Consider the following 217478-nt stretch of genomic DNA (forward strand, 5'->3'; position numbering starts at 1 on the left):
CTCCGCCAGGCTGGCTCGGGAAGGGCACCCGGGCCAGGTGAAAGGGAGCCAGGACGCCCAGAGGCGGGACTTGCACCAACCACTTGTGGGGTCCGTTCGCTGACTCCCGGAGGGGCCGGGGGAAGACGCCCTCACGACGAGGGGGAAGAGCTTGACTTGGCGGAGGAACATCTCCCTGCCCCCCGCCCCGCCCAAGGTTTCCCACGGAGAGGTCCCCGTCGCTCTGCATCAGGCTGGGCGGGACCCGGACCGCATCGCCACCTAAAGCCTAAAACCGCCCCCTCCACCCCGACACTCCGCCGCCCTCCGAACGCAGACATCGCGGGCGAAAAGAGGCTGCACAAATCACGTAGAAAATTAGGCTGCCCCTTTGCAAGGCGATAATCAAATTAGCCTCAAATTAAACGTGAAATTGGCCCTCGCCGGCCGCGGGGACAAAGCCCCCATTGTCCCCGGGCCCGGGTAGCGGCGGCGGCGGTGCCCACCCAGCCTAGGCCAGCAGCCCCGCTGGGTCCCCCGCGGAGGGCGAGGTCGGCGGCGGGCGGCGGGCGGGGCACGCCCGGGCTCGGCCAGCGCGCGCAGCAGGCGCCGGGGGCGGGGGGGGCGCTGCGGGGCTCCGGGCGGCGCCGAGCGGGGGCGCAGCGGCGAGCCGAGCGGAGCGCGCAGGGCGTGCGGGAGGGAGCGGGGGCGCGCGCCGGGCTGCGCGCTCCCGGCGTCCGCGCCGCCTCTCCCCGCCCCTCGCCCCCTCCCGGCCTGCGCCCTCCCCCTCTCCCCCCGCCCCGCGCGCCCGCCCAGCCCCCGGAATCAGTGCAGCTGTCGCCGTGCAGGCTGCGGATTCCTCCAGTCCCTCCCTCGGCCGCCTCTCCGCCCGGAGCGAGCGCGCAGCCCCGCGCAGCAGCGCCCACCGGTCCCGTCCTGTGAGCCCCGGCCCCAGCCGCGGACAGCCCCGCGGAGTCGCCTCCCGGCCCACCCGCCCGGCCGCCGAGGAGCGGGAGGAGGACGGGACCCCGGCGCCCCCACCCCCCTGACCCGCGGGAGGTAGGTAGGTGGGGGGGGCTGGAAGATGCCAACTCACTGGGGCTGCCTCCCGGCGGGCTCCCGGGCGGCGGGAGGGCAGGAGGAGGGGCGCGGGCCCGGGCCGGGAGGACGCCGCTGCCCCGCCGCTGCCCCGCCGCTGCCCCGCCGCTGCCCGGCGCCCCGGGAGCGGCGTGGGGGCAGGGAGGCTGCGGAGCCCGGGCGGGGGCGGCCGCGGAGCCGGGGGCTCCGGTGCTTATTCGTGCGCGGGCGCTGCGGGCAGGGGCGGCGGGTCCGCAGTGGGGCGGCCGCAGCTCCCCGGTGCGCACCGCGCCCGCCCAGCCCCATCCCCGGGCGCAGCGGCGCCGATTCCTCCTCTGCCTCCGCCGCCGCCTCCCTCCCGCCGGGCGCAGCGGCCCCTGCGCGGGGGTGGGTGCCGAGGGGCAGCGGGGGGCGCGTAGTCTCGGGCGCCCTCCCTGCGGCCGGGGCGGCGGGGGCGCAGCGGCCCGGGGGATGCGGCCAGGCGTGGTCCCCGCTGCGCCGCGCTGCAGCTGAGCCGGAGGCGGCGGCCCCCCCGCGCCCGCCCCCCGCCCCTCCGCCGTCCCCACTCTCCCAGGGCTGGGCGTGAGCCGCCTCGGGGCGCCGAGCCGCGGCGGCGCCCGCCCTCCAGCTCCAGCCACCGGCCCCTCAACAGGTTTGTACCAGCGCGGGGACCCTCCGGGCCGGCCCTGGGGGGCGGGGGCGGGGGCGGGGGCGGGCCGGCAGCCCCTCTGGCCCTCGTCCCTCACACCGCGCCCGCGGCCCTCTTTTTTTATTTTTGTTTTTTGATTTTCTGGGTGGGGGGAGCCTTCCCTTTGTTTTTGCGAGAGGAGAGATGCCAAGTGCCCGCCGTCCGATGGGGAGGGGAGCGCTGGCGAGGTCAGTATCCGAACCTGGTCCGTGGTGGTTCCCGTCCGGAGCCGGGCCCCAGAGCGGGGGCGAGGCGGGGGGGTTCAGCAGAGGAGCCGAGTGGGCGCGGTGGGGGTTAGTCGGGCGGGGATGTGCTTTTTTGGCAAGATGGGTGGCTCCCGGTGCCCTCGCCGTGATGCAGCACAATGCAGCAGCAGCGCAGCCTCCCCCGGTTCTCGCTGCCGGGGCTGGGCCCCCGCCCGGCCCCACCCAGGCCCGGGGCCGCCCGGGGCCGAGGCCGTCGCTGCCGCAAGCCTGTCCTGCTGCTTCAGCGGGATGTGGCGGCCGGAGCACCGGGTCCCCCAGGCGTGGGCGTGGGGGCGGGGAGGGCCTGCCGTTCGGGGTGACCCCGCCCGCCCGGGGGGGCTGTGCTGGGACGGAGGGGCGCCCTGCAGCGCCAATGCAGGCTGGGGGCCGGCCTGCGGCTGCGGACGGGCTGCGAGCTCCCCGAGGTACCTGCGCGCAGGGAGGGGCTGCGGTGCTCGGGCCCGGGGTGCGCAGGCCGCGGTGCAGTCGGCGTTGCGAGGCGCAGGGCGGTTCTGTGCATTACCCACGGCCTGTGGCCACAGCCCAGCCACCCCCCGGTTTCTTCATTTGTGAAAAAAGTTGATTAATTGAAGCTTCGGTAGCGATGACGTTACAGGACCTCTGTCTTCGGTTAGTTCCTATTAAGAATATGAAATGTTCCTACAGGAAACCATTTTATTTTTTGAGATGGAATGATTGATGTGTTTTGGTTCTTACGTATCTGAGACATTTTAAAAAATGTTAAGGTTCAGTCCGTTGTTTTAAAAGGAGCGGATTTTTTGACGGATGAATTGTTTCTTTATTTAACCTGTGTTTGCTTTGCGTTCATCATTTGCTTTTTTTTTTTTTTTTTTTTTCACATGCACATCAAGCACAGTTAACAGATTTGGATTCTTTTTTTTAAGATTATTAGGTGAGTGGTGTGATTGTTGCTAAATTGGTATTCAGATTGATGTGGCTAGCCAGGTTAAGTATCCTGTCATGACTAATGGGATTATCATGGCAACTGACTGCGTTTGTGTTTGTATGTTTTTTTTTGTGTACATATTTTTTTTTTTTTGCAGATGTGGCCCAGGAGGGGGATTGGAGAGAGGCAGACCACCAAGGCCTCTGTGGCTGGTATCTGGCCAGAAGGAGATGATTCCCAGTGTCCTTATCTGTTTAGGTTGGGAACACGGGATTTCTCTTCTAAATGTCACTGCTACAATTCATTTATTCAATGCAGGATGGCAAATGGGATACATCTAAGTGTCCCCCCTTCTAAAATGTATCTGTGAAAAAGGGAATTTCAGTACGCTAATTGGAAGGGAAGGTCAATGTTTCAACGCAAGGGCATATCTACTTTTGTTTTTAAAAAATCTCTAATGTATTCAGCTTAGTGGCATTTGATTTTATGTGTCTCTGCAGAGTAGAACTGAACGTAAATTGCGTGGTTTACGTGCATTATTTTGAGTTTCTCTAATAGAGGGCTGTTAAAATGTAAGATTTTTTCGAATTTGGGTTTCATCATTGCTTTGGTTGTATAAGATTGTGATGTGTGAAGATGCTTGGGAGTATTGTTTCCATGGATTACCCAGACATTTTGGATTTATTATGTTGTAAAAAATATCCTGTGTTGATGGCGCAGGGGTTTAGCTGTTCTGACTTACACACCAGGTGCAGAATTCTGTTAGGTTACAGTCTTTGTAACTGTGTCATCCCTGGACTAACCAAACCCTTCATCTGAGAGTAAGTGTTGGGACGGTGAGGGAGCTGCTGTCACTTGGCTCCTGCTGTGCAGGCTTTCTGTGCAGAGCATCTCTCCGGGTGAGACTAGTAACAACAGTCTGTGATGTTGTAGGAGCGAGTAAGAAGACCTCACTCTACTTGTGACACATCCTTAGCAGAGCCTTGGCATTGGCGTTTCTTTGGAAGAGTTTGAGTGGTTATTGAGTGCGGTATGAAAGCATGACTCTACATGTAGAAGTACTATTTTGAGATGGAAGGATTTTACTACTACTAAACAAACAGACATGATGAGTGGAAATTATTTGATGTGGTTTCAGTTAAAATAATAAACTTTTTTTTTAAGAGCCTATTAGAATTCGAGAGCTATTCGCACATACATACGTATGTATACAGTGCTGTGATGCTCCTTTAATTATGTTGGGCCATGACAAACATCTGCGTTATAATCAGTCTTTAATTACTGTCCTGTGGATTTCCTTATGGCAGTCCTGGCTTCTTCAATACCACTGGGAAACCGTTCTTCCATAAGGAAAGGGCTAATACTCCTTCTGGAAAGGCTACTTCTGTAGGTTTGTCGAAGTGAGTAAAACTTCTCTTGTGGATTTCTCTTTCAAGTTTTCAGGCTTTGCTCTCTCAGAGTACCTTTCCTTTTTCTTCTTTTTATTTTAATGTTTTATGAGAGAGAGAGGGAGGGTGAGAGAGAGAAAGAACACTGTGGGGAGCTGCAGAGGGAGAGGTGAGAAGCAGGGAGCCTGATGGGGGTACTGGATCCAGGACCCTGGGATCATGACCTGAGCCAAAGGCAGCCGCTTAGCCTATTGAGCCACCCAGGCGCCCATCTCAGAACACCTTTTCTTTGCAAAAGATCTAGTTTAGTATTCTTGATTTTTCTGGTAACAGTTATCCTGTACCCAGCTTTATATAGTGTAGGAATGGTATCATCCATTTCTTTATCTTGGTGGAGAAAATGAAACTCCCAATTAGAGACACCCATACTTCTGTTTTTAGACATCATTGGAGCAGGTGTTTCGTAATGTCTCCTGCTATGGTAGTAAGGTTTGTGGAACAGCCACATCAGGAGCTTGTTAGAAGTGCAGATTCTTCGAGGTCTCATCCCAGACCTATCCAATCAGAATTTGCATTTTATCAAGACCCCTAAGTGACTTGTGTATGCTTGTTAAATGGAGAAACTGCTCTACTCCTTCAGCCGAGGTACCTCCATATCAAAAGGTTCCTTCTAGTATCTTTCTTTTGTCTTTACTTTTGCTGAAGTATCAGCACATTTTCCCCCTTCTGTCACTAAGTGGTGTTGAAGAAAAGGATGCGTGATTGTAAATAATTTATTTTTATTTATTTATTTTTTTGTAAATCATTTAATACAGAAATACTTCACAAAGTTTTTTTAATTTTTAGGTGGAAGAGCCCTATTTTTTTAAATAGTTTATTTAGATTACTCAGGTTTTTCAGTTCTTTTCTAGAATACCTCTACAGTTGAAAAACAGTCTCCTCTCCCTGTCTAGAAAAAAAAGCATTGGCTTTGAGACAGCAGAAACTGGAGTCCAGGAAGCTACACCCCTGAGGATAAGGTCCCCTCAGCCCCCTTTGTTGTCCTCTGACATCTCTGTCATCAGGAACTTCTCCTGGTATATTCAGTGACTTGCCCTTCTGAATGTCTTTTTAAAGTGATTTGTACATGCAAAATAATACTCCTGAAAGATACATTACAGAATCATAAACCAGCAGACACTCAGGCAACCACCACCTAGAGGAGAACCTTATTATATTCATATAGTATATTCATAGTACCCTGTGTGACCCTCTGTCACCCCATCTGAAGCAACCACTGTCCTGAGTTTTATGCTTACCATTCCCTTGCTCTTCTATATGGGTTGTCCTTTAAAAAAAAAAATTCTTACTTTGTATGGTTTTGAACTTTATGTTAAAGAAATTACACTTTACATATTTTTCTGTGATTTGCACTTTTAGATTAACATTATATTCCTGAGATTCATTCCTTTTGTGGCTGTGGTTCATTCAGTTTTGCTGCTGTATAGTATTCTACTACAGCTTATTGATTCTTTCTCCTGTAGATAGAGATTTAGACTAGTTCAGTTTTTTTGCTCTTATAAAAAGGCTGCTGTGAATATGTCTTCTACTTGTCTCTTAATACATGTGTGGAGATAGATGCAAACACACACCTTATTTGTCTCTTTCTCTGAAGAATGAAATTTGTTGGATGATTGGGTGTGTATATCATCAACCTTACTAGATATGCTGTACTATTTTTCTCAAGTGATTGTGCTATTTGTGTTCCTACTAGTAGTGTACATGTTACGATCATTCCATAATTTTGTCAGACTACTTCATTTACCAGACTTTAAAATGTCCTGTTGATATTTTTGAAATGTTAACTCATTGTGCTTTTTATTTGCCATTTCCCTGATTATTGAGGTTAGGTATATATATTGTTGGCCGTTGGGTTCCTCCTTTTGTGAAGTGCCTATTAAGCTTTTTGCCTATTTATCTTTTAGATTTGTTTCTTATTGATTTTGTAGGAATTCCTTATGGAGATTGCCTGCTACTCCTTGTGGATTATATGCGTTTAAAAATTATCTCCCAGTGTGTGTTTTTGTTTTTAAAAACTCATTGTGGTTTCTTTTGATGAATAGTCATTCATAATTCCAGTAGAGTCGTAATCGGTTCTGGTCCTTTAAGGTTTGTGAGCACAATTTTGTTATTGCAGGGGAATTTTTTTCAATTGGGAAATAGCATTAGGTTTGGAGTCAAACAGATCTGGGCTCAGATCTCAATGCTTTTGTATACTAGCCTGTGGCCACAGCTAGGTTCTGGCCTTAGGCTAGTTCATTACTCTTGAAACCACAGTTTCCTTATCAGTAAAATGGAAATGATAATACTTCCTTATACAGCGTTAGGTACATAGTAGGTGTTCGGTTAATAATAGGTCCACTAGTTTCTCTTCAAACTGCCTGAGCCACTGACCTCTTTTAAATGCTTTCAAAAACTACCTTGATATTTTTATGTCAAAAGAGCTAATAAACAGCTTATTCTGTAATATATCTTTTTAAGAGGCTGTGTTACAGTAGAATTTGTATATTGATCAGCACAGGCTATAAAGACCACTTACGGGAAATCCTTTGTCAGCTGAGGTTCCTGTTCTAGAAAGTAGTGTAATTATAGTTCTTTTTACCCAGAAGCATGTATACTACTGTTCTCTCTTTGCTGTTACTCTAAGATTACTCTGCAATATTGTTTTTGATGCAGTAAACAATTATTGGATATCTTCTTTTTGCCAGGGCTTGAAATTGGGTTAAAGTGATGGTGGTGTGGGCTGGTTTAATGGCAAGATTTAGTTCCTGAACATAATGACCATATGCTTTACTGTACAGAATATGTTCTCTGTATGTCCCCAGGAGATAAAAGACTTCTTGTTGATTTGGTGTGTGGCTTTGGCAAGCCATTTACCTTTGTGGTCTGGCTCTAAATTTATAAAATGAAAAACTTAGATGAAATTATAGTGGGGGGTTAAAACCTGGCATGTGGGCACCATTCCCTCCCTCCCTGGCAGACCTAGAAAATCAGCCACGACACTCTTTTTCCATAGAGCTGAGATAGAGGCTTAGTAACATTCTCAATATAGTATTCTGGGCAGTAACTACCATTAGATTGGATCTCATGCCTAATTTTTAAGATCCTGTATATCCCTAAAATTCTGTGATTGTAAGATATTAGAGTGACACAGCACTCTGGCAGAGTTCAAAATAGAGTGGAACAGGAAGAAACCAAGAGCAGGGAGACAGGAAATAGGTGGTTATAAGGGTCCAGAGGTTAAGGGAGCAGGTTATGGTGGTAGCCAAGGGAATGAGAAGGAGGGGAGACAGGGGAGAAAGGCTGTGATGGCCCAATCCTGTGCCAACTGCTTGTACAGTGAATAGATGGGAGGTGACCTAAGTGGATGAGGACGCCATGTATAGGCTGAGTGACCTTGGGTAAACTACCTTGATCTCTCTGTGTCCCTCAGTTCTCTATCTGCATGGTGGTGCCTATCACAAAGGATTATTAAAGCTAAGTGAGATAATCTATGGTCTATCACAATACATTTTAATTATCATGAGACATGGACATTTTCCTTAGTTTATTTCGATTTTATGTTTTCTTTCAAATAAATATTTTGATTTATTCAGAAAAGATACATTCCAGTAAACAATACCATCATTCAGATAAATAATGCTAAGTTCACTCTACATTAAACTTGTCCTTATGTGTCATGTCTAAATTATAGGAAAGGCAAACCTAACTAATACTTATTTTTAACAAACAAGGAAACACTAAAACCCTACTATTTGGGGAAAGGATATGAACAGATAGTTTGTAAAAGAAGAAATCAAGGAAGCTGATAACTAGAACTATATTAAATTGTTCAAACTCACCAGTAATGTGAAACCCAAAACAATTAGATTAATTTTCCCACTATAATTGGTGGGTAAATAATGCTCTCTGGGATGCTATGAAATAGGAGCTCTACATTACCTATTGGGAGAATATTTGGATTAATACAAACAGTAGAAAACACTGGGCATCTGCTCTCTCTCTCTACACACACACACACACACACACACACAGAAACGTAAATGTTTATACTTTTTTTAATGTTTATACTTTTTACAGTGAAATTGCACTTGTAGTTCTGTTAATCTAGAAGAAGGAAATAAAAATAAGGACAGAGGTGTTTTTGTTTTTGTTTTAGACTTTATTTACTTGACAGTGTGAGCACAAGCAGGGGGAGTAGCAGGCTGAGGGAGCCTGAATGCAGAGCTCCATCCCGGGATCCTGGGATCATGAGCTGAGCAAAAGCAGAAGCTTAACCGACTGAGCGACCTAGGCGCCCAAGGGCAGAGGTTTTTAAACAAGGATTTTCTTACCAGTATTTATAGTGAAAAAGCAAATGAGACATGGTCAAATTATGGCACAGGGTTTGAATGGAATTCGGTATAGTGCTTAAAATAATAGCTTGGTAGAATACTGCTGAGTTGGGAAAATGCTAACAATATAATAATCAGTGGAAATACCTTTATACAAAGCTATGTAATAGGGTATAGGTCCAGTTTTGTTATATTAAATAAGACTGGAAGGAAATACATTAAAATGTTAATGCTTTTGCATGGTGGCTTGATGGGTGATTTCCTCTCTTACAAGAAAGGAAATCCTATGACTTAATGTTTCTTTCTCATTCTGAGTTTTGAAATCTTTTACAAATAGAGTACAGTAAACATAATAGACTACCATGTGGACGGTTTTTTAATAATCAAAAAATCAAGCAGCACTTAATTGTAAGGAAAAAGGGAAAGAAAAAAACCTGGCCCCTTATATATCATTATTAAGGAATAGTTTAAACTTCCAAAGGATTGTGTTATCTGTCCTTCTGTACACGTTTCTAAGAGCAGAGGAAAAATTAGTAGGTTAGCATCTTTAGGGTATAAATCTGAGAGAAAAGTAGAGCATTCAGATGTGATGGAAGGCTGATTTGACTACACTAACCTGAGTAGAGCTGAAAAGGTGAGGAAGACCAGGCAGGATTCTTTAGTCTTTCCAAACTGCACGCTTAGACAAAGAGGGCAATGGGATTCTGTGACACTCTTGTTCTCACTTGTGGGAGCCCAAGCACCACTGCTGAAGCTAATTTTGTAACCCTAGGACCATCATGTTTCATTGGAATTGCTCAGAAAAGTAGACGAAATTCTAAATGAAAGTTTTAAAATAAAAATAACTCCAGATTTATATTACTTCCAATTAATGGTTTCTTACCATTTGGGAATATTGTAGGCTAAGAGTGAGAGGAATGAATTTTAATAATATCCTTCCTTCTATATACGAAAGGAAATTCTTATGTATGCGTATATATGATATTGCTTCTCTCTCTTGATCACATAGGTGAGAAAGAGAGATAGGTGTATGTATTATTGAGTAATCTCCACCATGAAAGGAGGCAGAGGGCCATTTTAAGACTTCTAAACTGGGGAATTTTGTGGAGATAACATTTTAAAAGTGGATCTCAGGAATGAATCACACTGCCCTTCATCTTTGGGGGAAATGTTTGGGAGGAAATAGTTCTTCTGTTTTATTGCCCAAATTCTAACTGTAATGGCACTTTGTAAAAGGTAGCTTGTAGAAATGAACTAATTTACTTCCACAAATTTTGTGTTTTTTCTACCATCAATTATAGGTGGTTGATTGAGAAGAGTTTTAGGCTAAAATAAGATATTAGAATTTCAAGATTATTTTTTTAAAATTTTTATTTATTTATGATAGTCAAAGAGAGAGAGAGAGAGAGAGAGAGAGGCAGAGACACAGGCAGAGGGAGAAGCAGGCTCCATGCACCGGGAGCCCGATATGGGATTCGATCCCGGGTCTCCAGGATCGCTCCCTGGGCCAAAGGCAGGCGCCAAACCGCTGCGCCACCCAGGGATCCCTCAAGATTACTTTAAAATTGACTTTTGTTTATAGGTGTCATAATTCCATTCTTTATAAACTCTAAGCTATGAGATTAAACACCTGAATGACTTTTAGGACCATTTTACATTTCTAATGTAGAATCTTCCTTCTGTTTCTGATCTTTAACTTGGAGCCATTGGTTGGGCAGTAAAGTCTGTATTAGAACATCATTACAGATTTTTACCAACAGATGAACTAGGATGAAATGCAGAATGATGTATAAATAAGCGGAATTTATTCTTTGGCAGCATATATGTATAATTAAATATGCCTATGTTTAGAAAGTGGTTCTCTCTTGGTGATGGGATTATGGAAGAGTTCTAATTTCATCTCTCCACATTTCCCAAATTTTTGGAAGTACTTGACAATATACTCTTGCTTTTTATCAAAAAATAACCTAACACCTCAATAAGCCTCATTTTAGATGGATAAAAGCTAGCAAGTAAAAAGATTATAAGCTAAATATACCCTTTGCTATTCATTTTTTTTTTCATGCCAGAACTTAAAGAAAACCAGTCTTAATACTAAAAGTGTAAAGAGTGCTGAAATTCTGAAAAAAATTTTCCATTCCTTATTTAAATGCGCAGTTTGTTAGACTCTTGGTATTTTATTACTTCCACAGAGTGTGGGAAAAGATGGTAGGAACTGGGCCACAAGGGAGCCGGGTAAAAACATCCTCCAGGAGATCAGCCTCTATGGCTATTGCCTCTGGCTCTGAGTGACAGTTTCTTGTTGTTTCCTTACCCTCTTGGGTAGCAGTTTAGGGATAATTGTTGTCCTAGTATGTTTGCTTCAAGGCCAAATCTGAACATTCAAGAGCTGTACATTTTTCTGGAATGTTCTTTTATCAGCTCTACTGTTTTTGGGGTGGGATGATACATATTCTTACCATGGTTTACTCCCCCTCCCTCTCTTACTTAAAGGGGAAGGAAAACCTAGATTCTTCCCTAAAACAATGCTTATTTATTTTGATCTGTGATGTTTAAACATTTTCCATTGTATTTTTAAATCTGTAACATGGGAGTGCTTTTATAGTGAGTACAATAGTCTTAAAAGTTAAAATACTCATTTTTTAACCTTAGAATCCTTGAATATTTGACAGGGTCTGCTACCCTATACAGTATGCATAGTTTTTTCTGAGTGGCTTATGAAGAATATATATTTTCATAGTTATAAATTAGCATAAAATCATCTAACATAAAAGCTTTAAAATATTTAATTACCAAAATAATAAATGTTTATTGTAGATCATATGCAAAATAAAAGTGAATACAAAGAAGAAAATTGAAATTCCAGTGACTCCCAGCAGCAGGCAGTTAACATTTTGGTTTTTAGCCTATTAAACTTTTTCCCTGTGCTGCACGTACTCCTCTCACGAATAAGGGCCACGTTCTCAATCTTAGGCTAAAGATGTCAAATTTTGGCAGTCTAAATAATCACTTGATGATCTTTATTATTCTTCCTGTCAATACACATAGCATGACAAAACATAAAATCTTACTACTGGTCTTATTTATAGCTATGGCATGGGCACTGTTGCCCTGAGCTGTTTTTAGTGGTAGGGATGTTAAAGGAAAATGATAAAGAAACAGAAAATCCAAATTTTATTATAGATACGTTTCTTCTTTGAAAAAAATTTTTCTTTATAGTGGAAAAATACCAGAAGTTAAGTTCTCATTAGTTAATGTGTGCTTTCTGTTTTGTTTTGGAAGGAATTCTCATCAGAGTTGCATTAATTCCCTTGAGGGACATCTCCAAAGGCGTTCGGACAACATCTGATTTTACTTTTATCTTCAGATTTCAGAGAATCTTTAAAACAGCTACCTCAAGAGTGTTACACATGGAATGGACATGGTTATTAGAATATTGGTTTTCAGGGTAATTGTATGTACTGAGCCAGTTTTGGTTGTAACTATTGAAAGCATACACTAGAGCTCAAGTTTCTTAGGGTCCTGTATTGGTTGAATTCTTTAAAATTCTATCTTTGGATCTAGGATCTGTTTCAAGGAGAAAAGGCAAGGTACTTACTTGATTATGCAAGCCAGTTTAAGCCCTGGGACATTGTATGGATGGAGGTGACTTGCTAGCACTTCTTTGTTGCCTTAGTTCTATTTGTCCTCTCCTGAAGAAGGTGCTAACAGGGTTTTTTCATGGGTTTAGGGAAAGGAGTGGGAAGGGAGGTTAAATCCCCTTTCACTAGGAGAGAAAGCCCTTTCTGGCAGTTTCTATGCGGTACTTTGTGGTTATTAGTCTTGGTTGGAGTAGTAGACCTGCATGAAAAGTGGCAAATGTCCTTTCTTCCAGGTTTAAACACCGAAGGCCAGTGGTAGCTCCTTTTACAGTTTAGACTGAAACTTGGCTGGGCCTGGTGATAGATAGAGCAGGATGGGGGGTTGGGGCTCAGCTGTACTACATGGACTTCCTCTCTCCAAATAAGGGATTCTTCAGAAACTCCTAACCTGATGGGAATCATTCTTTTTGAGGACGGTCACAAATTACCAAGGGAAATGCTTGATGGTTTAATGTGCCTGGGCTGTCTGAAGCCTGGGGTAGGGATCTCAGTGAACTTCCAGGCAGCTGCACACATTGGGTCTAGCACTTGGGGAGGCAGAGTTGAGGCGTTGCTCACAGTGGTCCCTGCACCCCAGGGTAGGGGGGTGCAGAGGGACTGGAAGGTGGCCTTATCTGGACTTCTGAATGGATGAATACACCTGTCACTTTTTTAGGAAGCAAGTGGTGGTCAGAAGTATCAGTTGGGTAACTTCTCTGAGAGGGGCCTGGTCCTTCTCACAGCGGGGTTGACAACTCTTTGCTGCCAGCTGTCCTTAAATACCCAACTTATCTCCTGGGGTGGAGTCAAGGATGACCATGATCCTGGAGCAAAGACATTCATGTGCCTTTTGAGCAGAAAAGAAGCTAGCCCACGCTTTGTGTTTTATTCTTTGTTTTAAAGGTAGGTTTTGTTTTTGTTTTTTTGTCTGATTGCTTGTTTTTAAATCAGTATCCACTATTAAAGGAATTTCTGAGTTTCCCTGATAATTGGGATGATTTCTCATTTTGAAATGTTTACTTTGCTTTCGAAGTGTGTGTTCCCGACTTCAAGAACACCGGTTTTCATCCTAGCTCTTAAAATCTCATTCGTAAAGGTTGAAAGTTTAATTAGAGAACAGGTTAATTTATCATCTTATTCTTGAGGAAGACTATTCTTATCTGTCAGTTGAGTATTTTATACACACACACACACACACACACACATATGTACATGTTTTCAGCTCTGAAGAATTACTTGGTTAGCGTATGTCTACATGAATATTGTATTTCTAAATTATAGTATGTATTTTTGTTGGCCTCTACTCTTATTAAAGGAAACTTTTGTTCATGTAAATAAATCTTTAGTGGATTATATTTGAGAACTGATTCTCAGTCTTCTCAACTTTTAAAGTAAGTAGATATTTAACGTAAAGAGTATATTGATAGCTGGCCTATCACTGGAATGTTATGCAGCTGTGCAGAGCATGAGGATCAGATGTGCTAATTAAATATATTTTTTTTAGCAAGAATGGAATGTAGCAGCATGTGGTTAACCATTCCAGTTTGTTTTTGAAGAGGACTTTTTTTTTTTTGGCCAAATATTAACAATTAGAGAGTACTTGGCTTAGAGGATGTATTGCTAGGTTAAATTATTTTTTAAAGGAAGTAATGGGACTCATTAAATACTGAGATGATCCTTTAAAAAATACACTGATTAATCTGCTTTAAAATGTAAGCAGTTAGAATAAGACTAGGGTTTAGTATCTGTAGCTAAGGCATTTCTTTTTTAAGATTTGATCTTGCTTTTTTACCCCTCCATATCAGTTCTCTTTCCTTAATTGGTTAGTACTCAACCTTTTTTGGAGGAGTGAAATACAGATTTCTCCCAAGTTTGAGCAGTATTCTGATACTTGTTTTGGGGGCCAGTGTAAACTGGATCATTTGGACTAAACTGTATCCACACAGATGGTGGTCTTACTTTTTTTTTAGTCAGACATTGTGCAAAGTGATCTGATGGGAATAAATGGCAGGTTGGTTGTGTAATGTGGCAACATCTTACTTAGTGTGTCTTTAGAGATAAGTGGGATGTGATTCCACCAAGGCTGTGCATAAGAAGTTGGAATGCGTTGGAGAACTGCCAAGAGATTGGGAGCAAACTGTATGACAAGCACTAATGCAGCCTTGGCCTGTCTTAAAATAGCTACAGTTCAACAAAATATCTTGAAACTTGTCATTTCACTTGAGCAAAATCACTCCTAAATGTATTACCAAGAAATAGAAATGGTTGCTATCCACCTTAGTTTAGTTTGGTTTCTTTTTATTTACTTTTTGTTCCAACAAAAATAAAAAGGTAAAAAAGATGAAAAAAAAGGTTAAAAAATCTTGTGCCTATATGCAGGAAAATACTTCTGTGTAACATATTATCTTGTGTAGTTTTATCTAGACTAATTAGTGATGTATTATCCCAAATGTCACCTTGAGGTTCCCCTGCCCAACTCACCCCACTTGCTAAATGTAGTTTGAATAGAAATTTGAGCCCTGCAGGCTAAAAAAAAAAAAAAAAAGCCTTGTATTTCATATGTCTGATAGTCATGGGGATATGAATGATTGATGTTTGAACATTAGAACCTTGTAGAAGCATAGTAAAGGGCATTGGTTACTCTCCTGTGGAATCTTTTTTTTTTTTTCTTTGCTTATTCCTTTTTTGACTCTGTATTAAGATTTTGCAGTTTATCTGCAGTACTTGATTCTTGTTTGTAATTGATTTACTTTCTAATTTTGTTCTCTCCATTTTAAAAATATAGGCTTGTTTTTTGAAATCAAGATGATACAAAGGAGTAGGGGTGTGCAGTCTTTAGGAGGGGGTCCTATACAGGTTTGAGCCTAATGGTAACTCGATCAATCAGCACCTGCAGAGGGTGAGGGATGTCTAGGTGTAGAGGCTGCCTGAGAATATAATCCAATCACCTCATCTGTTAGCTTGGGTACTGTGAAGATGAAGCTTTTTAAAAAGCATTATATTTAGATGACTGAGTGGAAATAAAATTAGAACAGAATGGACCTGGATGTTAAATGTATTATGAAAACAGTGAGTGAACTTTCTCTAGAAGGGCTTAAATATAAATTTTTATAAAGAATTTCTTGAAAGATGTTATTACCAGATATCTTAATTATCTTCTAACTTAAAATCTATTTGAAATTTGGACATAGACTAATTGCAGTAATTTTATAAGCCTTTTTTGTGTACCCTGCAAAATGGCTTTGTTTCTGTCGTTAAATTTATAAGTCCTGAATTTTGCTTTGTCACTTTCAGTATCTTACACAGATTTTAGAGGACCTGTTCGTATATGGAAACATTATTTCTGGCTCTTATGTAAGTGCCTTTATACAGAGATTTGTAGTTTATACTTATTAGGCTTTTAGTCAGTAGAATTGAGGCTATTTTTCTAGGTAGGCTTTTAGAATATGTAAACAACATTTTGTGCTTTTACAGTGTGGAAAAATATTTTTTGGAAAACATGGAGGGAGATAGATACTTAGCTTCTTTAGAGGTATTGATCTTTTCATTCTTGGATGGCAAATGAATTCTCTATATGGTATTGACAGTTTGGAATATTTATTGAGCCCATGAATTCTGAATTTATGTTTTTATTTCTCCCTTCTTTTACATATTCCTTGCTTTTAAACACACTCTTGGATAGCCGGATTGGTAAATTGAGTTCAGAAGATGTGAACAATCAGCCAGAATCACCAAGTTTTTTTTTTTACTTAACACTCCATTATTTGATCTGCTTGTGAAACTCTGCTTTGGATAGTTTTCCCCTCAGATCATCCATTGAATTGGAGTATGTATTCCTTTAATCTTGCGAGAGATTTCAAGAAGGCAAAAAGTAAAATATTTGAATATCCTCTTCGTGGGTTATTGTCGGAATTAAAAAATTACTCATCTTAATTTTATGCCTGCATATTGGATGTCATCTCTCTGTGTTTGTATGCCTTGTATTGGCACATTGGCCATAAGACTGGCAACAAATATTTAGCATTTAAGATATTCCAGACATAAAAATTTATGGAATTTGCTTATAAATGTTAGGAGTTGCACAGAACAAAGCCAGGGTTTTAGTTGGCTCTTTGTGCAGGGTGAAGGCAGATGGAATCATTACAGAAATCTGCTGCAGATGGTAGTGGAGTAGACAGGTGAGGGCCACATGGAAGTTCATACCAGGGGTAGATGGAGTAATGAGTTGGTTTATGAAATGCTAGCCATCTTAGATGTTTCTACAGCTGTTGTTAGCTAGCTGAAAATAAATTCAACTTGTTGGAAGGGTAAGAGTTTTGCTATCTGAATAGGTCTGCATAAAATAGTGCTCAGGTGCCCATAACAATGTCTATTTTAACACTATTAAATAGAATAAAAAGTGGTAATAAGCCAAATGCCTATCATTGGTAAGTTAGAGAAGGGAATATTTTGGAGGCAGTCCAATGTAGTGGTTAAAAGTGCTGACCTAGGGGCTGCCTGGGTCTGAATCCCAAGTACAGCAGGGACTCACTTTGTGACATTGGGTATGTCATTAGTCCTACTCTCAGTTTCTTCATCTCTAAGATGGGGGCACTGATAATGCAGACCTTAGTTCTTAGGAGGATTAAATAAGTTGGTATAAGTAATGTGACAGTCTAATGCATGGCAAATATATAACTATTAGTTATTATATTGACAAAGATATTATTGAAAACATTCTAATAACATAGGGAGCTTAATATAAAAGAATAAAAGAATAAAAGAACACATTTATTTATTAAATTTTTAAGATTTAAATTCAATTAGCCAACATATAGTACATCATCAGTTTCAGATGTAGTGTTCAGTAATTCATCAATTGCTTATAATACCAGTGCTCATCACATCACAAGCCTGCCTTAATCCTCATTACCCAGTTACCCCATTCTCCCCTCCAGTAACTCTCAGTTTGTTTCCCAGAGTTAAGAGTCTCTCATGCTTTTTCTCGCTGATTTCTTCCCATTCAGTTTTCCCTACCTTCCCTTATGATCCTCTTGCACTATTTCTTATATTCCACATGAGTGAAACCATATGATAATTGTCTTTCTCTGACTTATTTCACTCAGCATAATATCCTCCAGTTGCATCCACATCAGTATAAATGGTAGGTATTTGTCCTTCCCCAACGGCTAAGTAATACTCCATTGTGTGTGTATATACACACACACACACACCACATCTTTATCCATTCATCTGTAGAAGGATGTCTCCGCTCTTCCCACAGTTTGGCTGTTAAGAACCCAAGATTATTTAAATGGTAATCTCCACTATGTGGAAAAACACACACACAAAAAGGAGGAAATACACCAAATCTTAATTTTTTTGTGGAGTATGGTAGTATTGTGACTCTTATTTTCCTTTAAGTGCTTTTCTGTATTTTCCAATGTTCACTAATAATCATGTCTTTTATAATTTGAAAAAATAAACTTTTTTTTAAAAGTCCATGTCACTCCTTGCGAATAATTAGTATGTTAATTATAAGAACATCCTGTTTATTCTTTGCAAGTTCTGACCTACTATTTGGCCAGAGTTTGCCTCCTAATAATTGTACAATACTTTCACTTTCTTATAAAGTGCCTCAGGGTAAGGAAACTCCAAACTATTTTTTTTAATTTTATGACTTAGATTTTTCTAATTCAGATTAATGGCATATTAAAAAGAGCATAGACGCATGTTGTTGCATGAGTGCCGTTTATTAGTGATGTTTGGTTTTCTCGTATGAAGGGGAGATGATGCCAACAATTATCATCTACCAACTATCACAGTGTCAGGACTAAATGCAGTAATACGTACTCATTTCTGGGACATTACAGGCACTCACTAAGAGATGCTACTACCTTCTTTGCAAGTGTCCTACCCACTCTTGCCAATAAACAAACTAAATTTGGTCACTTCTTGTTTTTTTTTTTTTAAAGATTTTTATTTATCCATTCATGAGAAATGCAGAGGGAGAGGCAGAGACACAGGCAGAGGGAGAGGCAGGCTCCATGCAGGGAGCCCGATGTGGGACTCAATCCGGGGATTCTGGGATCACGTCCTAAGCCAAAGCCAGCTGCTCAACCGCTGAGCCACCCAGGTGTCCCAAATTTGGTCACTTCAAATTAGTCATACCATGGTGATTAGTTTTAACTTGCTGATCTTTAGTGTTTAATTTATGATTCTGTAGACCAAAGTGGCTTTCTTAAAAATTCATTCTTAATATGCTTATTCTGCTATGCTATAATTCACATATTTCTGTGTGTTTATTTTGCCACTTCCAATCAGTTTACATAGCTCTAGCCAAGACCGTTCCACTCCATACTGTATCAGGCAGTTTAAGCTTGATGCTGCAGTAACAAGCATCTCCAAAATCTCAGTGGCTCAAAGCCATAGATATCCTTTTCTCATTCATGGTATATGTCCATCATAGGAAAGCAGGGGGCTCGGCTCTACCGTTTTCTAGCTTGGGAACCCCGGGCTGATGGGTCATACAAAAACCATTGGCCAGGACTAGTCACATGACCCTGCCCAACTGCAAGGGGAGCAGGCAAGTGTAATCCATGCATGTGACCAGAAAGAAGAGACTGGGTATGTGTGATCATTAGAAGTTTCTGACCAAACATAGATAACAGTGTAGCTGCTATGGTCTGGCTTTACATTTCCCGTTGGGTTCTTTGAAGTACTAGCTTTATAGTATATGCTAACGTGTTATTTAAAAAGAGAGTGCTAGGCTAAGTCAAATATGATAGGTTTCTTTAGTGAAGCACTTCTCAGAGCTTTCATAAGCTAATAGGCATTCTAGCGGGGAGAGAAAAAATATATGGTGTTTCCCAAACTTACCTGACCTTGGAATTTTTTTTTCCATAGATATTCTTAGGCTTGGGGTTCATAGAATATGCTTTGGGGTATGCTAGTCTGTTCTCATACAGAGCAAAAATACTAGAGATTCATTTAATTATTACATACATTAGGAAGAACCTTTGTTTTTGTTGTTAGTAGAGTTGATTATTTCAAGAGTCTGATTTCTACTGCAGTGAATCAAATTGCAGTTTGGTGGGGTGTTTTTGTTTTTCTGTGTTTTTTTTTTTTTTTTTTTTTACTCATTGGTTACATGCTCATGTTGAATCTGCAGGATATTTTCTTCATTGAGTTGCTTTTGTATTCTAAACTTACCTTTGAAAAGAGAAAGGTAAGCATGACCTTACATCTTAGTTGTTAGAAAAGATTAAATTGGTTTGAACAGATGACCCAAACACACATAATTTTTTATTGGCTTCAACATTTTTTCTTGGTTCCCTCTGACTTTCCATAACAAATTTTCTAGAAGTTTTGACACTACTGAAATGAGGGCTCTGATAAGAAGCAGAAAGACAACTTTTGTCAAGTGGTATTACATATTTCTCTACCAGAAGGCTTTGGATTTAAACACTGTATTTGTTGCCAGGGATTTTATGCCTGCATATGTAACAAATCTCAGTATGGAAGTTTTCACTTAAATGTGGCTGTAAACTTCATGTAATAAAATTTTAGGTAAGAAGGAGCTCTTCCTGTTATAAGTATGCATAAGTAAGACTTCATAATGACCAACTCCCCAGACCTTTGAGTTTATGGCTTTTCTTTTGTCTTTTTTTTTTTTTTTTTAAGTGATGAATTCAGTTTCTACTAGAAATTTTGAAATCAAAAGCCGGCAGCCCAGTGGCTCAGCAGTTTAGTGCCACCTTCAGCCCATGGTGTGATCCTGGAGTCCCGGGATAGAGTCCCATGTTGGGCTCCCTGCATGGAGCCTGCTTCTCCCTCTGCCTGTGTCTCTGCCTGTCTCTCTCTTCTGTGTCTCTCATGAATAAATAAATAAAATCTTAAAAAAAAAAAAAAGAAATTTTGAAATCCAGGCTATGAATTCAGTTTTAATTTTGTCTTTGTTTTTTCCTTTGTAAGTGAACAGGTGCAGAGGGCAGTTGTTTCCTGATAGCAAAGACACTAATCTGTCAGCTAACTCAGTAGCACCCTGCCACCCAGCCCCTTTCCCGCTGTCATTGTAGTTGGGACCTGACCAGTAAACCTGTCTTTTGAAGGTAACATACTAGGATTTGAGGCAGGAAAAACCTTTAGAGCCACTGTTCCCAGTCTTGTCCTTCTTGTTGACTTTAATTCCATTTTAGAGAAAGCATTCATGATCCATCACAAAAACAAACAGCATTTTTTTCACGTGGCCTGGGGCTGACAGAAATCAAACTTAATATTTCCAGGAGCATTACAAACATGAGGGCCATTGCTGCTCCCCACAGGGCTGTTCCAAGCCTACTCCCAGGACCCTTGCCTGTGGCAGGTCTTCCAGGGGTCTGATGACCTCAGATGCTTGTGTTGGGTTTCAGTAAAGGTAGCCTTTGGCTAGGTCTGCTTTTGAGAGAGGATTGTTTATTTCCTTACCTGTAGGGACTTGTAATATGCCCCATCATGGACCTTTTGGACCTGCTAGGAAGCCAGCTGTTAGGAAGTATTGTGGTAATGTTTACACATTGCAGGTGGCAGCTCATGGTCATATGGTAGAGAATAAGTAGACTTAGAAACTTGAGAGCTGGGTGGGACCGTGTGGATCTTAGCACCTCCATGCCTTTGTGTAAAGGAGGAGACAAGCTTGGAGAGGCCAGGTGAAGCCACACAGACTGGTGGTAAGGGCTTGAAATTACCACCTCTGATTATTTGGGCCACTTGCAATGCATTTTAAAATTACACGCATGAGGTGAAGGTACGAGTTAATACTCATGTTTGCTGTTTTCACGCTGTCAAACTAGCATTGATGTTTATTGGGAAACATTTATTGGGAAAACAGATTGTTTTACCATAGATTAAAAAAAATAAGAGGGATCCCTGGGTGGCTTGGCAGTTTAGTGCCTGCCTTTGGCCCAGGGTGTGATCCTGGAGACCCGGGATCGAGTCCCACGTCGGGCTCCCTACATGGAGCCTGCTTCTCCCTCTGCCTGTGTCTCTGCCTCTCTCTCTCTCTCTCTCTCTGTCTCATGAATAAATAAATAAAATCTGAAAAAATAAAATAAGAGAGTTGTTTCTGAGTTAGGGGAAAAAGGAATGCCCATTGTGAATGGAACTAAAAGTTGGCACGTACAGTATACCCACCTTCGTTTTAATAGAAAGAGCAAATAGCTGTGACCTGGCTGCCCAGACTAGGCTGGAGGAAGGTGAAGGTCACTCCAAAGTAGAAAAGGATCTGGTTAAATATTACTTTGATAAGTTGAATGCGTTTAAAAATGTTCAGACCCAAGGATGTGGATAGAGACAAACTGAGGAATTCTCTGTACCCACAGATAGTTTGTGCTGTGAATTAAAGGAGGATAAAGGACATTTTTGAAAAACGTGATCCTTACCAGCCCCCCATCCCTTCTACCCACATTAATTTGTATGCATGTAGGAAATCTGGGTTATGACGGGTAGAAGTAAAAAGAACAAATCCCATTGTCCCAGTCTTCTCCTATGGAAGGTAAGACTGGGAAGACTATCTTACAGTGGTCAGGTTCTCTTTCTGGAGCCACACTACCCAATGGAAACCTGCCTCTGCTGGTTACTGAGTGTGGATCTTTGGTACGTGAGCATATAATTTATCATCCAAGACAACAGGCATAAACTTGGGCTATCCGAAGCAAAGCAGGTAATATGGTCACCTAGCCTTACCAAATTATTCCATCTCCACAGTCTCATTTCCTTCACATTGTAAAACGGGTGTGATGATAGGAGTCACTTCTTAGGGGATTTGGATTGAGTACAATAGAATGCATAAAGTATTTGGAATGTTGCTTGGCACATAGTAACTGTTCAGTAGAGTCAGCTATTTTTTTTTAAAGACTTTATTTATTTATTCATGACAGAGAGAGAGAGAGAGAGGCAGAGACACAGGCAGAGGGAGAAGCCGGCTCCATGTAGGAAGCCCGATGTGGTACTCGATTCCAGGTCCCTAGGATCACACCCCGGCTGAAGGCTTCACTAAACCACTGGGCAACTAGGGCTGCCCAGTAGAGTCAGCTATTAAAAAAAGACTATTATTTAGGATATTTAATTCACATAATAACCACTTATATATTCAGTTTACTTTCTGCTCACTTCATATTATTTCTCCATAGCAGATGTTGCTTCTAATTTTATTGAGTGAATAATAACATTTACTAATGACTTCTTCCATTTATGGAACCTACTCAGACTTAATTGTCTTGCTTTATCTGAGCCCTTTACCCCAGTAAAGGCCCTGAAAGTAAAATTTACTGTTACCGTGTCAGCTACTCAGGTATCTGCCACTTAGTTATGTAATTAGCATCTGTGGTCCAGAGAAGGAAGGGCATTGGGGCGCTTGTTTATCCGGTTGTGGGAAATTAGTAATCATACTAGAGATACAGTTTTTATAGTTGGCTCTGAGATACAGGAATGGTTGGGTGGTTGAGTGAGGGAGATGCCAAAACTAGGTCGCCTTTTTACCTCTCTCAAGTTGGATTTTCCCAGCACAGTGATATGCAGGGTTGCCAGATTTAAGAAAAACAAAGAAACCATAGTGCCCAGTTAAATTTGAATTCCAGATAAACAGCATGTCTTTTTTTAGTATAAGTATATTCCATGTAATATTTGAGGCATACTTACACTAAAAATCCATTGTTTATCTCAAAGTCATCTTCAATTTGGCATTCTGTATTTATCTGGCCATCTAGTCCTGCAGTCTAGGGAGACTTTTTACCATATTCAATCTAACCCACATTCAGATATATATACAAAAGTATAGTCCAGTGCCTATTGTAAATTTTGCGTGAACTTTAAAAACGTCTGTGTGTTTTACTCTCTGTTGGAATGGGCAGTTCGAGAAGTTGTTATGAGGAGCTGCTGCCGGGTATCCACTAAGGCCAAGATGGAAAGGAATATAGTCTGGTTTGCCACAGCAGCAGGGATTACATTTGCTCTGTGAGAGCTTCTTGGCTGTGAGTATGGATGGACTTAAGCCAGCCCTTTCTCCTTAGAGGGAAGTTAGTTGGTTAAGGTGAGCTGCTGAAGCCTTGGTCAGCTTCAAGGAGTTTTCGGTTTTGTGACTGAATTACATTGGTAATAATGTGGAAAGTGAGGGGTGAGTTTTGGGTCATTTATGCTTCACTTCCTCCATATAGAAGGAACAACTTTTACTGTCTTGAAGAGTGACCTTCAGATATTCTTCCCATTAAACTCTCCTCTTCCTGTTTTTGACTTTCGATGCTGCTGCCTAGAAAATGCTGGTGAATTTTATGCTTCAGCCTTGGAACTCTGTCAGCATTCAACCTGAAGGGCACTGTATGCCTTTGGGAAATGCTGATTGGAAGATTAGAGGCTTCAGGAACCTGAGTGTCTATTTGCTTTTTTTTTTTTTTTTTTTTTACACTCTGGGTATAATGCCTCTGTTAAGTCTCAGAGAAAAAGCTTCACCAGGTTAATGTTACACTTGGTGAAATTAGTAATGGTGACAGAAGGCTGGGATTATGCCTACTGGAGAAGAGTGAGCCAGAGCACATGGGTTTTGGACCAGTATTGACTTTTTAATTGCTGCCATTTAAAAAGTTTAATGTATTAAATGAAAAGGTACAAGTTTCAGGTTATCCTTTCAGGAAAATGAACAGGGGCAAGAGCTTACTGTTGACACAGATAGTATGTGGGTGGGTTAGCCAAGGGAAAATAATCCAATTAGAGCTGTTTGTTCCAAGTACCAGATCTGGAGGTGTATTTTGTTGTTAACTGGTGGCTTTCCAGAAAATAAATTATTTGTATGCAGAGACTTAGGCTAGCCAGGCCTCAGATGCCGATAGTTATTTTGAAAAACTCTTTTCCTTCCTTGTTTTACTTTCCCTTTTGAGCTGTCTCCTTTACTACTCATTGCTTTCTTAACTCAGCCCATTCCTTTTGGACATGGTTTTGCTCTTGAAGAAATTCTTGTAAATTTGTTGTAGTCTTGTAGGATTGACTTGCATGATGAGTGGAATATTTGGCCTAATTGCTTACATAGGTTCATGTATTGTTGGATGAGGATTGCCTGTTAATGGTGGAAATGTTCACATTTTAGAACAGTGATTCTCCATCTTGGCAGGACATTGACTCACCTGAGGATCCTTTAAAAATGCAGATTTCTGGTCCCCACCCCCAGAAAATTGTCTTTCATTATTTAGAGGTACAGAATGGGCAGCAAGACTCTGAAGAGCTCCCTAGATGATTCTCCCATACAGCCAAGTTTGCATACTATCCTCTGGTCTACTCTCAGAATCATAGCTCGGGCATACAGATGTCCTTGGCTACTTATATTCATGTTAATTAAAGGTAACTAAAACTTAAAATTCAGTTCCTCAGTCACACTAGCCACATTCCAAGTGCTCGGTAGCCACATAAGGTTCACGGCTACTGTTTTGGACAGTGAAGATCTAGAATGTTCCCATTGTGGCAGAATGTTTAGATTTAGGTTAGGCGCGCCCTGTAGGATGTCAACAAAACAGAGTGAAGCCATAAACATTTGAGAGGTCTGACACAGGAAAGACAGGCTTGGAATCAAGCTAATCCTACAGGACCTGCCAGTACTGAATTACCAGATACGTTTTTAGCAGCCTTTTTCTCAATGGCCCTTTGGCACCAGGAGCCCTGCAGCAGTTGGTGCGATGGATTATGTGTGGCATCTTGCTGAAAGGCCCTGTTTAAAGCAAGCTGGCCTGAAGGGGTGTGGTAAGGGTGGAGGGCAGGAAAATGTGAACTCTGAGGAGTCCAGGGCCAGGAAGGAGAGAATGAAGCTTTATTCCTGCAGAGCTGAGGACTGCCCTTAAAGGGACCGAAGCATTGAGAATTTGGGGTAAAACGAGGTGAGAGGGAAAAAGTCCCTGTGTTGAGGAAATATCTTCCCCATTTGTTTGCCTTCTTGGCTCATGTCTCATGCCTGGGAGAGAAGAGAACTAGGTGATGCTAGCTCATATTTCCAGTTCTATTTCCATGGTGGGTTCCTGTATTCTCGAGGGGCAGATGGGAGTTGAGAGGATGGGATCAAACTAGATCATTTTTAATTCAGACATATCACATAAAATCCAAGTAGGGTAGGGTCAAGGAAAAAGAAAACAGTAGAGGAAAAATGAAGTATGCTGAAGGATGTATATTTTCTAAGTGATGCTTTCCTCAGGCAAACCCTTTTTCTAGAATCTGCCTTCTTTCTGAAATCTACTTCTTTTTCTTTATTTTTGGCAGCGTGTTGAATTCTGTTCCTCTTCATTCCCAGAATGCTGTTTTTTGCCTCATTATAAAGGGTGGGATGTCACATGTCCTGCTTGGTCATACCAGCTGGGGTGAGCATTGAGGGTGATCTCTTGAGACCTGTTTCCTCAGATTTCAGTGTCCTGCATTATCTCATCCTAGTGGCTTCTTTGTGATTTATAGTTTCCTCCGTCCCTTCACCATTAAAAAAAAGTCCTATCTCTTGTTATATTTTTGGCTGCAGAATAACTCCAGATGGTACATTTTGTATAGGGAAAAAAAAGTAACAGAATTTTTCACACTTTTCTGTGAATTAGTTTCCTACTTTCAGTTTTAATGAAGTTACTAATCTTACAGAGGACTCATTTGTAAAGAGACTAATCATGAACAAACATGCTTGTAAACAATATTCCATTGGCAAAAGTTAAGAGTATTATTTTTCTTACATCTTTGTATCATTTGTTACTGTCTTCCATCTTTAGCATCAGATGCTAAAATAATCCAATTTTCTCGAGAGAGAAAATTAAGAAAATGAACTTTTAATGATTCGGTTTGACATTGAGAAATGAGTTCCAAAAATGAGATCAAATAAAATGATGCAATTGAAAGTACTTTGAAAAACACATGGCAATATAGAGATGTAAGTTACTGATTTTTACAGTTGTAATTCTGACTTGAGAGCTGATCTGTTTCAGATGATGAAGAGCTTTTGCAAAGAGCAGGCATACAAAAAACCCTAATTGGGCATGTTTTGCAAAATATTACTGAGTGTGGATTATTTATAGAAAACGTTCTTTCCTTTGAAATGATCTTTTTACTGTGGTTTTGAATTAGTTGGATTTTTCTGGATCATGGAGAGGACCTATGATCTATTCTTTGAGCCTACCTTTTCTTTTTAAATTTTTTTTTAAATTTTTTTGAGAGAGAGTGCAGGAGAGGGAGAATCTCAAGCAGGCTCCACACCCAGCAGGGGTGCTCACGTGTGGCTTGATCTCATCATCATGAGATCCTGACCTGAGCCAAATCAAGAGTCGGATGCCTAACCAACTCAGCCACTCAGGCACCTCTGAGCCTTATTTTTAATTCTCACTGTTTTTCTAAGAGTATGAGAAACACCTGAGCATTCATCATTCATGCTGATCTCATAGGACTACCTTAAGAATCTGTTTAGTTTTTCCAGGTTGATGATGCAGAGAATAGAAAACACTTTCAGATATCTTATAGACAGATCGTTAATTCCAAAAATATTTAAAGGGTCTTCTCTGGTTTGCTGTAATTCAGGTAGCTCCACAAAAAAGGGGAACAATCTTGAAATCATAGAAATGGTGACAAGAAAGTTCTTTCACAAGGTAGTTTCTCCAGAAATTTCTGATTGGGAATAAGTGCTTTAAAATAACTGGATGCTCTGATTAATCCACAACATCTGAATTTTCCCTCAGTAGTGTATGTATTTTATGGAACTAAATCGGACCATTGCCTCAGCAGCCTAGATGGGCGTGAATGTTGAGTGCTTCTCTTTGCTGGGCTCTGTGTTGGCACCACGGACCAGAAATGAGACAGTTTTGCCCTCATAGGACAAATGTTCAGAGGAGGAGGAGGAGGGAACCAATTGCAAGTCCTTGTCATTGGTGTAACTGTGGACACAGGATTGGGATGTCTTATTCTGATAGATAACAGATATGAGGTGCTAGGAACAACTTTCTGATAAAGGATGGTGCCTGAGATGATTGTGAAAGAATGCATGGTGTTAGCTGGAAAGACGAGGGTGTGGAGGAGTCCCAGCCCAAGGGAGGAGCGTGCACAAAGCCACGGAGAAAGGTAGTGTGCCTGGGGGAGGTGTTCTCTGGCTGGAGCAGAGGGGGTGTGCTGAATGTGGCTGAGGCAAGGTTAAAGGTCTCACATACCTTGCAAAGAGCTTTTACCTCAAAGATGAAGGGGAAGGGTTTTGAAAGATTTTAGGCAAGTTTGTGTTTTTCAAAGCTCACTCGAGCTCCAGTATGGAAAAGAATAAATATCATGAGGGCAAAATGGCCGAGTGTAGGCAGTAATTCAGTCAAGAAACCCTGAGGGACTTTACCAAAGTTAGGGTTATAGTTCGTAATTGGTGGGGGGCTGGTCCAGAGAAATTGTTAATGGTAAACGTGTAGACTGACAGGAGGGCAGAATCCCCGAGCCACTCCGTCACTGTGAGGGTTTACCTTCTCTTCCACGCGGCCCTACGGTAGGAGGAGTCTCTAAATCCCCATTCAGAGATTGAAGATTGCCCACATTATTAACGGGTCTTTATAGTTTTCACATATTTTCTCTTCTTTTTGTGGATTACTCCACAATTAAGTCGAAAAAAATTTATTACCTACTAGGTATTATGATTCGAACAGTTGTGGTTAATGTTGTTGGTGAAGAACTGATTGGAAATTGTTGGTCATATTATGTAAGGATAATTTTTTAGGGTGAGTTTTTTTTAGGTAAATAATGTACCTGAGGAGTAAAATTTTCAAATCGTATTTTAAGTGTCTCCTAGCCAGGCACCATTTAAATTAATTTTCTTAAAATTCTATGGTTTGAGAAATTATTTTTAAGTAGCTGACTTCTGATTTCTCTTTTCTGAATCCTAATGTTCTTATTAAGCTTTGCTTAGAGGCCCTTAAAGAAACATACGTTCTATATTACTGATGATCATAATTCTTTAGATGTTTCCAGAGAAATAATGTGGTATTTTAGGAGTTTATTTTTTTTTCATATTTTTTTTTAATTTTTTTATTATTTATTTATGATAGGCACACAGTGAGAGAGAGAGGCAGAGACACAGGCAGAGGGAGAAGCAGGCTCCACGCACCGGGAGCCCGACGTGGGATTCGATCCCGGGTCTCCAGGATCGCGCCCTGGGCCAAAGGCAGGCGCTAAACCGCTGCGCCACCCAGGGATCCCATATTTTAGGAGTTTAAAAAAAAAAAAAAAACCCCGGGGGATCCCTGGGTAGCTTAGTGCTTTAGTGCCTGCCTTTGGCCCAGGGCGTGATCCTGGAGTCCTGGGATCAAGTCCCACATCGGGCTCCTGCGTGGAGCCTGCTTTTCCCTCTGCCTCTCTCTCTCTCTCTCTCTCTCTCTCTCTCTCTCTCTCTCTCTCTCTCTCTCTTTCTCTCTCTCTCTCTCTGTGTGTCTCTCATGAATAAATAAATAAAATCTTTAAAAAACCCTATAAAATATTTGTTTTGAGGAATACATTATAATGTACATTATAATTTAAAAAAAACTTTTTTTTTAAGACATGGGTCTCGATCTCGGGACTCTAGGATCATGCCCTGAGCCAAAGGCAGATGCTCAACCGCTGAGCCACCCAGGCGTCACTAAAAAAAACCCTTCTGATTAGGAAAGTAATACATTTAAGAATTTTCTGGTAATCCTGAGGCCATCCCTTATTAACATTTTGATATATGTACTTCTTCCCAGTCTTTTTAATTCGTACTTGCTCATGCACATACACTCACATAATTATACTATACTTTAGTTTTTAAATAATTGTGCTGCTTCTATTACATCATAAGTTGTATCCATTTGAAAATAATTTTTGAATATTTTTTTCATGGCTGTGTAAAGTACCCATACAGCACTCTATTACTGGGCATTCAGGTTGTCTTCAACTTTTTTGCTGCTATAAAAAGCCCTATGATAAGCATCACTGCATTTACATTTATTGTATTTGAAGATTTTATTTTTTAATTTATTTCAGTCAGCATGAGTGTGCACATGCACATGTGAGAGAGGGTGAGGGAGAGGGACAAATAGACTCTGTGCTGAGTGAGGAACTTAACACAGGGCATGATCTCACAACCCTCAGATCATGACCTGAGCCAAAATCAAGAGTCGAACGCTTCCCCTAAGATCAGGAACAAGACAGGGATGTCCACTCTCACCACTGCTATTCAACATAGTACTAGAAGTCCTAGCCTCAGCAATCAGGCAACAAAAAGAAATAAAAGGCATTCAAATTGGCAAAGAAGAAGTCAAACTCTCCCTCTTCGCAGATGACATGATACTATACATAGAAATCCCAAAAGACTCTACCCAAGATTGCTAGAACTCATACAGCAATTTGGCGTGTGGCAGGATACAAAATCAATGCCCAGAAGTCAGTGGGATTTCTATAACAATGAGACTGAAGAAAGATAAATTAAGGAGTCAGTCCCATTTACAATTGCACCCAAAAGCATCAGATACCTAGGAATAAACCTAACCAAAGAGGTAAAGGATCTATACCCTGTAAACTACAGAACACTTCTGAAAGAAATTGAGGAAGACACAAAGAGATGGAAAGATATTCCATGCTCATGGATTGGAAGAATTAATATTGTGAAAATGTCAATGCTACCCAGGGCAATTTACACATTTAATGCAATCCCTATCAAAATACCATGGACTTTCTTCAGAGAGTTGGAACAAATCATCTTAAGATTTGTGAGGAATCAGAAAAGACCCCGAATAGCCAGGGGAATATTAAAAAAGAAAACCAGAGCCAGGGGCATCACAATGCCAGATTTCAGGTTCTACTGCAAAGCTGTGGTCATCAAGACAGTATGGTACTGGCACAAAAACAGACACATAGATCAATGGAACAGAATAGAGAATCCAGAAGTGGACCCTCAACTTTATGGTCAACTAATATTCGACAAAGCAGGAAAAAAGGTAGTCTCTTCAATAAATGGTGCTGGGAAAATTGGACATCCATATGCAGAAGAATGAAACTAGACCACTCTCTTGCACCATACACAAAGATAAACTCAAAATGGATGAAAGATCTAAATGTGAGACAAGATTCCATCAAAATCCTAGAGGAGAACAGAGACAGCAACCTTTTTGAACTTGGCCACAGCAACTTCTTGCAAGATACATCTATGAAGGCCAGGGAAACAAAAACAAAAATGAACATTTGGGACTTCATCAAGATAAGAAGCTTCTGCACAGCAAAAGAAACAGTCAACAAAACTAAAAGACAACCTACAGAATGGGAGAAGGTATTTGCAAACGACGTATCAGATAAAGGGCTAGTATCCAAGATCTAGAAAGAACTTATCAAACTCAACAGCAAAGAAACAATCCAGTCATGAAATGGGCAAAAGACATGAAGAGAAATCTCACAGAGGAAGACACAGACATGGCTAACACGCACATGAGAAAATGCTCTGCATCACTTGCCATCAGGGAAATACAAATCAAAACCACAATGAGATACCACCTCACACCAGTGAGAATGGGGAAAGTTAACAAGGCAGGAAACCACAAATGTTGGAGAGGATGCGGAGAAAAGGGAACCCTCTTACACTGTTGGTGGGAATGTGAACTGGTGCAGCCACTCTGGAAAACTGTGTGGAGGTTCCTCAAAGAGTTAAAAATAGACCTGCCCTAGGACCCAGCAATTGCACTGCTGGCGATTTACCCCAAAGATACAGATGCAGTGAAACGCCAGGACACCTGCACCCCGATGTTTATAGCAGCAATGTCCACAGTAGCCAAGGTGAATAGCCAAGGTGAATGGATAAAGAACATGGTCTCTGGATACAATGGAATATTACTCAGCCATTAGGAACGACAAATACCCACCATTTGCTTCCACGTGGATGGACCTGGAGGGTGTTATGCTGAGTGAAATAAGTCAATTGGAGAAGGACAAACATTATATGGTCTCATTCATTTGGGGAATATAAAAAAATAGTGAAAGGGAATAAAGGGGAAAGGAGAAAAAATAAGTGGAAAATATCAGGGAGGGAGACAGAACATGAGAGACTCCTAACTCTGGGAAACAAACAAGGGGTAATGGAAAGGGAGGTGGGTGGGGGGTTGGGGTGACTGGGTGACAGGCACTGAGTGGGGCACTTGATGGGATGAGCACTGGGTGTTATGCTATATGTTGGTAAATTGAACTCCAATAAAAAGAAATTTAAAAAAAAAGAGTTGAACGCTTAACCAACAGAGCCACCCAGACCCCCAACATTACATTCAAATTTTTATCTGATTTCACCTTCCCTGTAGATTCCTAAGAGGGAAATTCCTGGATCTAAGGCATTTTATTTAACACCTGTTCTAAGGTTATGTGTTCCTGTGCCTCCTGCAGGTGTCTGAGTTACTACCCTGGTGTTGTCTGACTTATTCTGTGGCAGATGCCTTCAAGCTTAAGCCGGCTGGTAACAATTTTACATGGGATTTGGTTTTTGTTACTTGAAAGGTTTGCTTCTGTAGCATTTATGTAAATTACAGTGGTCTTCATGCTGAGGAATCATGGGCATGTGTCTTAGGTCTCAAGCAAAGCTACTCCCAGCCTGCGGTAGAAGTATAATTGACTGCTGGGTAGATTTCCTTGTTTTTCATGTGGAATGAGAATGAAATTTATTGGTTTGTATAAACTAGAGCAGAAAAGTTAATAGAAGTAATACAAGCTGTCTGACTCTGTTTAGCTCTATTATGCTTTTATTCTTACAGTGTTTAAAACTGTGTTTAGAAAACTGTTGTGCAGTGTGATGTATCCACAGAACATTGAATACAGTGTTTACCAGAAAACCCAATCTTTTGAAGTTTAGATAGAACTAAAGAGCAGTATTCTTATAATTTCCACTGTATTCCAGATTACTCTTACTTTTATATTATATAAACTGTATGCTTTTATCTGTTCTGAATTTAAATAGGTTTAAGTTGGGGGAGAGGGTCCTAGACTAAGAATATTTCCATGTAGAAATGCCTTTTCTATTTTTAGCTCAAGTTGTATTTACTGGTGAATAGCCTTTTAAAGGAGAGGCCCTTAAGTCTCACATCTAATTTTGGGTCCCAGTAGGGTGGCTGTCAAAGGCACAGAAAGTTAACATAACTTCAACAAAGTCACATGACTGGGTTACTGTCTTTTCTCAGAACACATACAAAGAAAGGGTCCTTCTTCAAGACTGATAAAATCACAGTGTCATGCTCTTTCTCACAACACCACTGTAGAGAATTACAGAGAAAGAAGCAATTTAATGGTGCCATCCAAATCCTGAAAAGAAGGAGGTTCAATGTAGGGGAATTGGGCAATGGATACAGTGCAAATTTTTATATAACTCTAATTGATATAGGCATGACTCATTTGAAGTTAAAAAACATCAAATGTGAAGACTGAATTTTAAAAGTTACAGAAAAGGATTATTCACATTATAAAATGACTCATCTCTTGTAAAAGGATTTATTATCTCTCTTTTAAAAGGATATTCCCCTGGTGCATTTGGGTACTTGTCTGTTCATTGTTTTTTGTTTTTTGTGTTTTTATTTAAGATTTTATTTATTCATTTTAGTAAGAGAGAAAGAGTACGAGTTGGAGGGACAGAGGGAGAGGGAAAGAGAATCTCAAGCTGACTTGTGCTGAGTGTGGAACTCTGCATGGGGCTTGATCTCATGACCCTGAGCAGAAACCAAGAGTTGGACGTTTAACTGACTATGACACCCAGGAGCCCCTGTTGTTTTCTGGTGTGTTTTTTATTGGCTTTTTTTTTTTTTTCAGTTAAATTAGAGTACTCCATGATGAAGTTTCTTAAAAAAGTACTGTATGACCTATGGAATGACCCAGGTGTTCTGCACGGTGTTTATCCAAGAGAGATGAAAGCAGGTGTCCACACAGAAACTTGTACACAGATGTTCATAGCTGCTTTATTTGTAGTAGCCCCAAACCAGGAACAGTTCAAATGTTCATCACAGGTGAATGTATAAATAAACTGTGTTGTACGTGTACCAGGGAATACTACTCAGATATAAAAAAAAGATGAACTATTGTTGTCTATAACGACATGGCTCAATCTCAGAAGGATTATGAAGAAGCCAGACAGGAAAAAATCATACTGTATGATTCTATTTATAGAGAATATACAAACTAATCTATAGTGCCAGAAAGCAGATCTTTGGTTGTCTAGGGTAGGGGATGGGAATAAGGGAATTGGGACAAGAGGATGGACCACAGAAGAGTATGAGGAAACTCCTTGGAGTGATGGATATGCTCATCGATTATGGTAGTGGTTTCATAGGTGTATACGTATGTCAAAACTTATCAAATTGTGTAACTTATATGTGTGCCATTCATTGTATTTCTTATATGTCAATTATACCTCAATAAGTCCCCTCTCCTCCTGTCTGCTGGCTCCACTACTCTGTTGTATGCCCTCTAACCCACTTCAAAGTCCAGAACATAGGCAAGAATAGGTCAGCATTATAGTCCAGAGTGCAGAATGCTGGAGTATGTGGTCATAGGGGTATAGTGAAAGCCCTTGCAGGATGTAAGCTCGAGCTGAATGTGAGAGAGGGGTGTTGGAGCAGTCTGGGAACTGCTTGGGTGAGGGTATATGTAGGTTTATGGCAGGGGATGAGATGGGAAAAGCAGGGGCCTTGTATGTTTTTCATAGTGTGAAGAATGTTGAAAGCCCTGGAGCATCACTGATGGGGAAAGACCAAATCAGCTCAGAGCCCTTACCCCGAATCTGGGAAAATGAAGAGGCAGGAATCTCGGGATTAGAGCTCAGGGAACCCTTAGAAGATGCTACTTCACAGTCTGTTTGAAGAGTGTTTCTGCCGGAGAGAATCCTGTTATCCAAGAGGGAGCTGTCTTGCCAGGCTGTACTCTGTCCAAGAAACTGCACACCACATTGGAATCCCACCTGTACAAATACTTAAAATTTCTCATTTCAAAAATTAGTGTTCTTTGTAGAAACTAAGGAGTATATAGTTTTCTTAAGAAAAATAAGAAAATTTAAATTGCCTTGTGTACCACCACCCAGTGCTAACTTTTAACATTTTGGTATATACTATTCCAGATGAAGTATGTTTTCAAACAAAAATAGGATCATAACATACGTATTTTGTTACCTGCTATTTTATCTGATAATTGTTCCATATTTTACATATATATATAATATTATTTTATGCATGAGAGTCTACATAATATATATGTAAATATCATATATATGTGTGTGTACAAATATATGTGTGTGTGTGTATATATATATATATATATATATATATATATATATAAATATATATAAAATGATTTATTTAACCAAGCTCCTTTTGGGGATTTTTTGTTGTTGTTAAACATTTTTAAAATTCTGGGAACATCAGGATTTTATTTAAAAAGGAAATCAAAGAATGTACAGTTTATTAGAATTTTATTCAGACATGTGCTTTTTTTATGTCACAGAAAAATAGCCTTGGTCTACTGGATGTTATTACTAAACAAAGGGGAGAGAGGTCCATTTTTAGAGTTACACATAGGAACATACAGTGGTTCTTTGTTACTCAGTGATAATTATTTCATCTGTGTTGTTCACAGAAAGTAACCATTGATGTGAACTCTATTGTTTCTAAGGAAGATTTCTTCCTTATCAGAAATAAGAAGTATAAATAAATTAAAAAGTATAAATATCAGAAATAAGTTAAAAAGTATGAATAACAATAATAGTTAACATTTTTTGAATGTTCCTTGTAATGTAAATATTTTATGTGCATTAACTCAATTCTCAAAACAGTTCTGTGAGATACAGGTTCAATTATTATTCCTGTTTTATAGATAAATAAATTGAAGTACAGAGGTTAGTAGATTACCCAAATAAGTGATCCATTTAGATTATGAAAACCTACTCAGTGTCAATGTCGCTAGTAAGCACAGACATGCAGATTGTATAGTGCTGGTGGGAAAGTGCCTTTCTGTAGGGCCATAGATTCTCTTCTAGAAATTTATCCTAAGAAAATAATGGGCAAGGTTACAATGATATAACCACATTCATGAAAAAATATTGGGAACAGTTGTCCACAGAATTGCGTCTTATACTAGGGACTTGGTTAAATACAGTGTATTTATACTGTTGAAAACTGCTCAGCTATTGAAAGTGATGGTTTGGGCATATGTTTCCAGAAATAATTGTTGAGGAAAAGTAAATAGGGGTAAAGATGTAGTGTGGAACGTGATGATCCAACATCTATGCACACTCAGCGCCTCCTTGTAGGTATTCGGCTCCCTGCCAGGAACCAGCATACTCTGCCTCCTCTGTTCTTTTGCAGTGCCAGAGAAACTAGTCATCTTTTGACTCAGAGGATGCATCTCCAGAGAACCTCTGAAGTTTCTGTTGAGGAACCCTCTAGGGTTTTCTGAAAATAAGCATCATAAGAAATGCTTGGTTTAGGAGAGAGAGAAGGAATGACGAATATCTTTTGTTACAGATCTTCTGTTAACTTCATTTAACAAATGCAGAATCAGAATTTTACAACTGGGAAGTTCAGCCACATCAGAGCTAGGAATTTTTCTTTTCCCTGTCTTCTGTAAGCCTGCCTGAGTACCTTCCTTTCTTCCCTTGAGACTTGCTCTACTCTTTACCTCTTTAATGTCACGTCCTACCAGAATTTACCTATCCAGTGTTTCATTTTGCCTTAAGTCCCCTTGGATACAGATGTTTCATTGAACAATGACTCGGTGTGTTACCCTTCTTAGGTAATTTAACTTGAAGGACTGCCTTTTTCATTAACCACCCCCCCAACCTCTCCCCTTTATGGCAGCTCACCCTGAATTCTTCTCCAAGACAGAGAATTTAAAGGCTGTCTTGATACCCAAAACTTTGTTTCTTGTGTTACAGAAAGAACCTAGTGTGGTGTGCTTTGTACATTTTGAAAAATATCTGCAAATATTTTGAGAACTGAATTTTGGGAATGGCTACCCTCTGGCTGAACCCTGCTTACAAAATCCATAAATACAGTGTTTCAGTTCTTCACAGCAGGACAGGTGCAAGTATGGGCCAGTGAGCTTGCAGCCAGAGACCATTTCTGCAAACATCCTTCCAGGAGAAGAGTAGAGAAAAACAAAGGGGAAAAAAAAAAGTTTTAGTTGGCTTTCTTGTTGAGGGCATCCATCAAGAATCATGGTGCTGTCAACTTGCTTTTATATATATTTTTACTTAAAGAGTAGGTTTTAGAGTCCCCATTGGAAAAACCCTTTGTGTTACGTTTTATTAGGTTGGGTTAGGCATGGAGATGGGATTTGAGGTCTGGAGCCAAACCCACATCATGAGGCAGCAATAGAGTCTTGCCTAAGAGCACAGACTCCTGCTTCCAGTGGGGCTTCCTGCAGTGATGGAAGTGTTCTTCATCTGTGCTGTTCAGTATGGTAGCATGAGCCACATGTGGCTTCTTCGTGCATATGGCCACTACACTGAGGAGCTGAATTTTAAATTGGACAGCATAGGATAGTAGACACAGAATCTGGGTCACTTGGGTTCACATCCCAACTCCGCTAATGTTACCTCTTTGACCTTTGATCTGTGCTACAATTTTCTCATCTGTAAAATACAAAAAATATAATAGTCCCTTCCCTTGTAAAGGTTGTTTGAGGATTAAATGAGTTAACGTTTGTAAAGGGCTTAGGCCTGGCACACAGAGCTATGTAAGCATTAAATAATGCAAATGTACATACCTCCATAAAGTTAAAAATCAAATCCGATCCGTACTGTATTTTCTTTTTTTTTTGTTTGTTTTTAAAGATTTTAGTTATTTATCTGAGAGAGAGAAGCAGACTCCCCGCTGAGCAGGGAACCCAATGTGGGGCTCAATCCCAGGACCCCAGGATCACGACCTAAGCCAAAGGCAGACAGACACTCAACCGACAGAGCCACTGAGGTGCCCCCATGTTGTATTTTGTTTCAAGAAGCATCAACAGTGTAATTTTCTTAAAATCCTTTAAATACAGTGGAGATCAGAAAAAGTCATTTATTCTCTAATTACTTATCGAGTACTTACTTTGGGCCGAATACTATGCCAGGTGGTGGAGATAAACACCGGATGGCAGGGGGACGAAAGAGACCTGTTCTTACCCCTCACCCTAATAAAATACTTAGTAGTCTTGCAGAGTTTTGTCATCTAATGGATATGGAACATTAGATTAGGATGGGACTTCAGAAGTAGGGTAAATGTTCAGATGTAGACTTGGAAACCTGGAGCTACTGTGCGAGCTCCCGGCCGGCTGGTTGTGCTCTCAGCTTTCCTCTTCTTTCTGCTAACTCATGCTTCTCATTGCACCTGTGGGGCCAGGTGTGCCCCCGAGGAGCTCATGGCCTGCTTCACAAGCCTGGCTGTAAAGTTACCCTGTGTTCTCTGCTGTGAAGGGTTGATCTTTCAATTCTCAGATGATGATCGTTCTCCTGTTTGGGATCCTGTTTATAAAATAGTGGCAATCTGATTTAGTAGTTTTTATGTTGACTTTAATTTTCACTCCTTAACCAAAAAAAAGTTGGAAAACCATGTTGCTCCCTTCATTTTTTGTTTGTTTGTTTAACTTTCCAGGTTCATGAGTTGGAAAAGTCTCTGCTGGACCCTGTCACTGCATTTGGTTTGTGTAAACCTTTTTTTTTTTTTTTCAAATAATGTCCCAACATTTATGAAGTACTAAAAATGAGAGGCCTTGAACCATAATTGACTTGACACGAAGTGGACAAAATGAAGGAAGGTTGACTGGTGGTTTGCTTGTTGATTGGCTTTCAGCACTTGCTAAAAAAGTGGAGAGAGGAGAAGAGAATCCACCAGTTTGCTTTACATATGAAAAGTATTAAAATGTCACCCACTGACATAAGAAAAATTGTTTAAAGTTAAGTCTCTAAATGATGTCCTAAAAACACAACATTTGTAATTATCTAATTAAACTAATAAAGGCTACAGGTAATAGAAGTAATATGGGACGCATTTTCTGGCAGATAAACCTTGAGGAACGCTCACATCTGCACATGATTACGAAGCCCTGTTGCTCCTTCACCTTCCCCCTTCCTTAGCCCACATTTCTCACTACGAACTAATAGTACATAACAATAAAATCCTGGATGGCAGCCAACACTGAGTTTTGGCTAACTTTTAGAGTGTTTGTGAAAGTTGAAAAAGCAATGCAGCTGTTACACTGGGTACTTTCCAATGGAGGATATGTTTTCCAGATGAAAACGCAAATAGTAATTGAAATGTAATCAGTATTTTTGGCATCTTGGTATTATAATTCTTTTCACTTTTTGTTATGTTAATTGTTCATTTCTTAAGATTTGTTTTGTACTTTACTGTGGTCCATAATAGGCTAAAAATGAGGGAACGAACGAATGTTTTATTTAGGCAGTTGGTCGTTCTTTGTTTTCAAAGAAAACAATGACAAGTAGTCTCATTTGTTAGCCGAAGCCTTCAATAACCACAACGTGTTCGTTTTAAGATATTTTATTGTGAGGTTCATGTTTCAGGCCACAAGAGGGAAGAAAATCTAAATCCCAAATACAGTATCTAAATTTTAGAGTGGACTAGAAACTTCTAGGACATTCAGGTTAGGCTGCAACATCCGTGTTCCTCAGGTGTTCTTGGGGCCAGGCTGGCTGGAGATGCCCCTTCCTCTGACACACTTGCCTCACACAGTGATGAGCTCACTTTTTTTTGCCCCATCCACACCCTAGCAGGGGAGGAATGCAGATGGCAGATGATTTCACTGGTATTTGGGGCTTAGGAAGGCTTTTGTATCTTTTAAGCTACGAGGGCCTCTAGTTGATCAGTAAATCTCAGCCCTTAGGTTTAAAGGGCTCCATGCCCACCCAACACCTGAGCCTAATTAAGTCACAGAATCATCACGAGGAATTGTGATGTGCGGCTTGGGCTGGGAACCACTGTTCCAGTCCAGACCTCTTTACAGATGGAGAAACCGAGGCCCTGAGCCTCAAGGTGATGTGTCCCAAGGCCCCATCTGGGACCGGCCCGAACATAGGATACCTGGTTTCTGGGAAGGGTGTCAGAGTCTCTGATTCCAGATCTCTGGTGAGCTCCTCAGCCTCCTGGCCCCGTGGAGAGCCCAGCCAGGTGGCAACAGTCAACAGAGAGTCGGACCCCAGTGAGGATGAAGCATTGATCACCCCATCCAAGGAGAAACTGCCCTCCGTTTTCCCACTGGAGCTCCCACATTCCTCAGTGAGAGGCATGATAAACGTCCTCAGGTTCTGCTCTATTTTGTTCCCCCCAGAAACAAAGAGGTTTGTAATTAGCTAAAATGAGACAGCAGCTTCCAGACCACTTGCTGTTTATCACAGAAGAGTCTTCGGAATAGCCAGTCACTTTTGCATATGTTAGAAACCTCTTTCTCCCCTTTTAGGGAATAATACATATTATTTCGGCAGTGTTGGGCATAACTGACGATTTCCAATGCAGCCTGTGTCCATTAAGGATAGTTTAAAGCAGTTAAGTGCTAACTAGGCTGGACAGCAAGGTGCAGGTCCATGGTATCAAAAAGAGGGATTGCACCCCATGGACTCTGAAGTGGCCTGCTCCAGCCCTGGTTGTGTTGGGGTCCTTGTGTGAAATACCCTCGTGGCTTGCCTGCTTCTGCCGGCCGCTTGGGTCAGTGCTGCAGCTGCACAGGGACTGTGGTAACCTGGTGGGGCAGCCTGCCCGGGAGGGGCTGGCCTTGTGGGACAAGAGGAAACAGGGAGCGACTTCTGTGCATAGAGACTTTTTGGAGAAAAATCTGATCACATTTTTGCTAAGTTTTTACAGCTCGCTGAGAATTTGTGCCGTGGGTGATCATTTAGCATATTTTGGGACGTTCGATAGAAAAACACATTTAAAAGCAAGACTGGATTAAAGGGCTTTGGTTCATTCCCAGACCTGCCGTTGATCCTTGTAATATGACAGCATCCTTTTCCACATGTAAAATTTGGAGAAATAAAGACAATAAAAATATTTTTTTCTTTTAAAGGATATCAGAATTCATTCATCTCTTATCTAAAAGACACTGGCGGGATCCCTGGGTGGCGCAGCGGTTTGGCGCCTGCCTTTGGCCCAGGGCACGATCCTGGAGACCCAGGATCGAATCCCACATCAGGCTCCCGGTGCATGGAGCCTGCTTCTCCCTCTGCCTGTGTCTCTGCCTCTCTCTCTCTCTGTGTGTGACTATCATAAATTAAAAAAAAAAATTAAAAAAAAATAAATAAATAAATAAATAAAATCTTTAAAAGACACTGGCCTCTGATATGGGGACCACCCCCCATCCCCATCTCCACTCCTCACCATGAGAGACAGTAGCTATGATGTTCGGGAAGCTGGTGGTTTTCTGCTTTGTGGCCCCGAAGGCCTCACCTCTGCTATCATCTGGAAGCTGATGGTGAAGGTTTGTTATTCTTGTCAGGAGCCGGTTTCAGAGACCTAAGGAATGTAGCTGGTAATGGGCAGCTGGCATCAATTTAGTGCTGTGGGATGGTCAGGCTGACAGAGTGGTCTGGCTGGACCTGCCCACCCCTCCTGCGTGAGTAGTTGGTTTACATCAGAGGAGGCTGCTCCTGACATTGCTGTCTGTTTCTGGCAACGGAGGCATGGCAAGAGATGCAGGATACCTCCTGCTATTTAGAGGAAATGAAATAAATACTCACTTCAGAGAATACCTTTTGGGGCTGGGATGTGTATACATGGGTGACAGCTCCCAGCCTGCTTTTCCTGCAAGGTTCTGTGCATAGAGAAAGATTAATGGACTTAGCCTGAAGTCAGACAGAGGTGTGTTAATGAAAAATCTACCTCAGTGTAAAACCAAGGGCATACTCTGGCTTTGTTCTGTGTGTGTGTGTGTGTGTGTGTGTGTGCGCGCGCTTTTTGGAATGAAAGCAGGGGGGAGTGTCTCCTCCATTTGTAAAGCCTGCTGAGCTGGTTAGCAAGAACTTTCTGGAACTTCTTGAGGGAAGTTCCTAGAGAGTGGGTGAGTGGTAAGCAGTTGCGTTGAAGAGGACCAACACTTGTTGGCTTTGTCTCCATTAGGAGCCAAGTGGGGAGCTCTGCACAGACTCCTGAGCTAGTACATCACCCAGCTCACCTTGAGGAGAATGCACTTGTTGTCACTGCCATGTTCCCTCCGTGGCCGTGAGAGGCAGGAGAAGCACTGATATTCCCTGCCTGTGTAGCTGACCTCTTTCCTGGCACAGCAGTACTCTGGATTTGACACAAAGAAGGATTTTAACAACTGGGTACATTTTAGTCTTCTGGTCAGTGATTGCGAAGTTAAAAAAAAATCTTGCCCTGTATAGCTTATTCTATTGGGCTGATTAATTAATTTTTTAAAGGGCTGATTAATTTAAAAAATGTTTTTATGGAGCCTGGTCAACTAGTCTCACCTGCCCCAGGACTGGAGTCTCCATTCTGATGTATATTATACTCCATTTTTTCGCAGGCTCCATTTGAAGGTAGAAGGATCTCATGGGAACTTGGCCAGTCTTTACTCCACTGTGTAAGCCACTGGCTGCCTTCCATAGTGTGAGGGGTCTCTGCCCCCTGGGTTAGTGCCTTTGCAGTCAGAGCAAACTAAGCAGACCAGAAGTTTCCCTGTTGGTCCTCCTCTAGGCACAGTGGGGCAAGTCGTGTTTTAGAAAAGTCTCTGACACTGGCTGCCTATTCCTTCCCCTGGAGGATCCGTGGATTTAGCAGAATTTGAAAGTATCCAAGGCTTAGAGGCAGAAATCTCCATAAGCATGAAAATGACCATCCTTGTAGGTTACTATTTTGATCCTTGCTCTCCTCACTGGTCTCACAAATAGGTCTTTCATTCCTGGTCTTTGAACATACCAGCCCTTTTTGAGAAAACAGCAGTATCAAAAACATACATCACCAGAAAGCAAAACCAGACAACTTCTGGCAGAGAAACTACTAAATGCCTAATTTTTCATTATCCCATAGCTGAGTATGGTTAAAGAGAATGGCTTTCCCACACTTTCTTGATGCTTCCAAATGTATTCATTTACTTTTTTCAGAAATGTTTTGGTGCAGTCATGATCTGCCTTTAGAAAGCCGGTAAGATAAGAACACTTCCAGGAACTGTATTTAAAACAACCATAGCAAAACAAATTCCATAGCCGATGTGGTACCTTGGATATTATTTTTTTAAAGATTTATTTATTTGAGAGAGTGTGAGTGGAGGGAGGGGCAGAAGGAGAGGGAGAGAATCTCAAGCAGACTCCCCACCAATCATGGAGCCCTTGCTACTTGGGGCTGGATCCTGGTACCCTGAGATCATGACCTGAGCCAAAATCAAGAGTCAGACGCTCAACCGACTGAATCACCCAGGTGCCCTTGATGCCTTGGTTATTTGATTTGGTTTGTCACCAACTCATTTTTTGAGGATGTAGCCACAAAATGACCAGTGCTAGATGTGTGTGTATTGACTTTACACTAGGTGGGACCGATGAGTTTACATCCCCTCCACTAGAGCAGAAACTGGATCAGAGAATCACCAAATAATCTCTTAAGGAAACTACTCGAAATGTAATGCCCTTCTCCCTAAACTGAAGAAGCAAAGAGCGGTTTCATTTAAACAGCATAAACAAAGGATTTATGAAGCACATTATATTCTGACATTCCAACTTTCTTAAATAAAAACTTTAGCTTTTTCACATCTATATTGATGTCAAGAATGCCTCTGCCTTTTGCTTAGGACAACACCATACTCAATAATATGTTCTGAGTGACAGCATCGGCAGTAGTTTCTAATTGAAAGTTTTCTTAGCGGATACCTGGGTGGCTCAGTCGTTTGAGTGTCTACCTTCAGCTCAGGTCATGATCCCAGGGTCCTGGGATTGAGCCCCACGTTGGGCTCCCTGTTCAGTGGGGAGTCTGCTTCTACCTCTCCCTCCGCCTCTCTCTCTACTTATGCTCTCTCTGCTTTGTCTCTCAAATATTTTTAAAAATAGTTTTATAAAGAACATATGTTTTACTTGGTACTTTATGATATTAATAAAAGTATAAGGTTGTTTAGTAAAATAATTATTTTGATAAACATTTTCAATGGTGCACTTGAGATTAATGTTTATATCAAAATTCAAAAGCCAATTTCGAAATTTTTTGCCCATTTTTTTTTTCCAGCGGGGTTGTGCAATCCAATGAAAATATTTGAAAATGTTTGCAGAAGAGTACTTTTGTTTTAAAGAGAATCAAAATACTTTATGTGGAAACACAAAGACTGACTATAATTAAGGTAATAGAGATTCAGTTAAAAATAGGAATGGAAAAGTCATTCTTTTGAAATATGTCTTGAGCCCCATTGAAGAGAGTATCATGCATACCTTGGGAACCAAGTTTCAAGTACTGTAGTACTACTACAGGGTGCTGATCACAAGAATGGTTAGTTAATACTTTGTGGTTAACCAAATCATAGTGGCCTCCTGGTTGGAAGCATTCGTGTATAGCCCGGCTTTCCACACGGTACTTGGTTTCCTCTCCAGCTTCCCTGTCAAATGCTACTTCACCACCCTGTGTGAACTGCTGGTGATAGGGGAACCAGCTCTCCAGGCAACCCTCTGCATTTTTGGAGAGCTCAAGTTGTTAGAAAGCGCTTTCTAACCCTGAGTCACTATGAATTTGTTGCTTCCTGTCTGCCAAGGAATTTGTGGCAGCCAGTGCCCACATGAGGCCTCTTGAAGCTCCTTATAGATACATGCCCGATGTCCCCTTAAGACTTTTCCCCTTGTGAGGTGCTAGCTCCAGGGCCTGGACTCCCAGGTGTCTTTTTTTTTTTTTTTCTTCCCAGGTGTCTTAAGAGCCTGGCTACCCCCTTCTCAATACTCAATACAGGGTTGGTCAGTGCCCTGGGGTGTAACTTCATTTCTAACAACCAAACTGTGTTTGCACTACCTGCTGCTGGTACTTTCGATTGAGCTTACCATATTTTCTTTGGACTGCTGTCAATTTTTACCTCTTCCAACTGTGGGTACTTTAAATGTCTAAATGGACTACTGTATGTGTTTTTGAACAGTTTTGAGTCTCCTCTAGGTCCAAGGTCCTTCACTGTACTAACTATACTTTCTGAGGTAGTGAGGAAAGTCTTGTTGGTGCCTGGGCCCTCGGTTATGACTCTGCCCATAACTTTTACCTTTGAGCCCACACCCCTTGAGTATGGCTGTTAAGGCAGTGATGTGATTTTTATTTGGGGAATTCATCTCTGTAATTTAAATAGACATTTGAAGTTGTCATTTGAAGTTTTTCTTTTGGTCAGTGAGGGAAGGTTAAAAGTGGTATAATGTGGTAAATATAGTAAGAAAAAGAAATGCAGATAATTCTTGACCATTGAGGGGTTTATTTTAGATTTTGGTTTTTTTAGTATTTACAGCTTTCATTTGAACAAATTTACCATTGGACACATTAGAATTTTTTTTTTCTTTTTACAGCAAGAAAGTAAGGAAAGTGGTAGGGAAAGTGCTTGTAATACTCTTGGAAGATGAGAAGATTTTAAAGCTTATTCATTAAATTTTTTTGAAGGATCAAATATTCAGGGAACTTTTATTTTTAAAGGATAAATCAAATAAGACAGTGCTTTCATTGACCCAAACATGCATACATAATCCATCCTTAATATAAAATGTACTCAGTTAGAAAATTACATGTGAAATACAAAGGGAATTCAATTTTACATATGTAAAATGATTGCTAGCTATAGCAATTTAACAAATTAATGAAGACATTGTACAATTAAAAAAAAAAAAAAACCCAAACCCTAACATCTTAAAGTCAATTGTCTATACTAAACCAGGGGAAATTCTAATATGGAATGGTTTGACTCAAAGCAAAAATAAGGTACCTGCTATAAATTTAGAACAATAACTTTCATTTTTAAAGTTACAGGAAAATAGTATTAGCCAATCAAGACACTTGCTTCAAAGAGGGAAACAAGTTCAGGGTTATTGTCTGTTATGTGCTGGGTATTGTATGTAGGGATACATTGATAAAAAAGAGAGAGGGGGACACCTGGGTGGCTCAGTGGTTGAGCATCTGCCTTCGGCCCAGGGTGTGATCCCACAGTCCCGGGATCGAGTCCCACATCGGGCTCTCTGCATGAAGCCTGCTTCTCCCTCTGCCGTGTCTCTGCCTCTTTCTCTGTGTGTGTCTCATGAATAAATAAGATCTTTAAAAAAAACGAGAGAGAGAGGGAAATGCCTAATAGTTCATGGAGAGTACAGTGTATAAGGCGAGGTAGTCATTTAACAAATAATCACACATGTAATTATTTACTGTATATGCCATGAGGAAAAGACACTAGCAAGAGCATGTAACAGGAGGCCTTGAGTTGGGACTGGGAACTTCAAAAAAGCCTTCCTAGAGAAGGTGATGTTTAGGCTGACCTGGTTCTGTTAACCTAATCTTTAAAATCATAAGTTATTAAAAGATAATAGTTCTGTTGCTAATGAGATCAGAAAGCCTTCCTTAATTACAGGATCCTTTTTGGATTGGCCTTAGCCTTTGAGGGCATGAAAGACAGCATCAGAGTTCATTCAGACATCCCTAAATGTCTGGCCACCACTGGGGTACCCACCCACCCCTGATTTTTTTTTTCTACACAGTATCCGAATGCTAACAGAATTTATTGCCTCCAGCTCTCAACTTTGCTCTGTCATCCTGTTCGTTCTTTACTCTGTTGTTGAGTTTGGCAAATGAAGTAACTAACTTCTTTGAAAGCATTTGGGAATGGGATAAACAAAATGCATGTTATGTTATAGATATTTTGGGGAGTATAAAACTGGTTTATTAATAACCCTTCAAGGAGATGAAAGTCTAGGTTTGAATTTGTTCAGGCGAGGAGTTCAAAAACGCAGTTTCCAAAATCATATCACTAGGGAGCTTTTAAAGACAATACTCTGAATGCTCTAGTTCTTGTTCTTTTAAGCCTATTTTCTGCTGTTGGGGGAACAAGGAAAGTTGCTGGTTTCCTTTGCTCTGGAACCTGATTACAGACTTGACCAGATGAAACCTTGTTTTCATTTTGAAGTGATTTGAGCAATAGCAAATTAGAATTGCAGGCCCATGCCTCTGTAGCTTTGGATAGGCCATGCTTTATTCTGTGCCTTTGTGAGAAGTTTGGTGGGGTGCTGGGTTGGTGGTTCAGTTGGTCAGATTATGGTCTGGCCCTTGTGGTAGATGTGTTTGGTCACCTATGATGAATGCATGCTCTTAGTTATGTATCAGAGAGCTCCTCCATGATGCTAAACTTAGCATTTGAACACTGTGGCTCCTTTTTCTCACCTATTAGTGTTTAAATATTTTAGAAAGCCAAATGGATCTCCACATTTATTTTAACTGACCTCTGTTACCAAACTTCACATTGAGCCCCTTTGGAATCAAGCTTTTGAAAGTAATGTGCAGAATTCTAATGGATTTCAGCCTATGTAAATTGTTAAAAGTTGTTTTTTCTTAAAAGTTTTTTTCAAATTGATCAGACTTAAATTTTAGTAATAGAGGCTTGATCATGTTAAAATGATAATTATTGGAATGGTTTTTTTTTTTTTTCCTGGAATCAGTGTTACTTCTCTTTTCCAAGTATCATAGCCCAACCTTTAGTCATTTTGTTCATTTGAAAGGTTACAGAGTTCTAAGTGAGTTTGGGAAACATTTACCAGGCATATACCTGGAAAAGGCTTGCTACTGAAGCATTAACCCAAGCAGTGAGAATTATTTGAACTGATCTCTGAGAAAATTTAACCAGTAATATTTAAACCTTGGGATATTTGGATATTAGACATGCCTAGAATTTAGGTCACTTTGCAAAGGGGGATGATTCGTAAAACATTATGTATTAAGATTTATTTATTTATTTATTCATTCATTCATTCCAGATGAGATTGTGAAATTAGTGGTTACTCCATTCCTATCCAAATATGACCTATCTTATTTTGCAACATTTGAAAACAAACTTCTTGCAAAAATGCCTCCTTTCCTAAATGAAATTGAGTGAAGAGAAGGTAGCCCCTATGTAACACTGAGAATTTTACTGGGTCCAGGATATGTATTATTTAGGCAGAAAGAAGCATTGTGTTTCAGAGTTGTTTCATAATTGTTTTTGAGCACCTGCTGTAGTTTAAGCAAGATATGTTGGTGCTGGTGTATAGCAATGAACAGAACAGAGAGGATCTTAGGGTATGTGTGTGTGTGCTACATTCTTCATTTCCTATAGTGTTACTTTTCTTTTTTTTTTCTTTTTTTTATTTTTTTTATTTTATTTTATTTATTTATTTATTTTTTTTCTATAGTGTTACTTTTCATTGCCATTTTACATATTTCCTTCATTTGGTCACTATTCCAGGTAGTGGAGATTGGCATTTTCACTTGATAGATTTGCAGAGAATTTTGGCCCATGGCTACTTTAGAAGGAAAAGTCAGCTTCCCAAATAGAAAACACATTATTGCTCCTCTATTGTTTGGGCACACGTGATACTGACTTATGAAATTTCACAAACAATAACACAGTGAAATGCCAGACTCACTAAATTCAGGATCAGCAGTTTGGCAGCAGTACCATTAGGCCTATATTGTAATGTAATTTAAAACTATCTGGGAATAAGAGTAAGACCCAAATATTTATAGTTGACTCAGAAACCCCCACATTGGCCATCAGATCTTGGTGTTAGGTCTGCATTGAGGTAATGATTTCAATTTTAATTGCTTCTCTCTATAAGGAGAACAAAAACAGGTTTGGCCTTTAATTGCCAGTGAGAAATATTCATATATTTAGTAGAAATTATTATTTTTTAAATATTTTTTTATTATTATTTATTTATGATAGTCACAGAGAGAGAGGGAGAGAGAGGCAGAGACACAGGCAGAGGGAGAAGCAGGCTCCATGCACCGGGAGCCCGATGTGGAATTCGATCCCGGGTCTCCAGGATTGCGCCCTGGGCCAAAGGCAGGCGCTAAACCGCTGCGCCACCCAGGGATCCCTTTAGTAGAAATTATTGAATATTTTTGTTTGATTCAATTTAGGTGATTTTGAGACTTACAGATAGACATTGGAAAAGCTCTAATCTTTCTGTTTTCAAAATAAAGCTAAAAAAATTTTTAGGGCTTGCAGATTTATATTTAGAATCTAAATGGTATCACAGGCAAGAAAAGAAGCAAGGTATTTTCTTTAAAAATTTAATGTACAGGGGCACCTGGGTGGCTCGGTGGTTGAGTGTCTGCTTTTGGCTTAGGTTGTGATCCTGGGGTCCTGGGATTGAGTCTCATATCGGGCTCCCTGCAGAGAGCCTGCATCTCCCTCTGCTTATGTCTCTGCCTCTTTCTCTCTGTCTCTCATGAATAAATAAATTTTTAAAATCCTTAAAAAAAGAATAAAATTTTAATATACAAGTAGTAAAAGAATAAATTTCTACTCAGTATATTAAGAATTTTCATTTAAGGTACTCAAATAATAATTCTTTTATAATTCCACTGTTTTTTCATGCAGTTTACCTTATAAAATGGAAGAAGGTCTGAGAGAGGCCTTGTTTTCCCCCCTTACATTTTAATCCTCCTTGTAGAAATCTGCTTTTGGTCATTGTGTAATACAAATTATTAAGCTATAGTGATAAATTCTTTTTAATAGAGTGCTTTAAAATAAAATAAATTGGGATCCCTGGGTGGCGCAGTGGTTTAGCGCCTGCCTTTGGCCCAGGGCACGATCCTGGAGACCCGGGATCGAATCCCACGTCAGGCTCCCGGTGCATGGAGCCTGCTTCTCCCTCTGCCTGTGTCTCTGCCTCTCTCCCTCTCTCTCTGTGTGTGACTATCATAAATAAATAAAAATTAAAATAAAATAAAATAAAATAAATTATGGCCAGTATATTGTTTGCTGGTGAAATCTTTTAAAATAATAAATTTCCTTTATAATAAGGGTTAATTTTGCTCCTCGAATCTGGGTCTGTTTTATAAGGACACTAATAATCACCTCCCCCAAACCCCATATCCAAATGCCATCACATTGGGCATTAGGATTTAAAATAAATTATGGGAATCCCTGGGTGGCGCAGCGGTTTGGCTCCTGCCTTTGGCCCAGGGTGCGATCCTGGAGACCCGGGATCGAATCCCACATCGGGCTCCCGGTGCATGGAGCCTGCTTCTCCCTCTGCCTATGTTTCTGCTTCTCTCTCTCTCTCTCTCTGTGTGACTATCATAAATAAATAAATAATTAAAAAATAAAATAAAATATGGAGGGACATAAACATTCGGTCTGCAGCAGGTGGTTTGTAATAGGTGCTTTAATTTGTGAATATTGTAGACAGAAGATGGCTAAATCATCATCATTTTGCTTAATAACATACATTAGTGTTTGGGGAGAGTAACCTACTATGAATTTTTATATCAGAGACATGATATGTAGGACCTGTAGGTTAGGAAAGTTCTTTCTACAAAGAAATGTGTTCTTCATCTTCCTATCTTCTAAGGCTACTTTTAAGTCTTTGTTTACTTAAAGGTGATATGTGTTTTTTCTCAGCTTGGTGGTGCTTTTCAGCCTTTTTTTCGTTAATCCTTTTCTCCACAAAGGAGTCTTTTAGATACTTTTTTTAAAGATACTTTTCCCCCTAATCTCCCATCCATGAAATTTTAATCCTACTCTGTAGATACTCTGTATCTTACCTCAAAAAGAGCACATTTTTTTGCCCCCCTCTCCAAAATAGGGCTAATAAGGCCTTTGGCTGGCTCAGTCAGTAGAGCATGTGATGTGATCTTGGGGTTGTGGGTTCAAGCCCCACATTGACTGTAGAGATTACTTTAAGAAAATAAAAAAATAAAATAAATAACAAAATAAAATAGAGGGCATCTGGATGGCTTAGTCGGCGAAGTGTCTGCTCAGGTCTTGATTGAGTCCATGTCTGGCTCTCTGCTCATTGGGGAGCCTGCTTCTTCTCTCCTGCTCCCCCTGTTTATGCTGTCTCAATCTCTCTCTCTGTCAAATAAATCGTAAAAAAAAAAAAAAAAAAAAACCAACAAATAAATGAAGTAGGGCTAATAATATTGTCGACCTCAAAGGGCTGCTGGGAAGGACTGAATGAAAAAGAAAGTAAAAGTATTATGCCCACAAAAAGTAAGCCAGTAAGAAAATTAAACTATTTTAAATACTATTAGCATTTTCTGATGGTTTGTTAGACTCATCTGCTTTCCGTATTTTAAAGATTAGATTGAATTCTTGTGGCTCAGGTTTCAGAGGTAACAAAGATATTATAGATTTTGAGCTCATAGCTGTATGATATGATCTAGTTGTTTAATTGGGCCCTGGTTTCCCCATTTCATTAATTAAGAGAGAAAACAAGTTGGTTGAAACGTTGAATATGCCTATGATCCTAATAAATGTAAATGGATTGTATTTGCCCACAAAAATGACAGAAACACTTGGATTAGATTTAAAAAATAAGAGACATAAGGAAAACCTAAAACAAAATAGAAGGTGAAATATTAGAATGGAAAAGATATACCAGGCATATATTACTATCAGTAAACATAGATTTATTAACATGTGAATAGGGAGAAAATAGGCTATTTCAGGGTTAACAACCCACCAAGAAGATAAAATAGTTATGATTTGTATGTATCCAGGGAATTATAAGGAAAATTTGATAACTCCACACTCACAGTGGGAGATTTTAACCTATTCTGTCATTGATAAAGAAAACAAATGAAAGTTAGTGTACAGTATTGGAGACCACCTTTGTTAACAGTGGTTAATTATTAAATAGGTCTCTGAGCATACTTCCCTCTCAGAGTGTTCTTGTCCTATGAATATTTGGCTAGTTTATACAACTGTATCATACTTTTTGTATAGTTGATGTGTTTCTGTAAAGCTTCAAGTAAACTGGTAATTTTAAAAGTGAATGATACTGGGGTGCCTGGCTGGCTCAGTCAGTAGAGCCTGTGACTCTTGATCTCATGAGTTTAAGCCCTATTTTGGGCATAGAGCTTACTTTAAAAAAAAGTGAAAAAATTCACTTTTATAAAAGACTAGGTACCTGACTTTGTCGTCACTCTAGAACTCACCATTTATGTATCAGTTTTGTGAGCAGACAACTCTGCTTTATATTTAAGATGGAGTCTTGGACTTTATTGTGAAGCCAGCTTCATGAACCTGAATAACAGTAGGTTTGCTGGGTTTATCCATCCCTGTGATTTCTTGCAGCTATTCCTCTTTGTTGGCCATTTTGTGCGTGCTGCAGAATGCCTCAGTGGGCACATTGAAAACAGGGTGTGACTCAAGTCTTACTTTCTGGAGGCAGAGCAGTTGAGAGGGTTGGGGCAGATCTCTCCTGGGTCTCTTCCTGGAAATTGTCAGACGCACAGCTTGATCTCTTCAAAGTCCCTGAGCAGAATTTTTTTTAAAGATAGCACACCAGCATTCCGTCGTATGCTTTTTCAAGTCTTTTATGAGTAAAGTGGGAGGGTTTTAAGTGTTTGCAGAACATTTGGGTCTGTGGCTTCTGCCAAAATAATTGTTAGCATATGGTTTTCTTCCTCAAAAAGGATTGGCAAATGTTAGTTACCTTTTTCATTTTCATTTAATTTATTAGAGCCTTTAATTAAAATTGGATATTAAGGAGGTGTGTGTGTCTGTGTGCATGATGTGTATGTGTATAGCGCCAGTGAAAATCCCATTTATTCTCTACTTGTTGCTTTACTTCTGAAATCTGAGTAGTTCAGACAATTCTTTTGTTGGGTTAAAACTAAATTAAAAAGGGAAACATAAATTTTAATATGTACAAGGAGAAGCACCTTATTAAATCTCTTCACATTTATCAGCAGCCTAGTCTAAAACTGTGACTTCCGGGATCCTTGGGTGGCGCAGCGGTTTGGCGCCTGCCTTTGGCCCAGGGCGCGATCCTGGAGACCCGGGATCGAATCCCACGTCGGGCTCCCGGTGCATGGAGCCTGCTTCTCCCTCTGCCTGTGTCTCTGCCTCTCTCTATCTCTCTGTGACTATCATAAATAAGAATTTAAAAAAATAAAAATAAAAAATAAAACTGTGACTTCCTTGAAAGCAGAGTGCCCAGGAGATCTATGTAGCTCAAATGAATATGTGTTTTGGCCTTTGTGCCTAATAGAGATAGTCCCAGAGTGGCAGCTTGAACTGACATTGCGCCTGTGCCCTCACCTTCCAGACCTCCACCTACCAGTTTCCTAGCCAGCCACAAATAAATAATTAGCAAGCATTTAATGCTTGCTTCTAAGCACCCCACTAGGAGTTGGGAAGATACAAGGACAATATGATGGGAACATGACCTCAAGAGCCTAGTGACAATAAGTAAATAGAAGTTTTGTACTCATGAGAAAGTCTGATAAGTGATAGGTCAGTGGTGTATAAGGTGTCTGCAAGGGAGGACATATGCAGTGTTATCCAAGGTTGTCTTCATTCAGACCAGGAGGTAGTGGTAACTGATATGGGGTAGCTTCCTGGATAAGGTGATACCTAAGCTAGGATTTGTGGGGAGAGGAAAAAGCTATTTCCAGGTCATTTGGAGGTAAGTCAAGAGCCTCACTTTTTTTTGTTTTCTCAGGAGCTTAGGACAGGAATATTGAGACCAGGCTGGAGAAGCTGATCAGAGTCCCCTCGTGAAGCGTCCCCTTTCTTCTTCAAAGGTTTCTGGGCATTATTCTGAAGGCGTATGCCTCAGTGGGTTTTAGTCACAGGATTGAAATGATTAGAGTTCATTTGAGAAAGGTCCCTCTGGTGGCAATGTTGGGGAAAGGATAGGGATTAAAATTTGAGGTGAGTTGCTGGAAAAAGAAAAAAACTGTTGCTTGAGGTAACTCCTGAGGTGTCAGGAAAACCAAGCAGCCTTGGGGGCTGAAGATGGGAGATGGGGGAGAGGTGAGGGAGCATTGCAAGGTGTCTAGCTGAGGTAGCTGGGAGAAAGAAAGGTGCCATTCATTGAGAGAGTGATGGAAAGGAAATGGGGTCTGGAGGGAGGAATTATGGGCTTAGTTTTAGATACAGACCTGGTGAACCTTGGACTTAGCGGTCCAAGGAGCAACTGTGTCCAGAAAGGAGGAGTCAAAGATTAGGGGGTGGGTAACATCACCCAGGGAGATTTTGTGCAGAAACAGAAGCACAGCAAACAAGGCAGTGGAAAAGAATAAAACCCTGTGCTTTTATCCAATATCTATATTACCTGGAAAACAGATTTAGCATCTTGGAAAATAAACAGACATTTAAAAAAAAAAACATATTTTCCCTCTGGGCTTTGCCAGGTATTGATTTATGGAATTTTAATCAATAAAGAGGCAAACTAATAGAATACTACTGAAACTTGGAATAGTAATGTTCTAGCTTTTATTTTTTGATGGTTATGACCATATGCATGGAGCATATGCACAACTATAAGAACCTATTTGCCTTCTGGGTCTAAGGTAATCTTTTCCTCATCTATATTTCTGTTTTGCTTTGCCAGTTTGAAGAAATAAAATTATTGTCTTCTTACTGAAGCAGGAAATGATGAACCTTTTGAATTTTTTGTATCTTTTAGAAAATTCCAGTTTATAGGATGTAGGGCTAGAGAAGAATAATTCAGTGACGGGGTTTTGGTTTGCATATTCCTTGTTTTTACACATGCATGTGCACGTGCGTGCGCACGCGCGCACACACACAGACTTAGGGCAGGGAAGGTAGGTATGCACTCTTAGCCATCTTCTCAAAACCTAGCCCCTAGCCACAAAAACTTGGGTATTATTCATATTGCACCCAGGATATTACTGATTTTTATTTGGGGATTATTTAATGAGTTCCTGCTGTGGTGATCAAGTCAGAATCTGGGCCCTCACTGAGCGCATTGGGGGCATTGAGAACTGTTCTCTGAGAGAGTTGATGGTCTTGCCGACCTTACACACTCCCACTCCTCTCTTGCTTTTCAAGTGGCAGACCCACCAGGCAGATGGCCAGCTTTCTGTTCTTCTGTCCTCCTAATCTTCCCACAGCCATTTCAGAAGTAGAGATTATTTCACTGGCTGTGGGGACAAATGGCTGATAGAACCTTGGGAAAATCTAGCCCTTTATAGATAACCTACTGGAGACACCTCTGTGTGTGATATAAACTGTCCTCTCAGCTGGCACTTGTTGAAGTGGGTTGGGGTTTAATGGTGTTTCCAGTGTGTTGGGCTTTTTGGAATCCCCGTGCTACGGGCACACTCCTCCGTGTCTTTCCTTGACTCTGACTTTTCCTTTACCTTTAGTTAGGTCACACCCTTTGACTATGGCCCTGCTGGGGTTTGGGAAGTTTTGCTTTAACATTGCCCGGGGGAGGGTTGGGGGGGGGGGGCGGAGAAAAGCTTCCATTATAAAAAAAAAAAATCAGCTGTTTGATAAGGATATTATCTTAGGACAGATGGAGCATACTGAAGAAAAAAATGACTCTGATATCCAAGTTCTTAGACACTCAAGTGAAATACTGGATAAAAGGAATAACTAACAGCATTGATATTTCTTTTGGACACAGACTTCTGCTTCCCACTTTCCTCTTTGAGGAAAAATGGTGTTGTTAAAGAACAAGCCATTAAGGAAGAATTTTTAGGACAAAATGTACTTATGTGGTTTGAACAACTTATTTAAAGCTTAGGGAAAGGATTAGCACTTGCTTGTTTAGAAATCTGTGGAAAGCAGTCACTGATCTGGGGATAAGTCAGCGGTAGGAAGAGGGACACATGGGGGAAATGGTTGTAGTTGGACTTAGGGAGTCAGGTGTGGGAGTCAGCATAGGTTGGTGGTGGCCCTGGAGGCCCTAGTGTGGCATGTTCTCATTGGTCAGCAGGTGGCACCAAATAGCCAGCACTAATCCCGAGAGGTATGTAGTGTTTAGATTTCACCTTGGGTTGGGTTAAATTGCACTTTCTCTACTTGCAGAAATTTGGAATTCATAGTGCCTTCACATTTTTTTCCTGTAGAGACAGCATCCTCCAACACTGAATTTTATTAAAGCCTTTGGTATTGACATAGTTCTGAAAACTAATCACCTCCAAGGTCAAATGGTACATGACACTATCGACTTTCCTTTTTTTTTGAAGGGCGTTATGACTCAGTGTTAAAAGCAACCAAGAGTAAGATCAATAGAATATACGTATTGGCCTAGGTTTCCATAATTTTTTGTGCTTTTATGAAATTGGTAAATACATTACTAATGTACATGTTAAAATTAATCTACTGGTAAGTTTATACTGCTGGGATTGATTATATCTATGAGTATCCAGGATTTTACTCCCATCCAGAGCGACAGTGGGTAATTATATGGGTCATTGGCTTCTTCATTCCTCCAACAAGCTGTTCTGTTTCTCAACATAATGTCTTTCCTTTGCCTGGAATGCTATTTCTCTTGATCTGAGTGTGACCTGTTCTTTTTGACATTGAGATCTCAGTTTAAATACTAACTCAGGCTTTCCTTGACCACCAGATCTGAAACCACCAGATCTCTTTCTTAAACTGAGATGTAATTGATGTATAACATTATGTAAGTTTAAGGTGTACAGAATGTTGATTTATTTCTGTATTGCAATATGATCACTGTAGCATTAGCTAATGTGTCTATCATATCATGTAATTAATATTTTTTTCTTTTCTTTTTGGTGGTAGTGGTGTGAACAATAAGATCTATCTAGTCTTTTAACTTTGAAATTTATGAAACAGTGTGGTCAATCACCGACTCTATTGCCTCGCTCCACTTTTTATTTTCTCCCAACTATTTTGCCTTGTGTGCTTCTTGTCCGACGACTCCTACAAGGCCTTAGACTTTCCCGGGGCTGAATCCTTATCTTGTTTACTGTTATCTCTGGCATTTGAAACAGTGCTGAGCACGTAGTAAAGCTCTCAGTACATTCTGGTTCAGCGGATGCATCATAGCTGTATTGAAGAAGGAAGTAGCTAGAGCCTAAGATGGTCTCCCCTGCAGGACCCTCATGCAGGACCCTGACCAGATGGAGGGAATGCTCCCCACAACTAACCCTTAAAGGTCCAATAAAATGACTTAACTACTGGAAAGAAAAAAAAAAAAAAGAAGAGGGAAGTAGCTATGTTTAAAGCTAAAAGTATTCTCATAATTCTCTGAGGGCATTTTGATAAAGTGAGGATAGCAGTGGACCAAGAGTTGAGGCCTAGATTCTTGTTTATTATTTGTTCCTATAAAATCCTGTGCCCCCGGGTAGGTCCCTGAGAACTGGGTATTGGTCATAGAATTTGTAAATAATAGCAGTATAAATAATTGCAGTCATTTCTTATTGAGCCTCTATTATGCACTGAAACTGTCCTTGTTGACTTCCATTTACTATCTCATTTGATTGTCGGCATAAATTTTCTAATAGGAAAATGAGATATTTAGGTGAAATGATCTGTTCTCTTATATAACATTGTATGAATTTCTAAGAGAAGTTAAAAGGTTGTAGTTAATAGTGGTATAGAGTAGAAATAAATGAGTTCATTCAGAAGCCCCACGTAGGTATTCATCTAGCTCTGATAAAATTTTATTTTTTTAAAGGTTTTATTTATTTATTCATGAGAGACACAGAGAGAAAGGCAGAGACATAGGCAGGGAGAAGCAGGCTCCTCGCAGGGAGCCCAATTAGGGACTTGATCCCAGATCCCAGGATCACGCCTTGAGCTCAAAGCAGACACTCAACCACTGAGCCACCCAGGTGCCCCTCCAATAAAACCTTAAAATTGCAAAGCTTAAACATTATGAAGGGGGTAGAAACCCATCCTGTATTGGGTATCTGTCATCTCACTCAGTCCTCTCAACATGGAGACTATCATTCCTCTTTAATGGTGGGGGAGACTGAGGCTCAGAGATGTTAAGTACCCTGGCCAAGGTCACACATGTGTTATGAGGCAGTGCTGAAGTTCAAAATCAGCTTTGCTTGACTCCAGAAATCTGTTCTTGATTGATAGCAAGAGTTTCAGCTCCTACTCCCCTTTATCCCAGCGGGTTTCGTGAGCACCCAGTGCACATTAGATGTCTAAATAGGTTTTCTTTCTCTTTCTCAAAGAACTCTAAGAAGGATCTGATGTGGAGGAGCAGCTGAGAAAGTTCAAGATGACGACCACAGTAGCCACAGACTATGACAACATTGAGATCCAACAGCAGTACAGCGATGTCAACAACCGCTGGGATGTGGACGACTGGGACAACGAGAACAGTTCTGCGAGGCTCTTCGAGCGGTCCCGCATCAAGGCTCTGGCAGGTAAGTCTCCTCGTGCCCTGTTACAGAGGCCCACGGGCCCTTAGAGCTCTGTTTAAAATCACCCACCCTGTCTCCCCTATAAGAAAGTCAGCTCGCCTCTACTTAAATATGTCCCAGGAGGGCAAGCTGACCATTGCATAAAATAGACAGCTCCATATTTGGAGAACTGTCCATCCTAAGCCAAAATGATTGATTTTTCAAACTGCCCTGGGTTTATAGGGATTCTCTTATTTTTTACTTAATATTTCAAAATAATGCAACATACTGGACTATATGTGGAGAAATATACAAATTAGCCTGCGTGCTGAGTTCCTGTGATAACAGTGGTTGACCTGGCCTGTCACAGTAGTAGAATACTTACTTTGAATGACCAAGGGAATTTGTGTCACATGCAGGGGTTTTAGATGTAAAAGAGCAATAGCATAATCTGGTAAGGGCACATTTAATACTGTAACAGGTAAGCTTGCCATTGATTTATTAAAGTCAGCAGGAACACATCCTTCCTTTTGTGATTTCTCACTTGCTGTTGAATACTTAGAACACACTTTCACCCTAGCCCTAATTGGGGTGGGCAGTGTCTTGTCCTGAAATTGCCCTGAAAATCCAGAAAAGGTTCCATCATGACGAAAACTAAGCAGTTCTGAATATATTTAAACCACAGATCAGAGTGGAATCTATTTGAGGTCTTGCATCTGTACTTTGAGATTTCAAATCAAATGATTTCCAAATGAGAAAAGTGGGTTAATGATTTTTTTCTTAATATCTTTGATTATTATCCATAAATCGTAACCATGTAAGCCAGGTAAGCTTATTGTTAATTTTTCATATAGCGTTTCTTGTTACCTTTATGGTGTAATCTGATTATGATGTATGTCATTCAGAGTTCTCTTGATGGTAAGCAAAAGTAAAGTGATCTTTCTTTGAGCTTGCCTGATTTAAGGGCATAAATGAGTGATTAAACAGATAGTCACTCTAGAATTGAAGATTTTCTAGCTTATTCATTAACATGGAACCTTATAAAAACCATAATCCTGACTTGTGCTGTGGATTGATTTATACTTTAATCTCTTACGTCTTTTTCTTGAATCTTCATTTAAGTCTTTAGGTCAGTATCATATTGGTGGCAAATAGGTTTGATCATGAGTCATTTACTTTCTGGTTCTAGGCTGTTACGTATTATCTCCCTTTTAAGGAGAACTATCTGCAGTTGGAGAGTAGTTCCTTGCTCTTTGTATCTGCTCTTTCGTGCAGTTCCAGGGGAGATTCCCAGCTCTCCTTAGTATTGATCAGTTGTCCTAACACTAGGGTGGCTTTCCCTCTGTGTTGTCTAGGTCCCTGAACTACTATAGTTATGATAGTAATAGCATTTATTGTGATGCTTACTGGTGCAGGTGCTATTGTATATATTAACAGTTAATCCCATAACAACCACATATGAGAGGTGTTATTATTATCTACAGTGTATAGATGAGGAAACTAAGACCTAGAGAAATTAAGTAGCTTGCCCAAGGTCACACTGCTTATAAGTGGCTAAGGCAGACTGGCTCCAAAGTGTATACATTCCTATTTTTCTATATTCAGTGGAATATAAAATGACTCAAAGCTCATTGGCATAGAGTATTGATAATGGGTAATTGAAACATGTTTTTAAAAAGATCTTTAAAAGGCTCAGGAATGAACCTTGTGATCTAGAAGAAGTCATGAGTAACCATGACAAGTTATTGAAAAGAAAATGTGTTGCCTCCAGGTTAAATGATGTTTAGAAAAGAAAAAAAAATGCTTTCAGTGAATCCAGAAAATATCAAGAAAACTATGTTTATTCAAGTTTCTTATCATCTGACTTCCCATTCTATGGGGGCAGAAAAATCTCTGAGCTCTCTAAGAATCTTGTATACTGAAAAAAAGAGTAACAGAATTAAAAAAAAGAGAATAGTCCAGCAGTGTCTGGAACACTGGTTTCACAATGTGAGCATGCATCATAATCACCTGGTCATCTCGTTAATTGCTGGGCCCACCCCACAGAGTTTCTGAATCAGTAAGTCTAGGATGGGGCTTGATAATAAGCATTTCCATCAGGTTCCCAGGTGTTGCTGATGTGGCTGATCTGGGGAATCACATTTCGACACTGGTGTAGAGTATTGATGGTTGACTGGTCTCTTTCCCTGGGTGTCTGAAAACTTTACATCTAGACCTAGTTAAAGAATTAAAGTATCAAACTCAACAGTTATGTTAAAGTCACACTTTAATGTGGGAGTGGTGTGGAAGGCTGGTACATCATTTTGAGAAAAGAGAAGTATCTTACTGCCTCCTTATAGGGAAGTTGCATAGTGACAGATCCAGCGTGAGGGAATGCTGTTGTAGGGTTTCTGTTACAAATGCATGTTCTAAAGTGAGGAATCTTGGCTAGCGCAGTAGAAATGTATATAACAAGTTTCCTGTTCCTCTTAAATGCTCTCCATGTTGAGTCTTCTCTAGACTTCAATCTGAATTCTGAAGTGATATATAAAAGACATTACTGCAGGAATTCATCTTTTTACAGCACATCTTGTATTGATAGTGTAACCACCACCTTGGATTGTGTCCTTTACTAAGGCAAACTGCTTGCTACTAATTTTTACCCAGTTTACAAATATTTTCTATGATTAGGCTGCTACGTATATAATAGATGTTTTATACATGTAACATACCATTATATATGAAATATATTGTATATTCTTTCAATGAGTTCTAAAAACTGTGCTTTCAGTTTTACTTGCCTTCTTCCTCTTGCTTTTAACTTTGTGGTATAATAAGAAATAAGTTTTGTTTTTGTCCTCAGTCCTGGCACAGAACTCCTAAAAGCCTCAGAATTTGCTGAGTGTCTTTTGTTACTCCTGAAAAGCCTTCTTCCTCACACCTGGATTTAGGTTAGTGAAGGTGACTTTAGGGGAAGGCCTCTAGATAGCGTTAGGATGGGATTGGTCACTGAAATGACCAAATAATGAGAAGGTGGAAACATTCAGCCCCAACCACCAACCTCTGGGAAGGAGGGGGGCCTGGAGATTGAGTTTAATCTCAATGGCTGATTTAATCAGTCGTGTCTACATATTGAAACTTCCATAAAACCTCCTAAATGACATGATTTGGAGAGCTTCTGGATTGGGGAACACATTAGTGTGTTGGGATGGTGGTGGGTCCTGAGAGGACCTGAAAGTTCTACACCCCCCCCCCCCCCCCCCGCACCGTACCTTGCATATAGACCTCTTCCATTTGGCTGTTTCTAAATTGTGTCTTTTATAATAAACCAGCAAACATAAGTATTTTCCTGAGTTCTGTGAATTGTCCTAGTAAATTTTTGAACCCGAGGGGGGATGTTCATGGGAACCTATGAACTTAGAGCTCTCAGTCAGAAGTATGGCTTGTGTCTGGCATCTGAAGTGGAGGCAGTCTTGGGAGACAGATCTCTTAAGCTGGAGGATCTGCGCCAGCTCCAGGCAGTTAGTGTCAGAATTGAATCACATTCTGGGACACCCGTTTGGTGTCGGATTATCAAACTCAATAAGATATTTCACAGAGGAGATGGCCTCTCTGGTACAGTGTGGAACATGTCTATGTTTTAAAGACGTAGGAATCAAGCCTGCCGTTACTTGTCAAGTGCTGGTTTACCCTCACAAAGATGCGTCTGGAGCTGGGTCATTTCCATTGCCCAGGGAGCTTTGCATCTCTCCATTTTCCTTAGACTTTTTTGCTTGAAAATTAGTAAGATTGACAGCTCAGTCACTCATCACCCCTCCCCTTCATTTAGTATCCGAAAGAAACACACGTGGAATCCTACGGAACTGAACTCTGCCGTCTTCATAACGTGCCTAAGGAATCTCCTGGTGGAGTTGGAAACAGCAGCTTTTTCTCAGCAGTAGAGAAGAGCTTCCTATGAAAGTTTTCCCCTCACTCTAGTTAGGTGAAGGGGGGCAGGTCTCTCAAATCATTAGGTTGTAAAAGGTCAAGACTTAGGAATGTTTTAGAAGGTAATGACTGTTGTCACGTGTTCACAAATTTAATATATATATATGAGGCTGGGGAAATTTATGCCTGTGCCTGAATGTGTACTCCCATTTATAATTTAGAAGGAAGATGAGAAAAATTTGGTACATCGTGTTGTGTAGCAGAGATCATGCCATGCAGATTCAGCCTTAAGGCAGAGTGCTGTGAAGTGACTTTTATGCATTCTGTAAATGATTTCCCGCATCCCATGATGGCATACCCACATTCCTGACCTCTGACCAAATTGCCCCAGTAGTGTGGAACATGTGGTGATGAAGAAAGTGATTCAAAATAAGCTGGGCTTTTTGCAAAGTAGCATTTTATTTGAAATGAAAATATAAAAGTTAATCTTCTAAAGGAATGTAAAAGGTAAATGTTTTCTTTTTACAAGTGATGTGTTTATGGTTGGAGGTTATATTTTTGTACAATCAACACAAACTGGGGTAAGTAGGAAAACTAATCTTTTAAAAAGTACGTTTCACTTGAAAATATTGATAAAGTTGGGGCGCCTGGGTGGTTCGGTTTGTTGAACATCCTAACTTTTAGATTTTGGCTCAGGTCATGATCTGAGGGTCGTGAGATTGAGTGCCCCCCCCCCCCCCGCCCAGCATGGAGCCTGTTTAAGATTTTCTGCCTCTGTTTCCCTCTGTCCCTCTTCCTCCTTCCCCTCCCCCTGCTAGCACATGCTCTTTCTCTCAAAAAAAATTTTTTTTTGATAAATTAGAATTAATATCTTTATACTAACACTCATAACAGTGAATTTTAAAACTTAGGAGGGTATACACCAAAATAGTATTTCTGAATGACGTTCCTTTTTATTTACCTGTATTTGAATTTTTTCCTGAAATAAAATCTGAACTATTTTGTAATGAGGAGAACAAAGCATAAAAACAAAATCTTATATTCAGGAGTTTTAATTTCCCCACCAAAATCATGATATAGAAAAGTGGTAGGAAAAAGCCTGTATATAAATGAATATTTTTTAAAAAGACAGAAATTAAAAACAAAGTTCCTTTGGGAATTGTCACTCATCAACATTTATGAGCTAAAATTTTGTCTAAGAGCCTTTCTACTAAGCTATGGACTTGGCAGGAGAAATTGACCTTGAGTATCATGGTTAGTAGAGCATCAAGGACAGCTGATAACCATAGAAAAATAAGCACCTAATTGTATCCTTCCCCCCATGGAAAATCTAAGTTATTAGTTGCTATATGTATAGGCCAGACTCCCGTTAAACATAGTCATTTGAGTGACCAATAGTTTTGGTGGAGCATTTAATCTGCTAAACTGCTGATATGTTTTAAATATTTAGAACATTGTTGTCTAAAAGAAATTTAATACTAGCCACTTGTGATTTTTAACTTTCTAAGTAAGATATTTTGGTTAATCAGATCATCCAAAATATTATCAAATCAATGTACAGTCAGTATAAGAAGTTAGCAAGATACTTTACATTTTTTTCAACTAAGTCTTTGAAATCTAATATGTATTTTGCTGCCCATGTTTCTTATGGTCAGTAGTCACATGTGGCCAAGGGTTACCGATTTGGACAGTGCAACTCGAGTGCCTTCACACACTTTAAACTACTATCAAGTATTTGGTCTAGGGTATGTTTATAAAGCAGTAAGTAGTTGGCCACTTGGCTATATGTGAATTAAAATTCTGATCAGGAATAATGCATCAGTTGAATCATTATTGTAAAAATTAATACTTCTCTTTTTGTGCTTCCAGTATGATTATTAAGTGGTTGTAAGGTAGCAACAGACAGATCCTCTAGCACATCTACACGCTGCTGTTTCAGCTGAAAATTTGGCACTGCTCTCAAGCACTGTTTTTGGATGCAGAGGACTGAATAGTACACTTGTTTAAAAATGCTTAATTCAAGGTCCCCCATAAGTTGAGATTCACTAATGTAGGAGGGAGCACAGTAGTCCAGATTTTTAATGCATATGGTACACTTTTGAAAAAAATTTCCTGGGACATGGTCCAAATGTTCTCACTTAATATTCATATCTTCTTATCTCTGAGTATTCCCCCCAAAGTGAAAATCAACTTTTATCTCTTCTTTAAAATAGTAGTCTGCCCTTTCTCCCAGCAAGTATGTCACAGTTTATGTTTTGATATCTCGACACCTAAGAAGCCTTCACGTTCGGCCCAAACTGAGTATAGCGGTGTTTCCTGGCAGGAGGAACACATTCTTCCTCTAACCCCAGGCCTTATTCCCTCCGCTGTGTGGGTGGATCCTCCTGGTCCTACAGGTGATTGAGGTCCCCCAGGCCCTGTCACTGTTGGGGCCTTCTAATTCGTAATCTCCATTTCTCTGGGCCTAAATTATGATGCTCATTAAAATTAGTAGGGAAACTATGGGCAGCCAGGGTGGCTCAGCGGTTTAGCGCTGCCTTCAGCCCAGGGCCTGATCCTGGGGACCCAGGATGGAGTCCCACGTCGGGCTACCTGCATGGAGCCTGCTTCTCTCTCTTCCTGTCTCTGCCTCTCTCTCTCTGTCTCTCATGAATAAATAAATAACATCTTTAAACAAAAACAAACAAACAAACAAACAAATTCAGATGCAAGGTTTTCTCAGAAGGAAAAGAGCTGAATTCCACACACAGAACTGGAGCAGGGCTTGCCATCACTTTATCCCCAGTGGCTGCAAATTTCAAGCTATCATTAAAGTTATGTACTTCAATTATTTACTTAGTTCCAGAATAGATAGACCTGTACATAGATGGAGGAAAACGTGCTTTAAAACCTTAAAAGAAAAAAAAAAAAACCTTAAAAGATTTTTTAAGTTTACCTTTTCTGAGAGATGTCTTAATGTCCTTTCTACCTATGATCATGAGTTTTTAATGAGGTGGTTTAGATATTGGCTTTATATTTTTTATGATCTCATATAATATGATTTTACTTAGAAACTTTGCAGAATTGGACTGATAATTCACCGTCCACTGCCCCTGCCAAAATGAATATTTATTAATTTATATGTATTCACACACACACATATATACATGTATAAAATATTTGACTTCTTTCTAGTGAGAGTACAAAGCCAGCATGCTATTGAATACAGAAAGAGATTTGTAAAACTTGGTCTAGAATTGTCTCATTAGGAAGATAAAACCGATTTACATGAAACATTAACTAAACATGTATGCAAATACCAGAGGGGTAGTAGTATAGACAACTCATGTAATTTAGAGGGAAAGGGTGATCACGCTAGGAAAAACACAAGTCATTTTAAGAGGATGGATGGAGTTATGTAAAGAACATTGGAACTTGGGGAGGGGCTGGAGCTCGAACCTCGGCACAGCTGCTTTGTTTCCACCGCCATAAAACCGAAGAGGCCAGGCTGCAGATCCCTGATGATCCTTTTCATTGAAACAAAAAGTCTGCTTTTGGCTTCTCAAGCTTGGATTCATTCCTCTAAAATTCGTTGAGATCTTTTCTTATTTGCACACCCTCATGCCCTGTTTAGATGGAACACTTCTATGGCCCCAGGGAGAGGCTTCTTGCATGATGAAATGGGTTTTTATAGTCAGGATTAATAGGGCTTTAATAGCTATCCATTATTTTACTCATCCACTCTTGAAGCTGTTTCCCTACATTTTGCATTATTTGAGATTATTTGAGAGAGAGGCATGGTCCCTAGCGCACAGTAAGTATACTATTATTTGCAAAATCTGAATCTGAAAGAGCATTTCCTACCAAAGAGGTTCATGAAAACTGTTGAGGAGAAAGTCAGTTTAGGTCATTACATGTAGTTCCAGGTTATACTCTCCATCCATTTTCCTGTGTACATACAGCTTCAGTTGTTTATGACCATTGAAGGCAAGAATTGTTTCTTGCTTGGGTACAGTTCTCAGGTTTTCTTTCCCTCCCTTTCCTCTGACTGCTGGAGACAACCCGTCCCCACTCTGGCAGTCAGCCTGGGTTCCTGCTACTACTGTTCCTTGTTCCCTTCACATTCCATTCTCACCTTAGCAATGCTGACATCCCATAGTCTCTCTGGTGAATGTTCCTGGTGGGGAGCACCAACTTGCCACTCCCCTCCTTCATTATACTTCACACCAGTCCCTCTTCCTAACCCATCCCCCACACTCCCATACCTGCCCGTTCCTGCCCATCTTCTAGATCCCTATTCTCATTTCACAGGCACCTGGCAGGACTTCCCTTGGTCCTCTTGCCCTTATTCCTCTTACTCTACCCATAGCCTTTGCCTTAACTCCTGTTCGCACCCCACCAGAATACTTAAGTCAGACTCTTACTTTTAAGGAACCCATCACCATTTCTTTTTATTTATTTTTAAAGATTTTATTTATTTATTCACGAGAGACAGAGAGAGAGAGAGAGGCAGAGACATAGGTGGAGGGAGAAGCAGGCTCCCCTGCAGGGAGCCTGATGCAGAACTCAATCCCAGAACCCCAGGATCAGTATCTGAGCCAAAGGTAGATGCTCAACCACTGAGCCACCCAGGTGTCCCTCCAATCACCATTTCTGTGAGAAAATCCCATACATTTCATGGGTAATTTGTGAATGAATTTATTAGAGAATATAACCTATCTTTTGTTGGGGACTGCCTGGGTAAGCAAGAGGAAAAACTTAAGATTTTTTTTTTCTTCTCCTAGGCTTTTTCTGGGTCTCAATCTGCAAATGTGCCCCAGCTCCATCTGTCTGACTTTTAAATATCAGCTTTATTGAGATCTAATTTACATATCATAAAATTTACTTCTGTAAAGTATACACTTTAGTGGTTTTTAATACACTCACAGAGCTATGCAACAATCACTACTAATTCCAGAACACTGTTATAACCCTAGAAAGAAATCCCATACACATCAGTAGTCACTTCCCATTTTCCCACTCTGTCTAGCTTCAGGCAGCCACTACTCTGCTTTCTGACTATGAATTTATTCTGGGCATTTGATATAAATGAAAACAGGCTATATGTGGCCTTTTGTGACTGGGTTTCTTTTACTTAACATTTTCAGGGTTCATCTTTGTTATAGCATATATGAGCACTTCGTTTCTCCCTCTGCTTTTTTTTTTTTTAAAGATTTTTTTAAATTTATTCATTAGAAACACACACACACACACAGAGAGAGAGAGAGAGAGAGAGAGAGGCAGAGAGGCAGAGACACAGGCAGAGGGAGAAGCAGGCTCCATGCAGGGAGCCTGATGTGGGACTCCATCCTGAGACTTCAGAATCAAGCCCTGGGCCGAGGGCAGGTGCTAAACCGCTGAGCCACCCAGGGATACTGTCCTTCTGCCTTTTTTTTTTTTTTTAAGATTTTATTTATTTATTCACGAGAGACACAGAGAAAGGCAGAGACATAGGCAGAGGGAGAAGTAGGCTCCCCACGAGGAGCCTGAATGCAGAACTAGATCCCAGGACTCCAGGATTACCATCTGAGCCAAAGGCAGATGCTCAGCCACCGAGCCACCCATGTGCCCTTCTCACAAGACATATCTAGTAAGAGGTTGCTACAGCCAATTTCAAAGAGGTTACTGCATTCTCGCCCATGACTTTGGTGACTCCCTGTCTCATCACTGACTTTAACATTTTGATTTTTATGTATTTTAGTGTTGCTTTATGTCTATTCTGACTGGGGTTTGTTTAGCTTCTTGGATGTGTGAGTAAAGGTTTTAACCAAATTTAGAAAGTTCTCTTTTTTTTTTTTTTTTTTTTCAAAGCTACCCTTTCAGCTTCCCCTCTTTCTGGATCCAATTACACGTTAGAATACAATTATTGTCTCACAGCTCATTGTGGGTATTTTTATGTACAATCTTTTTCTTTAATCTCTGTGCTTCCTTTCTACTTCTGTGTCTTCACATTCACTAACCTATAGTGTCTAATTTGCTACTAGTTCCATTCAATGTACTTTTACTTTATATGTATTTTTTCTTTATACATGTTAATTTTATAATGTTCTCTATCTCCTATTTCTCTCTTCGTCATGCTCATATTCTTATTTTATCTTCTTGAATCTATGGCACATATTTATAATAGTTTTATATTTGTAAATGCCTTTTCTGATTATGTCTTCTCTGTCATTTATGAGCCTGTTACTATTGATTGTATTTTCTTATGATTTTAAGGAATATTTTACAGCTTCATTGACGGGATCCCTGAAGTTGTGAATTTTATCTTACTGAATGCTAGATTTTGTTGCATTTCTTTAAGTAATGTTGAACTCTATTCTGGTGCACAATTAATACTCAGAATCAGTTGAATCCTTGCTTTTAAGTTTCTTACGGTGACTTTGAGCAGCCATTAGTTGAGAGTCAATTTAATCCCTCTATTAAATACTAATCGAGCAGTTCCTGGGAGCAGGTCCATTGTAGATATCTGAAAGTATTATGGACTTAGGAACTTCTTCATTTCATTGTTTGGTGTCTCATGTGGTCATTATTTGTTGCTTTTATTAAATTCCAGTACCTAGTTTAACTCCTTCACCAGTTTCTACTAAAGTAGACCTGTGAACAGGTTACCATCATAGGAAGATAAAAAGAGAAAATATAACTTACATACAGGTCATTTGTGAAGTCCTGTATGGTTTAAAAATAAAACATGGCACATGGTAAGAAAAAAACAAAGTGTCAAAAAGTAGGGTTTTTTTTATTAATGCAGTTCAAAGATCTAAGGTCTTATTTAACCATCGTCTTCGTTGATACCATTCAATTTAGTTTTCTCATTTGTAGAGATTGATGCTGGGTAGATGTTAAATAGTTTCTTAAATTACATCTTGATTTTTTTTGACACCAAGTTGATTAAAGAAGATGGTTTTGATTATTAAACTGCATATTTGTCAGTTTTGACATGATCCCATTAAATAGTAATCCACTGGGAAGGCACTGGGTACAAAGTAATAAGCATTTGACTGTGTCTTCTGTTGGCTTCTCTGAAAAGAATCCTGCATTCAAAGTTATTTTTGGTTAGTTCTTTCTGGTTGTCAGGAACAGAAATTCACTTGAATTATCTGAATAAAAATGATATGTGTGTGATGGAATAAGGGAGGACTGTGGGAGGGTTGGTGCAAAATTTCAGGCTTACGAGACCTAGAAATCCATTAGCAACCTGAGGCTGCTGTGGTGCTGGAGGCAGATTCTCCGTCTTTCACCTGAGCTGTGTGCCTCATTTGTGGGAACCCTGCGCATAGTATTGATGTCTGCCCCTTCCTAACTCAGCTCATACATGGCTTTGGTGTACTGTAGTTTCAGATCTCCCTCTTGCCAGTCTGTTCTCTTTTTATCTCATTGCTAGATGACTCAATATCCTGGTTTTCTCTAGTTTAGATTTCTGTGAGGTTGAATATGGAGATGGGGCTCTCATTTGGCCCAATAATCTTTTTATACCAGTATCTAGTGACCAGCTAGGTACTTAAAAATGATTACATACATATTTTTTTTAATTTACATTTTAAGGAGGCTCCACACCCAGTGTGGGGCTCAAATTTATGACCCTGAGATCTAGAGTCACATGCTCTGCGGACTGAGCCAGCCAGGTGCCCCTACAAATGATTAATTTTAGAAGAGGGGTCCATGGGGTGCCTGGTTGGCTTAGTTAAGTGTGTGTCCAACTCTTGATATTGGCTCAGGTCACGATCTTGGGGTTGTAGGATTGAACCCCATGTCAGACTCTGTGCTGGCGGTGGAGCCTGCTTGGGATTTTCTCTGTCCCCTGTCCCTCTGCCCTTCCCTTGCTCACATGCTTTCTCTCACCTGACCATAAAAAGAAAAAAGAAGAAGATGATGTATCCGCAGTACTGGTGAAGAGCAGGAAGCCATATGTACAAAACACACTAGCCTCATCCATCCACAACTTAGAGGGCATTTGGCTGGCAGAGGCTATGGTTGGCATTTCTTCTTTTTTTAGATTATTTATTTATTTATTTATTTGAGAGAGAGAGCGAGCAGGAGTGAGGTGGGGAGGAGCAGACTCCTTACTAAGCAGGGAGCCCGAAGTTTTGCCCAGTTCCAGGACCCTGGGATCACGACCTGAGTCAGAGGCAGATGTTTAACTGATGGAGCCACCCAGGCACCCCTATGATTGGCATTTCAAATGCAGAATTGTGGTGTGGTGGAAGACTGTACTTTATATTGGGACTTTTGGAGAAAGACACTGGGACATTCTGCTTGAACAAGCAAAGAGTTACCCAGCCAATCCAAGGGCAAGGCAGGGTATAGACAGGCCCTGGAACCACAGAAATTAAGGCTTTCCATCTCTCAGTCTCTTGTTTTTAGCTTCTGCCTCCCCCCTTGGAGGTAGTCCTCCAGGTGACAGAAAGAGGATTGTTGTCTGCCCCTGTACTTTGCTATTATATCCACCACTCTCCTCATTCTTCTAGTTCCAGTTGGAAACATGATGTGGTAGTGGTGGAGTTTGATAGGAAGGCTTTGACCAAGGGGCTACTCCTGAACCAGTGAACTGTGGTGCAGGGTATGGCAGCTGTCTCTGGAAGCATATGCACCTGTTCCTGAAAATGGAGGTGAGTGCTGGGTAGATGACAGTAAGTAACAATAAATATTCACAGCACATTTTCAGATAGATTGATGTTCTTGATTCAGAAATAAAACTTATAAAAATGACAAGGTGACTTTTGCTATTGTCTGATTGCTTTCTTTAAAAAAAAAAAAAAAAAAGAAAAGAAAAAAAAGAAAAGAAAAAAAAGAGGAGTGCCTGGGTGGCTCAGTCAGTTAAGTATCTGCCGCCTTTGGCTCAGGTCATGATCTCAGGGTCATAGGATTGAGTCCTGCATTGGGCTCCGTGCTTAGTGGGGGTCTGCTTCTCCCTCTCCCTCTGCCCTCCCCATACCCCACCGCTGTGTGTGCTCTTTAGTGTGCTCTCTCTCTCTCTCTCTTAAATAAATAAATACATAAATAAATAAATATTTTGAAAAAAAAAAAACAACCAATATTGTACAGCTTCCTTTAAGATCATTGAAAAAAATAAAGTTCATGAAGAGAAATGAACATTAGCATTTCAGCTTTTTGAATATTCCTGTAGTAAGATGCTTCGTTTGCACCTGGGTTGTTAACTTGTGAATTTGACAATATGGTTACTTTGAAACAGTCTCTCCCATTCTGTCTTCTTGAGGCCTCAAGAATCCACACACCGTTCTTAGAGTATGACAGGTGCCCAGTAACAGAGCATCATTCCAATTTTTTTAGCATTACAACAATGTAAACACCATATTAACATGCTCCTTACCCACATTTCATCTATTTTGGGGAAATAGATCATGTGTATAAAATAAGCAGTAAATGTGACAGGATTACATAGAAGTAAGTGTTGTGATGCTTCCCCAAAAGCTAAATCTTTTCCTCTTCATGTTGAAAAACATGTCTCCTTTCTGCAATTCCTCTTCCTTATTCTCATTGGTGTAATCTTCAAGGGAGTTTGCTGAGCTTGAGTTTTTACCTTTTTCCTGCAAACCTGTGAATTTTCAGAACCCTGAGGTAGTGACATCATTGGGGGGATGGACACATGTTATTGGGTGAGGCTGAGAAAAATTTTGCCACACAGGTTTAAATTTCTGCAGACTCCTTAGATTTCTTGAGCACCTGTGTGAAATTGCTTTACTAGCCCCATGATTGTGTCTGCAGGCATCTAACAGCTTCTGAGAGATGTCGAGCCATATGCCAGTCCCCAGCCCTCCCTGCATTACATGTTACCTATTGGATCACCCTGTGGGTCTTCAGGAAGCCCAAGCCTCTCCACTATATCTACCCTGAGCCCCAGCTCCCCTATGAAGCCATCTTCTGGGTGGTTCACACTGACCTTTTCAAGAAACTTCTTTGGCCGTTGGATTTCTGTGTCCTACCTCCTGAGCCCTGTTAGTTTCATGTGTGTGTCTAAGGTGAGTGGCGCCATTTTCTCTCTCCAGCCGATCGCTAAACTCCTTGAAGGTAGTGACAAAAATACTTCTTTCAGCATTTCCTCCAGTGCCTCATGTAAATCAAAATGCAATTAAGTGCTTTTACTTGTCAGATTGAGGAGTTCATTCATGGTCAGAGCTACCAAGGATCCCACTTCATTTGAGGAAAATTTGCTCCTAATTTCTGTGATACCCATCAAAAAGTTAGTTTCATATATTTAAGAATTTTACATTAAAGGGTAAAAGATCACTCCTTTTAAAAGTTTGACACTATCTTTTGAGATACTTTTTATGCATATTATTGAAACACTTTTTAAATTTTTTAGTAATAAGCTGAAACAGAGCAGGTTATTAGAGTCTGGAGTTTAATCTTTCTCTCCCCCAAGAGTATTTGTCTTAGACTTTCATTCTTGTAGGATCTCATCTCACTACTACAATATTAACTTCTAGAGATGCTTTTGGAAGTTTGGGGGCGTCACTGGTACAAACCATTATACAGAGGATTGGGTCTCTTTCACATGATGCTCTCACTCTGGCCCCTGTTTCCTTTGTGCTGCAAGTGTGTGACTGTAGGGTTTTACACTTTATTGGCCAGAAAAGCTAGAGCTAAAGTGTGTCCACTCCTTCCTCAAGTCGTTGCAGTGTTTCTGGACCTCTTTGAAAAGCTCTCTATCTCTTTATCTTCCATGTTTCAGGATACTAAAGGTGCTTGATGAGGGCACCTCTAAAGAGGCACTCACTCCTAGGTTGGCCTGCAGTTTGCCTATGTCTTCCCATGTGTCAGGTAGCCTCGAGTGGCTGCCAGCAGTTGGAGTTTGATAATTTAATGGTTCATTACAAATTTATAAATGCTGGCCACAGTTGCCCTCCTGGAATAATGTCTTGTGACTTTAAGGACATAGGGAATTTGGTGAATATGGTGGCCAAGCATGACAGGGAAATGGAACGCTATAATCATAGTTTATGGTTCCTAGAATACTTTTATTTCACTATAGCAGCCAAAAGCCATTCATCTGTCCCTCAGACTAGGCTACTGGTAGACTAGAGTGCTGTTGTCATTGTTGTTGTTTTAACCAGTATGTAATTTAAACCTTTTCTTCTTTAGTTAACAACAACAAAAACTATCTAGCAACTTTCTAGGTCCACAGCACTGGCAGTGTGTCATTTAGCCAGCTCAGCCGTTCATGAGTTTTTGTCTTTTTTCTTAGATAGGTTTGACAGTTCCATGGGTTGGCAGTCCTGAAGCTGATTTTGGAGAAATGAGTTTACGGACCGAATCAATTAACCCCTTTATATGTCCCTATTATGAAAAAACAAAATTTTATACTTGGAACTGGCCGCTCTGGATTAGTGTGTGCTTCCAGCTTCTTCCCTGAGCCTCTAAACATACCATCCGTGGAGCTGTCTCTGAGCATTTGAGGGAAGGCCAGCGTTGGTAGGGATGCTTGTAAATAATGTAGAGGTATTCAAGACTGCCTTGAGAAATACAGGATGGAGAAGAGGCAAGGCTGGACAATGCACTTGATACTTACTCGAAACCCAAAACCCACAGCACTGAATTAACAGGTGTGCTTGTGCAGCTTTCTTTGTGCATTTAATCAGGCATAATTTTCAGGTGGGCCCACATGAAGATCATTTTTTTTTAGCACCCCCCCCTCACATTCAGGGAGCCATTTTAATTGGCGCACCTAACACCATTGTTGTCTGAATTTTATTACAGAGATTGAAGTTTCTATGTTTTTTAAACTGAACAGGAGAAAACTTCAGACTGATCATGGTGATCTAATCTATAACTAGCTTAAGATTTTGACAAAAAAATTTGAGCACAGTATCAAATGGGAATATATTTTACATGGTAATCCATACACACAAAAATTTATGTATATGGTTATGTTGGTGTATTCACCCACTTTTAAGTTTCACAATATAATGCTGAACTTGAATTCATGAGATGCTATGATATTTTCTATTCTATCCCACTTTTTAAAATGCTATTGATCTACTAATTAAAGTTTTTAACAGGAAACCCTGTGGTAGCAGGTGCATTTAAAAGGGCATCAAAGTGGCCTCTCTGTTTTTAAGCTGTGTGAATCATGATTATTAAATGAGTAAGGTGGTTTTTGATTTTTTTGTTCATTTATTAATGAATGACTAAGTGAGGTTTTATTGAACACCTACCAGGTACTGTGATTAGTATTAGAAATACAAAGATAGATGATTAAGTGAACACAAATCTGTGGTCAGCACAGAAGATTTTCATTTCTGATGGGAGAGGCAGCATCAGTAGATAGAAGGGAATTTTAGGCTCAGCAAATGGTGCCATGAATGGTGTGATGGTGCCTGGTTCTCTGGGGACACCTTGGAGGATGGCTTGAAAGAATGGCTGGAGGGAGAGGAGCCATCCTAGGAGAATGTCTTATTTGTCCAGGGAAAAGGCGAGGAAGAGACCCTGAAGTTGGAGCAGTGGCAGGGGTCTTGAGAGAGCAAGGACTCAAACTGTTGAGTTGAGGTAGAGCCCTGGGGACGTGCTGTCCAGTAGGCTGTGGAGCACAGGAACGGGAGGAGGGAGGAACACGAGTTTGATTTTGGTTACGTATATAAAAGCTGCATGCTGAGTTTTTCTTTTGGTGCCAGAGGCTTGGGGTAGATGAGGGTTGCGTCGGGTATGTCGGTCATGAATCTGCAAAGCAGGCTACTGTTGGGTTGGTTTGTTTGTTTTCCTCTATCACAGAGCCTCCAATTTTTAGGATCATACCACATTCTCCTTAGCTCATATTAGTCTGTATTCTGTCCAGCATTTGGAAACTGTATGGGCCCCCACGTTCTCTCAATCTGCCTTTCTGGATGTGTGTTTAGAGGTCCCCCTAGGGCCTGAGCACCCAGTATTCTGGGGGTCTGCATTCAGGCACCCAGGACTATCCACCTCAGGGCTGATGCTGAGAAAGGAAAATGGCTTTAGAGGCCCGGGGTCCAGGATTAAATCCCTGTTTAGTACTTACCAGCTCTAAGGTGGTGAATAAGTTCTAGAGGATGAGAATTGTAAAGTCCACCTTGTGGGATTGTTGAGAGATCTTACAGTAATGTGGAAGGCACCTAGCTCCATGTCTGTATGCAGTAGGTGTGCATGTGAGGTGTTAATTACAACATTTCACTATGAAAATAAACCTTCTGGGGCACCTGGGTGGCTCAGTCAGTTAAGCTTCTGACTCTTGATTTCAGCTCAGGTCATGATCTCAGGGTTGTGAGATCAGACCCAGCATCGGTCTGAGCATGGAGACTTTGTGTGGGATTCTTTCTTTCTATCTCTCCTCTGTCCCTCCCTCACTTGCTCACTCTCTCTAAAAAAGAAAACTTCTAAAGAGAGGGCTCCTCTCTCCTTCTGCAAGGAGGCCTTATGTATTGAGAAATTTTATATATATATATATATATATATATATATTTTTTTTTTTTTTTTTAAGATTATGTGTATGTATTCATGAGAGACCCACAAAGAGAGGAGGAGACACAGGCAGAGGGAGAAGCAGGCTTCATGCAGGGAGCCCAGTGTGGGACTCGACCCCAGAACTTCAGGATCACATCCTGAGCCAAAGGCAGATGCTCAACTGCTGAACCACCCAGGCGTCCTGAGAAATATTATATTAATGCAAGGCGGAAGTCGAGAAGTCAAGGTGGGAAAGCAAGAACACTCAAAGAGCACATGTCATGTTCTGGTGGCCTAAAGACAGTGGTGACCTGTGGCTGACAGCTGTGGTGTTTAGAGGGCATTGTGACCTTAGGCTGCCTTCTGGAGGGGCAGGAAAAGCACTGAAAAAGACTTCCATTTTCTTAATTAAAAAAAAAAACAAAAAAAAAACACATACACACAACCTGTTATGTCCTATATGTTTGCATCTTCTCTTACATTTACCTTTAACATTTATACTCTCTGCACATTAAAATGATCACAACTTCTAAATATTTACTGTGAGAATGATTCCAGGGGAAAGTGCAGTAAAAACATTTAACAACTTTTCTTAGAACGGAGGTTGAGGAGTTACTCCCCGCCCTCCCCTTCCCCTGCAAACAGTCAAGAAAGGGCCCGGGGGGGGGGGGGGGGTGGGGGGGTGGGGGGTGGGGGGGTGGGGGGGGGTGGGGGGGGTGGTTGTGGATGGAAATGGAGTGAGAGACCTGTGTTCCCTGGAGGAAGAGAGACATGCTCAGTGAAGAAAATCCCAATTGAACAGACTGGCTCTGACTGGAGGAGGAGGGCTGGTCCTTTGTGGGGGTTATTTCATTTTAGTGAGTGTTCCTCCTTGTTTAGACAGCTGTATTTTGGTATCGGGGGTAATAAAGGAGAAATATTACTAGGTTTTCAGTGGGATTACTTATAATACTTAAAATTTGTGGATCACTTTCATCTTGGAGAAGATTATAAAAATATTACTATAACATTAACAATAGTCTTAAGCAGGGGGCATTAGCCCCATTTTACAGATTTCAAAATGAGGGTTTCTGACCTGGGTTATTTGTCCCAGCCTGCTTGCTTTAGTACTCCTATAAATCAGAGGCTCCTGTGGTCCAGGGTGGTCATTGAAAACCTCCAATGCCTGTCTTTGGCCTGCTTTTTGTTGTTGTTGTTGTTTTTAAGATTTTATTTATTTGGGGGATCCCTGGGTAGCTCAGCTGTTTCGTGCCTGCCTTCGGCCCAGGGCGCGATCCTGGAGTCCCGGGATCAAGTCACGCGTTGGGCTCCCGGCATGGAGCCTGCTTCTCCCTCTACCTGTGTCTCTGCCTCTCTCTCTCTCTCTCTCTCTCTCTCTCTGTCTGTCATAAATAATAATAATAATAAAAAGATTTTATTTATTTATTCATGAGAGATACAGAGGGAGAGGCAGAGGGAGAAGCAAGCTCCCTGTGGGGAGCCCACTGAGGGACTTGATCCCAGGACCCCGGGATCACAACCTGAGCCGAAGGCAGACATTGAACCACTGAGCCATCCAGGTGCCCGTGGCTTGCCTTTTCTAACTCTATTGGAAATTGCTCTCCTTTGAATATGTATTTGTAGGTCTCTGAATGTCCTTTAATTCATGGGGCAGTAGAAATCTTGTACGTCTCCTTACAGTTATTCCGTAGTAGAGAATCATGACTAAGACGGAGATCCCTTGAGTAAACAAACTTAGTAGATGAGAATTGTTGAAGGAACAGAAATTAGAGCACAGTTTTTTGTGTTTTGATTTTAAGTAGTGAATACTCATTTGTCACAGTAGCATCAGTGGTGATTGAGCTTATTTTAAAACCTTTCTCAATAGGACACACATTTCCTGTACTTAACAGAAAAGCAGAGTTAAGAATCTGATATTTGACAGTATTTTTTCTTTTTGTTTGGGTCAAGCACAAGTGAAATGTGACTAGGTTAAAAAAAGGGAGGCGAAATGACATATATATGTGTATATATATATATATACACACACACATATATATACATATATCGTGCATATATGCAAACATTTGTGTTAAATAGTATACTAAAAAGATACAGAATGAATTGTTTTACATGATATGGAAATACACACTTAATCCTAGATATGACTCTTGGTAGGTTGCACAACCTGAAAAAAAAAAAAAAACCCAAGTTCTTTTCATTTTTAAGAAAGATAAAATTAAATAAGTGAAGGTATCCTAAGACCCTACCAAGTGACAGATACAGGCTGGGCACTTTTATGTAACATGCTTACTATCTAGGGAAAACAGTTTTTTAGTTCACAGAGTTTCAAAAAAATTGTGTGTTTGTTCACTCATTTAAAGTAAGCTCTATGCCCAGTGTGGGACTTGAACTCATAATGCTAAGATCAAGGATTGTGTGCTATCCCGACTGAGTCAGCTACGCGGCTCTGCATCACACAGGATTTTTATGGTATTTACAGAAGTGGCTTCAGATAGCAGGCCATTGTGGGTACTGTTATTGCTGTCTGGACATCTGGCGCCACCAAGCCTGGGTAGTGGAGACATGAGAGAAGTCATCCAACTCTCTTCCTCAGTTCCTTCATTTGCAAAATGAGGGCGTGAGCTGGTTAGATCCCAGGGTCCCTTAGGCCTCTAAGATGGTGTGAGAGCTCCTGGGCAGTTAGCAGGCTAACATCCTCTTGTTACCAAGGTGAGTTTTGGCCTTTTCCTGGTGGTTTCTGTGTATTCAGTGAGAAGCAAACTGTGCATGGATATAAGGATGATAGCAACCTTTGTCCTTCTCCAGGAAATAAATGCCGTATGACTCAGACAGAAGACGTAAGCCCTAGGCTCTTGTTAATTTTTTTGTTACCTTTTTATGTTTGATGAGTCAGAAATGCAGGTTCTTATAAAGTGTTATTGAATCTTTGATTATAATCACTTCAAATTACAAACCCCTTTCCTGTGTAATGATTTTTACCATTTGCCCTTCCATAATTTAATAGGCAAGATAGGAGGACATCTTAATCAGTAAAAACCTTGGTCTGTTGCTTTGTGTGCCTTCATTACACTAAAATTCTTTTTTTTTTTCTAACTTTTATTTATTAAGTAATGTCTATCCACAATATGGGGCTCAAATGTATAACCCTGAGATTGGGAGTCACATGCTCCACTAACTGAGCCAGCCAGGGGCCTCTATGCTAAAATTATTCTTGACAGAAAACTATATGTGCCCACAGTGACAGGACATCAGTATTCTCTAGCTGGGTGGGCAAATATAAGTATTGTTGGGCAGTTGACACTAGAATACCACAAAACCTTAGAGTAAGGAAAACCTGTCTATTTAATGTCCACCAGGGTGATCCTGTGCACATGTGGGCCTGTGTGTACATACACACACCCACACCCAAAGTGTGTCAGTGTGCACACTCCTTAACTATAGTTTCTGTGACTGGCCTCCTTCGTGATGTCCAACTAATGACTTCACATGACATCTTCCAGGTTCATCCATGTTGTGGCATGTGACAGGACTGCCTTCTTTTTTAAGGCCGAATAATACTCTGTTGTATGTATGTGCCACATTTTCTTTATCCATTCATTCATCAGTGGACATTTCGGTTGTTTCTACTTCTCAGCTCTTGTGAATAATGCTGTAGTGAGCATTGGCGTGCAAATATCTCTTTGAGTTATTGCTTTTAGGTCTTTTTTTTTTCTTGGATATATACCCAGAAGTGGGATCACTGTAGCATATGCAATTCTATTTTTAATTTTCTGAGGCTCCTCCATACCATTTTCCACAGCAGCTGTGCCATTTTACATTCCTACCAACAGTGCACAGGCATTCCAATTTCTCCACATTCTTTACTGAAGCTTTTATTATGTTATAAAAATAAAGTATAGTGGAGAAAGGCACCTATCATGGTCAGAATTTGTGTTTTTTCCTGGTAGATGGTAATTAAGAGGGCAATAAAAATGGTTATAAAAGGTGGGTAGAGAGGTGATTGTAGATGAACATGTTAGGCTTGAGAAAAGAGGTTAGTCTTCTCTTAGCTCACATCACTCCTTACTGGTTACTAAAATTCTGGTATTAATCAAGGCACATGAGTGGCTCAGTGGTTGAGCATCTGCCTTTGGCTCACGTCGTGATCCTGGGACAAGATGGAGTCCTGCATCATCAGGCTCCCCACAGGGAGACTGCTTCTTCCTCTGCCTATGTCTCTGCCTGTCTCTCCGTCTTTCGTGAATGAACAAATAAAATCTTAAAAAATTCTGGTATTAATCAATGAATCCATTTGTTAGATGTTTTTTATTTTTATTTTTATTTATTTTCATTTTTTTGTGTTAGATGCTTTTTAAAAATGCTCCCTAAATAAACTGTTTCCTCAGGATACCATAAGAATTATAAAGAAAAATCCAGTGCAGAAACTGAAAGTTCATTGGGGCTGACAGTGTGTTTGATTCTGTGTTGGTCTTTGAGGTAAGATTAAAGCTGTCCATGATCTGGGTCTTCATTCTGTCTGTGTCGGGACATGCAGGGTATCAGAGAACATGAAAAAATAAGGGTCATCTGCCACTTGGTTTGAGAGCCTGTTGGCTCCACATTGGTGGAATCTGGAAGATGAGGTGGGAGAGGGATGAAGATGGGCTTTTTCTGATTTTGAACCCTGGGCCCACTTCCCTGACAGCTGTGAGAAATGCCTGCCACTTCCTCTGTCCTCAGCTCCTGGATTGGCCTAGAAATGAAAGATAGCAGCAATTCAGAAGGCCTCCTTTGTGACTTCTGGCATGCAGTAACTTACTGGGCATACCTCTCTGTGCCCCATTCTCCTTCTCTATAAATGAAATGGCTGGCTTAGGTAAATTCTGGGAAGGACCTTCTTGACACCTATTAGGAGGTTGAGCTCTCATCTTCTATTTGTGAAGGGTTAACATGTAGACCAACGGGTGTTACATAAGGTGCAGTAGGCTTTGCAGTTCTCCGTATGGTGCCAACTCCCTCACAGAGCCTTTACTCTATTCAGGCTTCTGTTCTGTGTTCAGGCTTCTGAAATGGTGGAGTCGTTTTCAAGCAGCTGCTGCTTAGAGGACCCTGGGCCTGGGGATACAGAGTGAAGGTTATCCAAGATTTGCATCTGCCCTAAAACAAGTTGTGATGTATTTCCAAGAGCATTATATCCAGAGAACTATAGAGCTTTTCAATTTCAGATCCCCTGGTTTTTAGGGAGAAAATTAGAGAAGCCAAGGGACTGGCTCAGGGTCATGAGGCCAATTAGTGACAAAAGCTGAGACTGGATTCCATTTTTCACTTCTCTCGAGTCTGTGACTGGTGCACTTTTCATTATTTTAATTAGGTTGATAAGACAGGTGCACAAGAAAAGCAATACTCTAGGGCAGTGCATGATAGGTGCCAGACAAGGGGGGTTGACGGTGCTGGTATAGGGTTTCTGAGAAGGAGCAATCATGTTAGCTGGGATAATCTGGGAAATCCTCCTGGAGGAGGGAAGTTTTGAGCTTGGCTTAGAGGATAGATAGACTTTAGACAAAGGAAGGGGAGCACCCAGAGCAGTGGTATGGAGATAGGAAAGCCCAAAACAGGTAGTGGGATGTGGATCAAACTTAGCTGAAGCAGAGGGACAAGGAAGAGGAAGGGACCAAGGACTGGCATTTAAATATTGAGTATCTGTCGTGTCTTGCACAGTGTCTGGTCCTTTACCCCAGTCATTTCAGCGTCCGGAGTGGGGAAGTGACACCCTGACCAATGCTTTTGTTTGAGGGCATCACGTTTTCACCCCATCAGTACTTGGGATCTGTCTTCCTTAGAGTAGAAGTTACTTTGACCTAGGGGAAAGTACCTAGTTAAAAATGGAGAGAAGAAAAGTGGGAAGAGTCGTTTGTTTCTGTAAAGAAGGTCAGAGGTAATTCTTTCATAGTAAGCAAGCCTGGAGTCTGCCTCCCAGCTAATGGCAGCTGGCGGGCCTTGGCGCTCCTGAGTGACCAGGCTGTCCATGAATTATTCAGGGCCCGTGCCCAGTGAGTGGCTGCCTAGCGAAGTCTTGTGGGAAGGAGGCTGTGTTATCTCGTTGAGAGATTGGCAGAAGCTCAGGTGCTGAGGAGGAAGAAATGACTGCACCCTTAAAATATTTCACATTTTAACATGCCAGGGCCGCACACAGTGTTCCATAGCCCTACAACTGGGTAATCAGGACCTGTTTTTCAAAGAGGAAGAAATAACCCCCCCCTCACTCCCACCCCTAATTAACAAATACAATAACCTACTCTCTCATGTTACTGTGGCACTTGTTGGCAGGGATTTGGCTAGAAGCCACATTAAAATTGCAGATAAGACAGTAGAGCCACAGAGTGTGTTCGTGTGGGAGAAACCCTACTTCGCTCTGTTTTTATCTCAGCCAAGAAGAGAGATGGTATTGATCCATCCGGAATGGTACTTTCTGTAATTGTCACTGTTACTGTCACTAACTTGCATTTGTTATACGCTACTGTGTGTGTGTGTGTGTGTGTGTTCCCCCATCCATCTGTCCATTCAGATGACCTATTTTCTTAGCTTAGTTGACAGTGCCTACAGAGAAGAAATCACTTCTCCAAACTTGGTGGTCCCTCCAGTGGCCTGTGTTCCCAGATGGGCCTGAGCACATGTTAGATAGGTTGACTTTTACTCTGTAGACCAGGAGGTATGGGGCTTGTGCCCTGACCATGAGGCTTGCATCCCTTCACTTACTCTTCTTCCCTCTTTGCGTGCCTGTTTAACATGCTTTCACCTTTTTCATTACAGCCAATCTGTGGTAAGCTTCTGGAAAAGGTAACGCGGGTATGAAGACCTGAAGGCAGGGTCCAGAGGCCTATTTTCACTAGGAGTAGATTTGTACCTCCTCTCTTCCAGTTTTTACCCATGAATCATGCTACCAGGAAACGGTGTCTTCTCACTGCCCCATCTGCTTCCTTGTAAAACTCTGGCCCGATGGCTGTGAACACCTGTGTGTGTCAGCCTTTTTCCCTCCATGTTGGAGGTGGGAAGCAGAACCGAAAATCCTGGGCAAGAGCAGGCCTGGCCCCAGCCGCATTCCTCAGATGTTCTTTTCCTTTGAACCACTCTGCCTATAGCAGAGGAGCCCAGTCTTGGCTCTGGGTGGTGTTTTATTCACAGGCATAGCAACACCTGTTTGCCAAAGGTGGGGCCTCTAGACTGGGGCATTCTTTTGCCCATACAGGGGAGCTTTGCATGTGCAGGTAACAGACGCGATAAGAATGCAGGGATAAGGTTTGGCTGGGGTAGATTATTCAATAAACTACATTCCTTGGGTACTTGTTATTGAGTGTAACTTGCCATTTTTCTCCTTCTCAGCAGAGATATCAGGTACTTTATATTCGTTTCTGCTGTGACCAGCTAAACAAGAAATGGACTAAAGATATAAATGGGAATTAGATTTGTTCTGGTATTTCAGATGCAGCTGTGTAACTAGATAATTTTATAGAAGGGATGCGTGTGTGTGTGTGTGTGTGTGAAAAAAAAAAATCCATATCCTCCAGGGAACAGAGCTAGCAGTTGCTGGAGATGAAAAATGCCTTTAGTCTTCCATTTAATTTTTCGTCTGGGTATTCTAAGTCCTGAAATATCAAATGTTAGCCTCACCTCAAACATTGGCCTTTGTAAAAACATAGGCCCTTTTTAACTTGTTTCATAGTGAATGTCGTGTTCTTGTTATCCGTGAGGTATTACTGCTTTATTTTTATTATAAAATATGATTTTGAATATGCCTTTCCCAGTGCAAAATGGGGTAAGCGAAAGAGAAGGGAATGGGGTTTGTGAGTACTTCCCAGGTGGAGGACTGGTCTTACATTCTGAATTGCCCTTGTCCAGAAATCCAGAGGGGTACCACTCCAGGCCCTGGCCTGAGATCAGTGATGGTACAGGAAACCTACAACATCCTCCAGCCGGTAGTCTCCTTGGTTGAAGAGTTGGCTGAAGGTGATGGTAGAATTAGTTTTCAAAATTTCCTCTGTGAGGAGTTTAAATCCTAGCTGCTCAGACAGCGTGGCTGTCTTCCCAACATTTCACTTTACTAAACATTTCTCAGTTACAGAAGAACTCTGTGAAGTTGGTTCCGTTATCGTGTCAAAATCTTAGGCTCGGGGACTCAGAAAGTAGCAGAGCCAGATTCCTAGATCCCAAGTCAGTTTTTAAGCACCTTTCTTCCTCTAAACCCTGACCCAAATGCTCTGTGGGTGGTGCTCTGGGAGGAAACAGGGGAATGATCCAAGCCCTGATCTCCAGGAGCCCATAAGGTCCTAAGGAAGCGCTGCTGACTGCTTCCAGCTGCCCAGGCTGTGGGTCTTGTGTGCAAGGTGCTGCTGGGGAGAAAGGGAGATGTTCTGGAAGGGGTGGCAGGAGCTAGCAGTGGCACAGAGATGTGTTCTCATAGTGGGGCTTGTTGAAAATTGTTTTTTTTTTTTTCGGGAGGGCAGGGGAAGAAGGTTTCTGGTAATTCTGTTTTCTGTTTTTGACTGGATTCATGGTGGTATGTTTGATTAGTTGGTTGAGCTTTCTGGTACATGGGGAATTTCCCTTTGAATAAGGGATGGGTTTTTGAGAATACACTTAGGCAGGCTTTGGGAGAAAGGACAGTGGTAAGTAGGTAGTAAGAGGGTGGGAGGCTCTCTGGGCATTATACAGTAGAGGGGAGGCAGAAAAAGAATGCCCACAAGACTGGGAGAAGTTGGCAGGAGGCTGGTTGGAAGAGACGGTGGGTGGGCCAGAGAGGTGAGACAGATCACATAAGCTTCAGCTCCAGGGAGCGTAAATGCACTGGCATAATTTGGAGCCTGCATCTCTATCTGGCCACACCAGCGGAAGAGGATTATTTTAGTAAAATTATTTTGGTTTTCTATAAAGAAACACTCAGGAGAAATTGGCTGTGGTCGTCCAGCTGTTGTGCAGATGAAGGAAAGGCAGATCTGGAAAAGGCAGAAAATTTGACAAAAACAGTTTATATGTGAAGCCTTGAATTCTGTCCCTCCCTGTTCCCACCCCTTCTTGCCCAGCTCTTGGGTTGGTTTTTCAAGTTCTTGAATGTGTACACACCCCATCACATCTTAGCCTGTTGGCCATCCTCTCCCAGGCATTGCAGTCTTGCTAATGTTTAGATGTTCAGGAAATGAACACTCCATAGTTTACCCTTTGAAACTTGCTGTAATGCAGGGAAAATGTTTGTCTTTTTTCTTCTCTCTCTTTCTCATTTATTTTTAACCTCTCAGACTTTATAAAACCTCTTGGAACAAACGTTCGTTGGCTTAATCTCACCCCTTAGTGCTCCCATTCATATGCTACATGCTAAATCATACAGGATCTTAGTGTAGAGGTCCTTCCCGTATGAGAAAAGAACAAAACCCACTCACAACAAGAGAACCCTCAGAGTAGAAATTCTGTGAGAATTAGCAGAAAACATGCCTATTCCTGACCCCAACTAAGTGTTGGAGAAGTCCCTATGGAGGCTTGCTTGGGTTTTAGGTATCTTGAAGCCATTTAGCAAGTTTAAGGTTTTTCTGAAAAACTTACAAACCATTAGTAAGCTGATATTAAACTCAAAGTACATGGGATAAGTAGGGGTAAACTTGGTCAGTCTGGGGCCCAGGTGTGGCTCTGCCATTCATCAGCTGTAGGGCCCTGCGCAAGGCATGGTATGTCTCTGAATCTCATTTGCCTTGTCTGCAAAATGGACACAATACCTACCTCATAGGTTTAGTCGGTTGAGAAAATGTATGTGAAAGCATTTTCTAAATTACAAAGTGCTGTAGTAATGTGATACTGTGATTATGGCCAATCGTTTATATGGAGATGGATGATAATTGGGACTACAACAATAGTCTCCAAGAGAGGGGAGATTACTTATCACTAATAAACACATTTAGTATCAGAAGAAATTTGTTTTGACTGTAGACTCCAACCTGTTTGATCTCTAGGTGAGGACTAAGGCCCAGCAAGGGTTAGACACACATGCAATTACTCTGCTTCTCTGTGGCACTCAGGAGGTGGGGTGAACTGGAGTACTCTGGCCTGGGTTCTTTCAGCACACCCCAGCACTTCTAATTTGTGCTGTATGCAAATAACCACGGGGACTTGGTTTTGCCATTCTGGCACCACGAGGATGATAGATACACGTTGCTTGGCCTTCAGTTGCTTTGATCCCATAGCTGACTGTGCCGGTCCATTGTGGCCACCTTTCACTATGCCTTGGGGTCTTGGTGCAGCTGGAAGGCAGGCACAACTGCTTCTCAGAGTTGGCCACGTGTGTTGATATTCCCTGGCCTGGGTGAGAGACACTAGTTTTTTAGATGAGAAAAGATAGAGGGGATGCTGAAATCACAGGGTCTGTTTCTGCAGAAAGCGTGGTTGACTACTGAGCATTCCGAAAACTATCTTGCCTCCCCTTCATGTTCCCTTCCACATGCTGTGTGTTTTTGCCATAGGTGTCGTCTTCAGGGTTCTTCTTAGAGCACTACTGATAAACTGTGGGTAGGACCTCTGGCCTCTTGCTTTCTTAAGTTAGACTTGGGTAAATTCCTTTAAATTTCTTCTTTTCCTCACAATGTCCCTGTCCTTTCCTTTTTGCCTCTGAAAGTAAAGGTATCTGCTCTTGGCTAAGGCTGAGCCCTATACCTTTGAGCCCTTTTCCCCACCGGCCTTTTCCTTCCTACACCAACTCAGGGGTGAAACCTGTGCACAGAGGATGAGCTCAGCTGGACCCTGGCCCAGAGCCCCTTCCCCTGCTCCTTCCACTCCCATTCCTTCCACCACCTCTACCTTCGTGCTCTTCTCTTTGCTTCTCATTCTCTCATTCCCTGTAACCTTGTTTAAGCTTTTATTACTCCACTGACCTCTTCATTCACATACTAGATCACATCTTCTCTGACTTCTTGTTCCTCCTTCTTTTTGCAACCTGTGATGCCATCGTACCCCCCCCCCCCTTTTTAAGTATCTCTTTCTTCTCTTGGAGTGTCATTCCATAGCTCTTTGGTATCTCCAATGTTTTTTCTTCTTCCTCACAGACCCTGGCCTTCCCCAGGGCTCTCTGCACAGCCACTTGCCTCTTACCTACCTTCCCAGGTTTAAGCCCACAGCAGTCTCTCTCACTGCATGGGACTCTATTCTCAGCCTTGATCTCCTGCTCCACCTCCTTGGCGACTTCTGGTGTTGCCGCCCCTCAGTATTGCAGGTAACTCAAATTCAGTGTATCCAAAAAGAAATGTTCAATCCTTCCCTACGCCCCACAGCCAGTTCTAAACAGCCCAGAGTCTTCTGCAACCATAGCCTTTGAACCTCCCACCCACGGACAGTTGGTTACCAGAGTCCTGTGGATTAACTCTTGCATCAGTCCATTCCTTTTTGTTCCTATTGCCTCACACTGACTAGTCCTTTGACCCAGAGAATGCCAGTCACCACCCGAGTGACCTTGCTGCTTGCATTCTCTCTCTTTCTGCCCATCCTGGCTGAGCACTGCCACATTAATCTTCCCTAGAGCCCAACCCAGACCCCATCCTCCTTTGCCCGAAAAGTCTCCTGTGGTTTCCAGCCCAGGCTTAGTTCCCTCAGGGCTACCCTCCTGCCTGACAGTCCCTTATGCTCCAGTCAAACCGCAGCACTCGCTGGTACTGTTCCTGGGACAGTCCTGTTGGTGCCTTTACTTGTATTGCTTCCCAACCACTCCTCACTAGGAGAGGAGGCTTTGCCCTTTCCCAGCCTGTTGATACTCTACCTGTGTTTCAAGGTTTGGTCACAATGCCAGTCCCTCCTGGATTGTTTCTCCCTGTCTTCCTAGAGTAGTGTCTCCCTAGGCAGTAGTGTCTCCCTTACCCTCTGAACTCTTAAAGCTTCCTTCCTTACCCTGTTTCTCTGCTGTCTTTTTGCATACTCGTCCCATCTCCTCTGGCCAGGAACTCTCCCGGTCATCTCTGAATCCTCCCCTGGGCAGTGTGCCTTGCGCACAGTTGGCGTCCAGTAAATACTGAATGGAATAAGGAGTGAGTGTGCCTGGCCTTCCTTTACCTCCTCCCCACTGTTGAGTTGGAGGTGGTCAGATGAGTCATTAGGGTTGTGACCTCTTCTTCCCCGGCCCCATCACACCAAATAGATTCCCACTTATCACCTTCTGTCCCTGCAGGGTTATTAAATCGTGCCCTAGCCTCAAAATCTTTCTTTCCAATACTTGGCATGTGTTCACTTTGCCTGGCTTGTTCTGAGTCTGCTCTTTATTATTGAGTGTGGCTATACTACTCCCGGCCTCTACCCCCATCACCTAGTACGTAACCTAGCTAATTAGAAAGCTTATTTCACCTACTTCCCCATACCACAGGGAGCTGAAAGGGAGACTCCAAGAGTGGTGACTCATACTCTATTCACTAAGTGGCTTAAAGATTAAAAATAAAGCATTGTAAATTGGCAAGCACTTTGCAGTCTCATTGTCTCGGCCCACAGCTGGACTCTTAGAGACTTAACGCTTCATATTTAATAGTGAAGTATATTTAATATTAATATAGAATATTTAATAGTGAAGAAGGCCTGTTAAGATCTTAATTAAGAAAATTCTCCATTTTACTTTTTTGTTTTTTAAGATTTTATTTATTTGACAGTGAGAGAGAGAGAGAGAGAGAGCACAAGCAGGGGGAGTAGAGGGAGAGGGAGAAGCTGGCTCCCCATGGAGCAATGCAAGGTTCCATCCCAGGACCTAATCCTAAGCCAAAGGCTGACACTTAACTGACCGAGCCACCCGGGTGCCCCTCCATTCTACTTTCTGTGGCTTTGATGTGATATGTGAGGGAAAATACGCAAGAGGTGTATTTTTCAAAATACACTCCTAATTTTGAAAGGTATGATGGTTGTCAGGGTATTTTCACATCATTCCTTCATTGACCTTGTAGAGGTAGGTATTAATTATCCCTGACACTGAAGGTTTAGAAGGAATCCAGGGTTTCTTCTAAGGTCATAGATGATTAAGAGCCTTGGCCAGGACTAGAAACTCAGGTCTTGGGAATCCTAGTCCAGTGCTTCTTCCAGTAACCCCACATTTTGCTATATTCCTATCTGTCAGCATTGTGAATTGCAGCTGTGGGCGGTTAAAAAGGCTTTAGAAATTACATCCTGGATACTGAGAAATGTCTTCAAATCCAGGACCTCGCTTTACAGAGCTAAAGGTGGACACTGGGTGTATTTAAAAGCCTGTCCAGTAGATGTTAGGAATGGGAGTTGTTCAGCTGAGCAGCTAGGCTAGTCCTTAGGGTTTAACTCCGGCTTGGGACAGGATGCAGTTGCTTGAATTACAAGTGCCCTGGGGCCTAAAGTAATCCTGCAGGGAAGGCCCACCTCTTCGATGCAGTTTGGAATCCCTTAGGAACGAAATTACCTTCTTCAGTGAGTATTGCTGCAGGGGCTCCATGTGGAAAAGCCAAAATGTGTGATTTGTTGTCTGCCTGTAGTTAGTTGCAGGGGTGGGGCGGGGGGGGGAAGGAAGTGGGAATTAAAAACTAGGGTCAGTTATTTCCCCCCAGATACATTCTGATCACTGTTCTTTGTCGAGGACTTTTAATTTAATTTTATTTTGGTTGAGACTGATGGGAGAAAACTAAAAGAGGGCTTTAACATCTTGGAGGAAGGAAGCAAAAGTTTCAGGGGCCTCGTTTTACAAATCACAGTAGGATCGGAGGGGTCGTTTCTGTTCGGTCGCCTCCCCCGTGCGTTCGGGAGCCCCTGGGCGCGCGCGGGGACCCCCGCGGGGTTTACCTGCCTGCGCACCTTTCTCCCACAATGCCTTGCAAATCCGCGCTCGGGCCGGCGCAGCCTGGAGCTCGTGAGCGAGGCCCGGCCCGCGCTGCCGGCCTCCCGCCGCCGGCCTCCCGCCCAGCGCGCCGCGATGGCCGCGCGAGTCGGCGGGAGGGAGCGCTCCGAGCGCCGAGCGTGCACCTCCCCGGCCGCGGCCCCGCGCGCTGCCCGCCGCCCCCGCCCCGCCCGGCCGCCCAGGTGCGCCTGCCCCCGGGGCCGCGTTGCCCGCAGACGCCGCGCGGGGGATGCGCTGCCCGGCCGGTCCGCCGCCGTTGCGTGTGATCGTAATCGGAGACTTTCCGTTACAGGAGGCTCCCAACAAAAGATTGTAATTGCGGCAGCTTTGTTTGGGAAGTGGCCCGGCGGCGGGCGCGTCCTGGGCCCGGCCGGGGTGGGCGGCTGCGGCCGCGCCGGGCGCCCGGGGGCGGGGTGGGGGCGGGGGCGGCCTCCCCCGCGCCCCCCGCGCCCCCCCGCGCCCCTCCGCGTGGTACGGCCTGCGCGTCCCCTACAATGCTGTTATGCTAATCAGGTGACATCACCGCCCGGCGCACGCAGAGTGGCTCCCGATTAAATTACAAACCGGCGGCCGCCGCGGGCAGCCGGGAGGAGGTGTGTGTGCTGCTCCCGCGAGCTCCCGGGCGCGGCGACCGGGGCACGCTCGGGATTGGCCATATTTTAAAATATTTTTAAAGTAGGACTTGCACCTCCTTCCCTCCCTCCCTCCCCCCTCCCTCCGCCCTCCCGCCCCTCCTCGGTAATTTATTTTAAGCTTCTAGTCGGGAGCCACAAAAGGAAGGAAAGCAACGAGGAAGGAATTAGACCCCGGAGCGGTGACTCCTGGCCGGGCTAAGGTGGACTCTCCTGCAGCCGCCTCGCTCGCTATCAGGTCCGTCTGCTGGACTTTCAGACCGGAATGGGGCTTGCCTGAGGTCCAGCCCTTTGCGCCGGGGCCGGGAGCCGAGGCGTGCGGAAGCCAAGGCGCTGCGAGTTGCATGGGGGTTGGAGGGGGCCGCAGCGGGAGCTCCACGGTGCAGCCCGCCGGGGCGTTACGCGGGGCATAATGGAACTGCAGAGGACGTCCAGCATCTCGGGGCCGCTGTCGCCGGCGTACACGGGGCAGGTGCCTTACAACTACAACCAGCTGGAAGGGAGATTCAAGCAGCTTCAAGGTAAGCCCCCGCCTCCCAGAGGCCGGGCCTGCCCTGCGGCTGTGCCTACGGGGGTTCCGAGATTTTATTTGTGCCATATGGTACGTGACCCTAATGAAGACGGGCCGCCGCACGCCCGGCCCTGAAGCCTCTGGTTGGCTGCGAGCACCCCATTCACTCCTTAAAGGAGACAGTTTCTCACTCAACTCTAGAAAAGCCACCATTTGGAGTCTCTTTCCCCCTCTCCCTCTCTCCTCCCTCCCTCTCTCCTCCCTCCCTCTCTCTCTCTCTCTCTCTCTCTCTCTCTCTCATCCTTTTGCTTCTCTTGGTTGTCAGGTATCATCTGCTACCCGCTGAGCACCTATTTTCTGGCCTCCTAGCTATCCTTGCAGCTCAGTGGATCAATGGTAATAGACCTATTAGTATGCAGACATTTAATTCTGGGTCACCTCTATCTCCCAGCCCCCCCCCAGCCTCTTACCTCTGGGAATCCTAAAGGTGTAAAGTGCACTGCTCAACACCCAGTCCTGTAGAACAATAGCAAAGGGGAGGAGGGAGTGGTCTTTTTGTTCTTAAGCCTTGGGTAAATTACAGTTTTGATTCCGAAGCCTAATTTTAACTCTTTTGATGTATTGTGTTGGGGAGAGCCTTCCCATCAATTTAGTAGTCTATGTAATTTATAATGAAAGCCAGTTATTGTCATTCCATTGCTATGGGTTGGATTAGTTGGATCAATTACAGGTTTCTTGGCGTCTATATTAGTCTCCAATAATTGAATGAATCCAGTATTTTACCGCATATATTTTTATAGAAAGCAGGATCCTGTGTACAGCAGCGTGTGGGATGATGGGCCTGTAGCCCACCGCTGCGGTGGCCTCTGCAGCCCTTCGCTGTCCCTGCCCAACCAGAAGGCCTGGCTGGCGGTTTCTCAGAGCTTATACATGAAAAAGGACTCATAACTGAAAACAGAACTCCTTCCGTTTGGAAGCCCCTGGAATCGGTTGTAGGCCAGGAATGGCTCTAACTAACACTGTGAAACAGTGGCCTTTGCACACTCTGTGTTTCTTATTTGAACTCTTCTCAGAGCCACAAACGCTGTTCCTGCGAGGAGGAGGAAGGAAGGAAGCAGCTCAGTCCTAGATTGTTTTCATTGGGAAGGGGAGAGAGGATATATTTCATTCACAGGTTTATTTGTCTTGTGAAATAGTTGACAGTAATGACACTTGTCTGGAAAACAAGAGGCAGAACAGGACGTGATTTTAAACATTTGCTAGTCTATGCTGCATTCTGGGGCAGTTAGCAGAAGCTCCATTCCCTCCAGGGAATGGTTATGTGTCTTTGCTTCATTCCCCCTTGAGCTCTTTGAAGGTGGAATTTGCTTTTTGGAAAAACTTGGAGGGGGGTGGGGGGTAGAGGCAGTTTGCAAATGGGAAAGAGTAATGGTATTTTGTCTGTTGTTCTTCTGGGTCCATGCTGGAAGCCCCATTAGTTTTAGGTTTTGAGAATTCAGTGTACCTCTAGTAAGCATGTCTAAGTCTCTCTGCTTCACTGTGTCATACTGTGGAGGATGAGGCACCCGATGGTGGATCCTTGATCAGAAAACCTATTACCAACATCCAGTTAGCCCACTCCTTGTAGTAAGATAAAATGCAAAGCCAGGGGGAAGATTTAAGGTGTGGGGAGCAGTGTACTCATAGTCCCACCCATAACAAAAGGCTGTTATCTGAAAGCTTTGAGGATGGTTGTAAAACTGCTACCCCAAAAGGGTGGAGTTTACACACAGGAAATGTCTTAAACTGTCTTCTCTGGATAGAGGAAAATTAAAAAAAAAAAAAATCACCATGTGCCCCTGATATTTTTACCTCCTTACTGTTTGTCAAGGAAATCCCTTCTAAAGAGGTAGACTTCACATTTTGTGTGGTGGCTTTTCTTTTTTTTTTTTTTTTAATGACTTTTGCTCCTTCATGTAGCCCAGATAACTTTCTTATTTCTAAACATTGTGGTTTAGGAGTTACACAAGTTTAGTGTTGGTATTTCTGTAACAGAAAACCACCCGTGTTAAGGAACTGAGAAAGGGTGAATTAACTTTCAAGTATGGTGGATCCCAAGAGAATTACAAACATGGCTTGCCCCATAGTAACAACAAATGGAACTGATGGCATTTTAAGCAACTTTAGGAAAATTTTTGCTAACACCTTTTCCCATCCCTACCCCCAGCTTGTGTTTGTTCTTCAAATTGTCACAACTTTGATAATACATAGATTATATCATATAATTTAATTTTATACATGCCTCCAAAGTAACCCCTCCCCTCCTTATTTTAATCTTGAGTATCATCCTTCCTAGCACTTAAAACCCAGTATTGGAAACTGGTCCTTTCAAATGATTTTTTTAAATGCCTGTTATACGAATTCATTCATTTAGCGTCTCTGCCTGAAAGTACCGTGATTTTGTGGGAGCTATTTCTCCATTTTTGCTGTTTTCAGATATTTTCACAAATCCTAAAAATTTCAAGAGGGACCAGGGGATGAGATTTGATGTTCTAGCTAAGGGAAGTATGATATTAAAATGTGTTTGGTCTACTAGGATGGTAAGCAAATAAGTAAACTTATTTACACTCTGATTTAGGGGACTGAGTGTGGTGTGATGTCTTTCATACTTAGTACTCCTGGCATAAGACAAGAGACAGGACCTTCAGCCTCTGGTGGCTTCAGACGTTAACCACCAACACCCAGCACACCTAACAGACACACCCAAAGTGCAGGCTCACTCTCTCTTTCAAATTGTTCATCTGCAAAATTAAGTTACCACCTTTTTCAGAGCCTGTTTTTGTATCTTCAAAGTTGGATTAGTTTTTTCTTTTTTAAATAAAAGAGAAATGCGGAAACAAAAACTTAGCCTCACGGGTTTAGAAAAACGTTTGTAGTAACAGGTTGATAATACCTTTTCTCCAGTTTCAAATCAGCCAGCTTAATTCTTTATAGCAGAATATTGCTGCTCTTGTACTCAGAAACTTTTGCTTGTGCCTAAGGTGTTAAGTTAAAATCCAACCTCCTTAACTTGGCGGTGGACCCTCCCCCATAGGGCCCCACCCCAACTGCTTCCTATTCTGGCACTTACATTCCAATCTTACCTTCCAGGTAGGCAGGCTTACAGCTCTTCATAAAACCAAGCCCAGGGTTTTTGGCTTCATCCATTTGCCTTCTGCCTCAAATGCCCCACTCATCCATTTACCCATTGAAATCATTCCTGTAGATTTGTAAGTTGCTCATATTCCAGTTATTCCATAAAGCTTCTTGTCTCCTCTTTTGGGGTTGATGGGGAAAAAGATTTAATTGAGTGCTTACCATGTACCAGACATGTTAGTAGGAGCTTTGTATGTGGTATATTGCCTTCATAACACACCTGTGAGATTTTAAAGATGAGAAGACAAATAGCTTGACCAGGGGTTGCAGGCATTATTGATCTCAGGCAGCACACATTGTTGTTCTCTAACCTTCTTCTCCTAGACTTTTAGATATTAATGTTATTTTATTTCTGCAATAATGACAATAATAATGATAATAACAGTAATGAGGTTATATTGTGAAATAGGCACCCAAACCTGATTCCTCTTTCCTGTCTGCCTGCTTCCCAGAGAGCACTGATTCTCTTGGCCCTGGCAGTGGAGTTGTAATGAAGACAGGATCTAGTTGAAAAGCATCAAAATGAACTTCTTCTGCCACCTTTGCAGCCTAACCCTGGCATCTAGCACCTTATACTTCTGGAGAAGGTTCTTTTTCTTAGCGTTTCGGCTCCATGAACTTGTCCCTTCGTCCAGAAAGTGTTATGGGGTAGTCAGTCTTTAGTGGGACGTAGGAGATTACAGAGGAATTTAGTACATGCTCTCTCAGAGTTGCCTTGTTCCATTTTTTAGGGGGTGAGGATGGGGTCCTGGTTTCTTAGGGGAAAAATATTGCTGGTCTTATGCCCACAAATTGTGAAGAAAATTTATTTTCAAGTTTTTAAGAACTTGCCAGTTTGTTAGGGTACCTAGATGTTTGTCTTGCATAATGTCTTAAACCTTACAGAAATAAGATTGCCGAGCTTACACTTCCTTCTTGTCATGAAGAAAATTTAAAGGTTTTAGATATAAAGTATTAGCCTTCAAATATTTCCGACTGACAGTGAAATGAGTTGGTGACAAATGAGAACTCTCTTGGCGGGGTGGGGGCCAAGATTTAAAAGAACATTTTTGGGTTTAACGAAAACATAAAAGATTGGCTTTTTGCTCTGGATACCTGCCAATAGTATAGCTATTCTAAGGCCAGATAACTTTGTGCGACAATTCACCAATTAAAAAAAATATATATCTTTTGCCAGAGTTTCAGCTCAAAATTTGGAAGTTTTTAACAGATTTATGAATTAGAATCCTTTTTGAATGATGTAGTAATAATTACTATTAATATGTACAGCACTTTAATATGTATGATCTTGCGTAATTAACTAAATGAGATTATTCAAAGTACCCAGTGTGGGATCTAGTACTTAATAAGTTCTAAGTAAGTGTGCATTTATTATAATAATATTTCTTTGGGGTAGATATTCTTATTTCGTATAGGTAGATAGGCAGATCATTTGATTCAAATCAATTGGTGTGAAGCTACATCTTCAGAATCCAGGTTTTCTGGTTCCACATTTGAAGGGTCCAGGACCACAAAGTGGGTTAGGTATTAGCCACATCACCCTTTCCTAGATATCATGAATACGTTCTTGTGGCATGGAAAATTAACGAGCTCAGATTTCTGGACATGTGCTCTCAGTTTTTGGTGGGCCAGGAACTCTGATGATCAAGGGAATACTGATTCCTTTAGCTTAAGTTCACTGACTGGGATCTCCATTAGAAGGACTGTTGGAGGCCAGCTAGGAAGAAGAGGAGGTGATCGATAACTCCCTTTGAGGAAAAGAGACCATTTTTCTTACAAATTGAATGACCTGACTGCTCAGGAAGTTTTCTGATGACTCTACTCTTCTCCCCTCTTCATATGCCTAGGGCCTCCACTGCGTCTATGTCTCTTTTAGTCTCTTTAGTGTCTTACCCCTCCCCTCCCCACCCCCACAACAACTGGGCCTAAAGCTGGGCCCTGATTAGAGCTGTCTTCTGTGTAAAAAGTTTTGGGAGTTGACTCTAGCTGACCTTCCTATCTCCAGCTCCTGCTACTCCTTCCTCAATAGCACTCAGGATCCCCTAAACCTACCCTGCATTTTCCTGCCCTTGAGAGGCTGTTCTCAAGGTTTCTTGCACTGGGAGTTATTTCTTTAGTCAGGATTATTACTTTTGAGTTCCAGTTTAGATGCCACTTAGTTCTGAGTGTTCCCACAAAGAGGGGAGGTCAGAATCTCTGCTTGGGTTCCCTTCCTGCAAGATTTAAAGTTTTAAGTTCTTGTTCATTTTGTCATTTTCACATAACTGCTTTTGGGTGCAGTTTATCTACCTTTTTGTTTTTTCTACATTTCACAGAGTTTTAGGGGCATAAAGACAAATGCCTGATGTAACCTGTTTTACACATAGCAGTTACCAAGTCTGTTAAAGAGTAAATAAATGAAACTGTTATTATGGACGTCTTTATTGCAGTGGTTCTCAAAAGGAGGTCCCCAGACCAGCATCGATGTGATCTGGGAACTTGCTAGTAATATAATTTCTCAGGCCAGACTTCTGAAACTCTGGGGTGGGGCCCAGCAGTTGGTGTTTTTATAGCCTGCCAGGTGGCTCTGATGCACACTTAAGTTTGAGAAATCCTCCCTTATTGGGTCATTCCTACAATCTTTGTGATTTAGCGATGGGGAGGAACCAACTGCGTGGATCGCTCCTAAATGGGACCAGATATTATATCTGATTTACTGAACAATGAAGAGTCGTGAAGAAGTATGTTTAGAATAAAATAGTTTAGTAGTGGAAAGGCATTTAATGAGTCAGGAATGGCCCCTGTCCCCCTAAATTAGAGAAGCCATTTAACATCTGCAGGCCTCAACCACCTCATCTGCCAGAGGCACCAGTTGTCTGTAGCAGTTCCCCACTGAGTTGATGTGAAGACCTATCCAGAAAGATCCAAGCTTAAAAAAAAATTAAAAGATCATAATATCTACAGGTTGTGCCAACAGTTCATAAGGCATCTCAGTTCCACTTAGGTTTGTAGTAAAGAATCTGTTGCATTTCACTTGAAAAACAGAAATCCCAGTAACTTGGTATCTGGAAGGGAGGCCAGTGGGGAGGCCTCCTGGATATCTGAAGATCAGGTCTGCTTCCCTTACTGAATACCTTGCAGATTTACCTGCCAGGGTTGCATTGAACAACAGATGCCATAATCTATATGATGTTTCTTTGAAAGCATCCACGTACTATTTAAAATGTCAAGTGTGGTTAATGTTTTCATCATATTTTCTTTTTTTTTTCATCATATTTTCTTTTAAAAAAGAAAACTACTATATATGAACAAACTCCTAAGAAGTCCAGTATGGCACAGCAATTTAAATATGGACTTCAGGGTTCGTTTTCCTCTCTTCTGGAACATGACACAAATAGTGACAGAGCTTCAGGTTTTCAGTTAACCATAGCTTCACAGGCATAACATCTATTTAAAGTGGAATCACACTTGTGCATGTAAGTCAGGTAGATCTCAGCCTTTTTTCGTTCTTGGTGTCTTTTCTCCCTCTTGCCTGGCAAGTTTCAATCAATTTTTAGGCCCCCAGTTATGAAAAACTAATAACAGATGAAATAAATGATAAGGGAATAGTAAGCATTTTTTCTACCTTCAGTAACCTTTGCTAGATTGGCTTAATTAAAACCCTGACAGGGTACCTGGGTGGCTCGGTTAAACGTCCGTTAAACGTCAGCTGGGGTCATGATCTCAGGGTCCTGGGATTGAGGCCTGCATCAGGCTCCCTGCTCAGCAGGGAGTCTGTTTCTCCCTCTGCTCGCTCTCTCTCAAAAAAAAAAAAAAAGAAATTCTGGCAATTGTTAAACCAGTTCATGGGTGCGCAAAGGACTTGCCATTTAAAAGCTCAGTAGTTGGTCACTAAACTGGGCAACTTCAGAGCAAGAAAAATCTAAGAAATACAATGATACAAATGATTCTTAAAAATGGATTGCATTTTTATTAACAAAAATTCGTTGATTGCCTGCTTTTCGATGGGAACTATCCTATGGTTAGGAAGTGTATGAGAAGGTGTATTTCAGGAATGCTGGAAATGCTGGTTGGGCTTACTGAGGAATAGAAGTAAGTGGACAAAAAAAACTTATTCCAGGTTTTAGGGACCCAAGGTAGAGAACCATGAGGTGTGGGACCAGGGTAGGAAAATGGAGCAGGTTCAGGAAAGTGGAGCAGGTTCAGAGTGGCCAGAGTTTATAGAGTGCAGAGTGACAAAGGGCAGGTCGGAGGGGTACTAGAAGGATAATTGAAAAGCCAGAGGATACGTGATCCTGTAAATCAGGTTAAGTCGGTGGAAAGCCACTGAAGGATTTTAGATAGGAGAGTGATATGTTCTGACTTTTCTTTTTTCCTCTGAAGAAAGGTGAGTCTGACGGCTTAGTATGATGATTGCTTTAGAGGGTAGTGGTCAAGAAAGAGTCTGGAGACCAGTTGGGAGGCTCTTGGGTTTGTAGGGTGAGAAACTTAGAAACAGCATAGACCCCTCAAGTTCTGAACTGCAAGGTTAGAACCTGGTTCCTTAGAACCTGGTTACTTAGTGTGGCCTACAGATGATCTGAGAGTTTGTTAGAAATCTCAAGTGCATCCCAGATCTACTGAGTCAGAATTTCATTGTAACATGATCCCCAGGTGGTTTGTATGGATATTAAAGTGTTAGAAGTGCTGCCTTGGAATAGTCTCTTCTTGCCTCCTTACCCTTATGAGCAGAGAGGGAAGTAGTCCCAGAAGAGTTAGGACGTTCCTGAGGTTTAAAGTTTATGTGTTTTATAGGAAGTATGCATTAAAGGTAAGATTTTCATGTTTTTTTTTTCTTTTAGGTAAACTAGAGCATTTTAAAGTAACTATAAAAGTAATCTTGCATCTAAATGTATAATAGTTAATTAAAGAAAGTTTAGTATTACCCTAGATTACAGGGCTTTAAAAGCCTGGTTGGTTAATTCCTAGCTTTGTAAGTCTTTGTAGAATTTGGCTGGGATTTTCCTATTTACTAATCCTGCAGTTTTTGAAATTGGTGTGGTTAAGAAAAGCACAGTTTCTTTTCATTTACCCATTTGGTATTAATGGAGAACTACAAAATTCCCTGGGTTCGTTTTCTTTACATTCTTTCAGAATTTCAGCTCGGTGTTCTGGGAAGTAGAGTCTTGCTAAGTCCATACCTGCTTTATGACTTCAACCTTTTATATACTTCTAAGTTGGTTTTTTTTTTTTTTTTTTTTTTTTTTTTAGAGCTGAAATACACCCCTCCTCCGCCCATGCTCCATCTTAGTAAAATTATCCTATATTAAACCAATGTTACTCTTCTTGCCTTTGATTAGACTTGAGACCGCTTTCAAACTCACCCATGCCTTCAGGTATGGCTGTAAAAGTGGATTTAAAATACACTAAATAGCTGTTACTTGATAAGTGCTCATTTCCTGTGAGTCCACAGGTGAAGCTTTAAAATTAGTGGGTATTGATTAGGTAGGAGAGAAAAAGCACTTGCTGAAACTTGTTGGCAGGAAGTTTTTGCCACTTAAAGAAGAAAGAAAAGGGATGGGGGAGATAAGTTACTTCTCTTTTCCTCTAGCACCACTCCAGAACCTTCCTGAGGCAAAGGCCACAAGTAATGAAAGTAGTAGGAGTTAGGAGGCCATTCCGATGATGTTCTTACCACAGCAGGATTGATGGTCATTAATGGACAAAGTTAAATTTCTAGCTTTTCTTTATGTTACTCCAAAATTCTTTTTATATAATAATTATTTCATAGTCAAATTATGATACCTTTAAAGGAGAGAATAGTTTAAGATCCTGCAATCCCAGGGGCGCCTGGGTGGCGCAGTTGGTTAAGCATCCAGCTCTTGGTTTGGGCTCAGGTTGGATTAAGCCCAGAGCAGACATGGAGTCTCCTGGAGGCTGTCTCCCTCTGCCTCCTCCAGGTGCTCTCCGTCTCTAAAATAAAATCTTTAAAAAAAAAAACAAAACAAAAAAAAAAAAAACAACTGCATTCTGAGCAAATTCTTACTTTTCAATAGTTCTTATCTGTATGCATTATATAATTTAACAGTATTAGAATATTGAGTCCAACTTTTGGTGTTTTGTTTCTGTTTTTTACTTAACATTATATCATAAACTTTCGTATTTGGTTATTTCTGTGCCTCTTGCCGAATACTGCCAAATTGCTTTTCAAATCAGAGCAGGTTTTTTTTTTGTTTTGTTTTGTTTTTTTACTAATCTGAGCCTGTTCACTTATTTTGTGATTAGGTTAATACTTTTATGAAGGAAGATTGTCCTAAGAATAAGTCAGTTTTGGGGTGCCTGGGTGGCTTAGTTGGTTAAAAGCATCAGACTCTCGATCTCAGGGCCATGAGTTCAAGCCCCATGTTGGGTACCGCACTGGGTGTGGAGTCTACTTAAAAATAAAAATAAAATAATTTAAAAAAAAGAGTAAGAGAGGTTCTCCATGGAAACTGTCTGGGACATGGGCCCTCAGTAATCAGTGGCAGCCATTATTACAGGTCCTGGTCAAATGGCAAAGCAGGGCCCAACAGGGGCCAGTCTTTTGGACATAAGTTGGATATCTTACCCCACCCAAACCCTGAAACCTGTTCTGGGTGTGGTTTCCTTTAGCATGTTAGAAAAGTGTTTGGTTTGCCTGAAAATGCACCCAACTGAAACACCCCCTTTTGTGTTTCTCTTTAGAAAGTAGACAAGGCTGACGGCAGTCATTTGAGTCTGATAACTTTTGATGTAGGTTCAAGGTCGCAGTGGTATGGCTCTCTTAAGTTCATAAAAAGCATCTAAGGCAGTTACATCTGGAGCCAGAGCATCCAGCGCTTTGTCAGAGAGAACTACTGTAGCCAAAGTAATATTAACCACCCTCCATAGATTGGTGAATGCCTCTACTGTGTGTGCTTTTGAAAGGCCTTTCTTAGCCTTTCTCTCTCTCCTCCAACCTTGTTTTCAAGAGGCATAGGGCCTTTAAGTGGCAAATCCAGTAATCACAGTAGCATAGAGACACACAGGCCAGCCTATATTTGGCTTCACAAAGGCCTTGTGAAAGATCTGGCCTTAAAGTCTCTTTTACTGCTGAAATGATGCAAGTGGAAAGTTAATTTGAGGATCACTGAGGCACGCTTTATTCATGAAGAATGTGAGCAAAACATAAAAAGTCTGCAGGCTCTGTTCTTCTCTGGTGGTAAGGAAATTACATAGGCTGGGTCATTATTTGGGTGAATTTTACCCCCACCCCCCACGGAGTGTAATTGTGATGGAATTTTAGAGTGAGAGCTGTCGCGTAAGTACAGGCTAGTTGGAGTGTGTGTATGTTTGGCCAGAAATCCTTATACAAACCATAGGCCTTATTTTGGTGGCATCCATGACGTGCAGAGAGTGGCCTTGGCGTATTGAATTAGTTTTTTTTTTTTTAAGAGAAACTTTGAAGATCTATTTTAATGTATATGAAGTCTTTGAAGGTCTGCTTAGTCTGTTTGAACTGTTAAATCCCAATGAGTCTCTCTAGATCTCTGGTGTGAATGTATAGGAGTTGAGAGGTGAGTAGAGTCTAGTGCAGTGTGTTTCTGATGCTTGAAAATGGTGCCCTGATTTCTATTGAAGGAGACGTTTATTCCTGCAGAGGTTTAAACGACTCACTATAAAAACTTCAGTCTTGCAGTGCTAGAGGGAGATTATGCTTTATCTGCGAACAACTGCCAAGCAGATGAAATCCCAGCTGCACAGTCTGTGGTGGAGACTGGGTGGGAGTGGCCGGGGGAGCAGAGGAGGAAAGTGATCAGACCCTGGCAGTGGTGGTGGCCTGGTGCACAGGGGCTGCTGAGGGCTGTTGGGAGGCGGTGTTCAGCGTTGGGACATTTTATCTCTCAGAAACACAGCGTGGTGGAAAGCACCTGGACCGTGGAGTCACATAAGCCAGCATTCAGATCCTGACTTCACCAGTGACCTGCCTGGACCCCGTTTTCTTGATCTGTTAAAAACTGGGAAACATAAGTAGCCCTTGGGGTGGCTGTAAATCCGAAATTAGTACACCGTATTGATTGACAAATTCATCCTAGTTTTAGCCGTGGCTGTTCCTTCTGAGCACTCTCCCCATGTCCCAGGCAAGCTGAATGGTGGTGGGTCACCATAGTTATATATGAAAGTACCCATGGCTGAGTACGGAAGACACACCGCCTGTGTGTGTTTGCTCATCCCTGTTATGCCTTCCTAGTGCTTGGCGTGTGAATAATGAGTGAATGGAGTGATGAAGGCAGTAACATATATATATATAGTTGTTTTAAAGTGAGTTAGTCACTCTTCCTCCCTGTGGCCTCTCCTCCCCTGAGAAAACAGTGGCCTCAGCCACATAATAAATAATGTGTTGAATGAAAGAGTGAATCACATGGTAATGGTTTTGACTCTATGATGTGGCTAATAAACTAGAACTTCAGGAACGGCTTATGTGTGTCAATTTTTTTGATAAAATGAAATTTTGATAAGATTCTAGGGACATCCCTCATGTAGTCCCTGTGGTCTGCAGGATGCTGGGGAATTGAACTTTGGTGAGGAGAAAAGAAGGAAGCCTGTGGTTCTTGGAGAGATACTCAAGTTAATTAGACATCAGGTTGTCTCTTCTTGCTGCTGTTTTTACTTTTTCCCTTTGAGATGGAGCAAGAGTAGTTGACCCAGGAGGTTAGGGTCATACTAATGTAATCCAGGTACCTAGCTAGAGAGGTAAAAGTGTACCCTGTGAAACTGAAATCCGTTCTCTGGGTGTGGTAGCCATTCATTCAGGTTTTTGTATTGTGTGACTGTAAATGAAGGCAACTTTTCTAACTGCAAATATGTCTTTGCTCACAGTGATACAGCATGAGTAATGTTTTTCTAGAAGCCAGGCAGTTAATAATACTCTAAGCAAACAGAGGCAGGGCCTCAGAAATGTAGATACCAGATTAATGTGCAAGCGTGGCCTTTTAAACTGTTGAAGAAATAGCCACGAGAAACTAGTTTTGGCCAAAGAATTGCTTCCTAGCCCTCAGTGGCTTCCAGTTCCCTCCCCTCTCTCCTTGGGGGGGGGGGGGGGGGGGACTAAAAAAAAAAAAAGTTGGTTTCCTTCTGCAAATATATATGATTTCAGTTTTGACACAGGAGGTTATTTTTTCATTTGAGCACAAGGAAGCAATTTTTAAAAGTCCTGCTCATTCAGCATTGGGCCTGACTGTAGCCAAGCTTGACTGGGAGTTCTTGGCCACAGACCCACATACAGCAGCCCTTATCAAGGTAGTAAATTCAGTTGGCTTTTTGGGAAAGGGAGGGGCACTGGAGCACCAGCCTGCTGGGTAGGGCTCTGGAGCTGGCTGCATTAGGGACTCTGTGCTACCTACCCTACAGTCAGATGGGAGGGCGGGTCCAGATCTCATCTTCACCATTGTTATCCAGTGATTCTGAAGTGACCTTTCTTACCTCATTTTCCTGTGAGCTCATAGTTGTCTGCAGGCATAAGTTATGTCATGGATTCTTGCTCAATTTTTCTTTGATAAGGAGCAACTCTTGCTCACCAGTTGTTTTTGGAAGAAGAAGCTGAGGTACAGGTCATTCAGTGATTTAGCAGTTGATTTGTGATCTCCTCTCTTTATTCCCCCTCCCCAATGGGAATTTACAACATAACTTATTTGCTAAGGTCTTGTGCATTAAAAACCAACAAACAAAACTCCTGTTGGAGTGGGAGACCATGATCTAGAATAATTATTGGCATTACCAAACTACTCTGTTCAATGTTAAGCCTTATGGAGGACTTCTCTGTAGCCTGTTGCTAGGCACTGGGGGTACAACTTCCATACCTGTTCTCAAGAGGCTCACAAACAAGTCAAGAGATAGGAAAACAGATACAGTTTTTGGAATAAGATTTGAGTGGGTGAACATGCAGAAGAGGGTGCTTTATACACCTGCAAAAGAGAGAATACCTGTCCTGCCCTCCTTATTCATCCAGAGTTGCTTTGAGAATCAGTTACAATAATGTGTGTGAGCACTCTGTGAAAAAAAAAAACAAATTCGTAATCTAAGAAATTTTTGTTCAGGGAACAAATGGCAAGACTTTCTGTTCTCAGTTTCACTCAGTGTCCACTGATGAAGGAAACACACCTTTTCAGTAACACTTGCCTGTATTTGTTAAATACTTTTATACCTGACTCTGTACCATTTATTAGACGTATTACTTCATTGCAGGCACAAGAATGCTAGAGGTAGGCATAGATGTTATCTCTGTTTACAGATGAGGAAAGCAAGGCTTGGAGAGATGAGGTAACTTGCTCAGTGTCACTGAGGAGGGAGCAGTGGGCCTGGCCATCATACCTCACTGTGTGTTCACGGAGTCCCATTCCACTCTGCTTCTGTGGAGATAGTTATCTTCCTAGGAGGACCTGGGCGTGGCTAGGTATGGAGGGAGCGGTTGGACCACGTCTAGCAGCAGCCTACATGGTTTCTTGAGTGTGCTTTGAAGCAGCTTCCTCAGTCCTAGCTCCTCAGAAAGCATCCTCCCCTGTGGGTGTGGGACTTATGATGTGGTTTCCTTTCCCCTGCCTCTGGAGGTCGGCTTTTCTCCACAGGGTCAGGAAGTCCATGGGTGGCTGATAATGTGGGGTGCTGGAGTCACTCGTGCCCGCCCTGTGTTCAGGATAGGTCACGCTTGTGTCACCATGTGGTAGGCCAGTGGTGCTGTGAAGGCCTGAGCAATGCAGTGTGGTTTGGAATCGGAGGTCACACCCTTGCCACCACATTGCTCATGAGTCCAATATACCTGTGATGTAAGAATTCAAGCACAAGCTTCTTTCTCCTGCACTGAATATAACGTTAAAACAGGGCAAAGGGCATTAGTGGGCTCATGAGCACATGGCTCATCCAGCATGAGCCATGTGCTTTCATATATGTATTATTTATCCTTTCAGTAGCCTTCTGAAGTAGGTAGTGTCATATCTGCCCTAAGGATTGAGGAACTTGAGGATCACAAAGGTGAAATGAGGTGGCATGGTCACTTAGCCAGCAAGTGACAAATGAGTGACTTTGCAAAATTCTGTGGCAAGAGGGGGCCATTTTCAACATTTCTTTGAACTTGAAGTATGTGTTTTTTCTGTATAGGAGAGGCAGATGGCATAGCATAGGTGTCTATCAGAACATGGGTAGATTTTACTGACTTTAATTTCATTTAAATTTTGTTTAAAGTACATGTATTTATTTAATTCTTATTAGGGATTCAGCCAGATTGATAGGTGTTTTATGGTGTCACATTTAACCAACAAATTGAATATGCACATTAAAAATGAAAAGCTCACCAATCCGGTTTCTTAAGTATCAATTTCTGATAAAACTGCTTGCCACCGATGAGTAAATCCTTCCATTAATAACAATCTGCTAATTTGCTTATCGTTGATATTGCAAGGGGCATAACATCGGGAGGGGTAATGCTTCTGCTTACCTTGAAGGTCAGAGCTGACATCCATCCACATTTGATAAAATCGCTTAGGGTACTTGGGAAGATGTTGAGCCATGTAATAGCCCAAATTCAGGTGATACTAAGCCTTGATCTATCAGGATCTTTTTAAATACATGCACGTAGGTAGGACCCAGTGCTAGTACTTTGAGGACTCTGGATTTTGAGTTAGAGGTTAAAAAAACAACAACAAAAACCTGCAGCCAGGAATCTCCTGTGATGCAGTGATGTGGTGACTGACAGTCCAACTGCGACAGCTCATCTCTTAAGGTATCAGGGAGACTCATTTGAATCTGTCTGCAAACCTCTGAAACAAAAGGAAAGGGGAAAATACGTTTCCATACTTTTGGCAAACCGAGTCCCAGCATGCCTCTGTTTAGGCAGTCATGCAAACCTTGTCCTTCTTCCTTTCTCCTGTGTGAGACCGGAATTGACCTGTAGCATGAAGGAAACGTATTTGGGTGGGCATTTAGGGCAACTTCCAAAACCTGGTTCAGTTTAAGTTATGGTGGCGGAGTAAGAGGGGAGGCTGCGTAGTGCTGTTGATCTGCATTTTATTTTGGTGTCCCTGAGATCTGCTTCACCTCTCTGTTGCTGCCGTGGCTCAGTGAGTTACTGAAAGCTATAATGTTGATGGGAGGGGAGGTGTGTGTAGGCCCAGGAAGATAGGTGTTGGCTTTAGATGTTGCTTCAGTTTCTTTACTTGGTAAAGAATGAATTGTCATCTAGAACTTGTCCTCAAAACTCAGCTGGCATAACCTGAAAGCCACTTGCTTATAATGTGCTCTAGTTGATGTGCTATTGCAGACTGGCTGTCGGGATAGAGTAGCATGTGCCTGCTAATGAAGAATACATGCTGTGGAGGAAGGCAGGATAAAATTTTAGAACACGCTTATAGCTCTGACGCTTATAGCTCTGACGTTGCTGAAGGAACCATCCAGTCCATCCACCTGTTTAATTGACAATCCAGCAAGCAAGCAAATGTCACAGTGAGCAAGTTAAGATGCTTAACTCTCTAGAAACACCTGTACAAGAGACACCGTCACTGCCTTGAATCACATTCTAAAAGGGAATACTAGGTAGAAAGTGGCAGGTGTTCTAAGATGTGAACATAGGTTGTGAGATGTGAGAGAGACTTTTTTGGAGTTGACATTTGAGCTGCAACTTTAAGACTAATTAGGGAAAATGAGATGGTGAGTGCTTGGGGGGTAGGGATGGGACATGACCAAAGGGAGCTACAGAAATAGGGGTTTGGGGGAATGGTTAGACATCTGCCTACGATGTGATATATATTTTTCCCTTTCATTTCAGTTGTTAATGCTTATTATCAGTAGTTGGGGTTTTGACCTCCTTTTTGTTAGCCAACATCCAGCTAATACTGGTATGGGTACAGAGAATCAGGTGCTTAGCAGCTGATATGGATGAAATGACCTTGCCCAAGTGACATGCATCTCATTTCTCTTACCTGTTAGAAAGGGTTGTTATATCATCATCTGATACAGACATGAAGGCTCCTGCAAATAAATGTATGGAGGGTATTTGTGGTATTACATAGTTTACCCATATAAAACGTGGTAGTACCAGTAATCACTGGTAATTTGATTTCACCAAATGCTCCAGCAAGGCTTTGCTGGGTAGATGCCCACTGCTAAAAAAAAAAAAACAAAAACAAAACACAAAACCCACAAGCGTTTCTGGCTTCTGTGTCCTCTCACAAAGTCAGTCCTGTTGAGAAACTAACAGGCTACTGAGGAGGAGAGCAAAAGAAAAACCATACTTCATTCAGAGAGAAGGAAAAGCAGGTACCTACCTAAACTCCAGCCCGGTGGTGATGGTGGTGTAATAGTGGTAATAGGAATACAGCTAAGGTGCCTGATACTTATTCTCCTGCACTTTTCTAAGTACTTTGCATAATTTGATTCATATGCTTCCTGCAGCATCCCTGTAAGAAAGAGTTATCTCCATTTTGGAAATGGGAAAACTGAGGTACAAGGATCCTCTGCCCAAGGACATTTAGCTACTAAGTAGTAGAGTTGGGATTCCAGCCCAGGCCGCCTGGACTGGACTCAGAATCCCTAACCAATTTGCCATGCTGTCTCTTCAAGAGCATTTCTTTCGTGACGATTAAGGCCCATGCTTTTGTATATCTCAGATCTCAGATCGTTTTGTTAAGGCCTTCACAACCTTGATTTGGTGAAAAGTTGAAATTCCTGACCCAGCTCCAACTGTAAAGATTTGTTGAGACTTTTCACTCTTAATTGTGGTGGGGATAGTGAAGGGCAGCATGGTAAATGCAATGTAAAATTCATGCCTTGCCTAGTCTTGGAAGACTTCCTTCCCTTTTCTTTGAAAAGGTAATTCTGGCAGAGTAAGAGGGACTGAGCTGACCATGCAGACTCCTTGATCCAGACCCTCCCCCCACCCCCTGCCAGTAGTACAGGATATTTGTTACCATGTTACATATTACATACTCAGTACTCTCCACTTCCATTTCAGCAATTTTGGGTTTTTGTTGTTTAGACATTGGGGGGTTTGGTAATGGTGTTTTGTTTTTGTTTTGCCTGGTATTTTGCCAGTGTGTACATTATTTGTAGAGACTTGGAGAGCTTGAAATGAAGGGTAGTAGTGCTAGAGTAGAATTTGGAGTTAAAGATGTGATGTTCACTCCTGTAGCATAGGCTACACAGAAAGTAACCCTGGAGTGCAGTGTTCAGTGGTGATGGTGTTACCTAGGAATGTGGAATTGGGCCAGAACCCACAATCCACATTTAAGTTTACAGGAGTGTGCTGATTTTTCTTAGTTTTAAACATTTTTCAGCAGCTCAAGCATTTGTTGATTTATTTGGTCCAGGTTCCCTTTTATTCTGTGATGTCCATGTGTGAATAAAGTAGATCATTCCGATTTCTGGTTCCACTGCTGCTGTCTAGTAAAAGTAAAGACTTCCAGTTGCTTGTGTTTTGTTTTCAGGCCACCTTTTGATTCTTTTCATACCAGATATAAAAATAGTTCTTAGAAGGAACACCAGTCCATCCTTACTTGTTATACTCTAAAACTAAAACTATAAGCTTGATTTTGTTTTGCTATCCTTTGTGTTGTAAATTTGGTGTTATGAGGAGCAAGAGATTTATGTTTATTCTATATAATTCCCCCCACCCAATTCCAGGAATGATTTAATTTGGCCTAAGCAAGTGTATCTTGATCATTTTAAAAAATGCACGTGTGATGTTTATGCTGCTTGCACAGTCTGGAATCACAAGACTCATGATAGGACTGTTGGGTTGGTGAACGCTGGGTTTGTTCCCTTCTTTGGGTTCTTCTCTATCTAGAAAAAAGTGAATATCTTTCTTTGGAAAACCTGACGGTTGTAGTAATGAAAGGTGCCAAATCACTGCTGCATATCTGTTTTTTTTTTTTTCCTCTAGAAATGTTCTTTTGATGGGGCTATCGAAAAGCCCTCTTATATGACATGACGTATGTGTTGTGAACTCAAATTGTCACTTCTTTTGAGAATACACCTTATTTTATGGAATTATATAGTTCAAGTGATCTCTAACCTTTTCTCTGGGATGCAATATGCTTAAAATGTAGAAGGAGCTATGACAAGCATATACTCAGGATGGATTATAACAGTTTCCATTCATTGTGTGGTACCCTGCAGGTGTAAAGAGTGACACCCGAAGAGAGAATACAGCATCAGATTATCAGCTGCTTTTTTTTTTTTTAGGATTGATTCTGTGGAGATGACAGCAAGTGTGTGGCCTTTATATGGGTAAACTATGTAATACCACAAATCAAAACGTTTTTGAAAACACCTGATCCCCGGTGAGAGTTGCTTCGTGTCTGTATGATAGGAACAGCATAGCACGTAGAGAAATCTTTAGCCCTCTCAATGCCAAAACTGTGCACGGACCAGAACCTCACTTAGCTGGAGCACATGACTGAAGAGTGGGCATATCAGTGAGAATGAGTGTTGAGGTTTGGTCCTGCTTTTGAATTGAGAAGATCTGCTGTGTGAAGTTCTGAAAAGTACCTTTACTGTTGACCTTGGGGTTTAGATAGAATCTAAGTCTTAGAGCTTTGATGAGAATGTAGGAACCGCTTCTAGCCAAATGCATGGACTGAAATGACTGTATTGTTTGTCAGGTCTTGTGAGGAAGTACAGTTTGACAGTGAGGCCCCAAAACTGTAAAAGTAAATAGCCTACAGCAGTTAACTATATTTATTTTGGAGACAGGTTATAAACCCAAATCTCTGTGCTGAACTTGAATGAGTGTTTCCTTTCTCCTCTCCTGGGGTAAAAGCTCCTGATGAGAACTGCTCTCTGGTATTGCTGGGACAAAGCTGTTGTATGACCTTCTTTATGTAAATGACTGGCAGGGGAATATTTTCATTTACTTTAAAGCCATGTATGAAGGTGATTTGCAGGCTGGTCCTGATAGCCTCTGGCCCCTGTGGTGGGAGGGAAGCCAAAGCTGAAAAAATGGAAGCTTTCAAATGGTTAGAGAGAAGCCTTGCATATACCCCCTTTATGACAGTGATGGCTATAAGGCTGTTTTTCTTTGAAGTGGTACCCCCTATGAGAGTTACTTGGGTGACTTTTTGATTCCGTAAGGAGATTTTGTTTCTTGGTGCTATGCACAGTGGTCCTTACAGTTAGGACTGTGTGTGAAACTGTCAGGAAACCAGCAACACTTAGAGGCTTCTGGCCCACTTGTAGCTGGGCACCTTTCATTTTAAATGCCCACTCTGGTTCTTCACAGCATGTATCTTAAATAAAGGACGAATTCATTCATATTATGGGAAAGCAATTTGAAGCACAGGCCTTGTGAATTGGGACGATCAATAGTATTGCCATCCACTGCTTATGTGTGTGTCTGGGACAATGGGGTGGGTGTGGTAACCCTGGTATATTCTGATTCTCTTAGCTGGAAAATCTTCCCTCTTTCCCTCCCTCCTTCCCTCATTGTTTGACGGAACGAGAAATGTATTGCCAGAAATGAATTAATTCTGAAAGGACTTGGGTTCTTACCATAGGTATCTAGAAGTATACCAAGCCTGGAGGCGGTGAAGGTGAGATGCACACATAACATATAATGATAGTACAAGTGTAGGGTGGAGAGCAGAGGAGCTGCTCATAGTCTCTAAGTGCTTCTCTCTCATGACTAATAATAACCTTCTTAATATTCTTAGTATTGGGGATGAAGGGATGCTCTGAATTGAGAATTTTCTGTAAGGGCTTCAGTGAGACACAAGTTGGTAACTAACTGTCCAGCTCGCCCAGGGCAGGGGCTGCCTTTGATGTTGACCAATTGGTGTTGCTTTCCAGGGGATTGTGGCTGACACTGAGCTGCCACCATGCGTCTGGGCTTTCATGATTACTCCTCAGCTGGCGAGCCAATCCTTAGGTGGCACAGCTTTCGTGCTCTTCCCTACACCCCGACCCTCCACCTCAGGCCCACTTTGAGGTCTGATTCAGGGATTTTTCTGGGGGTATAGCCCCACAGTTTTAAAAACCTGTTCAAGGCCGGAGCTTATAACAAGAGTAGAACCTTTTTCCCCCTGTCATTACTACTTCTTCCTTACTGACTAATTAGCCGGCTGCTGCAGATCTCATTAAACTTCATTAATCCTGAGCATCTGTCTATAGGAACTGCCTCAAGATAAAAAGAGGAAACTCAGCTAAACGTTTTTGTTGCTGCTAATTACCCCAAGCTATACTTTTTATTAATTAATTAATTTGCTCACTTCCAAACTGAATGAGGACCTTTCCCCATGCCAGACAACTGGCATTTCACTCTCCCCTGGCTGCAGATATGATGCTCTGTGGTTTGGTGTATGGGATACCTGTAATTATCAGGGCCAAGAATAAGGTGGCTCTGGAAGCCTGGTTTTGTGTAACCTCAACTGTTCAGAACTTGTAATCAATAATTGATTGTTTTTTTTAAACAGACGCATTCTTTAAATTATCTCATGTTTGTTAAAATACATAATGGCAAAACAATTACAAAGCCAGTTTTCTTGACTCCGTGGTTCCAGAGTCTAAGAAAGAATTTTAATGGAGGCTGAGATGAGAATTGGTTATTTCTATGTTGTAAATATAGGCGACATTAGAAATGGAAAATGCTGATCTTGGGTTTGGATTGGTGGTGACCCAAAGCCAAGGAGTCCTTGGTGGTACTCCTCACAGGTGTCAGGCAGGGCAGAGAAGCACACTTCTCTTGTTGGGACTTGCCAAGAGTTCCTGATGGAATTGAAAGCACAGTTGAATGGATGATTCTTTTTGGTCAGGGCTTCTGCCTTGAGTTATAAGTAAAACTCATGTTCAGATTGTCAGGAGTTAAGTTTGCAGGATACCTTAAGACATTTAACTCCATGTGCTGCCTTTAGATGGTGAAAATGATTCACCAGTCAGGCTTGACTACTGTTTCATCTCAGATGTAGGGAAAAGTCCTTGCAACATAGAATTCTGCTTAGAGCAGTGGGGACTGGCAAGGCCGACCTTGATTCAAACTCTTGGGATTGTGCTTTGTGACTTTGGGCAATTCACTGAACCTCTCTGAGCTTTAGTTTGCTCTTATGCAAAGCGTATTTGATAAGAGCACCTACTTTTTAGATGGTAGATGTATGAAGTCCATGAGTTTCAGTGCTTAGAAGAGTGCTAGCCCTTACAGTACATGCTCAATAAACCCCAGGTATCCTGGTGGATTTGGAAGACAGTAATTGCATTACCTGATCATTTGGAGCTTCCCACTTAGGTAGCTAAAGCCCTGGTAGATCAGCTCCACTGCGCTCTGATCTTACCTTTGGCTGATTGTTGATGTCACCTAGACTCAAACCTCAGCTGTGAAGCTTTGACCCCTTGAATCACCTCTGGTCAGATGATCCTACCTGCTTTGCTCTTTCCTCTCTTTTGCCACTTATTACTGCAAGTGTAATTAACTGTTGATGAGGCTGGTGTGTTAGTAAACTGAAAACCCTTCCAGCATGTATCTTAATTTCCCATTGCTTTGTACAGTAATTTACAAATACTTCTTGAAAATGGAATTTGTTTTTCCTGCAGATCAAATCTGAGGTGGAACCTGGTTTGCAGAGTGCTTCCCTAGCATCCTGTAGACCTCCGTGTTTCTTCAGTGAATGTCACTTATATTATTGCATTAATATCCTCAATTCTCCATCTATTAAAAGGAAGAATTAATATTTACCTTATTTTGCTTATAAATGTTTTATAAAATTAAATACTGATTTGGCATTCTCCAGAAGATAGGCATGAAAATTCAGGGTGACATTTTATTTATTTTAGAGTACTCACCGAAGACAGCATTTTGCATATGACCTTTTGTGGCGCCCTGGGAGAATGTTTTCCTCCAGCAGGTGCCCTTTTTATTCCGGCTCATCAATCTCAGACCCATTTGTGAGCCTCGGTTCTCTTACCAGGTTAAGATGAATTGTATGTTTTCCCCTCAAGTGGAAATGCCCTTTGATTATTTCAGAACTGGATGTGCTCAAAACAACTAAGTGCAGAAATACAGAAGTGGAAATCCTCCAGTCTCTGGTTGTGCTCTTTTGAGACAATTATAGTTAATAGTTTGGGAAGTAGCCTTCCATACCTTTTTATTTGTGGTAACTTACATTTAAATATCTATCTAAATATATATATTTATGTATCTTATAGGATCATGCTAAATATATGCACTGTTTGTTGACTCTTCGTTCTCGGCCATCTTCCCCAGACCTTTGTACTGCAGATTTCCCTTAATCTCTCTCTCTCTCTCTCTCTCTCTTTTTTTTTTTTATGATTTTATTTATTTATTCATGAGAGACACGGGTGGGGGGGGGGCAGGTGTTGCAGAGACACAGGCAGAGGAAGAAGCAGGCTCCATGCAGGGAGCCCGATGTGGGACTTGATCCCGGGTCTCCAGGTTCAGGCCCTGGGTCGAAGGCGATGCTAAACCACTGAGCCACCCAGCCTGCCCATCCCTTACTCTTTTTAATGCATACATGCAATTCCTTTACATGAATGCATCATATTTTAATTAACCCATTAGTATATATATTTAGCTGTTTCTGGCCTTTTCTCTATTGTTGTTGCTGATACCCATTTTTTACAATTTTTTAAAAGAAATCCGCAGTCTGCGTCTCATATATCTTTGTGTGCTTGCACAAGCGTTTCTAGAAAGTAAGTATCTACAGGTGTCATTGGTAGATGGAGGAAATGCATATTTTAAGTTTGATATTGCCCATTTACCTTCCCATTAACCACATACCAGTGTGCCCTTTTCTCCATGTTTTCAGTACGTGACAGGATTTGTTTTTCATGTCCAAGGGATAGAATTAGTTTATTTTTGCCTACTCACCTAGTCCTGTAAGTGGAACTTTCTGCCACCTCAGCAGAACATCTGTGGGCTTCGAGCCTTTCCCACCCAGTTCCAAGATTATTATCTTTATACAGGGTTTTGAGGAGAAATAACTAAAGTCTTCATTAAGCAGTACAATGTCCCTGAAGAATAAATCAGCTATAGCAGTAGACTTCCCAGGCGTATCTAGGTAACAGCAGCAGAAATACTTCTCCTGTGATAGGGTTGATTTACCCTCCCCCATTACCTCACAAGCTGGCAGCGCTACAAACAGCCAGGTCCGCACACCTGTTAAGGGACCTCACTCTGTGGGGTGGGAGATAAAGCCTTGCTCATAGGGATGGGAGGGTATGAATGTGGGGGTCCTGCATGTGGGGGCACATTCTGGGATATTGTGAAGATACGTGTTCTGTTTTGTGGGAAGAGATTTGCATTTAGGTTAAGCAATACTGTGCAACAGGTTTACGTTTCCACAGCAAATAGACCAGCAGAAGAACCCAGCTCCCTGTTTATGCCCCTGCTCCCCCTCCCCCCGCTTTTATTGCTTTTTTCAGTTAAAAGAATTAAGGTAGATAACTAGCTGTAAGCTGTAAAGATTCAGTAGGGTCTAGGTCACACTTTGTGCACTTACATGGAACTGCACTTAAAGCTTTGATTAGTGTTCCTATTAATGAGAAATGGGTTTTGACTAAAAAACAAAACAAAACAAAAAATACCAAAATACTATATACTGAACTGTCCTCCTCTGATTCGGGCAAGGGATCCCTTGGAGCCACCCACCATGTTGATTGGGTCATGATATGGGTGAATCTGAGTTCATGTCTTCAGTTTTTCAGTCCTCTTTATTGAAACAAGGGAATGTACGTTGTGTACTTAAAGGATCTGCCCGCCAAAAAACTGTATTATTTGGCTTTATAAGAAATCTTGTGTAACCATTCTGTGTGTGAAGTTGAGTAAAGCCACAAAGGAAGTTACCAGAATTGTTTTCCAGTGTTTTACCCTGTGAATGATAACTTTCTCTTTTTCATTTTAATATATCTTTAAAATAGCTAAATGGTGGTTGATATGGGTGTCAATTGTCAAATGCTGTGAATTCTCAAGGAATCGAAATTTTCTTGCTGTTTTAGGAGAGGACTTTTACTACTTTAAGATGCCCTTTCTAGTGCTTTCAGACTAGTTACTCAATAAATGGTTTTCTTTGGTTAATAGATTAACCCAAGATGAAATAAAAATGAGAGGAGGGGCCTGTATGGCTGAATGTTGGCTACTAGTGTGTAGAGCATGTGCTGTTGTACATGGAATAATTTTTTAGGCGGTAAAATAGTTGAGTGACTTTAAATATATAACGGAGGCTTAGGTCAGAGTAAAATTCAGTAAATTACTTCCTGAATGAAGAATACTCCATGAGAGGTGAACATTTTGGTTTGATGCACCAGAATATCACTTAGAAAATAGTGTTAAACTCAAATTCTTTAGTTCAGTCCAGGAAGCAGCTTATCTTTAGAACATGCATTTATTTATTAATTTATTTTTTAAAGATTTTATTTATTCAGGAGAGAGAGAGAGAGAGAGAGAGAGGCAGAGACGCAGAGGGAGAAGCACACTCCACACAGGGAGCCCGACATGGGACTCGATCCTGGGTCTCCAGTATCACACCCTAGGCCGAAGGTGGCACTATACCGCTGAGCCACCCCGGCTGCCCCATTCATTTGTTTTTAAATATAACTTCCCATTAATTGGAGCCTTGTCCTGATTCTATAGTGCCAAGTGATAACTTGGCATCACTGTAACATTCTTTGTTCCAAAACGGTAATCCTTTGTAGATTAAATTTACACATATAACCATGTTTGGAAGAAGGACTTTCATGATAGATTATCTTAGAAGGGCACTTCCACAACTAAACTCATTTAGGAAGTGATAATATTAGTAAGCACTGTACCATCTGTGAAAAGCAGACTGCTTTGTGGTGACCTTTAGATCTTTGTCCCCTTCTTTGTGTGTCTCTGGTTTAAAAAAAAAAAAAGTTTCTTGAACTTTAACTCTTTGTAATAGTGAATTAGGGTGAGTTGGACATCTTTGTAAAATAGCACAACTATCAGAAACTGTCATGAGTGGCTAGAACCGGTGCAGTAGCCTACTGGCAGCATAAGCCTTTTTGAAAGCACTGAGGTAGAGCAGTATATCCTTTTGAGTCTTGAATTTATTACAGTAATGTAACTCTAGCGTGTGAGAGAGAATTCTGTTTATCTCCTTGAAATGTTGACCCTAAGAATCCTGGAAAACAGGAAAAGAAAGAAAATCATAAGCAAGGGCCAGGGCACACACTATTTGATTGTCAATATACTGGCTCAGAGCAGCTACATTGTCCATAAAACAGTATCGCTACCTTTTTTGCACATTGCATGAAAAAGGAAACGTAATAAATTTTAATTCTCTTTCACCACCTGCGCTTAATCCCAAGGCTCCTATACTAAAAACCTGCCTTTAGCCCTTGAAAATGTAGTAAAGGATTTTTTTTTTTTAAACCAGTGAATTTGAGTGCCATATGATAACCTGGTGAGGATATATTATTTACTGCTTTAGTTGTTGGTGAGAAAAGATCACACACACCCCCCCCCCCCCATTGCAATGAAATTACCTTTATAAAGTTTTAGCATACCCATTATGGTTACTTCCCTTTAAAAAATTCTTTCCTAGTTTGTGTTAATGTTAGCATTCTCCTGTGTAAGTTGGATAAAGATGTGGTGTCTCTTTAGTTCTAAGCTTTTTCCATCTTTTGAGGATATTTCAAAAAACCCTAATCTACCTGGGACTTCATATTTTTTAGTTTCTTTTCAGGGAGGAATGGGGGAGGAGAGGTGATGGAGAGACTAAAGGCTATCAGGGACTATCAGGGTAAGCACCAAGGATCTGAAGCTTCTGCACACAGGAAGTGGGAAGTTGGGAAATCTGGCCTCTAGCCTCCTGACTTTTCCTCGTCTCTTGAACCTGAAGGTATAGCTGTGAGTTCTGGCCTGTGGGAATCCACCGTGTTGTGTCCCTCCTGATTGCTGGGGTAGTACTTTTAATCCTGTTATTTCAAGGTTGCCAGAAAAATACCCTTCAGCTGGGGAGGGGAGAGAGCCTAGAGTTTACCCCCTTGACTGATCTGACATGCTGGCAGAGTCCTAGTAATCCAAATTAAAAGAAAAAAATGTGGCATGTCAACCTGGCTTGCATGTTTAATAGTAGAAATTAAGTGGTCCCCAATATGGAATTCTGTTTGTAGCAAGTGTTCAGTGTGGGTTTGCTAAGCTGATTTTGATTTGAAAATGGAAGCTAGCAAAGGGAATACAGGACTAATGACACTATAAAAATGTTTAAACCAAAAATTGATGAAACTTTTTCTGTACAGGGCCAGATAGTAATCATACTAGCTTTGGGGGGTTACAAAGGGTCTCTGTCACACCTCCTCATTCTCCCTCAGTGCCCCCCCATATGGAAAAACAGTCTAGCCCCTCGGCTGTGCAAAACAGGCTGTAGGTCAAAGTTTGCTGGTGCCTATTTTATTTTATTTTATTTTTTTTAAGATTTTTTATTTATTGATTCATGATAGTCACAGAGAGAGAGAGAGAGAAAGAGAGGCAGAGACACAGGCAGAGGGAGAAGCAGGCTCCATACACCGGGAGCCCGACGTGGGATTCGATCCCGGGTCTCCAGGATCGCACCCTGGGCCAAAGGCAGGCGCTAAACCGCTGCGCCACCCAGGGATCCCTGGTGCCTATTTTAAATTGATCTTTTTAGTCGTGAAGGAGCTGACCTGAGTGAATGAGTGTTGTTTTGGGAGGCAATACCTTATTTTCCTCAGGCAGTATGGGATGGTGGTGTGAGGAGGCTTTCAGATTCTTCACGGTTCACATAGATGAGGGTACTAATCCTGGACCTGTCTTTGCTACCCACATACCCTCAGATCTCCAAAATCTCTCATCTAGTTAGAACTAACATCTTAATAAACAAGGTGAAGTTAACGATGACCCTAACACATAGCATCTAACAGTTCATAGGAGCTGGGTAGGACTGACTTTGTCCTTGGTCCTGCTGACTTTCCTTGGCTGCAGCTTCAGGGAGAAATGTCAGGCTCATGATAGGGCTTCTTGTATATGAAAGTACTTTTGAAATGTGCCACCGATTTTCAGATAAATTTTGTGAATGGTTTCTGAATATTTCTTCATTTGTCCTAGGTTTTTTTTTTTTTTAATCTTTATTGTATTTGGGGTTTTTTAAAAGATTTTATTTGACAGAGACAGCATGAGTCGAAGGAGGGGCAGAGGGAGAGGGAGATGTATACCCCCTGCTGAGCAGGGAGCCTGATGTGGGGCTCAATCCCAGAACCCTAAGATCATGACGAGCTGAAGTCGAAACTGATCTTTTCAGTTGATCAGTCGCCTCTATCATGTTTTGTTTATTAAGACATCTGCAACAAACTTCAGAAACATTTTCATCAACAATTACAGTTACAAACTTCCATGGATTAAGTTGCTTTTATTTTATATATTAGGTGGAGGAGAAATCTGTTATTGGTGTCAAATAAATGAGGTGTTGCTACTCAGTGTCTATCATAATCCCATTGCCCAAGGCTTATGAAACCTATTATTGGTTGTAATCACTTAATGACTGTGTAACCTTTGGCACACCATGCCTCCATTTCTTCCACTGTAAACTGGGAATAATAATAAATACATCTAATAACAGTGGGTCTAAATAAATCAATAGGGGATCCCTGGGTGGCGCAGCGGTGTGGCGCCTGCCTTTGGCCCAGGGCGCGATCCTGGAGACCCGGGATCGAATCCCACGTCGGGCTCCCGGTGCATGGAGCCTGCTTCTCCCTCTGCCTATGTCTCTGCCTCTCTCTCTCACTGTGTGCCTATCATAAATAAAAAAAAAAAAAATCAATCAATCAATAGGTTTAAAACAGAAGATGTTTTGGCACAAAGGCTCCATAAATTTAATATGTTATTGTTGCTACTGTGGCAGCTGTAATAATTCCTTTGGAATCACCAGTATGAATCAGGGTACTGACAATTCACATTTTTAGTAAAATAAATAATCATTTTTTTAAAACAAAACTTCGTTAATGTATTTTTTTGCACTGGAACCAATTTCCTTTTATCTTCTATTTTTTCCTATGAAGCATTTTTAATATTTTAAAATAAATATAAAACATTAGCATATGTTTCCAAGTTCATCTAGTACTCCTACCAAAGTGAATTTACCCACGAATCAGAGTGATTTGATGAATTTGGTTTTATTTATTATTTTTATTTTTTTGAGTACAGTTGACACAGAATGATTTGACAGCTCTGTAGGTTATGCTATACTCACTCAAGTGCTGGTATCATCTGACACCATACAACACTATTAGAGTATCATAGACTGTATTCCTTATGCTGTGCCTTTTATTCCCTTAACTTACTCATTCTGTAACTGGGAGCCTGAATCTCCCCCTCCCCTTTACCCATTTTGCCCATCCTACCCTCTTCTGGTAACTATCTCTTTTCTGAATTTATGGGTCCGGGTCTGCTTTTTATTTTATTTGTCTTGTTTTTTGGTTTGTGTGTGTATATATATATATATGTATATGTGTGTGTGTGTATATATATATATAGATATATATATATATATATATAAGTTAAATTTTTTTTATTTTTTAAAGGCATTTAATATTCCCTCCTGGTTTTGGCATTTTGCACCATTTAATTCACCCTAGTTCTCAGATTTGCTCTCGTTGAGAACAATCAGTGGGGTTACGTCCAGCCATTTGCTTTCAGAGTTCGCCCCTACAATCACCATAGCCCCCTCCACAGTCTTGATTTTTTGTGAATTGTGACTTTAAGGGGCTCACCATGACAGAGAGGCAGGACCCTTGGGAATCAGCCTTCTTTTTTGGTTCATTATTGTGAGTCTCCCTCTGCAGGGCCTTAGTTTCTAGTTGGCAGAATTGGGCTGGATTACTCAAAAAAAAAAAAGACCTGCTGCTGTAAGCCACAAGCAGGGCCTGCTCCACTGATGTAAATCGTAGGTGCGAGGTTATATAGAGTTCACAGTTGTTCTGTAGTCTGTATACCAGACTGTGAAGTGTTAGCAGAGAATTGTGTATTTGCTACACATGCATTTAGTTAGAACAGATGTTTACATGTGTTTTGTCCATGAAGCAGGTTAAACTGTTAGGAAAAATATTTTAACTGAAGTTCTATTTATATACAAGTCAGCAAACGTAAATTGAAGGCACACAGACTAACCCAGCACAGGGAGGCCTTTAGTCAAAAGATTAGTTTCCTTCCTTTTGCTGCCTCAAGATAACAGTTTGATTCTCTATTATCAATACAGCCAGTTGCCTGTTTCCGGTTTCCTGCTCTGTGTGTTTTGCATGTTGCTCATGGGAAATGATTTATTTATTTTTTCAAGCCAAGGCACATATGGGAACTCCACCCTACTGTAGTCTTTTGTTTTAAATTAGGATTCTTTTTTTCTTTTTTTAACTCAAGGATTGAGCTTTAATGGATAAATTGTTAAAATTAGTATAAATTAAGTCTTGTTACTATTGGCCTATTTGACCATGTTGAAATAGTTATAATTACACCCTTATATATTTTGCTGCCTCATTCTACTGTTTTGGAATGGGATGGCGACTGCCACAAAACAAAACAAAATGAAAAATAAAGATTTCAAACTTTCCAGGTTAGCTTTGGATCTCTTTTATTCTGAAAGACCATATCACAAAATTGCATTTTTATCATTTATTGGACATTGAGGAACAATTGCAAGAAGCAATTCAGTGATGAAAGATTTTTAGTTGCTGTTCAAGGATAACATTTAACTTCCTAGGACCTATCTCTGTGATTTGAAATTTCTTTCCTCAGTAATTTCAGTAGGACCACCGGTAGCAGCAGGATTTATTGAGTACCTATTTGTTGGGCATTGGAAGTTTGCTGGTTTATTAAACAAACGTTTGTGGTGTTAATAAACTACATGCTAAGCATATATATGGTGAGGCGCTAAACAGATGTAGAATTGGATCCTTTACCCCCAGGCAAGTTACAGCTAGTTGAGATAAAGGACACATGAGATCATGAGAGATCATGTCCCATGCATGATGGCTTGTTGGAGGGCTAATCTTGGGCAGGGTCATCAAGGAAGGATTAGGGATAGAGGAAGTGCCTTCCAGGTTAAGGAGAATGATGTAAACAAAGAAATATGCAAAGTGTAAGAGTTGAGAACACAGCATAAGACCTCTCAGATTAGAACATAGCTGATGTGTCAGGGAGGATTCCAGAGAAAGCATGTGCCTCCTTTGGATTCCCATCTCAGTGATTTGGACCCTCTTGTGGATGGCTGGGAGCCATTGAAGGTTTTGGTATAGTGGTGTAACTTTGAGAAACCACTGTTTGGGGAAAGTGACTACAGCAGTAATGTTTAAGATGGATAAGAATGAGGGATGCCTGACTGGTCCAGTCAGTAGAGCATGAGACTCTTGATCTCAGGGTCCCAAGTTCCAGCCCCATGTTGGGTGTAGAGACTAAATAAATAAATACTTGAAAAAAAAAAAAGAGGGTAAGAATGAGAGAGGCATGAGGGACTTCAATAATTGTTGAAAGGATTCTTATAAACACTCAAAAATACATCTTGAAATCATTCTCCTGACAACTGATATTGTACTACTTTGTAATATCTTTTGCTATTTTTTTTTTTTTTTTTTGACTTTCTACTTTGTTTCCCCGGCTAGACTAACTAGTTCATTGAGGGCAAGGGACCTTGACTTAGATGCAGAGTTCTCTCTATATAGTAGGTGCTTTGTAAATACTGGAGCTTACTAATACTCTTGACTTTAGGTTAGTCCTTACCCAGATAACTGTAATATTGTCCATTTAAATAGCTAGTCATGGAGCAGTGTTCATGGGATGCTGGCTCTGTCACCTCCTTTTGATTTGTCTTCAGCTTCCATTCTGGTTTCTCCATTCCTTCTGTGAACCCACATCTACACATAACTTAGCCATCAGTCTGTACACAGAGAAATTGTACATGATTGTACCTCTTCCTTAAGCCACTATCTTACCGCAACTGAAGAAGATCCTGATGAGAAAATATTCTTGGTTTATACCAGCAGATTCATACTGTTTGGAAAGTAGAACTATATGCTGTCTGCAGCCAGGTATAAACCTAGTCTTTGAGGGAATACTGAATAGGGTCAGTTCCTGTTTCTGTATTTCCCTGATTTTCCATCCAGATATGTTCCATGCCTTCAGGCCTTTCTTCACTCCTGGCTCCCATCCCCTGTCATAGCCAGAATTGTAGCATATGGTGAATGTGGTTGTGTTTAGCACTATCATGGGGTGTTGCCAAAGATGCTATACAATTATTTCTATCACACAATGCCCTTCTGTTCATCAGAGCTATATCTGTCTCCTTTAGCTTAACTTACACTAAAATGGTGTTCGTTTTTCCAGTTGCAGCAAATTCTGCAGCATAAATAAATGTTGAGGCCTTATCCAGTATGATAATGGTCATTCCCTAAAAAGCACAGAAGTTAGTTAAGAGCTTCAAAGGGGATGGTGATGGAGAGGATATTCAAAGCCTTTTGGTTAAAATTAGGCAAGAATATTTCTGTTATAAACGTTTCATCTCTTTTCAGTAAGCCATCTTTGTCCAAACACAAAAACAGTGAATCTAGGTACTTAGAAAAGAAGGTGTAGCCATGCGTACTAATTTATTTTAACCTGACTGAACAGTGGAAGAGACAGCAACACCCAAGGACACCCAGCATATGCCCGCCCTGCCCCTAGTGGCTGGTAATGCAGAGCAGCCCTTATCTTCACCAAGCCTTGAGCTTTGATGGAGATGCCTCTTGTGTCCCACCTCCCTGACAGAGGTGTGCAGAGGAAGTGTAAGTTCCTGTTCAGATGCATGATGGTGAACTGTAGGCACACCATCTTACCAAATATTGTTACTAAGAAAGTGCACCATAGTAGAATTTTACCTACAGTTCACTTCTTCCAGGGATCAGAAGCTGTCACAGGTGTTGGCCACTCACGCAAGGTTGAGTTTTCTCTTGTGCTTCTCAGTAGTTCTCATTTTCCAGGTGGCTGGATAATTTTCCTGAGCCTGTGGTGCCAAAGAATTAGCTGGCTGGATCTTCACCTGGAACCACTTCTGATTCCCACGTTTTCAGGGCTCTGAGGACATTTTGGTAGAATTGGCGGGTCTGGGAGGCTTATTTTGAGAGTAGCTTTAAGCTTTTCCTGACTCCTACTCCTGCATTAACACATAGACTCACAAAGCACCCTTCTGGTTCTTTCTGCCCTTCTTCACCCAGTTCCCCTTGTTTCCTGTCTCTGGGCTGCTAGCACTGCAAGTGCCTCAAGTCCTGTCTTCCATCCGTCCATATGCATTGATACCAGGCTGCCAAAGGTGGTCGTGTCCTCAGGTACCATCTTGGTTTTCACTCCATCTACCACATTGTACCACTCATTGCAAAGAGGTATTGGTGAGGAGTGCTTAAACCTGAAGGCCCTTATGTGGAGGAGTGAGGAGACCCACATTCCCTGTAGCTCTGTAGGTGGAGCGAGTCTTACTGGGCCATAGAGACATATCTAGACTGGTTTGAGACACTGTCCAATAATTTGAGTTGGAGTTACTTGGTGATGGATCAAACCCTTTCACAAAATAAGGACTTGAGCTAGGATAGTGAGGTGATAGATGATTCTATATCTTGTGTCATGGACACATGTTTGGTTTTGTGTTTTAAAATTTGCTGGAGGCATTATGGCATAGTGGTTGAGAACCCAGGCTTTGCAACCAGCCTGCCCAGAAAGTTACTAATTCTACGTGATGGAGTAGTTATGGGAACTATAAATAAAGCACATAGATAGATAGATACATAGACATAGTAAGTCTCAGTGATGCCACTATTATTTTAATAATAAGAAAGAACAAGTTATTTTCTTTCTATACAGCTATTAATAGTCTACTGCCACGTACACACACATAGTTTTCTCCCTTTCTGGGATTTTTAAATAGCTAGCCCAGGTACAGTAGAAGGGATATTTTTGCTTTTGAAAGAGGTGTGCAGAGGAAGTGTAAGTTCCTCTGTTGTTTTAGAGGACTTCTAAAGCCCACCCTGCAGGCATATGGCTTCATGATCCTGGATCTCAGATGGTGTGAATTGATGAGAGCCGTGCTCTGCTGGGCCAGCAGAGAAGGAGGTGATTTAGTGAACAGTTACAACTAGCCAGGCACTATGCTGTGCACTTCACCTCCTCTCATCTAATGCTAGAGCCACCTTAGGTCAGTCCCTCTAAATAGATACATTGTGGAGGTGGAGGTGGGGGCCATGGACCGACACAGCTGAGAGGTACTTAAACAGAACAGGGCTTGGAAACAGCACTTACCAGGTTAGGGACAGAGTTGTGGGGGGGGTGGGGGGGGTGGGGCGGGTAAAGATGGGGGAATGGTGAACCTGCCCCAGCATCAGGCTCAGCCATGTCAACTTGGGGGATTTAGCTTGGGGGACAGAAATGCCCACTGTCACACTGGCGCAGACTGAGCCTACCTCTGTGGTTGTCCTGGAGGCAGAGGCAGTGGCAACTGCTACTGCTCTTTCTGGAAGGAAGTAGTAAGTGTTTTGTGGGATGAATGGGGTTGAGGGTAGACAGTTCTCCTGCTACAGCCAACATGCAAACCATCAGGGTCACAAAGCCTTGGGGTGTAGGCTAAGAGAGTAATGACACCCCAACTCATGTGTCTTTCTCTGGGAAGTGTAGTCTGAGGCACTACGAATGCCATCTCCTTTGGTGGGAGCCCAGAATGTCTACACTAGGATTTCCCAGCCTGGGCACTACTGACATTTTGAGCTGGATAATTCCTTGTTGTGGGGGCCGTCCTGTGTACTGTAGGATGTTTACCAGGATCCCTGGCCTCTACCCACTGGATGCCACTGTATGTAGCACCCACCCCCAAGGCGAGACAATAAAAAAATGTCTCCAGACATTGCTAAGTGTCCCATGGGAAGTTGAGAACCACTGGTCTAAATAACCGAATCAATATGGAGTTTGCAAGGGCTCCCTTTTCTTGTTACCAGATTGGCCTCATACAGGTAGAACTGGAAGTGGGCTCTCCTTTCTTTGCTCCTCCCACCACTTCCTCAGACAGTCTGGCACAGGGACAGCAGCTCAAGCTTGGAAACGCCTCTGGACTGTCTTCCATCCTCCGTGCCAAGGGCCTCCTGCTCCTCCTCAGGCAGGCGGCTGGCCTAATCTTCCCCAGTCTCGCTGGGTTGTGAGTGCAGGGGTGATGTCATTGTGCCTTCCCAGGAAGGGTGGAACAAAGGACGGAGTCCCCAAGGACATGCAGCCTCATCCTCAGCTAGTCTGGCGGGTAGATTGTTTTCCCTCCCCTTCCCTCCTTCCGGCCTCCGAAGTGTTTGTTGTTCGCCAAGCCGTCATTGTAAGAGGACACCCTGGGCTGCCTGGACTTCGTGTCTCTCTGCTGAGCCTGTTTCCTGCCCCTCGTGTGCCGTGACAGTGTTGGTTCTGGTCCAGTGCCTTTTCTACTGCGTGGCACGAGCTAGAGGAACTTAGGCCTTATGTGACTTGGCTGACACGCATACGCACCCTGGGGCCTGCTCAGAAGCCGTGGGGGAGCGGGTGGGGAGCCTAGGAGAAAGCAGCATGAGGACAAGAGAGCAAGCTCTCTTTTCTCTCTCTCTCTCTCTCTCTCTCTCTTTTTAAAGTTCTCTTCTTCTCTACCTTTTTCTTGTGCTTCTGGGGACCCGCAGAGCACTGCTCACACAGATCCTCAGCCTGTTTTATTTCTGCTTGGTCACTTCTCTGCTCCACCAGTGACCTCGCCAGTGACCTCTCCAGGTTGGGCTCCGTGCTGGCGGAGTGAGTGCACTTACTGTCTTTTGAAGCAAATCCTTGGAATCCCCTCGTAAAGGAACCTGCTAATTCAGAACCTGAAAGAGACCAGGAGTGTTTTTCTGTAATGTGAGATTCACCAAAGGAGTGACGTTTGGCTGAGGAACACCTTTTGTGCTTGTTTATTTAGAAATACCATAATCTAAGCAGGTTTTCATTTTGATCTTGTTCCCTTGATAGGCTGGGTGTGGTAGTGACTTTGAGCCCAAACCCTTTAATAACCATCTCAGTACCCATCAAGGGCTTTATTAAAGACATTTCCCACTCCAGGGTAGCACATAAAATGTATTACAATTAAAAAAAAAATTAGTTGACCCTAAATACATCTGAACCAGGAGTTACTTGCTTTTGGTGAAATGTACTTAGGAGGGGCTTAACGTCCTTGTATTCTGCTCTGGACTAGCTCTTTCAGCAGTGCCAATTTTTGTCCAAAAAATATAGCTCCCTGTGTCAGTGTCATGAAGTTGCCATCCATCATGATGATTGTGTGATTAATAATGCATGTGATCTTCTCTCTGTGCCTTACCATGATGTTATTGGTACAGCTCCTTTTTCATCTGCACTGTGTCCTTTATACCATTTTCTCATTTCCCCAGTCCTGCCCTCTCTAATCCTTTGTCTGTTTTGAGTTGGCCTTTGTCCTAGGAAAAGGCCCTCTTTCCCCGCTGGACAGACTGTTCCTTTAGAGAAAGGCTGAGCTGTGAGGAGCTGCTCCCTGCAGCAGGTGGCCAGCTGCCTCACCTGCCAGGCTGGCAGCAGTACAGGCTCACCCCCTGTGGTCTCTGCCTGGCTCCCTCCCTGTGGTGGAGTGTCTGGGGGCCTCAACAGAGCCTTCCAGGTAGACCTCCCAAGATGCTTTGGCCGTGCTGGGAGCCCAGTATCCCCAGGCTACCAGGTACATGCCCTGTAAGCAAGAGTGGCTTTTTAGTTGTCACCTAGCAGTGGTGAAATACATTAAAAAAAAAAAACAAAAAAACAAAAAACTATTGGGGTCTGCTTTCTTTTTTTTGAGCCTGATGCAGGACTTGATCCCCGGACTCCAGGATCACGCCCTGGGCCAAGGGCAGGCACTAAACCACTGAGCCACCCAGGGATCCCCTGCTCTCTTTATTATAGATTAATGCATAAACATCTTGGTGGGTTTAGGCTTACACCAGAAGAAGTAGATCTGAGGTCTTTTGGCATAAATTCATGCTATAGAAACAGAAGTGGGGTGGGTGACTGACAGAAGGGTATTTCTAAAAAAAAAAAAAAGTCTGTGAATACAAATGGATGTGGGGTACATTCTGTGTATCCCTGTTGAAGGTTTCAGCAGCCTGCATTTAGAATATTCTGCGGAGGCAAGAAGATTGGAAGCCTGTTTGTATGGATGTGAAAGACCAGTTCTGGGCAGATGTGTCTAGAGTTTTAGGCTTTGAATTGGATGGAACTTGATCACTGAGGCTTAAACTTAATACTGTTTCCTGGATGATTTGGATGTTCAACTACCACACTTTAGACCATAAACTGGCAGTTGCCTTTTCAATGAATGGTTGAAGTTTGGAAATTATAGCTGTCCACTCATCCTATAGAAGGGGACCCTGAACCCAGTATGTCGAAACATTTTTGGCAAAACCTTGGCCCAGGTCTTGCTCTCCCAGTGCCTAGTCCGATCTCTTTGTACATTACCATCTTACCTGCCATTCTCTCTGTTGTTCATGAAGCGTGTTGATTTAGCAGGTGAGAGTGTCATTGCAAATCAAGGTCATGAATAAATTCATCTTCTGATCCTTTGTACATGAGGGAAGAAATTTCTTGCTGTCTCCTTAGCATTTCTGCCCCATGTCCCTCCATATACTAACACTCCTTTTGGAGGTATAATAGTAGTTGTAACATATACATTAGAAACTTTATCAAATGTTATGCTCCTGGGCAGGGCTGCACCAGACCCTCCTGTGATCTGTTGTATCCTCTTGGCTCTCTTAAGCAGAGAGGAGAGAAAATGAAGTGAGTGAGAGCAAGGATGTTCTGCTGGTGGTGTGCTTAAAGGCTCCAGTATCTTCAGGGATTGTGCAGTTCTTATATTCCTAAAGAGTTGATCATGCTTAAGGGGACCTAAGTTGAGGTTTCTTTCCTTTTTTTTTTTTTTTAAGATTTTATTTATTAATGAGAGACACACAGAGAGAGGCAGAGACATAGGCAGAGGGAGAAGCAGGCTCCCTGTGGAGAGTCTGATGCAGAGCTCTATCCCAGGACTCTGGGATCCCGACCTGAGCCAAAGGCAGACACTCAACCACTGAGCCTCCAGGTGCCCCTAAGTTGAAGTTTCATTTAGAGTTTTGTTTTCCTGTTCTTCCTTCGGCTGGGGTCTTGTGACCCTGCTGGCACATAGCTGCTGCTGCCATGCTGTAACTGACAGTAAATTGAGCTCTCTTCTACCTGCAGATGAGCGTGAGGCTGTGCAAAAGAAGACCTTCACCAAGTGGGTCAATTCCCACCTTGCCCGAGTGTCCTGCAGGATCACAGACCTGTACACTGACCTTCGAGATGGACGGATGCTCATCAAGCTGCTGGAAGTCCTCTCTGGGGAGAGGCTGGTAAGTGGGAATGTTATTAAGTGACTTTGCACCATAGGTCGGAGAAGTTTTTGAAAAATCAAGTGTGTACTTGTGTTTCCTGGTGAATTTTGCCATTAATGATTGAGGTTTTTGAGAAAGAGAATCTGGCTACGTGAGATAAGCATGTTGGGGAAAAAAAAACCCATGTAGCATTGTGAGTCTAGGTGATGTTCTTGAACTGTAATTAAGCGGCCTCGTTCTGGGAATTTGTGAGGTTACTACCCCTAGTCTGAAAGATCTTGGCTGATGTCCCCTGTTTAACAGGGCACAGTGCTGGAAATTGAAGGGCCAGACTTGGGTATTGGCTCCAAGATGAATCTCTGTCCCACCAGATCATGGAATAATTTTAAAATCTGTTTCTTACTGATTCTCTGGAAAATCTGAGCTGCCGTTACCAGGTGGCAAGAATTGAATTCAGTAGTCTCTGATGTTTTTTGCTTTCTTCCTTGCATACTTTTTATTTTGAGGGTGGAGGGAGAGGCTGGTGTTGTGTCATCTCCTTGCAAACTCTCAGAGCTTCTGATCAATTCGCAGTGCCTTTTTGGGCAGGGGAATTGTCAGCCTACGCTGAAAATCCTGTCCCCATTTTGTTTCCCAGAGCTACTGCAGCTTTCTCTGATGTGACATTTGTTTATGAACCTTAAGCCAGTCACCATAACTGACCCAACAGGTTTTGTCTCGCCTCAATTTGAAAATAGATGCCATATTATACGAGAGCACATGTAGTTCCATAGGTGGTGGTGGGACTGAGCCAAAAGCTGACGCCCAGGGATAGAGCCCCACATCTGTAGTGACATCACCAGGAAAATATGATGCTGGGCAGTTGTCAGGACTGCCAGAAAGCCTTATTTTTAACTTGAGCTCCACCCCATAACTTGACAGCCACGTGGGCCTGTGTGCAGACTGACCCCCACACCTCTGACCATAGGCAAGGGGCTAAGGTTGTACCCTGCCCTACCATTGGCCTACCAAAAACGTAGCCCCTCAAGCCTAGGTAAAAAACACATGTTTTCTCTCTCCCTGCCCCTCTATTCAAGAACAGAGTCCCTTAAAAGATAAGCGCTAGCTCATCTGTAGTGAGTTTTATTTATGCTCTTTGTTCCCCAAGCATGCAGGTCTTCTTACCTCATCATCTTTGAGAGTTTCGGGTGGAGTCAAGCTAAACAAACTAGAAAAAAAAAAGGCTTCCGCCCAAGATCTGATGGCTGCCCTGAAGGTAGTTTTTATAGAGTGAGATTATGGGCAGTAGGATTCATGTGGAGAAGATACAGGCCCATCATTTACTGCATTTTGATTTGTTTTTTGAAGTACGTCTTGTGTGAGAACATAGGGTTGAATTATTGTGATCTGCACCTTTAATTTTTGGGGGTTTTTTTTTGTTTTTAAAAGTTTTAAGTAATCTCTACACCCAATATGGGGCTCAAACTTAAGCACCAAGATCAAGTCGCATGCTCTACTGACTGAGCCAAGCAAGCGCCCCTAAATTTAATTTTTGTAAGCAGACATTTCTCCCTGCCTCTCAATTTTTTTTTCTTCTTAAATGTTTGACCTGGTGTGATTATTTATTGATTTTGTTTGATTTTGAAACTAGCTAAAAAAAAAAAAAAAATCAGTAAAGGTTATGTGGATAGAAATTTAAACATTTGTTTTGGTAACACTAGGGTCCAGTCTTCCAGGCTGTATGTAGGAAGGAAAGTGTTCACCTTTGAAGATCCGTAACTCTTTAACACTAAGAAGATTGTGTCCTTGATAATGTTCCCATAACAAATGGGATCAGTCTCATTGCCCTTTATTCTGAACAGGGTAACAGGAACTTTAGTAGGGAAAAAGAAAGCAACTAACAAAGCATAATTCTTAGTCACATGCAGATCCCCTCCCACTCCTCTCTTTATTTGCAGTTAGCAATACCTTTTTTTTCCTTTCCCTTTTTTTTTTTTTTTTTTTTGAAGCCATCCAGCGACCTAGGAGAGTAGGGGAGGGGAAGAACATCGGATGGGCACCATTCCCAGCCTCTCAGGCAGTCAGTGCCAGAAATTGTGTTTAGCATTGACATACCACTTTGTGAACCCCCAGTGCCTTAACTTCTTGAATTATTCATTCCTCACAGCCAACCCTGATTATAGGTTGGGCAGTCTGATTAAATCTTATTCCAAAAATACAGATACCATAGATAGGGCTAAAGCTCTTGTTCATTCAGACTGAAGATTTTCAGCCCATTTGGCCCATGGGTTATTTGGTTCATGGTGCTTTCTGGAGGGAACACAAACTATTCTCTGCTCTGGCTGCAGAGGATGCTGGGGACTCAAGTTAAACATATTCTCTGAACGAGATGACCTTCTAGAGGGCTTGTCCCAAAGGATCCTTGCATATTCAGAGTATAAAACTAATGAGATGGTTAGAGCTTCCAGGCTCGGGTAAATTCTTGTCTACAGCTAAATGTGTATGGTCAGATAGCAACTCAGTCAGCTCTGGGCTTTCTGCACCAATGATCCCAAACCCTGTGTGACATGAACATTTGCCTTCCATCTGGACCTGTGTCTTAGTCGGCATTTTAGCCCTTTGCCTTACCATCAGCTTGACAGGAGGTAACAAATGAATGTCTGAGGAACTGCAGTATCTAAATTTATTTTATTAATAGATTCTTGGAGCCAGTTAATCCTTTACAGAGGAGGAAATTTATCTGAATTTTACTGAGTAAAAAGGTTCAAAGAAACATCAGCTTAATGATCCAGATAATTCCACTCTAACCCCGTCCACATTTTGGCTCAGTAAAATTTTGAATTACATTTCAGCAAGTTTTAAGTAGGCATTTAGGTTATCAAGGCACTTGATTCTTCTGTTTTGGGAATGTCAGAAGGCAGAAATCTTCTGTGGTCCTGGCTTGGACAGGATGTATGTCTGGAGATGTCCCTGTCTTCACCATGTCTATGTTAGTCTGTGGAGCAGTGAGGAAATTCTGAAGCTGAGTCAAGGAAGCCTTTCTTGTTGTTTTTTTTTTTTTTATGATTTTATTTATTTATTCATGAGAGACATACAGAGACAGATACATAGGCAGAGGGAGGAGTAGGCTCCCCTCAAGGAGCCCAGTGCAGAACTTGATCCTGGACCTGGGGATCACCCCCTGAGCCGAAGGCAGATGCTGAACCACTAAGCCACCCAGGCGTCCCCAAAGAAGCCTTTTGTACTTGGGTGGGGTTGGGTTGTTGACCCTCCCCCCCCCCCCCAAAAAAAGTTTTTTTCTCCAGTATCTTAATCTGAAATTACAATGGACTATAACTCTTCATAAAGATGTTGTGTTAAAATTCCCTTTAAAAATATAGGCCCGCCCTTGACTTAACATCATCTGAGCAGATAAAAGCTGTGACCACAGAACCTGTGCCAGTCACTTTGTCATTGGTCCCAGACCCCAGGACCTTGGGAATAATATTGTCAGACGTGGACTTTGGTGGTGAAGTGGAGCCCATAGATCACAGCTGAGGTTTGAGGCTTGCCTGTGCCTGCCCCCTTTCCTCCATGGGCTTCAGCAATAAAGAATGGTTCTGAGACTGCCAGTTTTCTGCCTTGTTCCTGCCAAACAGAGCACTCACCTCTGACCCAGAGAGGACAAGGATTTCTGAACACCTCTGCCCTTCCCCCCAGCCTCTGCCATTTCCAAAGCACATATCACTGATTTTTGCTTGCCCGTGATTTTCCTGTCTTCTTACTCTGTTAATCAGCATCAAAGAAGAGAAATCAACAACAATGGGATTTCTTTTTTCTTTGCCACCGTTAATTCCAAAACAGGCTGAGCTAGGTGGGGAAGATAGATTTACCTCGAGATTTGTTAAGCCTTAAATCCCATGTTGAACTGCTGTGAGTTTTACATAAAGCCTTTGTTAGGAGAGCCATACTGGCATGTGTTGTTGAAATGGGGTTTTGTGAACTGGCCACAGAATCTGCCTTTCATTTGTAATATCATTTGTTGGGGAGAATTTTCTTTTGTTCTGAACAACTGGCCACAAAAGAACACCCTATTAAATTGCAGCCGAATTTTACTGCTATTAGTGCAAAAAGTGAATTAATAGTAATAGGTACACATGATAAAGTACGAGTTGAATGGTTTCAGAGCCCTAGAGTTCAGAAGGGGCATTGTGCCTTCTGGACGGCATGTCAGGCAGTCCTAGCAAGTGGGTGGGGTTCCAGCAGGATCCAGGAGGAAGGGTTCAGATGTGGATGGCCAGAGACGGTAAGAGTCCGGTGTCTGCTCTGAGGAACAGTGAGGAGCACATTTGGTGGTGGGCATCAGGAAGGAACTGGTGTGGGAAAGTATCCCAGCAGATTGTTTTTGGAAGGAGTGATGATGGTGACTTGAGCTTGTATTGCTTTTACTGTGTACTGTCACATCCGTGATCTAATAAGTTCTCCCTGTCTGACAAAGTGGCAGTTCGACTTTATGGACGACGTAGGGAGAAGTGACCAGGATCTTGCCCTAGGCCAGTGTCACTAGTGAGTAATAGAACATGAACTCCAGTCCACCTTCCTTTCCCGCTGAGCCCTGCTGAAGGAAATCATAATTGGGAGAGGTCCCAGCCAGAAAGGAGACAGGCAGGACCTGGGAGAGCACAGTGTGGTGTTCCTTGATTAACTTTAATTGGACAAAAATCAGTTATACTTTTGTTGAGGGTCAGAGCTTGACTTGGGCCTTAGTGTGAAGTGAGTTTGGCTATGTATTGTATTAGAGGAGATTGTGGAATTAGTGCTTCCCATCCTACCATCTGTATTCAGTAGAGCTGTGTGTGTGGTGAAACTGTTCTTGATCAAAAGACAAAGACATAAGCAGGTGTCTGTCACATTGGTATGTGGAGACTAGTTAGTGTCTTTTCTCCATTTCCTCTTTCACTTAACACAAGGGGTCAGTGGGCACATTAGGATTCACCTTGCACATTAGCAAGCTTTCCACTTTCCAGCACATACATTGTATTTTATAGCTGGTCACTTTGGTGACCACTAAGTTAGATCCCTCCATTTCATGGGTTCTGAGAGAGAATAAGGGCCAGCCAGGCCATCCAGCTGGTGTGTGGTAGCCTCTCCTGCTTCCCAGAGCTGGTGGTGTGTCCACCCTGCAACCCTTGGAGAGTTATTGCTCTTGAAGGTGACTTCAAGGTGACTTGGGATATCCATAGAGAAAATCTGAGGGAGTGGCAGTTACTAGGGTGGCCCAGCTCCCAGGGGCCTACCAAAAACCCCTGCAAGAAATCCTCCTCTTTGCCTTCCTCTTTTATTCAAGGAGGTCACATCAGCTCTGGGAAACATTTGTTTTCTCTTTGCCATCTCTAGGCTCTGACAAAACCCTGCCATTGTGGTTATTCTGTATTTCTGCAAATCCTGACACCCTGCAGGGTATAATAGACTCAAACTCAAGGATGAGCAGGCCTTGGAGGCAAGGTGGTAGACCAGGGACCATCCGGCTCCTTTGTTCTTTTCTAAAGGCATTGGGTCCACATATGATTTGCCCAGGGCCATGCTGCTTCTCTGAGGCAGGGTGCCGATAAGTTGCTCTAGTAAGCGATTAGAATTGTGTTTTCAGATGCTAGCAGTGGTTCTTTAGCCCTATAATTTTCACTCCTTTGGAGTCCGAAAAAAGATGGGTTTGGGGGTGAGGCTATGGTTGATAAAGATTTGGGACTAGAAGGGACAGAGGGAACCTTGGGAAGGAAAACAGGAAAAGTGCCTACAAAACACAGGAACATGGGCCGTGGTGTGGGATGAGCAGGGAAGCTTGTTAAAATGATTTAAAGGAGGATCCGTAAAAAAGGCATTTCCTCAGAGGAACCAATCTCCTGCTGCCACTGCCACTGCCATTGCCACCACCACTTGTTTCTGAGTCACATATGGGGCTGGTATCGATCCTTGTTTCCACGTGAACGACATTTCAGGCTGCTGCCTCAGAAATGACCTACAGGACAGAAACACACATGTTGCCGTGGGAACGCGCCAGTGTCACGGGAAATATGACAACAATGAATGGAGGCAACACGGGGGACACTCCTTTTCTTGGCACGATCAGTGGCTCTTGGGGCGTGGTTTCAGGAAAGTGTTTATTACTGAGGACTGCACCCCTCCCCCGGTTCCATTGTGTTCAGTTTTCTCCATTGTTATCTCTCTTCTCCTTTTAAGAGGATGGAAGTTTAGTAATACAAAAATAGCTCTTAAAAAAATGAAAACTCTCTGCCAGATGGGAACTGAGTCTGTTTCCTCTCACGTGGCAATATGTGCCCCTCTTGGTTCTTGGTGTAGCATGAAGAGAATGAGCTTTGGAGTCCTTGCCGGCCACTTAGGAACCAGCTTCATGGATTACTCCCATCTGTCTAAACCAGCGTATTCCCCTCCGTAATGTGGTGATTATCTTACAGTGTTACTGTGAGGATTAAATGTGATAACTGTTATTACCCACCTCACAAAGAGGTTAGCGGAGTTGCTCAGTCAGTGGCAGCTGAGAATTTTTAGATCTTGGGAGCTCTGCAGTTCTGGTGACCAGTTTGTTTCAGTGTACTGCTCTGTGAGATCATTCATACTTCTTAAAATTAATTTCCTTTAACCATTGCTTCCTGAACCTGCCCATCTTGCTGTGCCCTAAAACATGCTAGCAGCCCTCTCTGAAGCAAACACAACAGGAGACCTGGCAGCTGATATCCTTAGGTCTTAGTCCTGGTCCTTACTCCTCCTCCTGTCAGGCCACCAGTGTATCACTTAATCTCATCATGTCTTATTTATTTCTTTGGTTTAGAAGGAGTGACTTGTGCCAGTGAAGATGAGTAAGCTTCAGCTGAGTTGAAATGTGAGGAAGTGTTGCGAAACGTGAAGGTGGTACAGTGAGTGAGGTGGTAAAGCACATCCACTAATTGTTCCTGGGTAGCAGTTAGCCCAGTTTGAATCAGTAGCTGCAGCACAGTAGTAACATTTAAAATGTCTGTAAATCCTGTTTCTCAGACTTGTTTCCTAATGAGCTTTGAACTACAGGGTTCTCATTCTCACTTAAGTGTCAAGGTTCGGGTACTTTCACATCCTTTTCCCCCTCCATCTGGACACCAGCCAGCCATGTTTTGCTCTACCACTCTTTCTTTTCATTGCAGTCCAGAATTTAATTTGGGGTGTCAGTATTAGAGGAACAGTATTATCGTTATCACTGTCTGAAGGCATATTTTCTCCTGGTGTTGAGCTTACCTTTGGAAGCGGTTTTGTACCTCTGTTTGACAATCAGTGATTAGTTCTCATCCACGTTAACTGTAGATTTTTGAAAGCAGTGACGGGTACATAGGTAACCAGCGTATGGAGCTTGTTTGGTGAATCTTCATCCTCGTTACCTTTTCTGGATAACTGCACACGGGTACGGTATGGAACATTACTGATTCCTTTGGCTGAGACAGCTTTGTTGAGCCTGGTGTCAATGCGCACATGTGGAGTTCCCATCTCCTTCATGGCAGATTTCCAGATCTCCGAGCTCCTGAGGGTGGTGCACTTCTTGAAATCCACTCCGTGGATGTGCTTGAGAATGTTGATGGTGTATTCTCTGGTCACTGCCTCGGGGGCGGGGGGGCAGAATGGCCCTTCTTCTCACCACCCTTCTTTGCAGGAGCCATTCTGTGGGGCCCTGGTTGGAAAGGGAGCAAAAGCTTGCCTTTCACTTGAAGTATGTCAACTTCTCAGTGGGAAAGTTCTGTCTAGAACCTAAATATTTCCTGTTGCCTCTGGAGAGGTGTACTATATCTAAACACAGGGAAAGGGGAGAGTCCTTCTTTTTTAAGTAAGTAGAATTGCTGGGAGGAAAATACTTGAGGTACTCTTTGCTAATAGAGAGACATTTTGTGTGTTTGAGAATGCCATAATGATTAGTTTACCATTTCCTTTATGTGTAGCAGCCCTTTGAGATAATTATTGGTATTCTAACCATTTATGGGTAAACAGTTGAGAAGTGAGGCTCTGATTTGCTAGAAAGCGGGGAAATTTTAACGAATACAGGCATTTCAACAGCATGGTTGTTGTGTTCTATGCCCAATTGTCCAACTGAAGCATATTACATAGGGCTGGTTTGCTCATGTTTGATGATTGAAAAGATCAAAGGCATGAGCAGTAGGAAATTTTAGGGAGGAGTTCTTCCCTCTGCCCCAATCTTGGATTGATTTGGGGAGAATTGCAAAAAAGAGGAGTGGTTCCTGAAAGTTTTCCCTTTTTTCCCCCCTGACTTTTGGAAGTTCATGAAGTTTGTTTTTTAACCATTTGAAGGAGTCTGATCTTTAACCAGAAGAGGTTTGTCTAAAATTTTTTTTTTCCAGTTCCTTCCTGTGTCTTATGCCCTGGTGTTTCCAATGGCTGATGCTTTTCAGGGACCTGAGTTGCATCTGGGTCTGCAGTGAACCATCCATAGCTCATCTGGCATGGCTAGTAGCTCCCACATGGGGTCCCTGTGATGTGGCATTAGACTTAGTCAACCTGCAGGGAAATGGACCTTTATCATCATCCTCCCCCACTTAAACCTTGTACCCACATTCATGTGGGAAGGAACACATGTTCCATTGAGATTTTGAGAGAGAATAGAGGCTTGGAAGGTCTTGTGTTGTTTGCATTTGAGTTTTTCAAGATCATTCTGAAAAAAAGAGTGGTTATACCTGATGGAGCCTGGGAAGATAGTGACAGCCCTCCAGTCTACTCTCTATTCCCCTCCTCTTTAGCCCCTTCGGATTCTATCCACATTGCTCCTCTCACCCTTCAAGGCACACTTGGGGACTGTGTGCTACAGTTACTAGGATGGCCCTGTCCTCATTGCTCTGCAGGCCTAGACGCCAAGACACTTGGGGATTGAAGCCACACTAGTCAGCGGGCTGACAGCTGTCTTCCTGGTCAGGTGCACAGTTGTTGAAAAGAGATGAGAGGGAAAGGCCCCAGGACAGCTGAAAGAAGCGTCCGCTTGAGACGCAGCCAAAGCTAGCGGGGCTATGCTGGGAAATAGAAAGGAGAGGAAGACGGAGCCAGGCCAGGCAGTGGGGGCATGAGCTTGCTTGAGACCCATGGAGAATTTCCTGTGCGTGTGTCTTGATCTTTTCTTCATTTATTAAAAATATTCACCTTCCCCGAGTGTCTTGGTTTGGATATAACTGGGTAAAAAGAAGAGACATTGGGGTATTCAAATTAGACTGCTCTCATACCGTCTTTTCCTTTATCCTTCTCTGTGAGTCACCCTTTCTCTCAGCCCTCCGCAACCATCATGAAAACTGCTACTTGGAAATTCTCTTCATTTGGTAGCGTGTCCCCTTTTCATTTTGAGCCAGCCTTAGGAAACAGCCCGGACCCGCAAGTAGCAAATCTATTTTTATGTTTAGAGCAGTCAGAAAAATCGTCAGGGGTGTTTGCCATGCATCTATAGGAAACTGGGTGGCCACAGTAGCTCTGAAATCTTTCATGGAGACGGGGTTCCTTTCTGTCTGACCTTCTAGCTTCTGTGCTCATTTGTAAATTGTGTTCCTTGCGTGATTAAGCAAACCTCTGAAGAGTGACCACCATCCCTTAAGTAAGCTTTTCTCTCTTTTTTTTTTTTTTTTAAGATTTTATTTATTTATCCATAAGAGAGAGAGAGAGAGAAAGAGAGAGGCAGAGACACAGGCAGAGGGAGAAGCAGGCCCCATCAGGGAGCCCAACATGGGACTCCATCCCTAGGATCACACCCTGAGCCAAAGGTGGCGCCAAACCACCGAGCCACCCAGGCTGCCTGTAAACTTTTCTCTTGTAAAGATGTAAATACTGTCCTTGTCCTGGGTAAGCACACAGGTTTTTTTAATATTTTGGTTTCGGTAGGAGACTACTGCAAGAATGGGCACATGCAAACTCTAGGAAGCAGTTCCTAGCCTTTCTCTGCACTGTTGTATGATGTTTCCACCTTCTGTTCTCCCGTTTCTAGCCTAAACCCACCAAGGGACGGATGCGCATCCACTGTCTGGAGAATGTGGACAAAGCCCTTCAGTTCCTGAAGGAGCAGAGAGTCCATCTTGAGAACATGGGCTCCCATGACATTGTCGATGGGAACCACCGGCTGACCCTCGGCCTCATCTGGACCATCATCCTGCGCTTCCAGGTAAGGACACTTGGTCTCAGGATTCTCCCCATTCCAGAGGGATCAAGAAGACCAGGTTGAAACGGCATCCCAGAATCAGGTGTGTGGAGCTGTATGTCACATGTAGCCACCTGTAGGCACATGGCAGCTTTTCCTGAAAAGTTCTCTTGTCAGATAAGGAAGTTTCTGGGCCACATCCCTGCCCATCACTTGTCTGGTACCTCTTCCAAATGCCTGGTGTGGCCTTCAGGAGCAAAGATAGAAAGATGTGGTTGATGCTAGCTTACTGGCACTAGACTGGCTGAACTTCACCAAAACGTAGCATGTATCATGGAATATTTTTAGGTTTATGACACAGGGTGAGCTCCTTTTTCACTCTTATTCTCCTTTGGATGCAAGGAAGCAGTTTTCAGGGGAAATGTGCAAAAGCCTTAGGCTTGTTTGAATCGATGACAATTTTATGGGTTTGTTATACTCAAGGGAAGGCTCTAAGTATAGAAGTACTCTAAGCCAGAACGTATTCTCAAGGTCATTCTGTCCAATTTCTTCATTTTGTGAGGAAAGGGAGGAGCCTTATCCAGAATTACGAAGCCAGTCGGGACTGCAGTGCTTGCTTCTGACCCTTTAGGAGAGAGCTCAGAATTTCAGCACTGGTGAAGCACCTTCGGCCTGGTTACTGGTTCTTTCTTCATGCAGTGCTTCATGCTCATGCTTTTCAATTAGAATTGAAATGCAGGAAACACTTCTTACCAAAGCGTCAGGTTACTCTGCAAACAAATGTCCTAACAGTCCTGTCTCCTGGGTGGCTCTGTTCTCTGTGCCTTTCCTTCCTGCTCCACCCCTTTGATAGAAAGTCTGATTGATTTTTCTGGCTAAATAAAAATCTCACCAAAAAAGGGCAAAAACAAATCAAATTATAGCTCTCTTTGTATTCTTCCTAAAACTCTGAAATCAGTGTGTAACCAGTCGTTTTCTCATTTCCCCTGGGAGTGGGTTTGAGTTAACAGTGTTCTGGGTGTGTATGTGGGAGGAGGGGTAGGAGCTAAAACAGCACTATCCAAAGAAACTCCCTGAATTGGTGGTTCCCAAGCCTCCATGATCCTCTAAGGCCTTGGGATAGCTTTTTACTAATTCAGATTCCCTAGGTCTTAGTCCCAGTGATTCTAGTTAAATGGTTCTGAGGAGAGAACTGTTGAAGATGACATCATGAATGGAGTTAATTATAACAGTCAATGACTGTTTTGCAAACAGAACTCAATGTAGGTTTCTGTCATTTAGTTCCTAAATGATTTGAAAATGGAGTGAATACCATTAAATTCATCAATTATAGCACTCATTCTTAGGCCAGCAGAGGTGGAATTAGTAGGACCCTCTGAGCTTCACTTGTTTCGTAGCGTAAAAAGTTTTATTTCTCTTGCCTTGGCCTGTAGTAATCAGAGCGTGGAAGGGCATCCTGATGGTGGCCTCTCTTCACATCGGGTCATTGCCTGTGTTGGTTAGCTGGCACATGCAGCCCTTTCCAGGATTCTCAGCATGAATTGAGTTGAGTCATTGACTAATTAGCTTCCTGACAGCTTGTCTTTTTCTGCACTTGAACTTGTAAATGCTGATATGTACTTTCTCTCTTTCCTTTGAGGCAAGATAGGCTGTTGATGTCACTGCATGGCCTGCAGTGTTGGTGTCTTTGTGACCTGGCTTTCTCTAGCAGCTGTATTAAATGTTCACTCATTCCACAAATATGTATTGATTCTACATCAGCCAAGGCCCAGCTCACTTTCTGCCTTCTCTGAAAGCCTCCCCGTATTCTCCAGAGATCTCTCTCTGTCTCCTCCAGCTCCTGAATATTATACAGCCTTGTCTTACATTCCCAATGCGTATGTGTGCACACGTGTGTGTGTGTGTGTGTGTGTCTGTCCAGAGCTCCCAGGACGTGTCCTGCCCTGTCTGTGCATAGCAGGTATCCATTAAATACTAAACATGACATACAGGTTTTATTCTACTGTCGCTTTAGAAGAGAGTAAAAGGATGTTGTAGGAAACTGAAATGAAAGTCTTTGAGTTTGCCTCGTGTAAATAGGGAGCTGTCTTCATTTCAGAAGGATATACTGTGTCTCTAAATGCCAAGTCTGGAAATAGAGTCCCATCTTCACACAGAGCATAAGAAAGTCGACAGGGGTTAATGTGTAGAATTCCACCTGCCTTTCCTGATGAGTCTGTGTCTTACTCCTTGAATTAGGTTATTCTTTCACATTTACTTTCTGCACAGGAACTAATGATTCTAATAATAGAGTTTGAAGTTTATGCAGACTTACACTTCATATACATATCACAGTCAAAAAAGGATTATTTCTTAGAAGTATAATTATTTCAACTTCTAGGTGTTTTTCCTAGTTGAAAGTTTCTGATTTTTTAATCTTACATTTATATGTTTTACGCTCCTCTTACCTCTCTTCCAAAAAAGATTCTGGGGCATGTGTTTAGATTAAATGGGAAGGACCATTACAGACCAGGAGAGGAAAGCTTGGAATAGCTAAAGCTAAAAAAATGACAGATGGCCTTCTAGACCAATACCATTTACGCCCAATCCTCGTCCCACATTGTAGTATCATAGGCAAGAATTTAAAGACAAGCAGTATTTAGAGCATTTGTCTAAAATCACATAACTGGTAGGACAGTCTCTAATCCAGAGAGCTAACTTTTAAAGTTCCTTATTATGAGCTCAGCACTTAATTTACCTTCTTCATTTAAGTATGCAGTAGCGCCATGAGACAGCCATTGTTGCTGTTGCCGTTCATCAGATGGGAAGCTAAGGAGCTTGCCTAGTGCCATAAAATAGGCGGTAGAGCCTGGTTTTAGATTCAGGCAGTCAGACGTTGGTGCCAGTGTATAGTGTAGTTTTTATGCTCTCCATGAGTGGCTTATGAATGCAGACTCTCTTAGTCCATTCGAGCTGCTATAACAAAACAGCACAGACAAGGTAGCTTACAAACAATAGAAATTCATTTCCCATAGTCCTGGAAGCTAAGTCTGAGGCCATGCCAGCATGATCTGGGAAGGGTCCTATTCTGGATGGCAGACTTCTCACTGTGTCCTCACATGGTGGAAGATAACCAAGAATTTCTCTAGGGCCTTTTTTATAAGGCACTAATCCTATTGATGAGGATCCTACCCTCTGCTAGGATCCTAATACTGTTACCTTTGGGAGTTCAGATTTCAGCATAAGAGTTTGAGGAAACCAGACATTAAAACTATACCACAGACCATCGAAGCCCACCATGTGTGTGACTTCTCTGAGAATTTGGGTCAACTTTTAGGAAAAGGTAAATATACTGTCCTCATCAATGGAGGATGTGCACCCTAATGTGAAAAATATTTGGTTATAACAAACTAGAACCAGATATTTTTCTGGGGTCTGATGAGGTGCAGGGTGTTTACGGTGAGCACTTGTAGTTGGAAAGATGGGCTATTTTGAGGTTAGAAATGACCCCTAAAGGGGGTTTCTGGGAAGTCATGCAGGTAAGTAGTATTCACTTCTTCCCTCTGTGCAAAGTAGAAAACCTGGTTGGTGTTTCTGTGAGATAAACCTTGAAGAAAGCAGTTTGCTTTGGCACAGTAGATAGTCTGCACAGTTAGGTTGTGATCTGAAGCTTATTTTTCATGTATATAGATCTGTTTTTCTGTGACTGCCATTAGGCAGCTGACCCATCTATTCGGCTAATACATCTTTGTGAATCTTAGATCCAGGATATCAGTGTAGAAACTGAAGACAACAAAGAGAAGAAATCTGCCAAGGATGCATTGCTGTTGTGGTGCCAGATGAAGACAGCTGGGTGAGTGTGAACTCACAGGGGTTCAGGGGCCACTGCACCCAGGACAGAGTCCCGCTGCAGTCATCACTTCTGAGGTGTTGACAACTATCTCTTCCACTACTTCCATCAAGAAGTCTTGTTATGTCGTAAGCAGTTGATAACTGACATTTCAGCTAGCTCACAGCGTGGAAGGAGTTCTGATTGATATTCTGGACCTGTCATCTCCACAGTTTCCCTCTCTTTATTAAGGAAGCTCCAGAGAACAGTATATCTTGAATTTTAAAACCCTGAAACTATGTTAAAGAATCACATCCATGATATTTTAAAAAAGCAATTGTGGGTTTTCTCCTCCTTTTATTATTTTCTGCTTTGGGGAGGTTTTGTACAGTCAACTTAAGAGTAGTCTATATACATTACCTGTCTCCGTTTTCTTTCCCTTTATTCTTCCATTGAAATTTTAGTGAAAATACTTTTTTGGGGAACTGCATCTTTTGTTACTCACTGAAATTGTTGGGGCTCATGGTACTAAGAACTGATTTTGTACTAGGTTAACTAGAGAGTTGCTGTCAGAACTACTTTGAGGACAGTTATAACTGTAATGAACATGATCAATTAATGGTAAGTATGGAACTCATAATAAAGAGGATATGCCTAATAAGGGGATCAACTTAGTTATAAGCTTTTAATCAACCACAGATACAAAGTCTGTAAACAGTGTAGAAGAGCTGAGTGTCTCATGAACAGGTAATCCCAGCTGCTTCCTTTCTGTCTGCAAGAATTCAGACCTTGATCCCTGCAGGGTCCTGGTATCTTTGCTGGCAGGGGCAGAGAGGTCTCAGAGGTGTCTGGATTGTGGTCATTTTTCCTTTTGTAAGCATGGTGTCTTAAGTCTAAGACCCAGTTCACATCTTTTGTCCGACTGACTTACCAAGAAAGAGAAGCCGAAGCCATGAGGATATGTACTTTATTTTTATAGCAAGCTGAAGTAGAAGCAGTATTTGTTCTGATTTGATTGTCCTTTTAATATTCATTGTCTCTCATTTTTATAGTACTTACAGACTTTTTCTTAAACACTGCATTTATAAAACTATAAATCTTTATTTGGTAATTCTCTTGTGCTTTGTCTTTGTTAGGTACCCGAACGTCAACATTCACAATTTCACCACTAGCTGGAGGGACGGCATGGCCTTCAATGCACTGATACACAAACACCGGTGAGTCGTGTTCTTAGAAACCATACTAGCAGTTTTGGGGTAGAATGCCGACATTCTTCTGTCCATACCTGGGTGACTTTTGATCCTCATATCCATTGCCTTAGATGTTGCACCACGGTGGGAATTCCTGCATTCCATGTGAGGAAAATGTAAGAGAATATGTAAATTCTCCCAAACAAACAAGTTTGCCCATTATCTTCAGCTGTCTTAATAAACTTTGAAATGTTTGTTCAAAAATCAGGTTTCATTGTTTGATGATTAAATAATACTACAGAGTTTACTCTGCTAAGGCGTGATTTCTGCCTTTTGCAGTAATGATCGTGTTTATTGGTCACATGTCTTTTCAACCCATGGTTTTTGTCATGTTCCACTGTTGTTCTGCATAGGCCTGACCTGATAGATTTTGACAAACTAAAGAAATCCAATGCACACTACAATCTGCAGAATGCATTTAACTTGGCAGAGCAGCACCTTGGCCTCACTAAGCTGTTGGATCCAGAAGGTAAGACCTCGAGAAATGAAAGGGGGCTTTTAGCATCTCTAGTAGTGAGGGGCTAACTACTTCCTGTCAGTTTGTTCTATTTGTGCAGCATGCTTCGGGAATTATTGAAGAGAGAGGAGCTTCGTTGTGGTGTGAGAATTACTTGAGGATTTGTGCACAGGATTATATTTGAAAAGGCCTTGAAACGACAAGTATGATTTAAATGTGTTCAGAAGGATAGGGCTTGCTAGGCAGAGGCACTTGCACGAGCAGAGGTGCAGAACAGGGAATGAGGAAGGTGTATTGGACTAACAGTTCTTTGGGAGTGGTGTTTAGAGTAATAATAGGAACTATCCCTGGAAAGCTGGGGTGGAGCCCTACCACTCAAAATTTATAGAGGTTGTTCAGGAGTCACTGAAGTTCTTAGCAGGTATGCTCAAGGAAGGGAACCTGCTCTAGGTGAATGCTTGTTGGCCTGTGTTCATTCCAAGGTGGCAAGCAGCCTTGGGATGAGTGGGTATAGACCAGGGGGTGGGGGTGGGGTGGGAGGATGTGTAAGGGGCTGTGCAGTGTTTGCTGAGTAAGAAGAGCCTAAGTGAGTTTGGTGCATCAGGAAGGGGGAAATGTGCTGGTGGAAGAAGGATTAGGACTCCCAGTCCTTTCTTCGGGCTGCCTGTCTGGAGGCACAGCCTCCCGTGCTCTGCCTAGAAATGCTCTCTCTACTCCCAGTCCCTGCAACAGGACCCCAAAGACTGACTGCAGGTGACATGGAGCTGACCTTGGTGGGGCAGTCCCTCAGGTTGTAGCTCCTTTAACAAAATCCTAATTCCAGGCTTTTAGTGTGAGCTCTCAAAGGTACTTTGTCTTACTTTGAAGAGCATTTGAAATATAAGAGGATTTGTTCATAGTGCTGGAACTTTTTAGATCACAGCTCTTAGCAACTACTAGAGAGAGAAAACCAAGTGAAAGTTTAAAGTTCTTATAAATATAGAACAGGAAGTTGAACTCCCCAAGGGCAGATTGAGGTCATGAGGCTGCCAGGCAGCCTTGCTATTTTCCAGTGCATCAGATTCAGTGATATGTTCGCTATACAGGAAGCTGAGATAAAATTATCTTTGTGCTAACCCATTAAATGATTTCTTAATATAAACAGAAAACTAAAATTCCTTACGCTGTGATTAATCTTCCTTCTTAACCCCTACCTTAATTATGGGAAGACATTTTTCCTCAGCCGTAGCTCTTTGTGCTAAATAACCTTTTTCTTTTTTTAATAACTTGCTCATTAGTTAATCTTTCTAATCACTTACTTCCCAGTATGAAAAAGGGGATAGATGTTGCCCAGATCACAAGACAAGGAGCTAAAAAAAGGCAGTTGATGTCACTTATCCTGTGGGTTTGACCTTGATTATTAGTTGCCCTTAGCTATTGTTAGTCGCCTGGTGCCCCGGAAAGCATCAGCTAAGATGTAATTGCAGACAAATTACAAAACCACAAGGTTTTTACCTGCTCACATCTTCACAGTTCTGTTAACATTGTGTGTGTGTGTGTGTGTGTGTGTTTTCCTTCTCCCCCATTTCTTTCTCCTTGGGGAATGTGTGGATGGGGCTGAGCAGATACACAGTTGGCCACAGGGACTACTGGGGTGGAAATAGTAGCTGTTGTCCTGGCCCCCAATGCCATAGGCTGCCTTGGTGATGTTGGGCAGGAAGCTTTCCAGCTCTGTGCCCTACTGTTCTTATCTTTAAGAAAAATAATCCTGTCTCACACAGGGCTGCCAGGAAGACAGAAGGCACACATGTGAATGCATTTTGAAAAAGAGCCTGATTATCAGTTAAAAGCCATCCTGTGTATTCTCTTTGTTGTCTGTCCCGAGTTAAGTACTTCACTCAGTATTGCCACACCTCAAACACTTGCCATTTTCATACATTTATTCCCTTCCTTAGTATTTACTGACTACCCACTTTATACAAGATAACACACCAGGAATTTGAGAGGTGGAGCAGCATAGGGCTTAACAAGACACAAGGTTCCTACCCTTGAGGACTTAGTCTTATAAAACAAAGAAAATGTGTATAAGCAAATTATAGTACCTGGCAGAGAGTGGACTGTTTATCCATGTAAACAGAAATCTTTAAGGGAACAGAGGAGACCGTAATTCCTACTAGAGGGATCAGAAACAGCTGTGTTGGAGCAGTAACTTTTCAGGTGGACCCTGAAGGATAGGAAGAAACTGATGGGGTGGGAAATGACATTTTAGGCAAAGGGAAATTGTGAGTAAAGTGAAGGAATATTGGGAATTGTGGAGCATGTATGGGGAATCTTGAATAGTCCCGTTTGGTTTAGATTGTGCCTGAGAAGAAATATTAGGCTATAGGATTAGAAATGTCTAGAATAGTGGTTGGCTCTTGGGAGCCTGATAAACAATGGAAGGAAGGAAAGGAAAGTTATGGCAAATTGTAGAGGATTAAGGGGCTTAGACTTTATTTTTTGTAGATTGTAGGGTACTTCTGAGTAATTTTGAGCCAGAAGAAAGTGTTTACAGCTGTGCTTCTACAAGATCAACCAGGTGCAGTGTGTAAAGTAAATTGGGTGGTAGGGAAACCCAGTGAGGAAGCTCTTGCTTCAGACCTGGTTTTGGGACCATGAGAGTCTAAACCATGAGTGACAATAAAGATTCCATAAATAAAATCATCTGGACTCAGATTTGGTGACTAGTGACTAGCTGAATAACAGGTAACAAGATAAAGATGTGCAAAGACTGAATGACTGGAAACAGTTCTGGTGGCATCAGCAGAAATGACAATTTAAGCAGCATAAGCCCAGTTTGGGAGTAGAAGTGGGCAGGGAGATGAATGTGGTATGTCTTGCTAAGAATTACGACTGAATTCTTACTGTATTCTTCATTTTTCTCTAGTAGTTTTGCATATATTTTTGTTTTCTTGGTAGCTTGGGATCCTGTAGAGGAAGGATCCTATTTCTTAAGACTTCTATGTCCTATTGCAGTAGTAGAAGGCATTTATGAATATTCATACCATAAAAGAGTGAGATAGTTTCATCCTCATTAGCCTTATAATTAATGCACTGATGGCAGAACTCTCAAATATACAAATATTGAGAACACTGGCCTATTTCAGTGTTGAACAGTTGTTCTGGGTTGTTCCTGCTGCCTGGGTGGTGGCACTGTGAGCAGCGTACTGAACAAAACCTTCTCCCGGTTACAGATATCAGTGTGGACCACCCTGATGAGAAGTCTATTATCACCTACGTGGTGACTTATTACCACTACTTCTCTAAGATGAAGGCCTTGGCTGTTGAAGGAAAACGAATTGGAAAGGTGAGTTCACACCAATTTTATAAGTTGTGAGACATGATTAAAGTTCACGTCTTCATGTACTGCCACCCAGCACCTGTTGTCCCATGCCCTCATCAGTTGGACCTGGAGCAGGTTGTGGCGGACACTCCCAAGAGGCAGGGAAGTAGGCAGAAGCCTCTTCATCCCTAAGAGTAGCGGGAAGTAGGAGTAGCAGGTACAGTCATTAGGGCGAGATCAGAGGGGCATCTCAGACGCAGAGACCTTCCTCCCCCAACCTTACCAGAAAATGGGGGTATTGAAAATCTGATGAGTTGGCCAATGTCATGGGTGTGAAATCCTACTTATTCCAGTTGAAAAGGCCCCACTGTTAATGCTTTTTATTTCTCATTTGGCTGATGTTCACCTGCCATATATTTCAAAACACCACAGATCAGGTGACATTGTCTTTTCATTGCAACAGAATGGAAAATTCATGGACATTCTTGAGACAGGACCAAGCAAAACAGAGTCCTTGTTGTTTTTCAAGGATCCTGGGGCTGAGGCAACAGGAGTCATTCAGAATCTTAAACCCTTTGCCTGGGGGTTGGGTGGTACAGAACCAATTACACTTGAGTTAAGCTGTCATTGCTCACAAGTAATAGCTACAGACTGAGTGCCTATTAACACACAGTTCCTCGAGTTTAAAATGCTTATGCCAGAGTAGCATAGAACTGTTTGAAAGCCAGTCATTAATTGTGCACGTGCTCACGAAGGGTTATAATCCTGTTTTCCTTACTTGGCAGTATGATGTTCTGTTTTTCTAACTCCTGTTTACAGGTGCTTGACAATGCTATTGAAACAGAAAAAATGATTGAAAAGTATGAGTCACTTGCCTCTGACCTTCTGGAGTGGATTGAACAAACCATCATTATCTTGAACAATCGCAAATTTGCCAATTCTCTGGTCGGGGTTCAACAACAGCTTCAGGCATTCAACACCTATCGCACTGTGGAGAAACCGCCCAAGTAAGATGCAGATTGGAGTGCATTACCATGAGTGTGGGGAAGGATGATGGTGGCCTTGGACCCTTGTTTCCTAACTTCCATGACCTCATCTCATAATGAATGCCTCTCACCCCAGGGGCCTGTCTTACTCCTTTTCTTCTGACCCCGACTGGCTCCCTGAGCTCTGTTACAAACCAGGCCTTCTGTGAGCCCTTCCCTGTAGATGGTGCCCCTGGTATGTGTGATATTAGAGTTCTAGGAAATGGTACAGTCTCCAGTCCCTTATCCTGATGTGTTTCAGACACAGGTATCCTGGTACCTGATGTGTTTCAGAATTCCCTCTTCTCTGGATTTGAGAGAAGTAGCTGAGTACGCATATATTGTTTATTAGAAGACTCACGGTGGGCCTGAGACCCATTGTCTCCCATTAGTAACCCGTTGTCAGGCCTACTAATAAGTCCTAGCAAAGTGTGTAAATATGATGTGTTGAATAAAGACAGACAATAAATAGTTTTGTATCTGTTTAGTTCAGTTTTTACCATCCCCCCAAATTGATTTTTCACTTCTTTTTAAAGTTCTAAGTGTCAAGTAAGGATTTTTTAGAGTTCCCACGTCATTCCTCCTTTTTCTGTAACCCAGCTCGTTTGTGAATTCCTTGTTGCCATGTCTGAAGCACTAGGTAGTGATTTGAAGCAGTTCTTGCTGAATGTATTCAGCTGTGTGTCCTGAATGAAGTCCATCGTCCAGGAAGTATAGTCTAAACCTTGAATGAAGTGATTAATAAAAGAATGGCACTGTGTGCCCCCAAGTATAGATCTCAGTAGCAATAGCCAGCCCACCAACCCCACCAAAATTCCAGTTGGGCGCATTTTGAGGTCTACAATACCCAAAAACTAAAAACTAATGTACCATGTTTTCTCTATTGTGAGTTCCACATAAAACAGACCAGACATAAATTGCTTTTAAAATTGCATGGCTGTGTGAAATGTTTTTTTCTTCTTCTCCAAGAGCAAATGAATTTTTCCCTCTAAAGGAACACTTCTTTTTTTCTTCCTTTGCTTAGGTTTACTGAGAAGGGGAACTTGGAAGTGCTGCTTTTTACTATTCAGAGCAAGATGAGAGCCAACAATCAGAAGGTCTACATGCCCCGCGAGGGCAAACTCATCTCTGACATTAATAAGGTAATGTCGATCCCTTTTAGCCCTGTGTAGGCCCTGATCTTCTGCAGGCTTCAGGTTCAAGGGCTAGATTGCCAAGAGGGCAGTCTGAAAGGGTCTGACCCGGCCTGCTGAACTGATGAGTGACAGCAGTGGGTCGGGTTTTGCAGGGGGTCAAGCACATACTTGTGGTGGGCTGATCTCTTAGAGTTCTGGGAAGGAATGTTAGATTTTACCAAACCAGTCTTAGTTCACTCTCTTTACCTTGTTACTTTCATCTGTCCAAGACAGTCAACTCTAGCGTCTTTAAACTTCAGAAGGGAGAACTTGAAACCTTATTTCATAAATCTGGAATCTGTAGAGCTTGGGGCGTACTATTTTGGCTGTTTATATCAGAGACTGTCCAGCAGTTTCCATGTTTTGTCTTTAATTAAAGAATTTCACAGCGGACATTATATTGTGGTCAGTTTTACACATTTAGATTATTTTAAGTAGATGTTTTTTAAGTAAGATATATTTCATAGAGATTAATTTACTGTGGACATTTGGTGAGGATTTTGAAAAAAAATGCTTAGGTATGTGAATTAAAAACAAGGGCTCAAAAAAAAGGTGGGGTGGGGTCGTCTGGCTGGCTTGGTCGATGGAATGTGCAACTCTTGATCTTGGGGTCATGAGTTTGAGCCTCACATTGGGTGTAGAGACTACTTAAATAAATAAAATATTAAAATAATGAGTGGCTCGGGGTGGGGTGAATAAGAGATTCATAATACGATTTTTTTTTTCTGAGAAAAACCATTTATCTTTTTTATGTAATCAGAGCTGTTGAAGATGATTACTTTATTTCTTCTCAAAGTAAGAGATTTATAATTTAGTTATATTGCTCCATATCTACACTGTTTTGATTTCCAAATATAATACAGGACTTTTAGATATAGATAGGATAGAGTGTTCCCCTGAGGCTAAACTGAAAAAAAAAAAGATTTCTTTTCTCAAGGCTTAAGAGTCAGTGAGGGTGGAAACGAGATGTCCCTTTTAAAAAAGTTCTTGGATCTTATTGAGGAGTACTAGCTGTTGATTGTAGCCAAGGAAAGTTCCTTGAACACTGCAGGAAACTGTTCTCTTTTTTTTTTGCCTCTGTAGGCCTGGGAAAGACTGGAAAAAGCAGAACACGAGCGAGAACTGGCTCTGCGGAACGAGCTCATTAGACAGGAGAAACTGGAACAGCTCGCCCGCAGATTCGATCGCAAGGCAGCTATGAGGGAGACCTGGCTGAGCGAAAACCAGCGTCTGGTGTCTCAGGTTCTGCCCTAGACCTTTATTCGGGGAACTGTTCCTGGGGTCTCTAGAAATGCAGACCATACCCGAGGGCCGCAGGACAGCTGCTTATCAATATACACTGTTCTGAAGTAACTTGAGTCCTCTTGCTCACTTCCCATGAAGAGGATGTTTATCATTTCTAATGTACTTTGTCTTCTGTTTATCTAACTTTTCATAGATTTGGAAGCAACTCAAGCAGAATTTGTTTAGAGCCAGTGAGTGAGTGTGAACTGCTCACGTTTATAAATCTTGGAAAATTTCTCTTACCTTCTATCTTTGACCATCTATCTGATCCTTCAAGGCAGTTGGACTGGTCATGAAATAAGTAGAAATGACTTTCCTTTCTACCTGGCTTCACACAAACTGTCACCTGCTCCAGTCACATAGGTATAAGGTGCTGGATACGAGCCTGTATCCCTCTATAAAAAGAAAAGTTGCTGATTTGCTTTGGGGGAGGGCATCTTAGCTCTAGCAGGAAGTCCTAAGTATTCTAGGAGAGGCAGAGACCAGCAGCTGGCAGGGTTCAAGTCATTGTGGCTCTAGGACCACCAGAGATTGTGTTCAAGACTCAACTTTGTTCTAGTTGGATGGCTTTCTTATTTTGTGTGTGTGGTTTTCTTTCCCCTGTTTCTCTGTAGGACAACTTTGGGTTTGACCTTCCTGCAGTTGAGGCTGCCACGAAAAAGCACGAGGCCATTGAGACAGACATTGCCGCGTACGAGGAACGCGTGCAGGCTGTGGTGGCCGTGGCTAGGGAGCTCGAGGCAGAGAACTACCATGACATCAAGCGCATCACAGCAAGGAAGGACAATGTCATCCGGCTCTGGGAGTACCTACTGGAATTGCTCAAAGCCCGGAGGCAGCGTCTCGAGATGAACCTGGGGTTGCAAAAGATATTCCAGGAAATGCTCTACATTATGGACTGGATGGACGAAATGAAGGTAGAACTTCAGTGAAAGGAGGCCAGAGCTGATGCAGTGGGACCTCTCTTTTTTGACCTACCCACTGACCACACACCATATTGTGTGCCCTAACTGTCCACTCTGTAAAGCCAAAGGGGGCCCCATTACCTTTGGGAAGGTTGTTAGGTCAGGAGTTAAGTGGAGTGTCAAGTGTGAAAAAGTTGTATTGAAAACCAATTTCATAGCTAGGGGTCAGCTACAGTGATTTAGATTTAATTTAGAACTATTCCACAGTAATCAATCAATCCCATGACGGTTTTCTGTGTTTTTAATTCTTGAGAATTGGACTAGCTTTCCATCTCATTGACATGTGTGTGAGTGGCTCTATCTGGGGAGGGCCCAGGAAGGTAATGTGGGCAGACGGGATACTGGTAGGCAACGTGGGCAGAGTGTGGGTCAAGAACCAGGTGGCCCCTGTTCACGTTGTCATGCAGGGGCTGTGTAGTCTCCTTGAGCCTCCTTTCCTTGTTTTTAAGTTGAGATCAGTGACAGCAAGGATTAAATGTGCTGTTAACATGTGTATACATCATAAGATGGGCCTGGTTGGAAGTGGCTGCCAGGGCCAGTTTGTGCTTCCTCTTTCTTAATTGACAACCCTGAGCATAGACTTCCAAGCTTTCCTCCTGCCCAGGAAGAGACCTGCCATTGTGCCAAGTCCCTGTCCCTATTTGTTTTTTTGTTTTTTTGTTTTTTTTTTAATTAATTTTTATTGGTGTTCAATTTACCAACATACAGAAAAACACCCAGTGCTCATCCCGTCAAGTGTCCACCTCAGTGCCCGTCACCCATTCCCCTCCAACACCCGCCCTCCTCCCCTTCCACCACCCCTAGTTCGTTTCCCCGAGTTAGGAGTCTTTATGTTCTGTCTCCCTTCCTGATATTTCCCAACATTTCTTTTCCCTTCCTTTATATTCCCTTTCACTATTATTCATATTCCCCAAATGAATGAGAACATACACTGTTTGTCCTTCTCCGATTGCCCTGTCCCTATTTGTGTTCTCTGCTGCCGGCCATAGAAGGCTCATCCACATCAGGCAGTCCCCCAGCTGGAAGGCATTTAGCTCTGTAGCTAGAACAGAACAGGGCAGTTTATAGACTGTACAGTGAAGGCCCCTGTATCTCAGCATTCTGCGTTCCCAAGCTCGGCCTTATGCAAGGAGTTTCTTCCTGGGATGTAAGCCATCATTTTTTGCTTAACCTCTTGAACTATTCCTGGCAGAGGGATAGGGTCACCTCATACCATCAATTTGCCCTCTTATTGTCCCAGATTTATGGTGTTCTCAAGTATGTCTGTCTTGACCTTTCAAAGTAGAAATGTTCATTAAAAACTAGCAGGGAGGCGCATTTCATTTTGTAAATCATGTTGTACATTATAGTTCAGATTTTGGGCAAGAGACTTCCCTCAGAAGTAGGAGTGAAGTAGAAATTCCATCTGGAGAGAATGTCAAATGAGGCCCCCAACTTGGGCTGATGGAAGGAGGAAAGAAAGCATTAGTGAATTCAAACTTACACCGAAGAAATTGTGCAGGCCCTAGTAAGCGTGAAGCCACTTGGCCTTGTTTTTACTTGATTAAAGATGTGGTTGGTTTGTAAGCTTTCAACTAGATTCTTCTCCCATTGATAATATAAATATTACAGAGGCACATCAGTAAGCTTTTAACTGAGGAAAACATCCATGTAAGGGTTCAGCAGCTTCTGGGAGATTTCATTTTGAAGTGAAATAACTTCATTTGTCTCTCATCTTGCTTGGAATATTGCTGTGGTGTTTTTTCTTCCAGCCCCAATTCACACATTGTACTGGTTCCCCCTGCCCCACTCCCTTTTTTTCTATTCCTTTCTGAATGTATTTTTGACCTTATTCCAAAGTAGATGATCTTTACTTTATTATGTCTCTCCTGATGCCAGCTTTATTTGTTTGGTTTTATTCCGATTTGCTTGTCACTCTCCTCCCCTAGAGATGCGGTGGGGTAGCTGGCTCGTGAGAGGCTGCAGCGTGGCTGCTGGTTCTCAGCTTGTCCAAAAATAATGAGGCCCTGAAGTGAGGGTTGTATGCACAGATGTGCCTTCTGTTTTCTCTGTGCACAGGTGCTATTACTATCCCAAGACTATGGCAAACACTTGCTTGGCGTGGAAGACCTGTTACAGAAGCACGCCCTGGTAGAAGCTGACATTGGCATCCAGGCAGAGCGGGTGAGAGGTGTCAATGCTTCTGCCCAGAAGTTTGCAACAGATGGGGAAGGTAAGGGGGTAGAATGTTGCAGCCATTGCTTCCTCGCCACCAGAGAGAGACCCATCCTGATAGAAGTAGATGAGCTGTGTGTGCCAGTGGGGTGTTTGAAGTTACTGTGCTGTTGTAGTTTTCCAGTAGCTTGGTCTGCTACTATGTCATGGGTACACGAGGTGCAGTAGGGTGGCATTCTGGATACTTTTAACTCCGTCAGGCTTTTCTGAAATGGACCTGTGTTTCCGTTAAATACCCAAGTACTGCTTGGTTGATAATCAGACTTTGCTTAGACCACCCTTGATAAATACCAACACCCTGGAGTGGCCGCTCAAGGATCTCATGGCTTTCACATCTAGTTGTACGTATCCTTTGTTAAAGGATGTTTGAAAGGATTTGGTTGTGTTCCTTATATGTGAGAAACAAATGCTGCTGACCCTTTTCTTATGATTTATGTGCTTTTTTGGTTCATAAATGATCACTTTGCATTTGGGGCAAAAAAATAACACCGTTGCCACTCTCATCACTCACCCACCTCCAGTCAAGGCTCTAAAAGCTTCTCCATTGCCTTAAAACGTGGCCCTGCACTGAGAATGAAACTGATAATTTGGTGGTAAGAAAATGGGTGTAACTCACTACTTGCAAACGAGCAGGGACCTGTGCTTAAACTGTGGTGCTCTCATATTCCTTCCTCGGCCTTAAACAGGTTACAAGCCCTGCGACCCTCAGGTGATCCGAGACCGCGTGGCCCACATGGAGTTCTGTTATCAAGAACTCTGCCAGCTGGCGGCTGAACGCCGGGCTCGTCTGGAAGAGTCCCGTCGCCTCTGGAAGTTCTTCTGGGAGATGGCAGAAGAGGAGGGCTGGATACGGGAGAAGGAGAAGATCCTGTCCTCTGACGACTACGGGAAGGACCTGACCAGCGTCATGCGTCTGCTCAGCAAGCACCGGGCATTCGAGGATGAGATGAGCGGCCGCAGCGGCCACTTCGAACAGGCCATCAAAGAAGGTGAAGACATGATCGCAGAGGAGCACTTTGGGTCAGAGAAGATCCGAGAGAGGATCCTTTACATCCGGGAGCAGTGGGCCAACCTGGAGCAGCTCTCGGCCATTCGGAAGAAGCGCCTGGAGGAGGCCTCGCTGCTGCACCAGTTCCAGGCGGATGCCGACGACATCGATGCTTGGATGCTGGACATCCTCAAGATCGTCTCCAGCAATGACGTGGGCCACGACGAGTACTCCACACAGTCTCTGGTCAAGAAACACAAGGATGTGGCAGAGGAGATCGCCAACTACAGGCCCACCATTGACACGCTGCACGAGCAGGCCAGCGCCCTCCCCCAGGAGCATGCCGAGTCTCAGGATGTGAGGGGCAGGCTGTCGGGCATCGAGGAACGGTACAAGGAGGTAGCAGAGCTGACGCGGCTGAGGAAGCAGGCGCTGCAGGACACGCTCGCCTTGTACAAGATGTTCAGTGAGGCTGATGCCTGTGAGCTCTGGATCGACGAGAAGGAGCAGTGGCTCAACAACATGCAGATCCCAGAAAAGCTGGAGGACCTGGAAGTCATCCAGCACAGGTGAGTGGGGCGCTGCTGGTGGTGTGGGGGCTACCAGCCGCCCCTTGTTACCACCTGTGACCAGGGAGGTGAGTACCCTGTTGAATTGCCTTTCCAGGTTTGAGAGCCTTGAACCGGAAATGAATAACCAGGCTTCCCGGGTCGCCGTGGTGAACCAGATTGCACGGCAGCTCATGCACAGTGGCCACCCAAGTGAGAAGGAAATCAAAGCCCAGCAGGACAAACTCAACACGAGGTGGGTGTGCAGCCAGCAGTGTGCTGCTCCCTGTGTGCCAGACGCCGGACCAGGGAGGGCGAGGTCACTTCTGAGTCTTGCTGTCAGGAATTTCCCACACAGGGTCACTGATAACGTGGCACTGATGTCACAGCATTGGCATCTGCCTTTCGACATACCTGAGTTTTGCAAGAAATGTCTTTTGGGGTGATGCCATTCAAGGCAGCCTGGCACCTGCCTGTCCCCATATAGGAAGTAGGGTATTACTACTGTGAGACCTGTGCCCAGTGTGGAGGACCGTGACATCCAGGTGGTACCTCTACTGTGCCTTTTGAGGTGATTTCTGGAACAGAATTCTAACATGTTTTAGACATAATTGGCGAGTGGAAGTCCTGATTACCAACTTAGACCTTTGTCCTCGTGTTATCTGTCTGTTGAATAAACACACTTGAATAGGTTGTGGTAGCCTCAGTTCTGAAGGTTACTGCCAGGTATTTTGAATTTGGAAAATATTCATTAGGTATAGTTCAGAGATAAGTAAAACTCACATGGCAGAAATGCAATTTCAGAAAAGTCACTGACTCTTTGGGGGACAGGTGTGTTATCACTGCCCGCATTGGAGCTCTTTGAACAAGTACCTCTTCATGTCAGGCTTTTTCCAGATCATATGGTGTCCTTTAAGCTGTTTGATGGTATTTGGTGTCCATAGACTGAGATGATATTCCCAAAAGCATTTATTCATAGCAGAGATGGAGTGAAAAAAAAAAAAAGAAAGACAGCTTTGACCATCACTCTTAATGTCTGCACAGCCGTGAGCTGTCAGCCTGTCTCTGACACGGCTCTCTCCGTGTCCTTGTGTTCACAGGTGGAGTCAGTTCCGAGAGCTGGTTGACAGGAAGAAGGACGCTCTTCTCTCTGCCCTGAGCATACAGAACTACCACCTTGAGTGCAACGAAACCAAATCCTGGATTCGAGAGAAGACCAAGGTCATCGAGTCCACCCAGGACCTGGGCAACGACCTGGCCGGCGTCATGGCCCTGCAGCGCAAGCTGACCGGCATGGAGCGGGACCTGGTGGCCATTGAGGCGAAGCTCAGCGACCTGCAGAAAGAGGCCGAGAAGCTCGAGTCTGAGCACCCTGACCAGGCTCAGGCCATTCTGTCTCGGCTGGCCGAGATCAGCGACGTGTGGGAGGAGATGAAGACCACCCTGAAAAACCGCGAGGCCTCCCTGGGAGAGGCCAGCAAGCTGCAGCAGTTCCTGCGGGACCTGGACGACTTCCAGTCCTGGCTCTCCCGGACCCAGACGGCCATCGCCTCTGAGGACATGCCCAACACCCTCACCGAAGCCGAGAAGCTCCTCACGCAGCATGAGAACATCAAAAACGAGATCGACAACTACGAGGAGGACTACCAGAAGATGAGGGACATGGGCGAGATGGTCACCCAGGGACAGACCGACGCCCAGTACATGTTTCTGCGGCAGCGGCTGCAGGCCCTGGACACTGGGTGGAATGAGCTCCACAAAATGTGGGAGAATCGGCAGAGTCTCCTCTCCCAGTCCCACGCCTACCAGCAGTTTCTTAGGGACACCAAGCAGGCCGAGGCCTTCCTTAACAACCAGGTACTGCTCCCCCGCCTTTGCTTCCTTCCTGGCAGAGCAGCCCCTGTTTGCCCTTTGAAGCTTTCTAGCCAGGCTGCCGCTTCAGAGCACCCCTTTGTGGAAACAGAAGGTTAATGGAAAGGCTCCCCTCAGCTTCCAAGGCATTGAGACCCCTCACACTGTGGGTTATGGGAGCTGAAGGTTCCTGCAGAGTCCCGTTCTGTTTCAGCGGCTTTCAAGAATCTCTTAGGTTCTAAGTATGTGCTCATAGTATCGCATTAAGTTGGCAATATTCTGTAAGGCAGTGATCCAGTTTGACAATTTGAAAGGTACAGTGAGGGGTTTTTTTTGTTTGAAAAAAAATTTTTTTTTATCTGCTTGGGGTTTTTTGTTTTGTGTTGTCTTTTGGTGCAGGACTAAGTGGTTCTGTCTTCCTTGCTCTAGGAAGAGTCAGGGGCTTCACCCAGTGACACCACAAGGTAGGAACTAGAGAAAGGAAACAGCTAAAGATAGTAGCCAACATCAGGGTTGTTAATCTGTCTTTTCAGAAGAGAGTTTGAACAGAGTTTGTCGCCACTGCCTTCATGACACATGAGAGGACCCTGGTGGTTGATGCATAAAGCGTTGCTTAGTTTCCTCACTTACTTTGGGAAAAAAATGTAGCGAATTGAACCACTTAAGGAAATTAAATTCCTTATGGTGCCCCACTAGGTTTTTCCCCTCCCAACCTTTTGTTTTCTCTGATCAGCAGATTATTTAAGTATAGCGGAGCAAGCGTTACGAAGTGTGTTGTATGGAAACCAAGGACATAGGAAAGGGTGCTTTCATTATTCTGGAAACGAGTTGTGTATCTCGATGTTTCATCCTGCTCTGATTTTGGTTTTCTCTCTTGGCAAAAGGAGTATGTGTTGGCCCATACTGAAATGCCCACCACCTTGGAAGGAGCTGAAGCAGCTATTAAAAAACAAGAGGACTTCATGACCACCATGGACGCCAACGAGGAGAAGATTAATGCTGTTGTGGAGACGGGCCGGAGGCTGGTGAGCGATGGAAACATCAACTCAGATCGCATCCAGGAGAAGGTGGACTCCATTGATGACAGGTACGGCACTCCGAAGCTCCTGAGGGAGTCCCAGTCCTCTAAATCGTTAGCCGAAAGTCCTTGGGAGTGTGAGTATCAATCTTCCACTGGGTGGGGTATGGACAGCTGGTAAAATTTAATCTACCCACCCCAGAAAACTAGTAAGCAGTACATTGGTGCCTAGAAACGTGGTTCTCATGGTCAGGCATGTACAGGTGTCCACAAAAGAAAACTCAGAGGAGCCAAACTAATATTTAATCAAATATTTATGAGAGCTGTGATGCCAGTTAGCAATCAGATATAAGCCATGCCTTTCCGGAGTTGATGTGTGGAGCCTGTCGCATGATGGGACCCTGAGAGCCACACTTCCCCAGCTAAGCCCATGTTCACCTTCATCCATGCAAGGATCCTCTGAAGCCTTCCAGGAACAGCTAGGGAGGGGCGGCGAGGTTTACTTGTCCTGAGTACCTGGCAGAGCCACATTATCAGGGCCCTCTCAGAAAATTGGCTTGGATAATGCCGTAACAGGATTTTTTCATGATGAGAAAAAAGTCTCTTTCGTCTTCTGCCAAGGCATCTCTAAGATTTGATGCTCTTATTTTTATTTATTTACTCATTTATTCACAGTTAAGACTTTTCTCCCTGACTGAAAGCCAGCGTACTCTGTGTGTACCTTAATTCTCACCCTGCCTTAGGCTGTTACTAAGGTGGGATGTCAGTGCTGATCAGGGTTTGGCTGCACCAGCACAGGCTGGTTCTGGCCTGGCCAGTTGCATCCTGGTTTAGCCTATCTGGGTCAGTCTCTAGTTTCTGTTCCAACTGATCTTCTGTGGTCCCAGTTTGGGCTGGATTTAAGGGCTCATTATGAAACTGATGTCATCAAGAAACTTCTTTTCTGACTTTCAAGTGCAATGAAAAAGGAAAACTTCTTGCTGAGAGCGTTTCCTTGTTTAGCTTCTCTAAGAAGGGTCTCCTGGGATCCTGGGCCATCTGAACTTCCTGTGATATGCGGTGAAAGGGGCAGTGACTCCCTCTCAAGAAGACTGAGCTTTTGGCTTTAACATTTCCAAGTCTGTCCTTTCCACTGATTCATAGCCTCAACCACGCATTTGAAGGGTGCTGTTATGGAATAGGATATAACATACGTTATCATTTTGTATCTGTTGCTCCCTCAAACAGCTTAAAAAAAAAAGAAAAAATTCCTCACCAAACCCTTGATTGTGAAAAGCAAAGACTAGGCAAGGTTTTCCTAACTTAGAGAAAAAGAATTTCCTTTTTTCCTAATGTTAAACCTCAAGCTATTTTGTAAGTCTAATACGTCATGCGTGTCTGTTCGATGCATACAGCTGGTTTCCTGAGGGCAGACCTGGCTGTTAGGGACACGTGCTTCCAGGCAGGCGTGCAGCTGCCTTACAGTTTCCTGCGTGTGTTTACACGTCCCCTGATGCTGCAGCTGTGAGGGGTTTTTGGAAGCAGGTGATACTGTCAAGGCTGGAGACTCCTGGATATGAGAGAACATTTCAGCAGCCCTCAAATGTGGTTTAGCCTTCCTTTTGCCCTTGACTCGGAGCTTGGGCTCCTGGGGTCCCAAAGACTTCTTAAGATTTCTGTCTTAAAAAAGAAATGGAAAATACTATCTATAGTGGGGGGGGGGGGGGGGGCCTTTCCATTGATCTGCCCTCAGGACAACTACGGCTTCCTCAGCTGCTGTTAACTGCATTCTGGTTTCACTTGTGTATCCCCAGAGGCCTCAGGATCAGAAACTGACCCCAGAGGATACTTGCCTGTTAAAAAATACACAAATATGTGAGTTCCAGGTGCTATGGGTGCACAAGCTAAGTAAATACCTGGACCTTCAGATCTAATCTCTTGTCCAGAAACATTCTGATGCTCTTGTGAAGCTATTTTCATAAAATGCAAAATCATTATAATGTGCTTACGTTCCGGAAATCTTGCCGATTTCCGTGGAGTTTGTTGAAATGAAAAAGTACTAGAACAAAGACACTGGCTCTTAACAGATGTGGGTGGGGTGCGAGTGACCTTTAACGTGCTCATGCCTGGGTGGAGGGGAGCCTGCTGTCCAGGCTTGCCCTAGGGGTGCAAATGGGTGAGCTTCCTGGCTCGAGAGAAGTTGCAGCCATGGTGCAGTCCTGAGAGAACAAGGAAACAGGATCCAGCTTCATAAAGCCAGACCCTGTCTCACTGCAGGGAAAAGCTTTCGTATTACCCATCTGTTTTATTCAGGCACCTGTGGTTCTTTAGTTTTTTACAAGAACCACTGTTAGACTTAGCATCTGCCTCAGAAGATGGAGCTTCTGACTCTTACTAGAGGGGTAGAAAGTGAGAAAAGGAAATAAAGCAACAAGTTTAACCTTGCCCCAAACAAAGAGCACCTTTAGGACTGTAAAAAACTGCGGTCAAGTTTCAGAAGGTCCTTCCCTATGATTAAATCCATGACCCAGCCTTGAAAGGCTTTCCTTGAATGCCATTGGTTGTCAACTCTCAGTTCTCTTGAGGGTTTTCTGAGTCTGCAACAAGTGTCATGCTGCCCATGTGGCTGTTGCCCACTCTGCAGAGCTTAATCCCTCAGACACCATCATTGTGTCCTCTCGGAGATCTGTCATTGGGACATGGGGCCCTAAGGCACCCTTTGGTCACCTTTCCCTTCTCCCTGGTCCCCATAGAAGAGAGAGACTGCCTGGCCAGAATCTGTCGGGTGTCTTTGAGACTTGAGTATGTAAGCTCCAGTCAGACTTCTGTCTGGTTGCGCCTCTGTCTTCGTGAGACTTCGCAGACAGTGTCTGAATTATTTTTTTTCCATCATTGCCATGAGCTTCAAGGGGGTGTGTCTTGTTGTAGCTGCCAGTTTCTAGTCCCTCCTCGCCTTCTGAGCACTTGCGTGTGGCTCTGTGGAAGGGACTGGGGTCTTTCATTCCAGGCTTTGTGCCTGACTCCAAATAACCTTCCTCCTGAAGATTGGCTTTAGCTTCTTAAAACCCCCTACCAAGAGTGACTGGAATTTGAGGTTCGGAAAAAAGAAAGTTAAACTTTTCTTAGACGTTCCTTCATCATCCACATTTTTAGACACCTAATTCCTTTAGCCCAAATTCACTAACAGTCTTTAAATAATTTTTAAAAAAATTTTTGGTATCTGAGAAAGGATATCAATGCAGTAAAGAGGCTTTGGCTTTTTTTGTTGTTGTTGTTCTGAAAGCAGTAGAATGCTAAAGGTGTGGGAGGAGAAGCCACAACCTTTCGTCTCATCCATGGCGCTTGTCAGTTTAGTTGCTGCTTTCTGACCTGTGCCATGGGGTTTTACACCATTAAACATGCATACACTCTTTCCATTTAGCATTACTTAAGAAATATTTTTCTATTTTTGCATTTTACTTTGATCTCTTTTCCTGAAGCTCTGAAACCCCTTTCAAGTAAAAAAAAAAAAAAATCATAGAGTCATTATGCAACTCTAGCATCTGCCTGGCAGTATTATTTCCACTCGTGTTCTTCCAGTTGTTCTGTAGTCACTGGCACCTTCTCGGAGCAGAGAGCATTTCCCTTCAGTTCCCCAGGCAGATGATACCGGCCCTGCCACCACAGTCAGTTTGCCAGCATTCACTGAGGGTCCGTGTCATCCATGGCATCACTGTAAGCTCTTTCTTGCTCCCTCGGAAGGTTCTCATGGGTCACTCAGCAGCTGGTGCTCCCTGGGCTGCTCGTGGCATCCTAGAGAATCACAGGTTATGTTCTCCTCATCCCTCTGTGGGGGCCGAACAAGAGAGACTCTGCGCAAGCACACATAGCAAGAAATTGCTTTGAGACTCAGAATGAAAACCCAATGTCCTTATCTACCCCAGTTAATACCCTTCACTAAGTCTGGCTGGCTGGCTGGCTTAGGTTTCTTGGGAATGTTGGGGAAACTGTATTCGGGGCATGGGTGCTTGGTTGTCTGTGCAGTAGCTCCTCCCTGTAGCCACAGAGCTGCATCAAGGCCATCCTCCTCACGGCGCGCCAGCTCTCCTGGCATCCACATAACTGGTGTTCACAGTCTCGGGTGGAGAACCTGAGCCACTGGTGCGTGAGGGAGTCTTGCTGAGCAGTTCTTGCACCACAATGGCGTGTGCGAAGAAGCCCTGTGGACAGCATTCAGGCTGGGCAGCCAGCACCCCCATTTGCCTTGTCATTCCCCAAGTTCAGCTCCTCCCAGTTCTTAGGAATTTTTGCTTACGATTTTGTGCTTCAGCTTCATTAAGCCTTGATTACCCTTACCTGTTAAAGAGTGGGATCTAGTAAGTAGATAATCTTACAGGTCTCAACATTTTCATTCCTGGTTCATTGTTGGGAGGGCAGGGAGGGTTCTCAGGATGGGCAAATATTTATCTAGGAGACATTAATTTAAAGCTCTTTGTATTGTTATCTATGGTTTTTTAGCCATGAATTGTCACTCAGTTTCTTGAAGATGAGTCTCAAATTCTCCCACAATGCCTCAGATGGGGACTTGTACCGAGTGCATGCTCAGATTTTATCCCCTAGCACCAGATTAGGAAGCACTGTATTTACACGGCTCATTTGAGGACATCCTCTGCCTCGGAAAAAAGAAAGTTAAACTTTTCTTAGACGTTTCTTCCTCTTTCCACCTGTCCTGGCTTGGACAGCTGTTTTGATCTCTTTTATACTGTGGCTCACTCATTTGGAGGATGCTAAATTCTCTTGTTTATTTTGCCTTTTTGACATAATGAGAGCTGTACAAGCCAACTGCTTTTATCATATGTAGAAACCCAGGGAAGACATTGAGTTGTAAATTCAGTATTTCAAGATGCTGTATTTCCTATTCTAAAAATTATTTTTATTATTATTATAACAGACATAGAAAGAACCGTGAGGCCGCCAGTGAGCTTCTGATGAGATTGAAAGACAACAGGGATCTTCAGAAATTCCTGCAAGATTGTCAGGAGGTATGTGTCCCTTCAACCCCTCCCTTCCTTCCTTCCAAGGAGAGCGAGAACACTTGGAAGAAGAGCCCTTGGGATTATAAAATTAATTGAGACCCAGAAATTCATTTCCAGCTGGGGTAGTGTGGCACCTCATCATTTCTCCAGCCTACAAGCTACCACTTAGAATAACTAGAGTCTTTCTAATCTAGAGTAGTTGAGAATTCTGCTATTACAGTGGACCGTAGCCAGTTGTCGCTTTTTTGTTTTAATTTAATTAAACTTACATAAAATTCAGAATGTAGTTTTCATCATTCTAGGTGTATTTTAAGTGCTCAGTAGCCAACTGTGATTAACAGCTGCCACATGGGACAATGCAGATCTAGAACATTTCTGTCGTCAAAGACCATGTGATATCCTAGAATATTACGTAATTTAAAACTATGTTTTAAGTATTTATTTAAAAGAATACACATTTAGTGTTATGGAAGGAGAGAGCTAAGGGGAACTGGAACTCGCTACCCAGGTAAGAAGCAAAGGTATAAAAAAATTAGGCCTGAGTTTCTTACTCACCAAGGACCTTGAAACACCCACCTTTCAGATTCCCTGGATACGTGTCTAACGTGGCAAAAGCAGCGATCCTGTTTTTAGACTCCTAAGTTTTACCATGTGGTATTAATCTGATGATTCTCTTACTATTTCATGCTCCCCTGATACATGCATAAACAAACTTGGAAAACTAAAGTTAGCCAGAAAAATGCAGTCTCTGCAAGCCAGTTAGAGAAAAGCATCTGGCTACTTCCACATGTTCATGAGTACATCGCATTCTTCTATCTGCCAGAGAATAACAGTGAGACTCCGTTTTATCTGGTTTATTGGGTGAAATCCCAGTTCTGGAGGCAGAAGTGGGATGAAGTTCATCCCAATGAAGCTGTAGGGACCTTGGAGGAGGGGTATTATTGGGCGTGGGGACAGAATCAGCTTGTGTGCGAAGAACATGACTGCGATCATCACAACACCTTGCAGGCAAGCATATGGCTGTGTGTTAAAAAGAAATACAGCCCCAATAGCAGTCATGTTAGATCGTGACAAGTGATCCTTCATGTCCATTTAACTGCTATCTTACTGTGATTCTTGTAATATGCTTCAGCAGCTAAACCCTCAGAAAGAAAGCCCCTGAACTACGTAGGTTAGGGTCTGTCAGCTTTCTGTGCCACTCTCATGAATCTTGATCTGTGAGGTAATTGCCTGGAGCCAGACAGGCTGAAGACAGGAGTGTCTCTCTTCAAGTGATGCTCAAGCATTAATAAGCCTTTTGGATAGGTGCTCATTTTAAAGAGGTATTTGTGTCCCCCAGACAGGGCATAGAAGAGAGCGATGGGACCTGAAGTTAGCTGGGTAGGGTTGCATGTTGTTCCACAGTGAATATCAAGTGGTTTTTCAGCCCTGGAAGGATGAGGAGCTGTTTGCAGCCTGGGCTTTGCCTTCCACACACTGCAGGTCCCTGTATTACCCCTTGATAGTTCCCTTGTAGTACCATGGGTGATTCATTATAACTTCAGGCCATACTGAGGGAGAGGTGGGAGTCAATAGAATTCCATGCTTTTGCTTAAAGGGCAAGTTTAGTGAGATGAAATTCATGGACCTCAACTTGGACTTTTTGGGGAAAAGCCAGAAAACAAGCAGGAGATGAGATAAGAGGAAGAACCCTTGAGAGAAACCCCATTGAAGTTTCCCTCTGTTTGCCATTACATATGTGTGGATTCATAAGTAAAAACGTGTGGGGAAACTAAGTGGATAAAATGATCATCCTTCCCAGTGGGATCACAGGAAATGGTCTTACTAGGTCATTAGATCTTTGTTAATACTTGTTCCAAATTAGCACCCTTGGCTATATGGAGTTCCCGCCTTGACATACACCAGTGACTGTTGGGCGTGCCTGGAGGCCTCCATCCTGTGATTGCCCCTTACAGTGTGCAGAAATGTTTTGGCTGGGCTGCTACGTCCCAGGAATGACATGCAGGTCTCCTTGAGACTGCTCTGCCAAATCTTCCTGGTTTAGCCTTTTTGTCCTTAAGCTTCATTAAAAGTTAGTACAACCATAGGATCGGCTGGAGTTGCCGTCTCTCACATGAGCATGTACAGTCTCTGTGTAGTGACGGAATTTAGATGAGGTTTGAGGGCTCCAAAACCTTGATATAGAAGTGCAAGCAAAGAGGTGGTTCCAGTATTCTTTGGCTGTGAACTCTGCATCATTCAGCCTTGTTAAAATACATACCCTTGTATAAATGTCCAGCTCTCAATTTCAGTCAGGTCATGATTTCAGGGTCACTGGGCATGGTGCCTACTTAAGATTCTCTCTCTGTTGCCCTGTGCCCCTGCCTTCACACTCTTTCTTTGAAAAATTAAAAAGTACCTTTTAAGCTAGGATCTTGGAGAACGGAGTGTCTGTATGAAACAGCTTTGCATTTTAAAAATCTACCTATTAAGTTGCTAGAAACTTCCACAGTACCCAGAGATCAGATTTACTACCATTGCTGGCTATAGGTATTGTCCAAAGTCTAGGGAACCTTCTCAGTGAGTGCCTTGGCCAGAGCAAGCACAGGTTGTGAGATCTGCCTTTGTTGCCACCTCCAAAGACCACCGGATGGGGAAATTTACTGCAGGGGCCCCCCCTATTCCCAGTTGTGGGTGGGGACGTAAAGCACATCAGTTTTTGTAGTGGTTATTTCAATGTGAATTCCTGAAAAGTGATTTGGGAGTTACTGCTTTTCTGTTTTATTTCCTCACATCATAGGGAAACTGTATTCAGAAACTGAAGGTGTGGTTTGTGTGGGGTTTTTTTGGGGGGCGGGGGGAGAAGGCAGTATAACTAGACTTGTGTTATAAGGGGTAGCAAGTTCTGTTACTTTGAGCTTGATTCAGTGATCAAAGCATTTTTCCAATCCTTCTCCAATCTGCGCAGTGTTCTTTTTTGCAGAGAATGAGTATATTCTTAAATGACCTTTGTAAATGCCCACAAATAATAATGGTAGTTCTGATTGCAGAATGCTGATGAAGGGCTGATGAACTAGCAAGTTCCATAGATCCATTTCATTGTGCTGTATTGCGTGATGCTTTATCTGTAGGATGATGTGTTCAGCAAAGAGCAGATTTGTTTATAAGCCTCTGATTTTTATGTAGCTCTTTTTTTTTTTTTTAAATCTCTCTGGGTAGGTGGTTATGAATAGCAAAAATATGTGAATGTCCTTTGCACTTTGGATAAATGCCTTCTATTGTGTTTAATCTGTGTGCATGTGGAAGACGGGAAGTTTTACCATTTGGTTCCCTTTTAACCTCTTTCCCCCTTGGACTGAATGAATGGCCATAGTAATTCAGATTTTAGCTACCCAGATAACTGGGGAAAAAAGGTAATTCTTTTAAAGTAGGAAATTTAGTGTCTCTATTGTGTAACCAATCTATGGGCCTAGCTTACAAAGGGCTGTATGAGATTTACTGGTTTTTCAGCTCAGTAAAGAATGACAACAAAAATCTCCCCACCTTTTGCTTTGTACCCCCCCCCCCCCCCCTGTGTGGTGGATGCATATGCTGAGAAAGGTAGAGATGGTGCCTGGGAATTTGCCCACATTCAGAGCCAGGGGTGCTCCCGTGACCGGCATTACCCTCCTTGACATCCTTTTCAAAGAACAGACTTTCTGTTGTTTAAACAAATTTATGGGGAAGCCTTTCCCAGCAGCAGCCCTGAGTGTGAGTGAGTGGCCTTGGAGATGTTGGTCCTGTGAGGGTTCTTTTCGTTTTTCTTGCCATTTCTCAACACTGCAGAGTGGACCATGAAGGGCTTAGGGTGCAAATTTGTTGTATAAGACGTGGGCTTCTTATGGTCACACAGAAGGGACATGGTCTCTGAAGACCTTTGATTCTGGGCTGGTCCTACATTCCTTTGTGTATCTTTCTCTTAAGGCAAACAAAAAGCTCTTCCTGGGTTAGTTAGCACTGTGTATGGGGGTAGGAATTAGAACCTGGCACAGCCAGCTATAGGCAGTAAGGAGCCGAGCGAATTGGGATGAAAGCCAGCAAGGGAAGTGTGTCCAGGGCCTGCGGCTGGGCTGACTCCCACTCTCGGCCTCACGAGAGAACTCCCTTCTCAGATCTGTCAGCAGCTGGCAGGCTTTGTGAGTCTTGCAGAATTTAGATCCAAAGAGACATGTTGGGTCTCAAAATCAAGTCCTGAGGAGTGTTCGTGGCCTGAATGGAAGACTCTTTACAAAAATAGAGGCTATAGAAAAAGAGGTGAAGGTGACTCAAACTTTGAAGGAAACTTTAAAGAGGGCATCATTGTTGCCTTACTCCTACAGTGAGCAAGTTATTTATGCTTTTTGGCATTCCCATAGATACACTGTGAAGGGAAAGGGAGGAATAAAAGAGTGAGGGTTCTGTGTTTGGTCTTTTTCATATATAATAGAAAACTAAAAAGAGTAAAAAGATTACCGAATAGAGTAAAAGGCAGTTAATCATGATTAACATGGAATAGCTGGCACGAGTATTTGGAAGAGAAAGAAGATTGTGACTTGGACTGGTTAGGGCAGAATTTTAAACACAGGCCTTTGAGGGGAAGGCTGGTTACGCGTGCCAAGCACTTTGAAAGCTGGCTCAGAGAGCTTTTGTACTCCTGGATTTAACTTTAGATACATACTTCGGAGCCAGGCTCAGGTACATCTCACGTACAATGGAGTTAACCAGTCATGACAGGTCAGAGTCGTAAAGTAAATATTTGGTTGTCTGTTGACATGGAAACGTGCAGTATGCATAGTACAACATAACACAACTCTTTCCAGGCAGAAAAACGGCTGATGTCTGTGATCACAATCTCTGAAACCTTTTTGATTTTTGTTTTTCCTAGCTCTCTCTCTGGATCAATGAAAAGATGCTTACCGCCCAGGACATGTCTTATGATGAAGCCAGAAATCTACACAGTAAATGGTTAAAACATCAAGCATTTATGGCAGAACTTGCATCCAACAAAGAATGGCTTGACAAAATTGAGAAGGTGAATTAAAATGTTTGATGAGACTCGTGTTTCTTTGGTGTGGCCACAACATGGAAGTGAATTCCTCTCTTTAGCACATTCTCTTGCATTTTTGCATCCTATACAGAAGTAACACAGCCAGGAGCAGTCCCTCTTACTTGTACCCACTAGAAGGGAGAAAAGCAGAAACCCAGCCAGGTGTGGTACAAAACGCTTGATTAGCTTTTTAGTGGGTACTGGCTGTTCGGTTTCTTTTGTTTCTCACCTGCTGCAGATGATGGGCTGCGGGCCCCCTGGACCAAGTCCCTACTATTTTGATTCATCATGTGTCCTGGACTATGAGAGACTGATGATTTGCACAGAATTTAGAAATACTATGTATCTTACATTTTTCCATTTTTCTAGTGTGACCAGGCACTATCATAACTTAAAATGTATCATTTTGGCACAGGGAGATTGTGTGCGGCATACTGAACGTGAAAATGAAGTTCCCCACCCCCCTCTTCTCTTCCTCAGGCTTTTTATATTGTTTCATATTCTAATGGTTAAATTAACGTGTCACAGTCTTTGGGGGCCGAGTGGAGGGGAGGAAATCCGAAGTCTTTAGCACTTCCTGCTGCCCCCGTTGAAACTGTTTGATCATGCAGTGGTCACTTCTCGCTGTCCTCTCTGAGAGCCATGTAGTGTGTCCATAGACTAGGCCCTTGTCCATTTATTAAGCAGTAACCTTACATGGAAAGGTTGTGTGTTGAATTGAATAGGTAGACCACAGATTAAATATTTTAGGGTGGGTTTTCTTTGTCTTTCTTTTTTTTTTTAGGGTGGTTTTTCATAGTGACCTTTGTTCCCTAGCAAACTGTATTTATTTATGTTTTCCAGGAAGGAATGCAGCTCATTTCAGAAAAGCCCGAGACGGAAGCTGTGGTGAAGGAGAAACTCACTGGTTTACATAACATGTGGGAAGTCCTTGAATCCACCACCCAGACCAAGGCCCAGAGGCTCTTTGATGCAAACAAGGCTGAACTTTTCACCCAGAGCTGTGCAGATCTGGACAAATGGCTGCATGGCCTGGAGAGTCAGATTCAGTCTGATGACTATGGCAAAGACCTTACCAGCGTCAACATCCTGCTTAAAAAGCAACAGGCAAGTGGATGAGGCAACCACATACTTGGGCCTGTTTCTGTTTTATTGACATCGTCTTTACAGTCTTAACTTGCACACCATGTCGTCAACCACCTGTCTTCTGTGTGAAGGGGCTTTACCCCAGCAGAGTGTCCTGACAGCATCATGGCCCATTTCTAGAATCAGCTGGAAAGGCATAGTATTGTAGAAGTATTGGGTGTCATCATCTCAGTTGACGGATAATATCACCATTTAATAGTCGAGAAAATACTCATTTCAGTCAGTTGTGCAGTTTACACAAGAGAAAGTAATTCTATTTCCATACTTGCTGTATAACATCCAGTAAATATTTGTTATCTTAGTTGGTTAGGGTATTTTTTTTTTTTTTTGTAAGATTTTATTTATTTGAGAGAGCAAGCATGAGTGAGGGGTGGGGAGAGGTACCGGCAGAGGGAGAATGAAGAATGAGACTGCCTGCTGAGGAGGGAGCCCAATGCAGACTCAATTGCAGGACCCCAGGACCATGACCCGAGCCAGAGGCAGACACATAGCCAACTGCCGGGTGTCCCCACATCAGGGTACTTTTTAGATGAGAACAACAGGAAAGTTCTTGTCCTTGTAGGAACCAGGGCAGACTCAGTGGACCCTCCTGGGTCCACTGTCCTGGCATGAGGCCAGCTATCTCAGGGGTTGGGCAGGACAAGCCTCATGCAGGAAAGTCTTGACCAGATCAGCCCTGAGGCTTTGTGTCTCCCAGAGCTTCCTGATGCAATAAAAGGAAGTTATTTGCTCACTTATTTGGGGACATGGTAGTATTCTAAAGGCAAATGAACTTACTTAAAATTTCTAGAAAACAGCTTTAGTGAAGCTGAGAAAGCAGGTTGGTGTCAGAATCATGTGTGGCTCCCTGGCCCAGGCCCCGGCGCCACGGTCCTGCTTGGAACCAGTCACCGTGGCGGTGTCTTTGCCCAGTGCTGAGGCCTGTTTCTTCAGAGTGATACCCACCCTTCCTTTTCCTGAGTGATGCGGTTTCTTGGCTACGTTACCATGCGTTAGGGAGTTTTGTTATGGGTGCTCTGTCCTTGAGGCTGTTTACTTCCTCGCCCAGTAAAGGAATCCATTTGTTCCCAGATGCAGCCCCCTCGTCTCACAGCCATCTGCGTGTGACGTTTCCTGAGAGACCCCACTGCTTTCATTCTCCTTTTGTAAATAAGCAATTAGCGTGTTTTCATCTCATGATCTAGTTTTAAAAAAAGAAAATCACCCTTCTGATTGAAGAAATTGAGAGAAGACAGTAACACTAGCTATCCTTTTAGCCTAAAAGAACTGGAACCTTGAGACGTTACTTTTTCCTGACGATTACATGGGTTTCCAACATCGTTATGGCTTGTGAACCAGCAGCTGAAGACTGTCCTTTCCCCATAATTAATCTTGTGTTTTTCTTGTCATTTGCCATCTAAGCTCCTGGACAAACTTGAATATTGTTCGGGTTTAAATACAGTGGAAAGTAGGGGCACCGGGGTGGCAGAGTCGGTGAAGCATCCGACTCTTGACCTCAGGGTTGTGAGTTCAAGCCGTATGTTAGATATCACTCTGGGTGTAGAGCCTACTTAAAAAAAAAAAAATCCTGGAAAGGGAATAATTGATAGTTTGATAGATGTTAAGAATCCTTTCTTAGACTCTCCATTATATAAATTTATGTTCAATTTTCCATTTTGGCCAGTTCCCAAAACAAACATTTTATAGAACTGTGTGTGTCTTCCTTGTCTCTGGTGTGCCACCTGGTCTCTTTTCTGCCTTCAGATGCTGGAGAACCAAATGGAGGTGCGGAAGAAGGAGATCGAGGAGCTCCAGAGCCAGGCCCAGGCCCTGAGTCAGGAGGGGAAGAGCACCGACGAGGTGGATAGCAAGCGCCTCACCGTGCAGACCAAGTTCATGGAACTGCTGGAGCCCTTAAGCGAAAGAAAGCATAACCTGCTGGCCTCCAAAGAGATCCATCAGTTCAACAGGGATGTGGAGGACGAGATTGTAAGTAGACCTTCACCACACAAGGGGCTTGTCCATAAGCCTCCTCACCTGACCTGCCTTAAGCCGTGTTCTCATTTCTTGTTAGGCTCACTTTGGGCTGCATTGGTGAGCTGGACTATCGAAGCCCATGCTTTTATGTATTGACACAAAATGCAACTCCATTGTTTTCTTTGATTTCCTAAAGATGTGCTATGGTTTTAATGCCTCTAGAATAGTAGTTTTAAAAATAAATTAGGCATGAGGACTCCCAGCGAGTCTAGCAGTGAGGATGAAATAGGGTCTGAAAGACTAGCCCTTGTAATGGGATTGTGCACACCTTCTCTCTCAGGCTGGCCTTCCTGCCGATCCTCTGTTGCACGAGTTGACATCAAGTATTTGTTCTTTTTGAGAAGTCCTAATCACCTGTATTTGCAATTCTTTCCAGTTGTGGGTTGGAGAGAGGATGCCTTTGGCGACTTCCACGGATCATGGCCACAACCTCCAGACTGTGCAGCTGTTAATAAAGAAAAATCAGGTAAGTGTTTCTGCTTGGGCTAGCTCAGTCTGATAAATATTTGCTCCAAGTTACAGGGCAGAGAACAGTGAAGGTTCACTGTTTCCCCTTGGCACTCACAGAGCAGCCTTCTGTCGGGGCCCAGCAAGCCTTATTTGTGTGTTCCCCACTCCCACAGACCCTCCAGAAGGAGATCCAGGGACACCAGCCTCGCATTGATGACATCTTTGAGAGGAGCCAGAACATTGTCACCGACAGCAGCAGCCTCAATGCTGAGGCCATCCGGCGGAGGCTTGCTGACCTCAAGGAGCTGTGGGGCCTCCTCATCGAGGAGACAGAGAAGCGCCACAGGCGGCTTGAGGAGGCGCACAGGGCCCAGCAGTACTACTTCGATGCGGCTGAGGCTGAGGCGTGGATGAGTGAGCAAGAGCTGTACATGATGTCTGAGGAGAAGGCCAAGGTGAGAGAGGTTTCTAGTCCTGCCCCAGGGAACCTCAGACTTGGGCTCGGAGGTGCTTTTCTGTTTTCTGCTGGTAGCTGTGTCTTTGTGAAACGTCTCATCGTTGCCTTTGAGTGTCACAGAGGACACTGTGCTGCATGAAGGTGACTGAAATCTGGTGTTTCCCCTTGATACAGAATCTTCTTATGTGAGCCCTGGTGTGTCATTAAGACTAGGTTTATCTTGGGGATCCCTGGGTGGCTCAGCACCTGCCTTCAGCCCAGGGCGTGATTCTGGAGTCCTGGGATCGAATCTCACGTCAGGCTCCTACGAGCCTGCTTCTCCCTCTGCCTGTGTCTCTGCCTCTCTCTTTCTCTCTTTGTCTCTCATGAATAAATAAAATCTTAAAAAAAAAAAAAAAAAAGACTAGGTTTATCCTTTTTTTTTTTTTTTAATGGATATTTACCAGAGTCTTTTTTGTTCTCTTTAGTTGGTAGAGTTATTTAAACTTTACAAGATGCTTTTGAGATAGTATAAAAATTTGTAGGGTTCCAGAATGCTCTCACCTACCTACATGTGGGTGAGATGGTGAGGAGTCTCAGCCAGTCAGAATACGCTTGGTTTTGTAGGCTTTACCCTATACCTCAGAGAGGTCTCCCCACTCACTCCGGATGATCCTTGTGTTCGTCTTTCATGGGGCGTCCCACAGTCTGGTCCATGTTGACACTCCTGAAAGGCTTCAGTGTTGCACTGCCTGCATACCACACTTGTGCTTTTGTTCTTACTGATGATTTTTCTTCCTACGCATCATGCAGTCAGCTGGTCCTACTTGAGTGTGGTATTGGGCCAGAGGGGACGATGGTGGTTGTGACCTTCTCCCTCTTTGCAGGATGAGCAGAGTGCCGTCTCCATGTTAAAGAAGCACCAGATTCTGGAGCAAGCCGTGGAGGACTACGCAGAGACAGTGCATCAGCTCTCTAAGACCAGCCGGGCCCTGGTGGCTGACAGTCATCCTGAAAGGTGAGTCCTGTTGTGTCAAGACGAGACTGGCCTGTCGGTTCCTCCCAGTGAGGGTCTTCTACCCTGACCCAATGCAGATGGAAATGGCAGTGTCCATCTTGGATAACTGGTGATCTAGATCTTTGGAAAGCATCTTTCAAATAGACCCAGTAGGCCTGTGCTGAATGGAAAGGGTGAACTGTTAACATTAGGAAATTGTCCTTGTGGGTTAAATATCTCCTCTTGAAAAATGATTGGTATCACAAGTCAGAAGTATAGATTGACCTGCACAGATACAGGTTATCAAAACCTACCTTTGGGTTGAAAGTCATCCAGTTTAGTTAAGTGATTACTTTTAGGAAGAATAGTAGACAAGGATACACAGACCTGTAAAATAATAGGGCTCCCACAAAGAGTTAGATGGTAACACTTCCTCACATTATCAAGTCCTTCAAGCACCTTGGGAATAAAAAGAAGGGTGTGTGGTAGTTCCCTACTTTATACCACGCTCACATACTAATTTTAATGGCAGTCATTTTAGGCTTGCTATGTAACTGCCTTTTATAACTCAGAAAGGAAAAGAATCGGCTTTGTGCATCACCCAAAGCAAGTTGAAGATACCAGTCAGTGGCTGTGTTGGTGAAAGGGGATCTTCATGTATTCATCATAGGATTCCCAGAAAAGTGGCCTTCCTAGTCTCTCGCGTGGAGCATCAAGAAGTCCTTGTCTCTTTGATTTCCTGTTACAAGAAAGTCACTCTCAGGACCTACCTGACAGGAGCGGCCAGGAGCATGCACCCCAGAGAAGGGGGAGGTGTGTGCCAGACAGGAGTATCATCCATCCCTTGGGTCACATACATGATTCTTAAGAATGGAAGATGGCTCCTGGGTTTTGCATTAATTTTTAACGTCAGAAGAAATCCTGACTTACAGAGCCAGCAGTGCAGAGAGTTAGGGTTTCTCCTCCCTGCCTCTATCATCACAGTCAGGATGGCCTTCAGCCTTAGTTATTGTGTTTTGTTTACATGTTGGCTCTAAATTACTCAAGGTCAGATTTCAGAGTTTTATCTTTTAGGCTAAATAGGTGAACCAGAAGTTTCCTTCGAGAAATTTTATGTAACATGCTTTTTTGGCATTTCCACCTCATTTGTTTTCTCACTGAAAAAAATTTGACATTGAAGGTCATTTTCTTGCCGCCCCTCCCCCCACCCCCTGTTCCAGTGAGCGCATCAGCATGCGGCAGTCCAAAGTGGACAAGCTGTACGCCGGCCTGAAGGACCTTGCTGAGGAGCGGAGAGGCAAGCTGGATGAGAGGCACAGGCTCTTCCAGCTCAACCGGGAGGTGGATGACCTGGAGCAGTGGATCGCCGAGAGGGAGGTGGTCGCAGGGTCGCACGAGCTGGGGCAGGACTACGAGCACGTCACGGCAAGTACCCTGGGCAGAGCAGACGCGGCTGTGCAACGTGCACTGGGCATGGGCGGCCGCTGGACTCCTTATCTGTGAGCACATCAGACACCTTGGACTCTCGTCACGGGTCACAGGGTTTAGTTTCAGCTCAGCTCTTTTATCACCAGGCAACTTTGACTTAGCTTGTTCAACCTCTCTGTGCCCTTTTCTCCAGTAGTGAAAGGAGATGGAGCCAGGGCCTTGCTCTGCTGCAGTGAGCAAGAAGGAAGCCTGATTGAGTTTTTAGAGCTAAGACCTGTTAAGTCATGCATATTACTTGTTTCTTTCCAAAGGATGTTCATGTGATTAAGAAAATGTTAAAAAAAAAAAAAGAAAAAGAAAAAAGAAAATGTTCACAGTAGTCTCACTGGTTTTGTTTTTTTTTTGTTTTGTTTTGTTTTTTTTAATGCTCATCACCATTTCAGATGTTACAAGAACGATTCCGGGAATTTGCCCGAGACACAGGGAACATTGGGCAAGAGCGCGTGGACACGGTCAATCACATGGCAGATGAACTCATCAACTCTGGACATTCAGATGCCGCCACCATTGCTGAGTGGAAGGATGGGCTCAACGAAGCCTGGGCTGACCTCCTAGAGCTCATTGACACAAGAACACAGATTCTCGCTGCCTCCTATGAACTGCACAAGTTTTACCACGATGCCAAGGAGATCTTTGGGCGCATACAGGACAAACACAAGAAACTGCCTGAGGAGCTTGGGAGAGATCAGAACACAGTGGAGACCTTGCAGAGAATGCACACTACATTCGAGCATGACATCCAGGCTCTGGGCACTCAGGTGGGTCAGGGAGCTGCCCAGGGTCGTGGGGAGCGTCTTTCTGCATCTCTGAGCATCTCTCTCCATTCCTTGGCTCCTCAAAACGTGTTTCCAAGAAGTACTCAAATTAAACACATACATTGTGAAAATGCTCCATCTGGGAGAACTCAAGTCTGTGAAGTTCACAGTGCACCACATGCACAGACATCATTAAATGACCATCTCCACAATTAAACCAGGCGCACATGCAACCATTTGCAAGTTACAGACCTCTTCTAACAAGAATTTGTGTTATGTTAGCATATTCATTCACCCAGAATCATTTGCACAATAATACCTTATTATTTTCCATCCACCAGGATCTAAGTTATATGTTGGGAAAGAGGGAAAACAGGAGTCTAATGTTTTAATACACCTGGTCTCCCCACTCCCCCACTCTGAAATGGCTTTCAGAGACTTTCTTTAAAAGATGCTTGGCAGTGATAATAGCACAGCAGTGAGAACGTGTCGTATAATCACTCCCTAATCTCTGTGTAGTTTCTTATTTAGTCTTAGAGGACTTTTAGATGAGAAATCAGCTGTGTTTTTTTCTCCTCTAAAATTCATGGTCCTAGGGACAATGCCAGCCCTGAGAACCTTAGGAGTTTTGTTCCTGTCACGAATGTGTTGATAATGTAGGGCAGGGATCAGCAAACTTTTTCTGTAGAGGTACAGATGGTAAATGTCTTCAGCTTTGTGGGACATATGGTCCCTGTTGCAAATTCTCAGCTCTGCCAATATAGCATAGGCGGCCCTAGACGATACGAAATGAAGGAGCTTGGCTGTATAACAGTAAAACTTTATTTCTGAAAACACGTGGCCCAGATTTGACTGTGGGCTGATCCTGATCCAATGCCACCAGCCTTACAATCTCCAGTGTGCTTTGGGGTTTGTTCTCTGGAGGGAACCACCTTTGCCACCATTGTCTTCTCCCCTACCCTGAATTTGCTGCTTCTAGAAACAGGTCACAGTCGGTGCTCCCTGCAAATTTTTTTAAAATTTTATTTATTCATGAGAGACACAGAGAGAGAGAGGCAGAGACATAGGCAGAGAGAAGCAGGCTCCATGGAGGACTTGGGACTCCAGGATCATGCCCTGGGCCGAAGGCAGGCACGCTCAACCACTGAGCCACCCAGGGGTCCTTCCCTGCAGATTAAATGGCTTCAGCTCTTCCACCAAGGAGGTAGAAGGTATGGAAAGCATATTTAAAAAGAGATGCATGGAGTGGCTGAGGGTCTGCATGAAGCAGAGTTTAGAAGGTCCACCATGTATCATAAGGATTTCTGATCTTCCCTTCAGAGCTCGTGGACTCCCCAGCTCTGTGACAACTTGCCGTATTCAGAAGCTCCTCAGCTTCGTGTTCAGGGGCTTTCATTGTATATAAGGTCCTGGGGCACCATGTGGTTACATTCTCACCTGTGCCTGGAGCAAGGCCCCTGGAGAGGGGCAAACCCCAGTTTGAATTGTGGCCTGTTGTTCTGGATCACTGCAAGTTTAATTTATCTTCGTTTCCCTTCCCTAATGCTTTGAGGATTGAGATGTTGTTTGCAAAATATATATTCCAGTAAGAACTCTCTAAGTGTTCTCTAACTGTTATTACATAGAAAAAAAAAAAAGCTGGGTGGAACTTTGGGAATGCCTAGAGGCAGAGCTAGAACACAGCTTACTGGCAGGAGGTCTTCCCTCTGCACCTGTGAACAATCACTTAGTTTTAGAACTTCCAGAGACTCTACAGATGATAGAGTTTTGATCTCTTTTTTTCTTCATTAAAACCCTTCACCTTGTAAGACTCAGATTGCTGAGGGTGAGGGAGGGCAGGAGTCCATGCACTCCCTTGAGTCTTTTAAGAGTCTGCCTCACTGTACCTGCTGGATGAAGCCATTTACAGCTTTAGAAGTATGCATGCCCCTTCTGCAAATACAGACCCAGTCCAGATTCCTTGTAAAAATTTATTTTTAAGATTTTATTTATTCATGAGAGTCACAGAGAGAGAGAGGCAGAGACACAGGCAGAGGGAGAAGCAGGCTCCATGCAGGGAGCCCGATCCCAGAACTCCAGGATCATGCTCTGGGCTGTAGGCAGGTGCTAAACTGCTGAGCCACCCAGCGATCCCTTCCTTGTAACAGAATTAGAATAGAGGGAGGCCCTTGGTACAGGCTCCCAGAAGCTAGTGGTATGTCCTTTTTGGTCATTTAACTCCTGTGCCAGCCTAGTCTCCACTCTGCATGGGAGCCACAGGACATTTGTACCCAGTAGTGGTCTTCAGTGACTTCTCAGAGCACTAGTTCATTTGTGTGAGGGACTTTTGTGATCCCTCCTCCACCATGTTTTTGGTTGGTTGGTTGGGGCTTTTTTGTTTTTGTTTTGTTTTTTGTTTTGTTTTGTTTTTTTGTTTTGTTTTGAGAACAAATTAAAAACCAGAGGCACAGGAAAGGATTTTGGTTTTTTGTTTGATTTTTTTTTTTTTTAATTGTTGGTAAAAGATTTGGTTTATCATATAGGAAATTCATTTTTCAAATTATTTCCTAAGAATTTCCTATGGTAATTTGAATTATACCTGAGCCATAATCATAGAAGATTTCTAGAAGTGAAGATGTGGAAATCACATCCTCACAGAAAACAAACCCCATTGATTCTTTGCATCTCTTAGAGGAATTTGTTTTCCTTATGTGCCTCCACCTAAAGTCCTTTTGTGTGGTCAGGGTCAACATCCACCTCCCTGAAAATGCCAGTGTTGTCCATCCTTACCCTTTCTCCCCACGTATATCCCCCATGTGTTAACTATCTGCATACTCCCCTCCCAGACCTCTAAAGGCTCCTGTAGTCTGGGATGACACTTGTCTGTGGACTTTAATCACACAACCTCAGTAAATGAAGATTAAGTGTACATTCTCTTGTATATGTGTTTTATTAGATGTTGCATACAGTATGGCACTAGTAATATATATAAGAGGAAGAAGTCTAAAAATACAAAATAGCCACAGTTATGACTTTCCCTTATAAAGGCCTATCTCCCTTCCATTCCCCCTCCAAAAAAGGTGAAAGCCAGTCCTTGTTTTTCCCCCTTTATTGTTCAGAAAGTAGATATTAGGCACACTGTCTACACTTTCCTTTTTTTCTACAGAGCCATCATCCTGGAACACTTTACATGAGTATGTAGAGCCCTTCCTCATTCTTTTTCATGATTACAGAAGAGCCTCTTGCATGAATGTGCCATCGTTATTAATATAACCCGATTCTCACCGATGGACATTTATTTTCAGTTTTCTGCCTTTACAGACACTGCTGCAGTAAATAATGTGTATTTCATTTCCTAAATGTGTATAACTATACGTAGGATAAATTCCCCAAAATGGAATCATAAAACCAAAAGGTACCTACATTTGTAATTTTGATGCATGCTGCCCATGCCTTCTACAGGAGCTGTAGCTCATTGTCCTGTCCGCAGTCAAATTTAAAATCTACTCACTGGCAGATACATCATCAGACTTGAATTTTTGCCAACTAATAGATGACAAACTACAGTATCTCCATGGAGCATCTTTTCCTAAGACCCATTTGCATTTCCTGTTCTGCAAAGTTTTTATTGAAATTTGGCTAGTGAAAATGTCACCTTCTTGGATGTCAGTCAGGTTTTTTTCGAGCTATGTTAGATGCATTTTTGTTTTTCTTTTTTTTTTTAATTTTTTTTTTAATGTATTTTTGTTTTTCAATTTGAACTGGCCCATGTGAGAGCTCTTACAGCAATAGCACATAACAATGGAAAACTTGTTTTCAGAGTAAATTCTTCATGGCTGTTCCTTGTTCATGATTTAAAAAAACAAAACAAAACAAAACCTGTCTACCTTGTAGGAGCATGTTACGTGTTGATTTTTAAATGTGTCTGCATATGTCCCCTGTGCTTTCTGTACCATCTTTATATCCCAGGCTGCCTCCAGGACACCTCACTCAAGTCACCTGCCTGCATTCCTCTAGCATATCGTTTGTCTTATCATTTACACTGAACTCAGTAATGCAGTTCAGTACATTTCTGGTAAACTTGGGTTTTTTCAGGGTGGATCTCCCCAATGAAATTGTGAGCTTCTTGGGGTGTAGGGGCTCCATGTGCGTGCAGGGAGCAGTGGGGCAATGGAGAGAAGGCCCACCCATCTGATCTGACTTGTCTCCCCCCGCGGCTTTGCAGGTGAGGCAGCTACAGGAGGACGCAGCCCGTCTCCAGGCAGCCTATGCGGGTGACAAGGCTGATGACATCCAGAAGCGGGAGAACGAGGTCCTGGAAGCCTGGAAAGCCCTGCTGGATGCCTGTGAGGGCCGCAGGGTGCGGCTGGTGGACACAGGGGACAAGTTCCGCTTCTTCAGCATGGTGCGAGACCTCATGCTGTGGATGGAGGATGTCATCCGGCAGATCGAAGCCCAGGAGAAGCCAAGGTAACCCTCCTGGCCTCCTGGTGGGTGAGAGGAGATCCAGCTTTGCTGACCCCGGGTAATTGTTAGAGGGATCTTCTAGAGAGAACCAGGGGCATCTCCCAAGAGCTTCGGGGCCAGAGTAGAGGTGGTGAGGGATTTGGGAGCAGCGTTAATTGCTTCCTTTGTCTCAGCCCACAATTACCAGGGAACCAGAACACAGTGTTATCCAACCCTCTCTCCTACCCCCCAGCCACCACCCCCATGCTCCACCCTAACTTCTGCCCTCCTGCCCTTTCTCTGAGCCTCATGCTTCAAGTAGTCACATACCTTGGGTGTGACTAGCTCTCTTCACTGGAATGAGGTGGCTTTTCTGTGTCTGAGATTAAAAAACACTCTGTCCCTTTTCACATGCATTTCTAAAGGTATCTCATCCTCACCATCTGCTTAAATGGTGCCTTGAGACAATTATTTAATATTTGTTCCACATCTCTTTGGCCATGTTTGCTGTAAGGCAGTGGAGAGCAGCTAAAGGACGAACAGGCAGGCACATGCACAACCTCCAGTCCACCCCTGCCAGCTCCAACCCCCGCTGTAATTGAGAAGAAATCTTTTATTACTGTATATATAAAAAGCAGTTGTATTTCCCAGGTCAGGACTTTTAGGTTTTGATCCCTGAAAAGTTCTAACAGCGTTAACAGTCATTGATTTCCAGGCTGGTTCCGGCTCTGTGCCTCTTTGTGCCTGGATAAGGAGGAGTTATCAGCTGCTCTTTGGGACACACATGTCCTGAACTTTTGGCACTAACTCCTGAGGTACAAAATTGTGAACAGAAATCCAGTGGTTTTTCTGGCACCTGCCTAGCAACCATTTTGAATTCCTCAAATGAATGCACGTGGACACCCGCGCACACACACAAACGAGAGAAGCTTCATATCGCCTTAGGTTGCATTGCTGGTCCTGAATTAGACTGTCATTACGCATCCGCTCTAGTGGATGAGCCCAGACTGTGAATCAGACCTGAAAGACATACTATGCTGTTGAATAGTTTCTTTCAAATTAATTACGTGTTTTGAAACCTACACGTTGATCTGGAAAGCTTGATCTCCTGAAAGAGGTATTATTTATCTAATTTTAGGGATGTATCATCTGTTGAACTATTAATGAATAATCACCAAGGCATCAAAGCTGAAATCGATGCTCGTAATGACAGTTTCACAACCTGCATTGAACTTGGGAAATCCCTGCTGGCGAGAAAGCACTATGCGTCTGAGGAGGTAGGACGGCTCTTTGCTTCAGACCCTGGGGTGAATGCAGCGGTTTGAAGATGGAAGATGACTTTGTTTTGTCAGTATGTACGTATGTGTATATGTGGACACATACGTGAGAAACCCGTATTCATATACGTGCATGCTCACACATATTTTGAAATTCTTTGCTCCTCTCCTGTGTGTGGAATAGTTACATGGGATCACTCTGGCCCAGAGCCGATGAGTCTGGCACAGAATATAGTTTCTGCAGGCCCCAGGCAGAAGTGCCATCCTTTGTCACCTCCTCCGTCAGTACTCATCCCTTTCCTGTCACATGTGCCCTAGATCAGTTTGCTGTTAGTGGAGGGTTGTTAATTCAAGTTAGGAGGATGGTAATAAAGGGATAAATGATGAGTCAGCATGTGGTGCCCTTGAAGGGATAGGGTGTTCTCTCAGGCCAAGGCTTTGCCCCTCTCTCACCGTGCATCTCTTCTGAGTGTGATCGCTGTGTGGAGCCCCCGAATCTGGAGGGGGCTCAGCAGCTTTGGGTGGTGCCTAGGCTGCTTCTCATCCCCTCTGGAAGGCCTGTTGCCATGTTTTTCTCTCCAGTACATAAATAGACTGAGTAGTCCTTAGGGATTCCCTCTTTTAGTAGTGGTCTCTGCAGAAAATGTGTTTTTCTTCTGCAAAGTCCACTAAGGGGACTAAGTGCACTAAGGAGAATGCTAAGAGGACGTGTACAGTCTGTTAAGATGTCCCTGTTTTCCTCCTTTTCTCACAGATCAAGGAAAAGTTACTGCAGTTGACGGAAAAGAGAAAAGAAATGATTGACAAATGGGAAGACCGATGGGAATGGTTAAGACTGAGTAAGGACCTGCTTAATCTTCTCGTTCTTTTTTGAGTGTCCTTTGGCCACATGCAAGTTTAGTTTCCTGCTATGATTTGATATATTATCACGTAATGATTTTTGGAGTCCTAAATGCTTCTTTCCTAATGCCCTGTTTCACCATTTCATGCTAAGTATTTTTAAGTAGTTCCCTGTGGCATATTCATTACTTTTATCCCATGATTGAGCTCATTGTTGTAAGGGGGATTTGGGTGTTCCTCAGGAACAGCATGGGAATGATAATTCGGTATCTCTCTGGGACATTCCAGCTTGAAGTCCTCTCCTCTAGCTATCTTTAAGAGGAAGTATTACTACAGTCAAGAAGGTAGAAAGTTGGCCTGGTTAGTTCTTATATTTGGTGCTCTTCATAGAAGGTTGGTAACTTAATAAAAGCTACCAACTCTAAAAGTTTTACAGTGAACTGGGCATCATTCTAAGTGTTGCATATGTTTTTCTGTATTTACTCCCCAGGGGACCCTCTGAGGAGATTCTAATTTTAATCTGATTTTATAAAGAATATATGAGGCACCAGAGAGTTTGTACCGTGCAGTATTGCGAATAGCATTTAATAATAGGTACGAACACTGAAGGTAGCCCAGCTTAAGCATTTTATATAGCTTTTTATATATTTTTTTATTTTTTTATTTTTTATTTTTATATATATATTTTTATATATATTTATTTTTTTATTTTATATATATATATTTATATATGTTTTTTTATATATAAGCATTTACTATATTTTGCCATTCTCTGTGTGGGGCCCTAGGCTCTGCTAGTATAATAGAAGCCCATTCTCAGAGACCAGGGGTGCTCACTAGAAACAAAATCTGGGGGGTTTTTTCTAAAAGGTTTGTAAAATGTCAGATGAAGGCACCTCACCCTTTTGGGCTACAATCCTCTTTTGAAAAAGAAATCCCGCTCTTGACCATTCTTTGAATAGGATTTGGTCTATAAATTTTGAGAATTTCCAGGGCACGTTGACTTCAGCAAAGCCTGTATTACTCCTCACTGTGAACTAGGCATGAGGTTGTATGCTGGCATATGTGATGAGGAGATGAGCCCCTGGTGCAGCAGCGGCATCTTCTCCTTGTGGCCTTGTTGAGGGCTGCCAGACTGCTGAAGAGAGGCAGCTAGCAGCTCCTGGATGCCGATGCTGCCCACAGTCCATTTCTCGCCCATATAGCCCCAAGCATCACCACGTGGCCACGATGCAAAGCCCAGTTCTGACCTACCCCTCCCTTAACCGCAGTGCGTGTCCTACTGTGTTTACTCACATGTGGAGGAACAGAACGAAGAAAGCAGAAGCCTCAGTCCATATTGTCCCCACTTTTAGAGTGCTCCCTGTATCCTTTCCTCCCTCTCAGCCCCCAAAATAAAACCTACAGCTACCACCTTAGGAAGGGGGGTTGGTGAATGCCTGCTTCATCAGCGTGGTCTGGTGGTGTGTGAATTGAATTCCCTCGGGGTCTGAGGCTTCGGTCACTGAAGTAGGGCTGGGTGAGTAGAGCATACCTTCCAGGCCTGCGCTGTCCACTGCGGTAGCCCCTGTCCACATGCGGCTCTTGAGCACTTGAAATGTGGCTGGTCCCAAATGAAGTGTGCTCTCTATATAAAACATATATCAGGTTCCAAAGACATAAGGAAAAGAAGTTCTGTCTGTCTTTTTTTTTTTTTTTTTATATCACTTACATGTTCAAACAATCATTTGCTCTATCAGGTTTTCTAAAATATACTTTTTAATTTCACCTATTTTCAAGTTTCACCTGTTTATTTTCTGCGTGGCTACTAGAAACGTTAAAGTTGACTTTGTAGCCCGTATCGCACATCCGCTGGGCTGCACTGATCTAGGCTGTAGACTGGCTGTGCGGGCAGCTGCCACCAGAGGGCAGCGCCGTGTCCCCCCCCCCCCCCCCCCACCTCGCCAGCACCCTGCTGGCCCGCTCTCACTCTTGGTACCCTGTGCAGTTTTGGAGGTCCACCAGTTCTCACGGGACGCCAGTGTGGCTGAGGCCTGGCTGCTCGGGCAGGAGCCATACCTATCCAGCCGAGAAATAGGCCAGAGTGTGGACGAGGTGGAGAAGCTCATCAAGCGCCACGAGGCTTTTGAAAAATCTGCAGCCACCTGGGATGAGAGGTTCTCCGCCCTGGAGAGGCTGACAACGGTGAGTGGCTGCTGGCTGCTGGGAGTGCTCTGCCTTTTGGTTCTCCAGGGCAGCTTCTATTCACCTCCTAGACCAGAGAGTTCATATTATTGCCCTGTTTTTAGAAGCAGTGAGGACCTACCTGAAATTGGTTATTCTCTTGGTACAGAACCTGGGGAGGCTTCCAGGGCTACTGTTCACTCACTTGCTTCCTGAGTACTGAGATTTGTGATCACTTTTATAATAGCTGCCTGCCTGGGAATTGATTTTGATTTATTGGAGTTCGCTTTTCTCTTTTGGTCTGCTTTCCCTCTTAGATCTCAGAGAAGCTTTGGTTTATGGGGGAGCTTAGCCATATAGTTTAATTCAGATTTTTCAGAATTAGAATTTCTATCAAGTAGTAGCTGACTCTTAGACTATTAAAAATTCTCCCCACTCTGAATCATTTCCTCTGCCACCATTAAATTAAACCTTTTAGGATAAGGCTTGCTCACTGGTGTTTCCCATGACACTTGCACTTCTGGTAGAAAGCTGATTCTTTATGATGTACAAAAATGGAGTTCTTTCCAATTTCTACAGTTCTGGGATTTAAAACATATTTGCATACTTTTGTGTTAAGCAGAATATTTTTAGTGCATACCTACTGCTTATAAAATGGCTTAGTTTCAGTTACTCCTCTGTGGCTTTTTGTGCATGTTATTTGACTTTGGGCTACACACAGATGCCTACCGCAGCATAAGAAGCCTCTCAGTGGTGTTTGTCTGAGCTCTGATGGAAAATCCAATGGAGAGCCTCATGCTTGGGTATCTTCTCCCTGAGCTAAGTTGAGAGCTGCATCGTTTATTTAGAAATTAAGCCCAATGTTCCAGGCGATGCACAAACCCATGGAATAGTCTTGTGTCGTCACTGGGGTCTGTTTACTGTAATTTGAGGTTATAGCTGCAGTTCCCATGATCCCAGTGCCAACCTGCTGGGTGTCCCGTGTGATCTCACATAGACACCTGAGACCAGAGGGTTTTCTGGATTCCTCTAGTACCCTTTCTGTGAGAGAGTCCAAGTTTGGGGCTCTGCAGAACATTATCACGTTCTCCCTCAGTTGGAGTTATTGGAAGTGCGCAGACAGCAAGAGGAAGAGGAGAGGAAGAGGCGGCCGCCCTCTCCCGAGCCGAGCACGAAAGCTTCTGAGGATACTGAGTCCCAGCAGCAGTGGTGAGTCACAGGCCACCTGCACTGCTCAAATCTGAGCTTCACTTGCAAGTGAGCTTCAGGGAGCATCTTTGTTAAGCTCACCACACGCACATCTTGTTAATTCTGTAAAGCATTTAGAATCTATGGTTACCCCAGATAACACTGGAGAATATGGACTTGTCCACTGTCACACTGGTGTGTAGGTGGCAGAAGCGGGAGGTAGACAGCTCCCATTCCACTGCTTGCACACGCATGCACATGCACACACTCACTCGGAATTTCCCTGTGAACCACCTGGATTTCAGGCCAGTGGTTATGTGATGATGCTTTTTGAAAGTTCTTCACTGAAAGAACAGAAATCATGGTCTATTTCTGAAAAGCAAATTATCGTGTTGTGGTGAGAGCCCCATGCCAACCCTGAATGCCGCCTGGATTGGGGGAAAGGGCATGCCTGTGGTCTTACTCTCTACCTAGAGTTGGTTTGGAACACTTGGGAAGTTCTTAAAAAGAAATTACATGGTGTAAGGGGGGTTGCACATGTGTTTCTGAGAGAAAATCTGTAATAAAATTGAGTGATATTGTTCTCCCTCATTCTCTCTGTTTTTCTCTTTCCGTTCCTCCCCTTCCCGTTCCCCTTCCCTCCTCTGTCCTCTTTCCCCACTTTACCTAACAGGGATACTTCAAAAGGAGAGCAAGTTTCCCAGAACGGTTTGCCGGCTGAACAGGGATCTCCACGGGTTAGTTACCGCTCTCAAACCTACCAAAACTACAAAAACTTTAATAGCAGACGGACAGCCAGTGACCAGCCGTGGTCTGGACTGTGAAGTTCACTACCATTTGTCAAGAACCACTCTTTCCAAATCCTGTTGGTTTGACCTTTTGGCTTCCACTTCACCCCACAGTGTTAAAATTTTCCTTAATTCATAGGCTTCCTTGGTTTCATATTTGTTTGCATTTAATTCATGTTTATTTGAGTCTTTTAACTGATGGATGCTCAGTTGCCTTAAAGCAACATACTTATTTTTTGTTTATTTATTGTGAGCTTTTTACTTTATTAAGATTTTACAGCGAAAGCCTTACATGAGTAATTGAAATTAAATGAAATTACAGCAAACTGAAGAAGAAAACTAGAATCTGAAAGGTATGACACATCTAGTTATACTAACAAGGTGCAATACTGCGCTACACATAGCCGCTTATACAGATGTCATTAACCTGCCATAGTTTAATAGTAACTAGGAGGACTGGGGTATAAGGGAGGAGAGACTCAGTACTAAGATTAAAACCTTAAGTCAGCTGTGTCACATTCCATGAAGGATGCATTTGTTTATTGAAAATAGAGGAGGGAGGGTGGAGTTGGAGCTACTTGGGAAGCTCTATTAATTTTAGGCATAGAATCTGAAATTTTGAGACCCTTGAATTATTTATTCCTTTTTCCAAATGAGTTCCTCTCATTTTTCTCTGCCAAGACCTGAATTGAGAAACTCTAAGCTTACTTGCAGCAAGTAAATGCAGCCAGCCTCAGGAGTGAAGTGCCTGTTGACCCTGCCACCACCTTTGTCTTGGTCACTGTGAGCACAGCATGGCAGGTGGCAGCAATTCTCAGCATGCTTTGGAAGTCTGCCTACCAGACTTTCAGGCCTCTCCATTCAGTTGATGACTTCAGGGTGTCAAACTGTGTTTAAATTTTTCAAACAAATGGAACAAAAGCCATTCTAGTTCACCCTGATTACTTGAATGATGCACTTGGTGGACCACCCCTAGGAGCCATTGGATGCCACCTGGCTTCAGAAGTAATTTTAGTGTCTGTGTAGACAGAAAACTCCGTTGTATGTCTCGAATGGATCTTCTCATTTATTTATCATTTTCTTACGACTTTTTATGGAGTTCTCCAGTAAGTTTTTTAGGATGGCATTTATCAGACCACCAGCAGGGATTGAAAATGTTTTAACAGAAATTCTGTTCCTTAGGAATAAAAGCATATGAAAGAGGTGATTTCCTGGTACTGATACAGACAGAACAAACCAAATCCATACTACACCCAAGCCTTGTGAGACAGTCACTTGCTCATTTGCCATATTTAGATGTTAGTGGAATCATAAACCTGTTTTGATATGTGTTTTCCATGAGTTAAGTCTGATTTGTCTTTTCATTTCATGATGCATGTCTTTTTTTTTTCTTTTGTCAGGATAACATCATATAGCATCTTGTTTGTTTTTCCTTATTTCTATGTACATATCTATCTACTTGCGACTGTAGATGGGTATATAGATAGATGCCAAGCTTCTTATGTTCTGGGGGTAGTGTGCACCATTATTGGGTCTCTGCCTTAAAACACACCAAATTCATGTTAGAAAAAAACTACTGCTTTATCTTTGGTCATTAGGGAGCCCTCACATGTGTTTCTGGCTCCAGATTCTGTGTTATTGATCTATATGTATATATGTGAAGTTTCCATATATATATGTTTAAATTTTTTATCATCTGGAATGATACCCAGTTTTCTGCTTTTTGTATTCAGAAGACCAAAAAACAAAACAAAACAAAACAAAAAAACCTCACCAAACACATAAGCACACAGAAAAAGTGCTATGATGTTTTTGGCATTTGTTCTCACGCCTGTTTTTATCTAGATTTTTAAATTGTAGCTTGCCAGGACAAGTTTTTTATTATAATTGGATTGGAAGAAGAAAAGCCTTTACATTCTTTTGAGTTGTGATGCAGAGACTCAAGTTAATGAACTTGAAATAGTGTTGCTTCATGCACTTAGAAAACCAATCAGGTGTTTCTTGTGCTACTAGTTGTCACGTTGCATTCGTGTTCACCTCCTGATTTAAAGATCTCAGGTGTACCTGGCCACTAAAGCACTCTGGACTAATCGCTAAAGAGAAGCAACATGGGGTGGGGGCTGGAGGGAGATTCACATGTACGGTCATAGCACTATGATTTGCTTTTGATGTTTGTCTCTAGTGGTGTGTTGTCTGTTGGCATGCTTAAGCACATGTCCATTAAAATTCATTTTGTTCCTTTTATTTTCCTTGTTTTCTTGGTTTAGTGATTCATTTGCATAAACATTAATTATCTCTGCATACTGGTTTGGGGTTTTCTCTTTCCTTCTAACTCTGAAGAAAAAAATTTTTGCTGCAGAATTTCCCCCCTAGAAGAGGCTTCCCTGGCCTTTGCCTACCTTGAAGTCTGACCAAGTGCTATAAATGTTAGCTTTTTCTCAGCAAATGCCGCTCCGTCCAGGTCACTGCTGTCACTAGCAGTTTTCTAGCCACAGCTGCAGCACTAATTTTTTCTTAACCTGATTTCTATACACACTAACCCTATGTCTCCCTAGACTCACATCTGGCACAGGCCTTTCAGACCAAACTTCACACTTCCAGGAAGTGTGAAACCAGAAGTTTCCTGAAATTCCACACTAGAACAGATGTGTCAACTTTAAAATCCACTCACTTTCTTTGGACTCAGGATTTTTGGGGGTTTTTTTTGTTTTGTTTTTTTGTTTGTTTTTTTTGGGGGGGGGTTTTGGTGGTTATTTCCCCTCCACATCTCTCCTTTAAAAATGAAAGGAAAGAGAAATACTAAAATAGCCAGTTGCGCATAAGCCCACGTCTCCATGGTGTCATTTAACACAGAGGCCAGGATGTTCACATGTTCACCCCCTCCCCCATGCCTTCCACATTGCTATGTGGGTCAAGGGTTTCAATCAAAAATGCCCTTAAATTGCAACGCCTCTGGTCTCACCCTCAACCTTAATGCTGACGGTGACAGTTTTGGATAGACGGAGTAGACACTCGAGACTCCACCCAGCCACGTAGAGCAGGCCTAAAGGAGTGATCCCGTTCCTGAGAGTTGACATATCTGAGTGTTGAAGCAGTGGTGGTCATTCTCCCATTTCTCCTGTTGAAGTTGTTGCTGCTAACTTGTCATTTTGGTTCTGGGCAGCAGTGGTGGGGGACGTTATCTAATGAGCGTTGCCATTGACACCTCCATGTTTGTCCGTGTACGAGGGGTGCAGGTTGTCTGTAACCCACTAAAGCGTCAGCCACACCCAGCTTTAGTAACTTGCTAATCCCGCGCCCTGGGTTACCAGCCGGGGCCGCGCCAGTTCATGGTACACAGTTGATGGTATACAGGCTGAAAGCGATAATGAACCGAGACCCTACTGCATTTCCAAAGCCGAAAAACCCTGAGGGTCACAATATAAATGAGCTTGGGAAGGAACAGCTCCCGAAGACGTCTCCAGCCTGACGGTCAGAGCCGCGGGAAGCCTGGCTGTGTCTGGGCTTTCTCGTCTCAGTGCAGCAAGGCACCGTGATCAACCAACACGTGATGGGGAAGGCCCTGGTTCTGTCTGTGTTTGGGGGTAAATAGCCGTGTGGTGTTGAGTGACTGTGATTGGCTTTTCCAGCTCCTTTAACACAAACTACAACCCACTCACGATACAACTCCGGCAGATGTGGTTAAAGTGATGTTTGTTGACTTGCCTCATTTCCTTCCAGCTCTTAAGTTCCAAAGTCTAACTGGGATGGTAGATGTGAAATGCATGACTGTCGTCCTAATTTCTGCATGTGTTTATGACGATGTGTTGAGGGGAGGGGGGAGGAGAGCCAGAGAGCATTTTCAGAAACCGGAGGTCTTTCCTTGTCTTACTCTGGGGGAATGCTGTGTAGTTCTGATAGAGTTGTCTATCGATCTGTTTGTGAATGCCCTTTCGCTTTAAACTTCCAGCTCTTCTGGTGGCGTCCTTGGTTGTAAGGTGGCTGCTGTATAACGTCCACTCTCTCATATTTAATATGTGTGATTGTTACTGTTGTCCTTTTGTTTTAAAGTAACCATAAGAGGAAATGATCTGAGTTACATTAGAGAAAATGGATTGATCCGAGGAACAGAGTGCAGTAAAACTCATACTGGCATTTCGCTTTTCTCATTTCCCCATAAGCGGGCGGGCATTAATCCCTTCCCACCTTCTAATGTCCTTGGTGTCCAGCTGGCTTTGTGGGATGTTGCAATGGTTTTACTGTACTGCCTCGATCTGTGCCAGGCATTTATACACAGCCACGTGTGCGAGTCAGAGCGTATGTGGTCACCCCTGTGGCTCACGGGGTTTGCTGAATGGCCTCTCCACTGTCCCTATAGATGGCAGAAACGGTGGACACAGGTGAAATGGTCAACGGCGCCGCGGAACAGAGAACAAGCTCAAAGGAGTCCAGCCCCATCCCCTCCCCGACCTCGGACCGCAAAGCCAAGACTGCCCTCCCGGCCCAGAGTGCTGCCACCTTGCCGGCCAGAACCCAGGAGACCCCTTCGGCCCAGATGGAAGGCTTCCTGAATCGGAAGCACGAGTGGGAGGCTCACAACAAGAAAGCCTCAAGCAGGTAACGGCAGTGAAGGCTGAGGCAGCGAGGTGGGAAGCCAGCCCGCCTGCCCGGTCAAGGTCAAGGTCGAAGCACCCGCTTACGAGTTGAAAGGGGGGTGTGTGCACTTGTGAAATCCATTTGTTCTCAGCTTCCTGGGTATGCGTCACTTTTTTCCTTGGGAATGACATTGGAAAGTGGGAGGAGAGTGCTTTTTTAAGGTTAATTAAACCTGGTTGGGAATAGCAAAAGGGGGCCTTGGTACTTCTTCCTGAGAAGAAACAGGCTACGTAGAGGTAGGGGAATTTCCCTAAAGTGAAGTGTTCTTCCTTGAGGGATTTTTTATTTTTTAAGACACTTTCATTTTCCCAGCCTTATCTCCATATCTGTGTTTATATTCACTATTTTCCAATAAGCCCTACTGTTATTACCTCAATTTTACAGATGAGGAAACGGAGGCCTTATGTGGTTACAAAAGCTCACCCTTTAGAAACCTAGTGTATGGCATAGCCTAGGTGCAATCCGTATCTTATTCCAAAGCGTGCTTAACCAGTCAACTGTTCTGCCTGGGACCAGCATGTGCAGTTGTACAGGTTGTATATTAGACCAGGAAATCCCATCTAAGTTGAGTACAACATAAATTTGTGTTTTAATATATACGTAGGTGGCAGTAAAATGTCTTCTGATAAAATCAGCCTATCATGACAGTTTGCCTTGTCATGGGGGGAGGGCTGTCTTTTTTCTGATTGATCCCGAGGTACTGCAAGTGCTAATGGCCCTGGATCTGCCTCCCCATCGGGTTGCCAAGCCTCATCAGGACTAAAACCGAGGTGCAAGGGCTAGCTGTTGCAGGACAGGCATGTTTCAAATGAGGAGCCTGCCCTGTACAGCATTACCGCAAGAGGGTAATGCAGCAAAGAGGACTGACCCCCCCAACAAGTCTTTCCCGTCAGAGCCAAGAGTATCTTTAAGTACTAGAAGAGGGCACCATGTTTTTCCCAAAACTCAGAGAAGCAGCCCTGGATCACCTGCCTCTGTAGCACCATGTACACTCTCCCAGCAGTACACTGGAGGAATTTTCTTATATTGTTTAGTTTTAGCAGAATTTAGAAAAGGCCTTTAACAAGGGGTCACACCACGTTGTGTGGGGGTTGCTTTCATGTCAGTCAGATTCTTAATTCTTGAAAGGAGTGTGGTCTAGAACCCTGATGTTCCTCTCTTTACTGCTCAGGTCCTGGCACAATGTTTACTGTGTCATAAATAACCAAGAAATGGGTTTCTACAAAGATGCAAAGACGGCTGCCTCTGGAATCCCCTACCACAGCGAGGTCCCTGTGAGTTTGAAAGAAGCCATCTGTGAAGTGGCCCTTGATTACAAGAAGAAGAAACACGTGTTCAAGCTGAGGTGAGAGGGGCCACGTTTCTTGGTTGCCGAGAGCAGGTGTCTGTTATCACTCTCGGGGTTGGTTTTACCCAGAAGGTACTGTGATCATTCCTCTTCCCTCCCATTTAAAGTGAGCCTTGTGTAGCTTGTCACGTGTCTGGGTTCGGATCTTTACGGACTGCGGCCCATCACCAGCTTCCCTGTGGTTAGTGGTGCAGCTCAGCCTTGAAGAAAATGAGCTTTTGTTTTGATAAGCTCTGGAACTTACTGTTCCACAAGACAAGGTGAGCTGTTCACATGTCACAATTGAAGGGAAGCGTAAAAAAATAGTTTACCCATTTTTGCACGTTATCCAGACCTAGGAGATACTATTCTTGCCCACAAGATAGCTGGAGATGGGTCACAGGAGTCATCCCGGAGCTGGCTGAGATCAACAGAAGTGCATGTGTGAGACCTGGATCTCTGTCCACCCCCTACTTGCCCAGCAGATGTTCCACCTGCTTCTGGGACCACCTCGTTCCAAATGTCTCCAGCTTATAGAGTACATACATCTCTTCACAGAGTGGATCCAAGCTCAGAAGTTCTTCTTATACTTAGAAATGGGGAGAAAAGCCGTTTTATCATGTAGGAAGTAAACGTGTCAGTGTTTAGAATGTTAAGTAGTTTAATACTAATTTGATCTGTTGCTGTGGGACCTGAAAAGCTTTGGTCTTCAGTTAGATGTTTGTGTCCTGTCAGCTGGACTAGGCCAAGGACTGCAAATGAGTTTCAAGGGTATGACTTCTTGAGCTCTTTCAAGGAGCCCTGGAGGCAGGCTGTCTTCAGGACTTGGAACACTACAAGTGTAAAACAAGGCGCAGACAGCCTGGCTCCCTGGCTGCCTCCCTTCTTTGTTCTCCCTGGACGCAGCTTCAGAGGGTCAGGATTTTGGCAGAGGGCGCTTACCCTCCTCCCGACCAGGAACACCCCTTCCTCTGGACTGCAGTGAAGTGAATGAGCCAGCCCTCTAAGCCAGTGACTCTACAGTGTCCTAGGGATGGCCTTGCCAGGACAGTTTCTTTATGTACCACATAAGCAGAGAAATCTAGGAGACCCTTTCTGTATGTCTATTTAAAAACTCTGGTATTTGTAAATGTGGGGAATACAAGTTCTGTAGCAGAATTTCAAAAGAACTCATTTTAAAAAAATTCCTGTATAGTTAATATGTAGTGTCTTATTAGTTTTAGATGTACACTGTAGTGGTTCAGCAGTTCTGTACATGACTCAGTGCTCATCACAATAAGTCTACTCTTAATTCCCCTCACCTGTTTCACCCATCCACCCATCTCAAAAAATAGTTGAGTCTATTTTTTGTCTCTTTTCTCTTTGTTCATTTGTTTCTTAAACTCCATGTAGGAGTGAAATCATACAGTATTTGGCTTTGACTTACTTTAGTTAGCATTTTGTGGATGTATCCATGTTGTTGCAGATGCCAAGATTTCATTCTTTTTTATGTTTGAGTAAGACTCCAGAGTGTGTGTGTGAGAGAGAGAGAAAGAGAATGAGAGAGAGAATATATATATGTACCACATCTTCCTTATCCATTCATCTATTGATGGACACTTGGGTTGCTTCCATAACATGACTATTGTAAATAATGCAATAAATATAGGGGTGCATAGATGTTTTTGAATTAATGTTTTCTTTTTCTTTGGTTAAATAAATACCCAGTAGTGGAATTACTGGATCATGTGGTAATTGTATGTTTCATTTTTTGAGAAACCTCCATACTCTCCACAGCAGCTGTACCAGTTTGCATTTGCACCAATAGTGCACAAGGATTCCTTTTTCTTTACATCCTCACCAACACTTATTGTTTCTTGTGCTTATGATTTTAGCCATTCTGACAGGTGTGAGGTGCTATCTCACTATAATCTTGATTTGTATTTTCCTGATGGTGAGTGATATTGAGCATCTTTTCATGTGTCTGTTGGCCATCTCTGTGTCTTCATTGGAGAAATATCCATTCCTGTCTTCTGCCCATTTTTTAATTGGATTATTTGGATTTTTTAGTGTTGATTTGTAAAAGTTCTTTTTTTTTTTTTTTTAAGATTTTATTTATTTATTCACGAGAGACACAGAGAGAGAGAGAGAGAGAGAGAGGCAGAGACACAAGCAGAGGGAGAAGCAGGCTCCATGCAGGGAGCCTGACGTGGGACTTGATCCTGGGTCTCCAGAATCAGGCCCTAGGCCCAAGGTGGTGCTAAACCCCTGAGCCACCCAGGCTGTCCAGTATAAGTTCTTTATTCATTTTAAATGTTGATGTTAAAGAGGGAGCTAGAGAGCACAAGCCAGAGAGGCAGAGGCAGAGGGAGGAGAGGGACAGAGAATTGTAAGCCAACTCCAGTGCTGAGCATGGACCCTGACGTGGCTCAGTCTCACGACCCTAAGATCATGACCTGAGCCAAAACCAAGAGTCAGACAGTTAACTGCGCCACTCAGGCGCCCCACTTCTTTATAGATTTTGGATGCTAACCCTTTATCGGATGTGTCATTTGCAATTATCTTCTCTCATTCAGTAAGTTGCCTTAAAGTTTTGTTCATTGTTTCCTTTGCTGTACAGGAGCTTTTTATTTTGATGAAGTCCCAATAGTTTATTTTTGCCTTTGTTCTCCTTGCCTCAGGGGTCATATCTAGAAAAATGCTGCTATAGGTAATACTAGAGAAAATTACTACCTGTGCTCTCTTCTACAGTTTTTACATTTTAGTTCTCTCGTTGAGGTCCTTAATCCATTTTGGGTTTATTTTTGTATATGGTGTGAGCAAGTGGTCCAGTTTCATTCTTTTGTATGTTACTGTCCAGTTTTCTCAGCACCATTTGTTGAAGAAACTTTTTCCCATTGCATATTCTTGCCTCCCTTATCAAAGTTTAATTAACCATATAATTGTGGGTTTATCTTTGGGTTTTCTGTTCCATTCATCTATTTGTCTCTCTTTGTGCCAGTACCATACTGTTTTGGTCACTCCAGCTCTATAATATAACTTCATGTCTGCTATCCAGGGTCTTTTGTGGTTCCATACAAGTTTTGGATTGTTTATTTTGTTCTGTAAAAAATGCTGTTGGTATTTGATGGGGATTATATGATCATTTTTAAAGTATTTGTTTTCCCAATCCATCAGCATGGAATAGTTTTCCATTTGTTTGTGTTATCTTTGGTTTCTTTCATCAGTGTTTTTAGTTTTCAGAGACTTTTACATCCTTGGTTAAATTTATTCCTAGCTATTTTATTGTTTTTGGTGCAATTGTAAATGAGACTTTTCTTTTTTAAGATTGTATTTTTAAGGGGATCCCTAGGTGGCTCAGTGGCTTAGCGCCTACCTTTGGCCCAGGGAGTGATCCTGGAGACCCGGGATCGAGTCCTGCATCGGGCTCCCTGCATGGAGCCTGCTTCTCCCTCTGCCTGTGTCTCTGCCTCTCTGTGTGTGTGTGTCTCTCTCATGAGTAAATAAATAAAATCTTAAAAAAAAAAAAAACTGGCTAAAGGTTTATCAATTTTGTTGATCTTTCAGACAAACCAGCTCCTGGTTTTGTTGATCTGTTTTTTTTGTTTAATTATATTTCTTTCTGCTCTAATATTTTTTTTTCCTCCTTCTACTGGATTATGGTTTTATTTATTATTTTTCTCAGTCCTTTAGGTAAAGGTTAGGTTTTTTATTTGAGATTTTTCTTGATTCTTGAGGGAATTCTGTATTGCTATAAACTTTCCTCTTAGAAGAGCTTTTGCTGTATCCCAAAGATTTTAGACTTTGTATTTTCATTTTCATTTGTCTTCCTGGATGTTTTGATTTCCTCTTTGATTTCTTATTTGACTTTATTGTTTAGTAGCATGTTATTTAATCTCCATGTATTTGTGTTCTTTCTAGATTTTTTTCTTGTGGTTGATTTCTAGTTTCATAGTATTGTGATCAGAAATGATGAATGATATATACGACTTTGATCTTTTTGAATTTATTGAGACTTGTTTTGTGGCCTGACGTGTGATGTTTTCTGGAGGATGTTCCGTGTGGACTTGGAAAGAATGTGCATTCCATTGTTTTAGGATGGAATGTTCTGAATATATCTGTTAGATCCACCTGGTCCAGTGTGTCATCAAACCCAGTTTCCTTGTTGATTTTCTGTTTGGATGATCTATCCACTGATGTAAGTGGGGTGTTAAGTCTCGTACTATTACTGTATTACTATTGATTACTTCCTTTATGTGTTTGGGTGCTGCCATGTTGGGTGCATAAATATTTACAAATTTTACATCTTCTTGTTGGATATGTAGTGAAAAGACTCATCATTTTTATTTTTTATTTATTTGAGAGAGCACAAGCCAGGGGTTGGGGAAGAGGGGCAGTGGAAGGAGGGGTACAGAAGGAGAAGGACGAGCAGATTCCCTAGGACTCAGCACCATGGGATCATGACCTGAGGACTCATTTTTTTTTTTTTAAGATTTTATTTATTTATTTGACAGCATAAGCAGGGGAAGTGGCAGAGGGAGAGAGAGAAGCAGGCTCCCTGCTGAGCAGGGAGTCCAATGTGGGGCTCAATCACAGGACCCCAGGATCATGACCTGAGCTAAAAGCAGATGCTTAACCAATTAAGCCACCTGGGTGCCCCAGGACTCATCGTTTTTAAAGTGTTATCTCTTGAATTCAGTTTAGAGCAATGATTAGACTTTCCACATCTGGCCTCAGCAAAGCCAGATGTTATGTTTGGGACATTTTTTATCCTTCCAGTGGATTGAAACATTCAGTTTTATGTATATTATATTGACCCAATTATAAGCTTCTTGCTGTTGCTGGACCTTTGTGGGTCCCAGGCACAGCTGGTGATAAGTACAGAGCTCCGTTGGGCATTTCTGCTCAGATTCCCCTGGCCTGCTTATGTCCTGCATTGGTTTTGAGAATTTGAAGGTTTTGTTTCTTCCTAAGTCAAATCGTGACTGACTTTCTTCCTTCAACTTACAGATTAAATGATGGCAATGAGTACCTCTTCCAAGCCAAAGATGATGTAAGTTTTTAAGATTGATTTCTCTCAGTACTTGGGAGTTTACATGACAAGATTTATTTACAGTGTTCTTTGTGTAAGTAATGATCAGCCATGGCTTCTCGTATCCTCAGTCACCAGCACTGGAAGGTATTCAGTTCTCTTTGTCGCTAGGAAGCAGCAAATGGCATCACTGTCTGCTTGGTGTGTCAGGAGGGCTAGTTACAGGGCCCTGAAAATGGTGGAGGAAAACATGCCCGCCCCTGGCAGTGGATGAGGCCCAGGGAGTGGTCCCAAGAAGGGATGCAGATCCTGAGATACAGTCAGGGGCCTCCCTGCTGCACCCCACTGCCTATAGGCCACATTGTCATGATTGCACTTCTTGTAGGAAGAGAGGATCTGCTGATGAAAAAGCAACATGTGCAATGCTCTATATATGAAAAACCAACTTCTGTTAAATTCATGCAGGGTTGTATGTCTAATGTCCTTTAAATTTTTAAGAAATATAAAAGAAGAAACACAGGGTACATCCCACCAATGGAGACCAGTCTTCTTGTTCTTCCAAGTTTGTAGGACCACATGACTTAGATTGGTGGCTTTCTAGTCCTGGAAACCAAATTCTCGTGAGAGTTGAATCATACTCGCTCCACTGAGGGTCACGTGAGAACTGCATGTCTCTCTGTTAGCCAGATGCCCCCGTGGGCTAACCTTCCCAAGCCTTCTGACTGATGGAGGCGCATATGGTTGGGCAGGTGAAGTGAGAGTGTTTTGAGCCCATCCCTCTTGGCTGAGTCTCCCCTGTGGTCCTTTGTCCAGGAGGAAATGAACACATGGATCCAGGCCATCTCCTCCGCCATCTCCTCTGATAAACACGAGGTGTCCGCCAGCACCCAGAGCACGCCAGCATCCAGCCGGGCACAGACCTTGCCCACCAGCGTCGTCACCATCACCAGCGAGTCTAGCCCCGGCAAGCGGGAGAAGGACAAAGAGAAAGACAAGGAGAAGCGGTTCAGCATTTTTGGCAAAAAGAAGTGAACTCCTTTCCTTTACCTCCTGCCCTTCTCTTACCTTTTCAGTGAAACTCCAGCATGCAAGCTCAGAACCAACACATTACTCTCTGTGCCTAATGTTCTTCAATGTGGTTGATTTTTTTTTTTAATTTATAGAGCATTTCTTGGGGGGTGGGTGGGGGAAATACACCTAAACACTTTATCTCCAAGTTACAAAAGTTTGAGGTGCAGAGGGAAGACCAGATTTTTTTTAATGAAATTATATAGATTAGATCTCAATATTTAAACTGTTCCTCAATTTTGTGAGGCTGCGTTGGAAATAACCCGCCTCTAGTGCTGTTGGTATGCAAGGCAGCGGTGCTTAAACAATATTTCCTGTGCTCACCAGAGACAAAAATGTACCAATTTCCTGACACCATTCTCTTCCATTTATTTCCAGTGGTTACCTTGAGTCTTGACTATTAGAAGTGCCCACGACGGGTCTAACCTTGATTAAACAGATCGTGTATTATGATCTCGCTGCAGCGACAGTGCAGCTCCATGTTCAATCTACAGACCAAACCGTTTGTATCTGGCATCACTTACTAACACATGCCCTGCGGCTTTTTCTGCGTCACCTGCAAGGACAGTTGAGAATGTCGGTATACCGGTATAAGAGAAGGAATAGAAAATTGATACTGTTTTAAATAATCTGTAATTTCAGTTTTTTTTTTTTTTGCTGAAATACATTATATTGTATGTTTGAGATAATTCTAGTACAAAGTATAATAAAACTAGATGTATAATAAACCCTTTAAATCATTGGTAAGTGTACAAGTGGAACTGAAGCATTTACTGGACAAAGTCATGTTACTCTAATGGTTACTTGCTCGTGCGTTGCCACACTGTGTTATAATTTGCTTCATTACCTTGCTCTTTGATACATAGTGTGCATTTCTTTGTCACTGTAACGATTGTAATGACAAAATTTTCATCTTACTGCACAATCAAAATGGCATTGATAGGAATGAACTCCAGAGGCCGGGCCTGAGCCGAGAGGTGGTCGCTCCGGCCTGGCGCTCAGTCGTCTGACCTGTACCTCTCAACTTTTGCCCTGTTAAATATATGCTATGTCATTAAATGCTTTTAAATCTAGCACGGCGGGTAATTGTTGTCTTTTCTCTCCTGCGTGCACGCCATGTAGGGACATCACAAAGCCAGGAATAGCAAACGGGAAACACTAGACTGTCCCCCTGGGTTCCTGTTTTGTGTTTTTGTGCGTGTATGGTGCACCGGCTTTGAAAACTACTGCAAACAATAAATGTGAGATGTTTTGCAGCTACACATTCAGATTTTATCTTTTATTTATGAAAAAGCTAACAGCGAACTTGCTAAACCTGAGTTCTGAGGAAGGTATTAGCAAACTTTTCCTGTAAAGGGCCAGAGATGGCCAGTACTTTAGCCTTTGTGGGTTAGACTCCCATCTGTGGAAGCTGCTTACCGTGGAGTACAGAGGCAGCCATCGATGATGTGTGAGGGAATGGGCATGATTGTTCCAGTAAAACTATTTGTGGACACATACGTGAATTTTATGTAATCTTTACATGCTGTACGATATTCTTCTGATTAAAACAATTTTTTTTTAATGTAAAATCTGTTTTATACGGATCATACAGAAACAGAGGATAGGACAGATTTGGCCCATGGGGGCCCCATTCAGTGGTGCCATCATGGGATCACGGGTATATATGCATGTTATACTTGTCCTTTTTTTTAATCTGGGTACATTGACTCCAGACCACTTGCATATTTTCTTACATGGAGCAGCACAGGATGCTAGTATTAGGGGTTTTCAGTAAGCTGTTCCACAGAGGCCCACGCCTAACGTAATGTCAGTCCTGAGCTCCACAGCTGAATGGCATTGAAGTCTTTTGTGACCCCAGAAACTGGCCCTCTCTCCTTCTCTCATGCACCCAAGCCCATTTATCTCCGTGTGACTCACCCTTGCCTTCCATACGATTGGAATCCTGTCTCAACAGATGATCCTCTCACAAAGTGATTGGAAAATAATCCTGATTGGTGACCGCCTGCTCTTGACAGAGCCAGCCAGATGCAGGCAAGACACACTTAAAAGGAAAATAACCAGCAATTACAGGATCCCATAAAAAATATGCATGGGATATCTTGCAGATAGTTCCAGAGGTTTACAGATCCCTGAATACGCAACTTGGATTTGGAGGTACTTGCTTTCCTTACCGCATTTGCTGAGGATCCACTGCAGCCTGAAAGGGAAAGATGATGGGCAGTGGGAGCAGCAGCAGCGGAAGACTGGATTCTGTGGGTCATCAGGTGCCGATGTGAACAGGTACGATCAGAAAACCCCAACAATACGTGTTCACTGGATGAGGCTACAGGCCGTAGAGGATCGTGATTATCAATCCTATCATGGTAAATATGGGGTGGGTTGTTTTTTTTTTTTTTAATCCTATACACTATTTAGTACTTTGAGGATGGTGCACATTTTTATTGCCCTAGTGGTGTACTATTTTACTTTTTAGTGATCTAGGATGGGTGATAATACTGCCCTCTGTGCATCTGAGAAGTGCGAAGCAGTAAAATACGACTGTCAGGATATGAAATGGGTGTTGATTGATTAAAGGACGCTGTTGTCTCACTTGACCATCACTGAAGTTGAATGCATCCTCAATTGATGGTACCTCAGGGTTGTGTTTTCTTGGGGTACTTGAAGTGCTGCTGCTGCTTCCAACTAGTGTCCTCTTCAGTGGATGAAATAGAGTGTATCAGACTGGGTGGTGGACACATCGTTACCACCCAGTGCTTGGCGCTGTTAGGGTTGGTTGTGTGTGGAGGGTCCTATGGCACTTCTCTCTGCGTATGTTATTTTCATTTTTTAGTTGGAATCCTTATTTTCTTTGGTCTAGTGGTAGAATTCAAATAGGAGAGGTAGGATAGGGCTGTGGGGGTGCTGAGTCTGTTAAGTATCTGCCTTTGGCTCAGGTCATGATCCTGGGATCCTGGGATCCAGCTCCGCACTGGACCCCCTGCTCAGAGGGAGGCCTACTTCTCCCTCCGCCTCAGCCTGCCACTCCCCCTGCTTGTGTGTGCACACAACCATGCACACTCTTTGTCAAATAAAATCCTAGTTTTTTAAAAAAAGGGAAGGTTGGCTAAAAGCTTGAGTCTTTCCCATCATTCAAACTGACTTTTCTAAGGACACCTGGGCGGCTCAGCCATTGAGCGTCTGCCTTTGGCTCAGGTTGTGATCCCAGGGTCCGGGATCAAGTCCCACATCAGGCTCCTTGCAAGGAGCCTGTGTCTCCGCCTCTCTCTGTGTGTCTCTCATGAATATGTAAAATCTTTAAAAAAAATAAACCGACTTTTCTAAGCATGACCCATACACCAAAAGCCATAAAAAAAAAAAAAAGTTCAAGGTTTCTCTCACCATTGAGAGTCACAGTGAAGCCTTTCACTTTCCACCTCCCAATGCCAACTATCAATGGAATTATCCTCCTTGAAAGATGTCCCATCTTTGGCTGGTGGAAGTCCCTTCAAGTTGGCTTCTGAGTCCTTTTGATAAAACCCGAGTCACCTTTAATACTTTTCCTCCCTCCCTGGCATGACAAGCCGTCCCAGGCTCACCAGTACATTTCTTACCCCCAGACCTGCAATCAGAACTCTCTAAGAAACCCTGATTTCTTTGAATGGAAAATGATAATTTCAAAACCATAATTTTTGTGTTAGAACTGATCTTTGCTATTGGGTTGGTCCTTTTTTCTGTGTGAATCGGTAGATAAAAATAACTCATGAGTTCATACTGCAATTCAGGGTTTTTTACTTGACGTTTCCTCTATTATGCCATAATCTTTTCCACCCAGAATCAGCACTCAAAAGATCTGGGGGCATAGAATTAGAATATCTTAGGGTGACTCACTTGCTTTATCACACACATAAACTCAGTATAGCAATACTAATACCACCACCAATAAGAACAGTTTTGGGGTTTGTGGTGGTGGTGGTGGTGATGCTACTACTTTTTTTACGTTGTGGTACTTGTGGATTGATTCACACGTGGTTGTAAGAGATAACTGGGTTCCCCTCAGCAGTGCTCCCCATGGTCACATCCTGCAGAACTGGAGTGCAGTGTCCCATCCAGAGTGTTGCCACCGACCCAGTCAGGAGTCCACGTTTCCCCAGCTGCAGGATCCCTCCTGCTGCCCTGTTACTGCCACACCTTGCCAGCAACCAGCCGCCTGCTCCCCGACGTTAAGTCTTGGTCATTTCAGAAGTGTCGTTTCAGGTATGTGTGCATGCAGTCACACAGGGTGTCACAAGCATGCAGGCCTGGCTGCTTTTCCCACTCAGCATAAATCTTCCAGGTTCCCGTGTGCGCTCACCCACTGAAGGGCATCGGGGCAGCTCCCAGTCTGGGGCTGTTTAGGAAGAAAGCTGCGATGACCGACCGTGTGTGCGGGGCGCTTGGGGTGGGCCTAGATCTTCATCTCTCCGGGGTGGGGGGCGGGGGCGGGGAATGCCCAGGAATGTTGAGAACCGTTTTTAAAAACATTTTGCATGTGCTCCCTGGGTCCCACCCGCCCCTCGCCCCCAGGGTGTCCGGGCCGGGGCCTTCCGAGCTCGCCCCCTCCTGCCCGCTCGCGCCCCCTCGGGCCAGCCCGCGCTCCCTTGACCTCCAGGCCGCGTAAGGACTTCCCAAGGGAGAAGTAAGTGCGAGTCCCGAGTCTTGCAAAGTTTGGACCTAACATAGCACAGGCCACCCTAGAAAGAGGAGTTCTTCAAGGTTAAAAAAAAAAAAAATCCAACTGGCTTGAACGTGGGAAAGGACGTTACCTCCCGTTGGGAGCGCCGAAGGCTTTTTTTTTTTTTTTTCTAAAAGATGGGCCTGGTCCTGCAAGGGATTCAGGAAGCAGAACTGGAGGGGCCCAGTGTCTCCGGCGCTGCCCGGGTGCTCTCCCGGCTGGGGAAGCGCCACCGCGGAGCCTCCCGAGGACGCCCCGGGCTGCCGGGGGGGGGGGGGGGGGGTGGGGGGGGGCAGGACGCCCCGTTCCGGGCTGCCCGGAGCTCAGAGGGGGCCGGCTGGGGGGGCCCTGGGGGGGCCCGGGTTTCCCGGGGCTGGAGCCTCCAGGCGGCCCTCGGGCTTGCTTCCCCGCGGGCGGGGGCGGCACAGCAGGAGGCCGCTGCCCCGAGCAGGGCCCCCCCGCCCCGCCCCGCCCCGCCCGCCCCTGCTCCGGGCGTCCCCGCGGCGCACGCGTCCTGGGGCGCGGCCGGGCTGGCACCAGCCTCCGCGGGGCCCTCGCTCGTCCGCTCGGGTGCGTGTCGGGCTCTGGGGCCCCCTTGTGCCCCCTTGTGCCCCCTTGTGCCCGGGAGCGGGGGAGGGAGGGGGCGGGAGGGGGCGAAGAGCCGCGGGGCTCCCCGAAACTGATGCTCTGAGCAGAGGGAGGCGCGGGGAGGTTGTGGGGTGCGGCGCGGCCCCTGCATCCCGCGGCGGGGGGAGCGGGCGGGCCTCACCGCGGCCTCCCTGGGGCGCGACCCCCTCGCAGTCGCCGTTGGCGCGGGAAGGGGCCCCCCGGAGCCTCCCCTGGTGCCCCGGGCGCCCTCGCGGGGAGCAGGTGGGGGGCAGCCGGGGGGGCAGGTGGGGGCTGGGGGGGGCAGGTGGGGGCTGGGGGCTTGCCACCCTCCTCACGTCCGCTTCCTCAGAACCTGGCTCTTCCAACCTTTAAAAGGGGACTGAAGGGGGCCCCCCGGGTGGCTCAGCAGTTTAGCGCCTGCCTCGGGCCCAGGGCGTGATCCCGGGGTCCTGGGTTCGAGTCTTCGCCAGGTTCCCTGCGTGGAGCCTGCTTCTCCCTCTACTGTGTCTCTGCCTCTCTCTCTCTGTGTCTCTCATGAATAAGTACATAAAATTGTATAAAAAGGGAGGGGAGCTGAAGGAATGAGGTGAAGGCCACTGCCCTCCAAAAACCCCTTCCCCAGGGCCCCGTGCTGCTCACAGGAGGCCTCCCTAAATTTGTGCGAGGGCGCTGGCGGCGGGTGACAGCGAGCACACACCCGCACACCCACCGTGGGGCACGGCGGGCCTCGGGCCCAGGGTAGGACTGGATGACAGGTTGATTTGCTGCCCACGCTCCCGATGGGTCGGTATGTCTGTACCGTCCCAGGCCCACACTCCCGCCTGCATCACTGTCACTCCTGGCCTCAGGCTGGGCTCCCTCCTGGTGGCAGCAGCCCCCCGTGCTCCCAGGGTCACATCTAAGAGGAGGCAAAAGGCTTCTCGTCAGGGATCCCTGGGTGGCACAGCGGTTTGGCACCTGCCTTTGGCCCAGGGCACGATCCTGGAGACCCGGGATCGAATCCCACGTCGGGCTCCCGGTGCATGGAGCCTGCTTCTCCCTCTGCCTGTGTCTCTGCCTCTCTCTCTCTCTCTTTCTCTGTGTGACTATCATAAATAATTAAAAATTATAAAAAGAAAAGTTGTTACTGTGCTCAATATACCTAAACAACTTTAAAAAAAAAAAGGGCTCCTCGTCCAAACACAACAACACAAAGGGGCCACAAGTTTCACTGGAAATGGATTGACTTCGATCTCGCATCCCTACCTGAACCACAAGAGAGATCACCTCAGGCCACCCGGGCGCCCCCTGGTCTACCCAAACCACAGGTCGTTACAGCAGGGACATGGGTGGTTGGGCCCTCAGTGTCCCTCACCATATAGGATTGAAAAAAATGACATCATCAAAGGGTGGCTTGGGTGAGGTAGAGTGGGGGGGGGGGGTTGATGGAATCTGAGTGTGGGGATGCTAAAGCCCCCACTGTCTGCCCAGCTCCCCAAATGCTGTATATCTCCACATAAACGTGTTGGGTTCAAAAGGGGTGGGGTTTGAGAAACCACTACTTTTTCTCTGAAAAGGAGAAACGGTGTTTCTAGAAGGGCCTCCTCTTGAAGTTAGGTTTGAAGCTCATTTTATTTAATTTTTATTTTATTTTGGGGGAGAGAGAGAGAATGGGGAGGAGGGGCAGAGGGAGGGAGAGAGAGAGAATCTTAAGCAGGCTCGACACCTAGCACGGAGCCCGACGTGGGGCTTGATCGCATGACCCGAGATCATGACCTGAGCCAAAATCCAGTCGGACGCCCAACCCACTGAGCCACCCAGGCGCCCCACTCTTTGTATTTTAAAGCACATTTGCTAAGGTATTCAAGGTTGCCCCTGACCTTGCCCGTGTCCATACTGCCAGCGGGCTTTCCCTCCACGACGCTCGTTTGGGGTGCACCTGGCTCCAGAGAACAGACGCGGGCTACTGAGTAGGAAGGGCCGGGAGGGGTCTGGGCCCTCTTGCTACTGTCCGCAGGGTCCCCTTCTCCAGGGTCCCTGGAGGGTTGCCTTAGACACTAGGAAGCCCAGCAGCTGGAGAAGGTACTGGGATGCTGGAAATGTATGAATTAACCAAACATTTGGATAAGGAGTTGCATTTTTTTTTTCTTTTGAAACACAGTTCTCCAAAAGGTGCTCATTATTGATCTGGGGAGTCCTGAGGGCCTGAGGTAATGGTCGGAACGTCATTTGGCCAAGACACAACCGTGTGGGTGCGCGGTGGCCCCGGCAGCCCTCCCCTCCTCGGATCAGCTCCTGCCAGCGTGTTCCTTACAAAATCCTCACGGCGGCGGGAGGTAAAACCACGCCAGGTGTTCGTGTCCTAGAGGGCCCAGGGGTCTCCTGCAGCCCAGCTGGGGGTACTGAGCGGGCCCAGGGGGGCGGCCGGGCCTGGTGCCGCGGCAGCCCCCACCGCTCCCCTGCGGCTGTGGAAGTGAGGGGTGCAATGCCTGGCGTTCCTCGGGATTCACATTCACAGGACAGTTTGCAAAGACCAACCGGCCCTTTTCATTGCGACCCTTGGCGTTTTCCTCATCTCTCTGTGGCGCTTCCCCCCGGGGAGGCTGCCCGGCTGGGGGACTGCGACCCGAGGGCCCCTTGGCGCCGCAGACCCTGGCGGGGGGCTGCCTTCAGAGCCCCGGGCCGCCCAGAGGACCCTCGCAGGGGGCAAGCGGCGTGACCTCAGTGACCCGGGGCCATGGCCCTGTGCCCTGGGCCACGTGGGTCAGCCCGCTCGGCGACCGCGGGGAAGCAGAGGCCCAGCCCGAGCTGGTAGGGAGCCTACAGGGAGGGTGTCCCAGAACGTTCTGGAGCTCCGGCCTGGTCAGCCGCGTGGTGGCCTCGTCCCCGCCCAGCTGCCTGGCGATCTTCGGCCTCTGAGCAGGGTGTCGCCCAGGCTGCCCCGGCACCATGTGCAGGCCGCGAGCGAAACAGGAGCTGGTCTCCACCGGGACACGGGGAGCACGAATGTGCCAGAACAGCTGGGAAAACCCGGCCGGGACTGAGGCCCAGGCCTCTGAACCTCTGGTGTCCTGCGCTTGTTCCCCAGACAGGTGGCTTGGGCTTGCTGAGGTCGGCGCGGCCTGCGGGCAGGGTGCTTAGCACCCTGAGTCTCCCGAGTCCTCAGGGCGACCCTGGGGCGCCGCGGCCTCCTGATGGTGCAGCGGGGGGAGGCAGCTTGGGGAGTTAAGTGCGTGTGAGCCGCGGCTCGGGACTCGAATTCCGACGTGCCTCCCCGGGGCCACACTCCGTCCCTACTGACTGCCCTCCTGAAGCCGCTCGCCCCGGTTGGAGACCGACCAGCGCCAGCCAGCGGAGGGAAAGGGGGTCTCTGCGCGTCAACCATCCCCGGAAAGGGGGCTCCTAGGGGCCGTCCACCTAACTGCCACGAAGCCTGGGTCCCAGGCTCTCGGCCCATCGCCGGCCCCTCAGCACCCGTGTTCCTCTGGAGCTTAGTGGCCGAGCTGTGGGGTGGCCCCCAGAGCCCTGTGCGACGTCACTGCAGGCTGGCGGCGGCCTGCTGCTCGCAAGTCTGCAGCCGCCCCGACCTGGACTGTCCACGCACCGAAGGCCTTTCTGGGTCAAAGTGAAGGTCAAGCGGAGGACATGGGGACCCAATACGTGTTCAGAAGGAAAGACGAGAAGAAAGAGGGGGGAAAGGGGGGGAAGCATCCTCTGACCAGCTGGGTCCTCTGTGGCCTCAGGTGGCAAAATAAATCATGGCTCAGCCCCGAACGCCGGGCCCAGGTGTGGTGTTTAAAAACCAGGAGAGGAAAGGAAGAAGGTCAGCTCCCAGCCTGTGTGGACAGGTTCATTCAATCTCCTTCACAGCTGAAGGCGGTGAGGACGAGCTATAGGAACTGATGGGCTCCGGGGGGGGGGGGGGGGGGGGGTCAGACCCCAGCTCCACGACGGTCACAGGCCCCTTTGTTCTCGGACTTGTCATTTCTCGTTGCTCTGAGCCCTGACTCTCCCGCTGCCCACCAGACTCCTGGCTGTCGTCCCCGCCTGCGTAGAATTCCACGCGGTGAAACATCGTATGTACTTCTCTGTATGGTATTTTCTTTTTTAAAGATTTTATTTATTTATTCATGAGAGACACAGAGAGAGAGAGATACAGGCAGAGGGAGAAGCAGGCTCCATGCAGGGAGCCTGAGGTGGGACTCGATCCGGGGTCTCCAGGATCACGCCCTGAGCTGAAGCCGGCGCTAAACTGCTAAGCCACCCAGGCTGCCCTAGTATTTTCACTTAAGCTTATGTCACAGTCTTATTATGTATTATACTTTGTGGGGTTTTTTTAAGATTTATTTATTTATTTGAGAGAGAGACAGAGAGAGAGCATGAATGGGGGAGGGGAAGAGGGAGAAGGGAAGCACCCCCCCACACACCGAGTGTGGAGCACTAGGAGGGGCTGCATCTCAGCACCTGAGATCATGACCTGAGCCGAAACCAAGAATCAGATGCTCAACCATCCCGGGGCTCTGATACACTTTCTTATTCTTTTTTTTTTTTTTTTTAATTTTTGGAGGATTTTATTTATTTATTCATGAAAGACACAGAGAGAGAGGCAGAGACACAGGCAGAGGGAGAAGCAGGCTCCATGCAGGGAGCCCTATGCAGGACTCGATCCCAGGATCCTGGGATCACGACCTGAGCCCAAAGGCAGACGCTCAACCACTGAGCCACCCAGACGCCCACACTTTCTGATTCTTATTTCAAGGGCGATATGTAATTGTCCATTGGGTCAACGCACCACCAGTCAGGAAAACGTTCTTCAAATTCTAGGCATTTAGCAATAAGATCACTCCCCACCAAAGAGACATGCTCCTAAAATTATTGCTCTGACTTGCTTCTTCCCAAGGCAGTTTTCCGTGGCTGTTAACTCCATCCACGTAGGGCCACTTCACAGACCACATTCCCCCGTAATTCCTTCCCTCAGTACAGCTTACAGACCTCCAAAGCCGGCCTCTTCCCACCCTTGTGGAGCTCATTGCCCTTTTCAGCTCAGAACTTCAATTTCAGCCACCCTGACAGCTTTGGGAACTTCACATTTCAGGAACTTGGGATTGGGTCTCTATCCTGTTGCTCCCTAAGATCTTCTGGGGTCCTAATGCAAATCTTACCCACAGCCCACCACATTTTAGGACCACATCAGTAACTCCTCTCATATAGGCACACAAAAGATTAAGCCTCATCACACCTTGCCACATTTTCTTGGGAAAATGCTTTTTTGCTTCATTTTCCTATTACCCCTTTCTAAACCATCTATCCACTTAGTTGCTAACTATAAATAAGGGTAACAATCTTGCCCCTCCCCCCCAACTTTTTTTTTTTTTTTTTTGTAGTAAATGCAATATAGCATCTCAGGCTTGCTTTGAGTTTCTTTGCCTACAAGCTAAGGTTAACTGGCTCTCCTATGTTTGACATTTCTTTTTCCTTTTGAGTGAATTTTCTGTTCAGACCAGGATCACTGAGGCTCCTGGATCACAAGTCATGAAAACCAGCTCTGGCTAGTTGAAAAGGAATTTATTAAGGGCCCCAGGATGTCCAGGAGGGCCAGAGCACCAGGCTGAGGGTTTTTACAGCCAGGAGTGATGCCCAAAGTCCTGCTGCCTGCTTAGGACGGGCTCCTTCACCTTGTTGCTGGGCGAGGATGCACAAGCACCCACAGTCACGCTGCCTCCGGAGCTCCTGCCCTGCCGCCTGTGGTGACAGCAGGTCCTGCCCAGGCTCTCCTCCTTCCCATCGCCAGCTTCCAATTCAAAGTCGTGCAGGTGCATTACGATCGCTGACTGGGGCCCTCACCTCCGGGAAGGCTGGGAAGAGGCGTCCTAATTCTCTCTAGAGGGAGGGCCTGCCTCAAGAGGCGGTAGGTTCTGCAGACATAGAAACGGGGTTAAAAAGCGGGGTGGCCCTATTAGGTTTCTGTTGCTGCCACGACAAGTTACCATAAGCTTATGGCTGAAGACAACATAATTTTTTTCTCTTACGGTTCTGTAAATTAGAAGTCAGACACTAGTGTCTGTGGCTGAAATGTAAGTGGTAGTGGGGCTGCTTCCTTTCTGGACGCGTGAGGGGAGAATGTGTTTCCTGGCCCCTCCCGCCTGCATTCCTTGGCTTGTGGCTCTCTTTTTGCGTCTTCAAAACCAGTAATAATGGGTGCAAGTCCTCATAACACAGCACTCTGAATGTCCACATCTCTCCTCCACTTTTAAGGACCCTTGTGATTATACCCCGCCCACCTGCTTAATCCAGGGCAATCTCATTTTAAGGTTAGTTAATGGGCAAACTTTATTCCTCTGTCATGTAAAGTAACACATTCCTAGGTTCTAGGATGAGGATGTGGATATCTCTGGGGGGCTGTTGCTCTATCACAGGTTAAAGAAAAAGCCACATGTCCACCACAGCATCTGTAACCTACTTATTTATTGAAGTCATCATGGTTTGGGTTATGCATTGAAATACTTTCTCTAGATTTTTTACTTTTATCAGTTATAGGGAATCAAACTATTTTCCCCAGTCTGCTCTTTGTTTTGGCATGGAATTTAAAACATTTAAATGTTAAGATCCACCCATTTTTTTCCCCCTTTGTGACTTTATTACTTCATTACTGAGGACATTCATCTTTCATAGATCTAATAGCCTGGTTCTTTAGTGCTTTTATTTTTATTTTTATTTATTTATTTGAGAGCAGAGGGAGAGAGACAACTTGACTCTGCTGAGCCAAGAGCTGGATGCAGGGCTCCATCCCATAACCCTGAGATCCTGACCTGAGCAAAACCCAGAGCCAGATGCTTAGCTGACTGAGCCACCCAGGTTCCCCTTATTTTGTGCTTTTCACTCAATGCTTACTTTTGAATACATTCTGCTGAAGTTTATTTTGGTGTCCTTAATAAGGAGTGCCTCTAACTTCAGTTTTCCCCCACTTTCAAGCCAGTTACCTCAATACTACCAGTAAACAAACTTCACTTGTCCCCTTTCCAAATTTGAACTCTAATGTCTGATTTTAATTGAGCATCTGATATTTATTTAACACCGGATACAGCTAACATTATTTACTTGTTGTCTCATTGCAGAAACACAACGTGAACTGGGGCCCATGTGTTTAGTTCACTGGCTAAGCGTAACACACAGCATGCAATCAGTAAGCATTTGTTAGGTCAGTGAATGAAAATGTATTCATAATAAATTTATATTTCAGTCCTATAAATTTATATTTATTTTGATTTCACTAACCCACCCTTTGATCCTCTTTCTAGTTTCTTAACTATATATGTTTTTCCACCAGCACTGTCTATTTTACTATTGGCATTTTCTAATTCTAAGAGTTTAATGCTATTGGGTTTTTTTACAGTTTTATTTTGTTGACACAGTACTTGATCAGATCTGACTATCTGTGTTTTAGAATGGGAGAGGTGGTAGGCAAGTGTATCAAATGGAGAGCAAAAACAGTACTGATTCAGCTCCAAAAAGAGGTGGGTACATTTCCTCTTAATGTTACCCAACTTTTCATTCTGTTGACTTCTCAGGTTTAATGATTGATGACCTGTATAATTTAAATTCTTCAGCATAGGCACTGTGATATTAATATGTTCTTTCATCTACACTCTGTGAGTATTCAATTTTCCCAATTCAGGAATATACACTCCAGGGATCATTTGGCTACTAAATGTGCATCAGCTCTCTTGGTCTCTGATTAGCAACAGAAGCTCTGGTAATTAGACAAATGGATGTCATCAGCCAAATGACAGGTATACAAGATGGGGGTTGGAAATTATAGACAATTCCACTGTAACCCTAATAGTTTTTAAAATTTTTGGTGATAGTGAATTACCATCCATTGAATAAAATATCATGAGTTCATGCTGAAACCAAGTTCTTCCTTGTAATAAAAAATAAACAATAAATATAGATGATTGAATTAGAAACTCATCGATGCTACCTAAAATAGTAGGTGAGTTTCATGACAAACTGTGTTTTTACAAATTGTCAAAGTATCTTCCTGGTGATTGCTTATTAATGACTGTGTGCCCCACACAGTCAGAGTGCCCCTTTGTAACCAAGTCATCAAAGTTAACATCACCCAGTATTGGGACAAACCAGTGTCATGTGCTTCCTGATATGATGCATGGCATCACTTCTGTAGCATTCCTACCAAAAATGTACAGCCTTAATTTAATCACAAGGAGACATCAGGAAAAGCCAAAATGAGGAATAGTCTACAACCTAACTAGTCTTTACTCTTCAAAAATGTCAAGGTAGACAGAGGCACAAAATGATTGGGGTGCCATCCCAGGTTAGAAGAGGCAGACAAAAAAAAAAAAAAAAAGAAGAGGCAGAGAGACTTCATGACCACTTGCAACCTGTGATCCTGGAAGGGATACCAGACCAAGACAAAAAATAGGTAGAGGGAACATTGCTGAGACAATGACAAAATTGGATATAGACTGTGAATTAGAAAAAATTGTGCCTATATCTAACTATATCCTGTCACCAGAATATTATCCTATTTGCATCTAGTTAACTTTCCATGCACAGAACAGAGCTGGGACTTCACAGAGATCCCAGAAACAGGTTGTAGGATTATTTCATGCCTCCTGGCTAATTAACATTTACATGAGTGAAGGAATTCAATCTAAGACTCACTTTCATTATAACTTGGTAGTGAGGTTACAGTGGAGGCCACAGATATTGATGAAAAGAGTCTGTTGTGAATGACATTGTTTTAGAGGGGTTTGCAAGCAACTGTTAAGTGTATGGTCCACCAGGGGGTGCAGCTATCTTGGGAGAGGTCTGCAACTCATGGGGAGGGTCCTCCTCCTACCCTTGTGGAGGAGGCACTGTTTTCTTTGGGTGTCCTACAGATGGCAGGTGGGCAGACGGGTGGATTTATCAAAGCTAAGGATACTGATGCTATGTGACCCTCCCTTGTTCAGCTCCCTGCCATGGGCTTATGCTTAATTTTGTATTCATCATTTTATGTTCCCTTTTCCTTAAGCCATTCCCTCCCTACAAATTGTATAAGGTTCAGACCCCCCCACAATCTGCTGGGTAGTTTAGGTGTTGACGGCAGAAGGCTCTGAGGTGGGTCACATCCATACCTTAAGCCCCAAGGTTATTGTACACAGAGCTGGACATACCTGGTCTGTTTCCTACCCCGTTTATTTTTTTTAATAAATTAATTTTTATTGGTGTTCAATTTACCAACATACAGAAAAACACCCAGTGCTCATCCCGTCAAGTGTCCCCCTCAGTGCCCGTCACCCATTCCCCCTCACCCTCCGCCCTCCTCCCCTTCCACCACCCCTAGTTCGTTTCCCAGAGTTAGGAGTCTTTATGTTCTGTCTCCCTTCCTGATATTTCCCACACATTTCTTCTCCCTTCCCTTATATTCCCTTTCACTATTATTTATATTCCCCAAATGAATGAGAACATACACTGTTTGTCCTTCTCCGATTGACTTACTTCACTCAGCATAATACCCTCCAGTTCCATCCACATCGAAGCAAATGGTGGGTATTTGTCGTTTCTAATGGCTGAGGAATATTCCAGTGTATACATAAACCACATCTTCTTTATCCATTTATCTTTCGATGGACACTGAGGCTCCTTCCACAGTTTGGCTATTGTGGACCCTGCTAGAAACATCGGGGTGCAGGTGTCCCGGCGTTTCATTGCATCTGAATCTTTGGGGTAAATCCCCAACAGTGCAATTGCTGGGTCATAGGGCAGGTCTATTTTTAACTCTTTGAGGAACCTCCACACAGTTTTCCAGAGTGGCTGCACCAGTTCACATTCCCACCAACAGTGCAAGAGGGTTCTCTTTTCTCCACATCCTCTCCAACATTTGTTGTTTCCTGCCTTGTTAATTTTCCCCATTCTCACTGGGGTGAGGTGGTATCTCATTGTGGTTTTGATTTGTATTTCCCTGATGGCAAGTGATGCAGAGCATTTTCTCATGTGCATGTTGGCCATGTCCATGTCTTCTTTTGTGAGATTTCTCTTCATGTCTTTTGCCCATTTCATGATTGGATTGTTTGTTTCTTTGGTGTTGAGTTTAAGAAGTTCTTTATAGATTTTGGAAACTAGCCCTTTATTTGATATGTCATTTGCAAATATCCTACCCTGTTTAAATCAGACACATTGGGGCAGCCCCGGGTGGCTCAGCGGTTTAGCGCCACCTTCAGCCCAGGGCCTGATCCTGGAGACCTGGGATCCAGTTCCACATGGGGCTCCCTGCAGGGAGCCTGCTTCCTCCTCTGCCTGTGTCTCTGCCTCTCTCTCTCCCTCTCTGTGTCTCGAATGAATAAATAAATAAATAAATAAAAATCTTAAAAAAAAAAAAAAAGATTTTAAAATAAATAAATAAATAAATAAATAAATCAGACACACATTGTTTATCACCAGAGGTTCTTTGATGAAAGCAAATGATAACGGTAAGATACGCCACACATAAAATGCAAACATTATAAAGAGTCCACATCCCAGATGTGGACTATAAATTCCTCATCCATTATAAATTATCAGGGAGAAAGGAAAGTTTAAAGATTAGACCTAGTTGTATGGTAAGTCCAAAGGAACTACATTTTGAAATCAAATGATCTTCCTCTTGAGTCAAAGTCCAAATAAATGAAAGTCTAAAATTGACAAAAATCCATCTCCCCACCCCACTCCCAATTCCAAATGGCTCCCTGTCTAGAAGGGTCTCCAGGCCTGGGTGAGCTGAGGCTCTTGTGGCAGCTCTAACCTGGGCCATCTCCCAGGAATGGAAGCAGTTCCTTAAGACACAGTCTTGGTTTCCACCAAATTAAGGAAATGAGTGACTTTCCACTCCTGGATAATTTTCTCAGGATAAAATATGTTCTTTCTGTTGTCAGGAAAGGAAAATAGAAGAAAAAAGTCCCTTCTTCCTCTGACATGGACCCCAGTCTGAAACAACTTTCTGAAGGATAGGAGGTCTTGTGGAGCTGTGGGAATGAACAGATAAAAGGTTGAACGTGTCGCTAGGCATTGCTTTCATGCAATGAAAATCACTGTGACCAGTGGTGCCGTGCACTGTGTCATGCTCTGGGGTGTAGAGGTGAACAAGACAAGTGAAGGTGGGGCGCATGCATCCTCAAATGCAAGCGGTCAGGGTTCCCTCTTAGCTTGAAGGAAGAACACCTTTGCCAGAACAGGGTGTCATTGGAACTCATATCTTACCCACCCCCCCAACCAGGAATAAGAGTGCATCCTAATTTTATACCAGAATAATCCATAAAGAGAGCACCCATCTAGGAGGAGAAAGGGACAGAGCCACTAGGTCAGAACACACAAATAAAGAAGAAAAGCAATTGAACATTTGTTTCCTCTGGCCTTCCAGACATTAAGCTATGCCAGCCTGAGGGGGCTTCTCCTTAGGGATTCATGCCAGTGTGCATCCAGACACCGATTTTCAGGACAGCAGTTGTTTATTAAAGAGGTTGCCCACTTTACTTTTTTTTACTTTTTTTTACTTTTTAATTTATTTGTTTTTAAGATTTTATTTATTTATTCATGAGAGACACAGAGAGGAGAAGCAGAGACATAGGCAAAGGGAGAAGCAGGCTCCATGCAGGGAGCCCGATGCGGGACTTGATCCCAGGACTCCAGGATCATGCCCTGGGCTGAAGGCAGGCACTTAACCACTAAGCCACCCAGGTGTCCCTTAAATTTTTATTTAAATTCCACTTAGTTAATACACAGTGCAATATTGCTTTCAGGAATAGAATTCAGTGATTCATCACTTACATAACAACACCCAGTGCTCATCCCAACACGTGCCCTCCTTAATGCCCATCACCCATCTAGCCCATCCTCCACCCACCTCCCTCCACCAACCCTCAGTTTTTTACCTGACATTAAGAGTTGCCTATGGAAGATGGCCCTGGTAGCTCAGCAGTTTAGTGCCTGCCTTCAGCCCAGGGTGTGATCCTGGGGACCCGGGATTGAGTCCCACGTTGGGCTCCCTGCATGGAACCTGCTTCTCCCTCTGCCTGTGTCTCTGCCTCTCTCTGTGACTGTCATGAATAAATAAAATCTTTTTTTTTTAAAGAGTTGCCTATGGTTTACTTCTCTCCTCTGTTTCCCCCTTCTATATGTACACCTGTTTAGTTTATTAAATTCCACATATGAGTAAAATCATATGGTACTTGTCTTGCTCTGACTGACTTATTTCACTTAACGTAATACATTCTAGCTCTGTCCATGTCATTGCAAATGGCAAGATTTCATTCTTTTGAGGGCTGAGTAGTATTCTATAGAATATACACCACATCTTCTTTATCCATTTATCAATTGATGGACATTTGGGCTGTCTCCGTAGTTTGGCTATTGTAGATAATACTGCTATAAACATCATGGTGTATGGATCTGCATTTTTGTATCCTTTGGGGGTATTTGTAATTTACTATTGTAAAAAATGACTTTTTTCTTTCTTTTTTTAAAAAGAGATTTTATTAATTTGACAGAGCACAAGCATGGGGAGTGGCAGGCAGAGGGAGAGTGAAAAGCAGATTCCCTGCGGAGGAGAGAGTCGGATATGGGGCTTGATCCCAGGACCTTTGGGATCATGACTTGAACTGAAGGCAGATGCTTAACCAACTGAGCCACCCAGGCTTCCCACAAAATGACCTTTTCTATCATTTTCCTGCTGCTTCTTAGGGCCAAGCCATTTCCCTTGGCTCTTTACTAGCTATATTGCTTTGAAATTCTGAACATGTTACCGACACTGCTCAGTGGAAATATTCCTTCTAGCTTGTGTGCACTACTTGAACATTCATCCTCTGCTAAATTGCGACCCCATCTTGACTTTCCTCTCACCGATCTTAACTGAGCAACAGGTGTTCAACAAATGCAGGTGGTTTACATGTTAAGTCCTTTCTCTTCACCTTTGTCTGCAGGGTGGAGATGTGCATTGTTAGGTAACTCTGATCAACCACATCTTTAACAGGAAGGGGGTTGCAGCCATTATCTGAGAGAAAGTTGGATATTTCGATGCTGGAGCATACACAGAATACAGAGGGAATTTTATACAGTTTTTAATTTTCCCCTTAAGACATCTGTCAGTCCATACCAAGCTTTCTAACCCCCCCCCCCAACTCTTCTCTCAGTGTTTTTATCCCTTGTCCTCCCTATGGGTCTTCTTCATGGAGCAGAGTGCCCGGCTTCCCATCATCATAGTTAGGAGCTTGGGCAAGGTGGCTTTGCCCACCAGAGTTGGCTCTCGGGATAAGACAAAGGGAACCAGAGCCCAGGTCCATGTGTATCTAAAGGAGACTTGCAATGAAGAGGACAAAGAATGACCTCACTTCTTGGCCAAGATAGAAGGAAGGCAATATGGGTACCTCTGTGGCAGCACCAAGTGACAAATCTCCATGTCTTCCCAATTCTCTTAGGACTCTTTATCTGAACAAAGATGGTAGGCAGAACCAATTAAATATGGAACAGGCTCAGACATTGGGGCAGGTAATTAAAACCAACCACTGATTCAGCCATTCTGCTGATTTCTTTAATTTCCTTTCTATTTTAGGATTCTCACCTCTCCTCACCTGCAATTGTCAAAACAGAGTGAGAGTTAGCTGAGTGCGCTGCTCATGTCTAAATCAGGGATTATTCCTGTACTTGTAATTCATCAGCATTCATTCACATTTCTATTTTTACAAAGTTCCATGGTAACATCCCTAAAACAGGCTGTGTCCACAAAACAGTAAAATTGAAGGGAAGTAAACATTCAGATTACCCCGTTTACCCTGTTGATTGGCCATTGTGGTACCACTAATGATTTCTCCCCCTGAATTAACAGTTTCAGGCCAATTTAAGTGTCAAAACAACTTGTATTCCCAGAAAAACTAAGCTGGAAATTGTTTTCCAGGATAATAATAGAGCCACCAAAAGGACCAGATTCAAGGTAAATATATAATCTCTAACATTCCTCCATATAAGGAATAATTGGTTAGAAAAACATAACAGAAAGAGAGCCCTTCACAAAACAAAACCCATAAAATACCAAGGAATACTTCTAATGTGAAATATGGGTGACTTGTGAGAAGAAACCCAACCAACCAATCAAATTAACAAATGAAAATGGTAATGAGCTTCAGGAAGTCCTGACTAAATGAAAAGAAGAACCATGTTTCTTTTGGAATCAAGAATTTTATTTGTTTGTTTATTTGAGAGACAGCAAGAGAGTGCAAGCAGGGGGTAAGGAGCAGAAATTGAGGGAGAGAGAATTAAAAAAATATATATTTTTATTTATTTTGGAGAGAGAGAAAGCACAAGTAGCAGAGGTGGGTGGATGCGTGGTGGAAGGACAGAGGGAGAGGGAGAAGCAGATTCCCCCACTGAGCAGGGAGCCCAACATGGGGCTCTATCCTGAGGACCCTGAGATCATGACCTGAGTTAAAGGCAGATGTATAACTGACTGAGCCACAGGCACCCCTAAAAGAAAGATTATTAAACACACACACAAAACCAACCCAATTTCTACTCAAATAAATTAGTATGTTTGACAAATTTCCAACAAAAACCATGGAAAATTTTTGAAAGATAAAATTATTTACCTGAAGAAGATGATGAATTAACATCAAGTTAAGAGATGGTGTCAAAGAAATGATCCTGATGATCCTGATGGGTTTGAGCACTGCTATTTGTGAAAAGATGTTCTCAAACTTTAGCAAAGAGTGTGATACTGATGTAAATCAGTGGAACATTAGTAACTATTATAAAAACGGATGCTATCATGCATAAGAACCAGAAATATTATAGG

At 43.1% G+C, this 217478-nt stretch overlaps 1 protein-coding gene and 1 non-coding gene across 7 annotated transcripts; both read left to right on the forward strand.

The window, feature by feature from the left end:
• The first annotated feature begins 790 nt into the window (after positions 1 to 790).
• SPTBN1 (spectrin beta, non-erythrocytic 1) lies at positions 791 to 198446 on the forward strand. 6 transcript variants are annotated; one of them, XM_072742171.1, is made up of 36 exons: positions 791 to 1038; positions 57322 to 57516; positions 127188 to 127339; positions 137292 to 137465; positions 141182 to 141273; positions 142386 to 142466; positions 142853 to 142968; positions 146169 to 146281; positions 147077 to 147264; positions 148307 to 148424; positions 149541 to 149699; positions 150356 to 150658; positions 152765 to 152918; positions 153607 to 154477; positions 154575 to 154712; positions 155557 to 156313; positions 157192 to 157394; positions 162235 to 162325; positions 167202 to 167348; positions 168207 to 168470; positions 170253 to 170477; positions 170902 to 170991; positions 171149 to 171430; positions 172299 to 172429; positions 173629 to 173833; positions 174280 to 174654; positions 178856 to 179100; positions 180215 to 180353; positions 181108 to 181192; positions 183181 to 183377; positions 184453 to 184565; positions 185218 to 185281; positions 189690 to 189928; positions 191139 to 191312; positions 196284 to 196326; positions 197119 to 198446. In XM_072742171.1, the coding sequence occupies exons 2-36, from the start codon at positions 57369 to 57371 to the stop codon at positions 197335 to 197337; spliced, it is 7095 nt and encodes a 2364-aa protein (XP_072598272.1). In that variant the 5' UTR covers positions 791 to 1038; positions 57322 to 57368; the 3' UTR covers positions 197338 to 198446. The 6 variants fall into 6 exon arrangements, with proteins under 6 accessions (XP_072598272.1, XP_072598271.1, XP_072598275.1 ...); XM_072742170.1 differs by lacking the exon at positions 791 to 1038 and adding an exon at positions 1609 to 1708; XM_072742174.1 differs by lacking the exon at positions 791 to 1038 and adding an exon at positions 1758 to 1932.
• On the forward strand, positions 99291 to 99365 carry TRNAE-CUC (transfer RNA glutamic acid (anticodon CUC)). The gene has a single exon. It is a non-coding gene; the product is annotated as a tRNA-Glu (tRNA).
• Positions 198447 to 217478: the final 19032 nt, after the last annotated feature.

This window comes from Vulpes vulpes, chromosome 16 (assembly GCF_048418805.1).
Source record: "Vulpes vulpes isolate BD-2025 chromosome 16, VulVul3, whole genome shotgun sequence".
NCBI lineage: Eukaryota > Metazoa > Chordata > Mammalia > Carnivora > Canidae > Vulpes > Vulpes vulpes.

Coding starts and splice junctions, on each gene's coding strand:
- SPTBN1 (XM_072742171.1), top strand. CDS start 57,369: ATGACGACCACAGTAGCCACAGACTATGACAACATTGAGATCCAACAG. Junction 156,314..157,191: donor AGGCCTTCCTTAACAACCAG/GTACTGCTCCCC, acceptor TCTTGGCAAAAG/GAGTATGTGTTGGCCCATAC. Junction 170,992..171,148: donor TGTTAATAAAGAAAAATCAG/GTAAGTGTTTCT, acceptor CCACTCCCACAG/ACCCTCCAGAAGGAGATCCA.